At 44.3% G+C, this 258,862-nt stretch overlaps 6 protein-coding genes across 6 annotated transcripts in view; 3 read left to right on the top strand and 3 right to left on the bottom strand.

Annotated features, from left to right (window-relative positions):
- The first annotated feature begins 28,803 nt into the window (after positions 1-28,803).
- On the top strand, positions 28,804-30,728 carry LOC131282599 (importin subunit alpha). Its single transcript, XM_058312105.1, has 3 exons — positions 28,804-28,967; positions 29,063-30,478; positions 30,564-30,728. The coding sequence occupies exons 1-3, from the start codon at positions 28,902-28,904 to the stop codon at positions 30,651-30,653; spliced, it is 1,572 nt and encodes a 523-aa protein (XP_058168088.1). The 5' UTR covers positions 28,804-28,901; the 3' UTR covers positions 30,654-30,728.
- A 4,261-nt stretch (positions 30,729-34,989) lies between these two features.
- On the bottom strand, positions 34,990-144,963 carry LOC131293304 (uncharacterized). The gene is made up of 25 exons (XM_058321384.1): positions 144,269-144,963; positions 129,107-129,208; positions 128,510-128,598; positions 119,119-119,220; positions 116,236-116,354; positions 88,352-88,416; positions 86,888-87,107; positions 85,401-85,537; positions 84,560-84,665; positions 80,144-80,410; positions 79,755-80,045; positions 76,921-77,055; positions 74,779-74,895; positions 73,638-73,861; positions 72,836-72,985; positions 72,137-72,316; positions 70,208-70,346; positions 62,581-62,790; positions 51,551-51,945; positions 41,689-41,821; positions 37,658-37,796; positions 37,335-37,577; positions 36,864-37,250; positions 35,154-35,642; positions 34,990-35,090 (listed from the first exon to the last, which is right to left on the bottom strand). Exons 1-25 carry the CDS (start codon positions 144,961-144,963, stop codon positions 34,990-34,992), a joined length of 5,235 nt encoding a protein of 1,744 aa, XP_058177367.1.
- On the top strand, positions 92,323-116,025 carry LOC131291565 (uncharacterized). The gene is made up of 12 exons (XM_058320729.1): positions 92,323-92,386; positions 94,655-94,932; positions 95,642-95,814; positions 95,996-96,058; positions 96,958-97,098; positions 97,300-97,429; positions 99,890-100,023; positions 101,456-101,600; positions 104,519-104,778; positions 108,835-108,927; positions 109,962-110,097; positions 115,474-116,025. Exons 1-12 carry the CDS (start codon positions 92,323-92,325, stop codon positions 116,023-116,025), a joined length of 2,169 nt encoding a protein of 722 aa, XP_058176712.1.
- Positions 144,964-190,588: 45,625 nt separating the features above from the next.
- LOC131294906 (cGMP-dependent protein kinase 1) lies at positions 190,589-198,259 on the bottom strand. The gene is made up of 9 exons (XM_058322958.1): positions 198,176-198,259; positions 195,368-196,396; positions 194,218-194,949; positions 193,905-194,143; positions 193,646-193,743; positions 193,248-193,458; positions 191,248-191,479; positions 190,819-191,168; positions 190,589-190,751 (listed from the first exon to the last, which is right to left on the bottom strand). The coding sequence occupies exons 1-9, from the start codon at positions 198,257-198,259 to the stop codon at positions 190,589-190,591; spliced, it is 3,138 nt and encodes a 1,045-aa protein (XP_058178941.1).
- A 9,085-nt stretch (positions 198,260-207,344) lies between these two features.
- LOC131293303 (ATP-binding cassette sub-family C member Sur) lies at positions 207,345-251,397 on the bottom strand. Its single transcript, XM_058321383.1, has 24 exons — positions 251,195-251,397; positions 249,342-249,700; positions 246,809-247,017; positions 239,312-239,542; positions 234,124-235,227; positions 229,674-229,811; positions 228,943-229,105; positions 226,400-227,251; positions 226,205-226,310; positions 221,969-222,230; positions 221,028-221,165; positions 220,557-220,696; positions 220,050-220,149; positions 217,866-218,338; positions 217,493-217,759; positions 217,279-217,367; positions 214,587-214,846; positions 214,120-214,341; positions 213,667-213,824; positions 210,318-210,838; positions 209,555-209,682; positions 208,095-208,386; positions 207,632-207,828; positions 207,345-207,515 (listed from the first exon to the last, which is right to left on the bottom strand). Exons 1-24 carry the CDS (start codon positions 251,395-251,397, stop codon positions 207,345-207,347), a joined length of 6,783 nt encoding a protein of 2,260 aa, XP_058177366.1.
- A 6,767-nt stretch (positions 251,398-258,164) lies between these two features.
- The window catches only part of LOC131281043 (RIP-like protein), an 872-nt gene continuing 174 nt past the window's right edge, over positions 258,165-258,862 (top strand). The window contains exons 1-2 of the mRNA XM_058310294.1: positions 258,165-258,312; positions 258,379-258,862. The exon at positions 258,379-258,862 is cut by the window's right edge and continues 174 nt beyond it. Coding sequence (XP_058166277.1) covers positions 258,190-258,312; positions 258,379-258,862 — 607 coding nt within the window. The 5' untranslated portion in view covers positions 258,165-258,189. The remainder of the gene's footprint in view (positions 258,313-258,378) is intronic.

The raw sequence follows: 258,862 nt of genomic DNA, 5'->3' as shown, positions 1-258,862 counted from the left end.
TAATGTCACTCGCTGGCTCGGAGTCTTTTCCTTAGGAGCGGCTGTGTGTGTGTGTGTCTGTACGTCGAACTGGCAGGAACACAGTCAGGGCGGGCGTGGGATTTACATGGAGAAGGTTTTATGATTTTAGCGGCAGTTTGTCATCCCCTTTGCCTTTCCCGGGCTCTTCTAGCGCTCTGCCCGGCCAAGTGGGTGCGCGAAGAGGAATAGTCAAATTAGCTTTACCTTGGAGGTCGCCACTGAAACGAAGCTCCGATTCAATCTGGCCACCTGGGGAAAAAGGTTACGGAAACCGCTTCGTCGTGCACGGCAAACCACGGACAGAGAGCGAACGAACCGCAGCTTCGGAAACGTAAAACCCGTTTGATTTGCCTGGTGTCGGCACACACTGGGAGCGATTGCACCCGTGAGGTGTTGAAAGAGTTAGGTTCGACTGTTTGTTGGTTTCTTTTTCGTTTTGTCTCTGTTGCTACCGTTTTCCGAAGGGGCAGAAAAGATGGCTCGCGAAAGACGGAATGGGATTGATACACATGTGGGAGTATGCTGCGGTATCATAACCGGAATGTAAACGTGTTAGCTTATTTATGTATGAGTGATCAATGGATTCGAATCTTCGGAGTGCCGGAGTCGAGTCGCGAACGCCAGGTGAACGGTAAAAGTCGGAGCGAGATGGAGCTGAACTTTAAGAAAGAAGGAAGCATAAGACAAGGCTTGTCGAGGCCATGTTCATTCATTTGCGGCCGGTTTCTTCGGTCCAGCGTCTGCGGGAGTGAACTTGTTGCATATTTTCTTGAAATGTGTATTGTTTTTCTTCTTCTGCCTCGGCTCATGTCTCGTGCACGTGGCCGTTTCGATTGGAACGTGTTATATTTTTCGCAGTTCCCTTCGAGCTTTCCGATCGGTTTACATCTACCAGGTGTGCTCTCGAATGTCCATGGTGAACGGGCTTCATTTGTCAGATCCAAGCTTCCGGAAGTGCTGATTACAATATTGCTAATGAAATGTACAGATAATTCTTTTAAAATTTGTTCAATATGTACAATGAGACAATTTTTCAGAATCGAAAGAATTTTTAGGTACATTATGTTTACCATTGTTTTCTTTTATGGTTATTCGAACTTCCTAAATACATTCATATTGAGCATTTTCTTTATAATTTAGACTACGACAAAACTCGAAAAGAAATCTTAATTTGAGGTTTACCTAGCTAAATAGTTGATGCAACTAATGCCTTTTGGTTATATTTTCCCTTTTTTCCTGAAATACAGCGAACGTTTCTCAATGCGTTTACGTTTGAACCAAACTGAAGGATTTTAAGAACTCAAATAAAAGAAATCCTGAAAAAAGAAAGTGCCTGGTCACATTCGCCTGGTTGCTTGCACAAAAGTAAACTCATTTCCGTAGGTAACGAAAAAGAGGTAACTGGCAAGCTCATACTTGAACACTGCACACGCACAAGGAGCCGGTTGCCAGTAATTGCACTTCCTCAGCCTGCCCGGCACCGGTTGCGGTGGGTCTAACAATGGTTCCCCTTTTGCGACCAGCTCCAGAACAGACCAGTTTCGAATGAATTCTACTCTAATGGTGCTATACCCGGATCCGGGTGCTAGTTTTACCTGCACTTTAGAGCACTTTCCATCGTCGTCCGGTGCACAAATGAGTCCTTTTTTTCGTCTCTCGCTCTCTTTTAAATGGATTCGGTTTCCCAAAAATGGGCCCCATTTCGTTTGTGTTTTCTTCCGCATAGTCTTACCTGCAGGCCGAGACTGGGGTTTGGGTGGAAAATAAACCATTGCTTTCAGGTGCTTTTCGGGAAATGAATATTTGGAAGCCACCACAGGCAGATGCACACGCCTCGAGCGCAGGCATACATACGGCATCAACACTCGTTAGGCTTTAATTTCTTGCCTGTGCGAGAGTGCCGGTGTTTTTGAATGACCATCTTCCAGCGCTTCCATGGAGTGCCTGCAACGGTAGAGTGCAAAGAACACGTAGATCTAAATCTCCATTTGGTACACTTTATGTGAACAATTTTGTTGCACCGTTGCACCCAATTTCTACCACGTAAGGCGTAAAAACAAACTAGAGCTTTTCTTTATGTGGAACGTGCGGGAAAAGAATACATATTTTATTTGTTTCTTTCCCGTGTTGCCGTGCAATTATGCATCGTCTATGGTCTTGCTTGAGCAAATTTTCAGTGCGAGGCGTTTGAAGCTGGAAATCCTGTACGAGTGGAGCTTTGTTGACCACCTGGGTTAGTCCAGCATAATATAACAAGCAATCAGTCTGCTTGGAAGTACTACAACATCAAAAGATTCCCGACCAAAGCCCTGTTGAGAACTTAAAACGAAGCAAGCTGAATATCGATCCTGTCACTGACCAGTTTGACGGCATCGCAGGAATAGAATGTCTGTACATTACACGAAGAGGAATAAACATATCGAAAAGTTGGCCTTCCATCTACTTCGGAAGTAGGAAAGTATTTTTCTTTGCGCTCGATATCGAGCGGAGTGAATTCGCTTGACGCAAACGCGCTGCCTCGTCCTGGAACTGTCGGTCAACTACACGCGACACGAACCAGTTACGTTCGTTATGCTTTACTGTTGTTCTTTCATGTTGGTGCTCCCGGGGAAGCAAACGTCCTTGCTCGGTCAGTAACCGGCGCAACGCGTAAGGGAAGGGCAAAGGATTGCTTTTGCTGGACGGCAGTGGTGTGTGTGTGTGTGTGTGGGAATGAGCAAAAATTAATTAAGAATCTCTCGTAACGACAGCATGGAACGCACTGCTCAGGGTTCCCGTTCCGGACCGGCTCGGGCAGGACGATTAAAACCGGTTTGCTGATGACGATGGCAAACCGGGTCACAAAAAAGCGGAAGTGTTTTAGAAAATATGTCACATCGCCCCACCGGGCACCGGGGGTGGGCCCGGGGTGAGTGAGAAGGGAAAATGGAAAAGAAAATGCCAACGGAGACAGGATCAAATGCACGTACACTTAACGCTAGGGCACCGGCACCGGGTTGGGCGTTCGTCCGGCGGGTCGTAAATCGCCCGGATGAGCAATGGGAAATGTGCATGAGAATGAGACAGCAAAAGAGCGGGACAGGGGGAGCGGATGGAAAAGTATAAAAACAAAACGGAGCAAAGAAAAACAGGGCACAACATAAATGACTGCAACCGAACCGGACGTGAACCGTCATGGAAAAGAGGGAAACACTGGACGATAAAAATAAATGATAGTGAATGCTCGGATTAATTGAAATGATACGTGAGCAGCGCGTGGTCTTCGGCGTCCGGAAGGTCCTTGTCACGTTTAGACCCTTCCACTTTGGGGTGGTGTTTCGAAAAAATCTCCACCCCCTTCCTAACACTGCCGGCCTCTTGGGTTGTGTGACTGGGCATGATTGAAAATTGTGTTTACTTTCGATTAGAAAGAGCGTCTCGAGGGAAAGTCGACGGTATGCTTGTATTACGGCTGCATCGAGAATCTTGGGCGTCATTTACCTTCCAAGATCCGAAAGAGTGTGTGTGTGTGTGTGTGTGTGTCCGGGAAGTGAAATATAAACAATAATTTAATGCTTCTTTCGTAGCCTTAGCCGATAGGGTGGAATCAGTGGAGCGTGAAAAGGGACCACGGAAATTTTGATTAATTTAGACCGGTTTAAATTCCAATGGGAAATTGTGTTAAATTGGGGCTCAAATTTTGGGAAGTGTGTTAATTTAAATTTATATTTTTCCTTTTTCCTAGTTGTGGTTATTTTTGTTCGACTGATTTTTTCTAACCGATACCGACTATATGGTTTAATGTTTTGCATTAGATTTGACACAAATTAAATGCGTTCAGAATTCTTTAACATTATTGTTTCAGTTACATTGCTTGGAAAAAAAACTATGTTCACACATCGGCGCGCCTGTAGAAATGTACCAATACCCTTCCGTTCCTCCAGCACGTAGTAATGGATGGTTCCGATTATCCAAATGATTCGGGCAAGCTTGGCGCCTGTCCGCAAAGGCTGAAATCAAACTCCTCACCCCAAAACTGACCGAAAATCACAAATCAGCAACATCGGTGTAATAAAGCATTTCGGGCGAGGAGATTGCCGACGGCTCGATTTTCCTACCGGCGTCGTCTAGCTTCTTCCGCTTTCTCCCTCGCCTTCCTCGAATCACATTCATGTGGGGCACGGAACAACTGCAAAGCTCGAGCGGTCCTTGACGCTGGAACCAATCTTAAGTGAACGTGGAAACGATGGAAAGCGAGGGAAATAAATCAGTGCTGCGCTGGAGATTCACATGCGGTACGGTTTTGCTTCTTTTCACCAACACTCAGTCGTTAGACCAAGCCGTCGGTCAAGCGAGGGGGAAAAACAACTTCATTCGAAGGGAGCGAGCGGGTAAAAAAGGAAAACACAAATCGACGCCTTTCGTGCTCCGAGAAAAAAGGTCCGGCATGTAATCTGCTTATGAGCTCACACACGACACTGAATAGTGTGTGTCTTGTTGTTGTTGTTGTTGTTGTTATTGTCTTTTTTAAGCCATCTCTTAGAGTGTCCCATGCATGTCCATGCGCCATCAGGACACCCCGAAAACGAGCGTATTCCAAGGCCGAGCAAAACGCTTCTTGCAATCCAATGGTCTCCGAGAGCGATGTTTTATTCCGACGTTGTCGTTCCCTCATCGATCCAATGGTAAGCGGTGTTGGGTGTTTTTGTTTCGGTTTTATTTTTATATTTATTTGCCAACAACATTCCTCCATCAATAAAGCTTTCCGACGATGTGCTGGGAAGACAGGATCAGCGAAGCCCGAAAGGTAAGTATGTGCTCGGGGTTTTGTTTTATTATGATCTTATTCGGGTGAGAAACGGCGGAGAACTGTGGAGCCCGGAAGGGGCTGGCCGCCGGCGATGGTCAGGTGGGAAAAGTGGACGTGTGGTTCAGTTATCGTCTCTACCTTTCTTTATTGCAGTGGATTTTGTTTTTCATCTACTCAGGAGCTTTAGAACAGTTTTATCTTGTTAGTGCGAAGATTCTTCGCTAGATTCCTTCGTATGGTGCACGTCGAAACACGTAGCGCTATTTTGAGAAAACAGTTTCACCATTCCAAACACAAGCAAACGGATAGAACGCTTCGTCTGAAAAGATCGCTGCAGGATTAGTTGTGATTAGAGAAAGCAAGCGTTTCCATCGCATTTTGAGTGAGTTTCACATCTTACAAAGCGAGTTTAGTGTGCTATAAGAGGATCATTTGTAGCTGGGTTTGAAATTAAGTTTATCTCTAGGAACTGTTTGATGCACGATAAGCTATAATCGTTTCAATTGTATTTGTCATGTTTTATCAAGATTGTGTCATCATAGTATTGATTGTGGAATGCACTCCATGGAAAATTTGGATTAAAGTAATACATTTTATTAGTTGAGAAATTCCTTCAACCGATTTTTGTACCATTCAAGAGGTTAATAAAAACTTTGATAAATTAAACGACTGGCAATAGTTCAACCAACATTCGCCGCGTGTGACCTGGTTTTTTTTAAAACTAAACAATACTAACGATTCCCCTTGTTTCCAAACAAGCCTTCGGTTACGATTTGTAACTTCCCCCGAACGTAACTTCTCATACCACAGGACCAAAAATCAATAAAACTCAATCCTAAACAATCGAACTGACAAACTACACGTGAGGGAGGGGGCTTAAGTTCGACCCTTCTCACATCCTTTCCCTCTGTTTGGGATTTGGATTAAACGCACACAATTAGCCGGCACAAGCTCACTGATCCCGGTAGGGCATTCGTGCTATTAAAGCTGGTACTTCCTTTTACGTTTTGCGATGCTGTTTGCTTAAGTGTTGCCCGTGTTTCGAACCAGGGCTTCGGTTCGTTTGTGAGGCGTACATAAGGACGAAGGTGTTCTTTCGGGGGAACTATCTCTTGGAAATGGAGGCCGGATGGTGGGAAAAGCTGGGACCTACATGCCGGAATAAAACGATCCCAAACTATACCCCCAAAAACCCACATCGTTCCGGGGCCAAACGTCGTCGCACATTATCGTTCACGATAATGCGATACGAAGCCCATAAGCGATCGGTAAAGGCAAAGTCGAGAATATAGTATATCTATCGCCCCGTTAGCGTGCAGTGTCGGTTAAGTTGGGCTTGGTTGGGTTTCGAAGTAGCACAAACTTCGGCTCCATTAAATCGAATCCTCCAGCCAATGGGAGCTTCAGTGGGAGTATCGGCTGTTCATGTATGTGTGTGTGTTGGTGTGGGTTTGAAGGGGTTTTATCCTAGCCCCACTCTTGGCATATACGCCCCGGCATTCCTCGTACACCTAGGCAGACGGCGACGAAAGTATTTTGGCACCGCTCCAAATCGAATCGAAAGAGTTTCGGAAGGGTGTAAGGTAAACAAGGGCGGAAGAAGAGGAGTCTTATTATCATGCAGCTTCCGGTTAGATGAACCACTCCCTCCCTCCCTGTTTAAAGCCAATGTTCCGCGCACACTTGGATGTTGATTTTAAAATATTCTATTATCGAAAGTTTTCTTATAAATTAGCTCCCCTAACAGCTTGCAATGTTTTCGGGGAAAAAATTTGCGGTAGTCTTCTCGCTGTCCCGGTTTTCCGTTTCCTCGTTTCGTCAGTACAAACGATAGTATGCTTCTCGTTTTTTTTTGTCTGTTGAACAGCGCGAAGCTGATGCTAATCCGGAAATGGAAAAACGGTTTAAAAGTGCAAATCTGCGACAAAAAGAGATTGCATAGTGGGGAAAAATAAAGCGGAAGGCGGACAAAAACCATCACTTTTTGGTGCTTGGAAACCGCTGGGGCAGAGTCTGGTGGACGAACTTTTTCTTCCTCTACCGACGCCAAAAGTCGACGGGCAACCCGAAGAACCAGGCTAAAGGTGAGAGAAAAATCAAGGAGAGCATGAGAGACGTCTTGGAGCCAAGCACCGAAAGCGACTGGGAGGGAAATGGGGAAGTATGTTTAATTGATTAGATTAAAAGTTCGGAGCCAGATTTCGTGGAAGTGTAGTCAACACAATCCCTTTCGAGGTTCGCCACCGTTAGGAACGGTGGAGGTTTATTTCACGGGCAAAGGGCTTGAAGGAGTGGGCGTCCGAAGGGTACAGTAGATGTTAATCAAAGATCGACCATAGTTTGTGCCCTGCAGCCGCATGTTTCCTACTTAACGGATGCACTTTTCACTGGCCAACGCAACTGCATTTGCGTTTGTTGTTTTTGGGGAGGAGAGGGCGTAAACAAACGAGCAGCAGCTGCAAGAAAAGGTGAAATGTGGAGGGAAAGCTTCTAGCAAAACTCACAGAGGATGTACTGGATTTGTTTTATCCGCCAGTTGGAAACATGCAACAGGCCAAACGGAAGAACTGAAGCCTGAGGCTCAACAAGTTTTCTACAAGTTTTTGACCGCAATAAAATTATAGTTGATAAACTATTACTTGTTGCGATGATTTGAGGAAAATAAATGGTTCGAAATTGTAACAAGGCTTGTTATTAATATGGTGATTCGTACATTGTAACTGTAAATAGTATTTTTAAAGCTTTGGGTAACACTCTTGGGGGTTAAAGTTTATTAACTGACTTTCAAGCACACATTTTATGTAACCAACCTTATCGTAAGTTGTGAAGATTTATTTAGAAGTGCTAAAATTAGTATCTTTCACAAAAAATATATATGAAAGCTGTAGGATAATCGTGTATATGTTTTGGAACTGGAAAACATATGATTTATATTTCCTACCCGAACATGTTATTAGAATAACAAAGAACTTGATATTCGAGCAACCTCACCGCAAGATGTAATATATTTTCTATCAAATCCGACCTATTAAGTTCCCTAACAAGTGCTGCTATAAAACACTTTTCTCGGAAAAGCTATCCAAAAATTAATTTAGTCAAGGATAGTTACTCCAACTAGGTTGAGCTTGTCACCGCTACCCAGTTGAGTGGCTGCACAGATGACTTTTGACATTAAAGAAAAAAGTAGTTTCAATCCCAAAAATGCAGATAAGCAGCAGCAGCAGCAGACGCTTGCCTTGCACAACTCGCACTTATACAGCTTGCGGTCCCCCGTTTGACACACTAGCATAGCTACAAAGTTTCGCTCGGCTTGCGGAAACCGAGCTTCCTCCTTGCTGTCCTGGGCGGTGTCGGCTGCTCGTCCATCCTCGCCGATGGGTTTGTTAGTGTGGTGTGAATGTCAAAAGTTTGCACCAGAAAGTTTGCTAACCAAAAACCAACGGCAACAAGAACCAGCAACACGTCGTTGCATGGTCGTCTTTTTTTCCCCCCCGGGAGAAAGGCGGGAAAGGATGGCTTTCTTTTGCATTAGCCAAAGTGTACAGCACATTGGAATTCGGTCGTTATGCTCTGGGCGGTGCAGGGGATGGGCAAGACGTCATGGGGTGAGGGGGGAAAAAACGAAAGAACAAGTCACCGACACCGGAGGGCATACTGCATTGAAAATTCAACTTTATTGGTCTCCCACGCTTGAAATATGGTTTGTCGACACAAGTTGTCGGATGAAGCAACTTTTTTTACCCTCTTCTACCACTCCCCTTCTCCGCCTAACCGGTTAAAGATCCTGGTTTTGGTCTTCGCTTCTTTCATCCATTGAAATACAGAACGGAAGCAATCGTGAGGTCTTAGAACGGGGAGTTTTCCCTTCTTTGTTTGTTCCTTTCGGGACGCACATTGAAGGGAAAGTTTCCTAAATAAAAAAAACCCCTCTCCCTCCATTAGCCACCGATCACGGAGAGGTGAAGGTGCGGTGCGGCTACTGAGACTGACCCGGACCGGATCGATTTAAATTATGGTTATTTGTTGTGAAGCGAAATGGTAAATGATGATTTTTATTTCGCTCCACATTTCGTGTGGCCTAAGGATCCCATAAACTATTCTTAAGATACCATAGGCAAAACAACGGAAGAATAAAAAGATAAAGGCATGTCCCGGATTTTTTCCTGGATTTTCCGTCGTTTGCTGTTCTCCTCGCCGAGTGAATGGGTACGTATCCAATGAAAGGTCGATCCGTAACATAAATTGCTATCCTTTGGCCGGTCGATTCATTCGTTTCATTCTACGGTCGTCCTGGGTTTGTGATACTTTATGCTGGCCTAATTGGGCTTTTTTACACAGTTATAATATTCTATTACGGTTACGCAAAATTTCTTTGAAAATTAATAATACACGGAGATTATTTAGTAATGTTGAAATATTTAAGAGCGAGAAGCTATCCATTATGATCCATCTTAAGTAAAATTCGTATAGCAAATTAAATATTACGAACTTTTGTATTTTATTGTACCTTTTACAATCTCTTTCTGTTGATTCCGTAATCCTAATCCAAGGCTTGAAACTGCCTGCCATAAAATTCTCACCAAATTAAAAACGTAATGTACCAATAAAAAAGCTGCGGTCAAAAATTCACCCAATTTAATTAAAAAATACACACTCACAAAAAGCACAACTTCACATAAATCCCAGATCGTTTAGAAAAATAGTGTTTTGTGTGTTTAACGATTGGCAAAAACAATTAAAAAGGGGTTTTTAATGAAACTTACCACTCGAACCTGCCGTGGTGAAAGCTGCATCGGTGAGCGGTTGTCAAAGATTGGACATTTAATGGGCTGTGATTTATAGTCACTGGGATGAATCTACTGACCTCCCAAAAGGACAAGAATTGGGTATGGAGGATCTGTGGTTTGTGTGGATGTCATGAAAGCTTGCCCACGGTCAACCCCTATTTGATGAAGGTAAAAGCGTGGTGAATGTTCTGCTTACCTTCTGGGCAGTTAATTTTGTCTCGAAATAATCGTTCAACTGCATCACTATGGACCCGTATAGAGATGAACAGATTGGGTAATATTCTCAGGATATATTGGGAAATTAATCTCAGAAGTTTTCCTTACACAATTTTCAAATAATATTCTCGCTAAAAAATGCTGCAATCGATGAAATTAATTTTTAAATTCCCTTCGATTAAATTTGCGAAAACGTTTTTGGCCAGTTTTGAAAATAAATTATCCCTCTATTCTCCCATTTACACTTCTTTAATTGCTTTGAAAATGTCCCCTGTTTTTAAAGGTTTGACGTAACAAAAAGAAAAGTAGAAATGTGACAAAGATTATCCTCAACTATTAACCGTAAAGTTTATGTCTTCACCAGACGTCAACTTTTGGCAACCGCAAACGATCGCTTGGAGCAAAGCTTGACATAAAGACGGAGAGTTTGGGATTGAACAGCTTATAATACAACCGACTCCCCGAGCTGCTCCTTTTCCATTTGGTTTTCTTCTCTCGCTTTTCGGCATCGCGCGTCTGGTGGAATGATTTGTACAAGCAATTAACAGCTTTTGCCAACAATGCGCATCGGGGTGTGGAACTGTTATCGGCCGCCTTATGGTGAGGCCATTGTAGTTGGGAACCTTCCACCAGGCGCCTCCATCGGGCCCGGTTGGGTCTAATTGTCGAATGTCGCGGCACCCAACGGTTCCCTGGCGCACCAAATGGGGCCGGATGATAGGGTCGCTGTCCAAGTGCCTTGCGAAACGATGGACCGTACGATGGTGCGATGGTTATATGAATTGGGAATTAGCCCCTTTCGGTGGATGGCGGAAGAGCACTTAGGCCAAGGCTCCGATTTGATCGATTTTCGCTACCGTATAGCATGGCTGGGCCGTAATGGTATTGCCCTAGCGGAACTGTCCATGTGCTGAGGGAGGAAATCCTTACGCTATCCGGCAAGGAAGCTTTATGGGTACGCCACTCGCATGTTGGCCGAAGGATGGCCCCTTATTCGATGGCAGAATGTAATCTGACAGATGAATGATTTATGCTAAGCAATGGTTCACGCCATCCGACGGTCGGTTCACTTTGCGAGTGCCTTTGCGGTTGTGTGCCTCGGTGCTCTCAAAGACTCGACTCGGTGAACCGGAGCGGAATAAACAGACACCGTTGCGCGATACTTTGGTGCGTAAAACGGCCATCTTCGGGAGCCGAAACGCGCGCGCGTTACATCCGAGACGCTTACCGATCGTTGCCGGCTCGTTAGCTGCGACTTTGGCGACTAATTACGCTCGTAAATAATGCAATAGATAAACGCCCGTAATAGCTATTGATCTGCGCAAATTGAGCCCAGTTTATGAAGGCCGTTGGAGATGGGTAGAAGGTTTGCTTTATTTTTTCTCTCGATAAATAAAACACAACAATTCGAAGGCTTTTACGCACCAATGGTCCGCCGGTAGAAAGGATGGAACAATTAGGATCTTTGGTAAGATTGTCTGTTTTTTTTCCTCTTTGGATTATGGAGGCTTTATGGCCACTTCGTTTTGGGATTACGATTGGAATTAAAGTTTTATACCGATTATGTGTGAGTTCAAGAAGATTTCGGCGAGAGGTTATTATTAACAAGTTAGATAAAGTTAATTTTGAGGACCTCGACAAAAGTTATTTTAGGTAATATATCAAGGGTTCAATAAGCTCATATGATTTTAAGTAATAGTTACTTTCGCTATCGTTAAATATCTTACATATATTTTTTTATATTTTAACGCTCCTTATGTATTCCAGTCTCTAATTGTTTTCCTTAGTTTATAACACACCCTTTGGAATGCGTTGCTTCGATAGTCACTGTGGTGTAATTTCATTATAGTTATTTATTCAACAGCCGCTCGGGATGGTCAACAACTGGAAACGATTCGTTGTTTGTTTATTTTTCACACTGCACGTTTTCATGCTGACTTTTGAACGGGCGAGTTTACGTTGTACTATTTCCGGCGGAGAATGCAACCCAAACCCCACACACAAACCCCCATTCGACCGGATGGAACCCGGTTCCGTACCCGCGGTACCGGGCACAAGGAGTTTTTTTCCCGGCCGACGTCATTGCCGTCATGGTTTGTTTTGACTTTTCCACCGGAGAAAATCGTGTTCCTCGTAAGCCGCGCACAATAGACCAAGCGGCGGGGAGAAAGGCGTTTGGCCACGGAATGCCGTTGGGTGAGGTTTTTGAACTTCCTGATTCTGCATCCGGTCGTAGGTGGACCGCTTGCTCGGTGGATCGCCGTTGTCGTGGCCACGTTCGTAGTTTATCCTCGCGCGGGCCCAAACGCGAGCCGTTGGCGGTGGTGAAGGACCTTGCGCCGGATGTTTCTCTCGTGAAATATAATCCGGCACCGGGCGAAAGCTGGCAACTTCTGAAGTACCTTCCGCGGGATTGTCCCTTCCGGTTGAAGTACGGCGGAAATTGTCGGTTGTTACTTCGCCAACAGACTTGCGCTAACGAGAGGAACGAAAGAACGGACAAAAAAAAGTCGCACAATGCTCCCGACCAGCGACTCCCGGTGGCGATGATGATGAAGATGATGGTGATAATGATGATGGTACGGTTAAAGTCGACCTAATCCGACCGCCAACGGCCCGCACAAGGCACAGGGCAATGAGGTTGTGGGGATTGGAAGCGAATTAACGGGCGACTTTGGTAAGCTTGTTCGTTTGTTCATCCGCTCTCGCTGGTTTTGCTCCGTAAAACGAAGGATAATTTATCCAACTCAACGCAGCGCATGCCTTGCAGCTTGGAAGGGGGCGTTTTAGTCAGTTAAACTCATGCTTGTTTGAACCGTGGCCTACTTAACGTAGAATCTAATTTCACACATGCATTTTGCACGAGGCTTCAAGCTACATTTCTTTTTCTCTGCCGTCATATCTAGATGGAGGAGTTTTCTTTTTGGGAAAACTACGAGTCTACCAACAAGGTCGTTACGCCAAGAAGAAGAAAAAGAAGAGTGGGGAATATGTATAGGGAAGTGGTAGTACAGCGAAAATAAATTTAAATCACTAATCCTTTGGAATACAATGTCAAGGCAACCAATCTCATGGTTCAACCTTCAACTTAAAAAGAATAAGGTTCAAAATGACACGTTTTAGAACCCTCATTGAACAGTGATACTGTCAAATTCTATACATTCTACGAAGTATTCACAGCTGCTGAAATTAGGCACTTAAAATCAGTTTAATCGCTCAATTGAATGTCCTAGTGAATCCAACGCAACGACTTGATCCTGACGGTTGACCGAACACACGTACCAGACGTCATTCGTACAAACCCTCCTTTACCAATTAAAGGTACCCGCGCGTGCCCTGCGGAACAAACAGGAATCGATAGTACAATCTGTTTACACCGCAGTGGGCAGCTTTTCCGAGCGACTGGATTTCCGGTGGATCAGCATTAATTAGAATGCACCACTGGGCAACCATCGGTAAGCATAAAGCGGTGGAGTCCCGGGGGCAATTTGCACGGTGCTTTCACTGCGAACCTCGATCAAACCATCCATCCAATTGATTGTCCCCATTGAAATGACCGACGATGGGTTGAGACAGTTGTAAGATCAGTGGCGGGTTTAACGGTGAGCGGACTGAGCGGCCGCGGGGGGCCCCGAGCTCATAAGGGGCCCCGAAAACACTACAGGCACCGAACTTCTATCTAGTCGAGCTCATAGTAAGACTCGTGGTATTCACAATGTATCGCTTTGCCTTATCAATTGGAATACTTATCAATATTGGTATCATTAGTGAAAGAAGAATTGAAAAAAATTGACCAAAAAATGTGTCTGAAGTTAGTTGAAAGTGTACCCAAAAGATAACAAGCAGTAATAACTGCCAATGGTAATGCTACCAAAGATTAAAACAATGGTTTTTGTGTGTTTAACCCTCCCATTCTAGCTCTACCTTATTGTTGCACATGCGGGATGGGGACAAAAGGTCAGAGAGGTCGCCTTCGTGGTCGATCATACAAAAAAAATGGTTTTTGTGTGACGTGTAAGGTGTCCGATTTTTAGTGCCTGGCTCGAAAACAAGACTTTTTTCATTCGTGTCCCATTATTTCTGCAATAGGAGTTTTTTTGTTTCTTTTTTTTGCATCCCCTTTTTTGGTCCCCTGTGAAGTTTCGTGTCGCTAGTTGCTTTGAAGAAGAAGATAACTTAACTCAAAGTGAAAAGATTGTTCGATTTTCAAGCGTCCGACTATGAGTGCCTGGTACTGTATGCAAAAATTGGACTCATATCACAACAACTGTATGCATCAGGTCAGTCGACGATTAGTCAACCTGTGGAAGTCGAGCTAGGAAGATCAAAGTTATCGCTTGTATCGCATAATTTCAATTTTCAAATATTTTGTGTTGATGAATTTTATATCTACCTTGATTGATATAGTTTGTCCTATTGTGCTGGATTGCGTTGCGAGTGCAAAATTTTTTGTAGGTGATTGATATCAATTTTATTTCAAAATGGATATAACGCTTTGTTTGTGCTCAAAAATATAAGTGATTTTCAAACAAAGAACTGTTGGAGATCGTTGTGTAAAAGAGATACATTTTAAAACTAATCATTTCAATTTGTGTTGTGTATGAGCTTAATTCAGGTAAATATGAACGTGTGGTTTGAATACATGTCATTATTCTGATAAATTTTGCTTTTTTGATTTCTCAACTTTTTTCCATGATTGTGGTCACTGTGCAGTGTTTTATAAAACAGAAAGTTTAAATTCCTATAAACTGTTACATTAATTGAAGCAAAGACACATCATGAAAAGGTACCAAAGTGGAGCTGAAAAGCGCAAAAAAAGTAAAAAAGATGAAGAACTGGTTGAGAGCCAAAGAAATGCGCTACACAAGTTTTTGTCAATAGAAACGTTGCCAAAATGTTCGAGTGAATCAGTGTTATGTCCAGATATAACTAAAAAGTGTTCAAACGATAAAACTGTGTGCAAAGATGCCAAGGAGGATGCAAAGAGGCAAGGTGTGGAAAATGAAACAAATGTAATCAGTAGTTCCTCAACCAATTCAGTTAAATTTGTTGAACAAGCCGCTAGTGATAATACTTTCCAAGCCATTAATGACCAACCTACCGACACAGTGACCGATATAGCTTTTTGGCCAACCAATTTTGGCGATAACTTTATTGAGCACGTCCTTAAACATAAACCTAAAAATATTGGAGACATATCTAAATCAAAATTATTGTACAAAGATAAGGCAGGTGTTTACCATAGAAGTCTAACACTTGATCATTTTCAACGGAAAAAATCTAACGGCACTCTCGAGGAACGAACTTGGCTGATATACTCTGAGACTACAAACAGCGTTTATTGTTATCCCTGTAAATTGTTTTCGAAGTCTTCTTCCAAATTAAAATCAGGTTATAATAATTGGAGATCAATCACCAATGTGCTGACGGAACACGAAAGTTCAAAGGACCATATTTCATCAATGTGTATTTTGTATAGAAGATCATCGAATCTAGAAAGAATAGATTCTAAGATTGTAGAAGAGCGTATGAAAGAAGAAGGATATTGGAAAGAAGTTTTAAAGAGAATCGTCTCGACGATAAAATTACTCAGCCGTTTGGGACTAGGTTTTAGAGGACATAATGAAGGAAAAAACTCAAATCGGAAAGGAAACTATATGACATGCTTACAATATTTAAGCAAATACGATGATTTTTTGAAGCATCACATGCAAAAATTTGGAAGCCAAGGAAGCGGCAATGTGAGTTACCTATCTCATAATATTTGTGATGAATTTCTAGAAATTCTTGGAAATTTTGTTAAAGCCGAAATCATTGGAGAAATCAAAGCAGCATTTTATTACAGTATAATTGTAGACTCTACTCCTGATATATCACACGTCGATCAAATAACCTTCGTTATAAGATATGTCTCTGAATCAGGAAATATTACAGAGCGTTTTTTAGGATTCATCCCAACTCACAAACATAATTCGTTACACTTAGAGCAAGAAGTAATAAATTTTTTACAGAGCCTAAATCTAGACATTAAAAATTGTCGAGGTCAATCGTACGACAACGCTTCAAATATGGCAGGGAAATATTCTGGCTTACAAGCTCGGATCAAACAATATTGCCCAAGTGCGGTTTTTGTGCCATGTTCAAACCATTCGTTAAATCTTGTTGGTAATTTTTCTGCAGAAAATTGTAGTGCAGCTATTCATTATTTCTCATTTATCCAGAAACTTTTTACATTTTTTTCATCATCAACAAATCGCTGGAATATTTTGACAAATAAATTAAAATCACAGGATCAGAGGCCCATACTTTTAAAAAGAATTATAGAAACCAGGTGGTCTGCTAGGGCTGATGCAGTAAATGCAATCAAAACCGGTCATGAAGGCATTAAAGAGGCTTTAAAAGAAATAATTACATCTTCAGATAAAAAAAACTCAACAATTGAAGAGGCCAAAACTCTCCACAAAAAAATGTCTAAATTTGATTTTTATTTGCTGACTGTAATATGGAACAGTATTCTACAGAGAATGAATGCCACTAACAAGTCGTTGCAATCTATAGATAATGAAATCATGAAAGGCTCAGCCCTATTACGATCACTGCAACAATATATTGTAAATTATAGGAATACTTTTGATTGCATAGAGGAGGAAGCTACAGTTATGTCAGGATTATCATTTAGTGAAAATCATGAACAGATTAGAAAAAAACGCAAATTTTTAATTACTGAATCAACAGGAAACGAAAGTGAACTCACAGCGAGACAACATTTTAAGATCAATGTTTTTTTTGTTATTTGTGACAATATTATTCAACAATTAACGCAAAGGACAGAAAAATATGAAGAAATTTTAGAACCATTCAAAATTTTTTGTGAGTGGAACATGCCGAACATGAAAAAAAAAGAATGTATCGAAAAAATTAAACAGTTATATTCACTTGATATCGATGTATGCACCCTTGAAGATGAATTTAATCATTTTATCACATTTCTAAATGAAAATAGTTGCAGCGAAAATGAAATAGGAGCTGAACAAAAGGACTGCAACGCCAATCACGACATCAGGAATTTGTATCTTATATCCAAAGATCGAATGCTTCGGGCGAAAGAACATTTTCAGCTTTAAAGCGTGTGAAAAATTATATACGAAACTCGTTAGGAGAAGCAAAATTAAATAATTTGGCAATATTGTATATAGAGCAAGAATATTTGGACAAAATAGATACAACCACTATCATAAATGAATTTGCGAGAAGAAAAACTAGAAGAAAAACTATTTGAACGTTATTGGTCATTATAAACTTCAGGTTTTTTTCCAAAAGGATTCGCGGGGATATAAATAGAAGTTAAATAATGTAGAACTTAAGGAAATAGTGTTACATATGGGTTGGATTGTTTTCGATACGTGAATAATTATGTATATATAATTGTTTGAAGAATGGATTGAATTGTTTGTTTAATTAGATTTATTTTAAATTTAACTATTTTTAATTATTATTGAATAACATGAAATCAATGTGGCAATTTAAACAATGCAATTTTTCGAGTTATTTTGTTTGTTAAATAAAATTAACTGCTATCAAAAAGCGTTGTACAAAAAAACACGAAATGAACAGTGTTAATGAAAAGAAACCAATGTTAAAGATATGTAATAATTAAATAATTTGCAACAAGAGTAAGGAAAATACTTTAAAAATTGTTTAAATATTTAACCAAGTTTTTTTTCAATGATTTAAAACAACCAAAAGTCGTGGGATCAATACAAAAAATCCTGTAAGCCATTTGATAGGGGCCCCTTTCAGTTTCCCGCTTAGGGCCCCGAGAAGTGTAAATCCGCCACTGTGTAAGATGATACTGTGATACGGCTCCCACGAGCGGAAGTACGCAAGGCGTTGTTTAAGCAGTCGTTTGCGTTACATCGGGCGAACTATAGCCACGTGCCGGAGTCCTTTGGGTGGAAATTATACATTCCATCACCTCCGCGTAAATACCATAATTCGGTGGCGGAAGAATACCGGAAGATTGCCTATAAATTGACGAATTAATTTTACCGGTAGAAATTAATTTCCAGTTCAATGAAAAACAAATTAAAGCTCAACTCTCTTGGTGAGGTGAGGTTTCACTACAAATTGAATTAGATTTAGGTTTTAATTCCAGGAAACAAGCGATGTTAGTATCCAAATTGATTTCCGTAACTGTTCTAAACTCGCAACACTTTATTAACATCTATTTATATTTTTAATGTTCGTTTTGTTCATACCACGAAAGGATGGGTGTTTATTGCATCCTTGAGCTAAGAGTATTTTTAATTATGGAAGATCAGCAGAAATATGTTATATAAAATCAGTAAAAATATATGATTGTTTCTAGAAGTAACAACACAACACATGGTCTTTGATTTCAAAAATGCCATCTAAACATAAACTATTCATTTATTTGTTCATGTTATATTTTACAGTTTTCCATTACATTTTGTTAATAAATTACTCACTTACTCTCGCAAGTTAACAAACAATAGATGTTTTGTATGTTTTAATTAAAAATACTAAAAATGTAGTTTAGTGTAAGTTTTGTTCGATAAAACTAACAGAATATTTTTCTAAATGGTAATACTATTATCTTACCTCCCACCTCCAAGTGGTTCAAAGAGAACTTTGAAACTGAGCATGAAAATGATAGTCTTCAGCGTTGAGCCAAGAGTTCACTGCATAAAAACATTCTTCAAGTGTTTAATCATTAAAAGCTTTGCAATAAGTCCGTGGGGGAATAAATTATTGGTTTCGAACAGGAAAGCGTAAAGCGTAAAACTTATCAGCACCAAGCCCGGTGACGTGCTTCCCATACGCACGAAATCAGTTTCGATCGAAATTCGATTACTGCTTATTCGACAGTTTCGTACCAGATTTTCGTCCCGGGATCGGTGCATCAATCAGTCGCTCCGTCCGATGCAAGGTTCCTGGCCCTGGGGCGATAAGCGGCGGTAGGGTACTTGAAGCAGTCGTTCCTCCGTCCTCTGGGTGAGCTTTCGGTGTGCAAGGTGTCGGAGTGAAAGTTTACAAACCATCCGTACGAAGGCTCTGGCTTGGTGAAGGCAGATCTGAAGGGAACGTGATTGGAATCTTACATTCGGTTCGAATTTCACTCGCCGAAACCGTTCTACGACGGTGAGATTCTACGGGGGGAACTCCGATACAAGACGAGCGGAGGATGGCAAATTCCTTCGACGTGCCTTTCCAGCCCCTTTTCCGCCGGTGGAGAGAAAGTGGAAATTTATGTTCGTGTAACTTGTTTTCTGCTCGTTTATAGTTTGGACTTTCTGGTTAACACCTCCTGTGTGCGCTGCAGTTGCCCGGGTGCCGCCTGGCAATGCCAAGGATTTGTCGCATGCCATGGCACATACGAGGTGGTTGGTTGGGGGCAAATGAAAAATGGAACACATCATAAGCAAATCGTATCGCCACGGGAACACTTACGGTAGCTTTACCTATCTCGGATGCAAAAAGGGGTAGTTTTGAATTATCGAGAACACTCCCTCGCACTCCATACACTCCCCCCTGCAAGAGTGACAAGAAATAAGCTTTCATTCTCTTCACCAAACCATTGCCAAGGTGTGGTATCAGGTTTTGCCCACCTTTCCCATCGAAAGAAGTACCTGTCTATCATAGGAACTTTCCAAGTCCCTGGCCTGACAACCAAAGGAAACTAAACCAACTATTAGTATGAAAGAGAGAGAGAGAGAGAAAGAGAGAGAGAGAGAGAGAGAGAAAGAGAGAGAGAGTGTTAGAAAGAGAGGGAAGGAGGAAAAATTGCGTTTCATCAATCACCATTCACTCCTGGGATGCTCAAGAAAGCGTTCAATCATGAATATAGATTCATGGAGCTTTTCCTTCCTAGCACCAATCAGGATAGGAAGTGAAAAACATCGTTTTCACTGGCAACGTAATGGATGACACACGGAGGTAACTAAGTTTTAAGGCGATAAAAAAAAATTCAAAATAAATTAGAGAACCTCCATGCAAAGCAGTCAATGCAACGAAGCCTTGGGTGAACTCATCTTTCGCCGGTTTTTGCGCTTTGGTTTTCCTCTGAAGACGACCTCGCTCTATCGCAAAGACAAGATAAGGTTATAAGATGATGAAATGATATATTTGGCAATGACATTAATATTCTTCTTTGAGAGAACCTAAAAATAAATATTATCTCATATAAGGCAGAAGATACTTACAGAACCCTCAATTAAATCTTTCGCTTACACTTCAAAATCACGCTAGGAGAATTATTCATTTAATAAGTAATATTCCATACGAAGAAGATGACGTTTTCTTTATGTAGGTGAAAACAAGGCAATTTTAAAATCCCTCACATTGACGATTCTTATAGACCTTTTATACTACTCAAAATAAATATAAAAATATATTCAAAATGAACAGTAATGCAATGCTTACAAAAAATTCTGAGATACCAAAGCACAACTGAGCGGCATAACAAATTTAATTGTTGCAACAAACAACTGTTGTCAATGTACAATTTATATATAAATAAATGTGAACTATGGAGTTTTATCCGATACCCGTTCGATAATGATTTTAACTGTTCAATGTTTTCGCTAGCAATGGACTATAATTTGTATGTTGTATTTTTGCATCTATAATGAAATAAAGCAAAATTTATCAAAAAAAATCATATCCACAAAACCATACATTATCGCAATAGAATCTATTACTCAATGACAGCTCTTAGTTTTTTAAAAATTGATTTTAATACTTGAAAAGTTCTTAAGAAGTCTCACAAAGTTTCTCATTCACACAAACGTTTTATCCTGTTTTTTTCTAAATTTTATCTGACGTTGCGAACTTTCTCAGGGACGTATGGACCAAGCAAGTAAATACCAATGGCTTCCTTAAACATAGGTAAAAAATATGTTTTGCCCTGCTGATGCAAAGTCCCCCAAATTTCATCTATGAATAACTTACAAGCTTAGTAGCGGAGATGCGTTTCTCCCGTATTGCTACTATCTTTAGCATTTCATTTCACAAGACCCTCTGGAGCATACACTTTTGGGCAAAGATGAACTTGTGGGACGCACAAAAAAGCTCTCACTTGCCACGTGTTCCCTTTGGTCGAATATTAGATTAGAGTCCTGTCTGTCTGTCTGGGTCCCAAGGTACATCAAACGAATCAATCGAACAGTGTGCAAATGCCACCCGACCGAAAAGTTCCGCCGAGAGTGTCATAATTCCCACACGCACCTGCCGGATGTGGTGAGCAAAAACATATCGCACGACGCAGCGGAGAAACAAATCAAAAATCCCACCACGCGAAGGGCGCACCGGCGGGTGGAAAAGTTTTCCTTCAGGCAACGGTCGAAGAAAAGCATTCTCCAAAAAAGATGGCTAAGAAAGCGTGTAGAGGATGAAAATATAAAAAAAACACTACACCCAAACCAACGGCCACCCGAAAATGTGCGCCATAAATCGTGATTGCACCCTCCGTCGAGTAAATCAAACGGAATGGGACCGAAATGTGGCCTTTCGCCTCGCCCTCCCCCTCCCGTTCCACCGCCCTATGCCAGCGCACATGTAGATCACGATGGCCGTCATGCATGTTTTATGTTTATGATGAACCCGTCGCGGTGTCGGGGTGGGAGAGGTGTGTGGGCCGGTCGTAATTCGCGCAAGTACACTTTTTCTCCGTACCTTATGAGGGTATCGAAATGTGTGTGTGTGTTTTTTTGTGCTAAGGGTTACAATGCCGGGAGCAGTTCAAAGGTTGGAAAGAAAACACATCGCTGCAATTCGGAAAGGCATGTTCCGAAATGTCGGGCGCTATGCTAATGATGGAAGGAAATTGCCTTTCCTCCGCGAAAGGCGACGCCCCCGAGCGAGGTTTCCGATGCGAGGGAGCGCGATAAATTAATAATAAAATTCAACATTCGGTGAATTGAGCCTTGAGGCGCATATTAATGCCGGTTGGCCATTTTCGTGTGAGAAAAGTAGTGATCCTTGTGATGTTTGGGTGCGCTTGTGGAGACAGTTAAGTGTACTCAATCTCTGTATTTGAACACGAATCGTAACGAAACATTTTCAATAGTCATTAATTATTGACGAGCGAATGAATAAAGTCATCGCTGTTCAAATGTAAAGCCATACAGGAGACATTCTTAGGTGACGGTACAAGTATTGCACATATTTTTCATCAAATCGGAAAGAATACCCTTCCATCTGGCAGGAAGCCGACATGCTTTCATATGCTGATGTCATATTTTATGCACCCACGGTTGTTCACCATATGCATATCTTCAACGGTTGCATACCGGCACCGGTACATCATCATCATCATCATCGTCATCATCGGGAGGTCCAAGGAAAGATGAGACGACCGACGTCGTGAAGATTTGTATGAAAATGTAACCGGGAATGCAGCTACGTTCAGATGCGCCTGATAAATATGGTCTCATTTGTATGCTTGCAATTTTTATTACATTATTGTGTTATGAAAGAACGTGGATTGCAGCAACAGCAGCTGCAGCATTCGGGCAGCAAGTGTAAAGGAAAGAACCTTGAGGATGGGACCGTAAACTGTGGATGAAATGGATAGAGATCGGACGCTTGCAGACGCATGAGGTCTTGCATTCGAAACCTGGCTCTATCAACATCGACGGGCCCGATGCGGACGAACAAGCTCTAGGAAAGAAGCTGACTTTTTCAATAGTATTCTCGATGCTATTTTCGTACCGTTCTGATTGATGGTTGATCATGGCGAATCGGGAGCAAACAGTCAAGAATCCCATGGGACGAAGGAAACATACACAAATAAATCGAATCTCATCCTTCCGTTCGAGTTGGTCTCGGGAAAGCTGAGACAACCAATGAATCACGATTGTTTCGCACAAAAGCAATAATGAGCATCGCTCGTGTAAACTTAGCTATAAAGCACAGAAATATCTTACACATTAACAAGGATTATTCACGACCGATGCAGCAGCTCTTGCCAGCCTCGCAAGTGTGGGCTCTGAAAGGTAAGTGCACCTATAAAATTATTTTAGAACATAACGCTTCTCATAATATGCACACTCGTAGTAACTTTCACGCAAAGCGATTCATTAAAACCATCGCATATGCATAAAACATTATTGCTCGCCCTTGGGGGGGAGGTGGTGTTGGTGCGGGCTCTGGAAGGTTCGTTAAAAGTTGCACTAACGTTCACGTTTCGTTTTGCACTTTGCTTAACTAACGTTCTCCGCTAGCACACACTAAAATAGCAACGAGTGGTTTATGAGCTCACGCTGTTTTTATTTCTTCAACACACCGAACCACGCCGTTTTGTTTAAAACCGCAAAAAGCTTCACACAGGTGTGTGGTACATTTCGTCCTAGGGTGAGTGTGCTTTTGGGAGATTTGTGAGGTTTGATAAAAATTTTCACGGATTAATAAACAGTGAAAACAGTTTACAATGTTTAAAAAGAAACATAGAGTTTATGTTTTTCTAGTAAAGAATTGTAAACAATTATGTGTTAACATTTGTACAGTTACCATTAAACTCGTTTGATTTATTTTCATTTACCTAATCCATCGTAAACAATATTGCCAAAAATAAACTTATGAAATCCCGAACAAAACCGATGTTATTTTGTTTACATACATCAGATAGATAATGACCTAGTGTTTGTGCATTTGCCAGTATCCTCGCAGCATAAAGCCCAAATTTCCAAGCAAAACACCCGTGGAGGTGGAAGCTTTTTCCCACGCTGTCGGAGCCAGGAGGTGCGGTACGAGAGGAAGCGATCGTTGTTAGCAAATTAAATAGATCAAATTTATGCTCGTATCACCCCGTACATTTGTGGTGTGTAATTACATAAATAATGAATGTGATTAAACATTCCTAAAGCGGGTGCCCGGAACGGGTGTAATGTGATTTATCAACGGTGTAACTTCCATCACTCGTGTATCATCGTAATCGGATAGCCATTTGAGGCGTCGCGCTGAGTGTTAGCACTTAAAATCATCGATTGGAACGAAAACTAATTTGTTTGTTGTTTCATTTCATGCAGTTTAAAATAGAAAAAAAAACACTTCATGTTTGAACTTTAGATTTGGAATTGTAGGAATAATGGAATAATCACTCTGATATGATTTTAAATTTTACCTAAGCACTTTAACATTATTTTGGTTTCTCAACAGTTTTAAAGAAACAAGGCATATGCACATAGGATCACTAAACATAGGGAAAAAGGTGAACCAATGAACAAACGGAGCGGTGTTCCGTTCATAATTCTGACGTCGTCAGCTTCCAAATCGCCCAGAATGGACATAAAGAGAATTTTTCTTTTCACATTTACGTTTATTTGACGTTTCCCCACTGCATTATGTATCCATTTCATGTCGATGAGTATTGCCCGTCCCGTTGGGAGGCTTTCGGGGGGAATGGCCTTCCTCCGGTCGAGACACAGATTTCTGTCCATCTACCCCGAAGCCCTTGGTGGTGGGCTGCATAACGGGCCTATTTCTGGGCCGATGCGGTACGGCGTGAACTGAGCTGAGTCCAAACGCGCCGGAGCCGGGAAAAAGGAGCATCCACCCAAATTCGTTTTCGGTTTCGCTGGTTTTGTGTGCTCCGGCCGGGTCGCGGGCTGGGCTTACGTGTATTTGTTTTACGTTCCATACGGGTGTAATAATAAAGGCCAGATTTTTGGCTGTGGTTCTGCAATCACTGGCCGGGCGGTGCGCCAACATTCGCCCGCAACCGAGTACCGTCGAATGGACGTTACTTCCGTGGGATACGAGTGATGGGTCTTGGAGGATGCAATTAAAATCTACTAAACTCAACAACCATGAAATTCATTTGGCAGTAACGTTAGTTTAGATTGTTCATACGAGTTTGCTCGTGCTCTTCCGTCGTATGGTCGACGCTTTTAGACAGAAATGGTTTCGTTTATGGGGTTCATATAGTAGTGCTTTAATTGAATAATGTGGTAAAAACCATTAAAATTTCATTCATTCATCTAAATGATTGATTTAGAATATTTTAAGTATGAAAATAATTAATTTTAAGTTGAAAATTGATGAATACATATAAATTGGTCTAAAAATGGTGAAAAACTATAAATTGAAATATTAAAAAAAAAAAACTCCTAAATGTAGGCAACGCGCAGGGCATACATATGTTTACAGTGTCTAATCTTCCATTTAACTGTGTTTCTGGCAATAGTCAACTTTATCGATTGTTGATATCATTTCAATGTTTATAGAAGGATACATTACAACGGGTACAAAAATATGCGAATCGCTACAAGAGTATTATTAATTCGAATGAGTTTGTTATGATACAAAGCACGATCCCCGTTTGGACGTGCTATTTTATCACCGCTTTAGGGGGTCGGTGGCAATATGGCACCCGTTGGGAGATCAATCATTCAATGCTCATACTATCATCTGCTCCCATTAATCGCATCCCAACTACCCATTTGAATGCGATAAACTCGAGTTGAGCGGGATCTAGCCGGCTATCGGCAAATAATAGCCGGCAGCGACAACTCCCCGCGATAGCAGCGTCTTCGCGGGCTATTTCAGTGGTGAGCGCACGAGCACCCCAGGACCTTGAGTTACTTTTCCCCGCGGTGTATTTGTTTCTTTCACTCCGACGCTTGGCTGTGACGTCACAGCCCGTGCGCCGAATAAATACGCTGAACGAAAATTGTTTTAGTTTGGTTTTCATTTTATTTACCATTTTTTTGGTGAACACACAAGATTTACGATCTCTATCAAATGCAGTGATGATCATGATTCGAATCTGGAATGTAAAATAGTAAAAAGGATAAATAATAAATTGCCTTAACGAATCGTAATCGAGTTGATATTATTGCTGAATGATATGAACAAGGCATTGTTATTATAGAGTGTAGAAGATATCAATTAAATAAATTGATATACGAAATTTCCTACATCAACTCAGTATCGTTGATATCCACGAATTACGATGTGTTAGTTCACCTTTTAGGTATAAGAATTTAATGTTGATTTTTCTTATCTAATATTTTCTTATTACATGGACTCGATTTTTTGTGATAAAACTGTTGCATTAAACGGAACCAAATTAATATTAAAAACTTTTAAGTTTTCAAAGTTATTTCCCCAATTGTTTTAAATAATAGAATATCAGCTTACCAGTTGATCTTTCCGTCTACCAGTTCTGATACTGGCGGTGTTGTTGAAGGCAGTAGACATCAGCATCATGCATTGAAGCGGAGGACGTTTGATGAATGGCGGGTTATCTAAAATGTTTCAATAACTTTAGTGAATATATAAAATCGGAAATATACTTTCCCGTATTCTACGGCATATGTATGGTATTATTACAATACGTCTTTTAGAAGATGACTTACCAAAATAATTCCTGGAAATATTCCGATGAACTGTAACGGCGCCGAAGATGCTTTTCATGAAACTGAAGCCAACCAAGGAAGTAAAACTGGAGAAAATTAAACACCTGGTGGCTTTGACCTATCGTGTAGTGTGGTCGTTAAGCTTAAATGCATTAAAGGGTGCGAATCCTCACACACATCGTGTTTGAACGTTCGTGCTAGCAAAACAGAGAACATTATTTAAATATAGATATGAACAAACTCATTCGTATCGTCGATTTTAACTTCATATCTTACCTGATTACTGCCCATAACCTTCATTCCCCATTTGAATTCATAAAGTACGAATTCGAAGACACTGCACTTAGAAGTTCCAAACGTATTTCGTGGATCTTCCATTTTAATTGCCACTGAAAACGTTGCATTTACAGCAGCAATGCTAACAGGCTAACAACACTTTTCCATTAAACGTGTTGCTAGAACAAAAGAATGATAACATTAAATCAAAGCTTATCAACTAACTATCAATAATAAAACATTTTCATAACTTATTTTATTTACCTGCTTGATTCCGACTGTAACTTCTGATGAAAGCAATCATGTGCCTGTTTCCTCTGTTGCTAAAAAACGTTACACCATTCGTACATGCTTATGCTGACTACAAGTTGATACAGACGCCTTCGTTATGTGAAAAATATAGGACGAACAAAACAGATGCAGCTGAAATTTAAAATAAGCAGAGCATTAGGATTTATATATGGGAGGACTGCTTCGAATCGTTTTTTATCTCTTGATTAATCTCACCTGATATTCGGCAATAAAGCTGTTCGTTTCGAAAACACTGTCACAAGTATAGTTTTTCCGTCTGGTCGCCAAACGCACCAAACCAAATCCGGCTGGATGGCCACTAAACGCAATGTCTTTTTTGCGTTGCTTGTAATAAAGATGCGCAACGATATCAGTTTAGCTGTAAAAACACAATAATAATCAAACATTAGCAACGTTATACGAACTAGCAAACATACACATCACAACTCACCTGCATGTTTCAAGAAGTTTCTTCGGTGCGTTATCCAACGCAACGATACCTATGTCCATGTATACCGGGCAGGTTACGTGCAAGTGTTCTGAGTCGGAACCAGACCACCGGAATGATAATCACGCTGCTTGCACAGAATATAAACCTTACACCAGATGCGCTGCTGACATCACACAACACAATGTGATATGGGGAAATCCATTGCGGATAAAGAACACTTTCCTTTCAACTTACCTGACTGTTTACGATGCGGGATTATGCATTGATGCATGCCCAAACCGATGGCGATTTGAATCGAATGCTACACTAAAGTAAATCGGTCGTGACTGAATGAAGTGCAACTGATGAAACCAAATTAAATCATCAGTAAAGATGCAGTTTGCGTTCGTAATGCTGCAAGAACAAAATACAACACCAGAAATCATAAAATAATTCGGATGAAACACTTTCACTCCATTGCTTACCAGATTGTTTACATCTCGGCTGGTAAGGATTCGTCATGATGATATAGTTGGACGCTGCGGCTAAATTACGTCGCAAACTGCTCTGGATCGTAGGTTGATCGATTGATGGTTGATTGAAGATAAGAAATATTGCCCTGTAGCAGCTGAAATGTAAAAATAACATGTAATTATCGGCGAAAAACTTTAGCGAACTTACCGTGCTGCTTTGTTTACTTCGATGTGTCAAAATCACTCTGCGTGTGAGATGCGCCGTTCGAACGGGAAAAAACATCCACACGCACATCGTCGCGCGCATTCTATCGCAAAAAGGACGCTCCTTTGCTATCGCGGCATCTGCGGCGGGCTATGTTCGAGAGCGGGATCGAAAAATTTGGCTAAGTCCGCGAGCGACGGGTCTCCGCCACTATCGCGGCATCTACGGACGGCAATCGTCGAGAGTGGTATCGCAAAAATCGGCTAAGTCCGCGAGAGCTGGTTTTTTTTGTATGGAGTTTTCTCCGGGCTGCTCAATTTTCAAATGGAACGCAATTCCAGGCTGGTTGGGATCCCTTCTTGCCCTTTGCAATAGGTTTTTAGGTATAATCCCATAATTAGGTAATGGTTTGGAGGATGTGAGAACTCGATCTGGTTGAACTCAGTAAAGGCATGTCATTTACAAAATATTTCACCATTTAAGTAAATTTAAGCTGTAGAAATATGTAACTGAGCAACATGTTTCATGCACAACAAAATAAACACGACGAATCAATTTTTATAAAATTGAGCGAAGTAAATTCCCGACAGTTCGTCTGGAAGCACTGTTCCAGAACGCCATTCGTTTATCGTGTAAAGTTGAATTCTCTTATGATCGATTATGTATGGCTTGTCAATGGGAGTATGTCAAGTGAAGTAATGAACTGTCAAGTGAAAACTAATCGAACCTCTTTTGTCAAGTTTGTTCATTCCGTTCACTTGAATTTTGAACCGACAACGATCAAACGGTTCTTGACTCTCGATCCGGCCGGTCGTACCGCGCGTTAAACTAGCCAGCGGTCTTCAAACCAACGTCCATTGTGTCTTGTGCTAATATCGTGCCGCCATTTTTTAAGTTCTTTTACGTCCTTTATATTTCCTTTTGTATCGTGTTTTATTCATTGGTTGTGTAGCAACCTGTTCTTCAATCATTTGAGGTTATCCTTCTGTATTCGGAAGAAAGTGTTGTGTAAAAAAGAGAAGGTAAATTACAAAATGGATACGGAGAACGCACCAAACAATCGCCTGGCATCGTACAAAAATGCCTCGAAAACGACCACGGTAAGTGTAGAGGTTGGGTTTCCCATCTGCCGTCCGATCTTGAGCGAAAGCTTACCACTCCTCGTCACTGTCCATCCCCTGATCCTTCCGTGTAGGAACTTCGGCAACGCCGGCACGAGGTGACGGTCGAGCTGCGCAAAAATAAGAAGGAAGATCAATTGTTCAAGCGTCGTAACATCACCGACGACGATGGTCCGACCTCACCGCTGCAGGAAAACAACGCCCAAAGCCCGGTGACGCTCAAGTTCGAGGAAATCATGCAGTACGTGAAGAGCGGCGTGCCAAACAAAGAGTTTGCGGCCGTACAAGCGGCCCGCAAGATGCTTAGCCGCGAGAAGAATCCTCCCATCGACAAGATCATCGGTCTCGGTATGGTGCCGATCTGTGTCAAGTTCCTGGAGGCGGCCGATCGGCCGGCACTGCAGTTCGAAGCGGCTTGGGCGCTGACGAACATCGCGTCCGGTACGTCCGATCAGACGAAGGCCGTCATCGAAGCGAATGCCATTCCACGCTTTATCGATCTGCTCAGCTCGCCCTCGGTGACGGTGGCGGAGCAGGCGGTCTGGGCGCTCGGAAACATTGCCGGCGATGGGTCGAAGGCCCGCGATAACGTACTCGATTACAACAGCGTGGAAGCGATCATCAGTCTGGTGCGCAACCCGAACACACCGATCTCGTTCCTGCGCAACATCGTCTGGCTGATGTCGAACCTGTGCCGGAACAAAAACCCTGCCCCGCCGTTCAACCGTGTCGAGCCGATGATTCCGTTGCTGTCGGTGCTGCTTGATCATGAAGACGCGCAGGTCCTTTCGGACGCCTGCTGGGCACTTTCGTACGTCACCGACGATGACGCGGTGAAGCTGGACTCGGTCGTTGCGGCCGGCACGGTGCCGAAGCTGGTGCGGCTGCTCGGTACCAACAATCCGGCCATCATCACGCCAGCCCTGCGCAGCGTCGGCAACATCGTGACCGGCAATGACACACAAACGGATGCGGTCATAGCGGCCGGTGCGCTACCCCTGCTGGCAAACTTGCTGCGCCACACCAAGAACACGATCGTCAAGGAAGCTGCCTGGACGGTGAGCAACATTACGGCCGGCAACCAGGGACAGATCCAGCAGGTACTGAATTCGGGCGTTTTCAACGTGCTCATCGATGTGCTGGCGCGGGGTGACTTCAAGTCACAAAAGGAAGCGGCCTGGGCCGTGACAAACACCACCACGGGCGGTTCGACCGAGCAGATCATTCAGCTGGTCGAAAAGTACCCGATCATGAAACCGTACTGTGATCTGCTGGAGGCCAAGGACAGCCGTACGGTGCGCGTCGTGTTGACCGGGGTGACGAACATCTTCCAAATCGCGTCGAACATTGGCGGAGTGGAGAACCTTTGCACGCTGTTCGAGGAGATCGGTGCACTGGACAAACTGGAAGCGTTACAGAGCCACGATAATGAGGAAATCTACCGGAAGGCGCTGGAGTTGATCGAAACTTACTTCTGTGATGGGGTAAGTGTAGCTAGCAAGAAACAAATCAATATTCCGAATCGAGAAGTGATGAATAAACTAACTCATTCAATATGTTCCATTTTCCTAGGAGGATGTTAATCAGGAATGTGCCCCGAAGGAAGCCAATGGTGCGCTTGAGTTCAACCCAACCACCCCACAAAACGGAGGATTCTCCTTCTAAGCACTGAAGACTGCATCATGATCATCATTGTCCCTTTCTGTACTGTAGACGGTACACGAATATTCCAAAATCTTACAATGCAAACAAAAACCGAGGACTGTGTGGTAGGTGCCGGCGGGGGTCTGTTCTTTCGTCAGTTGTTTAGTAGAAATCTGTGTAAAAGTATGGTTTTGTTTTCGGATTATTTTTAAACGCCAAACGCACACACTATTCAATGCTTATGGTCCGATTGTTTTAGTTCGCTGTTTTGTTCCGTGAATATATGAGGCAGTGGCCTTTTTCCCCAAATGGTGTTTTTATACGTCTTATAATGCCCCTCGTACCGTTTACAATAATCCCCAATATGGAATCGCCTGAGACGGTCGTAAATGTTTTTGAAATAGATTTACATGAGCCATTAAGTTAAGCAAGACTGCGTTTTGTTTTGTTATTTCCAAATGGACGAAAGAACCGAATCGTATTTGTCCTAAAGCATTTACATTAACTTATTCTCTATTTTAAAAGCGTGTCTCTTAAAATAAACACAATCAGCAAAGAAGTATGTAATGTGTTAACGTTAAACCGCATTACGAGTTTCGCCGTTTGGATGACTTAATTTCGACGAAGGAAAGAGAGTAAAATGGGTTTTTTGTCATGAAAAAGGACATATCACCGTGTCGCCAGTCGCACCCGAGCGTGCCGGGGACATTCGTGTGCTGGGTACACTTAAGAGATTAAAGCAAATAAAAAGCTCGACGCAGAATGCCAAACATAATGAGCCCGTGGCCAATCGTAAAGCTCGGGATACCCACGGAAGCAGTACGAGCCCGTCCCGTTGACGCAGCATCCACGGAACATTCCGCTTGCTGTGCACGTACGGTTCCCGACGAACGTTGCGTTGTTTGGCGACGGTCACGCTGGCTCACACAAACACAAACGCACACACACACACACACACACACTGACACGCCCAGCGCAGCGTGTTTGCTCAAGAAGGATACATTTTTCTTTAAATCTTCCTTGGTCGTTCCGCGTGTTGTGTCCTCTAGAATAAACGTGCGTGACATGCGGATTGTAAATTAGTTCCACTGTGCAACCCGGGGCTCGTCGGGCCTTGCCGGTCTTTACTGTAACCGTGTCTTCGTTTCCGCCAACCCGGGCTTGGGGTTTCGCTGCACGGATTTACCGTCATTTACGGAATTAGCCGCATCAACGAAAGCGGGAAGGGATCGCCGGGTTGGATCGCTATCTTATTGGTGAAAATCTGAGTAATTTCTGTCGAGCTACAAATGGTAACATTTGACCATTTGCACGCGTACGAGATAATAAAATGGTTTCCGGGGACGCTTAAAGATTTGGGTCAATGTCGTTTAACGAAATGCATTCAAACGGCGACGTTAGTTTTAGCCTGTAAATTTCTGTGGAAGCAAAACGTCGTCATCTTACCTGCGTGATTGTGTCCGTTCCTTAACTCGTCGAAACTTGAATCAATCGTCGATAATTGCACACGTTTCTTTCTATAAGGGAAGGAAAACTAAAATTGGAAATCAAATAAATGAAGGAAAAAACATCACAGTTTGGAAAAATCAAAAGAAGTTTTTAATTCTCGTGCGCACACGATTTTGGAACATTTTCCCTCCCAACGTCTCCCAATCACTGTACACACCGGAAACAGAGTACCGTAACCGTTTGCTAGGTATGCTTTTACCTCATTTCCTCAATCGATTCCGCAACTTTCACTCACTCACTTTTGGTGCGACCGTTTGTGTGTGTATATATATATTTTTTATATATTTCGTAACTTACGCCATCGTTTTGCTCTTCGCTTTTTGAATTACAGAATACCATGAACACAGAGATACACAGTGTCGAGAGTAGATTCGCAGATCCCTTCCCCTTTGAAAGGAAAATTTGCTTCGGGTTTGGTGTAGAAAAACATGCCCGTCACTTTTACGTGGCGTTTGTCGCTTTGTCGGCGTTAAACATTTGTTTTTTTTTCTCCTTCTAATGAAGACAGTTACTTGCAGAAATTCAGCTCTAAAAGTTCTCTACTTACACGCTAGTGGAAAACGTGGCAACGAAAACAGTATACCCTAAATTGGATTCAAATTTACCCATTTTACGTATGCGGTACAAAAGAGTTATGTTGTTACCAGTGGTTGTTGCCTTACCTTTAATACAGTCAACGAATGAGAACAAACTGATAACGAGATTGTTTAACGGTATAATGGTTCGCAAGTGTTGTCCCCAGTGGTTTGGACTGTATGTGCTTTCCTCGTTTCAACTCTCCCTCTTCGTTCTTAGTTCTTCAGTCCGAAGTTAAATAAAAGTGCTCTATGTACAAAAGTGTGCCATCAGCCTTAGAATCTTAATTTCCTCACCCATTGAAACAGGTAGTTCTTTTAAGTTCGCTTTAAACGATGCTCATGATGCTATGGTTGCTTTGTTTGTGCTGTCCTGTTTCTCGTGTTGTCGCTGTTAGTAAACAGGATGGATTTTTACTATTTTGTATGTTTTTGTGTTTCTGTGATTTCTATATATATATTTTCTCTCTAGTTATTTACAAACTTTCCTACTATTTACAGCACATGCTTGTGCTTGTTTGGCTCATTTAGTATTTGTACAGCTTTCACATGAGCTTTCCCAGTGGACAGGACCTACTTTGATCCCGATGATGCTTCTTCCGTTAGCGCATGTCTTTTTTTTATTTTTCAGGCTACATAGGATTTGCTTGTCCTTGAACATTTTCCTATCATTTCAGGGTGTGTTCGTTTACTTATAGAAACAAAAAAAAAAAGTGGTGAAAACTTCGTAAATCGTAATCTTTGATGCGGAAGTAAGGGAGCTTTTCTGAAACTTTCTGTTCTTGAAGGAAGGGAAACGCTCCGATCAATCAAGCGCAACCATCAAGGAGAGAGGATCGTCCTATCGTGTGGCAGAAAATTCGGCCTTCTGTCGGTCACGGAAACATGCGCACGGTTTGTCCAGAAGAGACAGTAACGGGAAGTGACAAATCTGAAAGCAAATTCCCCTAATGGCTTTGCGATTGTGGTGCGTGGGACGAAGCTTTAGCTTTCTCTTCTACCGGTTTTGGTGATCGCACGCGAGAATCTAATACCGCCTCTGTCACTGACAGGTGACATCGATGCGTACCCTTCTGATGGCGGGTGTGCGGCGAATATCGAACCGAAATCAAACCAAACCGATACGATACAATCTCCAACCGGCACCGCAAAAGGGTGGAAAAACGGAGAAAAAGTTTAACCATAAGATGGATGCGAAGCAAATGATTCAAAGAAAATCCGATCAATTAGCCCTTCTTCTTCGGTTACCCAATGGTCGGCGGCAGGGGATTTTCCTTTCCCACAGTCGCTTCCGGGCGTCCGTTCGATATATCCGGCGAACGCGATTTGAGCGGAATACTGCACCATCATTTTCCACTAGCCACCCGACCGGCCGTCCCTAGAGCTCGTATCGCGACCGGAAGGCTAGGACGGGAAGGGGGTACGGTTAAGGCTGAACCTGCCCTGAACCGATCCGTTTGGAGCACACCGGGAACTGAATTTGCCTTATTACATTATCGCTAATTGCACGACCCAACGACATGGGGGCCGCACGATGGAACGATAGCTTCTTCCGCCGACAAACGGCGGGACGGCGAGCATGATAATGAAGAAGATGCCGAAGATGAGGATGTCAATTTCCCAGCGGAGGCGAATATAATATGAGGGTTGGGATGATGATAGCGAATGATTATTAAATGAAATGGAGCGCGTTATGAGCGATTGAATAGCCGAAGCACCGGAGCCATATCCGATGATAAGGAGGTTCTCGGGCATACGAGAAAAGGGGAAAATATCAATCGGGTTTGTGGAGAGCATACGGTCCATATCCCTAATGCCGTTAGGGTAGATTTCGTTTTCCTTCGAAGATTGGTTGGTAAGCGAATTGGTAAAGATTATAGATATTGTTTTAAACCAAGAGCATGTTAGTGAAACATTTTACCACGAGATTATAACACAAGTAGTTTTGTAACAGTCTTTTAACAGATATTTTACAGAGTTAAATAATAAAGATCCATTCTTTTTATAGAAAATGCAAAATGCAACGTTGAAACAAATGCGTCAACTTTATAATTTACAAGTTTTGTTCAACTTGAAACGTTGAACAGCACTGAATAGTTTGATTGATTTCTTTATAAGAGTCCTGTTTGCCGGGGGCAATCAAAAGACAAACTAGGGCACCATTGCTGCAACAAAGTTCCCGAGGGCCCGCGCTTCATATTGGAGCGGGAAAATGGATGAACGGGAGAAAAGGGCACTGGGGTATGTTGACGAGGCTGCTCACGAGCAAATATTTAGCTATCTACTTCTTCAGACTCTTCGATAATTACTTCGTGAACACTGTGGCAAGTGGGTATTAGTGGTGCGCTAATGGAACCGGGTACCGCCGGCGCGGCTGTTGCCCCGGAGGGTGGTCCCGGCCCGGAGGAAGATTGTCCTGCTCCAACACCACCAACACCACCGCCACCACCTCCAGTGGTCGGTCGCAGCTGTATAGCGACGACAGAGGGACCGGTGTCGCCGGTACGGTTCAGCAGGTAGTCGAGATCGTGCGAGATTCGGTCCAGCATGCCGTCGATGTGCCCCGGATCGTCGGTTGACGTGACGGTAATGGTCGGTGGCATCGGTAGAGGTTTCTGAGCATGCTGGTCGGAGTAGTACGGCAGGATCGACACTTGGGATCCGCTCGTTCCCGATGCGGCCGCCGGTGCCGTTGTCGTTGACGTCGTCGTTGGCGGTGTCGTCGTTGTCGTTGGTATCGTCGTCGTGGCAGCCGAGATTGTTTTTCCCGTCCGGGGCAGTGATCCACCGAGAGCCGAGGACGGTGACGTTGAGCTTGGTGTGGGGCCAGCCGTCGGTGGCATCTGGCCGGGTGATTCGATTACAGTAACTACTTTCTTGCCGTCGTGCACCTCGAGCGCTTTACTCCGTATTCCGATGATGCTGTCTGGATGATGGAGGAGTAAGAAAAAGAACGTCAAGGGAGAGAAATAAGATAAAAAGGGAACAAGATTCCCGGTTGCGATGAGGCCATGGTGACAAATTGGTTCACGGCACGAAAGATGAAAACGAAAAGGCACAGTGGGGCACATGGACAAGTTAACCACGTCAAAACGTGTTTAAAAAAATGTGGTTCTTGTTGGGTATTGATGTAAACTATTTAAAACAGTTTCTTGCTCATGCTTGATACCTAGATATCAATAACACTGTTTAATAAATATATAAAACCACATGTGGCTAGACAAACTTACTTATAAGCCGTAACGTTATTCAAAACAATTGTTAACATATCGAAGCATATTGTAAAGAATCATCCTTAGTTTGTCATCCATTAATTACAACACGATTGTTTCAATGACGGTTCAATTTAGTTAGATTAGTGAAAACATATTACCATATTGATCTGAGGATAAGTAAAAAAATTTTATATGAAATTAAGGAAAATCGTTTTAGTTTGTGCTTGAAAAAATATGCCAAACTTATTCCAAGCGATGAAAAAAAGTTAATTAAAAAAACTGTATATTTGTTCCACTTTTTGATCCACTGTGCCTGTTGACCTGGCAGAGGAAGCTTTCCGTACTCAGGAACGGAAAAATCTTACAAGCTGACACTTCGAGTGGACCGCTTCTTCTGCTGATACTCGACAGATCGTTGATTTCGCTGCAAGCTCTGCAAAATGGAGATGATTGAAAGTGGACGTGGAGCAGAAGCCAGTGTAATGAGTCACTGTTTGCACGCGTCCGTCCCAAGTGGCTTTTCGACAATTTTGTTTTATGCAAGCTGTCAAAGTGCACGAAGCCGGGAGGAGAGCTAATCAGCCACAAGTTCGTAATTATCTGCACAAGCCTGAGGACTTGATGCCCGGTGAGGTTTCAAGAGCTGTGAACTTTTTTAATGATTTTACGTGAATGATGGGGGCCGAGCTGGTGGAGGATTGGCACGTATCATGTTCTGTAAGAGACACGTGTTACTTCAGGGAGTAGCACGAAAAGGAATTGATCGATAAACTGATCGGAAAATAAGATTCATACGATGGGTTTGGCAGTTTTGGGAATATATGTGTATGCTCCAACCATTCCAAACGGCACATCGATGGAATCGGAAGCGAAATCCAATCAAACGGTAGAGGGAACAGCCTATGAATAAATTAACGCACATCGCACCGTACCTTGCCCAACTCCTTTGAGGATGTCCAGCGTGCCAACGCCAACGAAATCGCTTGTATCCGCGGCCGAAATCGTCGGCAGGAAGCTCACCGAAGCAGGCAGCGGTTCCGGCCGGTGGCCACACGCGTGTGAGTGTTGCTGCTGCTGCTGCTGCTGTTGCTGTTGCTGATGCCACTCGATGCTCACGCTAGCCGCGCCGGTGTTGGCCGATGTCGGAAGCGGAAGACCCGGTGGCCCTCCTATCACCAGGCTGGGACCGGTTTCGATCGTGATCAGTGCGGTTGCGGGAAGTGGTCCCGCGGTCCCAACGGTGTTCGCCGTGAGAAGGCTTCCGGCGAGATCATAGCCTCCGTACGGGGCCGTCGTTACGTTGGCGTAGTTACAGAGCGTCCCGTGCGTGGATGCCAGGGCGAGGGCGGCTTCGTGGGACACCACCTGCTGGCAGATGGTGGGCGCACCGGCCGGTGGAGGCACACCGGTGCCACCGAGAAACGTGTCCATACTGTGCCCCTCCAGGTCCACGTGCAAGCAAGGCTCGATGGTCGTTATGTGCGGGGTTTGTTGTTGTCCTTGATGTTGCTGATGTTGTTGTTGCCCTGGCGGTTGTTGTTGTTGATGCTGCTGCTGCGACGATAGTATTGTCAGAGGAATCTTCGTTGTCTTACCTGCCGACGGTAGGCATTCATTATCCTTATCTAATTCCTGATTTGTATAAACTGTCGGGGGGAAATTGTGTAACCATTGATTGCTCTTGTTATTGCCGTGTCCAGCACGATCGGAGGCCAGATATACTTACAACTTAACGGACTATTGATTGATCCCGAGCAAAAGTTTTCGTCCAAGCTGTTTTTAGTACTCGACTTGCTACTGGTGGACTCGGTCGTGTCGTTCTTCAGCTCTGCCTTTACCACAAAACTAAACAATACACAGAACCCCTGCGGAAAAGAACGAATTGCAGTTGCTTGGTAAATAGCATGGCACACTGTATAATCAAACGTCAAAATTACTTTCCGCGTGGAAATTTGAACCCACGTCGGAAACACGAGGGAAATGAATTTTCGCGCACTGATTACACTGGTTGGTATGAAGTTCTTTGAAAAACAATATTCAAAAGCAATCTCGAAAATGAAACTGAGACTCACTAAAATTAATCAATTTCCAATTAGTTTAACAGCCATAACGAACAGGCCCCGATACTCGAATGCCAATTCCAACAAACTCATCGACTCAACTTCATCATTAGTCGTCGTTCGAATTTACACGACCGTGCGAGGGCCTCCAGGATTTGACCTGCTGAACGCTTTGTCCTGGCTGACCACAGGTACACACAGCAAATCAATCTAGCACGGCCCTCGAACGGATAGGGCGGTCAATAACAGATCGCTAGTCCATCGGACCCAACTTCATTTCCTTCATCGACCGGATGGGGCGCCATTCGGTAACGGGCCAATGTCACGTATCGCGTTTGACCAGCGGATCAAACCGTGTGCACTTCACCATCCCTAGGACCAACGAGGCCCCAATGGAGCATGAGTTTGTACACGAAAAAATGGCAGTATCTCAACGAACGATACCACGAACTTTGCGGTGTGTCGATTTCTTTTTCACTTTTCCGTGTCTGAAACTGCTGATTGGGAATGGAGAGATGACGCGACTCAATTAGTACTACTGCTACTACTTCTTTGTCCCACGAGACGATACGGAACAGATTTATTTAGCTCCCGATTCCCGTTCCACCCAACATAAGGCCTCGAGAGTTATGCTACCGATACTAAGTACTTGCGTGTGGCGACGCAAATGAAGTCATTAACTTCACGGCATCGGTGTCACTCATTAAATCGTGCCAACGTTGTTGGCGTAACAAGCACGGCCGTAAGGATGGGTTTGGTCTTTCAATGAAGATGATGATGTCGTTAGACATCTGAACGGACACTACCTGGAGGGATATGATTCCTCTGCACAGGAAATGAAACATTGCTCTTGGGAGCTCATTAATGGACGAGGCCGGAAAAAAAAAATCTACGAGCATGGGATGGTCACTACATGGCCAACATGCGTTACGGTTTTCAATGAAGCTTGCGAATCGTTATTACCTTTGTTAAGAGGCGTGTTCTTATTTTCATATCGTCCGTTCTTGAAGCGCTTTTTTCGGTGCTTTACGCTCGTTAAAACGTTCAATCCAACCTGATTCTTGCTTGGTAACAGAGGTTTATTTTGTCGTGAGTTGCAAAAAGTAAAAGTATACAACATGTGCCTCATATTTCCGTATTTTCAAGTTTCAAAAATTTTAGTTTCAAAAAATGGAAGTAAGTAACATGTGCCTTCTATTTCAGAATTTTCAAGTTTATAGACATGATCACTGTTTTTGACCAAAGGTGATTGCAGTATGTTTTAATTTGAAAATATTTTTTGTGTAGTAAACTAATCAACACGTTACGATACATAGAAGGAAATATTTTTTTAAACATTATAATAATCATAACAAAATTTTAAATACATATTTTCAGTCCCTCGACACGTTACAGTGGTTACTACATTAAATACTGTTTCATAATTCCAATTACTTCACTAAAATCACTTGAAATAAACGAAATACACTCGGTGTTGTTACTATACGGAATACTTACTTCGAGCAATGTTTTAAACAACATTTGGCAGCAGACATTTTCATCGAAAACTCGTTTCATACTTAAGCGCTTTCTCAAGAAAGCACCGAAAATGTAACTTGATTGTAGGAATATTGCCCCGAAGGTAGTCTATCTTTATGGCGTCCGAGCACGTGCAAATGGTTGTAGTGGCGATTGGTAATGTTGTCTCACCACTTCCGCTGGCACACTTTTACGACAACAGTAGTGTGCTGCTTAAAAATGGTGTGCACGTGTGGCATTTTACCGGTAATACCCATTTTATGGTACCGACACGATAACCGATCTGGTGGGGTCTCCTTTTTTACTCCCCAACTGGCTCAAGGGGGAAAATCGACATTCTTAAAATGGCGTTAAACAAAGCGAGAGCACCGGAAGTCGGGGATAAGAGAATGGCTTTGGGTAGGCGGGGGCAAAAAAAACGTATGCGATTGAAGTACTTCCCGGTTTAAAAAACGATCGAGATTTTTCGAGACCATCATTATTCCCTATGGGGTTTTTTCCAGGTGCCAGGAACTTGATGGGACGGAAACCTAGGCAATGGTAGAGATTTTCCTTTTAAACTCCTATGCAGGGAAGGAGAATGCAATCCGAGCGGGTTGATCATTGAATGGCACAGTAGCGGTTGCAACTAGTGTATGAAGATTTCATCGCAAAATAGTAAAAAAAAACAATCGGGAAACCCCAAGCAGCCCGTTGCTGGCAGTGGCACTGATTGTTATGTGTCCCATGAGCGAACCTACGGACCTGCTTTCGATCGATGGTAGGAAATGGAATCTATTCCTCATGGGAAATGTTAGCTTGATCTTCCCGTTCTTGAGAAGCGTATCGGGTGGAAATGATTTTTGCGATGGTTCAAACAATCGGTTGCCAAGCGCTGGCAGCACCTTCTCGACTGTACGTACACCAGGCGAAGCTGATGTTCCGTTTGTTTTTTCGGTCTGCTTCTTGCCATTCGCCTTTCGGAGAGGAAAAAGTGCCGGCTCACGTTTGTCGAAAAGATTTTGCCCAATAGCTTGGAGGGGAACCAGGAAAGCAAACGTGATGCCACGAGGAAAACACAGACACTGGCCAAACGGTCCCAGGAATGGGTGCGTGCGGGTGGGAAAAGGGATGCACAAATCGAATTTTTCATTGCCACTGTTTCCCGTGTTCGCTTTCCGTGCTTGAAGGTTTTGGTGGGTTTTTCCTTTATTTTATTGTCGAAACCGGAAAATTTCCTTTCAACGGGATGGCTAGAGCAGCAAAAAGCAAAAGAAGTATCGGACACGGGCACGCAAGTTGCGCTCTGTACTAAAGTACGTAAGGCTCTCTCGCACGGTTCGGCAACCGCGGTTCACATGGATCCGGTAGTCCGGTGTCCCGTGGGAACACCCAAGCCAGCACCGACCAGCAACATCACCTTCAAGAGCAAGTGTATGAATTTTCCATTTACGACCATGTCCGCGGAGGAAAAATGGATACCGACACCGGAACGGAACAAATTCCCCTCCGTGCCATGGGGAAGGACGAGGACGTTGGGAAATCAGAAGGGTGAATAATTCATAATTCTGTTGATTGTTGTTGTCTGCCAACGTGATGGAGTTCGATCCTACGTGAATCGGATTACAGAGGGGGCCGTTCTTGGCTCTTGATGTTTTTCTTTCATTTCCGTCAGGAAGAGAACACCCAAGAAAAGAGTTCTTTGTGTAAAGAGTAATGCAAACATATTTGTTTGATGTATTTTTGTTATGTTTCTTAATGACTGTATGAAACAATCTAAGGAAATAATTCAATTAACATCACGTTAATTTAAGAAAATATTAGAAAATCCCATGAAACATTTCAATTACATTACTCATAGTGCAGAAGAAAATGAAACGAAGGAAATCATCAAAGCATTAAAATAGACAGTGTATCGAAAAAGATGCTTTTAATAGCCCAAAAAGACCCAAACAACTGAAGCAATCAGAATTTACGTCAATTGCTCGGTACAACTTCAGACATCGCCGAAGCGTTTCAATGACTTTTCCGTTTGGATATGTATTCATCCGGTCGGTTCCGCAACTCGAGGGGAATGGGGCACAAAAATGAACGTACAGAATAATTCGATTTCGGTAGAGCGAGAACGAACCCGTTACGGAAAGGAAAATCCACCCGATAACTGCGTGAACATTTTTATGATTCTCCCTCGTCTACTTACCAGCGCTATACTGTTGCCACCGAACAGATAACCTCCCGACGGCTGGCCGTCGGTGTTGACGTACACCAGGTAGAACGTGTGGCAAAGTACGTTCGACACGAACAGCAACCCCGTCCGGTAGAGCAGCCCGATCCTGGATGTGTGGAAAAAGGGAAAGAAAAAAGAGCACCACGTGAAAAGCTGGAGAACAACAGTTAAGCATCGAACAGAACAAAAAAAAATCGGGAATGGGAAGAAAATGCGGAAAATCGAATACGACGATTGGGTAGGATGAAAGAGTCCATAATCGTCAGCATCTGACTCGGGGGCTCGAGCCCCAACCCCGAGGAGGTGTTTTTCCAGGGCACCGTTCCCGACAGGATGATAATTTTCTTCCGGCCTTTCCCACCTTGGTATTCCGCCTTTTCGTCGGTGTTCGGAAAAATCCTAGTGGGCAAGGATTAACATTGTTCGATGGATGAAATTTCTCGCTTCACGTACGGAGTGGAAGAAGTTGAATGCTTATTTGAATATCCCAAATTGTGTTCGGAACTACTGCTTTGGCTTTTCCCCTTTTCTCCCAATCGGTATCCCGCTTTGATAGGATTTCTTCCCCTTTTTGATGGAAGGTGGATGTATGGATGCAGGTGTATGTTTGCGAAGAGCTTGCCGAATGTATTTGCAGAAAGTATCTCCCCTGACGCTTGTTGCTTGCCGGGAACCGACTGTGCAGCATCGAACTCTGTTGCTGCGGAAATGAAGGAAGCAGGTGGTTCCAGATTGACACTTGTTCAGCATCATCCGTTCGGTCGATGGGGTTCGAACTATTCCGGGTTGAGTGCATTCTTTCTATCACACACCAGTTCGGTGGAGAATTTCCACCCCCCCGGGAAAGATCAATGAGCAAGCGAGGATGTGCGCCGTTTCGAACGGTCGATCGGTTTTGTGTTGGGTTAGCTTTTTTTTTAACCCGTGCCGGGTTGGGAATGGAAAACAATTTCCTTTAGCAGCGCATTTTCCAATACCGATCGAACGCTGATTTTCACCAACCTTTCCTGCTCCCGTGGGGCAATGGTGAGGTTCGGTTGGGACAAATCCCACCCCGCATGTTTTGACGAAACAGTGGTGGGGGGGTTTGGAGCGAAGGGTTAAACTACCACAGCAGAGGGAATGTCTAATATTCACGAGTAGCAATCCAGTGCTTATTAGATGACGATGGCAGGAGAATGGCGAGTGGATCGTGGAGGCAATTTACCAGCTGGCAACACTGGTTCGGAACCTGGGAGAAAAACGGTTACCATGATGATGCGAATGATAGAAAAGTGGAATGCGGAACAAATTGGGCACAGATTTCGAGCATTCCGGGGGAGATCATCACACTTCAGTTCAGCCTTGCCCAACGAGCAGCCCGAGCTCGAGCAGCTGGAAAATGATGAAAAGGATGCTTTACTGACACTAGTTTCGATGATGATCATGATGATGGTGATGAAGCCATTTTGCCAGACGAAGTAAGACATCAAACGAGGAAAATGACAAGACCCGATGGAATGACGGGGAGCATCTGCTCGGAGCGAACGTTTCGTTTTTTCTTGGTCAGCTAACCGATACGATTTCGGTTCGATTGAATTTTAAAGAGGGAAATGTGCTGACACGGATGAAGCTTGTGGCAAGTGGGTGGGAGTGTGTGGGTTGTTTGATGTGGCTCGTTGATAAAGTATGACCATAACTAAATTGAACCAAAGAAAGCGCGCTACTGTGGCGCCTCTAGTGGCGTCAGCCGGAAACTAATATTTTTAGTAGTATTAGTAAACAATAACAATGAAGTTGTGAAAGTTTCAGACCTGTACTATTTTTTTTCGCTAAATGCCGTATAATGGAAATTGATCGACCAAAAATAGCTCCGCACAAATAACTGGAAAACCAAGGCAATTGAGCAAATTGAATAAGCCGGGAACCCATAAAAAAAAAACAATAAAAATGACAAGTATTTATCTTTTGTACAATTATGCATAACGATTGTTATAAAAATAGGTTTTCAGTATTCTAGTGTTCACTGTTCTTATAAATTCACGTATTTTGTGTTTTGGTTCCTGCATTAGCGCTCGTATCGTGGAAAGGGACACCGTTTTTGCAACGTCCGTTCACTTCTTCTTGCCAAGAACATCTCTAACTGTTTCAACACTTCGTCTAAAATGAAGTTTTGTGATTGCCCAGAGTTTTTCGATGGGGTGAAACTCTGGGAAATTTGGTTTTGGTACCAAGTGGATCTTATTGGTCCAGTACCACTCCAAGACCACCTTGTAATAATGGCAGGTCGAAAATTCAGCAAAATACTTCATGTGAATTTATAGGAACAGGGAACATGTAAATAGTAAAAACCTATTTTTAAAACTAACCTTGTGTATAACAGTGCAAAAGAAAAATACTTTTGATTTTTCTTTGCTTTTATTATGGATTCCAGGCCTTGTCAATCTGTCCACCGGCGCTCCAGTGATTTGTGCGGAGCTATTTTCGGTCGATCAATTTCCATTATTCGGCATTTCGCGAAAAAAAATAGTACAGGTCTGAAACTTTCACAACTTCATTGTTATTGTTTACTAATACTACTAAAAATATTAGTTTCCGGCTGACGCTACTAGAGACGCCACAGTAGCGCGCTTTCTTTGGTTCAATTTAGTTATGGTCATACTTTAAGTGGAAATTTATCAACAGTAGTTACTGAACGGAACCTTTGATTTAATAATACATAGATAATCATGAAAAAATAATTTATAATTTTCAAATCATTAAAAAAAATCTTGGCCCACTCATTATGTTTAGATAATTATTTAACTAATTTTGTCCACATAATAATATGAAGAAGATATTTGGAGAAAAGTTTGAATGGCATAAAACCTTAAAAAACACATCTGGAATATAACTAGAACATATGTTTGTTAACTAGTTTATAGAAAAGAAATCAAACATTCATTGATTTGAATCATGTTTATTTTGTGAAAAAGAAATCAAACTTGAGTTAAACAAAGTTTTCACTCGAGTATCATTTGAGTAAAAGGTGGAAAAACTTACCTCCACCGTATTCTTCAAAATTGGGAAGCTTTTATAAGTTTTCCTGTGGGTTTTCTTGTACATGAAACTACTGAAAACTTTTTCGTGTATCTTGTTTAAAGTATCAAAGAAGTTCATTCAACAAAAACTCCATTTCATTCGTGGTCAACTATACAAAAATATAAATCTTTTACCCTGTGGTCTAGGGGTTTAGTGCAAAGCTTTTCCAATTAAAATGTTAGAAAACTTTGCCAACACTAATCTGGATTAGCTTAGTATTGGCAAGTCGGTTGACGTATGGTTTTGTTTGCTTTCGCCGTAGTACTTCGTATCAGTTTGCAATGGAAAATGAAGGTGCAAATGCTGGGGAAAGTTTAGAAGTAAGTAAACGAAATTCTATCGAATTCCTGCAGTTCGGCTGAACTAGAAAGAAAATTAAGCGTACCTCAACGTGCAAAAGTTTTGGTAGAAAAACTAAAGCTTATCGATACAAGTTTGTTGCATTCACTGCATCATCCACGTTCATCCAGTTCAAGGAAATGTCGGCTTTTTATTTGGTCAAACTGGGCGGAAAGAACGGAAAATCGCAGCGATTGATCGACGGGGCAACATTTTAAAGCAGCACTTTTCCTCACCGTCCTCAAACTAGTGCTCCGTGCGATGACCAGGGGGAACAATAGAAATAGAAACGTCGCAATAGACCAACGCTGGAACGAGTTGTAAAACTTTAAAATCAATAGATCATGTCGTCGATGCCGGTGGACCATTGCGATTGAATATTGGAAAACTTTTTCTCCTTTCCTCTGCAACCCCCTTTCGGATCCTTCCCGACTTTCTTCCTGCTCCTGGAAGGATGTTGTCGAAAGAGTTTGTTTTACAACCGATCAAGGGACTGTGACCTAGAAACGGGCTGCAAGGTGGTATGCACTGTAGGAGTTGTTTACTTCCTACACAAAAGGGATGTCCATTTTCCTCCCACACGGAACCATTATTCCGGTTGCTTGTCTTTCGGGCAGCAGACCCATACGTACACAGGCACATTCATTGGATGCCGGTGGGCAAATATTTTCCGATTATATCACCACTGCCGCCGGGGCGTTTCCCGGGAGGTGTCTCCAGGAATTTGGGTTTCCTCGTCATTCCTTGGACCGTTATGCTAGGAGTTGAACTGCTAGACTCTGAGGGGCATTAAGGACGTCTGCCCTTGGATCCAGGGGGTTCGTGGAATGCGAGCTGAAGCTGTGCATCATGATTATTATTGTCTTTGCTCGACGATACCTTATCCCGGCCGAGGGTTCCCTTCTATTCCCAATTCAATAAAATCGAACACATGTACGAACGGTCCGCTCCGATGTGTTTTTCCCCGCTCGGAAAAAGTTCACCCACAACAACTTTTGTTGCAACTTGGTGCAGGTATGGTTTTTTTTTGGCTGGAGAAAAATCAACTAACGAAGCTAGTCCTCCGATGCATCATCATCATCGTGTCTTTGGAAGTTGATTCGCAAAGAATCTAAATCCTTTTAGCCACGATCTGGGAGTTCGATTTAGACTTGGGTTTATTTGATAGCTTCCTTTTAGAACCTTGGACCTTGGCTCCATCGAAACTTGCTTACAGCTCTCGTTTGAGTTTTAGATTACACGAGTAGCCATTTGATCGGAAATGGGCGAACGGTACGACTCCGGGAATTGTGATCGTTCTATTTTGTTGCATCAATGGGATTGTTTACCCGGGCGATTGCACTGTAACGGAAACTAATAGAATGCACAATTACCGATGGCAGTTTTGCTGACGCTTATTTCTTCCATCAGGTTGGAATATTGATTTGGCTGGCAAAGGAAGCCAAAGCAGGACGATGGGCTGGGTTTAAATGGATAAGTTTTTGTCAAACCGGTTTCGGCTTTCCATCTCCAGTGCAATCGATATTTCCTTCGTACAACATTCAATTCATACATCATTAAAATACTGATAAATCAGAATTTGATCATTAGAATCAATGCCTCTTTCACTGCCGTCTCCGATCATCCGTCTGTATTAGCCGATTTGTGAGAATCACGCCATACATATCGCGGTCGCGCGGCCGATTCCAGCCTGATCCGAGGATTTGCAAAACCCATCGGAAGCGGACAATTTGGTGTGATTTCTTGCAGCCAAATCCCCAACCCACCTCGCAGTCGTAAATCTCATTCTATTGGCGCTGATTGAAAGAAATCGTTTACATCCGGGCGGCGGGCTTACGTAAAGCGGCGAGATGGAGGTCAAGATGTCTGGTGTGGTCTCGCTGCTGGCAAACGGGGTTCCTTAGCTTAATCCTGGCCCTACGAGTGCCTCCCGAAAGCGGCTAAGCGAAGGCGTAATGCTGCCTTCCGGGTAGAAGCGAGAAGTGCCGGCCTTAGTGCTCAAGAGGGTACAGTAAGAGGTAGTCGGAGTTCGTTCTCAGAATCAGGACCAACCCGGGGGCTGTAGCGAAGAAAGTTCCGAACGTCAGCCGCACCCAGCACACTGGAGTCGCTCGTTAGGATATGGGGTGGTCTTGGGTGGAAAAGTCTCCCCATCTCCCTCCGCATGATGTTCCACTGCTTGCCACACTCGAGGAGAGTCTAGAGTGGCCCCAAAAAAACCCACCCCGGTAGCTACCGGACGACCGGATAAGGAAAGGATTTATTTGGCTTTGTGCACGAGCCAACGCTGCCGATGGCCCATTGAAAGCCCCTCGTGTATGTGTGTGTGAGTGTATGTGCACATCGTACGCGAAGATTGTCCTTTATCCCTTCGTTTATTCACACGAACGAGACGGTTTAATGGGGTTCTACAAACCCCTGCCCGGCATTGCCACTGTCGGTTTCTTTGGCAGAAGATGTCCTTTTATTTTTTGTTTTTCACTTCCTTAAAGAGACGACAAAATTGTGACTTTCGTCGGAACAGAGAGAGAGAGCGAGAGAGACTGCCCCAGTGAGTTTGTTTATACTGGTGCACTTGCAATGCAGATAACACGGCCAGCGGAGCTCAAGCGTGGACGGTAATGCAACCCAAAAGCTCTCGACCCTGGGAGATGCTCGATTGCAATCGCCCTAACGAAGGTAACGATGCGAAACGGGCCGAGGCGAAATAAATGCCAAAGAAATGCAGTTCCGCATAACAATGCACTCAAGGGGCCGGCTGACGACCCTTCTCAGGCTCGGTCCGTAAATTGTGCTCCAGTGCGAAGTTCGATGGCCTTTAAGCGGAGTTTTGCGCTTGGGGAGAATTGAAAAATATTCAATACCGTAAATGACAGCGGCGCAAAGCAAAGGCGAAGCCCAATTTCGTGTTTCTTAGGCCAAAGAACTTTTCCGGTCGTGTAAAGAAACGTCTGCGGAACGTGTGAGGTGGTGGGAAAATCGGAGGAAAAATCCACACGTGCGCCACACCACCACGGGGGGAATTGCGAGCGCCAAGCATCCGTTGGTGTGGAAACGCGTGGAAAGTGCGGGCACCATGACGTGGAACGAACAAATTTTCCAGCGCCATGGCGTGGGAAGAAAGTTGGCGCTCGTTTTTGGCACCGGGAAAAACGTGCAACAAATTAAACTTTATTTTTGTGTTGCGCCGGCGGTGCTCGCTTTCCGTTTTGTTTCCGTGCCGTCTATTTTTTTTTTTTTGGAGCTCGTGGAGGAGAAAATGGTACGACTTAGCGGTGATTTGTTGCCCAATTGAGCAGAACGCCACGGTTAGAATGATGTATTGGGCGTGTATTGAATGTAACTGCTTGCTTCATTAGAGCGGATGCCATTTGATTGAATTATTTACAACTTGTGTTATTGAACCAGACGAGCCAGGAATGTGAAAGTTCAAACCGAAATTTCTCAGTTCACCGTTTTCAGTTGTATATCCAAGTTCTATGTTAACTATTTTTTTAATGTGTTTATGTATCTGTCGATTTGATTATTTTTCTGTTAAACAAATATGGCTGTAGTGTTTTGTTTTCCATTCACTAATTTATCCTTAACGATGACAATACCATACGAGCAAACATCGTTATCGCTTTATACAAACGATACTCCATAGCGGAAGATAGTTGGGCGTACTAAATATAAAGCATGGCAAAATAATGGGGCGGAAAATGGGGAAAAAATTGTGCGCCACTCAAGATTACCATAAATAACGATGTTTATTCAATTTGCTCTACCGATTTGCAATGAGTGCCGTTGGTGTGGGTGTGTGTTTGGACGTCTGAAGATGATAGCATTTCCACTTGGGCCCGAACTTTATCCCTCCTTCTCGTACTGCCTTCACCCAAACTAGTCGATAGTTGGGGTTTGGTATATTTTTCTGTGTTTGTTTGCCACAGATGGAACAAATCCAAAGCTCTCGACGTTGCGCCTAAACACTAACGCCTTCACCGACGTCTTCGCTACCCACGGGAATGGTTCACTGTTTATTATTTCTATGGTTTCCCCAGAAGCAAAGTGCTTTTCTCACGCAGGCATCGAAAATCGAACCTAACGTTCGAGAAGGGGAAAAAAAAGATTGCAGCAATATGACAGGGATGGTTCGGTTTTGTGGTTCATAAATAAATAGATGTTCGTGCGCTGGCCAGAGAAAACATTCTCCTTTTCCCGCTTGGTGCAGGATTGTATCCCGATGGAATAAAGGGAGGGAAACGCCCAACCCCAATCACAAACCCAGCACGCAGACGGGGCTTTTCCAGCCGGCCAGACTCTCCGGTATCGATATAATCATTCCGGATCCGGTTTCCCATGTGGTAGAACGCTCGAACGAGAAGAAAGCAACCCCCCCCCCCCCCCCCTTCGTTTCCTTCAGGCGGGGGTGAATCTGGTTGAACCGGGGTTCGAAACCTCGGCATCATCGGGATCGGTTCCATGTGGAAGACTCAACAAGTCACTCCACTCGGGAGAAGATTCATTGCCCAACCAACACACCCACGGTTCGGCGTGCCTGAGACGGTGTCGGTTCACCGAAACATTGCGAAGGACCCGAAAGGGAAAACGGTGCCGTCGGTATCCTATCCTTTTCGCTGAAGCGTTCGATTTTTTCCCTGTAATCAGATTATCGAAAAGGTTCCCTATTGCACTCCACCCCGTCAAAAAACTCTTCCCTTTCCTTCCGAGCCATGTTCGGTCTGGTGAAGTAGAGTCTCGAGGGTTAAGACGTGTCCCGGACTGTGTGCCACTCGTTTATTGTCCATTGAATTTCCCAGCATATGGAAAACAAATTTAATAAATTCTATTGCCTACGGTGACCGGCTGAACCGGTCCCCCAGAATGGGAGGCTCGATGTCGTGTGGGATTTCGGGTTACGGAAGCGAGCTGATCAACAACGAGACCATGAGAAGAAGCTTCTTTTCCTTGAGGATGGATGAGGATTTGATGATAAAGTTCTACCCCCCCCACCTGCCACAGTGCTCTGCTGTGTTGATATTTTTCTTCGATTGTCCCTCTAGCCCTGGGGGGGCGGTAGCGAAAAATGAATCTTGTTAGGCTTGGTTTCTTCTCCATATTCCGATAGGACGATCCAAGGGAGCGCTTGCGTCCCAGTGGACGGTTGTTATCAGCTTAAAGAGTTAAACGTGCCCCGGAGGGCCCGAAAGGTATCGTTGGAAGTTATTTGCATGGAAACCGATAGGACACTGATTAACTTTAAGAAAAGCGGTCGAAAAATGGACGCACCAGCGAGACGCTGTGAAGGCTATTTTAGCCACCAAGGGAGTGTTTTCCTTCCGGAGCGGATCAGTATAACAGACAATTTTCGTTGAAAGATTTTTCCTTTGTTTTTGCTTCCCTTTGGAATCCAATACATTAGGAAAATCGTTCGATTTCCTACGGGGGTTTTCGGGTGCACTTTAATGTATTAATCAGAAAATAGCGCCCATTTAGATATTAATCCGGGCCCCATCAAAGACCGAAGATGCTGCCCCGGGATCGCGGGGGTGCACAGTCGAATCGGTCGCGATAAGCGTTACGATTTACGATCAACGACACGAAAACTTGTCTGATTATGATAAGTGCATCCCAATTCCTTCATCAACCCCTCCCGCCTCCAGCACGCTGCACCACGAGTTCAACGAGTTTCCTATTAATGAAATGATTCCAGATCAGACAACTGCATGTGCGTCATCCGAACGTAAATGATTTGATTACCGGGTGCGGAGTCAAAACAGGGAAAACGAAACGTTACGGTCCTGCCCCGAAACCGGGGTTTCGCGATTCGGTGTGCGAAAGAAAATGAGTGCCATTCAAGTGCAACCCCTAATGGTTTTCAGCTCGTTCGGATGCTTGAGCCGCGCATGAAAGCATCGTGGATGAAAGGAAAGTTTTCCCGGCGCTTCGGAAGCGAAAGGCAGAGGAAGGAGAAAAAAAACGGTGGAGCGCAAAACAACGTCCTACACCGTACCGACTCCGATTCTAGCCATTCGGATGGTTCGTCAATCGAAATGTGCAAAGTTCAAGACCTGTTTCCATCATTTTCAATGGTGCTGCACGATCGACTTACCGTCGACGGTACGACGGTCCACGTTCCGAACCTCGTCTACGTTTTTCATCCTTTCGAACTTTGTGCAGAAAATCGGAAAGGACAAGCACCGAAACCGGGAGGCAAGAACTCCCTGTGGGAAAACAAGCACTTCTTCGTAGCAACTCCAGGGTATCAAATATCAAGCACCCAGGGGGGGGGGGGGGGGGACTCCATGGTCCCGTGGTGGAAAACAGACGAGGTTGTTATTTGATGATAGAGCGTTGAAGGGCGTCTCGAGAAATGTAACCATCGTTGCAGCACCCGAAAGAAGTTTGCCTGTTTCGATCCGGTTTTTTTTTCCGCTCAACTTCAAAATCGACCTACCTCCGTACGATGCAAGCGTTGTGTTTGTCGTGCTTCCGGGCCAGGTACAGCAGCCGCTTGATGAGGGTGAGGAAGAGCAGCACGAAGAGCACCACGAACAGTGCCTCGATGACGACGAACAGGACGAAACCGAAGGAGTCGGCCTCGTGCCACCAGTGCGGCGGAGACTCGAGCATCACGTTGTAGACGAGCGGCGTGGAGGTGGCGCACAGGATCGGCAGGAACCAGCTGAGCCCGATGCTGCCCGAGATGCCGGTGGCCAGGTTGGTGGCGGCGACCAGCTTGCGGCTCGGACCGTGCAGCTCCGTCGTGACCAGCACCGTGATGGCGACCAGGGTCGACGTGCTGAGGAGCAGAAATCCGGACAGCAGCGCCATCACCAGGGCGTACCATTCCTGGAACGGAAGAAAAAGACGAAAAAGGCCAAAAATAAAACACCAACCATACCTTCGTAGACCATTAGCCGTTTGGTGTGAGTGGAAGTGAGGTGGTCAACCGAAGATGTTTATGATTCGCCATAATAACGTTTACGATTCGACGAGTCTCTTTTCTTCCGATCGGTTTTCTACGAATTGGTCTTGTGGCCATCGACACGAGTTTGTTAGTTTACCGCAAGTTTTTCTCCACCTCCCGGCAAGCGGGCGAGAGTCCTTCGGAAAATGGTTGTGTATCGTTTATCTGGCTTCATACTTTTCCCGGGGAGTTCGGGGAAATGGCGAATCGAATGGCGCTGGTTTCCGCCAAAGTGATGTCGATTTCAGCGATTGATGCGCCACTTTGCATCTTAATGGGATTTGTTTATTTATGCTTTATTTTTATCAGGTATTTGAAGTGTTTGAGGAGAGGAAAATAATTTTCTTTTTATCACACCTTCAGCAGAAAAAGAAGAAATTAAACATCGCAATTTAACGCCTCTTTCACATTCAACGGAGTGAAACGCATTTCCCAAGATGCTTTGCTATTTCTGAAACCGTCTGCAAGGGTGTGATTTTCACCATTGACCTTCTTTGCCTATTAGAATGACGCCATACCAACACAGCTCTTGGACATATCGATCAACAGCAGTGGTTTGGGGTTTACGATTTTGCATGAACGCTACATCAAATTAGCAGCTCTCCGACGTGTCGGTAACACTCAATTAATTGTCGTAATAAATTCATTTTCCACCCGGCAGCGTAATTTCAGATTTTGCACCAAGGTCCTTATCCATCCGTCGGCATGTACTCTCGTATTTGTAGAAGGACCGGTTGCATCTTCCGTGAGAAGGGGCGAATCTAACGGAGCCTTGATGCCTTGAGACTGACCGAAGTATCCTTAAGATCCGTAATGGAGTGACACCACGTGATGGAGAATGCTATCAGGTACCAAGAACTCGAACCAAGATAGTGTAAAACAGTTCTGGACAAAATATTATTTTTAGGAGAATTGTGTTAGGAGGACTAGAAAATGATAAATAATTTTTATTTCTGACCTAAGCCTTAAGTTTTAAGACTTTATGATTAAGTATTTATGATAACTATTTTGTCCAATAGTTGGTACTGATTGTTTCCACTATTCCTCTACGCGGCACAACCTAGAAAGTGGTTTTCTAGTAGACTTGTAGAATCGGTTATCAATCAAGTGGGAATGAAATTTATTGGCTTGTAAGTACGTTTTGCCATCGGACGTGCTACCTAACGGTCACCTGTTCGGATTGGGCCAACGTTGGCGCACTGAAGTTGCAAGGATTATTGAAGATGCGACATCCCTTCGATGCGAAATCTTCCTTTGAGTAAGTTGCTTACATTTAGTTGTTAACATTTTTATATGAAAGATTCCAGGTGAAATATACACACATTAAATTGTTGGTAGGAATTTGTGTCCGAGAAAGCCCTTCTTTTGGATGGGTTGAAGAAAAAACACAAGAAAACAAGAGTGTTTCTCATTATGATCCACCGACGACAGGAAGATAAAGTGCAATAGCTGCGAAACGCCCCAAAATGTATGCCAAAGGAGTTCTTGCCTTTCTAGAAAATTCATAAGCAATATTTGTCAGCTGGTGCATTCGTGCTCATGTTGCAGTTCTGTTGTGCATTTGATCGCGAAACGGTTATTCGTATCCCGAGAGGGCTGAAAGGCTAAAAAAAAAATGAAGCTCCAACAAAATGTGCATAAAAGAAGCTACTGACTTCCTCTCTCCCCGCTCAAAGATCCAACTGGTGCCAAAAGAGGCAAGATAATGCTAACGATGACGAGATGTCGGTGTTGGTGTTGCGCTGTGTGCTCAAGAAAAATGCGAAAGATGGGAAAATCAACTGAGCGAAACAAAACAAAAAAGCAGAACAAATGCTTGCATTTAGTGCTTTTATCACGGTGACATCGGCGTCCGCTTGCATGGCGCGGTAAAAAAAAACACGTCCATTTTTAAGCACTCACTTGAGCGCCGCATAAACGCCAGCAAAACGGGCGGAACAAATTTTCCCCTCTAAGGAACGTGCGGCGAACGATGAGTGAAGATTGTGAAAAGTGCAGAAAACGAAAACGAAAAACTGCGAACTGCAACGTGCCATCCGTGGCGTTCGCGTGTCCTGCAGTGGAATGGTGCAATGACTTGCAGCGAAAAATGGCAGCGGAAAAATGGTCGGCGATCAGTAGAATATTTATTTGCACACAAGCGGCGTGGGTGCAAAAAGAGGTAGAATGGAGTAAAAGCAAAGCATGTTTTTCTGCCAAATAAAGCAATAAGGAATGTTAACGAGAGAATGCCGCCAGCTTGCGCAATTGTGCGATGGGCAAAAAATGTGCAGGTGTCCAAAAGAAGGTCGACTAGAGTGAAGAAGTGCAGGTGAAAAACGTTTAAGACAATCATTTTTTTTATGAACTACAAAATGGGAGTTGCATCATAAATACTACAGCATTCGGTAGGTGGATAATACAGATAGATAAATTGTTTATGATGAACTATAGCTTTGAAATGAGATATAAGTTATTCTGTTGGGGTTTATATTAAAATGCTTATTAATTGAATAACATTTTATTAATTAAAAAAAAAAAATATGGTTGGTTACCTAAAATTATCATAAAGAAAGTCCAGTTTAGCTCGTTGCCAACTTTAAGCCAATCGTTTGAGAAAGTTTACGTAAAGACATCTCCGCTATCTCGCGGGAAACTGTTTGTAGGAAAACCAGAAACTCTCAAACGGTGTGGGAATAGCTTCTGTTACCAACCAATGTTACCTTACATTCACCACATACACCAACCAGAGTATGTACTGTCTCAAGTGTCCTGGCGTTGCTCGACTTTCCTCGTTGGGCAGACAATAGCCCCGTGGCAGCAGCTGGCAACCGTATCGTCTTGGCCCGTATTGTGATGCAAGTGGTCTACTTGGTTGGCACAGTTTATCCATTGGAAAGACCATCCTCCCATCGACGGGGAGAGAAAAGTGAAACATTGCACCATGCGCCTGCTGGTGGATAATAAATTAAGTGGAATTTATTAGGCGAATGAATATGGAACCCGGGTCGAGAGCTCGAGCCCCGAGCCGCACAGACGGTGCCATCGAAGTCGTCGGTTGCGTGCATTGCGGCACAAGCGCTGACGATTGGTGTTTGATGTATGCACGTATGATGTGCCGCAGGGCAAACGCCCTCGATTTCTTACGGCTTATACTGAGAAAGTGGCTTTGTTGTTTGTTTTACGTATGCTCGCTACTGCCTCGAAGACTTTCAAACCACCAGATGATAAACTAATGCTTAGTTCAAATGAAGTGATCAAACTTCGGAAGCTGCAGGAAAATTGCATCTGGTCGGGCGAATACAAAGGATGCAAGTGGTGCAGAACGTTATCCCTTCCAGCTCGAGCAGACGTTTGATGCATGAACCGTTGCTTCAATGTATTCGAATGAAAGCGATGGGATGAAAACATTCATTACATAAATTTACTGCCGTTTCTTGTAACCGGAATCTGTAATCCGTTGAAAATAACATTAATAATTTAAATATTCTAACATTCCAGCAGCTGACTTTGCACACAATCATCATACGCCTGACCGAGTACGTAAATCAATATCTTGTGGCATTGCGATGAAACCAGCGAAACAATTTTCTGCATCACCGAACATGCTTGGCATAGCTTGACTTCAGTCAACCATGGCAACGAGACGTTGTGAGAAAGTCAACGAAAAGACCATGGAGAGGGACCACGTGCAGCTGTCCACTGCCACGTGCTGAAGGTTTATTGAATATTAAATTATTGTTTGTTATTGATTTAAAGCTCATCCGGCGGCAGGAAGTCGAGTCATTCGAAATCTCCTCCCACCTTCAGTGAAGCATCTCAACGAATTCCGATTCAATCGATTTATGCACCGTCTTACGATGCGTAATGCTTCCACAACTCCTTGCTAATGGGCGCACGTATAATTGACTTGCGATTCCATTTCTACGTTCCGCGGGTGCATCGTGAGACATTAGTGCAGTCCAGAGGAATCGTCGCGAGAACTCTGGCGGAATGCTTAAAGAGATGTTAGATTATTTATCTACTCGTAGGGGCCTGTTCGGGTGGAAGCTAGTGAACACGCTGGCGGGCAGACTATCATTCTCGCGAGTCATCGGATGACAAGCCGCAGGACGCTTGTGCTGTTTGCTCGGTACAATATAATAAACTTAATTATCCGTGAGGAAGGTACCTCTTCGGGGTATATTTGGGCAGGCCGTGTCGAGGAAATTATTCCTGTTCGATGGCTGATCAATGCACGTGGGTAATGTATTTACACGAACACCCACGCGAAATGGGTAGGAAACAACACGGTTGGCATGTCATTCATAAACGACTCGAAAGACCATTGCATTCATAATCTTATCGTGCGTGAAGATTTCATTAAGATATAGGGAGTATGAAGAAACCTCGCCTCATCAGCGTAGATTAAGCCGTCACATCTATGAAGAGGGCATCAGATAACATGCGGCGGCCACATATAGTTACTAATTTCCCAAAGCGTTTAGGACGATATTATAACGTAAGTATCGATACATAATTAATTGATATCATCGTTGCTCAACTGAATTATCCAAAAGTCATGCTACTGTATTGATAACATTTTGATTCATGCTAATCGAAATATAATGTCGCTTTTGTTCTCTGCTGTAACAAGATGATCACAAGATAAACAGCTCATTAATAAATTAAATCATTAGGGATATGATTCTGATGTCTTTTCTTATAGTTATTGATCCGGATGTTGAACACAGACGTATAGATTAATATCCCAACCTTAACTCCCATACCACACGAGCTCGATTGAAAGTTAGCTTGAAAGTAGCTTCGGATAGTTTTGTATTTCAATTTCAATTTCATCGAATGAATAATGCATTGGGCATTGCAATACTTCCTCCATAACAGGTGCAGTTGAGTTTCCGTTGAAAAGGGCATCCACTTGACCGTGCGTCACGATGTGCAACAGGAGATTTAACCGGAGCGTTTGGGAAGCAGCGGCAACGAACAGCGATATAAATAATGTTGTGAAATATTTATTTATGGATGCATGAAACATCATCCTTCATTGCTTCTTTCCTTACTTCCTCCCCGGCACCGTTGTCGTTGTCTTGCACTTCCATTATACGCGAGCGGAAAAGTCGGGTTAGTCAACCGAGGAAAACTGTCGTGCGCCTCGGTGTGCCATTTTTCGGCAAGCATACGTTCGAAAGAGAACAAACGATGTACGGCACCATAACGACCACGCAACGGCGTGCGGCATTGCCTGTGTCCCGTGGAAGGAACAACTTTGTATCGTTAAAATTCGTCCCATTTTCCCGGTCAAGTATCGGCCGGCACCGGCGCAAAGGATGCGGTCAGTTCGGAAAACCACCCACCGGTCAACCGACCGAATAAATCTGCTGATCTGTGAATTATACTTTCCCAAAGAGCCGTCCGCGGCTCGTGACATAGGTAGGTGCTCGAAAAAAGGACCGAGTTTGCAGCTACAGTGGATCGAGTCGAGCAGCAGTTTATGAAGAGGTTATCTAACGATGCAGCTTTCGAGGAAAATTATATGGTTTTGTGCACGGCTTTGGTTGCGCGCCCAAGCCTTTTGTTGTTTGTACATTTGTGCTGTTTTTTACTCATTCCACAGAAACTTGATCCGCCGAAACGGTTCGATTAGGTTTTGTTGCAAACGGCGTTACACTGTAACGGAATATGGGTGAGGAGGTTACGTGTTACGTTTTGTTATTGCTGTGCAATGAGCCGGTTTTCCGAGAGCCTTTCAAAATGTGCATTCGATGCATAAATTTACGCTTGGCAACCAATGGATGCACTCGGCCAATGTCTCACTTCGTTAGTATCGTGCGATCGATGCACCATGCATTGTGCGTCGATAATGCTCCAGCGATGATGCGTACGCGAAATTTTACAATCATTTGCAATGCTAGCTGCTGCGAACGATGAGCCGAGCCGAGTCGATTGGCTTTTTCTGATATTCGCTCTTTTGTTGGCTAGATTATGTGAAGGGTTTTTTGCCAATTTATTTATGCAACTGCACTTTTTGCTCTTACAACAATTATACTTAATTTGGTTTATTGCTCCTCTATGCATTGGTGGCTCCATTCACAAGTTTTAAAATTAAGTTCTCGTTCTCCTTTTTAAACTCAGCACCAATACAATTCGTATCAATGTGCTCCGTTTTGAAACGTTTTTTAGATAATATGTTTTAAAGCTGGCAAAAAAATTAATATGGCCAACAATCACTTCAATATGCTTCAGCTATGGGGCAGCTGGAGGTTATCACTTTTTTTTAAATGATTTTACATGCCGTTCAAATTCAAATTATGTTTTTATAAAAATTAACAGATAAATTTACTAACTCTAGGTAGAAAATAGTTATTTGAGCATTTTTCCGTTTTTGTGATAAAGTGTAATGTCTACAGTATAAAATATTTGTTCGGAACAGAGAATCGGAACAGTATTAAACCATCGAAAACAAGACAACTACAAGAAATGAAATATTATTCACAACTCATTTAACGGTACTCATACTAATCATGATGTTCACAAATAAAAATATGTTCTATTTTCTATTAAACTGGAATAATGTTAGAACTGGTACTAGGTACGAATACTAGCCTTGTTGAATTATCAACAGCTCGCGAATCAAATTTTACGCTTCCGTAAGAAATATCTATAAAACATAATTAAATAAATAACCATTTACAAATATTTGGCTCACAATGACATCCACATTTCTGGAATTATCCATTTGTTTGAGGAACAAACTCCACCGTCACCAATTGGAGAATAGAAGAATGGAGGCGCCTGGTGTTTCATATATTGATAGGCACTAGTGATGAGAATAACAACTCTTTTCAGAGATTTGAATCAGAGTGAATAATCATAACGATGATTCGAATCTTTAAGTCACTCTTCTGTGATTTAAAACGTGTAAAATGATTTATTAACCTTCGAGGTGATTTGAAACCTTAACTGGGATTCGAATCCCAAAAGAATGAACGAGTGGGTAAAAGAGCCACTAGTCGCCATAGAGATTCGAATCCCAAGTTGTGATTCGAATCCCAAGTTGTGTTTCGAATCCCAAGTTGTGATTCGAATCCCAGTTTGGGAATCGCTATATGGGATTCGAAACCCAAAAGAATGAACGAGTTGGTAAAAGAGTCGCTAGTCGCCCATGTAGTGATCCCAAACTGGGATTCGAATCGCAACTTGGGATTCGAATCACAACTTGGGATTCGAATCACAACTTGGGATACGAATCTCTATGGCGACTAGCGACTCTTTTACCAACTCGTTCATTCTTTTGGGATTCGAATCCCAGTTAAGGATTCAAATCAAAGGGAGTCACAAAAACTATCTGTTAGGATTTAAATCGTTCATTCAATATTAAGATTCGAATCACTCACTCATTCTCACTCAGAGCGCACATCACTAATAGGCACATTGTGGGAAGAAAAAGTGAACAATATAGGTGTGATATCGGGAAATTTTTAAAATAGATACCAACGCAAATCGAAACCTTTTCCTAAACACCCCAGGCCAATGCAATAGAAAAAAATGCGCATAAATGGAGACGCCTGGTGTTTCATCCGTTGACGATTCATAGTTACAGAAGCATCAATACTAACATGTGTCGTACTATCCATTCCTTTGCACATCTTGTGCTCTAACCTCAAACTGCTCAAAAGGGTCAGCCAAGTGCCATCACCTAACCAAAGTTTGTTGGAACGCATCGTATAATGCAGTTAGCAGTGTGTTTCATCCGGAACACATTATCGGCTTTTTTTTTGCGGAGCGAGTTTTCCCTTCGCGCCCGATAGGTTTGGCTTTCGACTTTCGGGCAAATTTTAATTCACTCTCGGCACATTCCCTCGGCAAAGTGCTAAACTTCTTCCGAAAGCACCCACGATAGCCCGTTCAGGGTCATTCACATTAAAGAGTTTCTGCTCGATTTGCCACCATGGTTCACCGCTTAAGGGGCCAATCACGGTGCCCGGGGCCGGAAGGGCCTGTCGATATGTGCGGAAGACGAAATGACAAAAAAGAGATCGTTTGCTGCTGAGTTTCAGCAGGGTCCACTTTTCGAAGGCTTTGTGGTTCGGTTTTTTTTTTGTGTTGAATACAAACTTTCAAAGAATAATTGAATTACGAAATTTTCGAGGGCGGTGAAAGTGGAAAACTTTCACGTTCAATCCAATTTTTGAGAAGTGGTGTGGTCGAGAGCCACGGCCACGAAGACGTTGTGAGGTTGAACAATTTATCTTCAAACCCCGGTTTGGTCAAGTTCTTTGAAAGAGAGCAACTTTTCCAACATTAGCTTTCAATACTTTATATGTTTTATTGAAATAATTATCAAGTCATCGTATAACAAAATTTACGTATTCTTATGTCTCCTCTTTCAAAGATACTTTTCAGTATAAATAACACCAATTAGTAGTTGAATTTAAAATCTAAATGCTCAATAAATTGCCCCTTGAAAAGTTGTTTGCTTCCGTTGTAGTAGTTTGTGCGAAAAGAAAGCTCTTCAGTACTTTTCTCGCATCAATGCAGATGGTTTGTGTTACCTTCTGCTTTACTGTACAAGGAGAGCATTGTTACGCTTAATTGATTGCAATTCGTACAAGTGAGCGTACAACTATCGTCCCTCTTGAGTGCACTAGTACACTTGAAGAATGTCGGCTCCTCGAGCGACTCTCATGTTTTCCTGTTTTTTTTTCCCAGCACAAAGCCCAGAAGGATCGAATAGATTGTAACCACTTAGCACATAAGAACCGTTTACCGTGCTTGAACAATGAGTGCCGAGGAGGACGCTTTTGAGACGATACTTTTGTTGCGTGTTCGGTTGCTTCAAATCAAAACAAACATGTTCATTAACACGGACAGAGGAAAATGGTGTAGGTATGGCAAAGAAAGCAGCTGTCAAACTAATTCCGACCGTGAATTAGTGCAAGTCGCATTTGCAGAGATGCAGTTACGTTGTCACCATGTAAGCGGACGTCGAGTCGGTGGTGACACACGCACACACACACATACGGGCGGCGCAAACTTCCATGAGAAATTGCACTTCAACAGCACGCCTTCATAGTTTGTACTTCCCAAAACGCCCCACATTGCAGCTCGGTGTCCTTCGTTGACTTTTCTCCGGTACGATGTACGGCGACCCTCGGCTTCGTATGCAGACTCGTACCACACACGTGGTGGACGGGGACGTTGCGGTGCAATAACGACGATAACAAAGTTTCTCGTTATTTATAAGCATTTTATTAAACACCAGGTCCTACCCTCGGGGACCAATATGGTAAGTTCAGTGGACGGAGGGAAAAACGGAGGCGGCCCAGAAGAAACCGGTTGGTATTCACCATGTGATGGGGTTCGGCTGCACAAGCTTTTGCGGATGAATGCAGAGCAAAACGCTCTGCTGTTGCCACTGCAGATTTTACCGTGGCGATGCAGGTTCAGGATAAATGGTACGACCAACGGCACATGCACACACACACACACACACACACATGGACATCACTCGGAATGTTGCTTTTGGGAACTGCAGCTGAGTGGGCTCTCGAGAGCATGAGGCACATGGCAATGCCGAATAATGCCCATGATGTTGGTGATGAAAGGGAAAACTTGTTAGCCAAGTGGACCCATCGGGGCCCGTTGTAAGGCTTGAGACCGTCCCGAAGAAATGAATTGATTTGACAGTCATTTCAAATATACATTCACCGAAAGAACGTGATTCGATTGAAAGGGTTTGGAGCCAGCGGGCGGATGAAATATGTTTTGTTTATTAATTAATCCATAAGGATATTTCGATGCTATCGTAATTGTTAAATGATTTAATCATCACATGAGCAATAATTTATATTTAACACGTTGACTGCCATGGCTATCATTTTTGATAGCCAGCTGTCATTAGTTCTAAAAAGTTCTTGCTCCATAAACTAATAAAAATGCAACATAAAAACTGTAGTAATATTAAAAACTAATTCTTTAGGAAGCTAAGTTTGTGCTTGCTTTTCGAAAATCGTCGAAAATAAATGTTATAAACAAAATTTTATAAAAAAAAAAGAATGTACGAAAGAAATGCGCTAAAATCGCTTGACAGTCAACGTGTTAAGCAGTTTGGACAATTAAAAAAGGATTCTAGAAAGTTTAATCGCCATGACCATCGTATGTCAAACATTGTTCACAAATGTTTCTTATAGTATTTAAAGTACTTTTATTGTATCAGAAACTCTCAACTCAAGAACTAAGATTAGCGGAATATTCACATACGCTCATATGTATGTGCGAACGTGTACTCGAAGCGACATTTGCATGGCGCGCGAATTCTTCCCGCACCGAATTTACAATTTAATTGCGTGCGAGCACCGGGGACCGGAAGGACCAACCGTTTCGACACAACGCCGATCGAACCGATCCAGCTGAGCTCAGGGCGAAAAACCCCAACACCGCAGAAGGCGGTGAGCACAGCATGCTTACAACTTGAGCGCCGTGTTCGGAAACAGAGCAGACCGAAACCCCGATGTGCGAACTACCCTTTTGCTACTTACGGGTGGGAAGAGCTGGAGCAAACCGAGGACGAATATGGCCATCGCCAGCGAGGTGGCGGAGCAGAATTGCATTTTTAAAAAGGTCACACAGCACCGGCGCTGATACAGGATCGGCAGCATGATGGCGAAGGCGACGCACGACTGAAGGAAGCAGCATCCGCAGCAGATCACGACGAATATTGGCCGGGCGGACGTCTTCGGTACGGAGGGCTGCGGGGAGGGAGAGAGAGAAAACGAGCAAAGGATGATGAAAAATGTAAATGAGCGCGCCTGGCGGGGCAGGAAATGAGCTCTGGTGTGCAGGAAGTTGGTTTCGTTCTACGATTCTACTATTTTTCTTTCCAGCAGGAAAATTGAACAATCGAGCACTGGTGAATTTATCCTTTTTCGAATGTTTGTTTCACAGCTGGGAATATGTCTGAACCTGGTGTTGCGACACACACACACGAGGCAGTGTGGTCCGATTCCTCGCGTTACGCTATTCTCACCAAATATTCAAGGCAGACTGTTCTTAAACGATTCGAATATCTTCTTCCTTATAAACAACGCAAAGTAATCTACTACTAAATTAAGGTTACTTTGATGAGGGAAGTTATTCTAGAGCAGAATCGAAACCTTTCTGTGTTTAAAAATGTGTTTCCAATACTAAATGTGAATAATAGAAGCTACTGTTTTCTGTTCCCAACCAAGGTACGCAATTTTGAGTGATAATTAAATTCATCTTTGGCCATTCCTTTCGCTACAAATCGCTTTACCGCTCAGTGGAGAGCAAGTCATTTGCAGCAATTTAAAATTCACCAACGATCCTAAAGGCGGCCATTTGGAGCCCCGAGTGGAAGTTTATTGGTGCTTGATGGAGTGTTATTAATTGTGTTCCCTGTCCGGCATGGGCTCAACGCGAGCCCGAGCCTGGGATTAGGAGCAAAACTTGTGCCGGCATCACTACTATCCTGCACCTGGTTGGTATTCGTAGCCCGTCGTGCGCGTGCCGATAAGGATGACGAATTTTTGCCTCACTTTTTCGCAGCTTGCTCGGACGGCACTCATCAACTATTTGGGAGCGGGCGGAATTAATTTAGAACTTTTCGGTGATTAATAGGGAATTTGTTCGAAGTTCGAAAGGTTAAGGCGGGTTGATGAAGTGTTTGGGTCGAGTAGGTGTTCGAGGAAATCCGCCGTTGCTCCGTGCAGGAATGATTTTGATGAGCGGGGTAGAACCGGTTTGGCAAACGTAATTAGCGCGTTTAATGGGTTCCATAATGAGCTGATTCTGGTGGCCCATCTATTGTAATGTGTGTGTGTGTGTGTGTTTCAAGGTACTTCAAATGTTCGTAGGTATCACGATAAAATCTTCGAACTGCTGCAAACAACTCTTCAAATGATTTGGCAAAAGGGTACAAATGTGCGGAAGCATAGCAATTTATCAAATTGTTTATTTAACCGTTCCGATCAAACTTCCAGCACTGCTCGGTTCACGTTTCACGTAGCTCACCCGGCGCGGTCGGTTTTCCGTTTCGAATTCCGTTTGTCAGACAAATCCAATCGTCCGGCGGAAAAAGTCGAAACGCAGTCGGAACCGGGCGGCATCCGCAAAACCATAACCTTATCATTTTATTTCACATGAAAAACCAACATAAAATGGAAATAAACACCGACAGCACCACTGGTGGCCGGATTTCCTTCGCTCCTCCACGCGCAAAGGGCACTGTCGCTCAAGTTTTGTGACCGAAATCGCAAACGGATGGATGGATGAATTGGATTACGGGACGGCTGAGTGTAACGGCCGGGGACAAGGGGCCCGGGTGGAAATGTTAAAAATCGCCAGCACTCGTCGAACAAATCTCGCCGGCATTCAATAAGAAACAAGTCGTATCGAAAATTTTATAGCTCGCAACATAAATTCTTTGCCCTCTCTCCCCATCGTGGATGCCGCCGGTTGACAAACCGGAGCCAAAGCAGGGAAAGAGTCCTGCTGAAAATCGTAAAAGAGAATTTGTCGACAAAAACCCAACGGAAAGAAAACGTTCTGCTCGCATCCAACGCCATAGCGACAAGTGGTGTGTCGAAAGCTGACTTTTCATCGTCCACAACGGACGACACGGGTTGAACGAACGGTCCCGGTGGCAGCAGGAGGCGATCAGCAATGGGAGCTTTGAGAACATTAAAAACTTTGTAGCATCGCCGTCTCGTGACGTGACGGAACGCTGTCGACGAGGCGGATGCCGGTCGAGGATGTTCGCCAATCGAAGCTAATGTCACCCGAACGAATGGATGGATTGATGCTTGCCAAAGGATGCTGATAGTGGAGAGGGCTTCGTCTGTCGCCCGAATTTTAACTCCCCGGATGCTGGTTGTTCAGTATTCTGTAACCATCGTACCAACGGGCAGTCCGCTCGGGAAGCGTAGACCGTAGCATAAATTTATGATTTTAAATGTTGGGACGTTAATACCAGCATGGGTCCAGATTGCATAATTTTTTCATAGAGATAGCAATTTAAAACAGGGTCATCTATTTGAAAGTATTTGTTTTACTTATGACTAGGTAAAACGGCCCGGTTACACGGGCCCGTGTAGAGTCTTTTGGGGGTTCAATAATTTAAATCATAATAAATTGCGAATTTCGGAAATCTTAGCTCGGTTTGTACTACGGTCATTGTTTTGATCTGCTTATGGCTAGCCGTGTCAAGAATACAGTGTTGATACAGTAAATATGATGGATATAAACATATACAGTGTGAAGAATGCATTTTGTCGATAAATAATTAAAAATACCTGGAAACTAAAAAACACGATAATTACGTGATCGAAGTGAGGGTAAAGAATACTGGATAATTCTCACTCGATCTCATTCACTATGCAACATAAACGATGTAGTAAATTTTATCGTAAAACAATATCAGGTGGACTTGCGACCAAGGGCCAGAAATGTGATCGTAACCAACAAAAATATTCATGTTTGCATGTGTATCCGTTCTTTTCTGTGCTTCACGATCATCTACTGCCCTGTTCTTACTTCAAAGTGACTGTGATATATATCGTGTGTGATAGAGTTACCCAGAAATTTTGAATGATTTTTTTTAAGGAATCGATGTTATGTTGCAACATCCAGGATCGCTACGACTACAAAATCTCTCAAAAGCTACAATTAAGCCACTTTTCATTCGGACATTTACTTCTGTTTTTTTTCGCACTTTACGGATCCGTCCACTATCCGACAGTAAACTAAAATCCTGTCTGCTAAAGTTAGTTGGAACGAAGTACATCAAGCTGACACACTCTGGGATAAAACAGCTTCATAAGCTTCATTAAAACCCTACCTAAAGGCTGTTTTTAATACAGTACATAGCAGATAGAAAGTTTTCGTCATTACTTTCGCGTAGAAAAGCGCACTACTGTTAATGCCTAAATGAATTCGCATTCGATAAAGGCATTTCATAGAACGATCCATTCATTCAGAGATTAGCCTGTGAAGATGAAGACACCTACGGGTTCTTAGGTGTCCAAAGTATGATCGAATCGAATGCAACATATTCTATGTTTTCCTTTTCATGATGTTGTAATTCCGATTGGTAAAAAATGCTAGGTTTGAACCATTTGTCATGTCAAAACCAATTTATGTTGGCAGAGCTCTCATTTTTTCTTTTGCCCATGGAAGTTGATACCCCCTTGTTGGGGATTGTGTTTTTGGCGCATTAACTTATTCACCATAAACTGACCTGTAGTAAATATTTTAAGTGTAGATTTTTCGATTGTGGTACATGTGTATTGTATACACAGTGCATGTTAATCAGCTTGAATTTTGAAACATATGATTTCAATTTATATGAAATTTAGATGAAAGATATGATTTCAACATAAACAATATAGTTGTAGATCTGGACAGTTTAACACGTTAAGCGCTATGCGCAAATTGCACTGCTTTTCGTTCTGCCAGCAATTCGTACAAACGCCTTCCTACTTAAAGGGATTCTGTCGGTCAGAGCAGACCGACACCGGCTTACGGGAAAGAACACTGTCGACCCCGCGGGACCGCTTAACGTGTTAATTTAGTTCGTAATAATTGTGGTTGGTGTCGCGTTATTGCAGCTTCTTTAACCCATACCGGAATAGCGTTTGGCATGTTTTCTTAAAACGAATTGGTGTTGCATGTGTCCCTTTTTCAAGTAGGAACTTCACCCGTAAGCATGGTTTTCTTTTGCGAATCCTTCCATTCAAAAGTATGCGCGAATGGATACGTATATATTTTTTTTTTTTTTTAGAAATTAGAGTCTCTTTCAATTGCTGTACCAGTCAGTGTGTAGCTCAGGCGCGGAGTACTGATTTACATATGCACACTCTTTCATACCGTAAGCGGCATACTTTCGAAAGAACTTTACGCTACGGTACATCGAGAAAGCATCAAGCAGTGCTTGCAAACCATTATCTAAGAGCGTCGCCTTGTATTCATCAACCGATTAGTGCGAAGCGCAAGTTGCACACCTCTGGTCTGCATCCGCTCGCTCTTTCATATCGTGAGCGGGATGGTACTGAGAGAGCACAGCGATACAATGCAGCGAGTGCAGAATCCGTATCTCTGGTCTACACTACCGCGCTCTTTCTCACCGGCACGTATTCCCCTGCGCATGCTGCCTCATTCTTGCTGCAGTCGTTCCGGCCTTAGCGTTACGCGTCAGTTTCCACGGAAGAATGTTTATATATTGATGATATCATATTAGTATGAAATTGCAGCAAATTCCTGGAGTTGAAAAAGTTAAAGATGATGGCCAAATAAAAAACTAAAAAAATAAAAATTAAAAAGGATCCAGGAAACTAAATACCGAAGTGTTTTATCTAATGCTGATTGACCATAAATAAAATTGACCCGTTGGTACAATTTGTAGGTGCTTCAATACACTATGGAAATGATTGGGGGGATTTGGAAATTGTTTTTGGGGATTTGAATCATCCTAAGTAATCCTAAGCAGAACTTCTAATCTCAAAAGATAATGAATAGCCAAAAGTGTTTCTAGCAACTTTTGATTAATTCTTCATGCATAAATTGTTGCATTAAATTTATTGTAATATATGTAACATTTAGGAAATGTTTTTTTACCAGTGTTTGGTGTAAATAATTGATATGTTATCGTTGGACATTAAGGTTCTCTTGTTGCACTAGTAAATAACGAGGTATACCATAATGTTCACGGTTGTGTTAGAAAATACTCTTATGATGCGATTAATTACTAGAGTTGTTGGGCAAATTGATGTTCAATTATCTGATACCTGCAAAGAGGTAAAAACACAGTACGCCTCTTCATTAATTGGATAAATAAATACTATGGTTTGACAATGATTTGCATTTGTTGTGGCGAAAATTGCACTAGAAACTGTCAAGGAAAATTAATTTATGGAATAATAGTGCCCTAAATTAGGACGTTCGCCCTGTGAATGTTGCAAACTATATGTTGCGAGAAAATTGAAACGAACATCTTTACCCAGCACTGGAACCACCGAGTGAGGCATGCTCACAATTCATGCTAAACAGAAAACAATGATTTATTTAGTCACTCGTGTTTCTCGTACCGCCTTCGGCAAAGCGAACGTGGATAGTAGATGGAGTGCTAACATTCAGTATAACGCAGCGTAACGCTTCTGCAACCCGACAATCCTAGACCAACGACCAATTGCCTTTTTAGTCCATTCTCTAAAGCCCTCCCCAAGGGTGGTGGATGTGCGGGTGGAGGCAAGTGATTTTTCCCCCCTAAAACCATCGAGATAACGGTCGGAAACTCAGAGAGCGACACACGCACTGCGTGAAACGTGCTAGCGAGTACTGGCATATTTTGTCGGGCATAATAAACTCCGCCATTTGAATCTATTTTCCATCTTCTGACGTAAATCTCGCAAGTACGGTACGGGACCGAGGCTTGCGAGCCTTACGGGGAAGGATTTGGGGCCGCAGTAAGACAACTGTTCAAAGCTCGGGCTGACGGGATGCCGGAAGTCGACTGAGCTTCTACTACCAACTGCTGCCAGGGCTTCCGGTTTTGCCATCCGGGCGTAGCCAAATTTAGAGAGCGAAGGAGGGGGTTGGCCTTTTTTTTTAAACAGAAACAAGATAAACTAGATACCAGTAAGTCAAGCTGGTTGCGAAACGGAAGTGACGGGGCGCGGCGGAAGATGCTACATTCAATTTTTATCTACGAATGAAACCCGCATCCATTGAATGGGACTCTTTCGCCGTTCCGGCCAGCTTCCGGCTGGATGCGTCTAGGCTACCCTCGACTTTCCATCCAACATGGTTAGGATAGTACGGGGGTGATGCCGAGCCGACCCCCCCGAATGTATTCTAATGGGGCCTTAAGTATCATTAAACTGAATTAAATGAAAATTTATTGTTTGCCAGTGAAATATTTCCATTTAAGCAGAAGTTTGCAGGTTTTGCCTTTTGCCGACGCTGCCGAGAAACACTCGTTGGATGGATTCGTCTCGGGTGCGGTAAATCCCAACCCAACCCCCTCGGCCCCGAGTGAAACTGTGTCAAGCTGGTGGAAGAATGTTGCCAAGAATGCCGAAACGTGGAGCAGCTCTACAATCAACCGGAGATTTTCTTGTCGTTCCGCGGTAGGAACCGGAAAGCCCCCAACCGACGTTACCTGATCTGGATTTAACTGCTAATTTACGTTGGAATGGGAAAATAATTAGCCCATCGAAACTTCAAGTAGTTTTCAGAGAGAGAAAGTTCCTTTTCAACAGTGTAACCTAACCGGATAGACATCAAATGTTTGAAGTTGGTTGAGATTTTCCCAGCAACTTCACTTTTGCTCCAATTAACCTTTTACTCATCATTTCATGAAGTAGCATTTCGAAAGATATCATGGACAGGAATATCTTTCCTTTCCAAAACATTCCTAACCGGTTTCGTTGAAAAAAGCTTAAGAATAGATGATACGTGAAGTAATTCAATTAATTTACATTCACGTTCTTACACCAACTTCAAAAAGAGCGAAAAGGGGTTATCAAACCTGAAGAATATGACGATAGGTTTGATGACTTCAAAAGAATTTGATAAACCATAAAGGAGGGATAATGTTTAGTGTGTCGAAAGGATTGATGACTTCTAAGGCGTTTAATAGAGCAAAAAGGTGCGATAATTGGTTTGATCCTGCTTACAACACGTGGGAAAGAATCTTCTTAATATGATTAAGGAAGTGCTGGAATACTTTTTTCCCCGTAATTTACTTGACAGATATGCGTTGTTCAAGTTGACGAACGAACAAATACTGACATTAGATTCTAGTGTATTCCTACCATCATGGTGCCCAAGGGAAGCATCCCCTACGAGAGGGTAGCTTCGGCGAACGTGTAAGACGCTCTTGACATAGACAGGCTTCAAAACCGCACCGTGCATCGGAGTGGATTTATAAGATGGTACGCCCTTCACCCGACAACCTTGCCCGAACCAAAGGGAGGCCGTCACTTCTTCGGGCGTATCCGGTCAACCAGTGTGTGTTTGTGTGTGTGTGTGTGTTAGTGTTTCACTCGACTCATTGACCCCTGGAATGGTTTTGGCATGATTGGGCGGATGGTAAGGAACTCGCTATATGGAAGCAAGGGTTCATTGGGACGATGTGCAAGAAATACTTACGTTGTAGTTCTTCTTCGCCAGCAGCACCACGAATGTGCCGGACAGTGGACATATGCAGCGCGTGATGTTCTCCATCAGGTTCTCGGTGATGCACAGATCCGTGCGCCAAGTCGGTTCGAACGTTGCCTTCGCGTCGTAGCTGGAATGGGTGAATGGAAGCAAACGTCAAAATTAATGTTGGTGGCGTCTGTGCTTTGGCGCCCGGAGACGCTCCGAATCCCATCGAAAGCGATCGTTGATCATAGAAATTGATTGTACTTTCGGGTTGACTCTAATGCTCCCTCCTCCTCCCCCTGATGGGTGATTGCTTCGACAGGGTGGGAAGGAATATGTGGTATTATGAAGCTTACGCCAAATTCATCTTTTCGAGTACCGAATGTTCCGTTATTGGCATGGGAACCAATTTTCTCGGTGCTGCGTAAAATAAACGTTTTGTCTGATGGCACCATTCATAGCTGAACAGATTCTGCAATGGCTGATTTTGGAATTCTATTGTAAGTCGTCAAGATTCGAGAGGTATTAGAAACTGAACGTTCAATTTCTGGAACAGCTTCGCTCGTTTTGTTGAATGAGCAGCAATTGTTCGGAGGTATTCTACACGTTGACCTTATAGTACCTTTCAATTTTACTTCCTTTGCAGTACTTCTGATTCAATGGAATTATACTTACACGACGTTCGATGAGAAGAATTTTCTTGTGAAATTTGCATACACACGCTGCATACACGCGTTCGGTGTAACCCGATTAAATTATGGTTCGAATGAACCTACGAAATTAATTCCTATATTAGGAATTCGTAAAACCTATGCTAGGAATTTGCATTTTCACCACGTGTCTTCACGATAATCAGATTATTATTCACCGACAATGTTTTCGAAGCCAACCGAATGTGGCTTTCATTATCCGGCCGCCGTGAAAACATCACGTTCAGTTGCTTGTTTTCACTGGCGGCGGCATACTTTCCACGGAGCCTGAATTTACAACGAGTGCTAACCAATAATCATGGATCCGTGCCAGTCAGCCTCGAGAAGGAACCTTGAGAACGTTCGATGGATTTCGGGTGGTGCAAATGATGATTCAGCTCAATCGGCGCATCATTTATTTTCTTCGCGTTTCAGATGGTGGGCATCATTGCTTTTGTTGCGTTCCTTTAAGAAAACAGCCATCCATATGCGTAAATTGTGGGGCAACTTTTCCGAGAAAAGCCCACACATACGCGTGTGTGTGTTATTTCCGTTGGTTTATGCACAACATAAAATAAATACGTGCGTTCGGTGCCGTTTGAAGGTGGTTGATTTTTCCGCGGGCTGGCCAAATAATCGCGGGTCTAGCGCGGGATAACTTTGGTTTTGGCATTTAGATTGGGTGGGGTTTTGGAAAACAGATGCTTTCCATTTTTGTTTGCTGCTTTATGTTGTATCTTTTTTTTCTATTTACTCTCTCGCCAACAACGCCCCAATGTTTCTGGGTGCCCTCCAGTGCACGGCGCCTAACGGGGGTTGGATGTTTACGCTCGTCACAGCCTACAGAAACGCCTCTATTGTTTTGCTTACGCCATCATTAAAAAAAAAAAATTTTCAGATGATTGTTTTTGTACGCTTTGTTTCTAGCAGTTTGTTGCTAGAGATAGGGTGGCTGGGTTTGTTTGTATTTCAACACACTTTTATTTATTTATCTGTTGAGACAACGCTTGTTTATCGTTGTAAAGAGTCGATCTTTTTTTTACGTTATTTACATTTAACGCGTGTTTGTGACTAAACCAATAGAATAATGTTATGATAGTTTACCACAATTTAATTTTATTTCCACAAGGTTAAAACAACTTTGCTAGACAGGTGATGGCACGCAAATTAATCCTTATGCGAGGGTGTTGCTTACTCATCACACCCTGCAACATTTTGCCCATTCGTATTGCTTATTAACACTTACCCGCACAGTGGGATCCATTCGCTGGTGGGCGAATTTTCGTGCTGAAAAATGATTTCCACGTGGGCCGCCTCCAGTGGCACGTGTAGCGGTTGGTTCGTTTCACTGCCGGTCCGGTTGGCGTAGTACAGCCAGCTGGAGATTATTTTCGACGCCGGAATGTAGTCGATATCGGTACCGAAGCTGTGTGGGCAAAAATGAATGGCCGAGAATGTTAAAAGTGTGTGTATTGCCCGAGTGTGGGAAGTTTGATTGACAATTTGGGAAAAGGGAATCATTAGAATCTCTGTAGAAACGAACACACGATACAAATGCAAGTTCAAAGATTTTTCTGGGGTTGATTGGGATGGTTGGAAATAGTAGTTCATGGGTTTTCTTTTTTCAGCAAAATTTCGGATTTGACTATTTTTTTTCCTATTTTGCACTTCGTTTCATACATGAGTAGACTGAGTGACGGGAGATTGATGGAATAATTTGCGATAGAACTCGGGCATGCGATAACCTGTACACATGGCTTCGAAGCACGTGAATGTCCACGTACGATCAAGGATTCGTGTATCGCGAACGATCGAACCAAGACCGGGATACGTTCCGTCGAACAGACATCATGTTTTTTCTTCCCATTAAATAATACCGGAAACCGGGCGAAACCCTCTTTGTTGTGGGACCATTCTTTGTGTGCTCCGCTTTCCATGCACTAACCTATTTTTGGCGAAGTAGAACCGCGGCAGGAAGCTGGTGAGATTCTTGTACGATATCACCGTAACCAGCACGGTGCCGTTTGCCACGATGTCCTGCAGTGATCCGGAGCGCTCCATGGCCATGTACAGCTGGTCGGAGTAGAGCTGATCGCTGCGGCCAGCATGAAACGAGGGAAAAGCAAGAGAAACAGAAAAATATTTGAATTTGTGCGCTTCCATCCTGCTGAGATGGGCGGGAGATAGTGAACGTCAGTCTCGGTGTGAACTTCGTTCGGATGCCGGGCTAACGGAATTGATCCTGGAGGAGAAATTTTGAATTTTGCATTTACATTTTAAATTTCATGGATTGTGATCAACGTTCTGGAGGGGGCGGGTTGGGGTACGAATAACCGAATTTCTCACGAACAGGTTGCCAGCTGAGTTCCGTTGGTAAAATGCCTTCTGCATTGGTACATTGTTTTGGCTTGTAAATTTCCAGCAGTATATGAACAGCTTTAAATAAATTTTCCTTTTTCAAAATCAAGTAAACTTAAAGCAGGATCTTTTATGCTGTAGATTTGAGATAATCTCATCCGTAATTCTTAATTTTATACTGATTAGGGTTGGCAACTAAATGACAAATTGGTTTTTAAGTGGTGTATTGAGAGTAAAGTATAAAAAATGAATAAATATGAAAGCCAATTACATTAAAAAGAGTATAAAAAAGGATGAACCAACGAAAAACCATTTACATTAAAAATAACACTTTTTAAATCTACTTTAATCTAATCAACTTTAAAATCAACTCCGGTTTCGATACGTACCCGTAGATTTGCAAACTGAACGGCAATCCCTTGACCGTTTCCGTGTAGAGATAGAACGAGTTGAGCTGATGGGTGGCGGTGGTGGAGGCGGCTTGCTTCACCCCCGGACCACCGGCCGACGCCGGCCCGAGGGCAGAAGAGGACGAGGAGGAGATCGGTGCTGCCATCGTTGTTTCGTGGTTGAGCGCTGCGGCCTGCACCAGATCCTGCAGTTGTTTGATTTGCTGTCGAAACGAAAATATATCAAACCATGGAATGAAAAGCAGGAAGCAAGGGTGATGTAGGGAGCGTTAAATTCAACCATTTTCGCAAATCAAAAATGGACGTGGCAAACATGGCGAATATTTACAAATTGACTCGAAACGGGGGGATGAAATCGCTGCATCGTACCGTACGCCAGGTTTTGAACGGCGCCCGTAGAGTGGAGCGGAGGGGCAGGGTTGACTTTTCCCACTCGAAGGCGAACGGTTCGCTCGCCAATGATTAGGAGCAAACGAACCGTAAAGCACCGGGAGGATAGGGTGGGTGGGTGTTGTGAGGCCTATCGAATGGGAAGCGAAAGCGATGGCGGCGATGGCAAAGTTGGTTTCGATAAATTTCCATGATTGATGCTATCGCCGCGGTTCGCTGGGTTTCCCTCGAGCGAGATTTTCGCGGTCCGGAACCCCGGGAGGCTCGGAGAATCATCGAGGATCTAATTGATCGCTTTATAGCGATGGTACACACTGGCACGCACACAGCGTCCACATCGGGTTTAGGGAAATGCGCCAAAAATAATCGTCATTGCCGGATGCTCTTCGCAAAAACCCGGAAGCGCTGGTTCTAGGGCGGGGAGGATACAAATCGAATTTCCATCCATCATCCACCCGAAACCCGGTGCTGGAATGTTGGAAGCTGTGGTGTTAGGGAAAGCATTCTCGGCTAGGGTAAACAGTTCTCTGTTCGAATGGTAAAGCAAAGGCGAAGAGGCAAATGCCGAATAATTTTCTCAAATCAGTCGCGTGGAATGGATTTGATTCGATTCCGTCGACGCTCAATTTGTGCCATTATTTTAACCTGCTTCCGGGGTGAGTAGCTAGAGGGCAAATTCGAAAGGAAAATTTTCAACAAGCCAAGGGCTTTGGCGTGCATTACTTCCTACCTGTTGGCTGTTGAGTGACGCTTTGTTTTGCATGATGACGTCCACGATGCGTAAAATGATGTCCGAGGCGATTTCCTGTTCGTGGCGCGTTCCGGTCGCTTCGATGTAGCTGTATACCTGTACCCAATAAGCAGACGGAAGTACACATTTATTGCACCGGACTGATTGGAAATTATGACGACGCTACACACGATGGACAGGAGAAGGTAGTCGACTTTGGGAGCAAATATGAAACTTTTCTGAAGGCTCTCCAATTAGCGATGGCAGTGGTGTATGTATGTTTCCAATTAGCGATGGCAGTGGTGTATGTGTATGAGTTGCAGTATAAATGCAGCCTAATTGGTATTAAAACAGTAATGTAGGGCATAGATATTGATCTTTTCGATGCGAGGAGTTGTTGAAAAATCATAAAACCCTAAAATAAATGCGATTAAAATGAATATAACAACGACAAGTCTAAATATATGTAGAAGCGTTCAAATTAGTTTTAAGTAAAGTTATTAAGCTTAACACTCTTTTTGTTTATTTTTAAACTTTTTAGACTATTAATGTATGTAATTTTGATAAAACTTTTCCACCATATTATCTGCTGATTTATTCGGTTTTCATAATTGTCATAGTTTTGTGAATATTTTTGTTAATTGTTTTTAATGACATTATTTAAATTCTCGTCTCTTTGGTCATATTTTACGTAATAGTTAGAAATAAGAAAAATTATCCAATAACAATTGCGAGAAAACGATGCGCTGTTGGAAGAACGCCTGGAAAAGCTGCGCACCAACAATACTTAAGCTAATAATATCCACTGACGCCAGCTCCAAGTCCTTTGCAAGCGTAAAACCTTCACCAAACTCTCCGAAGGACGCAAAACACGGTGCAATTAAATTTTTCAATAAATTATTCACTCGCAGTAAAACTTATGAATATTTAAGCTCCGTTGGTAGAGTGTGCAGTATTTGATTTGTTTTCTTTTTCTGCTCCCCTGTGCGATTTTGATGTGCTTTATCGTTGACCGTTTCGTCTAGTACTTTAAGTCAGTTGTTCTACGTGGATTTGCGAGAAATGAAAAGCACCGTTTCCGACCGTGCTTCTTGCTTTATTTGACAATTTCCCCAAGGCTGGCTTTTGGGCGTTTCGCGTTGCGAACGTTGACCGAAAGTGCCATTGTCAAAGCCTTGCTCAATAAGAGAGCAACGAGAGCATTTTCAATTTGACGTTTTGATTGTGAGGGTAGATTCGGAAAAGTAGCGGCCAAAAATTTCGGGAAGTCGACGGTTCCCTAACATCGCAGCAGGCGGTAAGCAACAGTTGCGGAAGGTTGGACTTTTTTCGCAACAACTGAACCCAGCGTGATGTTAAACTAATTAAGGAAAAAAATAAATAAATTTCATTTTGCTCCGCTGCTTGGAGGCAGAAGATTGGAACGAAGCTAAAATTTAATTCTTCAAAATCCAGCAGTCGACATCGCATGTTTCTGTGGTGAGTAAAAAAACCAGTCTTTGTTTTATCCTTTTTTTTCGGTTCTCTCCCCGAATTACGGGGTGACCCCGTACATTGTTGATACCTTGAGTGGTTTGAAATGCCAGCACACATTTAGTAAGCTATTCCTTTTGCTCTTTCTCTGTTTCATTTTTCAAAGGACTCTTTTTTAACACCAGCGGTCAACTCGTGTGGCCGGGTTTATACAAAATGTTTGCATAACGTGTTTTACCGGCGGTTGAAGAGAAAATGAACTGGACTGTTTTGTTTTTGTTTGAAACTGGAACCAACTAAACTGGGTCTACATTTTCGTTGCTTTCTTTACTGTCGTTTGAAAACTGTCACCATAAAACGGTTGGATAGTTTTTACCTCGCCTGTTTCGCAGCACTAAAGTTTTCAGTGAAATATTTGCTACCACTTTTACAGGGGAGGAGAAGGGGGCTAGCCCTAACGCCAACTACCGGCATCGGCCTTTGAACTTCGTCCGAGAGTAGGATAAAGCTGGGGCAATAAATAAATAAACCCAAATTTCAAGGACAGCTACACCACACAAACCAAGCGAGTTGGATGTCAGTTGGAGCATCCATGCGTTTGTTTTAGACTAACCCCAACTCCGGAAGGAAAAAGACTAGCGGCATCTGCCCACCGGTCCCAACACTTACCTCATGCAGTAATCCCAGCAGGAAGCCTCCTTCGCCCGGCAGAAAGGATGTCCCGTGGGTCGCTGCGTATTTCAGGCACGACTGGAGCACGCTGGAACCGTTCGTCTTCTGGTAGCCGTAGGTTAGGCCGCGAAACTGTTGGCATATTTGCAGGCGGTCACGGTTGGACGATGGAGCGAGTGACGTTTTATTTTACAGCAGCGCCATTTTGTGGGTGTTTTTCGGGTGTTTCGGTGTGGGTCCAAACGGGGAGACAAAAAGAAGGGAAACGAGAGTTAGTGAAAATTAACTTTCGCAAAAGCTTGCGGATGAAGTATTCGTTGTTCAAAAAACAAGGGATCACTTAGAAATAAACAAACGAAATAGGAGGAATAAAACAACTAAAAAATGAAACTAGTTTTACTCATTTTGTTAACTATTAGGGCGGTCTACAGAGCGGATGATTTCACACCGACGTTGAATGTGTTTCATTTGAAATACCACCAACATTCCACGTGCACGCATTCTGACGATCCATTCGCTTTTTTCACAGTTCGTTCCGACCACAGTCTGCTGCACGGTTCTGTGGTTTTCTGGCATTTTCTCACTGCTTGTAGATCAGAAACATTGACGAGGATACAAGCGATGAATGCACATTCGCGAGAAAAATACATGGAAATGGCAAGCCTATTGCAAAACGGGTGAATTGTCAGTGAGGTGTTGAGGAAGAGAACCGGTAAGGATTTTCCATTATGTTCATCGGGTCACGTGCTTCAACGGTGCAACATGGGGGTTCGATGGAATGCAGCTTAGTTTCTACCATATCGTTACAATCTGTTCGGCACGCGTGTTTCTAGCGGGTTTTTACTGCCCGCACCTTTTATTCCTCTCGCACAACTCAAAGATGAGAAGTGCACTCGGAAAAGCCCCTTTGTTGGAATGACGCGATGGTCGATGTTCTAAATCCGGCGTGAAACATTGGCCGGTTAAGGTTTGCTGATACGGCATCGCAGCGCATCGGACAGGTAATTACGAATATTATCGAGCATGCCACCAATAACGGAGGCTTTAGGTGCTTACGTAATGGATAACTAATGAGATGGGCCGGTACTATTGATGTAATGCTGGTGCCTAACGATTGGCGGGTGGATCGAGACTTGCATTGTACCGTGGTGTGGTTTGAAACAACCGGATGTGTTCGGTTTCCCAGCGTTCGACTGTACGATAAGGGGTATGTTATGATGTTTTGTGGTAGGAATTAAATCGTTGATGGTAGTATTCGATCCGGCGAGATTACATTTTGTTTGCGGGTTAAATTGCACACGTTGATTTCCTATTACTTTCAGCAGAGTCGAGGTTCGAATCGATTTCTAACGTGCATGCGATAAGCGTTTCACATAAAATAAAAATAAATTACCATAAAACATCCGTATCTTATCAAACTACCCACTTTTTTCATCACTTTAATTTAGATATATTCATAGGTGGTTTGTGTTAGGCATGTGAAAAGACGATTTCTCGAAAATGTGACGTAGGTCTTCTAAATTAACTAATGAATTACTGCTTTTTCCTTTGGAAAAGCCTACTAAGCATTGCTTTAGTGCATGAAAAGGGATAAGAGTTTTTTCTACCAAGTTTCACATTTATCAAAATGACTCTTTTTTCGTTCATATACACTCGTGCCGAATTCAAATGATCTCGTAAAATTCATCACGCCAAGCGACCGGAGTGAAACGAGAATCGTCTAGAATTGCTTGCGTAAGCTCAAACCCGTTGCGGATGTCGTCTGTGGAAAGAAAAAAAAATCTACGGAAATACGGTCTGGGTGTTGGCTGCGCCCAACGCCTAAGCACAGGGTGAAGAAAATAAGCGCACCATCGAGTTCATCCACAAACGCCATCAGTTCAGTTCCATCGCCGCCACCATCGTGGGGCGACATTTTCCGAAATCGATGACACCATCAGACACCGCAAAAGCCGCAGTGAAAGCTTAGAGGAAGCTGTTGTTTTTTCTTCGCTTTTCCCTATGCCGTTGATCGGTTCGGTATGATTGTTTTGTTTTTTTGTCCCTTTTCCGAGGCTCATGTTCGCTTTTCGGTAGGGTTGCCATTACCCCAGCCATGTCCCGCTGGCTCTGTTGACGGGGCGATGAGTGTTTCGTCGGTAAGTGTACGCTCCGGGCAGCAAGAAATAGCCGGCCGGCTCCGGAACGGTGTCGGTGTTGGCGATTTGTTTTTTCGAAAATATGATAATGATGTTGGAATGGTTAGAGAAGGTTGGTGGTTTTTGTTTCGCTTTCGTTCGGAAATGGTTATGTTTTCTAAATATATGTATATATATATACATTTTTGTTTTTCCTCCCATTTTCCACGTGGTGACCGGCGGGAATTGGAATCGATGTCACACTGCAAAACGGAAATTTGGATTAAAGAAGGAAAGAAAACAAAGCAACCAAAACATTGAACCGGCGTTTCGCCAAATGGGTTTTCTAAACCGATCACATCGCTGTGTGAGTTCTTTGAATTAATTTTGGAAAGGTTGGGTTTTGGAAGATGAATCTCAATCGAATTTTCGGTTCGGTTCCGATGTAATCTTTCCCACGTGGATGAATTGGAAATGGAGTGAGGGGAAAAAATGGTCGAAGAAAAGGTTTCTAATAAATGAAATTCATATCGCCTGCGGACAGGATCCGTCAGATAAAGATAAATTTTTGCAGACCAAAACTGTTTGATGCTTTGTTTGGAAATCTGAACGATGCATGTTGCGGGATACTTTATCGAGTCCGAACGTAGTATGAGATAGATGAATGGTTTACCTAACTAAATCAAATAATGAGCCATAAGTTTCTCTTCGTACCTCGTTTTCTATCTCAGTCACTTCCTCAGGTATGCAGTCGGAAAAATCCGGCACCAACCATTCGGGGCGTCCAAAGTCTCGCTGCTCACAGATCCGACTCGCCAGCCCCGTACCGCGCTTGGGACAATCGGCCAGAACGGCCGGTCCGCTAGCGCTCGCCGGCCAGCTTACGCCAAAGTCGTTACTTTGCGGGCACAAGGTGACGGTACCCGGTTCCACCACCGTCACGTGGACACTCCTCGACACGGGAGCCACCGAGTTGGACACGATGCAGGTGTAGACGACAGATTTCTGGAGGGGAGAGAATAGTGGTTGAAAACATCATTCAGTTTCCATTTTTTTCGATTTTTTGTATGGTCAAGGCAGAAGAGCTGGTTCGATGAGCTTACCTGTAGATTGTTCACCTTTAGAATGCTCCCGTCCGGAAAAAGATCCTCCCACAGCTCGCCGTTCGGATCGGACTGAAACAGGGCACCGTTTTTCGTCCAACTGTAGCCGAGCATTCCGAAGCGCCGGTCGGAGTCTTGGGAGAGGCATCGGATCAGCAGCGAGTCGCCCCGGAAAAGCGTCACGCTCGGTGGATCCACGCGAAGTTGCGGTGCGGCCAGGATCTGCACCTTCGTCGAACGGCACTGCTCGATGCCCATGTCGGCGACCTGCCCTCCGGTAACGATGATGATGATGGCGATGGTACGGAATAAGATGAAAATGCGGAAGAAAATCGACATACGCCGGTGAGTATCTACACTCGCAGCCTAATGAATACAGATGAGATGGCGAAAAAGGGCAATCGGACGGAATCGATTTTCTGGTCCCCGGCGTGGGAACAACCTATGTTGTTGTTGTGCCTCCCGGCTGTGGTGAAGCAAAACGAGCCAACGGTCGAGATCCGAAGTACTCGAAAACCGAAGGAAACCGCGCTCGGCATCTTTTGTTTTGTTTCATACCATTCTCTCCCAATCTTCAAACCATAACTTCAACCGCAAACCCCACATGGATCAAGGATCATTCCCATGTGTTGGTGTGTATGAGAGTGTGTGCCAGGGAAAAATGTGAAACAAGAAAAAGGGGGGGGGGGGGGGGGAAACGCCTCGGTTCGGTTTCGGTTTCAATATCCGCCGGAAACGATCCCGTCAACGGGCTTGTCAGGAGATAGGAAATAAATGTTCATTTAATGGCTAGCTTTGTTAGTTTTCCAGCGAAAAGTAAGACGTGTCTGTCGGTTTTTGCCGGCGACGTGTGTTTTCGTATTTGGTTTTGCAACGGGGTTTTCATTTGTCTTGTCTTCGGTACGGTGGTCCATTTATTTTAGGGCCGATGATTAATCGTAGCGATAACGATGGCAAGACAGCTGCAGACTGGGCGATGTCCAAAACATATATTATATATTAAGTGTTTGAAGTGTTTGAGAGTGGTTTGGAGAGCGTATGTAGTTTCAAAGTGCTTTGAACTGATAAGGTAATGGAAAAACCTACGAACATGAATTAAAATCCTTCAAAGAGAAAACAAAAAAAAGGAAAATTAAAAAAGAATTCTTAAAGAGGCTGGAATAAAATTCCCAAGTGAAATGGAAAACAAATTTAAATAATTAAATTGTAATTCCAGTGTTTAAAATATTTACAAGAAAGCATCCTGTATTTAGCATGAAAATTTAACACATAAACCATAACGAAAGAAGTACGTCTCATTTTTTCTTCAAAACATCAAACAGAAAAGCAAAATCCATTTCATCTTGCATTTGAGAGTCGGTGCAGAAAAGCGTGCATTAAGACGTCCGGCTGTCTTGGGCAAAGGCACTTCTATCCGTTGCAGCGATCGAAAGACGCCAAATCGCATAAAAGCACAGTTCGTGAGAACTCCAAGGATCTCCCGGTTTTCTTTTTCCACAAACGAAATTAAATGGAGCAATGCTACAATCTTGCAGAAACCCTTTAGAAGTTGCCCACTTTCAGAATTGAAAGCAGAAGTAAAACAGAAGTCAAAAGATGCGTCCGGGAGATAGAGTAAAGCCGGAGCAAAACCGGTCGGACGAAAGCGAACCTTGGGCTAGCCAGTTTGCCCGTTTGCCACTTTTACACAACGCTCCGGTGCCGTACTGGACCGAGTACCGGGCCACTGGACGGAATGCAAGTGTCTTCGAGGGGTGCATCGTTGAATTAAATTAAGTGGAATTGATTTCGGACGATGGTAAATTGTGTGTAATTTATTACCCCGATGTGCTTTCTTTCTATTTCGTCGCCGTTGCTCGCTTTGCTGTGTAGCTTAAATTGTACGGGATGTTATATAGCCTGAAGATGTGCTTTGATAACTTGAGAGTATATTTAATGATAGTAAGAATATCATTACTTCTATGATGGAACGTAATAATTCTACCTAAAAAATGGCTCAAAAACTCAATCTAATTTCTAAAATTGGGAGCAAAATAATTCAGAAAAGATATAATATCATTGACGTCTTCAAGCCAGAAAGCCTGGGATGTCAGCTCGAATATGAAAGTGTCTGCAGAAAATAAAACGTAGCTGCAACCCAAGACCAAAACATCCACGAAAGCATCTAGTTGGCTGAAAAGGGAGATTAAGATCGCACTGGGAAATGATGTTCTTTTTCATCCATTACACAATAATTTACATAAAAATGTAATTAAAATACTAAAGAAAAACAAAACACACCCATTTGAATGGTCTGTGAGAGAATCTGTTGAAGCATTCAAAGCGGAGAGTCTCGAGCAGGAAAGTTATAGGTTCCGTCGCTCTCGCTTCGAACGGATCTGGAGCATCTCCTTTTTCTCAATTTTACGCTTGTTTTTTCTTTACCATTTTCCCTACTTTTCGATGAACCTCAAGGGCAAAGGGATCAGGTTTAGGATTGTATCTTCGGCGTAACCTTCCGTCGAGAGCCGCCGGGCCGGGAAGGAAGGAAGTTTGATTTGGTTGAGCAACTTCAGCTGCCGGTTTCCGGCTGCCTTTGCATAGTGTGGATGATTGAACCCGGCAGGAGCCAGCTGGGCGTCTTTTGACGTTGTTTCAGCCAGAAAAGTACCGAAGACTCTGAACACGGCCCAAGCTCGTGCTCGCGTTCATCCGCGCGGTCGGCAGTCGCGTTGTTAGGTTGCGTGAAAATGGGCAACTTGGCAACCCGACCCGCCGGGTCTGACCGACGAATGTAACAATGGAAGATGTTCTAATTTTTAATTATCGCAAGATGCATAATTAAAGACCCCGTAGACCCTGACTGGGGCCATTTTCCCCCCAGCGGCAAGACGGTACTTGGGGCTTGGTTTGACAGCTTGATGTGAATTGCTGTGCCGTTTCCCGTGCCGGCGGAAGGAAGGCTTGTAGGGAGCCGTGGGAGGGGGGAGGGGGGGGGGAACTGAGCTCATCACCAGTGGTTGGGAAGTAGCTCGCGAGGAAAAGTGAAACTATTTCACGCAATCTTTGCTCATTATTCGCACTTCATTTTCTTCGCCGCCTGCTTGAGGTGCGCCGTCGGTTCGCGAGGGGTGACCTCGTTAGGCGTGTTAGGCCGGGGCCATGTGCAGAACGATGGCAAGATTCTTGACAGTTCCTTTGTGCCGGTAGATTACGGCTAGCTTTCCATCCGGACGGGGCTTTCGGCCGGGCGAGGTGGAACGAAAATAGCGAGAGTCACTTCGGTTTCGAAATTACTTGTGCACAAATTTCCCCTTCGCAGCTGGAGATAGGCTTTTGCTATTGTTTTCCCTACACCGGCATATCCGGGCCTCATTCACTGGGCCAACTTCTTCAACAGCCACGCATTGCGAGAGCGGGGGAGACCTGAGGACCAACGGTGGGGAGGATTTCTTTTAATAAATTTACCACTCTGCGGCACCGCGAATGCTTATTCTGAAATTACAAAGAAAGCCTTTTGGTTGAAATTGGATTCCGGTTTCTTTTCGGCCGGTAGTCTTATTGTCATGTTGCGCTCGAAACGTAGAGTTGATGCTGCCGGTTGGTGGGCTTTTTTTTCTTCCATCTTTGAGAGATTATTATTTAAGGTGACAGTAATTTTCCCTCCCATCCGATAATGCAGAACGACAACAGGAAGGAACGACAGGTGTTACGGTGACAGCTTTTCTTGAGCAGCGTTTCGTCATAATTTGTTCTTTTATTTACATTCTAATTGATGCTCATACTCAAGTATTATCCTGAGCTTATACGCTTGAGAAGTCAATTCCAGGAACATACTCGGGTACAGTGAAGTTCTACATCTGATTCCGTGAAGCACACGCATGACGCGGAACTGTTTGTACATCAGATACAAAATAAAACTTCTTATCTTACGTAAATCTGTGAAAAGATGACACCATCTTTCAACATTTTTTTTTAATTTCCACGATTTGCATAACGAATACGTAACACCATACTTTCTAGGAAAGCTGTGGTAGTGTGGAAATGTAAAATTAATCTTTTTGCCAGATTCAGAGGAAGAAATAGCGGAGATGGATTTTCAGGAAAATACATTTTCAGGAAACCTATAACTTAGGCCATATTATACATTTTAAAAAGAATTAACGTCGTGAGTTGCCTTACTTGATGTGCGAAATAAGTTGCAATGTTATTAGACGAGGAATATGTAACAATCTTATGTTCATAAAAGCAAAAAATGAAACCAAACCCCAGGATGGAAACCCTACACAAAATCTGTGTTTAATCTTAAGGCTAACGTCTTCCAGCCTCGCAGTGGTTGCGCAGTGATCCATTTCGGCCTGATATGTTTTGCCCCGATTTGTTCCCATCCCCGACAATCCCACCGATTTGCGCTTCATTATGGCCCCATTTTCCTACCTGACAGGTGTAAATGCCTTCGTCAAGCCGGTTCGCCCGGTTGATGCCGAGCAGTGCCGTGTAGTGATCCTTGGAGTCCAGCGGCAGCAGTCGGGTCCACATGTTCCTGCATTAATAATGTGTCCGCCGAAGGGTGTGTGTGTGCGGCGCCGGGTGTGCCGTGGAACGGTGGAAGAAATGGAATGGAGGAAAACTCGTTAGAAAGCAGACAAAATCCAGGGCCCACTGCGGACCTAGTTTCGGTTGCGGTCCCGTTTGTTGAGCGTTGAGAATAAATAACATCACCGGCCGGGGAAACAAAACTTGCTTTATCGGGAGGTACCGATCGGGACGGTGTGCGGAGTTGGGTGAAGGACCGTAGATGGGTGACATGTTTAACATATCAAAGGTTTTGCCGGGTTTTGGACGGAGGCTTTTCCGAGGGGCTCGAGGGCCGTAATCCTGAAGGTTCCTCGAAGGATGACTTAGGACTAGGACGGATGAACCGGTCGGTTCTGGGGCTTCGGTTACTCGGAATCTTTTTTGAGGACTCTGAACGGAGGTACGCTGCTCCAGATGTGTCCTTACACTTGAAAAAGTGTCCACTCACTGTCGGATCAATGTAGGGTGGTGGGATGTTAGGGGGAAAGCGAGGCTTTTGAACTAATTTTCTTCCTCCCAGCACCGTAGCTGCGTTCCACTCTCTTCCACTCTTTCCGATGAAACACTTCAGGATGATGAATGAGGCTAAAACGTCCAAAGGACAAACGCCGCTTTGGTGTGTGTTGGGGTAGGAAAACCAAAAGAAAGCCGCACCAGGTGATGATCCTACCTCATCGGAGATGGGGCCCCGTTTGCTTACCTTGTTGCTTTGGTCACGTTCACGAAGTATCCGTTCTTGTACCACCGGAAGGACATCGTTGATGAGCCCTGCGCCACACAGGACAGTATGAACTCGGTATTCTCCCGGATCGGTCCCTTTTGATTGATGACCACCGACTGTTGGTGAAAGGGATGGGAACAAAGTTGGAGAACGGATAAGAAAAAGGAAAAGGGAAAAGAATTTACCCCGGTAGCAGAAAACATTGTTAATGGTCCGGTGATGAAGAGGACGATGGCTAAGCATCCAATTTGTTTATATTACCGATAAGCGATTTAGCTTGTTGACACCCGCGTAAAGTGGGTCAAAAATTAAGGAACAAAATTGGGTGTAAATTTAGGCAATGCCGTTCTCATGTGAGAAAGCGTTAAAGTTAGAGAGTTAGTATTCTTTAAAAGGGGCTTTTTACGTTACGTTACGAAACGTTTTTACGTTACGTAAGAAAAACGTTACGTTATATTAGTTGAACAGCGTTTTGAACACCAATTAGTCAATTGTAAGATAGGCTATAATATTATTTTGTTTTGTTAAGAACTATTTAGATCTTTTTATATATGTTCATTATTCATTCATATTCCTATTCGCTTGAGCAAGTTATGAAGGATTAACGTGGTATTTTAAGCAATAGTCTGAGAAAATTACATTCGGCAAATTTATATCCTAAATTAACGCTTATTCTTCTACTGGACTTTATAACCACTTGATTCCTGATAAAGAAGTTATTAGGACATACCACAATGCAAAATTGAATAAAACCAATTTTAAACGGATTTAATGTCCTGTTCTCTCAAATTCGTTAAATTTTACGTTGAAAGGCATCGCTCATTTCTGCGTATTATTTTTTCTATATCAGTTACTTGTTTGTTTTAACATTCGAGACTAATCTGTAAATAATATGTTCGCCGACTTTCTGTACAACAAAAAGGCAAATTCCAATAATCCAACCATTTGCGAAATGGTTGCTACTCTCAAGATTAAATTATTTTAAAAATGTGCATCGAAGATGAAAGTGCCCTGGAAGTGCCTTTTGGAAGTAGTATTTCTTCAGAAAAGTTAATTTTTATTTACCCAAAAACGTACAAAGGCAGCAGAGGAAGAGCCTCATTTTTCAACAAGGCTGCGTTTCCTGAAGAAGCTTAACCTGCTTCTTTATCCACAGTTTACGATCTTAGGGAAACACGGTCGGAAAATGTTTCCAGTGTCGATCTGACGGAACGCGTGCGGAAAACCTCACCGATGGTCCACCAATAAAGCCTGCCTAAGTACAAGGAACAATGTTGCCGTTTCCCCGAAATAGCGCGGCTTTCCTCGAACGGAGGGGGGCTCATTTGTAGAGGTTCGAAAAAAAACGAAAAACGTGTTCCACTGCGGCTGATCTTCGTTTTACCCTGCTAATACCTTTCACTAAAAGGCTCACTCAAAGCTTTTCCACCCAGCAAAATTTTCCTCAGAATATTTCCCTCACTCACCTGCAGCATCAGCCCGACGTCCTGGCGAAAGGACAGCTTTGTCCCGGGCGCGAGACTGACGTTTCCGATCCGGCCCCGCTCCGTCATCTTCTCCATCGCTTCCCGCACCCGGGCCGCGTCGAACTTGGGGCCGAAAAATTGAAACATTACGTCGCTGCCGCTACCCTTTGCCGAGCCCGGTTTCGGCGAAGTGCTTCCACCGCCGGGCACGCCGTTCGTCCTGCGGATTACGGAAGGTCGACGAGAGAAAAACAGAAGGCGAAGCGTGTGTTAAAGTAAAGCGAAACCTTACGAAAACAAAAAGAAAACGGGTCGTGCTACACTTTCCCAGCCAGGTGATTGAACTCGGCGGTTGACGGTGTGTTGCGGGCGTTAAAGATATGGCTGGTAATTAAGGACCGGGAGGCGTGTCGCCTGGTGTGCAAGGAGTCGGGGAGTCGGCCTCACCGTGGGGTCCCATTTCCGAGCGGATCAAACGGAGCCCCGACGAGTCCCGGAGGAGTTTTCGCTCCGCGAGTCCACGATGGGAACGGAGCCAAGAGGAGGTTGGAATAATAATAACGAAAGGTTGCGCGCGGAGAGCGGGAAAGCTAATTTTGAAGCCTGACTTGGGGATTTGGTTACCTGGCCAATTATCGTCGGATTGAAGTAATTAAGCAGATTGAGGTGTTTTGACAGCCGTACAGCTGTTAAAGTTGGTAAGGGGAGGATGTTTCGGTGGAGTCGTTTCGTAAGAGAGTGTTTTCTTGTTTTGGAACAAAAACTTCTAAATTCTAGGTAAGTGGAGACACATTTCTAATTTACTTTCAGTTTTACGTGGAACAGAGATAAAAGAAGCTTTATTTCAAGTCAACCTTCGGAAATTATTTAACACAACAGTTAGTACAACAATTTCAATACCCTTTAATGCACATTCTCAATTGTCTAGAATTTCAACAAAGAGTGGAGCAATTAAGTGGCGAATATACTGATATTCGCCCAAACATGATGCAGCTGATTGCACTTCGCTAATTACTTGCTCAGCACCGGCATAAGAGACCCGGAAAGTCCTGTTCCATCGCTCCTTGTGAACACACTCGAAGCGATGTTTTACCAGTCATTTGCTTCGAATTGCATGCTCCTTTGCCGCATTCTCTCGGATGCCGTAGCAGCGAAACCCAAATGGTGTCCCAATGGGACGTCCGTTCTTCGGTACGAGGGTAGTGGAACACTTGTGTTTTGGATCCGGAGCAACGTTTGGGACGATCCGTGCCGTGTTCTGTCTTAATGGGACATTTTAGAGTGCGAATTAATTGTGAATGGATGTGCTTTTAATTCGCTGTCGTATTTTATATGACTTTGTTGGCGAGTTGAATCCGTCGTAACGGGCTTTATAAATGAAACATGTCGTTCGACGTTTTGTTTGTCGATTTTGATAGGGATTGAGAACGTGAACGTGTTATTTGCAACGTGTGTCAAGCTTACCTGAAGGCAAACACTTCCAAGTCGTTGATTTTGGACAGGTTGAAATTTCGCAGAAACCGATTGATCTGAAACAAAGGGAGAAAATATTTGAAAAAGATCCTTTTTTGAGTATTGAATTTAGATGGAATTGTGATGAAATACTCAAATTTCTCTGAAGGTAGCAAACTGAAAGTTCAAATATTGAATCTAAGAAGAAAGGAACTATATTTTTCTAACAATCGATGGCTTTTTGTGAGAAGGAAGTGACTGAATAAAGCGAAAACATTTCATCCTGTTGATTTTGGGACGGTCCGCTTCGTTCATATTTGGTTTTAATTTTACGAAATAACTATGTTTACATAGACATTTGTAACTTCCTAGAATCGAACTCAATTAAAGAAATCCAAATTGAAATTTATCCAGTGTTAGTTTTCCGAACACCATCCGGTTTGAGAGAGTATTCGTTGGAATTTTCAAGATTCTAGAAACCTTGGGGTGTTTTTTAAATGTATCTTTAATACTGTTGTTATGGTGATGATACAAATTTAAAGATTGACAGAGGCAAAGACATTCGACATATTTTTCCTAACAGCAAGTATTTTGTGTTATTGCTAATGTGCTTAAGAGGTTATTTTAATTTTTTTTCGACGTGACCGGTCGTGCCGTGCACATTGTTTAGTATTTTCAGTCTCTGCGTTATTTGAAAAACATTGTGAAAACCACTGATTTACTGCAACGACGAAGAACCTCCCAGACACGGACAAATTCGCCTCATCTGGTCCCCTGTGTTCGGGGTTTGCTTTCATGTGCGGGACACGGTTCGTGCTTGCTTTTGACGTGATCTAGAAAATTAATTAGCATATTCGTTTAATTATCAAACGCTAACAGCCAGCCAGTACGCCACCCTCGCCCATCGTGCGGATCCGGGAGACGCGATGCCTTTTCATCGGGTTTAGCTGTTTTACTTTGTGCTTTTCCCTCACCCACGACGTCCTTCAACGAGACAAGGTTCCGCGGTTGGAAAGCACTCCCGGTAGTGCCGGTGTGGGAATGCGTGTGTGTGTGTGTGTGTTTTTTTTCTGTTTATTCTAGGTAGGTCGAGTGTTTCTTCAAAGCCGAACGGTGTGGCACAAGGTCTGACCTAACAGCGAAGGCTCGACCGGGCATTGGAACGGTTGCGCGCTTTCCCAAATGACCGCCTCTAGTCGACTGCGTCAGGTGGTCGCTCTCATTAAGCGAAACCCGCTCGGTGTTGTGGCCGGTTAGTTGGTCGGCTCCGAAACCGGGACCCTCTCCATCGCGCGTTTTCACACAGCGCAAATACTTCAATTAGCGGCTGTGTGGCAAAACAAACAAGCCACCTCACGCTACACGGCTTTGCCCGGGAAAGTGTGGAAATCGACAACGGGGGGCGGCAAACAAGGCAGGCAGGCCACCCTGTGCTTGACGTACGATTCTTTCTCCTTGAACCACACTCGTTAAAGCTCCCAAGGTGCGAATGCCGTCACGGAAACGCCTGCAAAAACCCGTCACAAACTGCATCAAAGAATTTCCCGCCCCGAGGGAAAGTGGATTGACTTTTTCCCGGTAGACTATCGTGGCCTGGTCGTGGCGGTCCTTTGGGGCTGTTTAAAGCGAGCATAACAAGTCGTTCAAGGACCTTACCCCCGAACGGTGCGACCATTTGTTGAACCTAGCTGAAGATGAATCGCGACGGTATGGCGCAGTATTTTGGAATGGCAAAAAAACAGGGCACATTTTTCACCCGAGCCACACACTGAACGTGATCTTGCCAGCAACATGTTTGCCATCACGCGAGGTGACAGAGCGCTAGAGTAAATTTGAATTTCTTTTGGTGTGAAACATGCATTGGATCGTGTGAACATTCCCTTTTTTTCGTTTGTGAAGTCATGTTTTGATTTTTGAAGTGAAAGGTGTCTAGACTGATCTGAATGAAGGGTCCAAAACGAGCATGACATATGTATGCCTTTTTGTCACGTAAATTCAACTTTAATGAAACATTATTTCGAGCCTCATTAGAGATCGGTTAAGTCCAAAATAACATTCAACAACATGATTCTTTTAGTCTTTCGAACACCTAATACCTGAATCGAGCTCCTTTTTTTGTTTGCGAAGCGAAATCATAAAGTGTTATTAAAGATTCAGCATGTGCTAAGCGCCACAAGGAACCCTTGCAGAGGTAAATAACGGCCTAAACAAAAAGCTGTTTATCCCACATCATCACAGTCCAGCCGGCACGGGTGTGGTCTAGGGTTGCAGTCGGCTAACTACTCCCGGCAACAGCCTACGGACCTTCGTTCAGGAAATTGTATTGTGAGTCCGGTGCCGGTGATGTCTTCATCGGATCAATTTTGGGACTTTGTTTTGGGAACCGTCCTCAAAGACGCACACGGACGTGACCAATCGGTGGGAAGACACCGATCGGTGAGAGGAGCGGGACGGATTTACATCCTTTTAACTAACAAGTTCCCTAGTGGTGTGTAAACATGTGTTTCCTTTAGAATTCCCAACGGAGCGGCTTTGCGTGCCGGACCAGGCTGTTGAGTTCCTAGAAGGGTACGCACTGTCTTCAGCGAAGAGGCTTATAATCTGATGGATGAAGTTCTAAACGAGAGGGACTACCAACACTGAAGGTGGCCGTAGTATAAAACATGGTTTGTCAAACAGAGGAATCGGTGTGCGCTGGGAGTAAGTAGTTCCATTTCTAAATTTGGCAGACATGCGCTAATAACTGAGGCCCTGGCAGGATGTTACATTTCACGCAGTAGCCTAATTAGACCGCTGCTTTTTAACGGTCGGGAAGTGCGAACTTTTTGCCAGGAAAGTTTACTCAAAACAGTCCCATTTCAAGCTTGGCGTGGGTTACAAGTGAGCAACTAAAAAGGATTGTGAAAATTGTTCCAGATTGCAAAGGATACGGTTCCCGTTAGGTTGTGATATTTATATCCCTAACATGGTCGTTTCCCAATTTTTTAAAGATACCTCTCCCCCAACTCTCCCTCTGGCGAAACAGTGAGACGATTAGTTGATTTTCCTCCTGCATGCGGAACTGAGAGTCGAGCCGCTTCAAGACGGGTTTGTTTACCGAAAGCATTTTGACGGATTTGAACAACTTCATCGTTTCACCGAAGGTTGGTCTCACATCTTGGACCGGGAAAGGCAAAGGAAATGGTAAAACCACCAATCCTTCCCCTCCATCCCCTCTTCCCAACCTCTTGTCTCTCCCGTTTCTATGCTTGACGCATGAAAACCGTTTCGCGGTGCAAACTTTACGCACCAACCAATTTTCCGGAGAAAAGTCGTACCCAACGTTCCGCCTAAGGGACAGTTGAGGCCGCGCCCACTGGGAGGGGTGGAATTTTCGCTGTATGGCGGAAAGCAGCGGGTGAGATAAGCGTGTGAAAAGCTTCTGTGAATTATTTCTTCCCTTTGATGTTTTTCCGTGGGAACGATTATTTAATTGTTACCTCATTCGCTCCGGCATGCGGAGGGAAAAGGGGGGCCCATTTTAGGCCGAAGTGTGTTAAGGGTGTGTGCCAGTTCAACCTAACCGACGCAACCAGCTCGGGAGAAATTGTTTCTAAATACACTTATGTGCTCACTTTGCAAAGTTCTACCGCCCGTAGGGAAGTTTTCCATCGTGTTAGCAAAACTTCGCCCCGTAGGCATCGGTGTTTTGCGTTCCAAAAACTTTCCGGTTGACTGCAACAACTCCGCGTGGATTAGACTAACCCTCCGGACGGACCGGTAAGAACTCGCCCCGTAAACTGTTTGTGCCCTAGTCCACTTTATAGGCCGTACGAGGGTGAGACACCCGCTAGCAACGGTTCCGATGCTTACGTGAACACTAATGTGCGACGGTGTGCGCTTGTACGTAATAAAAGTGAATGCATACGTGCATACGTGAGTGAATACGGGAAGCTGTTGGATTAAAACCCTCTTAGCGTTCCGCCGGTGAAGAAAGCTGAAGGATGCCTGGAGTGGTGTTTCTTGTTTGTGTGCCGACAGCAAATTATGAAAGGACGTTAATTAACGGTAAGCAGCGCCGCTTTTCAGGCTCGAGCCTCGTTTCCCATCCAATGCTGTTTGTCTGTCCTGTTTCAAGTGACATTGAAGATCTCTTTTCTCTGTTTTGTTAACGCACGCTTTCGTTTTCTTCTGGACTGGATGAAGTTCTTTTGTTGACCATAGGATTTTCTTTAGAAATTGTTTTACACGTCGAGTATAGGGACGATAAAAACATGATTGTTGTAATTACAACTCACTCAGGTTCGGTTCTAAAAGTTGAACAGTACAATGAATGACAAATTACATGATGTTTTACGTAAATTATACTGATATAAATGCAAACAGTATTGCATAGTCAACTTGACAATATTATTATCAATCCTTTATTACTTTTCCTAACGAAGACATTTTTGTTGTAAGGCAAAATGTTTGCGAGACCACTAACCTTATTTAACCAAGTTCTGAATGTGTTTAATTGAGTGTGTAAGGTTTCCTGCGGCGGAATTTGAAGATAGTGTACAATATGCTATATCGTAGCCTCCTTAGAGCTGTTAATCTTGAATACTACAAGAGGAAGAGACTTCGTCTAATGTTATTAACCGTGTACTGCTTTAATGACGCAGAAATAAAAACCACGTGAAGGTAAAGAGAATTTAAATTAACATCGACAAATTACCATAAACAGTATAGTAGGTAGCCTTTACTGGCATAGGAAAATTAATAAGTTTAAAAATATATCCAAGTATTTAATAATATGTAAGTTTTAAACATGCTGATTGATAACAATGAAATTATATTGAAGTTGTTAAACTGGATTTTCAGTTTCACTAGAAAACTTGGGTTCGAAACAGAATTTTAAAAGGAAAAGAGTGTTACCAATAAAATAAAATATCTTGCACTTGCCGGCCGTCACTATCGATATTTTCCGTACTATCTATCATAAAACAGCGATAATGAACTCACTGCTCTGCAATTCAAAAGTCGAGGCCAGTTGAAAGAAGTCAGTAAAATGTAAAAAAATGTTTCCAACAGAATAAAAGATGTTAAGCTAACGTAGAGTTTGAGCCGGGCTAAAGAAGAAACCAAATTGTGTGCTAAAGGCGCTCGGCTGATTGTGTTTGGCTTTCCCGCTGGCTCGGTGGGTGGAAAAACAAAAATCAACCACCAATCGCGAAGGTAAAGGTGGGCTGGGTTTTCCGAACATTGCGTTGGGGTAGCTTTTTTCCCCCCGCTCTTCATTGTCAGTATAGCCCAAGGAGATTGCTTGGGCAAATATCTTCCGCGTTTTTTTTTCCGGTATGCACAAACGTAGTGCCTTAGTGCCTCCGGTTTAGGGCGTTTTGGTTCCGTTCGGAAGGTTTTAGTTTTTCCGCCCTGGCTTCCACTGGGGATTCTTTTATTGGCCCTGCCAGTGTGGTTTTACAGTGTTCCGTCGGCTGGTTTTCTGGCCGATTCGATTCGTTTTTCATTTGATTCAAAAAGCCTTTCAAATACGCTACTCGACCTGAAACGAAGGCGAATGCACAGAAAAATAGTCCATCAGCGAGGTCCGGTGCATTGGCGCGGAACGAGCCGGATGAAAGAAAGGTCCTCGAGGTTTTTACTTTCCGCGACACGGTGTCCTCTGCGTAGCGGAATTATTCTTTCCATCGCAAACCGGCCTCGAGTAAATGTTTGCAGATGAGTTGGACTTTGGATTGGGATTTTCGGCGAAAGTGCAAGAACGCCACCAGGAAGGAAAAGTAATCTTCCTTTAGCTCACCACCCACGGCAAACCCTTTTTTTCGCGCTGGAACGGTGACATAGCGAATGCAAGTGCATTGAAGGGCGAAATGATATTGTTACCGGAAGCACCCCGTGGAAGAGGGAACGTTGATTGCGAATGCAGCCCGCATTGGCATTTCCGGATCGATGATTTCGGTCGTTAAATTGCTGCCAAGCGAATTCAATCTTTTCTGTTCCAGGTGTGTTTCACTCTTGGATTCCAACAAAATCTTTTGTTCCGGTGTACACTGTTGATTTGTCATTTTTTTTATGCATCAAAGTGGAACTTGTATAAAGCTTTTTTTTAAAAAGAATTATCGTTTTAATGAATTTTTAAAAAGATTTGTATTTTCTTCAGCCGATTGCCAGGATTTCATTTTTTTAAGCTTGTGTATGCTGTTTTGAAACTAGAATAGAGAGATGACCACAATTAACATTCACGTGACTTTATTGGACATCTTTGTTTCTTCTAAATTTAATTTATGCATCCTTGTTATAACTAGACTTTCTCCTGTGTCACTTTACTGGCAGATCTGAACTATGCTGCGAACAATGAACAGCTGCCCCCACCGATCCCAGTCCCCCAACCGCCACCCGTTCCGGGCCGTAATCTTAACATAAATCTCCCGGAAAGTGGCCCCCGTGGAAATGCAACCAGCAATGCAATCCTCCGGCTCGAGGTGGAGCTACGCGACAAACACGCCAGCCCGGGCGCGAACCGACGTGGCGTGAACAAAGCCCGCCCACCGAAGCCACCGAACGTCCAGAGAGGGCCACCGAACGTGGACGGTAGCGTTCCGCTGGAGAAGGTAAGTCCAGTGGGCGGATGGGATAATAGTGACACGGCAGGGCATCAGGCCCCGACTTTGGGCCGCGCGGACGACGGCAAACAAACAGTTTATCAAGCCACTGTTTGCATGACGGTGATGGCTCGGTTCATGCCGTCGGACACAATGACAGTGGCTGCGGGATGGTTTTCCGTGAAAATTCGACCCCCCGACTGGCTGTCCTTCACCGACGGTTCTGGAACGGTGCGCACACAAACACGAAATAAACTCGGCGTAACCGATGGACGGGTGAATATAAAGCGCTTTTGTATTCTCCACTTTTGGAACCATGTTATGGAACGTTCGTTGGTCGTATCTTACAAATTATTGGAAGCATATTGCAAAAATGCTCAGTAAACTACTTGAACGCATGGTTGAGGTTCGGTTGAGATAGTTAATTAAACTGACTTAATTTTTTTTTTTGAACGGTTTGATCATGACTGGTTAAAAATATGCTACAAGTATTTTTGTTAGAAATCATGTGGTTTTGTTATTATCTTTTTTAACATTTGCCCCAGAAAATAATACATTTTTTTTTAAATTAGTTCAGACTTCCTATTTCGCTAATTAGTTCTTATAATTCTCCTGTTCAGCAAAATATTAAAAGTGTCCTTCTTTAGAAACGATCATAAGTCAACAGTAAACGATTGTTTATGACTTCAACATATACATTTAAATCCCTTCTCTCCAGGTGCTCGACGAGCTGCTCAAGAAGCTGGAGGTTGAACGTGTCATCTGGCATCCGGACAAGGAGGGTCAGTATTATCAGGTCGTGTTTCCGCTGGCCGCCGGAGATCCTTGCGAGACGACGCTCCATTGTCTGACGGAGCTTGGGATCGGCGTGAAGCACAACTCGAGCGTCAGGTATGCAAAGCTTAAGATGTGCATTTTACAGAAAGAAACACAAATTGTTTAACTTTTTCTCTTAAAACTGAACCCTTGCTCGATTCTTTTACGGCTCATAATGACCCTGATTATTAAAAAAAACTCTTTCCAAGGTTGCTTAGCAACAATGAGCTAAGCTTTTCGCTCTCTTTTGTTTCAGTGTCCTTCCGTGCAGTGTCAGCTACGACGGCCTAAACGACACCAGTAACGAAGATGAATACGGGTAACGGTTTTCATTTCCGCGTCCGGTTTCCATGTTCATAATTTTCTTTGCGTTCATCTCTGCCATACCTCGTGCTGATGAAGATAACTTGGTATAGAAAACTACCTTTTTTTCTCTCTCTAAACATCAGGATGTTCGGTCTGCCTCTTTTTCTCTCTCAGGCGAAGCGTTTTGTTATGGTAAAGGGGTTTGCAACATTTCCCTTTTCGAGGCCGTATATCTGCATTTGCAGGGTTCCGTTTTTCCCCGTACCTTTTTGCCTTGGCAGTCACATTTTCACTCCACACCGCGGCCAGATGCCAGCCCCGTCGACTCTTTTGTCGGTGTTCATTTGCATAATTTGATTAGGTCCACGTACGCTACGACATGCAGCGTCTTCTGCATCTTCTAGGATGCATTTCCCTTCCCTGGACGAGGGACGGGTTGGGTGTAGTGTGATGAATTCAATTTTCTTTCCACTACTTCCCGGTACGTGGAAAACTTCCAGTGCGAATGCGGTGCGCGTTACAACTTTGGGACGCCAAGTTGGTTCCCTTTCGTCGCACGTTGGCAGGGAATGATAATACAGCTGATACCCGTTGCCACGAACCCCCGGAGGGTTTCTTCCGAGGGCTAATCCACAGTAAGCCCCCTTTTCTTTCACCCTTTTCATTGTCGGCCGGGACCAAGAGGAACAACTTAGTAGTAGACATTTAATTAAACGTTCAACCGTTTGAACGGATTTTAAATATCGCCCCGGAGAAGGGATTAATAGTACGCCGAGTCACTGGACGGTAATTAAATGTCCCGTTTCGTTTGCGTTAAATATTTACCACCATCGTGGTGGCCGCACCCGAAGGCGAAGGTCGATTAACGCTAAATCTTCCAAACGTTTTCCACCGCCTTCACTTCCGATCAAGCGAGGACGCCGAGGAAAGCTCCAAGTGGAACAACTTCGTCGATTCCATCCGGTCGAAGCTAACGGTCAAGCAGGTCGTCGATGGCGTCCGGGCCGGCGGTTCCCTGTCGTTCGACTACTTGCTGCTCATCGTAACGGCGGAGTAAGTAAAGTTTGGGTGGGTTGGAAAAAAAAACCTTCCCTTCCTCGCTCTCGCCGGAATCGGTTTGGAAAATCATCCATCCGTTGGTCCTTCAGGCAAACGGCAAATTGGCTTCCCTCGGAAGGCTAATGGTGATTTTTAAGCTATGACTGCACTTCATCATGGATGATGGCTCGTTTTTTGTACCGCTTCATTTTGCAGCTCGCTGGCTGCCCTCGGACTGGTGGAGAATAACGCCCCGAACATTGTGGCCGCAATGTTGGTTTCGCCGCTGATGGGTCCGGTTATGTCGATTACCTTCGGCACGATCATCGCCGACCGCGAGCTTGTGGTAAGTGGTTGCTCATGGAATGGTGGCGAGTATCGCATTAAACATCCGCTTTATAGCATTTGCAGGTAGCGAAATATTGGAATTTCCATTCCTTTAGCCGTTTTTCTTTTACGGCAATAAAATATTATTCTCTATTCTTCAGTTTTTCTTAATGTGATACTTCTTAGATACGGAAATTTAAAGTTTTAATTTTAATTTCAATACTATCACTTAAATTTAAATAAAATTTGAAATAAGTTTAAAGTTTTCTAAAAAATGTTGCAATAAAAAAACGTGAACCGAAAGATTTATTTCCCATAAAATTCATGGTCATCCTTGAACAACACTCGTATAAAATTTGAATAATGTTGCCAACTATTCCACTCGAAGAAACTGTTAAAATAGCAACGTACTCACAGAGGGATAAACCTACAGGTTTCTCATTCGTTCAAGTTGCTACAGACTCTTTTCATCAAGTAAAAGTCTATACGACTTTTTTTCTCAAAAAAAAAAAAAAAATAGATCTATTGACTCACCACGAATGTATCCCTCTTAGTTCGTTGCTGTAGTCAGGGTTTCGGAACACTCATCGGGCGCTTTATCGTGAAGTAAAAGTTCACATTAATAAAGCACACTGTGGTGGGCCAACGATGCTCATCGGCAGAAGCCAGTGAGCGAAGGAAACAAGAGAAAAGAAAAACGTAAACCAAAAAATGTGGAAAGAAAATAAACCGAACAAATAATCTACACAAGCATCGGTGCGGTTCTCAGGTGTTTTCAGCCGATGAAAATTTAAATTAAAACATTTTCATTCAACTCCAAAAAAGCCGAACCGACGGCAGCGGGAAAAACTGGCTCCCGGCGCTTGCGGTGAGCGAGTAGTTTAAAAATTAATTGCCACAGGGTTTTCACTTCGCTCAGGCATTTTTCCGTTTTTTTTTGTTTTTGCTGTTTGGTGCTTTCTGCATCGTACAAGTTATGTGGTTGGCCACCACGGGATCGAGAGTTTTAGGGAGAACCGCGCAGGCCGCGCATTCCTTCCATTGCTATTCGCCCAACACAGCTTCGCTATTTTTGCGGTATTTTTGCGGGCCAAAAAGTTGCTGACCGCCGGCGGGGCGTTTGATGGCGATATGATTGTAGAGTCATTAAATGATTGTATAGTTGTTTTATTGATGCTACCAGTCTCGTGCGGGGTGAAAGAGTTGATGGAGTTACGAAGCTCAGTTTCGGTTCGGTTCGGTGGGAGTTAAAACTTTCAATTTGAATTTAACGGTGCTACAAACAGGAGGAGCAACTTTTGTGATGCTTGTTTAAATTCATATTATTGCCTTATCTTTATGAAAGCAATCGATACTGTGGCATTTCAATTTTTTCAAGTGCTATTTTTATACTAACCTGTTTTTGTGACGCTTAGTATTGTATAAAGGAAAACTACATGCACTTTTATGTTCATGTGGAGTATTGTGTATAATGATAATGTACTAGAAATTTTCTCGATATATATCGTTATCTTTATCCGTATTTTTGTGTGTATTACATTTCCTTCTTTCGACAAAAACGATAGCATATTTTCAACCATATTAAAAGAAATTTATCTTTCTTTCAATTCTTCTTTTTAAAGAAGTTTTCAAAGTTTGAGTTATTTATTATTTTTTTAGGGTTGTAATAGTGAGGTTTAACATTCCAATATCCATTTTGTTGGCTTTTTCCTCCATCCACTGGATGTTTGTAATCCGAATTTACCTTTCTTTCAATTCTTCTTTTTAAAGAAGTTTTCAAAATATTTATTTATTTTTTAGGGTTGTAATACCTTTCAAGTGAGGTTTAACATTCCAATATCGCATTTGTTAGCTTTTTCCTGGACTTGTTTGTAAGCCATCCACTGAGCTTTAAGTGTCGAGTAGGCAAAACCGTACTATATTTCATTCGATTTCACGAATCACTGCCGAATACCGGATTCCAACGGTGTTGCCTACGTGATGGACAATGGAAAATCGATCGGGGCAGAACTATCCATTGGAAAACGGTGGAAACAAAAAAACACACGATCCGGAAAGTGCAATCACCCGTAGCACCGGTCGGGTCACGTGCTATTGTTTGAAAAGTCGATGAAAAATGGCGAGATAAGACTGGCGGGCAAATAAATAAAGGAAACAAGGATCATCATCGTTCACCCCCACCGAATGTGCCTCGGTGATTAATGCCACCCCAACACTCCCCCTGGCACAGAGTATTCACACATGTGTATTCGGCCGTCGTACGTCGGTTCGGGTTTGGGGGAGGGTTTTGGGTTGAAATATTTACAGCCCTGTAGGCCCCCGGGCCCTGTGCTTGCTAATTGATACTCTGACCGGGGCGTTTTTATTTGCGTTTCCCGCTTCCCGGGCGCCGGATGATACGCCGGCGCACACATTTTCGCTACTGCTGTTTACCGTTCAACTGAAATTCTTCGACCCGTTTCCCGATTTTCTTCCACAGAAGGTGGGCTTCACGGCGCTGGCGCTCGGTATGTTCATCTCGATCGTGTTTGGATTCATTTTCGGGCTCATTCTCGGCACGACGGAGATGCCCTGGGGATTCGGCGATTTTCCCACGGAAGAGATGAAGGGACGGTAGGTTTGTGCATGTTCTGGTGTTTGTTTACCTTGTGTGCTTCTTGGTTTTTGTTTTGCTTTGAGTTGAAAAATGTTGTGCTTCAATCTGGTTGTGTAAAGCACGGTAATGAATTACAAATTCATCGGTACACAAATAAGCTTCCGCGATACGGTGCGTATGCAATGGAAATAAATAGACAAAAACGAAGCCTCCGAAGACGAAAAATACACCGTAACATATCGCTTACGATTGACTGTTTGGTGTGCCCGGCATGCTCCTGCCAAATCGGGGAGAAAATGCTGGAAAAACATCCATTCCCGATGGGAATGTTTTTGAATAAATTAATTAAAAGAAAATACTTTACACGGGCAACATCGGTGTTTGTTGGGCGATGGGAAAATCCACCTACAATTTTTGTTTTGAGAAAAATTTGCTTTGTTCTTTCTTACCATTTTGTTTTTGTTTAGTTCCAATCAAAAACGAATGCCAGCTTAATGGACGCCAAAAAACGGGCGGAAATGAACGGAACGCCATCTTTGTGCGGGCTTTCCTGTTGGTTTGCATTGGTTATGAATTTGGCAATACCTGCCCTCCACTTGCGGAGAATGTGGAAATGAACCTGAAATAGTAGAGGATTCCCTAAAGTGGTTCGTTGGTATTTTCTGGCTGAATGGAAAATAAATACACAAAAAATGCCTCATGATATTTCCACCCACCGGGATTCCCTCCGTTGTTTTTGGTATAGCAATGTTGGATTGGATTAAAATAAGCCATTACAACGTAACGTCACGTTCTCCGTTAAGCTGTGGTTAGAAGAGGTTAGCAAAACTACATAGCATTGAATTTCAAATGGTTTACAGAGACTACTGGTTTGAAAAACATATTTGAACAAAAATCGGTTGATTGAGCAAACTATGGCCTGGCTCTGCATTGAACACGTTCCAAAATTCAGGAATGCTTTAGATGTGGTCAGACAAGTTCACTTCTATCTCACGTTTTATTCAAATACCAGAGATTTTTGCTTCGCTTGTGATCATCTGTTTGAACAGGGGCAAAATAAACGTTCGTTCAAAAGAATGCCCGAGCAGGTCGAGAGCTCAGCAACAAGTAGTTTGGTGTTTTCATGGTAGAATTGAAAAATACCTTCGATTATTACCGCAAGTTCTTGCCGTTTGCCAAATTCGGCTTTTCTATTCATTTGTGATGTTTTGTGTTCAACTAGGATTTACTTTGTATAGTACATAGCAAGCACTTTTATAGGAAAATTATTCAGGTAGAATGTTTTGTTATTCTTTGCTTTGTGCTATGGAGAGTAGTTGCTTAAAGCAACTGTAAGGTGTGAGTGTTAAAATATTCGTAACTGAAATTGAGCCAAACGGATAGCCTCTATCCGAATGTTTACTCTAATTAACTTTCCTTCTGTGTTTGTTTGTCCTTTTTCATCCCCAGTGGCAACGCACGGTCCCTCTGGATGGGAATTCTCTGGGCGCTGACTTCCGGCAGTGGTGTGGCGGTGGCGCTGCTCCAGGGTTCGGCCGGACCATTGATAGGTGTTGCAATTTCCGCCTCCTTGCTTCCACCGGTCGTTAACTGTGTAAGTACGCACGAAGGGTTACGAACCAAACCTCTCACTCAGGGAAATCCAGGTAGGCTTCGATTCTCACTAGCTCGTAATGCTTTGAAACCATTTCTGAAATAACTTTCCGTTTAGTCCGGAGTTATTTCGAACCCCAACAACTGCTACCATGTGCTAGTAATCGGCCGCATTATAATGATGCTCACACACCGGTTCCGGTTCAAACATGTGTCGAAAGTGCACGGCTGGTCGATTGCATATGGCCGAAGCATACCGAAGGTTTTCACTGAAGTTTACTGGACCTGAACCGGAATTTGGGACTCACAGGAGCGAACCACCGTGGGCAGTTTGGATAATGTTGTAAATCCTCGCACCAGAGGTGTGCAAAATTCGATGGAACAGACCATTCGATGCATCCTGCCATGTGCAATTACGGACAATACAACTTTCGGGAGTGGGCGAAAGCCTGGCGTCGCGATTATTGTGTAAGCCGAGGGATAACAGAAGGTTATACAGGAATGCCATGATTATCTGGAAGTGGCGAATAGAGTGAGAATATTTTCTAAAGCCCAAAGTCGACCAATGGCATAGAATGAGCATCGAGGTTTTAGTAGACCTATAGAGGATTATGAGATTTTCACACACCAAAAATAATGTTTATTGGTTGTTTTTCCAGCTCGTTGCCATACTTTGTTTCGATGAAACCAATTTGTTCACATAACATTTTTTGAAAAAATTCTCAAAGATACTAATATGATATTGGAAGCAGATTTAGGAAAAAAATAATTCTACAACATTACAATTTGGCCCGAGTCGTTTCATCAGCATGGACATGAAGTCACACTCACTTAAAACCACTTACCGAGCGAATCTCCCATCGGAGTTTTCTAATTGTCAACCTATAAAATTGTCCCCAACTGTCCCGGGCCGGAATCGAAACGGCAAAGTTGAACCGTTTGCGAACGAACGATTTGCGTTTCATTGCTTCTTCCTTACGGCGGGAATATTTCATGCACAACCCCCTCTTTCCCCTCCAACCCCTTATCGACCGCCTTTTGTCCTTACCCCTCGGGGGAGCAAAATGTAACCATTGTCAACTTTTCACCAAATGATCCTTTCCGGGACATAGCCGACGGGGAAAAGTGAGAGACGATTCAAAATCGATCCATTTGCGTGCCGGCCGACCTTTAACGGGTTTTTTTTTCTTGTCAGCTGGCTGGCCGGCCAACATTGGACTGAGGCGTTTGAGGGAGTGTGGAAAAAGTGTGGACAGGCGGAAGCAATTATACAGAAATCATTGCAATAAAAGGGCCAGCGCGAAATATTACGATCCTCGAGCACCCCATTACAGTGGGCTTTCCCGGGGCCGGGTGAAAAGTTTTACGTTCCCTCTCATTCACACCCCTACCCACCCTCGTCAAGGTCTGTCTTGGGGCATTCGGCACGCTTTAAACTCGAAGAAATTGCGAAAAGATGCCTCCGGGTGTGCTGAAGGCGCCGCGTGAAAACGGAAAATATCGACCAGATACCGGTCCCTCAGCTAGATAGGCTTGCGCGTGGCTTTTTCCGGTTCATTTTTTGCTGCTTAGTCATGATGACCACCCGAGAGCCATTTCGCAACGGGAGCATTTGGTTTTATTTCCTCATTTTAATAGCCCTTTCTAAGCTTTTTCCCGGCATGGGCTCGGCTTCTTCGTACTACTTCTGCGTTGAAAGAATCGAGAGCTTTCGGTGGCTTAACGGAACGTGGTTTTCCGAGCACATCCGGACAACGAACGTCCGATCCGAATGACTTCCGGCTGATGAACATCGTCTTTACCATCAGTTTCATCATCTCCATCATCATCATCATCAGCACCGTTCGCGCGATATCGATAGGCCATTAGAGACGATGAAAACTGTAGCTTCCCGCCAGGGAAACCGTTGACGTAAAGCCTCGGACCTCGAAAAACTCCGAACGACAAACCCCTGTCCGATCTGCGATAACGTCACCCGGACGAACGGGTTGAACGGGGTTCGCTTCCTGGACGCTTCCGACGCTTGTTGAAAGACTTTTCACCAGCCATGTCTCAACAATAGGGCTGATGGACAACGGCTCGGGAATTTCGGAAGTACACGAGAGCGAATGTTTGCGCATGATGTTAGTGTTGATGCCGGACCCTTCCCTGTCCACCTCGGGATGGCGTGCCTCAGATCAGGAAACAACGGCCCCACCAGATGCGTATGGTTTTCGGCCAAGGAACATTAACTTTATGACCATAGTTTTGTGCCCAACCTTCTCCCACCATCCGGGTTGACGTATGCTTTTTCCGCGCCATCTTGTCCCGGCCGTCGTCGTCGTCGTCGTCGTCGTGTCGTAAAGTTTTACGGCGTGTTAACCCAAGCACGCCAAGAGACCCCACGCGCTGGAGTGTGTTTGAGTGAAAAATTGACAAGTTCAGCGGATGCGGATGCGGAGGATTAGGGCCGTTGTTGTACGCCAAGGCTCGTCTAGCTTGTAGACGGAGCATGTCTATGCAGCGTGGCGTGATGCGCTGTTGTGGGGAAGTTTTAGGGGTTAGTGAAGTTGTTTTCGATAAACGGAAGCCCGAGAGTGATGTTTACTACGTGTTGTGGTGGGATGTTTGTTGACCGCCTTCGCTGGCGTTGAAGTTGTTGATGGGGATGCTTGTTTATGGCCTACTAGATACTAGCTGCATTTAATGAGAATATTTTCGAGCCATATTAAAATCATAACTCAATGGAAGTGAATGGTTTTTGTAATAGACTAACACTAGGAAAATCGAATGTAAACTGAAATCTTCTAAATAATTATTTACTTTTACCCCCAACCCTTCTTTTTTACTAAGGTACCAATCTACAAGTTTTTATTAATTCCGTCCAATTTAACCCCAAACGAAACAATTCCTTCCTTTCATCCCACCCCATGCTTGCAGGGTCTGTTCTGGGCGCTGGCCTGCATCTGGCTCATCTACGAGGACATCAAGATGCCGCACCTCAAGGGCGAGCTGTACAGCGGCAACTCGAGCTACGAATTCATCTACACCAATTACATCCCGACCGAGTTTCTAATTAACGGCATCGTTTCCGGTCTGCTGACGGTGATCAACGTTATTTGCATCTTCATTACCGCCATCATCGTGCTGAAGATTAAGGAGGTGGCCGCCCCGTACACCTCCAGCCCGGATCTGCGCAGGTAAGGGACGAACGGGGACGGGGTGACACAATTGCCAAATCAATTTGATGGTGTTTTTTACATCCTCTCCTTCTTCTTCTTCTTCGGTCGATATGCTTTCCGCCGCCATTTGGATGACAAATAATTATCCACCCTTTGGGGCGATGTTTAACTTTGCCTGTGTGATAATGTGTTCTTTTTCTCAGGCCCGGAAAAGACAAACGAAAAGGAATGTTTCTCGCTCGGTAAAAGTTGCCTGTTTTATCCGTATTATCCTTGGATCAATGCTGGCTAAGGTACGGGCAAATTCTCGTTGCTTGTGTTTACTCAGCTGATTCCGATTTTAATTCGTTTACTTTGGAGTTTACTTTTATGCAGATCGTTTGTCTTTCGCCTCCCATAGGCTTATTGAATTCCGTAACACCATAATCTTTTAATTACACGTGATTTTTCAACAAATTTTGTGTAGTTAAATGTTCTTCCACACAGTAAAATATCTTAAACAATTTTCAAGAACTTTTTTTTATGCGGGAATGTTTTATTAAGAATAATAGTGTGGATATTTTCACTCCCGCCGAACAAACCGTGCAGTTTGTTTCGCTGAAAGCATTCCCACACCCAATGAACCATCTCGATCGGACAACCGGACAGTGGACATTGCTTTGATCGAAGCACGCACCAGTGACGAAGTGTGAAAACGATTTTGCAAAAGTGTCTAGCATCGGATCAGCGTTTTATGCGTGGTGGTCTTTCCTTCAATGTAACGTTTAACGTGCCGTACAGCGAACAAAAGGGAGTGCAAGCACTGGGTGAACCGTGGCACCTGTCCATTTGTTTAATGGTCCAAACCCAAGTGCCCGTACAACACAGAACCGGTGGTCGAACTGGGTGTGAAAAACTAACCTTGAGGATAGTCCCACGGAAGAAAAAAATGTTGGAAAGCAAAAAAAAAAGGAAAACCAAACTAATGGAGGGCACCATAATTGGCTCGACAAAATGCGCGACCCTGAATGCGTTAGTCAATGCGCACCACCGGCCCGGGGAACCGCTTCAGGTTATTCGTACTATTCGATGAACTGGAGTATTTTTCCGTTTCAGAATAGTAAAAAAAAATCTTTCTAGGGTAGGTATTGCACTTCGCTGTGCATTCTGCAGCTCATCCATTTTCCCTGGAGTGTTGGAAATTGAAATTTGTTGGGACACCATTCGGGGAGCTTTTTTTTCACTCTCACACACACACACCGATCAGATTAAGCATACCCGATGATTGCTTTTCCTAATGGTGCCCGTTAGTTTAGTTGGCAAATTCAATTTCTAGGTAAATTCACTTTCCAATGCCTCTGGGAGGACCAGCGCACCAACAGCATGAAAAAGGTGTAACAAAGAATGGATACCCATCATCATCATCATCATCCGCGGGGTTGGAAACTCATCATCGGCGAACGGAGTAGTTTGAATTGTGTTTCAGACTAACCGAAAAAGAAGCTATAGAAAAATAACGTCCGCAATTATTTACGAGCACAATAATTGCTCGTAATAGTGGCAGATTGAATTGGAAAAAAATAAAATAAACATAGTTCCCGTCAGAGGCACCCTTCAAAAAAAAAAAAAAACAAACAAACAAACAAACAATTCGCACAATCCTGTTTATCGTGGTGAGATTATGGTATAAGACCGCCAACCAGAGAACCGGTATGGCTCACGGCATTTGCAAACGGATAGAGGAAAAGGGGTTCCTACTCCTCCGCGCCAAACAACAGTGTATTTGTTGTGTGGTCGTGTTTTTCAACTTTATTTTATTTTTAACTCCCTTGTACGCCCAGATAAGCCATAATGGCGATCCTTTCCACCAGCATCGAGCAAAACGCGCCGATGGACGTCAAGTGGGCAAGTTAGTTGTAGCTTTTAAGCATATGTTTGCGGTGCGGTACGTAACGCGAAGTATGCTTTCCTTTTTCCTGCACCGTTTCGTTTGTTTAGGTTTATGCAGAGCGTGGGTGAAACTAAACAACAAAACAAAAAACCGCTCGGTTTATATTTTCATTGTGGTAGAATGCGGTTGCCATGTGCTTTCCGGCTCCATTTTAACTCATCTGGCGTGTTTTTGTTGTCCAATCCACTTGACGGTGCATGGAATGGTTTAATGTGATGAATTTTATATTTAGTTCCTGTTTAACTTGGGACAAAAAATGATTTATGGTGCATTAAACAAGTGCAAATCGTGCTTGAAATTATGATCGTTTGGAAATTCAATTAAAAGTGTTATTTACGTTCAAATCAAAACTAATTATTTTTACATCAGAACGTCTCGAAATATTTTAATTAATCACATCACAAACAAATAGCTTCTATAATCGCCACCAGGAGTATGTCTTTCTGGAACACTCCAAGGCGCTTCGAGCCCGTTTGATAGACAAGTAAGGGGTGTTTACTTTGGCTCGTCCTATGTCTTCATTAGCCCTGGCCTTGGGTGTGATATCACTCTCCATTCGCAGCAGCGCGTGGGAGCTATAAATAATACTTAACCACCACTTGAACGCCCAGTGCATTTATCAACCGGTCACAACCCCCGGGAAAGTCTGTGGGAAAACCCACCCCGGACACAGAGTCCAACCCGGAAACCGGCAGGAAGTCACGCATGGCGTACCACCCGTTGGATAAAAGGAGCTTCGCTACAAATCGATACGGGCCGGAAATGAGACACTAGTCGACAGTTGATTTTTGCTGCACACACTCTGGTGATGTTTTTCTTCCACGTTTCCGGTACTACTAAGCAGCAACGGGGTCGGCAAGCATGCAAAGGGCAAGTGAAAAACGGTTTCCCATTTCCCGAGTGGAGCTTTTTCCCAATTTTCTCCTCCCCCGGGAGCGTTTCGCTAACGGCGAGTTCCGGGCACGGGCGGGGAAAATCTCCATAATCAACCAGATTAGAACTTATCGCTGGGAAGACTTTCTTTCTCACTCGCTTTCCAGGGTAGGTCCATCCCACCGGAGCACGGCATTGTTTTACGCCGTGCGGGAGTTTTCCCTCGCCAAGAGCAAAAGAAAATAATAGGTAACAGGGCGAGGGAAATGAGCAAAACCCGCGCGTTGAAACGCTGAAGTGGGAGCTGGTTTGACATGTTTATGAAACCGTTGGCCAACCGTACTTCGGGGCTAGCGTTGGTTTTGGGTAGAGGGAAATGAAACGATTCTTAAAATAAGACACCCAAAAGAAACAGCCGAAGGTAGACTCCATCGTGGACAGAGCAGCATCCTGACGTCAGTGTGCCGTTACTTGCAGACATCGAGTCGAGTCCTCCCGCCCTTTCAAGTTCGCCCTGTGTGACTCTGTCCTGCTTTTGTATTCACCTTTCGCGATTACCCATTCCACGGCCACTTTCGACCCTCCGACCTCCGTCCATTCGTTCTGGGTTGGTTTTTTGGTAAACCCACCCACAATGGATACACTTTCGGTGGTCACATAACGCGCGCGAAATTACCGCGCGTTTCGTTTTTCGTTAAACTTTCATATTTATGACGTTTCCCCGAACGGATGTCAAGGCTTATGAGTGAGCCGGTTCCGGGAAGGCACGAGCAGAGGCAGTAATTTAGCTGTAGGCCGTTTGAATAAATTTCAAATGTTCTTGCGTGTTTGTTTCGTTTGTCCAGGTTTGCCTGAAGGTTCACCCTTGAAGGGGACGCGTTTGCTAGGAAGTGTACAATCTAATAAACTTCCCGACTTTCCGCGAGGGCAAGACCCATGGATCGGGTATAGATTTCCACCATAAACAAAAACCACACAGCTAGGGAAAGGTGTTTCCCTCGGTGTGATACTTTAGTTCCATTCACTTTGATAAACAGACTTTTTCCAGCGAAATGGGGAAATTTATCTTCTTTTCTCAAGCTGGAATGAACCTACAAAAAAATAAGATGTATTGTCTTTCTTCGTACACAAGCAGGTGACGCATTCACACAGAGGGAATTTTTTTCAAATTTTCTCGCCAGTTTTATGTTTGATTATTTTAACAAATTCGTTTACTCCACACTCTATTATTTTCCACATTTTCAATACTATTTCCTGATCCTTCGTTGCAGATTCTGGGAAACGGATATTCGTACGGCTCGTACGGCGAACCGGACCACCATTCGTCGGAATCGCGGTGGCGGTGAAGCAGACATAATGTCCACGTAAGTAATCAAACGAAGTGAGCTTTCAAAACCAAATCCTCGAACATTTTTCATCATCATCATCATTTTCCGTGGTCGATAACGATGGTTTCCGAAGAAGCGATCGCTCTCGAACAAACTTTTGTCGACAAATAAAAATTGTTTTCAACTGCTGCAAGCGCATCGGTTCGATCGATCGAACTCGTTGTTGGGAAAAATTGTATTTTAAACACTTCCCAGCACCCAGAAACCCTTGACAACTGCTTGAAAAGTGGCTCGAGCAGAAAACATAGATAAAGGGAGAATGAAAGAGCAAAAAAAAAAAACTGAGAGTTGGAGTGGCGCGAAAAGTTTTTAAACGCTTTCCGTTGCGAACCGTTCCGAACCATCTTCGTGCGGCACAAAATACAAAATGGAGAAAACATATTTTTCTAAAAGCTACCAGAACCGAGAGGTGCGCGCGAACCCGAGAGTTGCATGAAGGCGGAAAATCTCTCACGGCAGTTTTTTTTTTGGTTTCCACCAGCGCCTTTCGATGATGGAAAAGTGCTCCATATGTCTCGGTTCACTCTCGGAAAATTCGCGCCCCCTCGACGCTTTCCAGTGGGTGGGCTGGAAAGCGATAAAAAAGTTACGACAGCCCGAGGAGTCATATTTGAAAAGTTAATAAATATTTGCAATTGCCAACTACATTCCACGACCGTACCACCGCCCGTTTTTCCACCCAACCCCGTCCCATCGTTCGCTTCGGGTGGGTGGGGAAATAGAAATCAATTTTTCTGCCAATTTTATGAACGTTGGAAACGGTGGTCAAAGTATCAACTTCAACGTTAAAAAAAAAACAGTTCTGGGACGAAAACCAGAAAGCTAGTGAGTTGAAAAGTTGAAGTTATTTTTCGGTTCGATCTTTCGACGAGGTGCGCCGAACCCAGCTGGTCCGTTTTATCTTCATTTTGGCTCATTTTCCGAACATTTTGTGTGGCTCTTTTAGCTTCTCCTGGCACCTGCCTTCTAGCTTCTGATCTTGTCCGTTATAATATTTCACTCGCCAACAGCTACGCCGAGCTGGAGAACGATCCCAAGGCAAGGAATCTGGAGAATGCACTGGAGCAGGCCCTGAAGGAAGCCGTCGACGATGACACCTATCGAAAGGTCAAGCGGATGAGCTATTCCAGCAATGCGGCCAGCGAGGTAAGTCCAGTCCCACCTGTCACTCCCAGGCCGGGTCCGCTACCGGGAATGTTCGGGCTAAGGGGGATCGATTTCGGGGACAAAAAAAAATCCCCCAGCACGACGAACTGCAGCGATCCACTGCCACCGTCCACGGCCACCTCTTCGAACCTCAATGGGGTCCAGGTGGTGAGTGGACAATAAATTCCAAAGTTTCCCCGGTCGGCGTTTTTCCCAAGCGCCAGGCGGCAAACGGGGAAGAATGTTTCAGGTCCGTGACCCACCGTCCGGGAGCTCGGGGTAGAGGTTGTCGTTCGATCCGATCGAGTGCCGATACTTGGACGGCTCGGTTCGGGATCTGCAGTGGAAAGATTTATCGACGAGCGTTGCGACGGTCCCGATAGGAGCTCGGGTGGAACCTCTGGCTGAGGCATCGTCATGACGTGCGGGTGATTAAGGTTACGCTACGGTCCGAGTGTCCTTGGCCCATCTGGGTATTATTCCTTGTGCCGTCGGTGTCGCATTTTATTGATGATGCACACTCCCGACTCCCTCTCGAAGGATGTTTCGTAGTTTTATTCCGTCGCCTAAAACTTGTTACACGTAAAAAATGAAGTGAAAATTAACTTTATCATACAGTAAACTACCGCTGCCGAAAAGCGCACCAAACCCGTACACTCCCGGCCGAGGATAACATGTTTAGCCCCGGGGCATTAAATCAACCCAGCCACCGGAAGTGGAAGTGCAAATTCTATTATGCCACAATCAACCGAGCTGCGAGCACCGAGGGACCTAGAACCGCCCTCAAGATATCCTCCACCCTCCGGCCACGAGAACGAAGGGCAAAAACGAATGAGCAACATGAGATCCGGATGAGGGGAAAAAAAAGAAACCGGACGGAAACCGAACTGTTCTTCTGGGGGGCTCGAGCCCGATAGTGCCGTAACACGACATGGTTATGCTGGTCATGCTTCCGGCCACCACCACGAAACGATCCACATCAGCGTGCGGGATTCTTTTTCTGCACGACGTGCTTCCTCTCGTCCTCTCCTTTCTTCCCCCATCGTGCTCTTCAAATCGGCCTTACCCGGAACGATTGGCATTAAACTGGGCACTTCAGCTGTACAAATGATCGTCTAAAACCTGAGCTCGCTCAATTGTTTGTGTTGTTTCACTCCGGCGTGTTCTCGTGCCGTCTTGCTCGCTCGACGATTCGGTCGGTTGGATGGCGTGTTCTTCACTTTTCAGGCACGCGCGAGGGGAGCCTTGCGCCCGCGGGAGGGAGGAGACTGGCGTGATTTATGCTGTGCTCGGGCCGCGGAAAATTGCCCCAAACAAAAGGGGTTCATGTTAGCTCCGTTTGTCATTTTTCATGCTTTTCACTTTTGTCTGATAAACGTTGATTTCTGCGCTTCGGTGTGCGTTTATTTATTTTCCCCCTATTTTTCCCCCTCGCCAACAGCCTGCTAGGATCCTTCGTTCGTTCGCCCGTTTGTTTGTCTGGTTGTTTGTGTTGAGTACATTGTTACTTACGATGCGAGCAGATGTGGAAGCATAAGTCAAGTTACACCGACCGGCTGGCTTGCCGGCTGGCTAGCTGGACACACCGGGTCCGGCTGAGCGGACGTGCCATGGCGTACGGTTGCATGTTTGCGAAAGCACTCTGGAGGAAACGCCAGAAAAACGCTTCGCTCGCTCGACTTGAATGGCCCCGGGGAGCTCACCGGCCACCGACGTTTGTCGTCGTTGCCGTTGTCGTTGTCGACACGGAAGGACACATTCGGTGGAAAATGAAACCATCGAGACCATTGAGATTGGAAACTTGAGTGGCAGCAACGCGTTGGAAGAATACGACGAGACATCCTTGGGCAAATTGGCAAACAATTATTTATGTGTGTTCGGTACTCTTGTTTGTGTGTTTAATGAAAATCGCCCTTCTTAACCAAGCGTCGAGAACTAGATTATGTATGAAACTTTGCAGGAGTTAATTATTCAATATTGTGTTCTCAAAACGATAATCGCTAAGTAAACTAAAGTAAATGCAAAATTGTATAACAATATCCAAAGTCCTGTAGTAACTGCTGTTTTCCAAAGTCCTGTAGTAACTGCTTGCACAAAACATAATTTACATGTTTACGCTGTGCAGGCCGAACTGCATGCACTGACGACGAGTCCACTTTCGCAAGTTGACTATTTAGCGAGTAAGTTTACCGGAAAACATTGATTGTAGAATGCGGTGGTGCAGCGTGTTATCTTGCACCGGGAAAAGGTTCTCAAGGAAACCCTTCCTAAGGTCCAGCTATATTAAGGGGTGGAACCATTTTTCCTTGTTCCTTTTCCCGTGGGCAAAGGATATGAGTGGATATTTTAACTACTCTGTATTTTCCCTATCCCTGCTACACGCTTCCTTTAGGAAACAAAGAAAGCTTTTTAACGTTCGTTATCCTTTTTATTTTATCTATTTTTATTCAGCAAACATGTACGCCGTAAGTTTTGGGTGAAGTTTTACAGTTTTCTGCCGGTAGCTCGCATGAATCTCGGTTATTCCGGTAAACTAGGTTCTACTTGCGCTTCGGTGTGGTTCCTTCTGCCTTAACCAAACACTGCTATGCATAACAAAATAAAAAAAAAGAAAATAGTGAAGCTTGTCTGGGAATAATAATGAGCTGAAACAGCGGAACTTGTCTTGTCGTTCGTCCTGACCCGCTCCGAGCACAATGTAAGCGCAATATTCATACGCTCCAGTGCGAAGCATTTCTCTATATCGTTTCTCAAGTTTATTTTTTCTTATGTCTTGCATGTGTGTGCTAAATGTCTGCTGTACGCTAAAGAATCTGACACATGCTCTCGCGGCGCATTGTTTTATTCCGTGGGTGAAGTGACACAAACGGTTTTCTCGTTGTGGAACAATATTTGACAGCGAACGCTAAGCCAACCAGAGACGGGCGCTAGGATAATATTCAAAAAATCCGCCCCTTCCGCCGGCGGCTCGGAAGCTTGGAACACATTGTGGCGGGTTTTATGTTTTTTTTAGTTCCACTGGTTTGTATCTAATTTTATTCGTTTTGTGCCGTTCAAGACGGGTTTTGCGATGACATATGATTTATGGTGATATGTTTAAAAGTGCGCGAAATTTGCTACTTTCTTGTAAACGAAATCAAGCAGCGACGCGCGACATTTTGGATTAGGGAAAAAGAAAAGCAAAACAATAACACTCAGCAAACGGTCGGCAACAAACACATGGAAGCGTGCGAAAACGGTTCCAAATTCATTCAACCGTCACGAGCGGGCGACGTTGCGTCCGCAAAAAATTTAAGCCGTTTACTTATGTAGACTTTGAACTCTGAAAAAAAAAAATCGTGGGAAAAGTGTGGAAAAGTTGCTCTCCTGACAGCAGCCGCAGGTTGGTTTTTGGGTTCGGAGCGAGATTCACAATCGTAACCCTTCGCAGACCGCCGGCGCCCGAAGTTCAGCAACATTGTTAACCATTTATTCTCGCTCCGATGGCGCTCCGATGCTGTCACGTGACAGTATTACTGACGTGCGTCGTCGTTTTTCGACGGGAAATAATGCAGGGTAATGCCTGGCAGCTAAAGTACGCCAAACGTTACACATGCGTGTCCATCGGAGTGTGGGAGTCGGGGGAAAAAAAGGGGCGCGGACGGCGCGTGAACACGAAATGTTGGACAGGTTTATGTCACGTGTCGTCTGCTATGTTCCTGTATCATTTTGGGGGTCGCGTTCGCTTGATGACGGCACCGCGAAAAGGGTCGCGAATGACACTTTTCAAAACACTACTATAAGTTCGTGCGTAGCTTCACGAGTTGATTGTTTCGTTCAAACTGTCCTCGGCCTCGGTGTTGCTCAGTCACGTTTCAATATTTGACTGAGCATTTAAGTATCAGCACTAGCCGGGAGGGGGAAAAGGTGTAACAATGTGTTACATTGTGTACAAATAGAATCAATCCGGTCATTAATTGAAATACTCTTCTTCAAACAAATATTTTACTGATGCGTTAATTCATACGCATTAAAGTATGAAACTTAACACCAGTTGTTTATCAGCTCAAAATTAATTACACCTGTCAGCGTGGTTCAGTGGAATGCAGTAAAACAAAACATAACATACCTATTTATGCCTTAATTAGATTCTTGGTAAAAATAAAACATGATATCGATGCCACCCTGACAGGCTGAAAACAATGATATTATTTTAATTGTTTTTAACCGTCACTCTTTCTCTCATTAATTTGCAACATCCCAATCAATCAAGGCAACCATTCCACTATTCAAAGGCTTTTTTATTTGACAAATGCAGTCAACTGCAGCAGGTCTCGGGCCCATTCAACCTTCTCCATTTAGCAATTAATTTTGCACTTTGTTTCGGATCAGATTGGAGAGAAAGAGAGCAAGAGGGAGCTAGGGATGCAACCCGTTGGCTGCGTTACTTAATTATCGTCTTTCTGTTGCAAAATGGGTACAAATGGGTTTAATTCAATGCTTGTCGTTCATGTTGTTCCCAGTTCTTGGAAATACGGCCTGAAATATGTGGTACGAATGATGTCTTGTATTACGCAGGCCATTCGAAATCGCTCAACCGATGGGAGAATATGAGTGAGTTTGATTTCAAATGTTGTTTGTTTCATTACATTTTCCATTATATGTATTTCGTTTTACTGAAGATGACCGGCATCGGGTGTGCCTTCAAAGCGGGTATAATTAAGTCGAGACTCCGGTGAAATTTAATTAGGATCCCATTCACCGGCAGAGCCCGAGGGCAGTGTCAAGCACAAATTTCCATTTTCTATTCGAAACACGGAATAGAAACCGGGGGGGGCCCACAAACAGGTCTTCGGGTGAGAAAGGGGGATCCCTTTTTCGAACGCTGGTCATCGGAACCATCTGTCCACTTGTCCACTGCGACCGTATTTGGGATGGTGAGCAGGTCAGTTAGGTACGGTCGTAGGTTGATTAGAGTTAGAAAACCTCGATCGATACTGTTTGGGGGTCGCCGTGATGACACGCGCCAAGCGTGAATTGGAATTAATTGAACCCGAACCGGAACCTCCTCTCGCCATCGTTTGGTCACGCACGTGGCTTCCAGATTTGGTGAAGCGTGCCGATAGCTCATCAATAACTTTTCACAAATGATATAATTCAAAGTGACGATGAAGGTGCGAGAGTGGATCCGGAGTTTTCACCGGGAAAAGCAAATTTGATGAATTCATTCGCAAGGACACTTTTGCATCCGCCTGTGGGATTGGCGAAAATCAATTTAGGATTATTGATTTTGAAACGGACGACTAACAAATGTTTGCACTAATTTGTGGACAAGTGGAAAACTGGGTTAAACCAGTTAGAATAATCATCGACTTTTCTCTCTCCATCTCTCCCCAGATCGGTGACCGCTTGTTCGGACATGGTGCGGGTTCTGGTGCACAAGGAATGTCGAGCACCGGTGGTCAGATTGGAAATCCGATGGCCAACCACCGCAGCTCCGGTCCGAGGTCGGCTGCCGACCTGAAGCTGTTGGAAAAACTCGTCACCTCGCTGCTGGAGACTCACAACAGCCAGGGAGCCGAAGGGGCCGGTGGACGTGGTGGTGATGGAGTCAACCGAAGCGGATCCGTGCTTGGACGTTTTCGGCCAATGTCACGCTCCTTCCGTACAACGAACTCGCTGAGAAGACGCACCGAAGGCACCGGAGCTAGTGTGAACGGAAATTCCCAGGCCGGGACGGCGGCGAGCGGCTCGGAAGCGATGCCCACGATTCAGGAATCGAGTACCGATCGGAACAGCGACCGAGGGCGCCGCAACTCGTGGAACGAGCGGGCCGGCAACGTGAGACGTGTGCTCAACACGATTGCTAATGCACCGCAACGGTTTAGCCAATCGTTGGCGCAGGACAACGAGGAAGAGCGCAGCAATTTAACGCAAAACATTCTTTAAACAGTATACTGTAAAGCTCCAAGCTAACGATACTAATTATCTAATGAAGGAAGGCACCTCATACGAAAAAAAAACATCTAATCAAATTTCTAAAACATGTAGAAAGAGAATAAATATTTCTAACAGCTTTAGCTATTTCTTCTCCAACGTTGAAAATTTCTTTTGAAGTATTTTTTCTGAAGTAAATCATTTTGTGGACGGCAAACATACCTGTTTTTCCAACACGGTGACTGTATTTTCCGTCAGTTGATGCTCTCCGTTCTCGTTCAGCTCGAAGTGGGATGCGTTGGCTAAACGAACCGTCATCTCGTACTTGGCTCGCCCTCGACCTGTGGGACAGATTTCAATTTCAATTTGAAATGTATTTATTTACCTGGGGTCATTTATAAATCTTAAAATAACCTTCGAAATTAAACACGAACAGCACTCTACAGACGGTTGGCCGACAGACATATTTGTATCCAAAGCAGGAGCTGACAAATTGTAAAGCCATGGGAAGCAAGTGATCATGAGTACAGAAAATATTTCGGCAAAAAGACACGTGTTAAAATAGATCTGGACCTGAAGACTCGACTTGGTGCATAGAAGGCAAATTCAGTTAAGTAAGACGGTGCGATCATTCAGATCGTTCAAATTCAACTTAAATCGTTTTGTAAAAATTGCGATTAACAAACAAATTGACCATAACAATAATATTTTCAATGAAATATAATAAAAACTATCCCCTTACCAAAATATTTCAAATTACAATATTTGAACTTTTCCTTTTAATTTCAACTTTCTGCTAGTAACCTTAATTTCTTACAGGGTCCCTTGGTGGAATTCCACGAGGCAAAATATTCCACCGTAACGAATGTTGAAAAGCCCAACCCAAATGGAAACACCGGCACGACTAATAGAGGATAATCTCTTAGCTTATCGCTTCAAACTACTCCGTTTTGTGCCACTCCACTATCGGTTGATTAGTTTTTCCCTTTTAGAGGCTTCTCGGCCCTCTCCGGGCGCCCAACTGGTTTTATCATCGGTTTCGCAGCATTCGGTAGCCATTATCTGCCTTATCTGGAATCTTATTTCATCAAATCATTAGCGATGGAGGAGGGAGAAAGCGGGAGTGAGCGAGGGAATTATCTAAAGAACAGTTACAAGAGCACCCGTCAGGAAAGGAAGGAACGAGCGAGAAGGAATACGGATGGAAGAAACAGGAAATGAGATAATTTTGCCCTCGCCACCGTCGCGTTGTCAGTGGATTTGTGAGAATTTGGCTAAAACACTTGCTTTCCATTTCCCCACGCTTATCGGCGTCGGACTCGGCGTAGCAAAAGACACGAAGCGGGTCGAAAGGGATGGAAAGCTGGTGCTGCATTCGTCCACCGCCCTGGTACTGGTATAATGAAGTTTAATAATGCGCCCCCGAAACGATTAGACTGCTGATAATCAACCTATTAAACTAATGCATAATTTACGCCTATGTCAACCCCGTCCGAGGACGATACCGGACGATTTCGGGGTTTCCCCAACAAGAGCCCCCCCTGCTCACGGGAAGCTTCAGGAAGGGACAAACAGAGTATGCAAAAAACAAACACAGATTCATAGAAAACCTTTAAATTACCGAATTAAGTTTCGCTTACCGAGCGTAACTGTGAAATTATTCATTACCCAAAGAAAAAAGAAGGGGGAGCTTTCGAGGGCTGGGGAAACGACAACAGAGAACTATTAATCACTAGAGCTTCCGAGCAAAACCCCGTTGACACTGTGAAGGCTTCGGTGGGTTTCGTGTGCAAACGATTATGCTAATTTGGGGAAAGCATCTCGAGCCAAAGTCCAGTCGAGCAAAGAAGCAAAGGATAATCGAGTGTGTGCTCAACCGTATGGATTAACTTTCGGCTATGATAAGCCTCTGTTGCTTTATCAGGATTTTTCAATCGAACAACTGTGCACGGGTTGTTGGTTTGGGAAATTCCGCATACTATTAAAAAGGCACGTACGGTACTTTTTTTAATCAGTTCGGGGTATTTTATGTAGATGACAATATGATTTAATTGCTTCGTAGAATCATTACAATTTCCTTCATCGTGTTTGTGCCACTGTCAGTTCAATCATTAGTTTTATTTATCAGAAAAAAAATAATCAATTTAAATACTTGTTAATGAACTGTATTAAAGCTCATTTAAGTGGTCTTTATCAAAATGACCAGCTATGCTTTGTCTAATGGTTGTAGCGACAACCGTGCCTCGAGCTGATTCCAATGTTTACGATGCAAAGTGACACTTACGACAAACACCGTCAACTTTATCCTTGTTCTTGTTTTGATTGAGAAACCCCTGCCAAATGGCGCTCGGCGCTAGAAGAAAAAGGAAAAACTTTTCGTCCTCAACTTCCCGGAAGGAATGGTCCATATTATACGCCCGTTCAGAATCAGCCAGTGGTTCGTGTCTGCGCCACCGGTTTCGGGATTGATGAGAAGTTTATTATTTCGCCCCGAGCAGGTGAAAAACGTTCCGACCGGTTTCGTGTGGACATAACAAGGCTAAACTTTGTCGTCCATGTCGTCCCCTGCGCTCCTGCTTCTGGACAAATACTTGAGCTTTACTTTACTTGTAGCGACAACCGTGCCTCGAGCTGATTCCAATGTTTACGATGCAAAGTGACACTTACGACAAACACCGTCAACTTTATCCTTGTTCTTGTTTTGATTGAGAAACCCCTGCCAAATGGCGCTCGGCGCTAGAAGAAAAAGGAAAAACTTTTCGTCCTCAACTTCCCGGAAGGAATGGTCCATATTATACGCCCGTTCAGAATCAGCCAGTGGTTCGTGTCTGCGCCACCGGTTTCGGGATTGATGAGAAGTTTATTATTTCGCCCCGAGCAGGTGAAAAACGTTCCGACCGGTTTCGTGTGGACATAACAAGGCTAAACTTTGTCGTCCATGTCGTCCCCTGCGCTCCTGCTTCTGGACAAATACTTGAGCTTTACTCGGAGTGTTTGTTAGTGGCAGAAGTTTCAGAATGCTGAAAGAAATGCCAGATCCCTCACTCGCCTTTCCCACCCACTCGTACAGGAACACCTGTGTCCTCGAGAGGATACGATACTTACTAGATGACGATATGCTCTGGTCACACCGGCAAACGTCCTGGCTGTCAGCGGTCGAGATACATTGGCGAAAGCAATCCTCGCCCTCCTTTTCCAGATTGCATCCTGTGGGAAAATGGGAAAAAAGCTGGTTAGTGTCGTTTGATTTAAAAAAAAAAAAACTAAAAATCGAGAGGAACGAACATGTGAGAGGGAAACAAGTCACATAAAATTAACCTCAAAGGAGACTGCTTGAATGTAAGATCACTTGCTTTCCGTTTGAACTTTTTCAACCCGATACCGAACGCTACAATATTCAGCACTTCAAGACACTTACATTTTCTAGGGATGAACCTGCCTTCACACAACTCATTCCGAATCGGACACTTTCAGCACCCCGCCCAGCAAGTATTGGAATGTCGTCGTTCTCATTCGAAATTAATTTGTATCCACTTCGGAAAGGGTCGGGCAGCATGGAGTAGTGATTGTGAATGCGCCCTACGATACAATCATTAGTACGAACAAAATGGCGCATCATGATGCGCTATATGATATGGATCGTTATTACGAGTATGAGTGTTCCGGCACAGTTACATTCAAGTTCAGAGGAAAAATAACAGAAAAGCAGCATGCAACCACATTCACCAAACTCCCGGACATTTTGGTCGTAATAAGGAAGGTTGTGGCAGATAACTCGCTTCGGGGGGTTCGTTTTACAAAAAAACATTCCCGTACTACTTGGAAAAAATACTCACACATACACTCGGGTGAAAGAAAAAAACAACTTGGAAAAAGGAACAGGCAGTGCGAAATGGTTCATGGACTGCTGGGGTTATATTTTATGCTTATCATATCTGGCCCATCGTACATGTGTGGGAATAGAAATAGCACAGAGCGGAGAAGCGATGGGAAAACCGGACCACTTTCTCCGACAAAAAAAAATGCGAATCGTGTTTTTCTGCCCCATATGACTGACACCCTGAAGCACCCTCGATGGTAGAACATCTCGACTCCAATCTCAATCAGGCACAACGCTGCAAGCGGTCATTTGTGGCAAAAGCGTACCTGGGTGAAGCAACCCGAAGCGCTACTCCCATTGCGATACCAGACTTCCAAGTAGGCCACCGTTGGGCGTAAATCATCGGTTGGTAAATATTTAACGAGCCCCCCCTGCCGGGGGTGAAAGAAATATGAAACCCCGGAACTAATGGAGAGGGAATTTCCGACTTGAGCGTGTGGTCTTTTTTTTTTTATTTCGACCTTTTGATGTTGGTACACCAATTTTGACATGAAGTATCGACAATATTTTTATTACTTATAGTATTTGGGTATGAAATTTGAATGTCTTTGTTAGTTTTCAAACTCAGGAGAAAGCCTCATTTGCTTCAAAAGCTGGTGAACGGAAGATAAGACTGTTAATCCCGTATACAAACTCCAGTAACTGAGTGGTTCCATTAGACAGCACGATTGAGTGAAGCGAGCGCGAAAACGAGATACAATTTCGACCTTAAGCTTAGATAGCAATAGCGAAGGTGAACGAGCGAAGCGAGCGCGAAAGCGAGATGCACTGTGCTAACGCGTTAGGTTCCCCTACGCACTATGCTGTTGCTAAGGATACCAAGGATGCAGGATGGAAGAGGAAATTTTCCTTGCGCTCTGATTTTTGGTAATCGATGGTTACATTGATTATCGAAGGTTACTTTGCCGAAAAATAAAACAAAGCAAAGCGGAAATCTGCTACACAGTTTCATTCAAAGTTTGCAATGAAACGTTTTCATGATTTGGGGGACAATTTTTTCGAACATTGTATTTACTCTTGGGAAAGGGAGTACTTCAACATGATGAAAATAACCAAAGCAGAATAAAATTAGTAATAAAACTACATCCATAAGGTTAGGCCCTGTAAACGGGCCGTGTTACCGGGCCCTGTAAACGGGCCGTGTTACCGGGCCCTGTAAACGGGCCGTATTACCCGGCCATGTAGACGGGCTCTGTAAACGGGCCGTGTTACCGGGCCATGTAAACGGGCCCTGTAAACGAGCCATGTAAACGGGCTCTGTAACCGGGCCCTATAAACGGGCCGTGTTACCGGGCCATGTAAACGGGCTCTGTAAACGGGCTCTGTAAACGGGCCGTGTTATCGGGCCATGTAAACGGGCTCTGTAAACGGGCCGTGTTATCGGGCCATGTAAACGGGCCCTGTAAACGACAATGTAAACAGGTCTTGCAAACGGGCTCTGTAACCGGGTCCTGTAAAATGGGTCCTGTAACTGGACCGTGTAACCGGGCCGTTTTACCTAGTCCCGTATACAAACTCCGCTAACTGAGTGGTTCCATTAGACAGCACGATTGAGTGAAGCGAGCGCGAAAACGAGATACAATTTCGACCTTAAGCTTAGATAGCAATAGCGAAGGTGAACGAGCGAAGCGAGCGCGAAAGCGAGATGCACTGTGCTAACGCGTTAGGTTCCCCTACGCGCTATGCTGTTGCTAAGTTATACCAAGGATGCAGGATGGAAGAGGAAATTTTCCTTGCGCTCTGATTGGTTCCACGAGCTGATGAATGTTGAACGATTTTTTGGTAATCGATGGTTACTTTGATGATCGATGGTTACTTTGCTAGAAAATAAAACAAAGCAAAGCGGAAATCTGCTACACAGTTTAATTCAAAGTTTGTAATAGGAAGAAAATGAAACTTTTTGATTTGGGGGATAATTTTTTCGTACATTGCAGTTACTCTTGGGAAAGGTGGTGCTGCAACGTGATGAAAATAACCAACTCAGAATAAAATCAACAATAAAACTACATCCATAGGGCCCTGTAAACGGGCCGTGTCACCGGGCACTGTAGCCGGGTCCAGTAACTGGATCCTGTAACTGGGGCGTGTAACCTGGCCGTGTTACCGGGCCACGTAAACGGGCCGTACTACCGGGCCCTGTAACCGGGTCATGTAACTGGGCCGTGTACCCGGGCACTGTAAACTGGCCCTGTAAACGGACCCACTTACCGGGCCCTGTAAACGGGCACTATAAACGGGAACTGTAGACGGGCCGTGTTACCGGGACCTGTCAACATGCCCCCTTACTGAGCCCTGTAAACGGATCCTGTAAACGGGTCCTGTAAACGGGCCCTGTAAACGGGTACTGTAACCTGACCCTGTAAACGGGCCCAGTAACTGGGTCCTGTAACTGGGTCCTGTAACTGGGCCGTGTAACCGGGCCGTTTTACCTAGTACGATATAAAATCCCAATCCGATAAGCTGCGCATTTCTAACGAAAGAAAACTCTGCCAAAAGTTCACGAGAAACATACAAAAAAAAGCCGAAAAGCAAATAAAGAATGCGACATCATTAATATGCGCCCGAACACGAGCAACTATTGTAGCGGCAAGGGATATAAATTTGATCACCGTTTGTCGCTGATAGGACCGAAAGCCGAACGACTGCCGAGACGCGCGAATCCAAAAAGGGAGGGAAAAAGTTTTTCTCACCTCACCGCAATTATGCGCAATCCACACCGGGCGTCCATCGTTACCGACACCGTCACCACCGTTGCCGCCCTAGGCTGACTTTCGTTCAACGCAAGAAGCATTGTCCAAAGTTGATTTACGACATAATTAATGTCGTTTTCACTTCCGACGCACCAAAGTTTGCCGCCCGCCGGGGGAGACTTTCGTGCGAGCAAGGCGTAAGAAAAGCCCAAAGTCAGACGATTCGAAGTCGAAAATTCGCGAAACCGCACCCGCCGGCAGAGAAAAGTGGAGCAAGGCGACAGAAAAAGAACACACCCGGAGTGAATTATTGACTTCCGTTCGATGGAATTGAACAGTTGTCGGGATGCTGAAATCCAAAGCTGGCTGCATTCGTGTTTTTCCTTCCTTTTCTTGGTGTTTTGTGCCCCCGGGTGGGTGATGCCTAGGGAGGGGAGGATATAAGTGAAAACAAGCCTCTCAGAAGATGTCACTTCTTCGTACGCTCGGACTGACCCACGCTGACAGCTGCGACCGAAAGCCGGAAAATGCTACCGGTTTATCCAATTTCTCCGTGGATTAAAATGACAGCCCGGTCACCCCCACCTTCGGGCTGCCCCAGCTGCCGGTCCAACCCCGGAACAATGCAACCGCGTTTTTGGGGGCCGAGTTTGTCGGTTAGATTTCCACCGGTCGGTTCATTCTCCCTTCGCACCCTCCGGGGAGTTCCAGCGTTGAAACGCTCGCTTTGCGCGGTCGTAATAAATTATGAAAGTTTCCCAAATAAAACAGCAATAAATCTTGTTAATTTGCTGATGAGGAAGTGCAAAGTAGGTGCCGCCCTGCAACAGCCCCGGAAACGTACGCAGCGCGGTGGATGATTTTTCTTCACTCCGCCTCAACGTTACGCTCGCTCGAACTGGGGGACTTCGGGGCCCCGTGGGACTAAGAAAAACACACAATCCGGAACTCTTCCGAAAAGCTTCCACGCGGTGCACAAAAGTTCCCCTGTTCAGCGGGCGTAGCTGAGTGATGATGGGAAGAAAGAAAAGGAACCGACGAACAACTCCCAGGTGGGAAATCTTGCTGGCGGTTCTGATGAAGTTAGAGTTGAAGAATCGTGCGCGTGTCCGTGACATTAGGGCGGGGTGGAATCGACAGCTTTCACCTGCCCGCGAGGGAGTGCCTGAAGATGGAAGCGCAGCAGTTCTTCCCACTGCAACAGTGGTTCCTCATCCCTTCAAGTGTCTATTGCAAAGCAAGAATATTTAAACTGAGCCAAAAGTGCGAACGAAGCTAGTGCGGCTTTTTCTTTTGCCGAACCCGACGGTTCATGACAAGCTTTAGAAAATCCAATTAAAATTTGATAACATTTGCAAACTCTAAAGTACTGCCGACTGTTGCGCGGTAGTGAAGGCGAGAGAAACTGTGAACCATTAAAGTGGGAATTATTCTGCGCGAGCTCCTTAAGTAGTAAATTGCTAAGTTTTCTTTCTTACCGCAGCGTAAAAGAGCGGACTTGAAGCGAAAGGAACTAATTGCATTAAACCGGTACGCATAGCATGCAACAAGTCGGAACCTAATTTTTGTCCGGTTTTGGCACCAAACTGCAAATCTTTGCTACTTGTTATTGCCTTTTCAGGTCACTTTATGACCTTAATTACCGATTGTATATTTTATACAAAAATACTTTCAAAACAGGATACTTTTGAATGCTTTTGGTTGTGCATTTTATTTAATACATGTCGTTTCAACACATAAAGTAGGAAGAATTAGAATCAAATGAACAAGAATAGAAGCATTCTATTTTTAAAAGTCATAATTTTCACACGTATATTTCACTTCGAACCTCATCGTAATGGAACAAAAATTGCCAATGGAATATCGATTTCTTTTCTTCAAATTTCAGTGTGTTGAAATGCTTCTTTTTTGGTGGAAAAACTTTTTCGACGGCATACAACGAAAAACCCTTATCGTTGCAATGGTATGATGTATTACTTGAAACTTGCAAAGTTAGAATGTTGTTCTAAACTAGTTACATATTGGTGTCGGTGAAATATGTGTGTGTTTCGATGAGATCTCCATGAATGATGCAATGGGTAAATAAATAATACAACAACAAGAAGAAAAAAGGAATGCGGAAAATGAAAAAAAAATGTAAAGTTCACCTGCCCGACGACCCAACTGTTCCCATTCATCTGCTTCAAAGGCTGCCACAAAGGTAAAGTGGTTGGTTGGATGCGGTTTTTCCGAACCGTTGTATATTTTTTGGTTGTTGCTTTCCCCTATGCAAAGGTATGCACGTATAGAGAACATACCGTTTCCTTCGAAAAAATTCAAATGTTTCACGCTGAAGTGGTGAAAAAGTTTTCCCCTCTTCAGCTGCCGTTAGTTTATTTCAAATTTAACTCGTTCTGTGTGTATTCCGTCTTTTTGCTCTATGGTTGCGTTTCTTTACAATTCTGGTTTCACTCGACCGACAGATGCACCACAGTTTTGGCGATTGGATGGTTGGGTGTGGATTGATGAGGAACGATACTGTTTTCCACGAGGTTTCCATTTTTTTTCTGTTACACCCGACCAAACAACCAGTTGTTGGACACGAACCAACACATAAGAGCCGATCCGATCTCTCTTGGTGCGCGGGAGAAGACAAAAAGAAAAGCACGCCAAAAACTCAATAAAAATTATTGAATTTTATCTTATTAACTTTGAGCAAAAATTCACTTTTATGACTTTTATCATTGTTGCCTGCGGTTCGTTTTCCCCTGCCTTCCCTGCAAAGAAGCGATCAAATGGGTCTGAGAAAGGCGAAAACTTTTCGCCCTCCCCCACCCCAATCAAGACCCCCCTTCGGTTGTTCACATTTTGCTGTTGCTTTGTGCAAAATTTACTTCCACCACAAAGTAGCAGTTTACGTTGCAAAACATGATTCTTTGGCTCACTCCTGGTGGAAACTGCGGCATGTGGAATGAAAATATTATTTTTCCCGTGCTACGTACATCACGGGCCCTTATTGGCCCTTTCCAGGGGGGGTTGAAGTGCCGTGGAGAATATTTGCTAGCTCCTTACGCTCGGTTTCTTCGGCTCGCAAACCCTCTTGTCGGCACCATCTCTGACGTTTGCATTGTGATTCTAATCGAGTAAAAATGTCGATGAAACCAATGAGGCACTCGATCAATCTCGGGACGGCGCAACAGGCAACAGCACAAGCGACGTTCGTTAGTGGGAGCCAAACAATGTTTGTTGAATTATTCATAGCCTCGTTTTTTCCCACGAAGAATTGATTTTCTCCCGCGGCGAAAGGAAAGAATTTAAAATTGGGTTTTCGCTACGTAGAGTAAGGACCAAAATTTACAAATTTACAAGCAAGTAATAGTAACTGGCAATTTTCCATTTTTCGTATGGATTGTATTGAAATCGATACACTTGTGAAGTTGTTGAATTTATTCGAGATAATCTTGGGCCGTTATAAATGTTGTGGATCAAACGAAACGCATTACATTAAATTCAGCAGAACATGCACCGTTATCAATCTAAAAACCATCCATTTAATTAGTGTGCAGTAGCAACTTCAACAACTGTGAGCACGGCAAACGAGTGAACGCACCCTTGAAAATCTGCCCGAAAGTTGCTGAAAATGTAGCTTTACGGAGAAAGTGCACCCACACCGAGTGGCGCCAGATTTGATTGCCTTTTGATGGCTCGAACGCGCGCAATCAATCAACCAAATGACAGTTCATTAAATTGGGAGCAAAAGAGCGATGGTCGACGATTCGGAGGATTAGAGTAATTTCAGCAGCAATTCAGTTTTTTTTCTCCCGAATCGAACAGTAAATTGAGTGAGTGTAATGCAGCAAATCAAGATAATTGCCCATTCCGTAGCATATTTGAAATGGGATGGAAGCTTGGGTTTTGTGACGAATGATATCTTTGAATCAAATTTAAAATTAATGCTTCATTACGAGCACTTCACGTCGAGTTCGGCTGGAGTTCGATGGCCCCAGCACTCGTCGTACTGCATGTGGATATTTGATCCATATCTACCGAGAGCCTTCATAAGTTATTGCTGGAGTCAATGAAAATGCAACCTTCCGGGAAAAGCTATAAAACTAATTGCAGTAAATGAAAGGCGGTCAGACTTTATCCCTCTTGGAAAAGCACTGGCTTTTATTCTCTCAGCGCTCTTCCTCGAAGTCTTGTTAGGATGTCTGGAAAAAAAACACACACACACACATACATCCTAGTCCATCCATCATCTAACATTCACAGACGATATTCCTGGAGATATTTTTATTTTATTTTTTCACTTTTCCTACCCACTAACCAACCAGTAATAGAGCAGTACAATAAAAACCTTCCCGACCGAAAAGTGCTCGTTTCCATAAGTTGAACCATCACTCGTGTGAACCCTCGCTGCGTTTTGTGAAAATATTTCAAAATGAATTTTTCTTACAAGCATCTCCGCTCCTGCGATTTTCCCTTTGCTTGCCTGTGCGGTTTCGCGTAGGTTGGCCTTTCCCGGTGGATAGGTTTTTGAGGGAGAACATCCGGACCGAAGTACGGATAAATCCGAAAGAAAGACTAAACGCGCAGTCGACCAGAGCAAATCCACGTCCGTGGGCATCGGCCCTTTGCCCGGCAGCCCGACAGGTGGTAGTGTACGTTCATCCACAACGATGCCAAGCGGACGAATTCGGCTTTTTCGGTCCGCTTCGGGGTCCGAACTTGCCCCCCCTCTGGCCAACGAGCGGGGGAGGCTGATTTAATTAAAGATAAGAATCAATTTCGTTTTGAAAATTATTTCCTGACATGCACCACAACAGCGCTACCCTCTGCTTCTACCGGGGAAAATCACGCCCGTTTGATCGAAATTTCCTTTCTACCAGCTCGTAGTTCAAAGTACGTACCGTGTTCCTTCCGTCGCTTGATTCGGGTGTTTGAGGTGTACCTGCGCCACCACTTGGGGCCTCTTTTCGGAACGATCCCACCCTAAGCACGAATTTAACCAAAACAACGACAGAGCGAACCAATCCGATCCGACCAATCCAACGTAAAACACCAGGCGCCTCCATTTCGATATTGAACTTCAACCGAGTGCGTGTTTCTTGAACATAAAATCAATATACCGTGTGGTATGCGTCGATGGTACAGTTGAGGTTGGTGTGAGTTATGCGAAATGCACCCAGGTGTGGGCAAATACACACTCGAAGCGTACTAGAGAACAGATTTTCCGAGTAGGGCAAGCCCTGCATCCCTTACGACCTGCACTTCCACGGCATAGCGATGCTGTGAATGGAGACTCGGCCGTACGTTGGGGTCAGAGTTAACAAGGTATCTTCACATTATCTGTTACGCACACGTTGGCACTCGAAACGTTTGTGAGGAACTCCTTTTGCGTTGTATTGCTAGCACCAGGTCAAACTTTCTGCCATCAATTACCAATAAGCTAAGTCTCTCAATATAATTTTCAATAAAACCGAAGAGTATCGGTACAGAATAATACACTTTTAAACGCACAAACCCATGCACAAGCCCACTTGGGTAAACTCCACACCCACAAAGGTCGCGACATTAAATATCACCGAGTGGCACGCATCAAAGATTTACCAGCCTTGCGCCAGGCAGGACCGTCGCTTCCGGAAGCATCGCCCGTTTGATGTGCTGCCGAAGGGATCTTGAGCATAAACGCTTACAGCCGGGGATCGTTAAAGTGGCTAATTAATTAAAAGCGTTCCTCTCCTACCCCTTAGAAATTGTCAAACATTTTAATCTGGCTGGAAGGTGGCAGGTAGGTTGGCGGGAGACACTTCATCGACGACCTCCATCAATGCCTTATGTTGCAAATCCGGGCAATATTGCTGAAGGCAGGAGCGCTAGTAGGGTAGAGCGAGGTTTGAGGGTTGAGGGAGCCATTGGAGTGGGCTGAAATGTTTACCACACTCACCTGTGATCTCGTCGTACTCGCTGATCTCGCACCGGCTGCCTTTGAACCCGGCCGGACAGATACAGGCGATGGCGTTGTCACCGACGTGCCTGGAAAAGACGGTGCAATGACAGAAGACAAGACGCTTAGAGCGGATGTTTTGTTAATGAATGGAAAACCGTGAATAACGGTGCGGTTGGTTGGGTCGGGGGGGGAGGGGGGGGGGGGGATTGAGGGTGAACATTAATATTTTAGCAGAGCCGAGGGTGGATACGGTTCGGGTGAAGCGGACAACCTCATAATGTGTGACGTTGCGGAGTGCTACAGCTTAGCGGTGGCTTAAATCTGTGTAAAAATAATTGATGATGCCTGTTAGTCGGTGATTAACTGAAAGTTATGAAGATAACACACTTCCCCCGGGAAGACGGTAGCTCGGGGATAAAGGATATTCTCATGAACAGGGAGGGACGTACACATGCTAAATTTCAAGACACATTGTCGAGCAACGAAAGAGATTAAAAGCCACGCCATGGTTTAATATTGTAGTAGTTCGAAATAATCCTGCGAGACTTTGATACGAATTTGGATTGGTAATTAAATCTATGCTCTGAAACTTACTTGCACGTTCCTCCATTTTCGCAGATATTTGCATCCTTGCAAAGTGGTCCATCTCCGCAGTCGGAGCCACTGAATCCGGGATAACAATCACAATAGTATGACCTGAAATTAGAGGAAAAGGGATGTTTTCGGTCAGAAAAATTTAATTTAATTTGTAATTCGATACGACCCAATGTGTTGAAAAACATAGTTTACAAGTAGAAAAAGGCACAATCTTTATAAACCAAACGAGATAAATGGACGTGGCAATATTTCATTTTTTGAAATTAATCCTTTGATAGAATCGTTTTTTGAGTTAAAACGAATGAAATTTTAATGAGTAAAAACTAGTAAAAATTAGGTTAAAAGGACTAAAAAGATAATGAATGTACAAACTATATGCACCTGCATGAATGTGATTTGTTTTTGCTAAAGCTTTTCATTTTTTTAACATGGAAAATAGTTTGAAAATGATTCTTCTTTCCCTGAAAATGTTGTTCATATCAATCAAATTCTTCACTCGTCGTTATTTGTGCATAATTTCAAGTTTTGATCGCTTCATCTATGTCTTCTATTTTAGAATTGTGATAGATGTAGGTCTTACGAATCTTCTTTTGTCGCTTATATATTTGTACTAAATGTTCATAGGTTTATATACTACGTGTGTATATAAAATAGTAAAGCAAAACAAGTCACATGTGACATAATGTTTACAATGCCTATTCTTAAAAGAAACCATCCTAATACTTGTTGGTTGTATGATTTCTGTTTTGTAGAAAATAAGTTTTTATTGGATGACTGCTGGTCCACGTTAGTTTTTAATGGCAGTATCACATTTTTTGATACAATTCAATATATCGTCGGAAGTTTCCCTGCTTTAAACGAATGGAACTTATATCAGGGTCAACCTGTAGTAACCTTTGAATTGTGCACGCTGAAAAGCTTAAGCTTTCCACCCTTTGTATCGATTAACATATCTTACAGTGACAACAGAAAAACGCCATCATGTCAATCCAGCCTACCATGCCACTAATAGCCGACCGTAAGATGCAAGTTTGGCCGTAAAAAATGAACTCCGCAAGGCAAGCAAGAACAACAATGTATGGCGACTTTCTCCCCACAGCAGTACAAACCCCAGCGATGCGAAACGACCGCACCGTTTGCGCGTCAGTAAATCTATTTTTATTAACTTTGTGGTAAAATTTATTGTCCTTTCATGAATATTCATCCGTGTTGCGCGTGTCCGCATTAGGCGCGCGCGTTTAGGACCCTCGCCGCACTAGCTTTCTAGCCGGGAGGGGAAATCCGAAAATTGTGAAAAAGCCCACCCAAGCAGCAGGATGGGCAAATGGGCCACCAGCGCCGCGTAAGGATTTCAGTGGGGGGAGTTTTTTAAGGTGAAATGGGTGTTTTTCTCCCCGTTTCCCGCGCACGGGTTTGTGTTTTATTTTATTTCCCACAGCCTAGAGCTTGGCCAGACCTCAAATGGTTTACCATCTGTTTGCAGGATACTTTCGCAAACAAATGCTTACCGCAAGTGAGTTGGATTCCACTTTCCACACTCGGGACCTCCACGGGAGGCGGGAGGGGGGAGGTGGGAGGTGTGAGTGGAAGGGAGACAAATGAATTCACATTCTTCCGGGACAGATCCTCGAGGACACCCGCCCGTCATTGCTATCTCACGCGGTCGTCATTCGTGAGAAAATGCGAGAATCCCCTTGTGAGGCGCCGAGGAAGAGGAGCTGGCGCACTTCGGAAGGCAACGAAATTCAATTTGTGACGATTCGTTAGGTGACGCCTTTTTGCGTGCGCGAAAGTGGAGATGGTATAACGGAGGAGAAGAAAAAAAAATGTACCACCAGTGGCATTTCCCATTCGAGGTGTAATCCTTTTGCGTGTACAGCGACCATTCAAATGAACCTCGTAGAATGGAACGCACTGAAGTCGTGAAACGGAAAAGCCGTGGAACGGAAAGCCCAAAGACATCCCGCTTCCCTAGGCGTCAGCTGAAAGAGCTTGCGAAGCTTTGGATTAGGGAGGGAAAAACTTTTTCACGTTCATCGTCCCTCATCGGGAGTCATTTTTTCTCTTTCTTTCAAGCGACTTCTCGCAGAAGAAGCAACTTTGGTGGGCGGAAAGGAATCCGTGACCGGGGGACGAAGCCAGAATGGAGTTGAAAAACACGCACCCCACACTCGCCGTGGCAGGGTTCGTTAGTTGTGCTGAAGAGGACTTATTTATCAACCGAGCGACGAGCGGTGCAAGACGACGGGGGTGGAACGGAACTGAAAGTATTTGCAAATAATTTGCTTACACGACAGTATGACTTCCGGTTTTTTCTTTTGGCACCCGGTTCGGGTTTTACGGGGAGCACGATTCGAAACGCGTTTTCTCTAAATTGAGTTTTTAAATTTTACAGCGTGGCGTAAAACGGTGAATGTCGGTTAAAACTCGAACCATACCATAATCATTGCTTGTCCTGACGGTAAAATTGAAATGCAAACTACAATGTTTATTTTGGAATACCAAAAGAATTTATGTTTTCATTTTTAAGCTACGACAGCTTCGCGAAATTAAATTTGAAATAAAAGCATCTTCAAACACGATATGAAAAGCTGGATGAAGAAGATGAGTTTTACTGCTTGATTTGTGTTGAATAGCTTGATTAAAGAAATATTTTAAGATAAACAAATCAAATGTAAGGGAGAGTCATTTAAAACTGACCTACCAAGTTCCTAATATCTACTAATAAGTATCGAAGCGCGACGCAAAACGGTCTATTCACGGTTTAAAACCAAACATGTGTGACGATTTACATACTATCAATGCCGTTTTCCATCCAAACACAGTAAATGTCAATTATCCTAATATTTTAAAATAATTATTATTACTAGATGCGTTGTTTATCTTTTATGTAATTTTAGAAGACATTTTATTTTATGTTTCATAGATCATCAGCATTCTAAAAATTTTGTTATGACTGTTTTCTTATTATAGTTATTTGTGTTCTTCGTGGTTTACAAAACCTACAAATTTTTCAAAAGTAGCTTTAACAACCTTTTTTCACCACACTCCACAGGAAGTATAATAATGTGTTTACACATTCCATTGCGCTGGACGGAAGCTGCCAGATTAATTAGCGCCCTTCGACCATATTTCAAGGTGCTTCATGTGACTCGCACTCCGATTTACATACGCTTCGTTTCAATCAATAATTAATGTCCATAATTTCCATAATGGGTGCGATCATTGTATGCACGCTTTGAGTGGAAATCCTCATCGTATCGCTACCGACCGACGCCACCGTAGACCAGCCACTCTCCCGTTGGTAACCCCGGATCAACATCGGTGACCACAACGAGAGCCGCTTCCACACTTCATTACACTTGTCCGGAAAGTGCGGTTTTCTGGACAGAGCATTTAATGACTCGCCCTGCATCCTCTTCACTCCCTCCCCGGCGAGCGTTTCCTAACGCCCGGGGTTTTGCGGGCAAAACGCCCAAGTGCCAGCCAGTAAAACAATCACCCAGAATCATAATCAACTGAAGTGCCATCGAGATGATGAAGCTGTATGCAAACACACATGGGTGCAGTGGGTGCTAAAGGGAGAAGGAAAGTAAGATAAGGAGAAAAACGAATCATGATAATAATCAACAGCTCGCCACAAAACTGTCCCTTCGAGTGAGCGAGCGGATGGCCACCGGCTCGTTCCAACCATCCCCTGCTCGCCATCCGTTTCCTCCACGAGAGCCATTAGTCTCGTCTGGAGGCCGCACAAAACAAAAAATAACGTAGCGGAAGCACATAATTTATTAACGAATCATTGCCCGACACTCGTACGTCACTGCCAGAAATAGCCGCCACGCACATCGCACATGTTCATAATCGGGCCGCGTCGCGCGGAGGCCATTTTTCTTCCCGCGCCTACCACCTACCCGGCGTTCCGCTCTATCCACCGCTGGAAATGACCGCTTCTCGAGACCGGGCCCGGGTTGTCGTGCGGCACGCGAGAGGAAGTAACAAATGGCTTCAACTTCTCGGCACACTCGCCCGGAACCGATGTCCTTTTTTCTGCCTCTCTTTTTTGCTTTGGAAAAAACGGCCTCGCCGCCAGGATACTGATGTGTTTTAATTCATGATCGGCCCCGTCCGGTTCGGGCAGAATGGCCCCAAGCGCCATTAAACGCCCGATGTCACTTCGTTCGTCGCGTGCCAGCGTACAAGATTGGATGCGCTCAATCGCGGTGACCAATCGGTGGGATAATTTTCCGTATCATTTGCACGGCCGGAACCGCTGGCCGAGGTTTGCACATTCATTTATCTATACATTTTGTTTTGCCTCCTTTTCCGCAGTGATGTCGTACAGATGTTTTCCTTGTACTTTCTATCGTCATGTATGAAAGTCGATCGTAGGACTTGGTTTGTTTGTTCTCCGCTTGGGCTATGTCACGATGGCAAACGTACAGGTTATTTCTATTTCTGTCACGTAAAATGACAGTTTCGTGAGGTGTTTTACGGTATTTACCCTAATGGAGAATCATTTTTGGTACACCGTTTATCACCAGTAAAGCCATAGGCGAACGGAAGAGTGATCTATGGACGCGAACATTTCGTTTGTTCATGAGATGAAGCCTTAAACGCATAAAAGCTTAGTAAATATATTTGTCGAACTTTTGTACTAAAAACTTCAACAAATGCATTTAGAGTGTTTATATTATGAACAGTTTGATCTCTAATGGAGAAAAGTTGATTCAATGCACCGTTCTACGAGTAATTTTGTTATTGATGTTAAAGTTCATCTGCAGTGAAAACATTAGAATAACGACATTCTAAAAACGTTCGCAAACACAATTGTTTCGATATTTGCATTATTAAAAATGCACTATACTTACTAATTCTCTAAAACCACTATCCCCAGAGTAGTTCAAAATGATGCAAAAGATTGTATTATTTTTGAATGCACCCATTTGAAAAAAAGTATTTTAGATATCGAAGGATATTCGAATTTTTATAAATATTCTAAATCACCTTTATGAAAAAAAACTCATCCTGTAACAAGTTTTAGAATACCCATGGATAGTCATCACGTGTTTTCCAGATGGTGTATTGCTTCAGTTCAAAAACAATTCGAACACAAATTATTTGTTTCTCATTTAGGTATTGAAATAGAAAACCTAAAGTACATTGGTAACTCACTTTACCACACGGAAACAATTCGAAAAAAATCCATTAAATTGTGTTCAACACACTGATGGAGATGGAGTGCGTGTATTTTAAAATTATGTTACCATTTCTTCTCCACCATAGCGCAAACGTTTCTTCAACTCCTCCATGCTTTCCCGCGGCACGGAAAAACATACGTGAACGACATCGTCACGTACTGCACCGTCTCGACGGAGGATGCCACAAAGTGTTCCATTAGCGCCTCGGTGACGGAAAAGCGCCCATTATTACTTTGCGCTGGCCCGTTATCCGGTTCCGCTCGCAACGGGCACGTTTCGCCAGTATGAAACTTTCCCGGTGCTAGATCTCCATCCCGTCCGTTGGCTTTTGTCCGCCGGGGACGCTGTCTTACGACCGATGAGCACCGATCGGCTCCGCTTCATCGCAACCAACGCCAGACACCGTATAGGCACATCAACACAAACACAATCCTCTTTCAACGACCGTGCACGGAAAGGATCGGTTCGTCGGTGTAGAAAAATGGCTGCTGCCAGGAAAAACAAGTCGACGCACGGTGGAGGTGATTTATCTTTTAACCTGAACTTCATTTCACGTTGCGGTCAGCTCGAACGTCGTCATTATGCTCAACGCTGGTGTCCAGTGACGGGAAAATGATGGTCATCCTACAATAAAAAGGAAAAAAATAACAACAACAATACACACGCCCCCGTGTGCGGTGATGAACACGAACCCTTTCATCCAGGATCTTTCCAACCAGTTTGACGGCGACCAATAGGACACGGGATGGATGAGAGTCCGTGAGCCACTCCTTCCCAGGTCGACAGGTCGGACGTCGGGTCGGTGTCGGTTGTTGTCCATTTTAATGGCTTCTTGCTTGCTCGGGCAATCTTTTCTCGGTTGTCCGTACCGTAAATTGACCGTTAAACAACCTCACCTCCGGGGTAAGTGTCACGCACGTGCGCACGGATGCTGTCGGGGTCATCCGTGGGAGGTTCGAAAAAAAACTGGAAAATTGATGGACATAGGTTGCACTCTAGTTTTTCTTTATCCCTACAATAGGGTAAACACTTCTCTGGTTGCAAAAAATATCTCCATCCACTAATCGGGTAGATCGAATGGAAGAAAGATGCTTGTCAATCTGTCCATTGAAAATGGAGATGCAGCACTTTGTGGCTCGCTTGACGCGTAACTGCGGAGTAAATGAAGCATTAGTCAAGCTCATGACAATTCATTTCGATTACTGGGCATTTCATGGAAAAATGTCCTTTTCATTGCCATCAGGAAGGAAAGTAATCAAGGACTTTTGATGTGCGAGGATGCTGGTAAATTTCGTCGAAAGTGTTTCATTCTCCTTTGCGGAACATCTCTTTTTGCGACCAGTTGGATAAGTTTCCTTCCGGAAACTTATTTTAATCGGCGGTTACGGCAGAGAAATGCTTCATGGAATCTGATACATTTTCCTTCCCGGAATTGGCATCTTTGATCCTTTTGCTTTTCTATTTGCTTCGTTTGACAGGAGTTACCGAATTGGACTTCAAATGCATTTTTTTTTATATTCCAATCCTTGGCGTTTCCTTTGTAGTACAAAAGCAATTTCGTTTCCCTAAGTAAGTGAATATCTAATGCCTCCACAATTGGGTTTCTATAGTATACGTTGCGTCTGCACGTCTCAGCACGGAAATTATTGAATTCACAAGACGTTGGTACGTTTTCAAAAGCATTTCAAATTAGTATGCAGCCACCCGCAAATAATTCTAGCTTCGGATTATTTTCAACAAAACCTGCTTTCCCTCCCATTGTTAAAGAAAACAAAACAAGCTTTCTTACGAGTGCATGCTTACAAACGAATGTTTACGGTTGAATAATCCATTTTTGAACGCATTTCCCTAAAGCTGCACTTCAATTTCTACCCCAGACGCTTGGTTGTGCAAATAAATTACATACAACAAAATCCCTTTGCCCGGTAGAACGGTAGCCATAGTTTCCCCCTAGGCAGGGAATGTAAACCGTTGCTTGATGAGATAAATGATTTAAGTAGACCGTGCGTTTTAGCAATGACGGGACGTAAAAGGTAAAGGTTTGTTTGCGAAACGCTTACCGTAAATGTGCCGGACCGATTTCAAACAACGTTCAACAGTTCAACGGCTCGGCCAGCTCGGGAAGCTTATGAAAAACCATTACGTCAACAGTTCGTGCTCGAAACGTGTGCCATTTAGTGTCGATAAATGCTTTGTGCCGGAGGGGCTCGAAGCACGCCCTGCCTGTTCGGTGTGTGTGTGCCAAGGAAAACGCATGCTTGATGTGGTGAAGAAAATAGAATTTCGAAGGCGGGTGGCAAAGAATGGTCGATTCCCTTTCCGAAGCCGTCTGGCGGGTGAGTTAAATTACCGTAAAGCAGACTTGCCGAGCGGTCGCACGGTTGAGCGATATTTGCTGAATCGAACCGATTGAGTTTGCTTTAATGAACGGGTGGAATTGGTGGAATTGGTTGAATTAGACACGTTCACCAATTGCAGTTTCGAGCGTAAATTGGATCGATGTGGAGTGTGCTTCTGTTGATGTGTCTGCTGCTTGAGCACATTTGTGCCGGCAATGAACGATAACGATAAGGAAAAACTGAACGCCGAAGCGGCACGATAAACTCTTCCCCTCGTTAAGGGATCATACAGCACGATCGGGTACTTAAAACTTAATCCGGTGGTCCCCGTGAGCTTGGCGGAAAGAAAAGAACCGATTACGATGTCACCGGATAAGATTTGAATTTTGATTTGCGATTGAATTGCCATCCGCCTTCTTATGAAACCCGGTGAGGGCCGGAAAACGTTCGCCGGCACCTTCCGCCACGTTTGCTTTGATATGTAAATTGTGAGCTCCCAGCTCGTTACATCGAAAATTGCAATCCGGACCGGAGATTTCCCGCTGCAGTTCATTTGCGTGGCCGAGATTGCGGCGTGTGGGGCATCAAAAATGCAACTGCAATGAAACTTCAAAGGTCCGACAACTCGTCTAGTCATTTGGTGCAGCACCTCGGGGCGGTTTCAATGTACCGTTTCTGATTTTCTTTGCAGCCGTTACATCGTTTCGGTTTGCTTAGGGAGGAAAGCAAGGGGGAGGGGGCAGAGAAAAGGGAGGAAAATTCGTACTTCCAAACCCAGGATGCTCATCATCGCTCCCGGTCGGTGTGTTGCGTGAGTTTTTGATGTGCGCTTCCGGAAGCCCTTCTGCCTCAAAACCGGAAGCACCGGAAGTGTCGGGTTGCGATGAGTCGGGAGGGTCTGGGGTGGAATCATCGTTAGTGGTATCGCCCGGGTTGAGAAGGTGGTACGACTTCTGCACCGATCACCGTCCAACTACAGCTTACCGTCGGACCCCCGGAAGTCTCGGCCAAGAACCTGAGGCATCATGAATAAATGATCTGCGGAGGCTTTTCGGTTTTTATGAAACGACGAGGTGAAATGTAAAACGGCTCCCAGCCAACGGGTGTCGTTGTGCGTTTATGCTGTGTGCCGGAGAGCAGATAATCCTCTTGTGGGCTCGCCCGGGAAAACGCCGCTTCCGGTATGGCCTGGATGGCCAGCCGGCCAGTATGCGTGCCTTCATTCTGGAGCGGGAGGCAAGCGGAAGAACCGATTCACTTCCGCCTCGATAGCAAACCTTGCTGCCCAAAAACCCGCTCCCCGGAAGCGAAGAAAGTGCTCGCTCGACTGGGAAAATTCATTCCACCCGGAATCGGATTCTTCTCCCAGGCCATTTCACAATCTGGGCCAAATTTATCATATTTAATTCAAAACGTATATTACGCCCCGTGGTGGTACTTCTTCAGAAGCCAAGAAAGCCGTGTTGAACTATTCCGTTCCGTGCTTCCGTTGAATATTTAACTTGTAGAAGCGTCCAACATAAGCCGCGTGACTTCGTTTTCCACCTTCTTTGGGAGTTAGGGTTGTAATTTACAGCAAACGTAGCAAACTATTCGTGTCATCGGAATTAATTACCAGGAACGTTACAGCGTTTTACATCTCACCTAGCAACCGCGGCAGTGTATGTAGAACATCAAAAATGATAGCCTACTGCAGAGTATTTGATGTTGAATCGCAAAACCCACAAGTGGCAACAGAAACGGGTTAGTAGAAAAATCATCACTTTCTAGGATCTACCAGAATGAAAGTTGTCGCGTGGATGTTCGAAGTAGGCACGACCAGTCGAGGGGTGCAGGTAAAAGTAGGGGAAAATCGCTTTTCGATCGAAAACATACTTTTGCGAGGATTGTTGTGATTCGCGCTCGTTTTCTGATGCGAAAAAGCGATCATAGCCTACCTTATCCTGTACCTTTCAACTGGTCGTCTCTACTTCAAACATCCATGAGACAACTTTCATTCTGGTAGATCCTAGAAAGTGATGATTTTTCTACTAACCCGTTTCTGTTGCCACTTGTGGGTTTTGCGATTCAACATCAAATACTCTGCAGTAGGCTATCATTTTTGATGTTCTACATACACTGCCGCGGTTGCTAGGTGAGATGTAAAACGCTGTATTACGAAAGTTCATTAAACCATATCTCTTCATATTGAAGCTAAAACATATTTTAGCAAAACGAAAATGTAAACGATTTCTTTGAGAAATTTAACGATACAAAACGTAAAAAGATTAAACTGTGTCGATTTCAAATTTGTTGCGACAATATTCACCGAGAATGTACATTAACACTAGAACTACCGCTTTTTTACGCTTGAAACTTAAGCACAAATTATTTTCAATATTAAAAAGAAACTCTTTATTTTTGAATAAATAAAAATTAACATTCCACTGGATGTGTGAAAGTTATGCATTAAAATTTGGTAGAATTGTTCAGCCATAAGAAATAAATGTGATTGAAAAAGTTCTAGTGTTAAAGAGCATCAATGAATATTTCAACAACCTGAACCTAAAACATATTTTAGGAAAAGCAAAATAAGGATAATTCCTTTAAAAAAAAAACTGATAAAAACTTATTTATATAGAGTTAATCCTTTTCCCCTCTTCCCTATCCCAGAAAGAAAATTACATGCATCTACAAACAAATCTATTTCGTAACGCTGCGGATGGATTTAGTTGTATTTAGCAAACGAAATGCCTACGTTTAAGCTTTCTCCTCGCTGACTTTGTTGTGTGGACTGACACTGAAAGTATCTCACTCCTAGAATGAACGATATTCGTGCCCCTCCTCCCTTTCACTTCCCCCTACTGTATACGTTTTGGCGCGTGGAAAGCGATGCTCTGGCTCGTGCTCGAAGATACGGTGCGTACTACCTCTGAAGCCTCGGGCAAAACGAAAGACAAACCGGCAGCGTGTGCAGGTGGTATCTAGTGGTATGCAATAAAAAGAAATCTCCATCAAGTGACAAAGGGATACCCCGTGTGCATCACGGTACCGAAGTGAACGCAACACTGGATGAAGATGATTCTACCCTCACTCAAGCCGGTCCCAAACAAACAGGAACCCACGGAAGCTAAACCGCCGCGGTAGTCTAGCCATCGTGCGCACTCCGAGAAGGAGATGGAAAAAGTGAAAAAAATAGGATATCCTGAGGGCACATCCGGACCGTTGGCTTTCCTCTTCTAAATGGCCTGCATATACAACCGGCGCACAATGGAAGTCGTAAGTTCGGCGAGAAAGTGAGCTGAGATTTCTTTTTTTCTGTTCGTGAAAGAAATGTAAAGAAGGACCACAGCACCGGTAAAATAAATGAAAATGTACGAACAGACAAACGCTAAGCCCTGCGATGGATGGTCTTGACCCACAAGCCGACCGCAGCACGCCCCTTTGTGGAAGCATAATAAATACACTTGAACCGTCGTTTGCGCCGTCGGTTTCGTTCGCAGCTGTTGCTGCAAAAATTCAAGGTGAGATGGCTGCTAAACTGCTCCATGAATCTCCGGCCAGATAGGCCGACGTCCGGCGTGCAGGCTAGAGATTTTTCCAAGCAGCTGCTATCCGGAATGCCGAGCGATGCGCTTAGAGTGGGATAATTGGAGAATATAGCTCCATCGTGCTGGGCTTCTTCAACTTCTTTCTCAAAAATGTTCCTCCTACCCGGATTAGGTTGAGTAAGACTCGTTTTCTTTGTTAGTCCAAATTACTAGGAAAAATTTCATGAAACGGATTCTCTTTCGTATTCGCTTTAATTAATTCAATAGGAAAATTCTGCCCCACAGCTATGAACGACCGAACATATTTCGGCAAATGTGTTTTCTTTTCTTCGTAGATTGATTTAAATTAGAAAACATGTTCTTTGTTTCTTTGTGCCACAGGGCAAACTCTTCTTTAAAACTCGTTTATCTTTTGTTCTGCAAGAAAAGCTGCTTAATTTTTTTTTTTCTATTTTTACAATAACGTATTTAATACAAATATTTTATTAAATTTCAGTTGTATGAATGGTGAAGGTGGTATAACTAAATTGGCCAAACACTTAGGAAGAACTTTGGAAGAACTGAAATAAGGTGATTAAAGTATTTTTGATTTTCTGCATGGTTTCGTAAATAAAAATGAATAGGGTAACTGTACCAATAGTGGTGCACTTAGTACTGTAAATACCAAATAGGTGTAATTGATGAGTGTTAAGAACACAATATTCTACATATTTGAATCAATTATGATCGAAACATGACTTTTCTTCCGAAAAACATCTATTTTCACCGTAAACCATACAAAATACACGTAAAAAGCGTATTTTTGTTCCTAGTCGGTTGCTCCTATTATGGTGGTATGGTTCCTATAGTTGTGGTATCGTGTTCCTATAGTGGTGGTAGTACGAAAAACTTGAATATATTTTGACTATAACTTATTTTTGAAGCATATTTCAAACAGAACGGTAAAATACTCCTTGACCAATGTCGTTGAAAAGACTGTATTGTTTTACCGAAATATGTCCAATTTTAATTCATAAACAATGCTCTGAATATTGCAGCTAAAACTATAGTACAAGCTTTATAGCGTATCCTTCGCCCGCTTTCTTTTTTCTTTCCTCTGCTTCTTCTGCTGAGCCTTCTCTCCAGTTCCGCTTTGTTTATTTTGTAGAAAGAGAATAAAATCACTAAATTTACCTGATTACATTGGCCAAAACCGGAATAAAACTAAAATATGCTTGTGAAAAACTCTATGGCTACTATAGGAACAACTCAGGTTTTTGTGCCTATAGTGGCACTATAGTAAAAACTATGAAAATATAATAAAATTATGCTAAAATGCACTAAGTTCGTATAAATCAATTATATTGGAGTATGTCAGTAGCGAAATCATATAGTTTTAATAATTTTGCAGTGATTTGTAGCCTTAAGGAAATCATGATATTCGTTATAGATTCTTAAGGAATGTAGCATGTTGGGACAACCTGTTTTGAAAATATGAATTTTGGAGCTTCTATATTACGGAATGAGATGGTTCATCATTTTAACACTCCGCAGAAGATCAAAGAACATTTCATAGAAGAACAAATAACTCCATTGTATATATATCTGCGTAGAGCTAAGATTTTATTCCACTACAACCACTATTGGTACTAGCTCCACTATGGGTGCACTTACCCTACAAAATGTTATGTTTTCTATGGAAAAACTGTTCAACAAAACCTCTTTTCTCAACTTCAAGTGATTTTGAAGCCGAACACACTTCGCGTTGGCATTAATTTTTCAGTAACACACTGAGTAACACGCCACGGTGCTCCCCGAATAAAACCCGATAGCCCCAGATGAATTTCAATCGAGTATTGCTTGCACAATGCTGGTGTTAACTTTATTTATTCATACCATTTTTCCGTTGCCACTTTGACTTCCGGGTTGACAATCCCGCTACCGAAATACTCTTTCCCGCCCGCTTCCCGTCTCGTCACGACACATTCGCAGAAAAATGGTAACACCCGGCTAACATTGTACTAACACAAATGTTGACACTGTCCCCATGTATGTCAACCCGTCGCCGCAACCGCGGCACCGACACCTCCACTTGCCCGGTGCTAAAATATTTACCCAGCGCCGTACGCTGTTTGCCACCCGAAGAGTCGAAGAGCCTTTGCGAGTGCGCGACACGCGATGGCGCGACCCTGTGGGTGAGGTGGTGCGGACATATTTTTCCCGGTGACATATTTGGTATCTTCCGCTCACCCGGTGGCGTGTTCCCGATGGCGGAAAAACGGAGACGGGATGATAGGGAGCCATCCTTGTGATTCAAACCTCCCCGATTCCCGGTACGGATTGCGTCGTATGTTTCGAGAAAGTTCCATCCCAACCAGGGCCTTCCACTCCTCCACAAAGCTGTGGAATTTCTTGCGGTGTGAGAATGCGCCCTCCCTGGACACCCTGGGAAGATGTCGAGCAGTGCAAAAGGGCGTACGCTCAAGCGAGGGCGAAGGAATAAATCCGCGTCATTCGTTTTCGCAGCGATGACAATTTGCCAGATGCAACGCTGCAGTGCTGGAATGTAGCACGGCGATAGACGGATGCCTTCAGCCTCGGTACAGATGGCCATCTTCTGCCTCAGATAGAAAACGAGCATGCCGTAAAGTCCCAACTCCAACTCCTTGGACAACACCAGTAAGTCAGGAATTTCTGGTTACCACAGTACGGGTTAGCAAAGCTATCGTTACGGCGAGGTGTTAATGCTAATGTTTTGATGCTTCCCAACGTTCTCTCCCAAAGACGAACTTCAAACGGAACTCCATGGACATTTGATTGTGGTATAAATTACTTTAATCAGTAACCCTTATGCGGGCTGGACCGGTTAAACTCCGGGAAGGAAAGTAGCATGCGGTGCAATTATCTCATCCTGGGCACTCTCTCGGTGGCCCCAATTAGCAGTCCCGTAACCACAAAACACCGGGTAACACCTTGGTTTCATGCCTAGAGATTAACTTACCACTTGCTACGCGTCGGTCACGTTTTGACCGGATGAACGTTATCGGATAACACCGGGCCTGCAGATGAAATGCGTGCGAATGCGTGACCACCGAACACTGCCCGGATCCGGCTCTAGGACTCGGGCGGGTTTAATCCAGAACGAAACAAGTTCCTGCGAAGTGCAAACGGTGTACTCTTTCGAAGGCGTAACAGCTCGGGTAGATTTCAAGACCCGGGCGCCTCGTTATTGCCACCCGAGGAGATATATCCCTTAAACGCTTCTAATTACTACGCCCGAGAGCAGATCGAACGTTACCGGTGGCGAATGAGAAGGCTACTTGTATGCCGATTTAGCAGGATGGAGGATTGGGAAAAAGTCTAAGAGGCTTTCGAACCGTCACCGTTAGGCACGTGCCTCACTGGTCTTGGTCTGTTTTAGCGACGTTGACGACGACGACACGCATGGATTCATAACAAAGCCTTCGTGCCGTGGGCCGACGGTGAAGTTCTGAGGCGACCATCGCCACCGAGTTTACTGCATTGCCGTCAATCAACGGACTTCTTTCAAACCTGGGCCATACGGCCGTTTGTCTTGTGTTCTTGGAAATGATGGATATTTCGAGGCGTCTAAATGCCAATTTGCCGAGTAATTGCGTAGGCATTTCGTATTCCGGTGGAAAACACATGCCCTGGCGTAAAGCGACAATGAATGGTCCTTCCGGTTTCTCTTCGGACGAATGAAATTTTCGCTTGTTTGATGTCTCTGCCGCATTCTAGCTAAATAAAATAACTTTTCGCTAGATCACGTGAAAGATAGGACGTCAAGTTGGTCTCGATAGGGCAAATGTCGCTCCAGAATTGTCTCGAACATGCTACAAAACACTTTGCGACTGAATGCCTAATACTTGGCGGAAACAGGTGCTTTTTAACTGCAGCAATTAGGAAGTTTCAAAGAAAATACCATGTCGTTCTAAACCAGACATTGGTGCTCTATTGGGGAAATGTCAACCACCATGATTTGTTAAATTCAATTTAAACTATTACTCATGTTGATGCAATAAATACTAATAGAAATGAAGGTATGATAAATGCCTTACGTAATACAATTTGATTAAGGTTAGGAATACTTACGAGAAGTCCGGCTTGGCGTAGCAGTTGCCGAGGAACCGGCAGTGCAGCGCGTTGCAAGTTTGCGACTTGACCGCGTCCACCTCGTACGTGATGTTGAAGCCGTACACATCCAGCAGCCGGTCCAGCGCGCGAAGGTGCGTTCCGTACAGGCTGTCCATGGTGAAGCGCACCTCCAGGTACGGGCTGTTGAAGCGAAGCCACGGCACGCTGGTCACGTCGTCCTCGCTCAGCTCGTACACGTTCATGCTCGGCACTTTGTAGTCGTCGCTGTAGTACATGTACTCGGTGAAACGCAACCCACCGAGGACGTACTGCTGCGTCAGGTACACCACGATCGAAATGTTCGCCCCAACGATGGCCGACGCGTCGATGATCCAGCTGCAGCTGATCGGCACCGGGAAGCGGGCGGGAAAGTTGGGCGTCGCGATGACCCCGTGCGGGGCGGTCAACGTCCCACCACCGCACAGCTGCGACGAGGCGGCCGATGACGGGCCCTGGTGCGCGTCGCGATGCTCCATCCGGATCAGGGCCGGTTCCCGGGCCGAACCGAGTTCGCCACAACCGAGCGGCAGAAGGGCCACTAGCAGCACCAACAACGCCGCCAGCGGCCGAACACGATCGGACGCAACACTCGGCCGCACCGGGAACATCCGGTTGGATCGCGAACCGTACAGTCGGGGCGATCCGGGCGTCATAACCTCACTTGCCCGTCCCGTGCATCGCGAGCGCCCCGCTCTACTCGTTCGTTCGTTGTGCGCTCCGACGCTGGCAACACTGCCGTGGCTTGCACTGACGTTTCCTGCCAAAACAATCGATCCGAGTAGTCGTCGAACGTAGCGTGCTGTTTTGGGTTGTTTAGTTTCGATCTTTTTCCAACGCTGCCCACATTAACCGAAAAAACCCTTCTCAAACCGGAAATTTATGAGCCACACACTGACAGGTACATTCAATATACCCGCTCGTTAGTCATTAGTGGTGTCGGTTAGTAAATGAAGCTTCCACTTTCCCCCAGATAACTGCACCGATAACACTCTGTCTCACGTCTCCTACTTCCAGCGCGATCTGAAAATGAAATTGAAGAAGACGGAAAAACCGAATGAAAAACAATTAAGCACCCCAATGACGGCATTTGAGAAGGATATGGTAGATAAAACGGCAGAGTGGAGCTGCTCGGCGCAACGATTGGGAAACAGTAGTAAGTAAATTAAAAATTCTATTTTGTACCATCGTTGATTGAAAATTGATGGCCGATGCGGTTGCTGGCGGGTTAATGGTTTGTGTGTTTCATTTTTGCGATGCGGATGAGCTTGGTTAACTTCCGTCCGTATCCGGTACTCCCCTTTCCCGGTGGTAAATGGCACCACAAACAGCTTCCAGCGTGCTTCCGTACCGCAGCCTTCGCTTCCTCATCGCTATCGATAACAACCAGCTCGTAAATTAATGATACCACTTCGTTCGTGTCCATAAAACACGTAAACAGACCGTTTTTGAACCTGGCGGAATCCATCAGCAGGCATCAGCGGGAACGGTAAGCATGACCGGACGGAACGGTTTATATTATTTCTGCATCCAAAACTGCATCCTTCCGCGTTATGCACGCGCGTGTACATTTTGTGGGCGTGCTGCATTTGCGCATTTGTTTACATTATGCATTAACCCGTTGACTCAACCGGCGGGGGGAATGTCAGCGTTTGGCATCGGTGGTCAGGTTCTTTGTTGCTGCATTCGTTGGCAGCAGGGGCGGCATGTCATGTATCAACGATCGAAAAGGAGCCCAGATATGCTATCAGCGGCAGCGTTTGTGGAGGTGTGGAAAAAAGGCTATGCTTAAAGCCTAGCGAACGTTGCCAATGGCACATTTGGTTCCGGCGTTTCGAACACACTAGATCCGCTTGAACGGTGTTTTAGCAGCCATAAATAAAGTGTTCATTAAACGCCGAACCGCACCTGAATGCGACGGTAACGATAGTGCAGTTGCATGAGAAATGAATTGCCGTTTGTTTTACCCCGTCGTCGGCAGCAAAGTTTAATGTGCTGGTGACGTTTTTACTGCATTCTGGGTGCAATTAAATAGATAATATCAATTAAAGAGGTATTGAACTTCACGGTACGGTGAATTGTCATGTGATGTTATTTCGTTTGATCTTTGAATCGGATCCAATTGGTGACCATCTGCAAATTGCGTCGAATTTTGAAAAATTGAATATCCTGAACAATTAATGTACAAACCAACATCGTGTCAAGCTTCTCATATCTTGTTTTATTGAGTAAGATACTAACAGGGCTTAAATGTACCAAGTGTCTTAGGTATCTAAAATAGTTTTAGCCAAGCTCCATAACAGGTCCAATTCGTTTCCAGTTTTCATTAACCAAAATCAAAGAAATTGGGCTGAAAGGTTTATTGACTTTGGAATCAATAAAAGGCTAACAGGAATATCGTCCAAACCAACGATCGGTTTCCGCCATCTTCGAGGTAATCGGATTGGAAGTTGTATCAACCTGACATTGAGAGCTGCCTCAAAGACGACCGCTCCAACTAATCGTTCGGGTAGAGGATTTCCGCAGTAAACTCCCACCACCGCTGGAAGAGTCAGATCGGAAGACGCTCGTCAGCCGCTCGGTTGGAGTTGCCGTTTGGTATCAGATCTGAACGAATCCACCGGCGAAGGAACATATTACATCGGGCAGGGGAAATTTAATCTTGCGGCAACCTTCACCCACTGGAGTAGTCGTAGTATCGAAGGAAAAGCATCCCGAGCCCCACCGCGAGAGGACCTGAGTCAGGGAGTATCCTAATTCGTCACTGGTGCACCAAAACCGCAACCTTTGTACACAGGCCCCGGGGAGGTGAAGAATGCCAAAATGGTAACAACTTAACGGATTACGTTACAACAGCTGCCAGCAATCGTCGATGCGAAGGAGGGCGAAGGGTGGGGAGCGATTCTAACCGTCATCGTCATGTTTATCGTGGAGAACTTTTACGCACAAATGTGAAAGCTACAGCGAAGGTCCGTGTTGTCGCGAGGAGAGATTTAGTTTTCCAGGACACCAGCCATCCGCTTCGCTAGGGGCAGAGAGAGGTCCGGGAAAGACGCATCTCAACTATGGGAAAAGATTTCTTTGCTTCACCGACGACATCGGGGCATCTTCTTGAGCCGACGTATGATCTCGACGGTTCTACCAACACTCCGTTGTTAGAGCTTCGCCCCCCGGCCGTACGCCCGTAAGGACACCGGGACAAGCGCTCGAAATTGCATTCCACCATGCGCGACAGGTGAGCATCGTAAAGCTGCCAAATGGTGACAATGTTCCCCCCGAATGTGTTTGTGCGCCATGAGTTTGTTGTGCGGTTGAGGAACGTATCAACACTTTCCTTTCGCTGCGTCGTATTTTGCCAAGGTATCTCCAGCGAGCAGTTTGTGCGGATGTCGGCGTCATAAAATCAGCATACATGTGGCCCTTTCCGGCGAACATTCCACCGGCGGTGGGTTACGAATGCCACTGACGTCCTTCGTTGACGCCCGGCGAACATACTTTGCGCCAGCAAATGCATTTACGGCGCTGTGAAAAGCACGGTTTAAGCGCGGCAGACGAAACGCTTTCCCACAACGACCGCATTCACCCACTTGTGCGAGAGTGCAAGTCAAGTTATTGTGATGAGAAATGGGCGGCGAAGGTTAAATTAAATGTTCCCTGCTCGAGGCTTGTAACTGTGTAGATTGATGCTATTTCGAGAGCTTGTTTACGCAAGGAGATCAAGAAATGACTTCCTTAGAAAAGGGTACATCATCCTTCGTTTGAATATCCAGGAAATGTCTTCATTTGTAACCATTGAACTCATACTAATTAAAGCTCTACTGGCTTGTTCCTTTGGTCATCTTTAGCGGTAGCTAATCTAGATCAATTTCAATCAATTTTCTTGAACCAATTAAAATACGAATATGACAATGGTTTTCATATCAATCAATTGCTCTTGATCAAATGATTGATTGTATGATAAGCAGTCTCGAGGAATCTTTAAATCGCAAGATAAATCAATCCTGTTTTAGTGCTTAAACACACTTTAATGAACTGGCAAATCAAAATCAATGCTTGAACTGTTCTATTATTTAATTCTGATATAATTTATATACTTGAACACCGCGACAGCCGGGGGTCCGCGACAGCCGAGCGGTAGCGCCGGTTAGAAAATCGACCCATGAGCGCCGGGGCTCACCACCTCGACGGCGTGGGTTCGAATCCCAACTGAGACCGGACCCTCCCCTGTACGACAGGGCTGACTATCCACGTACAACAGGGAAACAAGTCTCGTAAGCCCTTAACGGGCAGGCATGACCAAGAGGTCGTTACGCCAAGAAGAAGAAGAAGAAGACTTGAACACGAAAATAATTTAGATTTGACCAGAAATAAAACTTTATGATAACTGAATTGAGTTTCATGAGTTATGGTTGTTGATTAAATTAATTTAACGATCTCTTTTTATTTTTAAATATTTGAAAATGTATGTTTACTCAACATCAGTATTAAAGTGGAGGCTTCAGTTTTCTAGTGTTTGGCAGTATATTAAAAAGGTTTACAATAGTTGATACGACTTTTGGGCATTTTGAGCATTATTTTTTAAATTCATCAAATCATCTTTACATAAAAATAGTTCTAGCAATGCTGTAAACAATATTCTGTATTGCTATGACTTTGGAGCCTTCGTTTCTGTTTACTTATTACGTTTAAGGCTTTGTTTAGAAAAGATGATTACACATTTGTGGTTGGTTTCTGTAGACATTATTTGAAAACTAATACTGTTCACTAGAGCTAACGGCTACTTTCGGCCATCACTATGCGTGTTTATTGCTTTTCAATCCAATCAAATGGAAATGGAAGCCGAAAGTTGCGATACAATCTGCTCCCGTCCCATTGGTTCAATCGCTTATGCAGCCGGCAACGATGCTCGAGGTTGGATTTCATTTGTCTGATGCGTTTGACGATACGGCTAATGCCTAATCACACTTGCAACAGTTAGCTTTGTGCGCGCTAATGAACAATCTCGTTGATTATTCCTACTTTATGGCCTCCCGGGCGAAACCCCTCCCAGGGTCGACTTTCATGTTATGTTGACCCAACACAAAACAATCGAACCTCATCAGCATTCTTCGCTCGGACGCGGTGCACTCGGTGGTGTCGATGGGACGGTTCTGGAGTACTCGAACAAATGGCTTGACCAATTGGGCAAGCAGCAGCATCCGACCGAGCACGTTCCCAAACATTGACCCCCGATTCTACTGGGCATTGGGATTCTATTATGGAGGCGGGCATGGTAATGTTGTTGTCGGCGTGTAATTATGTAAATGATATTTGTCCAAACGCGAGTTCTTCGGAAGCATAAATTAGCAGCTCGTTGTCGTCGAATCGGTGTTGGTTGCTGGAATTCGAATGGCAATTCGATGGTTTTTCGATGCACCAAGGGTTGCAGCACGCCTCGCGGGGAAGGGAGAGGACTAACAAAATGCCACCCGCCATGAATCGCGCCGTAAACCCGATCGGCCGATCGGGGTTTAATGGGAAAATCAACCAAATCAAAACACGTCCCGCGAGTGTGCGTGCATCAGTGCGTCCGATAATAAAACAATACACTTTTGTGGCAAGGGAAAAATGTACCGACCCATTGGTGGTATTTGCACGTATGGGTGTGTGTATGTATACGTGTTTTGTTTCTCCGGGAAAATCCTATCAGCGATGCTATTTACATGCACAGTCGCAAATAGGGCCTAAAGTAAATTGAATCGAATTTTACGCATCTCCTCACGACACTCGTGTCATGAATAATTCCATGGTCCCGTCCGCTCCCCACCCTCCGGCCTCTGCTCTTACCCTCACGTTGATGACATGCTTTTCCACCTTCCGGTGGGTGACGATTGTTTGTTGATTTTATGACATTTATTTGATTAGAGAAAATTAAATGCCATCGGCTGACGGCGAACATTTCAGCTCAAATAACGAGGAAGGGGGGGAGGGAGGAGGCGGATTCTGCCAGCAGAAAAATCTCATCCAAGTGGTTTATCCTTTCCACTTCATTTTGCCGGTAATCGGAATCGCATTAACCGGGTGAGCATGAAAGGCGAGCAATGAATTTATCAGCGCTCGTGAACTGTTGAAGGCATTTGGTAAGAGAGTTTGTTGTGCCGTCCCGTTTTTATACACACACCTCAATCGAGTTGTTCCGGAGTGGGAAATGGGAAGATTCATCTGTCATCACTTAAAGGCGTTACCTGTGTCTCTTCGCGCCTGAAAGCACTGCCTTAAGTCGAGCGGTGCTTCCGGAAAGAGGCCCTCAGCGGCACTCGTCAGCCAGTTTGGTGTGCGATTCAATTATGGTGGCAACCTTTTCCGGGAAACTGGCAGCGAACCACGGGGCGGAGTTGGGAGTGCAAGGGCAAGATTGAAATAAATCAGAATGATGAATATGGCCCGGTGATCTCGACGGGCTTTCCGACGTCGTGGCAAAGTCTTTAACTTGTTTGGACTTGGCCGCAGAAACCACGGCTGAGGGAACAGTACCGTCACCAAATTCAATCATCGCCGGGACCCGGGGAAAATTGCCAGCCTGCCCGCGCGATTGCTTTTTGAGTGAGTGCGGCCAGCGTGGCCGGTCCTGCCCCCCCTCGCCGGTGTTTTCCTCTTCGGCTTGATGGGAAAATATGTTAACCTGCCTCGGATGGCACGGTGGTTCCAATTTATTCCGTGCCCGTACTCGCTTGCCGGGCGTCATCCATCGTGCTATCGTGCCATCATTATCGTCCTTACCATTGTTTGTCGTCAAGGGGGGAGAGCTTGAGGTTTGTGAGAAAAAGCAACCACAGCCCGAAGGGAAAACTGGTTTTGCCAGGCGCATTTACCGCAGACGGAAAGCCTACATGCCATGATAAAAGATGCTAGGAATCCGAAGCCAACGGTGTCCCCAAAGGGGAAGCCATGTCAATGAGGGACCGGGGGCCTGTCGGTGAAGCGTACCGAGAAAATCTGTCGCTCAAAGATAATCGAAAGACGCATACCTGGTTTCCTTTGGCCGTGGTTTTTCCCCTTAGAGGGCGACCCAGCGAGGGAGGAATTGTCACCAATGCACGTGTGTGTATGTGTGTGTCAGCCACCTTGGTTTGTATCGCCAAGGAAAACTCACCAGAAGGTGCCTTTCCTCTTGCCTTTCCTCGCACGCAAAGTGCTCGGAATGTCTTATCGACCCTGGCAGATGGCTTACCGAAGCACGTGAAAGGTAAACCATCATCTGTCAAGCGGGATGGACGAGGCGCTTCGATTCCGAGCAACAGCGGACATGGATGGGGCAAATCCCTGGCAAAGGTGCGAAAACTCATGCCACCGCACGCGCTTCGGAAGAAAAATTACCTTCCTCGGTGGCGAAGAAACCATTCGGAAGAAAAAAGCAATAAGGAAGTCTTTTGCCTGGCTCGGGGTATGGCGTTTACGCAGGGAAATCATCCATCGAATCGATCTTGTACAAATCCTTCCACGCGCGACGACAAAGCAACTAGCTAGAAAGAAAATGTCAAGGAAAACCCGGGACCCTGGGAGATTCTATCTTCCGAGCCCGGATTCATCATCTCGTCCTGTCACGGGAAGCTTCCCTTTTTGGAGCATTTCCGAGAAAACGTCAATAAACGATGGTATGTTTGATGCGGATGCGTATTAATTGGATTCTTCCCGATGCTCGGTGGTGGGCGGGGATGTTGAAAGGAACATTTCTAGGCGATGGCAAATCGATGACGTTTATGAGTAATGGGTTCCAATATGTTGACTCTTTTTTACCAAGAACTTCAGAGAACTATTTCAGCTATAGAAGAGAGAAGTAAATATTAGGGCGTAGGTTAGTAAATATTGAAATTAAAAGAGAAAAACTGCTCTTTAGTGTAATTTTTTTTACATTTTCCCTATAATTTCTACAGTTTATGCTTTAAGACTGGCCTGTTTGTGATATCTAAAGCACAACATTATGAATGTAAATAGCCCCATTGAAATGGCAGAACACATCAAACGCAGTAAAATGTTCGGTTTTACGAACTCGCTAAAGACCCGTGGTCAAATTAATCTTTGATGGGATTAACCGGGCGTTGTAAAACCCCTGCGACCATCTGGTGCTTTTAATAAGACGAAAGCGAAACGAGAAACGAAGAAGAAAATTGACGATAAATCCCATGGATTCGTGGCTCACGCAGGACGGAAAGGGTGAGGGGTTTGCCGATGAAAGCTTAATAATTAACGAGGATTTAGGATTATCATGACGACGCCCATTTCCGATTCCGGTTTACGGCCGGAAAATTGTACACGGTTGGAACTGTCTTGGTTGAGTGAAATTTTTGAATAGTGAGCTGACGGCTTATGAAGGTTACCATGCTGTTTTCAATGAATATTTTTCAGTTATATCAATTCAGCTTGGGAACGAGAATAGAGAAATATTTCTACCCCTTTTATTTGTTTTTAGTTACGACTTCAGTGCATCTTGTTTCATAATGTACGTATTGACCGTTTATTATTTATTCTCTTCATGCTGAAACGGGAGCTTAAAGATAAATAGCCATGTATATGAACAGTTTATATAAATTCGACCGGCAAATGTAAGGGGTGAACCGCTAATCAGCATAAAACTTTAAAGTGTACAACATGAAAATCAACCGTACCTCATCGCTAATCCATCGTCAACCAGCAGGAGAAGCAAGGCGATCGCACGACGCTAGCGATAAGCCAAAGTGTCACTAATTTTCACAACTGCCCATAAGCAGGCGCCCTTCCCTTGATACGAGTGGCGTGGTGGGGTGCGGTCAAAATTACCGGCAGTAACAATTTAACTGCCATGCCACTTTTTCTTCCCGCTTCCCAACCTCTGACACACGTCGTCGCTGTCGTTGTCATCCTCTTTGAAACCGTAAACTTTATTTACAACTTTACGATGCCTGTCAACGTGTCGCGGCGGTGGTCGTAAAAAGATTTATCAGAAGGCGAAATATCTTCCGTTTGTCAACTGGTTAGCGAATGACGACAACAGAAGTGGAAGATGAAGGTTTTTCCTTACATACTTTTAAAATCAAAACACGTCTTTGCAAGAAATGAAAATCTGTGCAAAGTAATATCAGTTTTGTTTGATAAAAGTTATAATACTGAAAGTAAAGCATCCCTCCGGAAATTGAGTTGAATTATATGTTTTAGCATACTATCTCTTATGTTTAAATAGTTAAACAAACAAAATATCATCTTTACATCACCAAAATTAAAATTCATCTTTATATCATCAAGGTAAACAGATTTCTTTGATTATGTTATCGATACTCCAACCAAGTGTTTGTGGAAAAACAAGTTTAATGATCGTTTCGTAAATAAAGAGATTTTTTTAAAAAGATAGCAGTTGATTCCATCTCGAGATTTGTCATCTAAATTTACAACAGCGTTCATGTTTCTTCTTTTCTGACAAATAAGTACCACTGTGACTTGGATACTAATACCATTACGAAGCAATGCAGTTTGTTTGGCATTCGTCTAGCCAAGTTTCGTCTGAAATAGTCACTCTGCATGTTTTCCACTTAGTTGTTTTTTTTTGTCTCCAATCAACTTCTATTTATTCGAGCTTCGAATAACGATAGAATCATAAAAGCGTCGGACCCAATTTCAATCCGATTAAAGTTGCTCCATACAATGTCGAAAAACGAAATATGGCCTACGATTTCCCAACTTCTCCCACATCTAGACATTCCCATATTTTACCCTGTTAAAACATTCGCCAGTGTTCGTGGCAGCTGTATCGAGCTGTATAATCCGTTTATTTTCTTCCACCCCTCACATACGGTTGGGTTTGATTTGAGAAATATTGTACCGTATGGAGTACATACTGGTTGATTTTTTGTTTATCTCTCAGTCTTTTTTTCGCCCCCACGAGCCTGCCAGTTAAATCACGCTTCACAAATGTTCGTACACACCCGTAGGAAGTGAAATCGTGAAAATGCGTCACAGTCAATTTGGTTTCAATACATTTTCACCTCACTCCCCGAAACGTACGATTTGGATGTATGGCGTATGGTGTTTGAAAATCTGATATTTCTTATCCTCGGTTTATCGAAACCCGATTTGACGTGTCTTCCTTCGCCTTCCGGGTAAGGCTTGCTATCCGGTTATCAGTTGACTATATTTTTTTCGAAAGGTGACAGGTGATTGATACACGGATAAGCAGCCGAAATCGTTGTCAAATCTTCCGACACACGCCTCGGGAGAAAAATCATTTTCAATTGAACCAGCGTTTCAGTTGCCCAATAATCGCCCACAATGTGGGCAGTCCTACGCCGAACAACGCTGACAGGAGGACAAAATGGAATCGTTCCACCAAAATTCCATAAATCCTCCGCCCTGTAAGCCACAACGAATCGAATTCGTTTCGTGGTTGGTGGGCGTTTAAAAGGACATTTAATTAAACCTAAGAACGTCCACAAAAACATTGAAGCTTTAACTTAATAAAGATGTACACTGACAAATGTTTAACTTTGCTACCTTTTTATTTGCATAGCTACCGAACGCAGGCTAGGTGCCAATGACGCCGATGGTGACCCGGGGTCGGGCTGCTGATGAAGTTGAATTATTTATCATCCCAACTTACGGACTGCTTAGGACGCCCATCCGCATGGCTTCATCCGACCGAGCCCAAGCAGTTCGGGGCAAGACTCAGGCATGCCGTTTCATCAGCAAACCAAATCCCAACAGTCTTTCGGTGGAAAGTCGAAACACAAGGGTGCCCTGGACGAGGATGAGGAGGAACAAAACGTGCTTCAACTGCTGAGGCGTCCGTATACACGCCCCAGGTCCAGAAAAGAAACAGAAAAACGAGCAAGACAATGCTACCCGGATAAGACGAGCCTGGGGAGATGGTTTGAGAATGACAGGCGGTTGAGAAAATACAAGGCAAGAAAAACTAAGGTGGTCACACAGGAGTCCCAAAATAACCATAAACGCGTCACTTCAAAAGAACCTGCACCAAGAGTAAACGGGTGGACCTGGAGGGGTGACACGGAAGGTAGAAGCTTTCAGGTTTCGTCGTAAAATGAGCCATTCTGTGCTTGGGTTGACCGGGTGGGGTAGCTGAAGCCCTGAAGTAACACGAGCGAACATTTACAAAACACTCAAGCGTTCAGCCAAAAATTTGTTTCCGCTTTTCTCGAGACCGGCCACTGGCGTTGCCGTTTGCCTGAAGAAATGGTGGCCACACAAAAAGCAACCCTGATGCCAGCGTCACTGTACGCGTGGAAAAGCTCGAAGAAGAATGATATTTTTCGTCACACTTCTTGCAACCGAGAAGGGAAGAAAAAGTGCGACCGTGATTCCGTCCACAAAATCTAATGACAGGTAGCATCAAGCAAACATGTCACCAAGGTGGAAGGTTGTGGTGAGGGGGTAGGGTAAGCCGCACGCAACGCTGGAAAACGGCAAGCAAACCATTTCCCGGCTAAATGTTTGTTTTGGGATTTTTGGTGCTTCCTGATTTTCTCCTTTTTTCCTTCCTCGAACGCGGGATAGACACCAACATCGCGGCCTCTTCTACGAGAAACAAGATGGGACCGCGATAATGGAACAGAAAAAGGTCGCGATTCGCAAAGCCGTGGCAGACCGTGGTCCGCAAGAGATTGACGTGAACGTGCGGTAACTAATGACGGTGGCTGAGGAGAAGGTTCAAAACTGGGCCGAGGTAGATGAGGTTGAAAATAAACAGTAAATTAAATGGAAAGACTAAGTCAACGTGTAGGCTTTTCGGAACGCCGACGAGTGGTAACCGTCCGACGGTGTAGATAAACACAATTAATGGCGAATTGTCTCTCGTGGGTTACCTGCACAAAAGATTACACCGGAAACGTCCGGAGAGCTGGATATAAAGTGTTTATTCGGGTGCTTATTTAAAATTACTGTTAGTTGAAAAAATTGTCAATATAAAGCCTTAGTTTGACAGTTTTAATATTTAAAATGCCATCAAATCATTTGAACATCATAACCTACTGGTTAGTGTTTGTGAAAGCACAATTGAAACAGACTGTTATTGAAAAGTTACGCAAGTTTAAATAACTTTATCAAATAACTGTCCTTGGTATCCGTAATCGGAACTGTTGTTCATAGTTTGTTTATTTCAGCTCAAATGTGGGAATTGGTTTCAATTAGTTTTGAATTTATATTATGTCGAAACTATACTATTATGACAGTTTTTAGGCGACCAAATGCGAAACAAAAGAATAATTCCTTACACCGATGATTCACCAGTATGGCGTATTTATAAAGCATTGAAAAGATATTAACTATTTTTTTGCTCGTTGTTGCAATGTAAAACTTTTCACGTGACGAATAAACGGAAATCAACAGCAGCATAGCTTTTGTCTCCGATGGAACGAAAATCATATATTATGATTTTCAGATTTCAAGTGATATTTTCAACTATGATGTGGTTTAATACTTAACAACTGGTTCTCCATAATTTTAAATAAAGCAACCCATTTGGGCGAAAAGAGGATGAATATGAGGTTTTGATAAAGTTCTGACTAATTGGTCAAAACTAATAAAACTATCGAGTTTAAGTAAAAAAATGGTAAACAATACTTGTGGCAGACAAAAAAGATGTGGTAAGGAATTATATAAGCCACCTTCACTAGCAGATTTTATCGGCAACGTTCACTAAGTGTTTGAAAAGTGGGACTTTCGTTCTTGCACATTCTCGAATCGCCGTGATAAATACTTTCGCTTATAGAATCCGTCCAAAACTACATGTGATTTATTGGAAACATGCAAATTATTCATCCCAGGGCACAACCATTAATTAACAAACATTTGCTACAAGTATGCAAAACCTCTCCGCTTGCCGCCACTGTCAACAGGAAAAGTTTGGCAATTATTTTCTTTTAATTTCAGTCAGCAACCGGGCGCCTCCATCGTTCGGGTTCGGAACCGCAAAAGCAATCAATTGTCAAACTTATTTTCTGGCAACGGAAAAAAATGGAGTAGATTCGATTCAGTCTCACGAGAGAAAGCCAAAGTTTCGACGTATGACTGTTTTCCATACGTGCAGCAGTATTCAATTAATTTTCTCCAGCAGTTTTCCGTTTGGTTTTGGAAACAATATCTGCCGCCATTTTTAATGCAGTTTTTTTTAGCTTACTACTTCCTTACATACACCAACCATATGGATAAAGTTACTCAGCGTCAATGTGAGAAGGAACAGCCTGTGGCACATTATAGTTGCTGAAGCGTTCGATGTAAAAACGCGAACCAACCAAAAAACAACAAAAAAAGTTATTACACTCGATCGAAAAGCAACAGCTTTTCCGAGTTCGTTAGCATAGTGTGTATGGAAGAAACTTGCAAACGGGTCCAATAGCCTTAGGCTTTACCGTTTTTCTCGCACTTTTGTTTGCTATCGATTCTTTTCTCTCCCCCGGCTTCCGATGCTTCCTCGTTCGTTGGGAAATTTTCTCTTCTATTCGCCCAAACCATACTTTCTTCGACCCCGGGAGGCAAAAGATGCCGTTCGATCGCAGGGATAATGAAATTTTCTTCTCGTTTTACCTCCAATCACTGGTGGGCTATCGCCCGCGCCATGCAAAAACTCGATACCAGGACATCGTGTAAAATGTAGACCATTAATCAAAAATTCAAATTTATGCATTATCATGTTTGATTTGAGCTGGCTGGGGGTGGAAATTTTCCACCGTTCGACCGTTCGTTAGCCTCGGCCCGTATTTTGCTGGCTTTTTTAACGTCAAAGTTGAAGAAAATTGGCCCAGTGACAGTAGACCCGCGACCGAATTGATCCCGCTGTCCATTTGAACGTCAAACCTGGCGGGACTTTAGTCCCTTTCCGAATGATGTCCCCAAAGCGGTCAGTAAATCACAGCAGCTGCGTGTTGGGGAAAAAAAACTGCTGTAACGTAAAACCAACCCATCACCATCGGGAGCCTGTTTTCGGTCCACTGGCGCACCGGTCGATCTGTTTGTTGGCACGTGTGCGCCGGGATGATTTCGCACACCGAAACACGCAACACGAAGCCACTGATGACAGTTTGATTGGTTTTGCCGTTGGCTTCTCAATTCTCGTCGCTCGCTGGGAAGCAACATCCGTTTCCACAAAACGGTCGGGTGCCGTACGTGCCCACTATCAATCAAAAGGCCATCGAACCATTCGTTTATCCTCACTTGTTTCTTATCCTCCAAACGGCGGTGCCGAAGATCTTTTAATGGATTTACGCCTGAACGACTTCGAGAAGGTGACACGAATGCTGCTTGGCTTCGAAGTTCAATGATTTCGTTTCAGCTCAAGTGATGTCGTGACTCGGGACGCTGCTTCCGTTGACCTGAGTGGAATTATGAAAAGCTTAAAAGGTCTTAAAATGTTTTGTGTCTCCTTAAAACAAAATAGTAAGCACCATTCTGGATAATGGGAAATAATCATCAGTACTAAAGTCTCACTTTACTGGTTGTGGTTGGTTTTGTATTATATTTATATTTCTAAATCTGATCTAAATTTCCCAAATGTATTTCAGACATTCAAATCACTTTAGTAACCTGTAAAAGCTGGATAGCTGCACTTCGACGAGGCAGAAGTAAAGATTTCATCATTCCATCCCTGCTTAATCCCTCCACTCGGCTTGGGCGAGCACGCAAAACCTTCTGCAAAATCAAATTCAAATCATGCGCCCGCTTCTCGATGCTAATTCGTCGGAATGTAAGCAAATTGGTTCACTGCAGAGCATCACACTTTCGCATGGCCGCCAAAACCGGGCAAACCGGGCGTTCAAGGCGACCGCATCACAGTGGCGACGCAGGGTGAATATGAAGATTACATCCATCGACCATGGCGTGGCCTTCACGCACACACACACACGCACCCGGTTAGTTGTCAGACGATCCGAACACCCGAGCCCCGCGTCGTCGGGGTTGAATTCTTTGAAACCGAGACGCTGCGGAAGGCTGTTGTTCTTGGCACCTCCGAGGTGGCGTCGTCTATTTGCATATGCAAAAGGGGAAGCCAACGCAAATACCCGAGCCGGGTATGAATGCCGAGTGCGAGATGTGGAGTGCGATAGGGCTTACGCCAACAGGCCAACCGGGTAGTTCCAGCCCAACCGGGGCTGTCATGTGCGTCCTCTAAAAGGCGAAGCGTTTCTCGAGGTTGAAGGTGAGCTTTTCCTGCCATCGCTTCGGGGGAACCGTTTGAGGTGCCGGAGAGCAGAAGGTCGGTTTGATTATTCATCAGAGAGCCAGCTCGGTTACATGCTAGTGTGTGCATTTTGTTTTGAATCGTGTTTACATTGCACAAAGGAGACGTGTATTTTTGTGCATAGATTTTCTTTTACCAAATCTACGTAATTTGATACTCTTTTTGACCTGCTTGATTATGCCTTGTAAATATAGCGTGATTAAAAAGTTGAACCTGAAGTGAACTTTCAACTAATTCATTAAAAACACAAACATTCATGGCGAAAGACATAAACGAACAAAACATCCATGCAACGAGAATGAAATCTTTTAAAAGATCATCCCTCGTATCCAATATATCACAAATGTTTCTCATGCGCGTAAACACGATACCCTAGCCAAGTAGCGTCGGTCGCAGCTGTTAATGTCAGTATGGGAAAATAATAAGCGGAAATATTCAATTTATCACCTCACAGACAACTTATACTCTTCAAGCGTCAGAGATTCACATTTTTTCACTTCCTTCGTCCATTCTCGGGCCGCGTGCCTTACGTTTTTAGCTACATCCCCGGTATAGTCAAGGATCTACCGCGGAAATAGGCGAAGAAAAGCGTTTTCGTACATGTAAAAGCTGCGTAGTGCCATGTGGATGATGTTGACGAACCACCGCACGATGAGCGAGCCCCGGTTTTGATTCTCTGGTCGGCCGAACCGGAACGCGATGAAGCTTCCGGTGGAAACGAATTGGAAAACGATGGAACCCCCTCGCGCCGCACTTTCCGCCGACGTTGCGCCGTCGCTAGGCGAGCGATGATAACGATAATGGTTGATGACTTATCACATTATTTACGCCAACAGCAATTTATTACCAGCTTCTTGGCTTCCGCGCTGCGTCGTTGGTTGCGATTTTGAATAAAAAAAAAAAGTCCGCACGAACGTCGACCAGCTCAGGTTTCTTTTTTTTCTTATCTTGCGCTTTCCCTTTTTCATAATGCCGACGGCTTTCGGTGCCAGACTGGCTGCAGGATACGGCCTATTTCCATACGACAAGCCACGTAATTACTGCGTGTCGCTAACGAGAAGGAAGAGCGCTGGGGGAAAGGAAAAAAAACACGATCACCCCAAACAGGGAGGGCTGGAGCAGGAAAATGGATTCGCCGGGGAGGAAAAAGAAAAAAAACAACAACAACCCCGACGCTCGTTCTTGGTGCTTGGGCTTTTTTTTCGGAAGGGCAAATCCAACATCAACACGAAATCCCCGGGCACGCCTAAATGTGACAAAAACGTCCTTGATTTTCCCGTTTGACAGAACAGAATGCGATCGTTGTGCACGGTATGATTAATGGGGAAAGGAAGATTAACCGTGGGGTGCTGCTACCGGGAAAAGCGCCGAAGTGGATCGAAAGGATGGGGGGGGTCTTTGAGAGACTTATTTCCGGCCAGCGTTTATTATTGCCATTTTCTTCCGATGCTTCACGCCACACACGGCTTGGCGCTGACAAATATTCGCATGCAGGGTCCTGGGTTTGACAATGTGTGGAGGTGATTACGTGTGATGGATAGGACATTTTTTCCCCTTAGTTGAAAACCCATACAGTGAGATGGAAAAGAAAAATACATACAGCTGTACTGTAAGTGTTCCATTTTTTAATCTCAGCGGGAAATCTTGCGCTTTTCTGAGAAACATGAATCGAGGAAAAACAATTTACTGCTTTACCATTCGTCTCATGTTTGGGCGTGTTACTTTTGTCTTTACTTAAGTTCTGCTACTTTTAACCTACTTGAGCCTCCGATTCTTTAATCTGTATTAAAAGCTTTTGTGTGCGCCTTATTAAATAAAGATCATGAAACGTGAACACACCATTTAATATACACTCCTGACAAATTCCTAGCCGACCACATTCTCTAAGACGCTTTGCTACGGCGTTCCGAGTGGCCAATAAAATTGCAGTAAATTAATAAACCATCCCGTGGCTCCCGAAATAAAAGCTTTCCCACTAATAAGCCTCCACCATTCCAGGATGGGGGCACTTTGAGCCGGAAAATTCCTCCATGCGGCTAATAGAGGATGAGGAAACCCCCACTAATGAACTTGTCTCTTCATCGTTCTGGACAGAAATTGAAATTTATTAGCTCTCCCGTTTCGTCCACTCGGCCGGATGCGTTCGCCGGGGATTTTTATCTCCTCCCCGTGCACAACGCGGCACCCGTAGACCTTAAGTGGTGTAGTAAAGTCCGGCTTAGTCGTGGTTCGTTAACCAAAAAAAAAAAAAACCTGTGCACTCATAAAGCGGCCGAGATACTGACTGGCCGAATAAAACCGGCGATAGGCTCTCAATAAGATGTCATCAATTCGCAAATGCCGCCTGGAAACACCGATTGATACGTTGGCTGTGTGCTGGTGTGTATCCCAGTACTGACCGGAACGGGTCATGGAAGATTATACCCGGTTTCCAATGTGAACGTGTGACGTGATGAAGGTTGTTAATTTTTTATCGCTGTCATTCGAAAAGGCTTCGATTTCGATGGTCTTCAATACAATGTTGGCGAAGAGTTTGGGGCCAAACCATTGCAGGATAAATGATCTCAGATTATCGCTCGTACCGGATTTTATTTTCTTTTTTATGGGCGAGCGTTTCCGTTTTCACAATATTTGTGGCAATTCCTATGGTCGTCGGATGAGAAGTTGTTGCCTTTATTAAGGAAAAAAATTTAAAAGGCGAACGGAAACATGACAAGAAAAGATCGTTTCACAATTCGAATCCTCAAATGGTGCATTAACATGTGTGCAAAATGTGCATTAACATGTGTCACATTAATTAACGCTTAACGGTTCGTTGCTTGCGTGACACATCGTTACGGGGTGATGGAAAACACAACACACGTGATACTCTCCCCACTTTCCACGATCAGCTTCCAAAGCCACAAATGATGATGCCCGGGAAAATTAAATTGTACCAACCGTCGCGTTCGACATTCGCGCCGAAATGAAATTTGCCAAACGGAAAGGAAATTCACTTTCCCCGGCAATAAACGACGGCACGCTAATGTACGAACGACGGATGAAACCGCCGTGAAGCCCCAAGACTTGCCAGCTTTCTGCTTGATGATGAAATATTGAAAAAGATGGAAACATCTCGTGTCTCTCAAAACCCACGGATGAAACCCGGGCCAGCGATAAGCGAGAACGAAAAGCTGTCATAAAACGGGCCGCTTTGAAGCAGCTTTTCGGTGGAGTAAGGGTTTTGTTTGTTTGCTCTCGTCTGACACGCGGGAAGAATAATATTTTCCTGGTTTCCCAGAATGCAGCTAGCAAGGTTATGTTTTAGAAGTTTATTTTTCGGTTTTGCTTTATTTGTCTTCCAGCTTGAATTGTTTTTAAAAGGCAGAATTTATGAACAACCTGTGTGAATTTATGAACCAACGAGATTTCATGTGCTACATATAAAAAATCCTAAGTTTTCTCCAAGTTCACTAAATTTCATTAAATTTGAGCATCTTCTATTTATTCAATTTTCAGCTCTACTGCAGAAAGAACTAAAACGTTTTTAAAATGATTTTCAGACCATGATACTACGACTAAGATAAAAGAGAATTAAAACATAACGCAAAAACTTTTTTTTTTCTTTTTATATTTGATGTCTTCTATTTATGCTTTATGTTTTTGGAATATCTATTCATTACGATGGTTGTTTTTTTTTTCGATCGCTCGTTTCTTACGGTCGTGTTTTTCCGGTGAAATATTTTTACAGCTGTTCGAATGACTTTTTTGTCAAACAAAACATAGCTGCACCCGTACCTGTCGTTCATCTTTGCCAACAAAAATCCCTCAGCCAAAAGTAGAAGTGTGGGTTCAATTTGAAATTTCCATTTCCTAAGATTTAGCCCGAAAAGCAGCTTATTGTTTGTTACGTCGTGCTCTTCCGACGTTTCACTTTGCTTGCTCAACTTTTTTCTTGCCTAAACTTCGAATCACAATACATCCTGCGATAGAACGATAGGAAATCGGTACACTTTAGGAGAACGCACATCCGATCCGTCCTCCGAAGCGAGTCGACGGAAAACGATCTCGGGGGAGCTTTAGGCACGATTCGGAAAACGTCCTGGCCTGTCAAAACGATGACAAAACTGTATAAACAAGACGTAGCATGGCTTCGGGAAATCTTCAATGTGCTTTATTACGCTGATGTGTGTGTGTGTGCGTGTTTGTATATGTGTTTTGATTTTGGGTTCCCAACCTGTGCAGTGCGCTTTGATTCGGAGTCGCCGTGCATGGAGACGCCTGGTGGTTGATGTAGTGGCAGGGTTTAGATGGAGGCGCATGGTAGCTGGAAGCCCAAATTTGTTTGCATTCAGTTTTGGGAGGTTTTTGCTTTCTTCACATCAGCCTAAATAGATTTTTTTCGCCCTGGTTGGAAATCCCTTCAGAAACCCATACGAACCCACCCGCTACGGCTGCCAGACGATGCACGATGATGATGATGATGATGATGATGACGCCGACGATGGTGGTTAGATTTGGACGCTGCTCGTTCTCCAGTCCCTCGTGGAGAACGCTCCACCGAAGCATGGGCATGGGAAAGCTATAGCATTGCTTTCATTCATGTGTAGAAACTTTTTCCCACGCTAAGCCTTCCCCACCGAAATTCGGATGCAACGCACAGTGAGTGAAATTAGGAACGACAGCAACATGCGGCCCCCAAAAATAGTGCCTGCTCGGGATTGTGTCGGCATATAAATTATTTATTTCCCCACGGATTGTTTTTCGGTTTTCACTAGCAACCCCAAACTTAGCACTTCACCACAACGTAGAGTGCTCGCGTGAGTGTCGATTGCTCGACCGGCAAAGCGGAGATGGAAAGCAAACGCCCCAGCGGGTGGATTTGATTGTTTTGTAATCAGAAAACTTTCACTGGCCTTCCACCCCTCCCGGGCGACACTTTGTGGCGTGTGGACGGGAGGGTAGAGGGTACAGTTAGCGGAGACAATTTATTTAGCCTTTCGCATTCCGTTGACGAGCTGGTGCGAGGGAGAGAAAAAGGACGAGCGAGTGAAAAGGACGGCACATGGCTGACTGGGAAGTGAAATCATGATCACGTACTTTACACCAATCCTCGTATCGCGGAAAACAGACAATGAAGGAAACTGTTAAAAGCACGACCCGGAAGCATCTGTTTTTCAACTCTTATTTACCAGTGAACACAGTTGCACGATTGTGTGTGTGTGTATCATTTGCAGGTTTTTTGTTTTATTTTATTTTTCTACTCAAGTTTCGAAACAGACTACACCATCATTTTCACGCTTTACTGTCACCGTCGATTTTCCCTTTCATTCGCAACGAAACTTTCTAGTCAGTGAGTTCATTTTCCTGGTGACAATTTTTCAATTTAACTTCGCGAATAATTTTAACATTTAACTGATCCAAGGTTTTTTGCACATTGGAGACGGGGAGATCCTTGAACGTCTGGTTTCATCTACATTTGGTTGTACTATTCAACAACAATGTAGATAACTTTACCAGAATCGACATCAAGGACGTTTCGTAACAAGTTCGTTGTTTTTATGTTTTCGTACTGTGAGACATAAATCGAACCGGCCAAAAGAAACCCAACGCACTGATTTTCTCGATCACAAATCATGGTATCCGCACCGCACAATCAACCGATCGATAAAGTATCGCTTCACCGAGTGGGATAAAGTAGAAAGAAAGAAACAACGGAGGCGATTTTTTCTTTACAGTCCGCATTTTATCTCTTCAAACGAATCATAATCCTGCTGATATCCTTGCTTACGTAGCGGATCGTTGCTGAAGGGATTTTTTCAACCCATCCACTGCACGGTGAAACTTTCGTCGTCCATCGTCCAGGGGGTTGATACTTCCTGCCCAGTTGTTGCGATCAATTCGGAAAGAATAAGAGAGTAACGAATGAAAAAGGAAACATTATAAGCACGTGGCAACGGCCAACGAACGGTAGGGTTTTCAACGATATCCCTTTACCATCCGGTTCCACCGTACCGGAATTTTTTTCTCCTTTCGGACTTTCAGCAAATTCACACGCACACCAAACGAAAAAAGGAAAGGAGTGGCCGCTGTGCGCTGGCATGCCAAAGAAAATCCGACCGGCTTTTTTCCGTACGCACGGGCCCGTGACTAAGCTGGCCCCGGTTTCTTCGCCTTGTTCCGCCGTTCAACGTTCGTTCAAAGTCACGCCGTCCGGTAAATCGGTAGTGGAAAAAAGCCTTCGAGTCGCTTCTTTAAAATTAAACATCGCAAGAAACTGCCATTTGGCTCGGCAAACAATCATCGGTTGCTTTCCGGTGGTTTTCCGAAAGTTCGGATGCGTCGCTTTCACACCACGCTAGGAAAAGTGTATGTGTGTATAGGTGTGGGCTTTCGTAACAAACCGATGCGTAAACAGAAGAACACTGCCGAAGGACAGTGCCGGCGTGCGGTGGCGGTCGAAGAAGACAAACAGACCAAGCAAAACGTAAAGCATAATTTCTCGCACACTTCTCCATTGTCACGGAGCGTGAGGGTAGCGATAGCAAACTGCCCATTTTGAGGCGGACTTGAGGTTTTCCTTTTTCATTTTTATGTACCATCCTTGGAACTCTTTGCGGCCTGCGAATGTCCTTGCAGGAATGCTCCTCGAACCTTACGCTTGCGGTTTGGTGGCGTGATGCAAACCGGAACCGGGAGTCTATTTTATAACCCCCGCTCATTTTCTTGGTCTTCTTGTGTTTTGCTTTTACACCAGCCCATCGTGCCCACTCTTCATCCTTAAAAAAAAACGAAAACACAGCATAAAGAATCGAGCGAAGACGACCTGACCGAAAATCAAACAGTGTTCTTCACTCGCCCGCTCGGACTTCCTGTGTCGCTGGAGAGTCAAACCAAAGCTCCGCCACCGCGGAAGACGCTCTGGGTCGGGTCGATCCCTTTTCTTGCACATTGGCAAACAGTGTGGCAAAGGTTTTCCGCTGATAAAAGGTCAAGATATTACCCGCATCATTTCTGGCCGGGCGTTGGCAACGAAACTGGCGCAAAAAATAATAACAAACGGAAATGAAAACCGAGCACTGATTTGCCGCCCAGCACGAGCGCTGTAGTCTCTTTTAAAAATCAGATCAAACAATGCGCTGGGAAGGGTGGGTGAAGTTACAAGGATTCGGCCCACAAGGTGAAGGTTACAAAGTGAAAATAAAAATAAGATCAACCAGCTAAGTACAATAGAACCAGCAGGAAGACTTTTCGTGGACAAATTGGATGGGCTATTTTGTTCAGTTGTTAACGTTACGATACACAAAGATAAACTCTATTGTACCCCTCACCTACTTCAGAGTAAAGCATTGAATTGTGTCAACTCAAAACTGAATGTTAAAGAACAAAACAATTGTGAAGGACGAAGACTTTCCTTAAGGGTTGAAATACCTTCAGTACACAAAAGCATCATGTTATTCTTTATGGCGATGCCCACCAGTTTTTGCTTTTAATTATTTAAGTGTAATTTGAATTGGAAATCGTGTTTCATCAGAAAAATTATTAAAATATTTTACAACCGAGTAAAAACGAACGCAGGAATTAAAAAGCTAGAGGATATATTGATAGATAGCACCACTGATTATTTCTTAGCTAACGAACACTTTCAACCTTCGCTGTCCCGGATGGAAAGACCATGAAAAAAAACAATTAAAAAAGTAAAGTAGATATAAAAATTTCATCACACAGAATAGCTCATCAATAAGATTTTTTTTAAGTAAAGTAAATATGAAAATTTCATAAACATTAATTTTAAAAACATTTCGTGTTGAGAAAACGAAAACATCAAAGAATTTAGAAAACGAGAAGCATGTTTCGTCAATTTGAATCTTAACTAGTATCGAAAGCATCACACTACTTTTGAGGTGAAGAAACAAACTGAAGCTTAGTGAAGTTTCAGGTCCTTCACTATCAATGTTGAAACTTGATCCTTCACTATCAAAGGTGAAACTAAAATAAACACAAAAAGGTAAGTGAATATGGCAGGTTGAATAGAGCAAGAAATAACTAGCATGCTATTAAATTCAACTTTCCAATTGAGTAATTCGACGATCGAACAATTCATATTGCCAACTGCACTTAAAACATAATTACATTAAATCCCACCCATTAGAGAAAACGATCCACATGCGAAACAGCCACAGCATCGTTTACCGAACTTTTGCCAAAAATAAAATAATAATAAACTCAACCCCGGTAATGGGAAAAAGAATAAAAATAAATAAACATAAAGTTCCACCGTCAACCCCGTTTCCGCTGAGCCTTTGGTCACGGTTCCGGCTGTGTCAGTTCCCATAATTGACCGATGGGGGCAAAATATTGCGTCTCGACCCGGCAACGCACCGGCGGCCATTCGGCAAGCGTAAGCTCCGAGGAGCGTTTTTCCACGCCCTGCCTATGGAAGCGGATGAAGAAAACTCGTCGTCGTCCATCCAGAGCGAGGCAGCCCGAACGGTCGCGCCCCAATCACCGCCGGTTGGGGCAGCGCGTGCTGTCATTTATCAGGGAAATTGTTTACTCTGCAATTACAGTGACTTACTCCAATCAAATCACCCTGGCACCGATTTTGATCGTCCCGATGCCGGCCGATGGAAAATGATTTTGGAAATTGTTTGTCAAGCGAACCGTAGACGGGGAGGGGAGGTGGTGTTGGGGAAGAGCAAGCGAGGTGGAGCAGGCTGTTTCGAGGGGGAATACCATTTTCTATTTTTCTTTGCGGTTTGTTTCCGGTGCCGTGGCGGAAAATTGACGATCTTAGGGCCGCCCCGATTTCCACGAACCAGACACTGCTGTTCCGGACAGCGTATTTCAACAAGTTGATGACCAGGATAAATATAGCTGCTTGTGTTTCGGCCCAATTTATATGATAAAGGAAACGGAAAATCGCGAACATAATGGTGGGCATAAAATATGTCAACTGTAATAGTATTTTACTGGAGCTTTCTGCAACCTCTACTTTTCTTAAATTTCCCATTCCACATGGAATAATAATATGTTTCACTTCGATCAACATCATCCGGCACCATTGTAAAATATTTTCCTTTATCTTTTCTTTCGAACTTAAAAACAATAAATACACCGACGGTAATTGAAAACCAACTTTATGCTGACATTTTTGGAAAATATTATCAATGTTCGAACCATTTCTGCTTGGATGATTTTTGGATGGTAAATATTTTTATTACCAACCTTCATTTGTTTCCTTTCCTTTTGTTTCATATTTGTTTCAAAAAGAATAGGTAACGTAGTTATTATTCATTCTTTGAATGAATCCATTCGATTTCCTTCCGATGAGCAGCGGAATTTCCTGCATTGAAAAAGAAATTATGTTTGAAAATTTCCAATCAAAACCGCTTCCCATCATCGGCTAATTAAATTGCAGGCATGCAAACGGGAGCAGGATCATCTCCCGGCTTCGTTAAATGGAAATCTTACTTAAACCCATCAACCACCGCTCCCGACTTCTCTGCGTCTTCCAGTAAGCGCTGAAAAAGAAACGGATACGTCTTATCGGAAAAATCCTCCCTTTCGCCGATAATGCTGACATTGTGACGCTAAAATTGATTTCTTTATCATCAACTACCAGCGGCACCAAAAAGCTCGGCTGGGCTCAGCCCGGGCTAAAGAAAATGCTTTTGTTCATCTTTTTTGGGTGTTCGTTTTCTTGGCCGATTTTCCCCCCTGCCGGGAAGAAAAATCGTTCAATCTCACCGAAAATCGAAAAAGCTTGGTCCATTGAAAGAAAATGGTGTAAAGAAAAATCTTCCACCCCTTGCACCCGGCCCCATGCACCCGACCGGCGGAAGAAAGTAAACCGTGTGAGAAAACGATGCGGGGCCAAATGTCCTCACGAAAGCAACACTGTGCACTGTGCGGTACGTGACCTGGCTTCTCCCTCTACCTTTTATATGTTATCCTTCATCTTGGCACGTGGCGAAAAGCTCTTGAAAAATTTCACACTAAAAGCAATCATTTTTCTCGTCCACAGAGGCAAACCCTTACACGCCAAAAGTGAGCCTTTATTTTCTTGTTAGCGCTGCAAAGATGGAACGAAGCGGAACGCGATAGATTCCATCTCCCGAGGTGAGATTAATGTGATCGAAAATGCGTTGCCAAAGGTGATGCTATTTGTTTCCAGCTTACATACCGTTTCTGCAGGGAAAACCGGAAACGGTAGGGAAAGCTTTTCCTTCCCACCCCTTTTGTCTAAGATTGATGCGTCTAATTGAATACGCGTTGACCTTCAATTTGTCCGGCCTTTTTCGGTACGAACACACCCTGTTTAATGCCGCTGGGAATTGCTGGGCACCTCTTGCACCGAACGTTTCGGTCATGTCGGGTTGCAACCGAGAAAACCTCAAGATTTCAATTAAATCGTTGCTCTCCTTTGAAAGCTAACCAAACCAAGCGTTTGGGTCGTAATTGAAAGGGAACAGATTTGGCTTGGAGTGAGCCATTAAAATTTTATAATTTCATCCGCTCATGTACACCCAATCCGGTTCCCAGACCCAGCCGTCTGCCGGTGGAAATTGAAAAAGGGTGAAATTGTTTGTTCAAATCCTGCGAACAAGGTAAAAGCCCCGTTTGTGGAAAGGCACAAACAAGCTGCTACATGGGCGTTGGCGGTCCGTAATTTATGGAACGAACTGGCCAGCGGCCGTCGTGTGGGATGGTTTGGAAAAGGGTACGGGGCAATAAAGTCATTATCGTTCGGCTGGTGCCATAAATAATTGGCCACGGCGAAGAAACCGGTGCCCCACGCGGGGGGCAAAGGGCACTAATAAAAACGGACTAACCCAATCCCGATTTGTGGTTTCGGCCACAACCTTGACTGATCCCGGCGCTTTCGGGTTGAATCGTTCACCCTCAAGCCGGGCTTGGAAAATCCCTCAAAGGCCCGTTCGAAGAGACCGACAATGGCCGAGCGACGGACGAGAAAATTGGTTTCCGATCAATTGCCGTTGCCCAAAAATCGAAACCAACAAAGGGGATCCCGAGATAGCCGGGATTGTCCATTCAGAGAGAGAGAGAGAGAGAGGGCATCTATTCGTTGCCTAACCGGATTGGCAAAGCAATTCCCCACACGTCGCACATTGTTGTGCGGGTGGGAGTGTTAATAAGCAACCGCTCGTATTGCCTTCCGTTCGGCCAGCATGAGCAAACGAGAATTTACCTATGGTTGTAAAAGATGGATTGCACCATCTAGCAACGCTCACGACGCCTACTCTGATCCCATTCCATTAGCAACGCCACCGTTGATGGATCGGCTGTTGGGAAAATGGAGAAAATGCGGCTGGCGGCGGTATCGGTGTGCGTCGGATAACATATGACCCCGGGTGTTCGGGTGAGGCTCCATTGTGCGCCAGAACTTATTGGAGTAGAGATAACGTCGAAAAGTTCCATTCCACCGGCTTTCGGCGGTAAGCCCTTTTCGGAAGCGCATTGTACAAGGGGTGGAATTATGTTAGCGAGAAAATCAATGTGATTTTTCTCTATCCTTTCCATTTATGCCCTTTTCATTGTTATTTAAAACATTCTCAAAATGCAAGGAAAAAATAATCTTGAGGAGCAGTGAAGAAAAACAATTCCAATGAAAAATAACAATACATCCCGTCGCGTGCGAGACGAGCTCCGTTCCGTTTGCAATAAATTTTCATAATCGAAAGTTCAGCCAACCAATCTTCCGGGAAAATTATGGAACATTCTTTTGAGCAAAACTTCTGCACAGTTCTTCATCATCCTTGTCGCTGGGAAGTGTACTGTTTCGTTTGGTTGTTGATTTTATTTTTCTCGAGCAAAATTCTAGACTGCATCAACACTCCCATTGTTGCCTTTTCTCGACGCTGCCAACGTCTTACTCGGCTGGGCTTCGCATAATGGACAATGGTGCCGTTTCCGTTTGCAAAAAGATGAAAATGAATAAACAAAAGTAAAACTTCAAGGAGTCGATGCAAAAATCGATCTCCCGAAAGTGCTGAAACGGTTGGGCCAAGATGGTACATAAATTTTGATACAGCTTACTCCCGGCTGCTGCACGAAACCGACCTCCGTTGCTTTCGGCGAGACAAAGCGGCCGCTCCGAGACGTAGCATGTACGTGTGCGCGTCTGGATTTATGCATTGTGAATTCGGAATAATTCAACATCGACACCGAGTAGCCGTATTTCTTTGTCCCGACATAACTTAGCCCGTTGCATTTGCAAGCTTCGTCCGTCCGCCTTGGTTCCGGCAGACGATGTCTTATGATGCTTTACAAGTGTGTGATTAACTTTCCAAAACATCTCTCACTGTTTCCCTGCAGTAGACGGCACAGACTCGATTTACTCTCCGTGGACTGAGGAAGATAATGGGTTGAAAACTATGTCTCGAAGTATAAGTTTTTCTGCAGACAGAACCTTAACTTTAGAGCTTTACGACAGCAGCACGCCATAAAACTGGAGAAAAATCCAGGGGATCTGATTTCATTTGGTCAAAGTAAAAACCGTGCTCTGTGCTGCGGGGAGTGCTCTGAATTAACAAGGATCTTTTGGGAAGGATTGTCGAAAACGTAGCTGTATCAAGATAAGGGAAACACTCAGTCTTTGTTTCTTACACAACTGCTTGCAAAGCGGTCTACGGTTCTGAGAAAAATGTAAGGTTGAAAACATGTTCATTTCTCTTTGCTATTTCATTTTGGTAGTGAACGAAAAACCGAGCAATTCACCACATACACAAACAAGTGTACTGTCACCGATTAAAATTTGGACAACCAAGTGATCAGGTACGGCTACGTGGGCAAAACATCGTCACAATTTTCCAACAATCGAGATGGAACGATTTTCCGAATCCTTTCCATTTTTCTCATAGCTTCATTCCCGTTCCAAGCAACCAGGAAGAGGAGTTTATTCCCAGATTTATCCGGTTGTCACTGTCACCGATTACAAATTGTTACAACGTAACACATTCCATCACAGGATCGAGAAAAATAAACCGAAAACAATCGTCTCTGTACGGTTCAAAGCGTCCCGGTAGCATTTTACCTTTCGTCTGTGTAATATCATGAAACATTAAACGAATGTCAGTTTTCATTTGGAAGGTTCTTCGTTCTATCGGCAGCCATGGAGTAAACATCAATTTGTCGTTTCCATCTTTCGTCCTCAAGGAAGATATTTTTAAATGTACTCCTGTGCCCGGTCTACGGAAGTATTGAGTTGAAAGTTGTCACACAGCCTGAGACGTTAAATCAAAATCAAGCGTAGCTTTTTTTTCTAATTTATGACTCACTTTAGTTTTTGTCGCTTAGTTTACACGTCAAATTACATCTTAAAAGCAGCGGTAACAATTAATTTAATATTTCTAATTGGTCTTTCAAAAAAATAATTGCTAAAAAAATCATAAATCTCGCAGTAGAGAAATATTAATGTTTTATGATAAATTTGAGACATTTCACATTGAAATGTTGATAAACTCTTTAGTAGTAGTTGGTTTCTCTGCCGCTTCGTTTAAAGCTTCCATTAAAATAATCGCAAATTTATGTTCTCAGCACTTCTCCTTTTTATCCCATTTGAACTACATTTCACTTCTCCTGCCCTAAATAAAATTCTTCAATCAAATAAAAACGCTCCAAGCTGTACCAGTTCGGCATACTTTTCATTTACCAAAGAAAAATTTCCCCAGCAAAGTAAAACTTTTCCCCTCGATTGCGGAAGTTTGAGTAAGCGTTCCGGGAAGCACTTTGCTTTGTGCTGAAAATTCCATTTTCATCGCAGCCCGCTCGGTTGCGCGCTCAAATGTGCTGGCAATTAATGCCCATCTGGTTATCAGGAGGAGAGCGTTTGCTTAGAGTTTCGAGTCCTAGAGCCTTCAACCCTTCAAATCGACACATTACAAACAAAAAACAGCAATACTTCCAAGGCACTGTTTCCGCATCGGGGAGGGGCTTTACTTTAATTGACCCAAAAACTGTTCCTCTGCATCGCGCGTAGTGGGGAAGGAAAGAGGCTTAAAGCTAATGAACGCAAATATAAACAAAACTTCTCGGAACGGAAATTCCGTGCAATTCCTTCCAATGTATCGTTTATTTAGGATGTTTTCGATCAACCCATCAACCGGTTCGTTTATCTTTACTACACTGTTTACCGAGGACAGCAGATCGTAGCTGGGAAACATACATAGCCACGTTATGCCATGCAATCAATAAATTGATCTAGATTCATTTAGTTTTAGTGACTTCTTTCGCAACGAGACAGCTCTTATGATAATGTTTCAGCTCAACAATTTTGATTTCAATAAACTTGTATGTAAACTGTATCAAATGTTGTAAACTATCATAACTTATACTTTGCACGTTCAACGCCGTGTGTTTTTAGAACATTCTTTTAGTACAATCGTTTTTGATAAAATGATGAAATTAAAACAAATACTGAGTCTTGTTTCTATACAAATAACAAATAGACCAATCTTTCCTAAAGAGAAATTTGTACATTTACCATAGCTTACCACTATATTAGTGTAATAATTCGTGAGTTTCGTGACAAGTTCCGGATTACCTGTCACCCACTACGTGGGTCATTGGCAGCGAATGTGTTAAATAGCATATGAATTGTTTTTCCAAAAATATTTCTGAACAAGCAGCCTTCACTTATTTTTACAACCAAAATATTAGAATGCCATTCAATGGACATATATTTCTTTGCAGCTGTTGCGTATACAAATAAATCAAGTCTAAAAGCTACGCTATTCAACCTTTCTGAAGCAAACTTCGCCATTCGCCTGGGAAGCGTAAGAAACTTTTGGTGAAGGTTAACGATGATAAAGTTATCTGTTGGTAAACTCGTATCTCACGTCAAAACGCCCTTACCAAGACAGGGCCATTTCGTCCTCTACTGTTGGGTACTTTTATCGTTTATCCTCTCATGCTATTACCCTAATCAATTTATGCACCAATCTCCCCATTCCTGATCAATTACCGAACGCACGGAAACCCACGGATCGATTAGCCATTTTTCCCTCGGCACCGGCGACCACTTGTGCACGTGTGTGTGTGTGTGTGTACTGTGACCACTCGTCATTTTTGAAGCTTTAAAAAACTTCCGCAAAGCTGTTGACTCCATTTTATCGCACACTTTAGCTCGTCAAGTTTTTTTCCCCCACTACCCACCAAATTGTTTCCTCGGTTTCCTTTATCGTGTTTCCCGTCTCCCGGAAGCGAAAACAAGTGACCGAGCTTTACAATGTCACTGGTTTTTTTTTTGGTATGTTTTTTTTTTCATTTTTACATCAACTTCCGATAACTGGCCGTACTTCCGGATGGCAGGAAAGCACCGCAGCGCGGAATTATGACAAGAGCAGCCGATCTCCTGGGCGAGGGTCGGAGGAAACTTCTAACTAATTGAAATGAGCACAAGGCCCGGTAGCATTGTGAGACTTTGCGCCGCCTTTCCGGAGGATGCCAGGAACCATCTTCTCTTGTTCTTTTCCTGTTTTTTTTTGTTTTGTTTTGCTTAGATTCTCCGCAAGCCCTCGACAATGGGCATAAATTTTTGAAGTGCCTATAAATTTTATCATCCATCAACACTGGCACAAGCTGTGCCAGCGAGAGCCCAGCGGAAAACCGGGGCGCAGCGGGTTAGCTTGGTTTCTTTTCCTTGGTTTGGTTCTTCCTCCCTCCTCCGATGGGCCTCGCCAAGGGGGCGCCATCCCTCTCCATTTATCTCATAGGACTTTTTTTTGTCGTTCCATTCCCTTCGGTCCATTCGAAGCCGGTTTCGTTATCCTTCTCACGCAGCGCGAAGCTGCTGCTGCCCGGTTTTATGTCACCTCCGGTGGCTCTCGCAGGACCAATTCTTCACTGCGACAGTGACTTCATTGTTTCGTCCTTTCCATTTGGACAGCCGACGACGGCCCCGTTCGGGCGCGCCACCACCGTCGGCGTCATCATTGTCGTGGTTGCGGTGTTTTTCGATATCAGCATAATTTGTCGCTCGCTATCGTTCTTTACCACGGGGCTGCTTTATTTTCATTTCTTTTTTTCGTTTCGCTCGTGCCTTAATTCGTTCCATCGCGTTGTCCTTGGACGCAGATAATGTTCTCGTGACTTGAGCAATAAAATCGTCAACACGCAGATACGCATTTGCGAAAAAAAATGTTGTACGGGATCCGAATGAAAACGAACACCAACGAAGCGAACGCCGGATAATCCTAATGGTGCCAGACAATCTTTCCCTTTTTTTCGTACTCGTGAAGAGCGCTTCGTATGCGCTTAACTTTTTCGTGACATTTAAACATAACAAATACTTGTCTGGTTTGATTATAGTGCAAAAAGTATATTTTTTCCATGTTTTTTTGGGCCCTTATAATACATTTACTCACCATCCTGTTAAATATTCGACCTATCAATTTACGCCTACATGAATATTAATTCGCCTGTGTCCAACCTCTCTCCCCTACGGCACCCCCTCTTCATAGAAGATTAACACAACCTTCCCGGACGACTCAATACGGGGGCAGAAATTCATTGGAAAACAATTAATAAACCCCTGTACGCTCTGATTCGCTCTGATTCATTGCCGAAACTTTACCATTATCGATCAAAGCCCATTGTGGCGAACCCTGCCGAATCCGGTCTCATCTTGCCAACACGAAAACAACAAGTTGAAAAGAAGAGCAAAACTCCTTCCACGGTGTTCCGGGCAACGCACCTTAGGGTGTGCATTACCGAAACAACACCGGTCGGTGGAAGGCACTGAAACAATAGCGCAAGCGGCGAACAAGTGTGGAACACAATCCTCCCCTCACCCCCCCCCCCACCACCCCGGTTTGATGCTGCTTAAATCCTCCATCTATTGAACGTCCGGACTGACCGGGTTCGGTGGAAACTCCGGCTCGATCGCCGGAGGAAACAGGATTCCTTTCCCAAACCGCACACAAACCGGCTCCCGTGGAAACGCGGCCGTTTCCCACATCATTCATCCGAAGTTGAAGATAAACTTTTCGGCTGCCAAAGAAACCGAAGTTAGTCCTTTTTTTCCGTAAAGCAAGAAAAATCCAACTCCTCGTTGCCTATGATCGTACCAAGGAGAAGGGATATAACGACGTAGTGTGGGGGGGAGGGGGGTGGGGCGGAGATCTTTGGAAAAGAAGAGGGTTTCTTTCCTTTACGCAACCCGAAAATGCGAACGAAAATCGGGCAAGTTTTCCAAGAGCAGCAACCACACGGGTGAAAATTAGCACACTGCTACTAACCGACCGCTTAAAGGCGAAACGTCTCTTATCCTCTTAGGAGTGTGGATCACACACACACACACACGCACACTTATGCATCCTTGGAAAAAGGGTTTCGATTGCCTTCCATCTCACGTAGTTTGTGGAAAATAGTTTCCGTTGGATCATCGCCGGAAAGGATCGAAATTTTAAATCCACCTCCATGTTCACACGTATTTCCCAGAAACAACCTTCCTCAAGCTTGAACCACCGTCATCATTTTTTTTTTTCGGAACACAAACTCGAAACCTCAACTCGAGCAAACCCGTCGGGTGTAAACTTCATACGGAAGGAACACCTACGAGCATCTTGAAGCAGCATTTCATCAACATTTTCATTGTTAAGCGCCCGATGGATGTGTGGAATATTAAAACGACCAACCACGGTTTCGGTTCCCAGGGTGCCGGCTTTTATAAGCCACAGCCGGGCAAGTGTCTCTCAAGTGTCCCCCACGCAGGGAGAGGAAAACAGGCGAAAACGTATATATTTTTCCGTTGACCGACGACGACGCCAACGGGAGAGGGCGAGATTTTGAAGCGTATGCACGAGTAATAAAACTTTCGTACCATTATCCGATCGCTGGAACGCTTGTGACGTTTGAGTCGTGTGACCGTATGCGCGATGAATAAATCCATCTCAACCCCTAAGAAACCCGGCCCGGTGTATGGGAGACGTACGATTTAAATTCGGTTCCGTTCGGCCGATTTTATGTCGTGAAAAGAAAGTCCTCCACCGGTCGCTAATTTCCATACCGCCAGCGTCTTTTTATGAACGCCGTAAACATCATTCCGCGTGGTCATAACGTGGATGAGCAATGGGAATAGATTTGTGTCGCGATTTATCGCCGTGCTTGGTTGCGTTTTATTAAAAACCTTGCCGGTGGATACTAACAAGATAAGTGCACTTCGCTAAACCATTCCGCACCAGAACGATGCTTGTTAATGTCTAGCGAAAACATCAGTAAGAATAAACGAAAAGGCTTTTCTGTGTTTTCTTGAAGTTTTTACCGAGCCATCATTAATCATTCGCGTTTCAAATTCGAGACGTCTGGAAGCTGTCCCTTCGCATCCATCAGTTAATATTTTGGCACAGCTTAAGGTGGATCTTTCTCGCTTTCAGTACCCTCCGGCGTGTTCGTTTTGCACCCAAAAGCAAGATCTAAATCCCTTTTCAGTAAGTATATTATGAATGCTGTCTTCATCTCAATGGTCACGTGGTGTGGGTTTGCTGTGAGCGCAAAAATAAATTGGAAAATGTTGCTCGGGTTTTGTTTATCCTTTTGTTAAAATTGAAAGATGTTAAACGTTTTCTTAAATGAAAGATTCATATTTCCGGTGAATATCATTTACATGCGTCGATTAAATTGATCATAAAAGTGTATCAATTTATACAACCAGGCAGCAGCACGGCCGACAAGTTATGTATTTTACACAACCGTACCCTCACTAGAGGCAATCAATCTGTTTCGCAAACGAGCTCCCCGTTGGATGATTCGACTGAAACCGTTTTTAAAAGCATCCCCTTCAGCCGAGGACGGTTCACGGGTCGACGGATCCACTTACCGATGTGGCGTCATCCCACGGACCGTTTTCGCAGCGTCATGTCAATTCGATTACTTTTCGGCTTCAGTTCCCATGTCGGCTTGCCGCTGAGGCGAAGAGCGAGAAGTGAAACACAGACAGACAGAAGTGATCCTACATGAGCCGACGCCATATAGAGCGCGTAGTCCCGTCGTCTACTAATCGGACCCGCGTGTTCCATTGAACCCACCCAAAAGCCAGGGACGGGCCGGCCACGGTCGACTGCTCTGGGACATATTTAATAAACTTTTTAATAAGATTTTCCACCAACAACGCGTGCACAGCTGGCGCGAGGCGTAAGGTTGATGTTGATGCCCGGGGGGAAGGCCATCGACTTTCCGGGGAAGCTATCGACCCGCCACAAGACGCCAAGTAAGAAGATGACCCGCAAGCGGTGAGTGTATTTAAAATTCATATTTTATTCCACCAAGCTGTGGCCCGGTCGTTTGGGCGAGGGTTTTCCCCGGGAACGATAGAACCTCCGTTCCCTTGCGTGATTGAGGTGTTCGTTAAAACGGAACGGGCTCGAGTGAATTTCGAGTCGTCGTGTTTCAGCCATTACCGCTCCTTGGAAAACTCCCCATTTCACGTACGTTCGTTCCCTTTTCCCTCCCACACTATTATTTCAATCGAACCGGACAAACCTGGCGTCTTTCTTGTGTGGATTTTCCTAATGCATCTCCCTTCCCCGCACGAATGTATTTTCCAACTGCACGGCGGCCAAAAAGAAAAGCAAGCTTTCAGAGCGCTCGGCCTTAAGTGGATTTAACTAATCGATAATTGCCAACCACCATCGACCGGCCGGCTTTGGGTTGAGGAAAATGGCTTCAAACTGCCGGGAAAAAACTAGAACGTCGCCCCCGTTTTCCTTCGCCGCCAGCCTTCAACAACAAAAGCAGAAGCGGCAAAAACGTGAAACCCCGGCGAGGATCAGTCAACTCCAATTCAGAAGAATAATCCACCTAATTCAGTTCGCAAACTCGTCGTATCCGCGCCGCCGGGTGCGGGATTCCGAGCCCCTGCATCCATTACCGTCGGCTAAACCCTCAACCTCCCATACGGGGGCCCGTACGAACTATCCCAGGCTCCCGGCCAGCTGGTCCGCATCGTGATTCGCACACTTTAGACGACGGGCCAGATTGGGAGGGCCCCTAGAACTGGGATTAACCCAGGGAAGTCCGCGGGAGTGGGAAACGCTCGCTGGAAGATTCGGCGACTCCAACACGAGCGATTCTTTCACGCTGTTCTTTTCTCTTTTCCATTTTTTTTCTGCTTTGTTATCTGCTTCCATTTCTCCCGTTTCCAATTCTTCTTCTCGCCGGAACGAATTTGAAAGTAAATACCACAGGAAAAAGTTTCACACCAAACGGACGAATCGTGGCGCGCAAGGAAACGCCAAGCAAATGGGCAAACTTTTTCCCCGTTTATCGGGAAGAAACGGGCGAAGGTTTAACATGATTTTAGATACAAAAAAAAAACACAATCCCACACACACACATCGAGGAAACCCAAAAAACGTACAACAAAAACATCCCATATTCTCTGGGAAAGTTGTTTCATCTTGCAATCAGGCAGTTTTTTTCATTCTATTTCTCCTCCTGACTCATGTCTTTTTTCTTTGGCGTATTTTTGCCCAAGACATCTGCCATCCAAGTCGGCCCCGATCGGTCTGCGGTTGTGTTTGTGTGTGTGTGTGTGTGGCCCTTCGAAGGATCAAAGCATATTGTTGCTCTTGCTTCATCTCGGTTATGCTTTTGAAGCATTATTGCTGCAATTTATGTACAGCTTATATAAAAGAGGCCTTAACTTTTTATTTCAATTGGTCACGCGTAAGACGGAAGTAGCTTCGAGAAAGAAAAAACAACACACACACACAAATACGCATGAACGAACAAAGGATCCTCTGTAATCTACGTTTATTTCTATTAAAATCCAATGATGGTGAATTATGCGGTATACTTTATCGATGCTTTTGTTAAACAGCCACAACGGTTGGACAAATTTTGGAGAAATCGATAACAAAAGAATAAAATTATTCTTAACAGCTCAAATTGAACTCAACTGATCAATAAAATCTATTTCATTTTATTCGATGCTTTAGGTTCTAAATGAAATGGTTCCAATGAAGTTCAAAAATAAAATCAAATAAATATAGACTTGGTTAGACCACTTGCGGGCTTCTTTGCACGCGCTCAAAGAGATCTCGAGACTACCAAGAAATCATTAATTAGACACCTTCGACAGCGGGAAACTTTTCGGAAACCACCGAATTGCGCCACCCCTGCAACAACAGTTTTATGGGAAAGAGCTCGTGTCAGGGCAGAGTGAAGAAAGGATCAACCTATTTTACAACATCTTTCCACCAACAACGAACCTTCCAGCAAGGCACCGACGTGATGTAATCTGTGTTGTAATCAGTGCTAGAAAGTCTGATTAGTGCCCCGGCAACGGGAAACCCGTCAATGCCACGGCTCCCAGAAAACGGAACAGAATGGCTTGCAAGAAAAGCCCACGCCACGCAAAAGTCGGCCCAAATGTCGGCGGTGGCAAAGTGCTCTCGACCTTTTGGCTCACACACACACACACACCCTCCACGGCCAGGCCGTGGGGGTTTGGTTCGATTGTTGGCAACACTTTGGTGAATTATGTGTACACCAGCGAGTTTTTGGTGCTTACACCACCTTCACGTTGCTCGTGCTTGCAATGAGCAGCGCCCGATATCGCACTAAATAGATTTTTCCGCGAAAAGATTACCACACCGGTTTTTGTCCCTTTCCCTCGCAATGGAAAAGTTTGGCGAAAAAAAAAATGTCTAAAATACTGCCCCTCCTTCGGAAACCCCTTTGCGCAAACCGTGCTGTCGGCAAACTGGTTTTCCTCGCTGCTGGAAATCGTCCATTCATCGTTGCCAATGGCAACTTGCACCGTGGTTTTCCACCACTCTTGCGGGCATCGAATTGATGAACTTCACGCACGGAAATGAGGATTTTTCCACATGTTGCCCTTTTCTAGTTGTGTCTGCCATTTTCCGAAACGGAATGTCTACCGTTTGGGATCAACAAAATAGCAACCAACACGAACAAAGTGCTGCAATGAACGATTGCGTTGTCAGAGGTTCCTAAAGGGATCAGCTTTTCATCATTTGTAAAAGCGACGGGTGAACATGGTGTTCGCCTTTCTTGTGGAAGCGAGTCGATTGGAGTGGTACTTGTTAATTTTGAGTTTTTCGTTCGCTTAAAGCAAAAAGGTGTAACAACAAAAGAAATATATGTAGCGCTTGCCTTTTCCCTGTGAGCTTTGTTTGATTCTTGCAATCAAAAGTTTTTGAACAAATGAAGCCACTAAGTATGTACATCCTGGAGGAACTATTCTTCTCTAATGTCTTTCGCCAACGGTAAATCCTTAAAGAATATTAAAGCTCTCATTCGTTTCTTCACATTTTTTCCTAACGGTCACGGAACATAGCTTAAGATAAATGGTTAAGTAAACTTTCCAACAGCGATAATAGGCAATTTGTGTCCTCTTGCTTCCTCGACACGGTTCAATGGAGCGTCGATTTGGTGTTTCTTCCTTTGCTCCAAGCACTACAGCACGCGTATAGGAATGAAGACTGCAAAGGACTGGCAGATAAACTAACAGCCAGCACGATAACGATGGTCATGTCGACAGCGATCATCTCCGATGGCATCTGATCGGAACCACTTCCTCCGGGGTTGTTTTCTACGACTCCCCGGATAATTTTCACGTCGTCGTGAACGAAGCAATAAACGGAACCGAAATGAGCCAGTAAAGTGGCGGCCTTCCAAAGCTGCACAAGGTGAACTGCTAGCCGCCTTGCCCCATCCTTCTCTACCGCGCCTTTAAGCCCGGCCCGTGCCGTGTTTATGCCGGACGGTGAGTGATAACACTTTCACCGGAAAGTTCCGGGAAAAAGGAAAGACATAAACTCGTCCGTCCCAAACGAAACGGAAGACCGCTGATGATGTTCACTGATTGGCACAGTGAGCAGCAGGAAGTAGATTTGTCAAGCATACCATTTTTCTCCGCACCGGCCCCCTCTCCCCGGTCACTTGCCCCGCCAAACAAAGCAAAAACGCCTCCTGTCGAAACATTTTTCAAACGGTTTCCTGTTGAGCAAAGTTTTTTCCCGTCCAGGACTCGGGGCTGCTTTTCGGTTGAAGCGGTTTCTCAATCGATTGAATGATTGCCAACATTTGGACCACGATCATCACCCGGGGAGAAGAACTTTCTCGCAACCGGAGAAAAAGGCCTCGAAAAAAGGCTTCTTCCTTTTGGGGCTTGCCTCCCTTACCGAAACAATCCAATGGACAACAAAAAACAAAAAAGAAAAATAGGAACCCCCTGGAAAAGGATCACCATGGTTTGGCCGAGTTCCTCGAGCGGCGAGAGGGCGTTTCACATCTGAGGGCGCGGGATTCGATCGTTAGCCGTTTTAATTGACTCGTTATGAAACTTTTCCCCACCGAATTCGGTGGTGGAAAATTTTCGATAGCATTCTTTCGCCCATTCCCTTTTCGGGCCAACCAGCCACGCTTCATCAGCGTTTCCGGGGAGTTTTACACCCATTTCGGGCCCAAAAGTTGAAATGCGTTCTACGCAAACACAAAAAACAAAACCCCTCGAAGGAAAAACCGCGCATTCCCCGGGGAAAAGAAAAGGCGCTCCTTCGGAAGCAGGCGGTGCGATTGGGTGTTTTAATGGGATTCATAAATGAGATTTTATGCTACCGCCACAATGGTTTTGCCTCCTTTGCGCTGTGCTAAAATTTTGGAGAAAATTAGATTGAAAGCAGTGCATGCATAATGCCCTTTTCCTGTGAAAAGTATGTGCACTCGTGCAAAAGATGCCGAAGAAAAATAGCACCAGTAGCAGCTGTGAAAGCTCCCGACAAACACAGCACGATCGTTCCAATCGGCACAAGATTGTTATAAACCATCCGGCGAAGGGATGGGAATATTCCAACTTTCTTGAGTTTGATTCTACCGCACACACATATTTTTTTCACTACTTTTATTCCAGGGATTTTTCCTTCCGCGGCAAAACCGTCCATCATTATGCCCATCATAAATATTATGGCAATAAAAATTACGGCAATGATGATTTTTTCCGTCACGCGCCGCTGGCATATTTTTGCCCCACGAGCCACAATCCTTATTTGCATGAACGATCGAATGGCGTAACGGGGGAGCGTAAAAGGAACGCCACCAACATCCATTTCCCAAAAAGGAACGCGAATAAAACTGCGAGTACGGATGGAAGAGGAGTTTCCCGTACCGTGACGCACACATATTCGACATGCCATCGATGGTTTTCAATGGCTTCGATGTCATTCGCGCGTAACGGTCGGGTGTAATGATGGGAATTAAATTCCGCGCTGTTGCGTGCGAGAAAAAATGCGTTCACCTTTTTCGCCTGCTGGATGGTGTTTGGTTTTATTTTACTTTAATTTTCCACAGACATCACGTTTTTCTAAATTTATTTTTTTGCTACGCAACGGGAAAGGAAAAGTCACCCCAGCAACCATTCATTACGCCCCCATTTTTGCCAATCGCGAATACGGTACAATTCAATAATCGTTCCGGAGCCAGATTGTGCCGGATGTTTCCAATTTGAAAGGATTAGCAAATTTATTTGCCCTCCCCTCCACACACATCGGTGACAAATCGGCTTAAGTGGGCTTCCTGTCGCATAATCGTTTGAATAATAATAATAAAAACAAACCGTTTAAACCGTTATATAGTCCATAAAATAAATTATTATTTATTCGAAAAGCATTCGAAACGCGTCTGGAATTAAACTTCCAGCCATTAAAGCCATTACTGGTCCCCTCGCCGGCCCGGTGGCAATCAATTTTAGCTTTTTCGTCCTCTCATTTCATCGCCAACGGTTCGAAAAGAAGCATTTCAATGGGGTTTGTTCGGTCACAAAATTGGCAAATAAAAAACACGACCCAGGGCAATTTTCATGTCATGCCATGCTTCACGACCTTCTCTGAACCAGAAAGGTTTGCATTCTGTATGCTTTGTATGAGAACCCCGGTCGCTGAACGTGCTCGAGCGATTTATTTGATGAAAATGTCAAAACGCTCAGTAAGAAAACATTGTTCAAGTGAAAGCCATAAATGTTTTTTTCGTATAGAGAAAATAGATTGAAAATCATAACAACATACAGAAAAGCATTGGAATGGCATTTTGCCTTTTAGTTCGCTTTAAGTATATTTCATCAAAAATAAGAAAATAACTAAGCCCAACGACAGGAGTAACCAAAGTAATTTTAATCAAACCATTCTACACATTTCCTTATTTTTGCTACTTCTTAAGTAAAAATAATATTTTATGCCATCTCTGAATTTCTTCTCCTCAATTAGAGAATCACTCCAATGAATTACACATTGCATCAATTGGGACGCTCTCGATCGTTCCCCGGTGACTGAAAGGCCACTGTCATCCGAAGTAAATTAGATTGCCATCGGCCGCAAGACGCCGCTCATTACAAATTGCATCTCATTACCGGTCTCCCCGGTTTGATTGTGGCCGCTCTGTTCGACCATTAAGCGGCACCCGTGGGGAGGCTTTGGTCAGACATTTCCCACCCAGCCATTCAACTTTAAATCCAATTAACACCGCCCCAACAACTTCCATAAAGGAAGGCTGCAGATTCCAGCAATTAGTCGCCACAGCGGCGCGAGTGCCGCATCTCGACAGCACTCGACTTTGTGCTCCGAATGCCAACCACTGAGGCGATACAACTTCACACTTTGCCACTATTTTGTCCACCGAAGTGCGCTTTCCCGGTGGGAAAGGGAGGGAGCTGCGTGTCGCTTGGGGTGTTAAAAAGTAGCATAAGCTGCGTCTCATTAGCATAAGAATCTAGTATTTACATTACTCTCCCTTCGGTGAGGCCGTTTCTTTTCCGCTGACGTGACGTGATGCGATGCTGTGATGGGGATGTTGATGATGTGCACCTCCCGGTTCATTAACTTTCCACTGTGTTGTGCTGCTGCACGGGGGAAAGTCAACCATAAAATTGGTTCCGCCGCAGGACACAAACTGCTTACTGCTGAGCGAAGGACAGCCCACTCGTTGACACGAACAACACACCCATACACACACACACACACACGCGCGCGTATGCAGTAAAATAACACTTAGTAAATTGCAATCATTCTCAGCGCTTAATGAAAAGCTGCTCAACACTATCACTTCCGCCCGCTGGCGGTACCTTTTCAAGCCGTCAGTTTTACGGCCATTTTATTCGACATCAGAACGTTGCCAACTTCGGTTCACACTCGCACGCACACACACACACACTCACAAAGGCATGCTGTCGTGTGAAACGACCTTCGAACACCGGGAAACACTTTTTCAACGCCAACTTTTTTTAATATGCTCGCTGTAATTTATTTCGAGAATTTTACACCTTTTGTACATCGACACCGTTGGTTTGTGAATACAGCGTACGGTTTTCTTCGCCTGTTGATAGGATTTCCATTACACTACCAGTATCAATAGAAGTTGGTTTGAAATTAATTAAATACACTTCATAAAACCCACCACCTGCACACGTCAAACGTTGCGACAGGTTCTTGTACGTTTGGTTGCTATGTTACGCCGTCAAACACAGGAGTAAAGAAACCAATCAGAAACACACGTAAACTCACACGCACACACACTTTCACTGGCGTCCTTGGATGTGTTCCAGTAAATTTAAATTTCAATTTTTCCACCCTAATGCTAGAACCGGAAACCGGATGGTACGGTTTCGGCCGGAAGGGAAACTCCATCAATGGAAGGATGAGTAAGTTGTAACTTTTAAGCTAAAGAAAAGGGCGCTGCCATGGTTTTTCCTCCAGTCCGACACGCACGTCCAACCCGTCGCTCACGCGTCGGCAGTGACAAAAACCCCCCGGATGCTGCCGGAAGGGCAAAAATGTTTTCCGTAAGCAAAACATGCCGCTACGGACCACGTGGAAAACCGAACCGGAAAGGCTTTTACTTTATTTTTCTTTCGTCCGCCACGACAAGCCTTCCAATCAGCATCGGAAAGCAAGTCGAACGAGTCGATGTGTGCGAGTGTCTGTCGGGTGAGGGTTTTCTTTCATTTTCGTTCGAGCGCAAAACGTGCCTTAAAGCTGCTGCCAACTGGCGTTTGGCGATAAACAAAAAGTGCCTCCACCGTTGGGGTTGTTTTAAGCCCCACCACCGTGGAGTTGTTTCGGTTCGGGCTTCCGAAAAGTTACCTTCTGGAAACCCTTTGCCCCGAAAGTTAAAATGAATCAGCTGTTAATCCAACCGTGAAAGCTGCCAAAACAGGCCAAACCGTCTAGCTTTCGCCATGGCAGGAACTCGCACGATGGCGGCAATGCGGTATATCCTACGGTAATTGCCACGACGTCCTTTATTCCGTCCTCCACCTCCGTTGGAACAGCACACTTACACTTTTCCACAACAACCATCGACAAACACGGTCTGATTGTAGGGGGACGAGTGTGGAAATGGGCATTTAATCACTTCATACCGATTCGTGTATCTAGTTTCAGTTTCGTTGCCAGCGGAATCAAGCAGGACAAAACGGAAAACGCCCTCCCGACAACGGTTGAACGGCGATGAAGTCGTACTGCGGTGTCGTTATTCCGTTCACGTTATCACGCACCACCACGGGGTCCGGGTTCGGTTTTTCCGATTGGTTTTCACACGCGTCGAAACCGCACACGTCGACCCGTTACCGATGGCCAGCGAGATGAAACTGAGCCCGCAGTGTTCGCCGCTGTTTAGGATGATTATCTTCCCGGTCTTCCGAAGGACCCGAATGAATCGACGCCAGCCGACCGACCAACCGATCGGAGCGGGTGCGTTCATTCCACAAGTGAACACGCTGCCATCGCCTGGCTCGGTTTGGGGCGGGTGAACTTGTTATCATTCGGATGCTGCAGCTCCGTGAAAGTGGGAATGCCGGTCGTGGGAAATGGTGTGCGGTGGAATGTGATGATAAGAAAGATACTTTGTTTTTCATGCTTTCGTGCATGTTTTCTAGAAGACTGTTTTAGTTCATGCAATGGAAAACTGGAAAATAACTGTGGATACAACTTGTAGAAACCAATTTTATTTATTTACCAGCAGCTTTCTCCCTTTTAAAAATCGATTACAATACGTTTCCATACCGTTTCGTTTCACACCTAAAAATAACCTCAATATACCCAACATAAAGAACCCGCATTCTCAAGCGTAATGGTCGGTAGCTTACATTTTCCCACGGCCCAACTAGCACCAGCTACGATTCAACCGCATCCAGGCGTGTTCGTAACCCGGATGCTGCTGTTGCTTCTCAATGAAACGCTCGGCCTTTCGCGTGGCAGCATTTGCCTCGTGATGGGGAAAACTTATCGCTCGGCTGCGACGGCGCAGTCCGAGTTCGCGATGTTACAAGCGGATTCCCGGAAGGTCCCCGGTTACCCGCATCTCAGCCATCTCAGTGCGATCGAGACGATGCCCTAGTGCACCAGAAACCGGTGCCAGCCGTCAGACCAACGGACCTAGTGAACGGAATGCGATGAAGCCGTGGTTAGGGTGGAAGGATTCATCCACCAACAAACATACGGCCACTACCACAAGCATCAATCCCCGTTTCGGGGGTGACGATGAGCCGATGCGTATGTGCGTGTGTGTCGCAGTGACAGGAAAAGAAATGCTACACCTGACCCCGGACACGCCGTTTCCGGTTGGCACCGATGGAGGGATGCATTCGCCCGTGAATTTTGCCCTTGAGGGCTGGACGATGGGCACACACTGTGGGGGTGTGTGTGTGTGGGATGGAGGGAGGGGGCTGCAATGGTGTGCATGACCGTGACACATGAGTGGTGGATTGTGATGTGAATTTTTTTTAATGCACCGCTTAAATTAAAAACGTTCTATATAACAACTAAACCTACTCAAACGATTTTGAGCGAAAAAATAACATGCAAAAATAATTTCAAGTACGTAAGCGAAAGCCTTAACTGAACCAACTACTACTTTTTTTTATAACTACTTATAACTACTTATAAATACCGAAAAAATAAATTATAACTGTTAACAAGTTTTACATAGATCTTTATTTGAATGGGATATTAATTATCTCATTCGTTGGAGATTTTATTCTCATCCGGACTCTTAGAATTATTTTTATTAATTCCTAATAGACGATTAATATTGCAGTGCTATTAATTTAATTCTTTGAAAAGATTGCAAGTAGTTTTATATATTTTCTAAGACTATCATAAATCCAATGAAATTTGCTTATTAACCAACCCATTCCCAAGAAGCTTCATGCAATGTCATCATCAGTTGTCAAAGTTTTTCATCTCGTTTGCCAGTTTACTTTTCCAGATTAAAAATATCCTGGGTTTACCAGTTTCAATGCAACAGTTTTATTTATCTTTGGATTCTGCATTATTTCGCCAAGCCTGAAGAATTCGTTCTTGGCTGAATGCAATATTCAACGTAGCTTACTCAACTATTTACCAACTTCTGCAACTGGATAAACAAAACTGCCCAGCTGGAATAAATCGGTACACATTTATTTGAGTCAAAGTAAACCAAGTACAATATAAAACGGAACAGAAACGCAAAAAGCATACTCACGCCAGGTTTAAAATATCTCGTTGAGTTATTCAACGGTAATACACAATTTCTTACGAAAACACACTCGATTTTACCGTGTGATGTAAAGATCCCTAGATAACATCGCCCGGAATGTATGTGTGTTGTTGGGTTGATACATGTCGCTAAATTAAATCTGTATTCCCTTCACCCATTTCTCCCAAATATCGTACGAGGTGCAACCAAGAGTAAAAAATACACACATAGAAAGGCTGCAAGGATAACGAAAGTGAAATATAGTTTCCCGTGCTTCCACCCACGTAAGTGATAACAAAATCACTTTTCACACCGGCCAACTTTATCATCGCGGAGGATGTTGGATGGTGCTAAAGGACCCTTGATTCTTTCATACATAATGAAATGCAATTGCATTACGCCGAGTGTTGCCACCCCACCGTGATGGGTTCGGTGTAACTGGGCCGGGAACAACTACTTTTTTTGTCTATTTTCCCACTCATTTTGTTTTTGTTTTTTTGTACCTCCGAGGGCATCAGTAGTAGCACGCAGTAAAACGATAGCACCGCACCGGAGTCGGTGGCTAGCTCGTGACTAACATGATAATGATTAATTGCGGTTGCTAATCTGATTGCGGATCCCTGCCGGGGGGAAGGTCGAAAGGTGAGCGGCGAGATTATTTTTAACGACTAACGACATTTCGTCGAGGTACCCCCAAAAACCCCGCACTCCCCCGCTCGATGGCGCTAAAAGATAATTAAAAATTCAGCGACAAAAGCACATAAGTGAAACTTCGTTGGAATAGCAAATGAACTCCGACGGTTCGTGGGTGGAATAGGAGAACCGCTGGCGTGGTTTTGCCGTGATTAGTAGCCAAAACCAATCCCATGCGCCATGTGTCATTACCATTCCACCCGAAACCAGCTAAGAAGAGGTACTAAGGCGGGGAATGATAAGTATACCCATTCCCAAAGCCACTTCAAGGGTTAATTTATCCTCTCCCAGTGGCTTTTCCGGAGCTTTTGCTGTTTCTCATAACGGGATAAACGACCCTCTCTGTACGCAACACGCAATTGCCAATTAAATTATACTCCTCTACTCTCTGGTTCTTTTCGGATTAATTTCCCATTACTGGCGCACATTATCCCAGGCCCAAACATTCGTCGAGGGAAGCAAATTAAAACCCACCCGCATTCCAGCAGCCTTCCGTTTCGCAATCGAAATCGGCCCCCGTGGCAATCGTACAGGTGTCACCGGCAAAATGCCTGTCAATCGTCATCGTGGACCGGAAACGTGAGTGGAAAAATCAATCATAACATCATACCACCGGCTGAGAGAAAGAGGCGAAATAAAAAGGAAACCGTTCCCGTGATGAATAATTAACTATGTTTAATATCCGATTGTTACTCGTAATTCCACATCGAATATCACGTTTCGCGGCCGTAAAATGACCCGACGGGGACGGTCCACCGGTTCGAACACCTTTCGGATCGAAGCATGCGTACTTCATTTCCGGTTTCTTTTTTTTTCTGGCTGCAAGTGTATTCGATTTAAACGGTAGAAGGGCTTTCGGCTAAACTGTGCCCGGTGTTGCATTTCATTCGGTTGGCTGTCGCTTAAATGCGATTAAATTAAAAATTGATGTCCCAGCCGGAGATCTCGTCCGGCGGTTCGTCCTGATCCTTCGGGTACTCGTCGAAGTTGGACAGATCGATGTCGTTGACGATGGGTCGCACGAGCGGGGCTGGCATCGTACGTTCCTTCAGCCTTTGCCACTCGAAGTTACCGAACCAGCTGGAAAGGAAGGGGAGACAGATTGAGTGACGTATCGGTTCCGGACGATGCTGACAGTCGTGCTTACGGGTGGGTCTTGATATCCGCGATACCATTCTTGCCGTAGCCCAGCCTCTCCGCAGCCGTCTGCCGGCACAGCCGCTTGATCAGAACCTGTGCCTTCTTCGGGACGCGCGACGGCAGCTCCACGATGTCGATACCGCGCAGGATGGCGTTGTACGTCTTCATGTGGTTCTTGCCGCGGAACGGCGGCTTCCCCACCAGCAGCTCGTGGATCAGCACCCCGAGCGCCCAGTAGTCGACGGCCCGGTCGTGACCCTTGTTGAGGATGATCTCCGGCGACACGTACTCGGGCGTACCGGCGAACGTCCACGTCTTCTGGTTCGGTCCGATGCGCTTCGCGAACCCAAAGTCAACCTGAACGTCGTTGGAAGGGGAGGAAAAGAGTTAGGGTAATGCGCGCCACACCTGAACTTCCCTTTGCCCGTTCACCTACCAGCTTAATGTAGCCCTGCTCGTCCAGCATAAGGTTCTCCGGCTTCAAGTCGCGGTAGATCATGTTCCGGCTGTGCAGATACTCGAACGCCTCCACTACGCAGCCCGTGATGAAGCGTGCCGTTCGCTCGTCGAAGAATTTACTCTTCTGTAGCACCGTCCAGACGTCACCGCCAAGGCAGGCCTCCATTAGGAAGTAGAGATACTTCTTATCCCGGTATGTTTTGTACAATCTGCGTATGGAAATGAGACAAGAAGGAAAGATAAAACATTCGTTTATTTTTCGTCAAACAAAAACTAAAAGGTAACTTATTTTTAAAAAGCTTCTTAATAAAGCTAAGTTAGAGATAAATATTACCGATGCTTGAATTTAAAACCCTTTCTAAGGATTGATTTTGATATTGAAAGATCTATAGATTCGGAATGCTTGTTATAACTTGCTATCGTTTAAGTAGACCGAATCTTTAATAATCACCTATAATCATTAATAATCATCAGCTATAATATTTAATAATAAATCTCTGTTTGTTATTAGTTTCTAATACATCTATTCCCCTTAATTGGTGAGATGTTACATCAATGTTTAGTTTGGTGGAATCTCAGGTGTATCTATGTGTTGTAAAATGATAGCGTTAACGAGAGAAACCCTGCTAATTTACGATGTTTCTTCAATATTTGCATATCTACTAAAATACAACGGGATTCAGGATGCCTATTATCACGATTAATAAACCACACACCTTATTTTTGAAATTTGTGAAAAGTAACTAAGGTTAACTTCACATTTTCTTTAGACAATGTGGCAAAAAGAAGTTTATCAATAATGTATTGAAATATGTACTTTGAGAACATATCGAAGTTTTAAAAAATCCTTCTTTCAAACTTGTCCCCTCAATAATTACATGGATAGGCAGTCCTCTAGTACAGGGGAGGGTCCGATCTCGGTACGGGATTTGAACCCACGACGTCGAGTTGGAGAGCCCCAGACCAAAAAAAGTTTATTATTATTAAAGGTTTATTATTGTACTGTGTGGAAAAGGTATTCTATAAAAAAGTATTATGAAAATTAAACTAAAACGAATGAATAACAAAAGTAAAACTACCGAGGGGCTCGAATGCAAATCTTGTGCAATGTTGGGTGTTTCAAAAAATTTCTGGATAAATGATTGTGCTTTGTATCAATTGAAACAAATGATTGTGCGTTTCCTTGGACTACATGAAATAAACCCATGTTAACAGTCAAAAGCTTCAATAGCACTTGTCCAAGCATACATGGAAACTATTACTTTGTCGCTATGACAAAATATCATCCAATTATGCCCTAACAATTGTCATCCCTGGACCATCAAAAAAAAAATCCTTAACAACTTCTAACGTCAATCGGCGCTTGGGAGCATTTGAAATCGTCCCAAAGTCCCACACCAGCCCCTCCAGCGGTGGGTGGAAAGCGATCTGGTCCGAAATAAAAATTCCATTCTATTTCCCAACCATCACCACCAGCCTCGCCGCCACCAACACCGTTGCCATATTGGTATCGATTTCAATCGACCAAGCCTCGAATGCTTCCCGCCGACGGCGCCTTTAAAATTGAGTCCCGCAATCCGTGCCGTGGAACCGTAATTCAATCGCTCCGCCAAAGTGTCCCGTTTTTGTCGCTCGTGATCAAAAGCGCACAAAGCGCGGGTCTAGCGTTCCCATCCCAGCCTTCAATCGGAAAGGACCGGGACACAACCACACACACACACACACACCCGGCAACAAAAGGACAAGAGACATGAAGCGAGTTCGCTACAAACCAATCGTTTCTCGTGGAATCCGGTGCGACGCCGGGGGCGAAAAATCGGAGACCGACCCGACACCGCGGCCAACAAACGCAACAATCGTCGGCATCATCGTCGGTATGCCAAATCGCTGATTCCGCCAAAAAACCGATACCTAAACCAAATGCTTCGTTTCTCGAGGAACGAACGGCAGGAGTTAGGGCGAGGTTAGTCATTTTACCTGACGATGAACGGGCTGTTGCAGCTCAGCATGATGTCCTTTTCGCTGTAGGCGTGCTCCTGCTGCTGCTGGCGTACCATTTCGATTTTTTTCAAATACTTCAGCGCGAACGTTTGGCGATTGCGGTACTGCACCAGCTCGACCCGCCCGAACCCGCCGATCCCGAGCGTGCCGATGTAGGTAAGATCGTGCAACTGGATGTGGTCGTATTCTGATGGTCGAAGGGACAGAGAGAGAAAGAAGAGAAAGGGTTGATGTAAATCGGACAAACTAACAGACGGCTACAGTCCACTGCACAAGCGAAAACCGATACATGCAACAGGGTCGTGCAGCGGAACAAGTTCACGTGGCCAGTTCGTTTTTTTCCACCCCCGATTGGGGAACGCTTTTGCAATCACCTGAGACAATATTTGTCATCGTCGAGTTGCGTGGGATGGTGTCGGAGAGCTTCACCTCGCGCAGTTGATCTAATCCACCCAGGAACTCGTTGAACGCACTGCAAACGAAACGGGCGGCGAGAATGGAAGCAAATGGTATGAAAACAAGCAACCCGGCTGTTGGTCACGCACGAATCTCGGGTACCGGAGCGGAAGGTGGGGAAGTTGGGAGAGGATGGCTGAGGAAAGGGGACACAGAAGGAGGTACTACTTCACCTACATGCGATTCAGCGTGAGACATTCGGTTCCTGGCGGGTTCGCGATAATGCTGGCCAGCCGGCGGTCCTCATGGAGGAGTGCCTGCTCGCCGAAGTAGGCACCGCGTTGCAGCGTTCCAACCAACCGTTCGTTACCCTTCTTGTCCGTCTTGATCACGTTCACACTTCCACCGCGGATGATGTAGAACTTGTCACCAGGATCGCCCTGCTGAATGATGGTGGAGCCGGTTGCGTAGAACTCCTGCAGACGGAAACAAAACATAGGCTACTTAGTCAGCTTCGCGTCTACCAGCGACTACCGAACGCGAAACCTACCCGCTTCAGCAGGTCGGAGATTTTGTGCAACTTCTCAATCTCCAGATCCTTCAGCACGGACACGGTGCTGAGGAACTTCACGTTCTCCTCCCGCTCCCTGCGGCCACTCTTCATCATAATCTTCTGGAACACCTTCCGCTCGAGCAGCCACACCTTCGCGCCGGTCGTGACGCGGATCGAAGCGAACCGCTTCGCCTTGTACAGGATGGCCAGCTCGCCGAACACCACGCCCCGGCCGAACGACTTGATCACCTTATTGTCGACCACCACCTCGTACGTGCCCTCCTCCGACACGAAGAAGTGCGCCCCGATGTCACCCTCCTTGATGATGTAGCTGTTCGGTGGGAAGGACATCGAGCTCATCGCGGCCGTCACCGCTAGCAGCCGCTCCTCGTCCATCATGTTGTTGAGGAAATCGTTCGCCACGATCGCCGTCTTGATAAGCAGCTCCGTGTCGGCGCTCTTCGGGTGCGACGGAATGACGATGTCCTTCGATTCCTTCAGGTCCGTCTTGTCCGACACGACGCCCTGTTTGCGCGCTTTCTTCAGCGTACCCGTCGTGTTGTCCAGCTCCTCGATCAACGATCGCTGCGAGGACTTCTTGCGCAGGAGCACCTCCTTCCGCAGTGGTGTCGCAATCGCCAGGGGTTCATCGTCCGGTAGTTCATCTTGGGGAGCAGGAGTTGGAGGTGGTTCTCTCGATGGTGGTGGCGCCGTTGGTAAAGGAATGTCCTGCAAACGGATTGACATCTTAACAGTGAGCGATTGGTATCTTATTCGGTGAGATGAGTTTAAAAGTAGATTATTCCATTCGACAGTTAGTCAAAAAATTTTAAATCAAGCACCACTAAGTAGTAGGCAAATGTTACCTTGGTAACAATCAGAGGTAGATCAATCTAATTATTTTCCAAATACGAACCGTTATGTTATTTTTTACAACTCCTCCACTTAAAAATGACTAATTTTTACTGATTTATCGACAAAGGAAAATAATTTGGATTTGCAAACTTTGAGTCACACGTAAAGATCAGCCCGAAACAAGTCAAATGAAAAACATATTCTGTCAAACGTTATAGGTAGATCCGCCTCTGGTTACAACACAGAGCTCCATAACTAAAGGTATTTCTAGTATGAACTCATTCAAAATTACCTTTTCCTCTTCCCGCATGTTGACCGCCTGCCGTACCATCGTTTCCTGGAACGTGCGAGCCATCACCTCGTCCATAATGTTCTGCTCCAGCTGGCTCCTCGGTGGTGGCAGCTTCGGTGGAGTCGGTTCCTCGTCTTGCGACGTATCGTCAGCGTCTGCCTCTGCCTGCTCCAACCGCGCATCACGTGGCGGTAGATCGGGTGGCAACACCGACGATCGGTCATCCTCCGAGCTGGGTGCCTCCGGGACGACATCTTTCCTCAGCGGAATGACATCGTAATCGGACAGCTCGCCCTCAAGCAGTTGCTCCTCCGATCGGCTCGTCATCGGAACGCTAAGTGACGATGGAGTCGGACGCTTCGGTGCTTGGAGATTCGTTTCGTACGAGCTAACACTGTCGCGAACGTCCCGTGTCGGTAGCTCTTGCGGTGGCTCGGCCATTACTGTTGCCGTGGCATCTTGTTTCCTTTTCGCTGCAATCTCTCCCTGCAGCTCCTGTATGTCCCGCTCCAGGCGGATCAGCGTGGCTCGCTCACCCTTCGACAGCTGTTTGTATCCCTTCGATTGCAGTGCCAGCATGTGTAGGATTTTGTGCTGCAGCAGGTCCTTCGGTGTCATACCCTGTAGGCCTTGATCCACAGGTTCAGCCGTTGACGTTTCGCGTGAACTACTGCTGATCTTCACCGCCTCGCTGGAGTCGCGCGGTTTCGACGCCTTCCGCTCGATCGTGGGCCCGGTCGAGCCGGTCGATGGCAAAGGTGGTGCGTCGTCCGTCGTATCCTCTCGGTTGGAGCTAGTGTCGCCTGTGGCAGCGGTGGATGTAAAGTTTAGTCGTTCGTCCAACGATCCCAGCCCGGACTCACGTTCGTTAGACTTGGCCACCGAGGGCACCGTGGTGAGGACTGCCGGTGGAGGTGGTGCCGGTGCCTTCTCGCCCGCGGTCACCCCATAGCCGTTGGCCCGACTTGTTGGCGGTGCGGCGGTCTGATTGAGCTCCTCGTCTATAATCCGTCGCGTCACACGTGTGGCCTGTATGGGCGGTAAAGAAGGGATACATAAAGAGGGTACAATAATGACATACGCCCCAAACTGAACGTCCGCTTCACCTGCATCACTTCCCACCCATAAAAGTGAAACTTGAGAAACACTTCCCTGTGGAATAAAACCGTTTTATTGATAGCACACACCCCGATGGCTGTAACATGTCCACTTCTTATCGTGTTCCTATATGGTTTTTGTTAGATCCACCGGATAGCCCTCTTCACGGGTTGTCTTATAAGTGCATATATACAATCTTATACAGTTCAGCACAGGATCGTAAAGATTTATTGAAGTGCTCATCAAACAAACTATCGCAACGATAATTGATCACAGCGCAGCTACATAACACTCGGAAGATGAATAGATAATACGAAAATAGAACACCAACTCTTATCAACATCGTATGGAATCGTGATGGTTACAGATCCAAAAATAAATCCAGCGAATCATTTTGAAAATATTTAATTTTGTCCCTCCACCCCCTAACCTCATTTCATCAAACATCCAAATAGCTGAAATTACAAACAATTTGTAGCGAAATCGTTTTCTGCCAGCCTAAAAATAGATTTGCCCAATCACTGTTGTACGGCGCAACTGAAGATATGAATTTTGGGGTAAAGACAACGCGAGAGATTAGAAAACGTGCCTTGAAACGTTTTAATAGGTTGATGATGATTGTGACATTTGCTGTTTTAGCATCAGTTATGCTGTTGGGGACGCTTTGAACCGATAAGAAATCACAACTCATTCGAAGGGTTGGCGATGAGTACGATGAGTTGGCAGTGACTTTATACGGTTTAAACCAACCAATTTGAAGTTTTTTTAAGCGATGATGATTACATTTGAGAATTTAACAGAAAACAACATATATTAGAGCGTGAAATTATCAAGAACGAAAAAATAATAACAATCAACTTGATTTTTGTAATATCCCATCACTTGTTGATTCTCTTAAACTGCTTTAAAAATTAAAATGAAATACCACCATACTGGCCATAAGATTTTGTGTCCTATTTGAGCATATTGAATGATTTATTTGTTAAAATTAAATTTACATGCTGGAACACCGTATTCAGACGATTGTTGCATTATTTAAAAGATCTCAATCAATGGAAATTTAACTTTGCTGAAGAACGGAAGTAAAACCGGTCCACCTTCGGTAGCTAGTTTCTAGACAACATTATTCTCCAAAGACAACTAGCATTACACCGTCTTCAAAAAAAAGTTAATTATTGATGATCTTAAACTCTCGGATAAATAATCAAACTATGAATAACTGATGAATGTGTATGAACTTAAACTCTGGATTAGCTTTTCAAGAATGCTCTTTTATCACACCTTCCTTCACCATCAAAGGATGTCCATCTTCCTGGGCAGCACGAAACCACCGGACACAAATTTTACATTCCATGCCGTAATGAACACTTCCCGTAGTAAACAGTCTACTAAACAAGATCCGGGTTACCTTTGCAGTTTCAACGATTTGGAACATTTTGATAGCGGTTTTTACCGCTTTGAGCGAGTTGGTGTTCCTTTCTCCTGCGACACTGATTGCTGCTTGTAACCGGTAGTTGTCGTAGAACATAACCGGGTCGATAACGGAGTAACCAGCGTTTTATCTCGATTCCCCCAAAAAGTAAGTCCCAACATCCGATGCGCCTTTCACGGAATATGGTTCCCGTCAAGTTTGGACGCACGCACGAATGGGAAAGTACACACAGGTGCTGGGGGATGATAAAATACTTGCACTTGTGAAAAGATACTCACCACGATTCCACCGTCCCCTGCGCCGGCCATGGGAAGGTTGAACGAACCATGCTTCCTTCCGAATATCTTCGCAAAGCATGCCATCGTGATTGGTCTGTCATCGGGTCGGGGAGATTTCTAGGATGGACGGGGAACTCCCTGAGCTCCGAGTCGAGATGGAGGAGTTTCGTAAGGTGTAAAGTAAAGAACAACTATGGCCAAAGCACACGTCCGCAACCAATTCACTGTACTTTTCGGCTCGATACTTCGAGAGCATCAAACTGTAACCGCAACCGACGCTTTACTTGGATTATCCTTCAACTTTCGTGTCACCATTGGATGAATTCAGCACTTCTATCTTCTAGCCACGCACCGGCTACGTCATCATAAAAGCACCCTCCGGGCACGTCTCAATCAGATTGATTGTTTTCTTTCAACTCTTTCACTTCAGTTTTCCACTCTGACACTATCCTTGGAACCAAATTCCCGATGGACTAACCTCACGCCGTCCAATCACCCCCGAGGAAGGATAATAAAACTCTTTTATCCCTCCGTTCGGAACACAAGCTTCTTCATGCGGTACACCTTCTTCACCTTCGCTTCAACTGCTGGAACGTCTTATCGATTCTACCCGATAACACACAGGGAACCCGTCGTCTCGCGATAACTGCCAACCGAAGCTCGCCGCCGTTCGAACCGTACTGACCGGCCGAGCTGCCGGCGAGGAAACACACTAGCTAATTATTAAAAACCAATTACTTACCCACACAAACGGACGGGCGACACCAGCGCTTCGGGTTGTGCGATACGTTGATAGGCATCGTCTTCAAGCCGGACGCCTTCTTCCCTCCCGGTGCACCCAAGGGCACCGCAACAAGTGTCTTCTTTCTTCTAAATTTTATCCCCCCCGCCCCAAACTCTTTTCCCTCGCACTCTGGCGATAAACGGTACTGTGGGGTGGGTGATGGTCCGGAACGGTTGTGTGCAACCCAACACCGACGGTGTCCGCAGTGCCACCGCCATGCCTTCGGTGCAAAGATGTCACACTATCTATCGCCTTTCGTTCCTCCCCCTTTGCTCACGCCACCCTTCAGCTTTCCTGCTGCGTAGGGAAGGTGTAATCGTTCAGGTATGTCAGACTGAAACTGAGAAGGCGATCAAGCGAGAAGTTCGAGCTGTTTCGAGCATGTAAAACAGGTGGTTTAAATTTTTAAAACCATTCATTATTGAACGAGCTGCAACTATGAAGTGTGTGAACATGTGTTAAGGATCGTCAACGTCGTATAATGTTCACACAAAATAATCTACCATGTAATTGCTAGCTCAAAATTTTCCAAACATTCTACTTTTCTTAGTTTGTGGGCTCTGTTATCAAGTATAGGATCAGTTAAGGCAATTTTGAGATTCAAATTATTTAAGAAAAAAGTAAAACAGCCAAAATAGTGATCTACAGTAGAAACTATACAGAGTATCACATACATTTTAATTCTAATTTTTGTTTGCTCCAAAAACAACAAATCTAACTTAAACACAAATGGTAAATAGAATCAATTACTTTTGTAACTCACTAACTATCATCACAAGAATCAGTAAGGTGGTCTAACTAAAAACAATGTGCTCCTCAAAAACAAGACCAAGACAATTCGACACATGTTCAGTTCTGCCCCAAAAATGTGTGTCTTGAAAATTGGGTGACAATTGGAATGCCATAACAGCATATCCCAAGAAGCCCAACACTCGCCTGGCGGTTGAGCAACGGCAGCCATAATGTGTGGGACAGTAGTTTACAGGTGTTGTCGATACCATCCCTCGCACCCTCGCGTGTCGTCTGTTGCCCTTGTATCTTTGTCTTACATCGAGCGCCCGCAGGGTGGTGCAATCTTCCGGGAGTTCCCCCTTCGGAACCGCGACATCTAACCTACATACATCGACGAGAAGACGTGAAGCCGCGGCCACCGCCTCTTATCAAGTGCCCACAACGGCACAAACGATAACGCCATGAATCGAACCAGCGCTTATCGAACGCGACGACGATGCGACACGCCGACAACAACAACGACCGCGGCCTGGACTGCTTGTAAACAATCGTTTGGTTTTAAAGAAATTAAATTCGTATCGTTGCGCCGCCGCCGTTTGCCCGGGCTGTTGGTGGTGGTCCCTGTCCCCCGGGTTTGTTGGCCCACACGGTTTCCAAACACCGACACACTGGCCCACCGCGGTCACCACCAACACCAGTAGTAAACTGGCGATAGGTTGTGAGACACTTCTTTTCGGAGCGCAGCTCGGCGGAACAAAACAACCACACCGAAACGGAGATCTTATGCGATAAGATCCCTTTCGATAACATTCCTTCGGTGACGTCATTCTGGATGGTCAACGCACGGTGGCACCAATGGACGGTGGCCGTTTCTAGCAACAGAAACCACTCACGAAGCACGATGGGCAAAGGAAATCAAGGCCTCCCCACACGGTGATGGCCTTTGGCCCAGAAGCACGCTGCCCGACTGCATCGGGTGCATCGGATAAAAGTGCCCGGAGGAAACTGGCCGGGATAAGCAGAGCTAGAGCTCAACGGGACGGTTTATCGATTCCGTTATATGCACCCCGCGGACAGGGAAACAATGGCGCGGAAAACCACTCCAACGAATACCTACTTGAGATAGATTAAGTGATTGGTCCGTTGCACAGTGGAGTGGAGCAAGTAGGGTTAGGATGGAGGTGGGTTGCAGGGATTATCCCATTCCAGCACGCGATCGTTCGACAAGCCTTTCCTTTGTTCCACCGTGGACGGCTCGCGCGTAACATTGTTTCTTAGGAAAGTACTCGAATAGCTCGCGATATATAAGTCGTTGGGGTTAGTTCTGATAGTATTAAACGGGTTTCAAAATAAGATTCAATTTATACACAGTCATAAACAAGTACACAGCCCACGCTAACTTGTGATTTTCGATGTTAATGGCTTGATTAATGATGTTACATTACCAGCAACATTGGCAAGCCGTGAAAATTACTCCTTTTGACAACTCAAAGTTGCTATTGGCAACGACTGTGTTGGCATTCACCTGAAGATTCTATAAGCCAATGCGACCGAAAAACAGCTTTGTGCCAACGAATTTCCTATGTAAAGTGATGTAATTTTAGCTTTAATGTTCATGGACAGCAGAACTGGAAATCAAATCGTTGGGAAACAACAACTAAAGAAAACCTAAAAATTATTTCAAAACAGGATTATGTATTATAAAATTTAGTATTCAATAGTATAGAAAGTAGAAACTATGTCTTGTTTTACAAAAATATTGATTATTCACGAATTGTAGATAGCCTTCCCATTATCATCATCATACATTCTCAACTTTGTGGTAGTGTAAGAGCACTTAGAGTGGTGCTAGTACCAATAGTGGTTGTAATGTACTTACTCTAGCACAAAATAAATACAATGGAAGTATTTGTTGTTCTATGAAATGTTCTTCGATTTTTCGCAGAGTGTTTAGAAGATAAACCTTCTCATTCCGTAATAAATTAAGGCTCCAAAATTAATATTTTGTGCAACAGGCGGCCGGATTTCTTAAGAATTTATAAGGTATGCCATGATTTCCTTAAGGCTATAAATTAATGCAAAATAAATTGGTTTGTGAGAGGTTTATGAGGCCAATGCAGTTGTCTATGACCAAGAAAATGCATTGGTTTATGAGTAATTTTGCCATTCTTTTTGAAAAACGCTACAAAAATAAGTCACAGTCAAAATATATTCAGTCATTTCCAAGTACTATCTCCACTATAAGAACGCGATACCACAACAATAGGAACCATACCACCATTACAGGAATAAGCAACTAGGAAGGAAAAAAAAGGAAAATATATATCTTTCCGAAGAAAAGCCGTGTTTCGATCGTAATTGGTATAAATAAGTAAAATATTGTGTTCTAAACACTCATAAATTACATCATATTGTTAGTTACACGACTAACTGCACAACTGTTGGTACCGTTACCGTAGTTCGTTTATTGGTTTTGCAGTTCCTTTTCATCGTTCCCTTTAAACTCGTTAAATCCGTCACCCGAATGTTGTGATAACGGCCGCCCTAAGGGGCAACATTTCGCGATACACAGGTTCAACTTGTTGCAACTTTTGCACGTGCCGCTCGCATCGCTTATCGACCATCGGAGTCACCGCGGTTTCGATCGTAAAGCAGCGTCCCTTATCTAACTCGCAAACTCCCAATCAGCCCCCCTTCCTGTAGCTACACCAACGGTGTTATCGGGAAATCATCTAGCAATCACATCAAATCCACTGCGGATGGATCTGTCACGCCTCAGCCGTTGGGCAGAGATATGGTTTGCATTGCTGGCGTTATCGTGTTTCGGAATGCGGGCAAAACAGGGGGGAGGGTGAAGGCTTAATTATGATGAGCATCGCGTGCTCGTGTGTAACGAATGACTTAATGAGCCTAATGAGTCCGGCGAGAAGTGGGGCGTCAACATCCTAGTGGTTGATTTGATTAGATTTTCCGCAGGCTTTAGGACCGAGCCTATTATTGCATTGGAATAATTGTATCCTCATTGTATCATATTGTTTTATACTTTTCTTATAAATGATTAGATTATGTAAAGAAAGTGAATTAATATAAAAGGGCGATACAATACTTTCACTTTTCTTATTTTATCAAGCCATTTGAAGTAAACCCATAACCATAATTATAAATAGTTTGCGGAAATTGTTTAAGCATATGACTCATGGTTTTCATCCTCAAATATGATAGGAATGCGTAAAAACTTCCAACACATCAACGAAATCCACAATAAAGATAGTCACATAAAAATTACTTCTTTTAAAACAAGTATTCATCGTTATCTTGCACTGTCTTCCATCCTTCCGGATGTTTTTACTCCATCGTACTAACTTCTGAACTCAAAGCACTCGACTGGCGGAAAAAGTTGCATCAACTACGAGTTGTTTTCATCAAATCAATGTCGTTATTTGGCCAGGCAAAAGCGCAAAACCTGTAATCTGTGGTCGAACATAAAAATAAAAACCCAACTCCAGCCAACTGGTCCCGATCGACTCACAGATCTCTCACGGCTACCAAAACTGACCGGGATGCTTTTTCCACACAGTTTTCCCCTCTTTCCATAACTCTTTCCGCATCTCGCAGCAGTGAAACATAACGATCTGCTTTGGTCGTTCCAATCGTCGTTTCTGCTGCACGCTGCACTATTCCGTCGCTCAAGTCTGCGGGTCGTAAATCAGAATGCAATTTATAAAAGATGACCTAATACGATACGGTTCCGGACTTTTTTCCTCTCTTTTGCCGTTCCTTTCTTGATAACTCAGTCCGTTGGGTGTGCATAAAAATCCCTCGGTTAGTGGTGTATGTTATGGCACTTGTAGTAGATCATAAACCAGTTTCGATGGGGTGCAAAAAATAGCTCACTCTTTCACCGTTGCGACTTGCCGGTCGCTATCATAATCATAATCGTAATAATGATAGTAATGGTAACGGTAATTCTTCCAGAACTTATTGCAGGCTTGTGTTTTACTACTCCTCAGAGAATGCCATATAGACAATCTGAACTTATAAAATAAAACGCAATTCAAACAGATGGAAAAGGCATCTTTTTAAGAGTAGAACCGAATCAATACTGTGTTTAAACTCGAATAGATAAACGTCAGAATGTCTTGATTAAAAATACAGAAAACCAGAAAACAATTTGATGTTAGCAAACAAAACATAATTGTCATGTGGTTTGAACAATCGCAGTAAAACTAACATGTTCCGTAACTTCTTCCTTCCGCCATCAATGTTTGACTGCATTTCTAAAGAGCATCCTCATCCGAGCGGCAAAAACTCGCAACTTGTCATTAGTGCATACTTAATGAACACCCGCATAATGTTTCCGTTGCACGAAAACAAAAACAGCCCGTCAAATGAACAACCCTGTGGTTGTCCCTTGGCTCGGGAAAGTGTGCGAAAGTTGGACGCCAGTTTTACACGCGGCATCCGGGGGAATCATTATTTCTGTGCAGCGTTCCAAAAACAGCGTTGGTACATTAACAACGGAAAATCTCGGGTTTTGAATAGGGGCTGTTGTATCAGGTAGGGAACAAAATGCCGAGTTACGACACAGGTGAATGAAAAATTTATTTCAATGTATAAAAAGTATAAAAGGACAGTTAATCTGATAATTTTGAACAAGATTTTAATGTGATAAATAAAAAATGTGTATTTATTCGCATCTCTGGTCAAGTATAAACATTTCTTGTGTTTTACAGCACAGTAAAATTCGTTGACAACCCACAGTAAAATTTGAATAAATCCAAATAACCGACAAAGAACCATCGAGAACCTTGTTGGAATTTAAACTGTTTAGTCAAGGACTCAATGCCGTAATCGCTCCCTAGGAAGTTTGATTTTGACACACGTCTGCGGCTTAATGCGTATTGAACCATTTTCACGCTGCATAAACTCCGTGACCGAGAAGCTGCACAGAATGAACGACACTATCAGAGCCCCCCTTTTGCTGCATGATTATCGAGCGCATATTTTATGCTGCCCCGACCGAGCCCTTGCGCCCCATGGCACGCCAAAGTAACCGGAACTGGCGAACGCCGGATATTCTCCGAGCTCCAAGTGGTGTGCCTCCCGTGCGAAGGCCATTGGATTCCGGGACGAAATCCGTAGTGCCATTTGCCTGCCATTCACGGCCGGGTTTTGTCGATTCGGCCAAGGCCACGAATGGGCCACGATTTCCCTAGTAAAGCGACCGCTTGTCCTATTCCTCCTTGGGCTCCTTCAGCCGAGCGGCACTGTTTGGGTATTCGTTTCTTTTTTCTTTCCCTCCTCCCCTTCTCCTATGCGACACGGTTCGCTCCCCACCCGCGGACGAGCAGTACCGTTGGCCAGCCACACCAAAAAGCACCAGGGGAGGCACAGGTTCATGCGGAGCATGGAAATTGTGTCATTACCATGCATAAATATGATTACGAAAGCCACGGGCCGGATGAGGCGCAAATCGTCACTAAGACAAAAGCGCCGCAGCGGGAGAAGCGCCTTCGCCCCGCCAAACGACCGCCGCCGATCAAATGGATGAAAATTCTGCGGAAAATCTGTTCGCAAGAATGTTGCAAAACTGCGACCGGCTCTTTTGCGAGAGGATCAAACCAGCGAAGGGTGTCCGATGCAAATAGATGAGTTTGGCATGGGTTACTTTTAAAGTTGTTGTGTTGACTTGCCACGAACGTTTTGTTATCTAAATAGTTGTGGTTTTAATTCAGTTCATAACATATTGGGCCAAAAACCAATCCTGATTTTCAGTTGCAATTGCCTTTAGCTAAATTATTTAATTCAGTTCATAGTATATTTGACACAAAATATAATTTACCACAAAAATCAATTCAAATGAATATGTGATTTTGAAGAAAATAGAACTGAAAAACGCTACACAAAACTAAGAATGAAAAAAGCAAAGTCATTAAAAGTTTTATTTGTGAAAACAGTTTGCGGACTAAAGTGTGCAGTTTACAGAAAGTCGTCTCTGAGATAAAAACCACATAAAGACAACCAGAATAAAGGAATGTTGGGTGCAAAAAACTTGTACCAAATAAAACGAGCTACCAGCTGGTTCCGTTTAACAATTCGACAAGGAAAAAAACAAACGAAAACAGCCATCTTCCAATCCTTACAATTCACTGCCAGTTCATGGGCGCTTCATAATGCATAGAACCTGCCGAAGCCCCATGAAAGTAATCTGTAATCTGTGCAACAATCTCATCTTCAACCCTTAACCAACCAGACGAGTTGCTACCTTGCGCCGCACGCCATCTCCCCTTGTTGCACCCGGAAAACTTCCAACGGAAGCGGGATAAAACAAAAAAAAAGCATCTCCACCTCGCGAAACGGTCCTCATATGGTTTGACGGTACTTGAATTGAATATTTTATTAAGTGCATCGTGCAGCAAACGGAAAACGGCATCCGTACGGCGATCAACATTTCCGGCCCGACCTGCGCACATGGTGGTTTTTCCGAAAGTGGAACGTTTGCATCTTCCGTGCGTGCTCCGCGAGAACGGCTGCGGCGAGATTTCCCTGCTGCTGGTTACTTGATATATTTTACTTGAAGTGCAGCGAATCATCTTTGCTTCCTTTAGCTCGTTAGCCATCGACTTTTACTAAATCGAATAAAAATTCTTGCAAAGGTATGGTCTTCGTTGCAGAAGCAATTGCAACGTAGATTTATCGATTCGAACTAACCGATGCAATATGCAATTACATTCACGATTATCTTTATTTCAAATGTGGTGAAGATATCTTTTACCATCGATGCCATCGTTGTTTCGTGGGAAGTACATATTTATGGACATATGATGTATTATTTAAGTAGCAAAATTAATGGTAGATATGATCAAACCATCTTACCCTTACCCAACCATCAAATTCGACAAGCGCCGATTTTCAACGTTGAATCTTTTTTGGGATTGTTCTGCTGAATGTCTGCTGCAATGTATATAACATCTTCCTACTATCTAAAATTCGACAAAAAACAGAACATTGATTAATCATTCAAGCCGTTTTACTGTAATTTTATATTGTGTTTAATGCGATTTTTCATGAATAATAATTTTGCATTCGTAATAATTATAATAATAATAAATTTGTATCGAAAACTTTATACAAAATTAATAGAGATGTGAGGCGTGAATCCTTCGTAAATTTAAACTTGCTCAATTATACAATTATTTTTTAATATTCTTACTTAAGCTTAAATTTTCAAGCTCTTTTTTGCAGAGAATTAAGGCAGATTTAAGGTTTACGTTATACGTACGGTATCGTGCAGGTTATTGGGCAGTGTAATACAAAATTAAAATAATTTAAATTATGTAGATACTGGCCACTCGGTTGTTTCTCAATGGTAAATTCTAATTGTTATCATACAAAAGAGAAAATTTCCGGTTTGAATAAAAAATAGGTCGTTGAGTTTTTATTACAACAGTGTTGTTGAAGTATTTATATTTGTCGATCCATTTACACAACATCGCACAACATCTTTTCGATGTTCCCTCCCTAAACAAGGCTCGCCCTTGTCGAAGCATCGGATATAAGAGCATTAATTATTCCTTTGGCTCTAGAACCAAGGAGGTTCGTTGACATCTGCATCCTTCTTCCGGTTGTGTTCGGCTATCGCCATCCCATTTTTCACCCATCATCCTCCAATATCGAGTGCTGCTGGTGATCGTTTGCCTTCAGCATCGCACCGAACTTGCTGCCCGCCGTCCCGGCCAGCTGCCGCGGACATCCGTCCTCCACGATGCGGCCCTGCTCGAGCACCAGCACCCGATCGTAGTCGAACAGCGAGTGAAGCCGATGCTATGCCGGGAAGAGGGAACCGTGGCACAAAACATTAATTGCAATTAAATCCAAAATACACCCACCCACCCTTTCCGACAACGATCAGGTACACTTTCCCTCCCTCACTCCCTTACCGCTATCGTGATGACCGTCCGGCCCTTGAACGCTTTCTTGGCCGCCTGGAGCACCAGCTTTTCCGTGTCGGTGTCGAGCGACGAGGTGGCTTCGTCCAGCACCAGGCACACCGAGCCACGGAGGATGGCCCGTGCAAGGCAGAACAGTTGCCGCTGGCCGCTGCTGAAGTAGTGCTTGTCGTCGGATATTTTTGTGTCTGTGGAGTCGTGGGTGGAAAATAAGATACAAAGGAAGCAATCGGGGGGTTAGGTTCATGTTGAACAGATTGGATTAATTGCGCTCTGTTGAGGGTTAAAGTTGGCAAACGCTGGTCGGGCAACGTGTTTCTTGAACGCTTGTGACGACTTGCTCATAATTTTCACAAGCAATTTAATTCGATTAAAATAAGGTTGTAGCTAAATAAATGATAACTTGGAGAAATCAGATTCAATATTGATATTTCCAGTTGGACCGCAGCCATACCTAAACCGTTTGGCAACGCGTGTACAATGCTCTTCAGCTGCGCCAGCTCTAAACAGTTCCACAGCTCCAGGTCGGAAAAGTGGCCCCGGGGGTCCAGATTTTCCCGCACGCTGCCCCCGAACAGCATCACCTCCTGCGGGATGATTGAGAGCCGCGAGCGCAACTCGTCCGTGTGCAGTCCGGCAATGTCAACGTCATCGATCAGAATGCGACCCCCGGTCACCTCCAGCGCTCCGAACAGCGCCAGCGCAAGGGACGATTTTCCACTGCCGGTGCGTCCACAAATACCGAGCTGCAAAGGGAAAACAATCGGAACAAATGAAAAACATTAGAACACTCGATCCAACCCGCTGGCAAACAGTCCACTCCGGGGACGCAACTGACAACTGACACACGTCAGCGAACAAGTGCAAGGATTGGGTGATGGAAACCATGGCAACGCCGTGGAAAAACGGTGGTAGCACTCGTTCAGTCCAATCGTTCAATCGTTAGTGTGAACTGGTGGAAAAGTAGTTTTTAATTTCGTAATTTGTCATTCGGAACATTTTATTTATTTTGACAAGTGCACAGGAACATCTAACGACGGTCGACGGTGTCTGAAAAAGAAGCTGTTAACCGGAACGGACTAATTCCTAGTCATCAATTTCGCACCCGATTCTACGAAACATTTCCACCCCGCGCTCGGTACCCATCGTTCCAGTTACCAATTCAACCCACCCTTTTCCCGACCCCGACGGTATGTTTCGAAAGCGAACACCAACGAGAGCCTGGTAAGGTGAACTATCGCAGGAAAGCCATTTATTTACAATTTCTCGTTTCAGCATCGCTTTCCCAGTTGGTCCTCGGACCATCCTTGAAGCTACTCCGTCCCTATCGGCGAGGGGTTCTGGGTTCGATCGGTGAATCACTCTTCAACCTTTTGCCCGGATGTGCTCTAACTGGAGCTTCTTAGTAAATATTCCATCCCGGGTATTCCCCTAGACCACTCGCCCACCGATGTAAGCGGAGATCCCCCGTTTCCGTTCCCGGGTTCCACCCGAAGAGTCCATTAGTTGGCGATGTTGCCACCCGGGCATGGAAACTATCGCGAGAGCATGGAAGTTATCGGAACCATTCCGGTGCCGGAACCGACTGTCCCATGGCTGGGCAGTGTAAAAGTAGTCATTTAAATAATTAATTGTACGGCGTTGTCGAGGGTGTGGATGTGCACGGGTAAAACAAGCACAGGCTATCCTCTTTACGCATTCCCTGTCTGCTCTGCGAAAACCTGGTGAACAGAGCCTTGGCCATCGGACGCTTCTGAAACCTCTTGGAAACAACCTCCCCGATTTGCAGAAGCATCCAATAGCAATGGAAACCACCATCGGTAAGAAACGGGTGTGGGTGCAACAAGAGATACGAGAGCGTGTTTTGTTTTGTGCCATTTGGTGTTGTTCTGTGCAAACCCGACTTTCACTTACCCGCTGGCCCGCCGGGATGGTTAAATTCAAATTTGCGATTATGTTCTCCTTTTGATTCTCGTACCGTAACGATACGTTCTCGAACACGATGTCGCCTTTCAGTGGCCAGGATATCGGGACGCTTTTATCTGGCGGACGAGGGAGAGAGAAAGAGAGAGAGAGAGAGAAAGAGTAAAAAGTGATGAATTGTTTAATGGACGGAAGACGGTTCAGTTTTCCCGAACAAAATCGAATGCTGAATAGTTAGATCATTTCCTCCAACTCTGTCACCGTGGAGGTACGCTACCTGCTACCTTTGACATGAAATGAAACCTTTTCCAATGCAACCGGTCTCCCGGAGCGCTTCGATCGGAAAGGGTACTAATTCTTCTGGTGCACTTTTCGCTCGGCGCTTGGCACGACAAACTCTCCGGCATCTGCGCGCATTACGCATGCAGAATGTAATCGATATGATTTTCCATCATCTATTCCTCCTTCATAATACTCCAACGGACGGAAGAGGAAATATATTCCCGACGAAAGGACGATGGATAATTCAGGAAGTCCCTTCATGGCGGAAACAAAAGGGAAAATATCACTACCAGTAGCACTGACACTGTCCCCGCCGGGGTTGGAATGGTTCATCAAAGATTAAGAAGTTGCGTTCGCTGCTAAACCCGATGCCGGGAAGCTACTGACTCCCGGATGAAACCCCGTTCGGGGCACAAACATCGATCGGTTCGGGAATGATAGTTCCGCCGGGCAGGGCGAACGCGAGACTTACAGGAACAAGACTGGGCTCCACCCGGCCCCACCGAGGTGCCCCTGGAGAATGGTCGGTGCCTGCGCGGGAAGTCATCAGCCGCTCGCAACCGTCCCGGCCCGCGTCGCTCGTCCGTCTCAATGAACGACTGGATCCGCTCGACCGCACCGCCATACATTTCCATCTCGGCGAACAGCTTCACCACCCAGTTCAGGTAGATCGGCACCAGCATGGCGTAGTTGATGGCCAGCCCGATCAGCGACGAGCTGGTCGAGTGTGGGCGCAGGCTGGCCGTTATCAGCGCCGTCAGGATCGCCACGAACACGATGGCCGCCCCGAGGTAGTCCAGCGCGATGCCCAGCCAGCGGTTGCTACAGTTGAGCGCTATCTGCGCCACGTTGTTCGCCTCCATGCGGCGGAACAGGACCTCCATGAAGCGTGCCTCCTGCCCGAACGCCCGGATCGTCGTCACGCCCTCGATGGTCTCGGAGAAGTGCGCCAGGATGGGCGAGTAGGTGATGCTCTCGATGCGCTGCAGCTCCCTGTCGAGCGGAAAAGAAGAGGGAGGGAAATCAAAAATGGAAAAGAAACCTCCCTCCGACCGATGTTCGCCAAGATCGTGATGATAGCCGGTCGGTCCAACCACTCCGGATTCCCGGAGTGCACCGGAAGTGAAAGATTCTTTCAATTATCTTCTCCGCTGCAAACTTTCCCCCCGTTTGTTCGACCTCGCTCTCTTCCATTCGGTGCTCATCTTTAATGCACTCACCGGAAATGGTGTTCGAATACAAGGATAGAGGAGGTAAGGGGGTTGTTTCCGATGCTTTCAGTTTCCCCCCACGTCCAGTGTACTTAGGAACTCGTTTCTTTTCGAATGTACAGCAAGGTAACCGATACTTTTCATTCATCACCACCCGGTGATGTTCGGCGAACCCAATTAGCCGCTACTTCAAAGTTAATGTCCAGCTTGTTAGAAAAATGTATTCGTGTTGTTTTTCCTCCCTCAATCTAAGGCAGTTCAGCCAACTTCAACGTGGCTCCAAACTGCACAAGTTTTACATCCGTTGCGCAAAAGGCCTGTGCGAAGGTTAATATTTTAGAAAAATCCAACAAAAGTAATCTAACTTGATCCGATTGCCAAGTCCAACCCAAAACCGGACACGTGTTTCTCGCAACGGAAGTGGGAAAGGCGTCCGACAGGCAAAACTTACCAACTCGACTCTTTCCCAGACCTACGGGAAGCTTTCAGGCTAACGAGACCCATGTCAATTCCTGTCCTGTGTGAAGTCCGTCCGAACCACACACACACATATATATATCGGGTGCTGCTGACGCTGGACAACCGATGAACACGTGTTCCGGGCGGTCCGACGAAAAACCCAACCTGCCATAGATCATGGCTCCGTACCGTGTGGCCGGTGGCCTAACGATACCACTTATGTGTCATCCCCGTGTTCGCCCCCTTTGTCGGGGCGATGAAAGTGCACATACAAAGATAATCTCATCGGAAACAGAAGCCGCATGCACTTTTTCCCGACTCCGTGTTTTGTTCTTCCTCCTCCACCGGGACCATGGCAACTCGGCGTTAGCTTTCCATTTCGTTACAAAGGCAGTCACCGGGGCGTATCGAGTGTTCGCACGTCATTCCGGGAAGAACTCTACCCCAGAGTAGTTCCTGTCGAGGGAGAAAAACTTTCACCCGGTATCCTATGCCTCTTGACTTCTGCCAAGAAGATCTCGACACCACCGAAATTCGCCCAAGGCAGACATTCTTTGATGGAACCAATTCCAAACCCCATGCCGAGAATTGTAATAACTCCGAAAGGAAAATACTGTGACCCCGGAGCGAGGACTAAGGCTATAACTAACGTTATCTTTTACAATTTGCCGCAATCAAAATGGAAGTAACGCATACGATGAACATATCGCCATAGAATGGTAAGCCTAAGAACTCGAAAACTTGCACGGCCTGTCGCACCAAGGTCCCGGGAAACCAAACCCAAACCGATTCCCCTGCTGTCAATTAAAGGCTCAGCCACTTCCCGCAAACCCGGAAGTTGTAATCAATTGCAATGAAAGTTAAATAACTTTTGATGCACCACATTTGTATTTCGCGCCCTTCCAAGGTTCGTTCTTGGGTGCGAGAGCACTCTCTACGCAAATTATAAATCAACTACTCTCGGTTGTCATCCCCCATGGGAGCACGATGCAGCATCGCAATCTTTCACCCATCCCTTGTGGATCAAAGAACGTCCTCCGAGGTTTAGATCTGGGCCACCCGGACTTAGATATTAGACGAAGTCGGCACCTTTGGTGCTACTGCCGTATTTCGCCAACGTGGTCCGCAAACTTCTGGTCCGTACGGGACGGGTAGGAAAGTTTCGACACAAAGTTTTGATACACCCGGAAGCTGCTCGAGGTGGGTTGAAGTTTGTACACGCTCGTCTGTTCCACCCGCTTCCTCGCTTCTCCTTCCTTAGCATCGGCAACAAAGGACGATAAAACATTCGTCTCCGAAGGTCCCACTTTCCGCTGGGTGAAGAAGTCTCCCAAGAATGGAATCAACCGTCCTTGCAAGTGCACTCGTTTGTGCATGTGCAAGAAGTGCATGGGTAGTATCATACGTGCAGTAAGTAAATGTTTCACATACGATAAATTGGTTGTCAACGGATGAGAAACTTCATTGTACCAGAGCCAGTCTGTGTCTAATTCAGCTGACAAAGGGAAAACTACAACCCGAACAAGCAAAGGGGATCATAAAACTTGGACTTTTTGCTGTTTTTTCGTTAAAACCCTGTATTGGTTTTGTTTTCGTTGATTTTCCACCAATGAAATGACAAAGTTGAAATAATTAATTAATTAAAATATTACTACAACTATTTTAATAGATAAGACACCACTAGATTTTCGCATTGACTTCAATTAGTCTAATACACGCGGATGTTTTGAAAACGCTTTTGAAATAAAAAAAAAGGAAGGAACAACATTAAAATGAACATATGGCTTATAAAGATTGCCAAAAAAATTTAGGAATAAATAGTAAAACAAATCGAATCGTTTTAGACGATGCGAATAAAATGATGAATAAATAAAACAAAATAAATGACATTAAAATGATCTTTCCTCAATATTTTAAACTTCATAATAAGTTACTTTATTAATTTAGATCTTCGCTAACTGCTGCTGGAAATCCACTATCCAACGTTATCGATGTTTGTTTATACAAAAATGTGTAACTACTAGTGGTCCAAGAGTTCTATAGAAGATCTTAAAATGATGCAATCAATTGGAGCTTTCCATATTCCCAACTAAATCCCGCTCAAACGGGTTTCATCTTAAAATTCTCGTAATCCCAAAGAACTCGGCTTACCTGGACGAGGCACGGTAGAATTTTTGCACCACGTAGTAAATGCCACAAATTGGTATTGTTAACAGGATGAAATACGGCGTTACGACACTGTTTATGAGTACGGCGCACAAGCACAGCAGGATGAATTGTAGCAGCTTTTGACTTGTTGCAGCGATTTTCTGTGAAAAGGGGGGAGAAAAGTAGAAGAGCAGAGAGAGTTTGAGAGGGGGTAAGGGAGGAGGGCTTGTACTGGCGATTAGGAGAGTTAGGGGTGATCCCGCATCGGTATGGGATCCCGTTTTGAGGATCACAGGAATCGAGAAGGACACCCCCCTTTACCAACCGGACGCTGATTTATGGATCAATTTGCATTTCCCTGAACCTGGTACGGAAAATTGCCAGTCCGGGTATTTGGCAGCTAGCACAGAAGACGGAACCGATTTTCACATGGTACCTCCCCACAAAGCGTCTCACCTTATCGACGACGGCGATGTCGACGCTGAGCCGATTCATGATCCGCCCCAGGGGCACGGATTGGAAGAAATGGATGGAATTCTGCAGCACCGATGCAATCAGCTCCCGATGCAGCCGCCTCCGGGCGTTGCTGCCCGCCCGCTGCCCGGCCGGGACGGAGATGGCGGCCAGCACGATGCATACGGCCGACAGTGTGACGTAGATGTGGAAGTGCTGCTCGATCTGGAACGGGAAAAAACGGGCCCAACGGAAAAGAACTATTCATTATCCGGGTGCTCCGGACCCCGGACCAACGCAGGACACCCCGTTCGATGGTCACCCCGCCCCCCGTAATGGCTTCGGTATGCAAATGAGTGGCCAAATTTGTGGCACCATCGAAAGGAAACGTCCCGGGTGCGCCAAGACCGATCCATCCATCGCGGAGAGGAGAGAAAACCTCTCGCCTCGAGCGTTCACCGGGTTATTACATCGAACGGTTCCTGGACGTTGGCGCGGGCTCGGACGAGCCGGGCCGTTGCCACCGTGGCCGACGTCTGATCCGTCCACTCCTGCAGCCAAAAGTCGGTGTACACCTTGAGGGCCTGCTGGGCGAGGGCGCTGAGGAAGAAGATGGCCACCATCTTGGGCCCGCACGATTTCAGATACAGCCAGTACAGGCGGGTTGGAATGCGGCCATATTTGCGCTCGTCGTCGTACAGCAGCCGATTCGACACTTCGCCCTCGCCGTCTGCGAATGGAAATTGGCCGGAAGAGGTCAGCGAAAAAAACACACAGAGGTGACAGATTTAAGGTTATTGATCTGAAGAGCACTGGAATGGCGACGGATTTGTGGTAAACTTACAACTTATGTAATTTTTTGTAATTGTAAAACAGAGCCTTTTATAGCCTCCATCACTTACACGTTAATCTCAGTTCTAATGTGATTTTTGAGTTCTTGGGGTTTCCTTATAATTATTGCTATTTTAATACATCGGCACTTGTTCCACAAGACTAACTGCCGTTTTACTTCACTTAAATGTTAAACTTGAATGCAGGTTACTGTAGTATCCCTTTAGTTTTTAAACGGCTCACGTAAGCTACAAGAACTATGTAAACAAAAAAGTTCTTCTTTGTACTGTGGTTGTTATCTCGGAAAATAACGGAACAGTTGTTTTTAGTAGATGGTTCGAATTTCACCAAATTTCAATCAAACTACATCGATAATAATAGCCTACTCTCTACTCATAACCTCCTCTCTAAAAGTCTTGCCTGCAACTGCCCTATTTCCTTTCTAACGTTTTCCATGTTATTTTACTAAGCCTTCTTTGATAATATGTTTATATTCTTTTCTAGCAGCGCTAGTACTGGTGATCGCAAATAACTAAATGTAACAATTACACTTATCCTGTAAGAGAAGTAGTTCTTACGTAAAGGCAAACTATGCATTACTCAATTTGATGAAATCCTTTTCCGGTTTTCGATCTAGAACAGCGTCGCTTAAAAGCAACCAAACTCATGCACTTACTTCAAACTGTAGACTTTTTGACAATGGAATTACTGGTAGCTGATTTTTTTTTTTCTTCACAAATACTCCGCATGAGTACACTTCCTTTCCCGTTGGCTCAGCTAAAAATTTCGGAAGCAGACATTTTGCGTTCAAAATGTCCACCATTGCAGCTGCATCCTAGCCCGACACTTGGTGACGTTCCAATTTATGATGCAATCGCATCTATGCGCCAGCCGCCATCGTGATCGTCATCGTCTGCGACCCAAAATGTGCCCGTTTCCCCTTCCTGCTCCCACTCCTTCAAAGCCTCGCTGCCGGAAGTGGCGCAACGAGAGCAAACGCGGAACCGTAAAACATAATGTACCATTATGCTAAAGCGCCCTGTCGTCGGCATTGGCAGTCGTGATGGTCCAAATCGCGGCCGACATTCCAGCAAATGGGAATGTTTTACTTTTATTCCCCCCTCCCGTGCGGAGAGAATCGGGTGTTTTTTTTTGTAATTTTTTTTCTATCCTACAATTTTTCCAGACGGAATCCAGAGCTTGGCTAGTGGTATGTCAAAATCCGATTATTGAGCGTCAGATTTACGTTCCAGCGAACGGCGCGAGCAGACGCAGCTAATCTCGCCTTCGCCGCACGGAACGGAAATCAACTTCAAGATCGAAGAGGAATGAAAAACTACACTCATACACACACACACACCCACACCCGGTGGAAGTGCATCGTGGTCGCGTGGATCCACACTCTCGTGCCAGTTTAAACAGCTTCCGGAATGCATAATCGATAAAATCCTTGCTGCCAAGTGGTTGCCACCATCCGGCAGTCGGCTTCCTCGAGCGCTCGACCCAGTGGATACGCCCTTCACTTCAAGTGGATTTGCTTCTCGGCACCCGGGGAAAATCGAGTGCATGCCAACATGAGTGAGGTTAACGGAGGGTCGAAAAAAAAGCCCAACCCCACACTCGGCGGAAATGTTCGTTCGCCGTACAGTTCATCGTGCGGGCGAAAAGCTGTCAATAGGGTAAATTGGTTGAGAAATTAGAGCCCGCGTCGCCGGAACTTTTGGCTTCGGCCAACAATGTGGCTTTGTGAGAAAGGAATTACGACGAGTGCGTTGCTTCCGGATTCCGATCGATAAGTGGACTTATTCACCGATCGTCGGTTTTCTCCGGGCTAGAAACATCCTTTCGCAAAAAAAGGGCTTTTAAAAATGTTCAATGTTCCTTCTTGAAGTACGACATCTCATTTCAAATTATTATATTGATATTATTAATGTACACATATTGTACAAGCACACTTTTCCGTTTAATTTCGATTTGACTATTAATATTCTGAATAAACGGTATTTGTTTTTCTTTGATTGGCACTTTCATAAACCTGCGTTAACAAAAAAATTAAGGCAATCAGACTCTCTCGGTCGATTTAGTATGGAATGAATCCATGCCTTGGTTATTTTCATTAGTTTCACTAAAAAAAGAAATAGACTGATGTAGTTTATTTAAAATAAGTATTCAAAAAGGGATGTGAACGTTGAAAATATTTCTATTTTAGTATATCAACTAGACTGGACTTCTTGTTCAAGATCATCGGTTTACAGTTTCAATTGACAGTTAATATTTCGTACGACAAAAAATCATCTTGTAATAAGATTAATTCATATCATCTCTACTTACCCACGGATGATTCCTCGGTGTCCTGGCTGTGCCGTGAAATCGTCGACAGGAGGCGTCTTATCGAACGGTGTCGTTCCTTCGGAATGCTCCTGCAGCGGAAATTAATTTGTATCCCACGCACAAACAAAGGAAAGAAGATAAAAATCAGCACAACATGGAAAAATCCTTCACCAGTGTCAATGGGCGGAAGAAAAGCCGAGAAAAGGTTACAAACTTTAGCGAACTGGTCTTCCGGGTGCAGGAGCCCCGCGTCGCGTTCCGTTCCGCGTACGGACGGCCAAATTCGGTCGGGTTGGAGAATCGTCGCCCCCGGAACGACATCCTTCGGAGAAACTCTGGAATCCGGAATCCGATGGAGCTACGCTTCAGCTCGTCGTTACTATTTGCACCCGTCTCACTGCGACGCTGGTCACCTGTGTCCATCTCGGCCGTTTCGGATCCTTCCGGCTGCTGTTCGTCCGGTATTGCGCGGTCTTCGATCCTGTTAACGTAAAAGGTAGCGCACCGCAATTCCACGTGAGAACATGAAAGAATTTCCCCGTCACCGGGGGCATACGGAAGGAAAATCAGGAAAGGGGACCGTGTACCTTCGAAGTCCGGAAACGGAAGAAACTAACTGACCCGCACGGAATTGGTTGCCATCGTTGCCGGTGTTGCTGGTGCGGAACGGGCGAACTGCGCTGAAGGCGGTCAACGCCGTCGGAAAGGATACGTGACGCACCACGACCGCAGGTTGTCGCTGGGCAGCGTTTGGTTCGCTTCCGGTCGCCTCCTGGGTACCTCCGCTGCCCGTCCCAACGCCTGTCTGCAGAGAGAACGTTCGAAATACGCTCTGATGTCCTTGCGCGACGGCATTACCGATGACCGCGAGCGGTTCCCTCTGGATGGCGAGGGCCGTGGCGGGGGGTGAGTCCTTTCGCAGCCGGCTGGAAAAGTGCCTTCGAAGGGCGACGTTCGGCTCGTGGCAGTCTTCGATCGGCAGCGGAAAGTCGTGCGCGGCTAGTCGTGATCCGAAGAGGGTTCCCCGGTTCGCCAGCGTTCGGGAAAGGTAGAATGTGCGCTGGGGAAGAAGGCATCAGGGAGGAACTTTTAATTACGAAGTAATGGCATGTTGGACGATCGAAGGACATGTTTGGAATTGAGTAATGTGCCATCATTTCTCCTCCGTCAGTGATTCTCAACCACAATGGTTAACAATAAACATCGATATATAGAAACGGCTGATATTCATTTCTGTAACAAATATTTAAAACTTGGTTAAGAAATATCAAAGTATCTTCATCTTCTACAACATGGACTGAAGGACTTAGTAAAATTTTCTCTTTATCTACGAGAAAAGTCAGTCCTAAACGGATCTCTGGTTGCAAATATATTATTCTGTTCTTTTGTGTCTGAATTCGAAGGTCTAAAATAACTTCCTGTTTCCTTTTAACAAAAAGCCTATCGAACTTTCATCAAATCTACTAATATCTTTTTCAGCTTTAAACAAGCAAAACTTTATTTTCTTGTCTTTTTTTTTGTGCCCTTACAATATTTAACCATCCGTTTGACCGCATGATAATTGGACAGTTGAGAATCTCTACCGTACCAGATAGAGAATATACGGTTATATCAAAAAGAAGAAAAACATTTTCAAAATCCTTTACATCTTGACAAAAACTTGACCGTATAATCTTTATATGTTCAAAAAAAATTAATATCCTCTGTCTTATTACATAAATCAACTAAAAGATGTTTAGAAAATATACCAGCAAAATTTCATCTCATTTATTTTCATCCATATTTATTTTAGTTTAATTAGTAGGTACAACTAACTGCCAGAATAATTTATGACAATAATACATTCGTATAATACATGTATGATAGAAGCATTTGTTATCGTGTTTCCCAACGATTTAACATAGATAATACCAAAACACGAACAAACAGTACCGACCGTAAACAAGGGCACGATCGAAACTTTCACTCTTTTCGAATCTCCCAGCTGAGTGCAAAAGTTTTCGAAACAGATAACTGTTCGCTTTGCCAGTTTGGTCAAGCTTGAGGAACAATTATAAAATCCTACCTGCTCCATCGGGTGGGTTCGATAGGGGGAATATCTTTCACAATTTCCAAATCATCAACATCCCAGCGAGCAAATCGATCGGACCGGAAACTTTCTCCCAAAGTTTTGCCGCGCTGTTGTGTATGAATAAACTTTCCATTTCTATCTGATCCACATTTCCAAAGTGCCGCCCTGCTTTCGTAGGGCACAACCGAACCGATTTAGAACGGGCAAGTTAGCCGCAGTCCAAATCGTGGCAGGTCACTCGAACCATCTCCGTCTGGGCCGAGAGGGAGTTAAAAGTTTACACGTGAAGTAAAGTTTTGCCCCTCCTCTAAAACCGGACCCGTACCAACTTATAGCTGGTTTATTTTTGTCTGACTGAATTAATTTACTGCGGCCTAATCGACTCCATTGCTCGACTGGTATATGATGGTTTTCGATACTGATGCTGGTGGTCGTTGTTCGATTGTGTGGTCGACCAGAAGATGAATGCAATCGGGAAAGTTTCCCGGCTTAACGTGGAACATCTTTTCGTTTGAGTTTGCTTTTGTTTCAGTGTGATTTGAAATTATTTTTATATCAAAACTTGTACAAAACAAAAGTAACAGTGCGCCGTTTGGAAACATTCCCAGAATGTATTTGAATTGTTTATTGAGTCCATTTGCATCATTTCTCAAAATCCTACATTATTGTCAAAAGCGAAACTGTTTGCCTTTCCACTCACCTCCATAAAATCGTTTTCCTCCGCGGCATGACTTCGTTGAAAACCGATGCGTGAAATGTTCTTAAACAGCTTCCACCGCTCGCGTGCCGTACGTCCCGGACTGCTGTGGGCCAAATGTGAGGCATGATGTACCAATTTCCCCCGGGTGAAGGAAATGCATTAGCCGATGTGCGTAGGGAAAAGAAAGGTAAGGAAGCAAAAAATAAATAAACCCCAACCAAGCTTCTATCTAACGGCAAGCTCGACAACTCGTGATCCGTTTGTACGTTTTGCTGTTCGGTAGGATTTTCCAGCCAGCTTTCAAACTCGACAAGCGCAAGGTCCCGTTTCACAGCGCACTCCCACATCGTCGAAGCTGTTGCACTTCCGTTTCTGCTCGGAGGGTAAAACTTCCCGGGGTCGCCGGGTGAATTTCCCACCGAAGACAGATGTCCGACGTTGCCAAAACGCAGCCCGAACCGCGACACGGTGGCAAATGGACGGGACGATTTTCCGGCTCGTAATTACCTCGATTGTGCCTCGCTCGACTGCCGCTGCTGCTCCTTGGCGATAATTGCGTTCCACTCCCGCAGGATGTGCGGATAATTGTTCTCGATTTCCGTCAGCGAACCTGTTGCACTGACCGCGCCCTGCTCCATTGCGACAATCTGCGGTATTCAGGGGTGGGTGGAGGGGTTTTTCGCGAGGAGACGATGACGTCGGGCATGTTTTCCACATCACATCCATCCATCCATCCAATCAGTGCAGAAGAAACGTTGTGATTCGTGGAAAAGCAAAACGGTGGGAGGAAAAGAGAGGAAAGAGGCACGTGAACGAAGAGAGAAACCCCAAAAACCCGGAAAGCCATTAAATGTCCTGCCACGTGGAACAAACAAACAAAAGCAAAGAAAAAAAAAATCCGGAAAAGGGTAGGGAATCCCGGTCGGCCTCATCGGTCATCCGTCTTCTTTTCGATTCGATCGTTACGGTGTGACTTACATTGTCCGCTCGGTGCACCAGCTGGACGCGCTGGGTCACCAGGATGATGGTCCGTTTCTGGCGTGACAGCATCCGGTCGATGCCGTGCTCGAAAACGTACGTCGCAACCTCGTTGTCCAGGGCCGACAGTGGATCATCCTGCGGGAGTCAGTGATAGCAAAAGTCACAATACGGTCGGTGCTGCCGGCGGAAACTTCCCGGGGGGGAGAGGGCATTTATTTGTGCGCTACACTAAAGCAACCGAAAGTTGCTAGTGTACAAAATGGGAACGAAGTGCAAACTTGTGTTACATTTCCATGCGCCGTAATATAGGCAATTTTAGGGAAAGCGTTACCATGCGTTAGATCATGGGAGCTATTTTAAATTACTTTGGCAAAACCAGAATTCCCAAAAATTAAAGATACCAAGCAAATTATGAAATTAACAAAAAGGAAAAATTAAAGAATACATTTGAAATGATTATATAAGGTAGGTAATTTTAGGGCGACGAACTATAGATAATTTTACGGAAAGCGTTACAATACATTAGTTCTTGGAACTGTTTTAAATTACTTTTGCTTAAAAAGGATGCCCAAAAATTAAAGATGCAAAACAAGTTATGAAATTAATAAAAAGGAAAAATTGAAGAATACTTGTGAAATGAAATAATAGGTAATTTTAGGGCGCCGAACTATAGACAATTTTACGGAAAGCGTTACGCTGTGTTAGTTCATGGGGCTGATTCAAATTACTTTGGCAAAAACAGGATTCCCAAAAATGAAAGATGCCAAGTACGTTATGAAATAAACAAAAAGTAAAAATTAAACAATACATTTTAAACGAAAAAGCAAGCAACAAATCCGAATGGTTGAATGTAAAACTTTAGAAAACTTGACCCCTTTAGCTGTACTAGTGTACAAATAAAACCGTGGCACAAGACAACTGCAACCCGGGACGCTTACCAGAATGACCACGTTGGCCGACGAGTAGAGGGCCCGGGCGATGGCGATGCGCTGCCGCTGACCGCCGGACAGTTTGAGGCCACGTTCGCCAATTTCCGTCCCATCGCCGGCAGGCATCAGGTCCAGGTCGGGCTTCAGCGCACAGGCGCGCAGCACACGGTCGTACCGCTTCGGCCGGAAGCTCTCGCCGAACAGGACGTTCTCCCGGATGGTGGCGTTCTGGAGCCACGGTTTTTGCGGCACGTACGCAATCGACGAATATCTGTCAAAGTCGGAAAGCCGGGGGGGAACAAAGAACGTGAATTGTAGTCGTGCTAGCGGATGGCCAAGCCAGTCTGTCGGAACAAAACTGTCATGCTTCTTTTCCGGAGGGGCAGAAAAAACACGAAAGTACACCCTGTTTCATTTCGATAATGCATTTAACGCGATACTTCTAAGCCAACCGTTCGAACTCGAACACACAGTGGCCATACTCGAGCTCCACACGTAAAATAATACTAATTTCTAGCTTCCCTGTTGGAAAATAAAAACATAAATTAAAACGTTTGAAGTGATAAAACCCCTTTTTCACGCTACGACGAGACGGTAAACGCTTCATACCCGTACCATTCGTCGGACAAATCGTTTAAGTTGATTGTCGATGCAACACGGTGCTGCACTTGAAAATCTATTAACCTCGCGGTTATGTTCCGCTGGGGAAACGATCATCGCACGGAGCATCGGCAAAGCACCACCATGCAGGCCGGAAGTAGGTTAAAACCCTGCGGCAACCCACAGCCTCGTCGAAACTCGTTCCGTGGAACCGTCACGCCACGTGCCGCGTCGAAAGTGGGAAAAAGAACTCGAATTAAGTTCACAAACAACATCTCCACTGAGCCCCGGAAGGGTTCCTTCCGCCAAACCACGGTACACGGCAGTGATTTTCAACTGACCGGTGTTTCACAATCTATTGTGGGTTGCCACCCACCCGCTGGTGGTACGATTTGTCCTTTCCTGTTTTTTCGCTTCGCTTACGCTCGCTGTGGAGGAAGGCGAAAGTGAAGCTCCACTTCGTCGGGGTGGGATTCGATTAACGACCGTTTTCACCACGGGGCGGTGTGTGGAGTGTATTGCATGCACTTGGCGTGACTGGTCGTACGACTGTATGCATTTCTCAACTAAAAACACCGATTGTTTGCACATTGTAGGATCACCGACACGGGATTCTTTCTCGTGCAAACGATAGTCCACTCGTTCTGATATGTCGAGGTTTCAACCGTATCGATGGAGCTAAAGTCCTCTTGCAAGTAAACCAAGTAAAATATTACTTAAACTAAAAACTAAAAGTTCAAACTAGTTCAAAAGCGTGACTGTGAGTTATTTAATACCTATTATATTCGTGGATCAATTTGACATACCTTTAGCATTTTTTGTAAAAGCTCTATAACGATTTGAAAAAGTTGAAACGGCTTTGCTCTGGTTATCAATTTGTACAGTGGGCGTATTCTTCACATTATTAAAAACACCCTTTCTCAGGACCATGCATGGTAGACGTAATTTTGACGTGCTGATGCCCCTCTATTTTGTGTTCTTAATATCATTTTGAGTTGTTTCTATTATTTTCCCTTTTTTAAATCAATACTCTGTGTCAATGTGCATTATGAAAATATTTGTTTTTTAAACAGTTATGCAATGCACTTTTTGGTGTAGACCAATATTTTGGTTTTTAATTATTTAAAATGTTTCTCAAACATCACGCCATACATCAAATTATTGCATAATTTGAAAGATTATTCATTCTCCTTGGAAATACATATTGAACATTCATTCATTGGAAAATGATGGAAATTTCAAAGCTATTAAAAGGTCTAAAATGAGGTGTTAGATACGGTTCGCCAGTAACTTTACTCTTTTGCTACAAAATATGAAAGCCTCTTCTCCGTTTAGTGTGTATTTCTTCTAAAACTGTATAATTAAATGAACAAAATTCTACGCAAAACGTATTTGAATCGTCGTTGAAAAGCTAAGCTGGAATTCCGTAACTTTAACAAGGAAAAAACGTCATTTTTATGTCTGAATACATCTTCCTCTGTTTATACGGTGATGATGTTTAGCTGACAGCTCCATTGGAGTCTAAAGTGTTCAGTGATTCTTGCAAAAAGTCACATATTCATCATCATAATTACTATCAAACAATAGTAAGACACTATTCAACGGCTAATTCAGATTTAAACAATTGAACGTTATATGAAAAGTCCTTTTGTCCCAAAAGAAACCATCATGGATAGCTTGGATATCCAGCTATTAGCAATAGCGAAATAGTAGATCGTCGTTCTGATTTTCCTATTTCAACCTTGAATACATCGATGGCATTTCATTTTCAACTTCTCTCCAACCACCCATAATCCAATTCGAGGCTGCTTCATTCGCTATCACAACCGGCATACCTCCCACACCATCAACAACTATTGCGATAAAATGGCATTAATGTCGGTGGGTCCGGGTACCTGTCCTGTGGAGCCAAATAAAATCGGGGAACTTGTACCGAGCGCTGGGCAGACCGGAAAAATCGCTTCCTCGTTCAGTAGGAATCGATGCGGTAAAAAAAGGGAAAAGCGCGCGCTATCAGTGCACCGTGCTGCAATAAATACCATAAACGACCGGTGCATGAGGACTTCGCGTGCCGGACCGGATTCCTCCCACCCTCCTCGAATCCTCAGCACCGTAATTTATGCTCGCCCGAACCACCCATTCCCTTCCCGTGTTGTCTTTGCCGAATGGGAATTGATTTTTCCGACGAATTTATTGGTTTAACTTTTATTTATACAGATCCCAAAGTCGACGCTTGTCTCAATTCGGTTGAGCGGACGCGGATCGATGTGAAACAAGTATTGCTGGAAAAAGGAAACAAAAACCTTAAACCGATTCCGGCCGAATTCCGTCCAAATAAACTAGCCTTTTTTGTGTGTGTTTAAATAGTGTATGAAATTCAAATGCCATAAATTGGATTTCCGTAGTGACAGTGGGCCCTAGAATTTATGAAACATGTAATTCAACAATAAAGAGTACTGATGTGAATAGTGTTTATGGCAGCCGAATTTATTGTTGGATTTAAAAAATACCAAAAAATATGTCTTTAAGCGTATCGAAATTTTTTGGACGTTTTGAAAAACAATTTTTATACTTTCGGCTTCGGCAATTTTGAAACATGAAAGGAACGCAAAAAAAGACCGTTACATTTAGGTTCTTCATGTGGTAACATTTGCTGGATTAATATAAATCTACCCTATCATCTCAATAAACCGCGCGACATTGCTCGAAAGGAAAAGCCCATTAATCATCCAAACGAATCGGTTAAGCTTCCGAGGGACAAGTTTTCATTCGAGCTGTCTTTTTCCGAAGCCCCTTCGCCTTCCCTTTTCTGTTACGCAACAACTGCGGATTGAGAGTGCTGACGGAATAGACTGGATCGCAATTAGCCACCGCCAACCTTCGGGAAAAAGGGAATAATTTTCATCTTTATCGAAAAAGTTAATTTGATTGCCCAAAACATATCCCATCGGGCGGGATTCATGGTAAGGTGGTTATAGGGAAAGCCCATCGCAAAGTAAGTGCTTTTATATGTTCAATTCATTTTCCATTCGGTTGAAAAACACTACTCGGAGCTCCTAAATCCTTCCGAAAAATGATAAGGTTTGCCTAATTCATCGGAAAGCGTTAACAACTAAATTTAGGTGCGATGTCATTCCATTCTCGATAGGAAACCGACACCTTCTCAAAACATCGATCAGTTTGGGGATAAATTGTACACCCGAAGCAAAGGTCGGACCACATTGGGGCAACATTGATCTAATTTTGGGGTCGGAAAACCATGGAAGCACAAACGGTTCCCCGGAAGGGCTAGTCCGTTTGTTCTCCAAGCCGGATAATCCAGTTTTCTGCTTCCGGGTGAACGGAATTCCAGAAAGGGTAGTGTTTGTCGCGGTTAGACAGTGGGCGGTTTAGTGGAGTAAAAAGCTCCGAAAGAGCTCCGACTCCGTTGCTAATCAGCCCGTTATCCTGCATGGTTGGATGCGCTTGAAAAGTATTGTTTTTCATAGATTTATTGCCCAATGATGAGCCAAAAAACTTTACTTTCCAGGAAAGCGGGACGGGAATTTTGTGTAAACCGGAAAAGATAACACTTTCCATGCGGAAAACCGTGTAACAATATGGCAAAAAGCACAAAACCGGGGTTGGGAAAAAATGGCAACTTACTTATTCCAGAGCAGTTCGCCGGAAAGATGATTTATTTCCTTGAGCAACGCTGCCAACAGGGACGACTTTCCACTCCCACTGCGCCCGACGATGACGGTTAGCTTGGCTGTGATAAGAAAAAGGGAAAATGACATGGAAAACGAGGAAAGCGTGAAAGGTGTCGATTTTCCATCCACCATTAACCCGTGCACCTACCTTTCGGAATCGTTAGCTGCTCGATGTACAGCGTGTAGATGGCTGGATCAGTTGTTCCACCCGTTGGTTCAGCCATACGCCCACCACCCCCCACCCACCGGAAGCGGGCGTCCTTAAGGAGCACGGCCACATCGTCCGGCAGCCCGAAGCGCATCTCGCGCGCCAGATGCTTCTGCTTCTGGCGACACTTTTCCAACCGCGCACTGACCGACAGCTGGCTGTTCTTCTTCAGCTTCACCCGAGGGTTTGGTCCGGTCGACTTCTGGAACTTCTTCGGACGTCCCCCTCCCCCCGCCCGGTCGCGTTCCGGTTGGGTGCCCTTTTCCGACCGGCCCGAGCTGACGGACGACTGCTGGCTGGCGGTGCACCTTCGTTCACCGCTCAGAGGAGCAGTGTCAGCAGGTTCTCGGTCCGCTTCACACACCGGCGCCCCGGTGACGGTGACATTATCGTTCGTTTTAGCACTTTCCTGTCCATTGGTCAATCGGTCGACGGGTTTGTGCAATGGATCCGCTTCGCTGCCGCCATCCGTCGAGTCGCCCGCCTCGTACATGTCCAGCGAGGCGTCGCTCTTGCTCAGGATGCGTGCCATCGTGCGGATGCCTTCGAGCGAACCGCGTTCCACCTCCGGCTGGCCAAGGAATGCCTCCAGCCGGCCCGTGCTCACGATGGCCGACAGCGTCACCGGGATGGTGATGGGGAAGATGAACAGCGGCACGGTCAGCTGGTTGAAGAGGGCCAGCGACGCAAACAGACGGCCTGCGGTCAGCTCGATCGGGTTGTTCTCCAGCGCCAGGAAGACGGCGATCGTCACGATCGTGATCAGCACGGAGGAGATGTGCGTCAGGAGCACTGTGGCAGGATGGAATGTGATAAAGAATTGCAATTACTAAATCGAACCGATATTAGTTCTGAACGAGATAAGTAGTTGTGGTATAAACTGTCAAACAGGGTAAAAACATAAATTGTGTCAATTTAAAAATATGTCGTCGATCATAACTGCAAAAAAAACCGCACGCCCTGCATAATTCTATTACGCCCTGCATAATTAATTTTGCAAGGGAAAAATAGATTATCTTCAGTAATTTACCGGTTTTTACCAATTTTAAAAGCTCTAATAATAATAAAGCGACCCAGCATGTCAAAGTCATTGATCAAATAAGTATTAAGTTCAAAAAAGTAAACTCCTCCAATGGTATTGATGGTCATTAAAATAAATATACACTCATCGTATTGTTTTATTACAGAATATAATTATTTTTGCATCTCAAATTTCAGACTCATTATCAACTCACCCTATTTATTAAATCATTCATGCTTCCACTGAAAACAGTATTGGCAGTATCAATTAGCGAGACAATAAGAACACCCTGCTAGATCAATTGTGTATTTCACAAATGATTGAAATGAAAAATAAAATTGTGATATTCCTGCTCGAAAAGTTCTAGAAAATTTTGTTGTTTCATTAATGAAAATTCTACCAGTGGAGATTCAACTACGATGTAGAATACCATTTTAAATCATAAATTGGTTCTATTCAAATGCTCTTTTAGCTATTTTATATTAACGACACTAAAGCGCTTCATGACATAAATTTATTTTACTTACGTTAGCTCCTCTTCACACTGTGTAAAGTGTCTGTTGACCACTTTACAATGTATTCAAGCATTTATACTGCTTATTCGATACGATTAGATGCCCTTGAGCATTTGTATGTAGTTTTGTTTGCAACAGAAACCTTCCGAGTCAACAAGCTAAAGTGCAATCAAAGTCCGTCCATCAAAAAGGACGCACCGCATCGCATCTACTTTGTTGCTAAATCATCCATCAACTTTTCAAGTTCGGTGAGTTCCAGTTGAAAAGCGCTAAGTACAATGTTTCATAAGACGCCAATCTTTTTTCTCCCATCGTAACGATCGCAAATGGAAAGAGTATGATCTAAAATGTTCCATAACTGGGGCGCTACGCCATTCCGTGACCCCATCATAGCGTCAATGGAAGCGAGGAATGTTCGTGAGGGAACTTTTTCTATCTCTTTTAATTTTTTTTTTTTTAATTCCTCAACCACCGACGGTCGACTTACCCGCCACGATTCGCGCGCACGGGTGGAAAAATATGCTCCCGTCTCCGATAACAATGTCAATCACGACCGGAATACATTCTTGCAGTGTAGTGTCGTTTTCGCCCGCCAGACAAAAGAATGCAAAAGAAAACGAATGGAATGAAATGATGTGCGGGCTCTTGATTTTACTCCATCGTGCCGAACATCGCACGGAAATACGACGATACATAAATGATGAAGTGCAACGCTGAAAAGAATACGTGCGCACATAGACGGACGTATATTCAGTTATATAATTACTTTAAGTTCAATTTTAAAGCAAAACAAGCTTGGTCAACTTGCTAGACAAAGGTGCATTTTTGAATCCTCAATACTCTAGAAAGCATCGTCCTCATATCAACGATTGCAGTGATAGGCCACAGCTCGATCCCAACGGAACGACCCCTTTCGGAACGGAACGACGGACAACAGCACTACTTACTCATTAGCGTCCAGTAGATCGAGTCCAGGTCGAGATGGCGAAGCTCCTGGTGGCGGGCCTGGGAAATTTTATCTTTGAATACACCCTCCCATGCGTTCAGTTTAATTAATTTTATCCCCAGCAGCACCTCGTTGATGCGCCGCAACCGCTCGTCGGTGCACTCCTGTGTGAAGAGGGAGGGCAAAAGAGAGAAGGGACAAAGTCACAAATGAAAATGCAAAACGATTCCGACGGCCCTCGAGCCGACCCGGGACGAATAAAAGGGACCGGGCACATTTGCACCGCTCTGCTGCAATGGCATTTTCCAACGCCACCATGTCGTTAATGCTGATTTTTGCTGATTCTCTTTCGGGATAACGTCGGACGTTGTGTGGATATGTGTGTGTAGATGAGGGTATTTCAAGTGTGTTAGCAACTCAAAGGACCCTTGGATACGCTAGACATACGCCTGCATTAATTTCACCGTGGAGCGGTTTGAAGTACAAGGTTGTCTTTAATATGATAAGAGTTCATTAGAATCCAACAACGAAGGGGAACAATATTTCAATGAAAATCATTTTACGACCCTTGATTGGCTTGTAATTCAACGAGATTTTATTGGATTTGAGTAGAAAATTATCTTTCCTATCATCAAATGCTGTCCGCATGTCTTTAACTAAATATATGTATATCTCCCTCAAGAAAATACAAACACAGAAACCTTGGAGAAACCAAGGATAAAAGGTACATACCGATGCTTTCTTCGAGTTCGCCGCCATCAGCTTGCCGATGAGTATTTGCAGCGGAGTCATCGTGACGATGCACACGACCGACCCAATTACGGTGCTTATCCCCAGCTGCCGATAGAGCAGGTACATCACGACGGCGATCTGAAATTGTAATTGTTTATCGGAACGAATCGAGCGCAAAAATCGGGTATAGAAACGAACAGTACCACGTCGAACTACTGTTGTTGTCGCATTAAATAGGACGGAATAAAGTAAACTAAGTATCTATCGATCGACCTGGAAGAAAGAAGACATCGTCTCGAGGCAGCGTAAAGAAAAGTCCATGCTCCTGGTGTTATCGTTCCCCGGAGAATAATGAATTGAAAATTGTTTCCACTCATTAGTGCACTCGGGGTTGAATTGTGGCCCCATTTTACCGGTGTTGCATTGAAATGAAGTGCACTCGCTGAGTGAGTCCTGTTTAAGTAATGTTCCTCTCGCAGTAAGTAGCTTTCTCGTGCCCAAACAAAGTGGACGGAACAATTTCCTATTTGCGCCATTGTCATCATCATCGCGAACGGCATCATCATGGACAAGCAAATTATGTACCAAAAGTAAAAAAAAAAGAGAACCAAGAAACAACCCTTAAAACGTGGGCGAAATGTACATTGTTAAGACGTTTGCCAATTTTCACTCCACGGGGAAACGGTGGCCACTGCCCAGAGTTGCCCGGGGAAATCATTCTCTTCGGGGCGAGTGGCCACAAAAACACCTCCCATCCAGGGCTACTTTAACTATACAGCAGTAATATAGCCCGCAACCATAACTAGGATTAAGTGTTTGACGCTTTTCCGCACGGAACGGGACGGAGGACATCTGACGACGATGTGGATGACAGCGATGGCCAAAACCACCCGGAAAAACGGGATACTGCGGACAGAACGAGCCCATTCCCTCCGCTACTTACTCTTCTTTAGGAAAGATTTCTCTTTCCCATTTTTCCATTTTTACCTTCACTGCAGCGATGGCAAAATGGCAGCCAAGGTTTTGTCCGAACTTTCTATGCGGATCCGCACTCGCCAAGCTACCTCTACCGGTGGCAAAGAGGAGTGACAGAGGGAGGGAGTTGCTTTAATGTCGCCAAGTAATTTGTAATTTCAAATTATCGCACTGTTGCTGACCCAGTTTTCACCTTCTTTGCGGGTGGCCATGAATACGATCGTGGTGGGAAGGGCTACAGTTCCCCGTTCCATTTATTCTGGAAGCAAAACGACGGACAGAAGCGCTAGTGAAGAAAGCATAAAAAACTCCTAATTACTAGGAATATAGTAGGAAAAATTACTCCCGCAAAGGATCATGATATTAGGTGCTTCTTTCGAAAGACTTTTCACACGAGCTTTTTTTTCCAACCATTCGTCGAAAGGAATGAAATTTGAATCGAATGCTAATTACTCCCGCTATCAAAACGACGTTGATAAATTCCCAATCAAACGACCTACTTTAGTAGTTTCATGCGAGAACTTCCACCACCTGGTCCGGGGTTACCTTGGTTTCGGAGGAAATTCAAACTCACATTTCCATTCGACACCATTTAAATGCGCAGTTGAAAGAGCCCTTGCGTTCGAACTTAAAAATAAAACAGTCCACTAACCACCTTCTGCACATTCAAGCGACATCATCACCTTGCGAAACGACCAGCAGACACATTTCCTGGCGCCCGCTTTTGGAATTATTATTACCAACGCCGACAATCACCGGTGTGGCCCCACCTGACGAGGCACCCGTAGCCTAATGCCCCCGGCCTAATGCTAATGGGCACATAAACGCCATTACGACCCCAAAACTGCCCGCCCGTTCGAAAGATCGGGGCGTTCATCAGCGGTAGTAAAACATTCATTGGAAAAAGTTTCACCAGCACCAAGACACGGGCGAAAAAGTTTGGATTGTTCCAGAAATGACCTTCAAGATGCCTTCAGGATGCAAAACTTTTTTCCCCACTCCCTAGAAAAGGGTACAGTGGAAGAGAGAGAAAGAGAGAAATTGTTTTGTTCACAACAAACTATCAACCTATGCCTTACGCCACCAATCGTGTGCCCTTTGAGACGAAAATAAACGGAAGGATTACATTTTCTCCCGAACAGCCCAATCAACCAGCACCAGCAGATTCTTTCGTGCGAAAAGAAAAGTTCAACTTCATCGAACTGTCTGTAACGATAAGCAACGAAAGCTTGACACGACACATTAACATACCGGCGAACGATGCTGAGGGTTTGTTTCCGAAAGTTTCCCGAAAGAAACATCCCGCATGAAAATGTTTTCGAATGGCACGGATTTCTTTGAAAATGTATCCTTCTCTGTACAGAACCACAAATACTTTGTCGTTTCTCTGTGTTGCGTTAAAAGACACTGATGTCGGTAGCATTGTACGATGTATTAATATAGGAAAACAAGTCTGGAATTTGTATTTGAAATTTCATTCCTCTTATCAGAAAAGTTTGCTTAAGAACTCTTTATAGTTAATTAACTCTTTATAATTAATTCAATTTTAATGTACCATTGTCCAACGGTCCTTTCAAATTAGCATGAGTTGTTGCAATAACACTTGTTAATTGAATACATAAGTTGCCCACCATCGACATCGGGTTTAACAATCACCGCGCCAGCTAGGAGGCAAAATAAAATCCCTCAACAACGCATTGTCCACCAATGTGCCACCTGACGCTTCGTTATTGTTTCCAATTAAGCCAATTATGAAGCCAGTCCAGTTATAAAAACGGCGGTTGTTTTCACCGATCCAGTGTTTATCCCTGAATCGTACGAAAATGCAAAAAAAAGCTAACTTTCCTTTCACGCGGTTGCGGCAAGGTGAAACGCGGATAATTTGGGAGGAGACACAAAAGTGGCACCACGAATGCACGAAAAACTGCATTCACGCAATCGGAATAATTGAATATAATCACCAGTTCGCTCCGGGAAAGCGCATCCTTTTTATTCGACGATGGCGCTCTGTTATCTCAGCTGCTCCAGCTGACGACGGGCGCGCGCATCGACGACTTGCGGCCCCTGACACGTTGTCAGGGTGCTGTACCGGTTTTAATGAAATTTTTTCCCCCAACTCAGCGGAACGATGAATTACGTGGAACAGGGAATCCAAACCAAGCTTTTACGCCAGCAAAAATCGGAATGGATGAGGTGCATAAGCATGCAAGTATGGTGCGGCGGCGCCAGGAGCAGCTATCGCCAGTCGAGATATTTATGGTAATTATCTTGCAAAGTTTATTGAGCACACTCTGCCAATAGTTTCCGATTTTCTTCGCAGGAAAAAAGACTCGTTTATGGGACGCGCTATCTCATATAAAATTACCATTTATCAAAAGAGATAATTCCAAACATCAAAATAACTTGCATTTCGGAGAGTTATTTTTCGTCCATACTTTTCCTACGGTTACGCTACGCAAAGAGGTATTTTGAAGCATTTATTCCTCTCCAGAAACTTCAAAGAATGTTTAAAACATTTAAAAATAATTCTTCGATGCAATCGATTCGCAAAAGGACGTCAAAAATATATTTTAAGAGACATGAAAACAACTTCCATGAACAAGTCTAGTGTGAAATCAAGCCTATAATAAATGATAGCAACTTTTATCGATTCGAAAGGGTAAAACTAAAAGTTTCTTAACACTCTGTCTTCATATACGACGAGGTACTTTTTAAAGCAAGGAAATATTATCAACTTGAATTCTTTCAAAAAAGCACACTAGATAAGTGTAATTAGGTGTATTATAAATATTGTACAACAAAATGTAATACACAAAATAGTAAAACACTTTGATTTAAAAGAATGGCCATCGAACGAAATGTTTTGTCCTACATTAAAAATCTAAAGTTACAAAATGAACCAAAAGTTGACGTATTGAACATTTTACTATGTCACTTGCGTTTACAAGGGCTGGTTTGAAGTTCAAAGAGCATTTCACAGTTAGCGTCAAGTTGAGGTTGCTTTCATTTAAAATGAGCGTTATATTTAGAACTAGTAGACCTTACAGGGAAAATGTCAACGATGTAACCCCCCTGAGGTCCCCACAACTCTCCAAATATACCATCATCATAGCGAACACAAAGAAAACCCGCAAACATGCGCCATTTTGCGCGAAAAGTTGCCCACGTCACGATGAAAGCTCGGCGCTCGCACCGATTGTGCGTTTGCCAGAATAAACACTCCGCCTTGATGGGTGCCTTTTTTTTTGCGTTTGTTTTCCTTGTAATTTTCCACAACACTAGACCTCACTCCCGCATGTCCACGAGGGAACCTCGGGACAAGGCCGTCAAATCGCGTATGCGTGAAAATCTGCAACGCAAACGTAAAAGGTTCGCGTGTAGCATTTCATCGCCGAATGGCACCGCAGAGTTGCGTGCTGCTGGACAGAATGGTGGAAAAGCGGAAGGGCAGGGGGGGGGGGGGGGGGGAACTCACCTTCAGCGGAATGGCCCAAACGTAGTGCACCATCTTCACGAACGACATCACGTTGAACGCGTCGTCCGACATGAGGTTGGTGATGGTGCCGGCATCATGTGCGAAGGTCCTGGCGGGCTCCTGTCCACCCGTCGATGTCCCACCCGATGGTTCGGTTGCATCCCTCGATGGTGCATTTCCGGGCCGCTGCTCGCTTGCTGGCGTTGCACTTTCCGGAACATCACGCACCGAATTTTCCTCGGTTTCGCTCTCGGGGGATGTTTTGTGGCCGGCGCTTGTGTGCGCCTCCGACCCGTCGGCAAACTGTTGAACCCGATTGACATCGATGGATGCGTCGCTCCTGCTGCCTCCATTCCCACTGCCCCCTCCCTCCGCCTGGGCAGCCATCTTGTCGGAGGGCAGTGTTTTATGGTGCATCACTTCCGCATCGGCCTGGATGCGTTCGGCATCTGCTACCGTTGCCGCCCGATTGTTGACAGTCCTCCGGGATTCCTTCCCTGCCTGCTCCTCCCCGCCACCGTGCCATCCGCCCTCGTCGAGACTTTTGGTGCGTGGTTTGTTGCTTTGATGCGGCCTACCGCCGACCACCAGCGTGCCGCGCCTCTCCTGCACCGAGTGAAAGCAGCTCGAGCTGAGCAGCAACGTTTTCCGGTACACCAGCCCTTGGAGGGCATTTTTCAGCCGAATGCCCTCCGCGTCCATCAGATGCGTGCTGGCCTGCGAAAGCGTTCCCTGCGCAAGCGACGCCACCAGCACCAGTACGGCCACGATCCAGCCATTAGCGAGCAGCGTGGACCAGGTAATGGGACCGACGTTCGATTCCAGCCCGACCGTTTGCGTCCCAGGTGATTGATTTGATTTACCCAAGCCGTCACCGAGCGTGGTCGTCTGCCGCCCCTCCCGGGACGCCGTTTCGTTGCCCAAAATTAAGGACGCAACCGACGGAAAGCGGCCCTGCGTAGCCGCGATGTAATCGACGATATTGGAAATGCAAAGTGGTCCCACCAGGGCGCACAGGTCCCCGGTCAGCTTGAGGAATCCGCCGACGAGAAACATCCGCCAGCCGTTGCGCACGTAGCAACGCCACAGGGACGCTCGGACGCTCTTGAGGGAAGCCAGAAAAGAAAAACAAGCGTAAACCGTAAGATTAATTGCTCACATTCTCTGCAGGAGTGAAACATATCGGTTCGGAATGTTCGTCCCCTTGAACGGTGGGATATATGTTTTTTGTGCTCCCAAACGACAACACCTGAATCTTTTGATGGATGGAAAGCACCTTTAAGCCTTGAAGTGGGACACCTATGTCCCCTTGTTCAATCAAGGATGGAAATGGATTTTTTTTAATATTCAAGTTCACGTTCCTCTTCGATGGAGGCGCATGGTGGTTTATCCACCAAACACCAGGCGCCTCCATCGATGTGGAAAAGAATATACAGTCGTTGTTAAACTAAACTTCATCTCGAAAGCAAAAGTGTTGTCACCAAGTTTTAAAAAAAAAAGTCAACAATTTCTGTCTCAAACGCATCTACTTTTCTTCGTAGTCATCAACTTTTGTCTAGAAAATCAAACAGGTAATTGTGGTTTTCTTAGAATATAGCGCGCTAACAACAAAAACATTTATAAATTCATGCTTTAAAAGTATCTTCCAGCTAACGGCATGTATTGTGTGCCGACTGTATCTATGTTTGCGCATTTCGAAACCTGCATAGAGGCGGTGAATTTGGGGACATAAACCTATTTTCATAGCTTCTAAACTGGCTTTGTTTGTTTACAATCGTTGCTGTATTATTTTCAACTTTCCGTCAGTACCAAACTTTTTATTTGTTAATAACTTTACAATAAAAATTTCTTTTTCGTGAGCAGCTCTATAACGCAATACAAACAATGATCTTGTTCTTATATTCATTCTAAATAATAAAAATTTAGACAGGGACAAAATCAAACGACAACGAGACAAAAGATGATGAGTTAGTGAAAAACTCATATGCGTTGTAAATAGAATTGTATCAGCTATTTAAAACTAGATACTTTAGAGACATAATTTATGCACTGTATGAGTGGTTGGAGGTTTATATAAATGTGGCAACAACTGTAATAAAACAGAGACACAACCGTGAGTAATCAGAGTATGATCAACATTAGAAACATGGCACATGAGGATAATATTAAACATATGACACGAAATATAAAAGCTAGAAAAAGGCATACTATCAAAAATCACATGCAAAGGCAGGAGTGAAATGAAAATGCACATTAAATCAGCATCATATGCGTGTCTGAAGAAATCACAAAAAAAAACAACGATAAAGGAACAGAGAAATCTCAACTGGTCGGGCTCGGTTTTGCAGCCACAAACACCAGCAAATATGATTTATGTCACGGAAAAAAGGATCAAAACCATGGAAATCATTGAAAGAAGGGACATACCGAACAAAAAAAAATGGTCAAACCTTTTTCGCTTTTCAATCCCCAGCAGGAGCGAGGCCTATCCAAGGACCCATTGTTGGATGATGGTGAAATACTCTGTATTTTTTCTTCCTTTCTTTCTCCGGCCGTATATTCTCTCACCATCGGGCTGTCGCGAGGCACAAATCCACCAAAAGAGCAAATGGGAAAAAATAATTGAACCTCAAGGCAGATAAAACGTGGCCGGGTCCGTTTCCGGCCCAAATGAGGGGCGGGTCTTTGCAGGCTCGACCCGGTCGACAAATGCCACCTCCGCTCGTGCTGGCGGTAAGATAAGAAAACCACCGAAAAAGCGACTTGGGTTGGGTGTGAAGCGCAAAAGGGGCAAAACGTTGATTTGCATGACCGAGGGAAAGCTTATCGCGCTCGACCGTGGGGGCTCTAGTTTTTCACCCGATGAAAAGCGGTTGAAGCCAGTGAGGTTTTTCGCCGCTTCACCGACCATCGCACAGATGCGCCCTTTGTAAAGCGCGCCTAGCGGTACGGCCCGGGTGTCCGACTCGTGTCCGTGCGAAGGCCAGAAAACAACCCCCGTGCGGGGTCAACCCATTGTTGACGGGGAACACTACAAATCCACCGGCTCAAATCGCTAAGTACCGGGCGTGTTCGTCTTCTAAGCGCTCAAGCGATCGCTAAATTTTCCACTCCGTCCGCAATGGGGGTTTGGGGAAGTGGTGAAGTGAATTAATTATCAGCTCGTGTAATCCCTTTTTTTCATCTCCTTATTAAAGGATTGTGTTTTTCCCTGGCCGGCTCTTGCAGCCTATCACTCACTCCCTCCCTCTATCTTTTTTTCAGCCGTAAATTAGTGCCAGAATGACAAAGCCGCGAATGGTCGGGGCTCAAGGAACAAGTAAAAAAAAACAAAGCTAGCGAAAACTACCCACAGAAAGCACCACACTGTGAATTGTCACCGAGAGTGAAAAGGGTCAAACCGTGTTCAACATTCACGCACAATTAGTAGCAAAGCGAACCTTAATGGCACGGATAAGGTCTGTTTCGTGTCGATGGACGATATGAAATCTGCACAATCTCGTGGAAGTCCGTGTACGAAAAAGCCTACCTGAGTAATGCGAAGTGTAATATATATTTTTTAATTTCTGATTAATGGTTTAATTCACATACTTGCGCAGCTAAAATCCAACTATTTAAACCCCAAACCAAATTGATTCATAATGGAACTAAACTAAATGTTGAAAAAGAAAACCATAGAGATTATTTTAATAGCAAGACGATACAAATGACAGCAAAATTACATGTTACTGTGGAAATTTATTTCAATACATTTAATTTTATTATGTTTAACAGCGTAAGTTAATACCACCTCATGTCAAAGTTTTTCCATTAGAATAAAAGTACAGCTTATAGCATATTTACGAATAGATTAGCAATTTACAATTAGTGTATATGTGTTTCATAACTTTTACTAACATGGCACAATCAACTTAGAAGCTGTAAAACAAAAATCGTTCTTCGGCTTGATATCATTATTATATAAAAGGTAATTAATGCTGCATGGTAAATGTACCGCAGAGTGAATAAATCTGAATATAAATCATAATTAATATTGTTTATTGTTTATCTGATTGCTTGCCTCTAGGGCTATGCTAGATATGTTGATTTGAGATATATTTCGTATAAATAACCTAGATATGTTTTGTACAAAAAACCTAAAATGAGCTACAATCACAGTACATAAAAGATACTCGTTGACCAACCGAAAAGCCTTTAAGTTGATGTTTCTACACGGTGAAACTTGTTCTACTAACTTGCATCAATTAGACTTGCAAAACACGGACAATGGATGTGACAAATAAGTACATGAGCGAGAATTCTTATTACAATAAACAAGACACATTGATCTATGCAAAAATGCTACTTTGGTGACAGAACGGTGCTGCCGGAAGGAGAAGACAACATTTATAAGAAAAAACTATTTTGTCCAAGAAACAACGAAGAATACAATTCAAAGGAACAGCAAACACCGAACCAAAGGAAGGCAAGTAAACTCGGTGACGATCGGGAAACAAGTGCTCAACAAAATAGTTAAACATTTTCTGCCGTCCCGTTCCGTGCAGCATAATTAATCATGTCATTATTCCATACTTAAGCCCCATTCTCTCGACTCAGTGCTGGTGGAAAGTTATTGCTGTACCTTTCCACACCGCGGGCACACGAAAGGTACGTGAGTAACCGGATTATAATTACATTGATGTGCAGTAGCAGAAAGTTCTACGTGGACGACGTGGGAATCCCGGGGACTTCCACTATCTTCGTGGCGTTGCCTTTATCGAAGGGAAACGAGTTTGTCCAACTTCCCGAAAAAGCGGTTCGGAAAAGAACCTCAAAAAAGTTCACTATTTCCGGAAAGCATCGAACGTTCGTTGCGACCGTTTGCGCCCGTAAACACATGCGACTAAACGGTACGCACCCAAGGTTTGATTTATGGCCGTGGCGTAAATTCTTGCGTAAAATTAACTCCATTTCTGGGGTGGGAAAACTAAGCAGCAGCGGTGAGAGGGACGTGAAAGCTTTTAAGGGACGCTGTCAACTCTTGAAACTCGCCGATGGAATGCCGACCCCTTTTTCATCGCCAGTGCGCTTCTTATACTATGCGTTAAGAGAGCTAACGTGCGGAAAAACGGTCATCTCTTGAAAAACCCCCCTGGTAGAAAGGAGAAGAAAAAATCACCGAAAACTATCTCCGAGACCGGCAACTTACCTTGTAGCTTTGATAAATGAACAGAAACTGATCGTAGTGATAGCGGCTGGTGTCCTTCTCGTGCAGGCTCCCGAGGCTCTCCAGCTCCAGCGGCTCCCGGTAGCCGCGCCACAGCAGCGGCACGATCCAGTGGAAAGTGATTTTCGACAGGAACGGCGAATGGGGCGTCTTGAAGCCGGGCCGCTTCTCGCCCGACATTATCGATGAAACGTGCCGGCGTCCGGAGTTTTGCTGGAGAGTAAAATGTGAAGGCAACAAAAAAAAAATACCGATATTGAGATAACCCGACACGATGGGCGACGGTGGGGAATGTGTGAACCGAGCACGGTCGTTATCCAATCCTGCGGAAAGGACACGTCGTTGTAAAAGGGAAAAATAAAGTTATTAAAGTCAAAATCGATACCATGATTAATAGGATCCACTTTTTGCATGTGTTTGTTTGCTTGTATTTTCGTTACATCGTTCGATGATTCCAATAAGCAAAACGGGAATGAAGTGAAGGGTTATCTGCGTTTGAGCCTGCCCAACATGTCAGCTTTTTGTCCCCGGGTTTTCGGGGCCTGTGGCTTCATTTATGTGCCAATATGATTCCAATGATCTGCCATCCTCAACATCAGTCAAACGCCGACTGGGTCGAATATTTTTACGAGTGGGGGATAGGGTGAGAGAGAGTGTTAACGAACGTCGGCATCGATACGATATGGGGATATGAAAACTTAATTTGAACCATAATTTTTCGTTTACGCTACACGATCAATCACAATCCCCGAGCGTTTTCCCGGAACGAAAGAATATAAACGATCTAAAAAAAAGGGGATACAAACGCAACCGATGGGTTCGATTTTCAGTCCCCGCCCGAACCGACGACAAGAGCTCACGCTTGTCAAGTGTCATTTTAATACCTCATTTAAATTCACCTTTTCCACCGATCCTGAAACCTAAACGAAAACATAGCTCCCATAACGAGGTACTAACAGCAGCGAAACGGGAAAGGATTCCGAAGAAATCCAAGCCCCAACACCTTGACCTCGGGTCGCTGTCAAAGGTCACGTGGAAGGTTTGGCTAGAAAATACGATTCCATTGCTAGCGTGAGGAAAACAAAACGAAAAAAAAGTGGCAGGCGAATGGAGTGTGAAGATGCCTTGTGGTGGCTCCCTCCCGATGCTCTCGATCAAATCAGCATCGATAATTTATTCATGACACTCGTCAGCCCCGCTGACACGATGGATCTTGGCCGAGTTCCGAGGGCTCGGAAAGGCAGGGTTGTTTCGTGCCGCCCCGGACACGGTGGAAAGGAAATAACTGATTTCAATGATTAATAAATACGGCATTAATTTTAGCGAACGTGAGAAAACTGTGCCAGCCGGGAATTGTCCTGCGACGCGATGCTGGTTCAATGTGCAATCTCCCAAACGTGGTTTTAGAACCGTTTTGCCTTAGCCAAGTATTTTCCAGGTGTCTTTAGTTTGATTGAGAATTGGAGGAAGCTTTAAAAGAAAAAAACACTTTAAGCAATTCGGTTAATATTGCTTTGCATCAACAATTTATTAAAAACCCGGCTGGTCAGCTTCATAGTTTTTTGGAGCTATTTTTCATTTTAGGGATATTGGAAAAGCCAGTTTCTTTTTCAGTTCTACCCCTTTCCATCACTTTAATATACTTTTCGGGTGTTAAAATTAAAATAGTCTAGATTTTACGTATTGTTCAACCAGGAGTACGAGTTTTATATCGAACTGCAAAAGAACAATCTCTCATCCTAAATAGCATAATTCTGGGATTGTTCAAGTCCGGCGTATCTTCTGATTTATGTTGACATGACAATGTAAGGTAAAAGTTAAAATCAATGTATCACATGTAATAAAATAGGAATAAAATTTATAAAATATTTTCGTATAATACTACGTTTACACATCAAGTAAATTAAAACATAATTTAATAATACTTCCACTTCACATTATTTGAAATCATTAAAATATGTTTCGGTGACTTTTACAGCTTTTTGCCATAACCCAGCCTCTTTTGGTGTGTCACTTCATGGTATAAATCAATAACTATATAAAACTGAAGTCTTCAGCAAACTTATACAATCTATTTTTCACATTAAAATAAACTAAGCATAACCAAACCATAGAGTAAATTTTGATAACATTATGTAAACTCAGAGTAGTACAAATTATTGGCCATGATACCAATTGCTCCAAGGATACAATTTAACCCACACACACACTGCAATCGAAACTGGAACCTAAAACCCGTGCTTTCCCCAATACTTTATGATTATAACATTCCCCGCCCATAAAACCATCCCGATGTGATCAATGGCCCGTCAACATTGTTTCAAACCTCACGCGTTGTTGCATACAACACAAACAAGAAAAAATAAGGCCGGCCCGAGCGATGATGGAATGCCGTAGGTTGCACCGAAACGGACCGAAAACCACAACAAACGCATCATATGCATGGCGTGCATATTTATATGCTACAAAATGGTCCAACAGGAGCGACGGGGGAAAATAAGTCAAACGATGGGAGATTATTTTAACGCCACGTCAAAGCACGTTGCGTGCACTTGCTCGTAAAGCCGCCCCAGGGCTTGGTTGGCCACACACACACACACACACACATACGCCAAAGAAGAAACCGTGCTAACCAGATTATCGATGCCATAAAATATGTCCTTCCTCGCGAGCTCGCGTTCGCGCTCACCGGTTCGGCACGTTTTTCGCGTTTTCCGTACAATTACATCAACCGGTGCGGTGTAAAGCCTTTCGGTGAAAAATTTCATCACGCATTGCCAACACATTTGTCAACGTGTCCACTAGCTTTTCATTGCCCGTTTCCCTCTCCCTCTCCTCTTCGGTGAGCCCAATGATTTATGCTGTTAATATTTCCACCGCTTCAGCCACTCGGTTTTCCACGCGGCGCGCAAATGATTGTTTTTCCAACCTGCACGACAAGTTTGTCCGCGTTGTTTTTGCCATACTTTCTATCCTGTAACCCTCCCCCTTTGTCCTGTTTTTCCTCGCTCGGTCAGAAATGACGGCCCTTAGCGCCGCCGGCGTTCGTAGGGCCCGCTTTACATGACCATGAATTGTCGACAGGCCTGTTTGTGGTCGTGGCGTATCGATTTCGTTACAAAATCAAAACCGCATCACCGCGACCGAGCACCGGACAAAAGGAAAACCATTTCGTGCGCGAACGCGACTGTTTATGTTTGTTTACGCGGGCGCGGGTGGAAAACATCTCTCCGCACCAAGGCGGGAAGGGCCAAGGGCAATCATGTGTGTGTATGTATGTGTGGGAATCGCACATTTTCTACGAATATTTCGCTCGTTTTCCCAGCTAATGTTTATCGAATATACGCTTCGGAACCGACCGTGAGGTTTATTTTGCCCAAAAAGATTTCTTGTTAGAAGATCCTGTCTCGATAAACATCCGGAAAAATACCGTTTCTAAAACCGTTCATTAATAAAATTTACCTGATCATCTATTTGCCCTTTTTGCTTTTCGAAATAGCATCTTGGGGCGTTTCCACAGTTTACCTTCTAATTTGATTAATTCTAGCAATTATTGAGCATTTAGAAGACCCTTATTATGCCCGAAATACCTACCGGGTACGAAAACAACGGCCCATTCGGACGAAAACCACCGAGATCTTAATGGAAGTCCCGCCTACCATTGCCACCGAATGGGTGGGGGGGAAAGAAATTCCCAACTTCGGAACCACGGAGATTCTTCGGGAAAAGGTGGTGGAACACATTAGTGCATTTCAGTTTCTAATCCTAACCCTAAGGGTTCTGCTTGCCCCACCACCATACACATTTTCTCGTGTATGCTGCTATGTACCGACGCGAGAAACAAAAACCCTCCAACGGAAAACAAAACGACCACGAGCATTCAGTAATTCAGTTAATCCTTGCCAAAATTACTACACCAACTAATTGTGCTCCATTATGTAAAACTATTGCCATCCCCTTCCCCCGGGGACGGAATAGGGAAATGCAAACAATCCGAGGCGTCCGGCCGGTCGGAGGTTGCCGGAAAACTTTTCCGCACTTGCCCACATTTCTCGAAACAGGGGGAGGAAAGGGGATGGAGGGCACAAGAACCTCACGCGATGCAGCTGGAGTCGTGTGGGACCATGTTCCGGTTTGCCTTTCCGAAACATTCGCCCTTCGAATGGTGCAACTTTTTATGTACGCCAATCTAATTATAATTATGAACTACATTTGAACCAACACCAACTGCCAACGGGTGCCCAGGGAGATCCACCGACGAGGGTAGGAGAGGGGGAGGAATTATGGGATCGAATCCAGAATTCTCGCCCGAAAGTGTCCCCTCGTGAGGCTGAAAAGCGAGCGAGCAGAAGTAAGCAACCGGGTCTCAATTGCCTGGGAACGAAGTTCGGGGAATGTGCGAGAACAACAAGTTTGAAGCGGGAAAAGGGGGCCAACGCTAAAACTCACATTCAAATTACCCCACCAGGTAGACGGTGGGACAAGGACAAACCACTGTCAAGTGGCATGGAAAACCTAAGCTACGTTTAAGTTGGAACCGTTTGTCCAACCCTCCAAAACGATACACTGACCGGACTTTCGGAACACGGGTCTAAGGAAGAAAATTGTGCACATACAAAAACACACACACACACACACACACCCCAACGCGTGTAGTGAAAGGACTTTATCGAACCCTAGAACCACGGGAATTCGTGCCCGGAATGTCGGAGCCAACAATCAACGGCGAGCAATAAGGCCCTGGCCTATGCTGGATTACTCCTTCCTCTGCCCCTCCAGCAGCGTCACACGGGCTGTCACGAACTTTTCACAGCAGGCAAACGCAAACTTCGCATACACACGGGAATGCGCTTGCACACACGTGGCGTCAAGGCATGTCAAAATAATATTTAAATACGAAATCCAATCCACCACCAGATCGCCACCGACCGAGTGTCCTTGTAACCCAGGATGGTGGGGGGGGGGGGGGGGAGGATAAGGTGGAACAAAATGTTATGCACTTTTATGTTTACCTTTTGCCACCAGACTTCTCCCCTTTTTCCTGACCAGAAAACTTCAGTGTGCTACCTGCAGCAACAACAAAAAAGGAGAATCGTGTCCCTTTTCCACCATTTCCACCGTAAATCCATCCACCCGGGGTTTACATCGGGGGCCCGGAGTCGATGGAGGGCTGTCAGAACGATATAAATTCCATGAAATTTATGATATCCTACAAAAAACCTCAGACCAGCGCTCCAACTAGCATGACCGTTCGCTCATCAATCAGTGTGTTCCTGTGTGTGTGTGGGGGGGTTTTTGTAAGTCTCCCGCTGGTTTGACACACCAACGATGTTCCGAGCTTCATGGTGCGAACACCGAACGTGGAACGTGGTAAGTGTGGCGTGGGCACTTGTTGTAAAAACAAATTATGCTAAATGTATGCTAATTGCGCTACCGTGCACCAAAACCGACCCCGGATGGACAACGATATGATGCGATAAAGTGCGATAAACACGCGCTTGCATGGCACGTATGGGCGGCGGCCGCACTTGCATCTATCCTGCGAACCGAGCAAAAAAGCCTCGCTCCTCTTCCTACCAGCCATATCGAGCTTTTGATTTGTGGACTTGATGTTAGGTTTGCAGTCAATTAAATTATGCCATAATTGCACCTGCTAATTGTTGCCATCAATTGCATACGATTGTCAACGATCGTACACGGAAATAAACAAAGTCGCGTGGCGTTTAATTTCAGATTAGCCCAAACGACAACCCTGCGCTACGGATAATCTCTAATGGGACCGGGCGAGGCGGGAGTAAACTGGTGAGGTCAGTTTTATTCACTTTTCTTCACTTCGTTTTTAGCGTGTCAAATGGACCGACACTTTAGGTGATTGTTTAAATGGTCAGTAAGTGCCATAAAAATGTAAGCAGCTTACAGCCGGGTAATCCCTCTGTAGGACTTCACTATCGAATGAATAACAAGCGAGCTTTGTTATTGAACTGTACACACACAATGAACAATGTTATCGGATGGGATAATACCGACGTCATAGCTGGCGATGCACTTTCAATGGATTTAAAAAATGTTTTTATTTTATTTTTATATTTATCGAAAAGTCTAATTGTGTGCTTACCTTTTTTTTTTGTAGGGATTGAGCTACATAAGGCTGTGACAAATTGCTGGTGGTGTCAGATAATTAAGTGCATGCTAGTGACTTTACTCAACGATGTGTTGATGTGTTGTGAAATTATGATCCATGCGTAAACGTGCAAAACTGTCCATCTGTCAATACAGTGTTCGGTGAAAAGGAAATCGTGTTTGAATCTGGTCTGTTCAAAGACGAATCGTTGAATTTAGTCTCAACCATGTTTTTAAAATACTTGAAACATTGCGACACCCAGCAACAGTTATTATAGCACTAAACGGTAATAGTAAAATAATATTTTTTACAGCACTCAACTAGAGATCAACTATTTTTCTTGCATTTTGACAATACGAATTAGCTTATTTAAAACAGTATTGTCTACAAAATTTTACTTTCTTGAAATCTTGATCACCAAAAATTGTTTTATTTTCTTTTTATCTAAATGTTATAATCTTGATCCACAGAACCTATTTGTGATTTGTGTATAAAGATAAGATTACTAAAAATGTTTCTATATATACACATACAACACTGTTAATAAGTATTTGATTGTGCAAAATTGGATAGAATGATAAACAATTGTGCTCCAGTGTAACGATCATAACGATTTATTATAATTTTTAAATAAAGTTTTATGAAAATAAGGGTTCTTGTAACCGAAAACCCAAAGCTATTTATATCAACTGCTCCCCATGTAATTCTTTTGAACAAATTTTCCTCTGCTTTCTTTCTCAAATCTATGTTCCTTGTTATAAATTTAACTACTGCAATTATGTTATTGCCCGCCATAATATTTGTACGCCTAATTTAAAACGATTTATCGGTTTAAAAATTAACTTGTGCAAAAGTAGCTGAACAAAATAGAACAAAAAATATTTCGTTAGCAACATCAACACACTTGGGATAAAAAGACAAATTGGATGTGTTGTAAAAACGATTTCATTCAGAAAAGCTTCCAAAATCAGCCATTCCCCACGTACGAAGATAACAAAAGTACCAAGTCCACGGGGAAAGCTTTACGATTTTACGGCGAAAGCCACCCGTCGGGTTTGTCCCAAACATTTGCCAATTTTCCGGATACTGCCCGCTGTAGGCCTCGGTACGCTGACCCTGTTGATCGTCGACCTTACGGATGTGGATGAACAGCTTGCCCTACGCAATCCCGGCCGAAAACACATAAAGCTAGCCTCCCACCCGATTGCCATTGCCGCCAGCTCAGGATCGTACGTTCTCGGAACGAACAACAACCGTCGATTTTATGACGCCCTTACACAACAATCGGGCCGACAAATTGGGACAGTTTTCGCGAGGTGAAGCGTGAGCGAAGCCGACCCATTCGCCCCATTACTTACCTCGAGGTAGAGCGTAAACCCGTCGATGGTGGCCAGCGTCGTCGCGGTCAGGGCGCCGGCCAGCGTCAGGAAGACTTCCGGCGAGCCAAGGATGCTGGAGCCCGCGGTGGGCCCGGTGACAGTGTCCGTGACATCGTTGATATATTTAAATTTGCACCACCGCACTATCGACTGGGCGCCTTCGGATGCCAGGGCGATGTATAATAGTCCTGCAGGGATAATAAATAAAAAAAACCCCGGAGTGATACCAGTACCGATCCTGTTTTGCGGGTAAAAAGCACCGTTTCCTTGCTCTTTCTCTCTCTCGCTACCAACGGGTTGGCAGTGCAGTGTGAATGTCAGCACGGTTCAGAATAGTCATCCGTCCTGGTGGTTCAAACTTCCTCGCCGCGAGCGCATCGAGTTCCTAACTTTCAACGGAAAGCCGAACCACTCCGCTTACACACCCAGCGGCCGAAGCGTCAAAGAGTTGGTGCCAAAAAGAAATGTTGCACGGGACAAAAAGGGGCAGCCCCTTAAGGACAAAGTGGTACAAAAGCCCGGGAGCACGGTGCGCTCATGTCCACCGTTTGTGCGGCCAATATTGCGTACTCTATTGGATAATGCGAAACTACACGCACACACCGTGTGTAACACATAAATAGTCACAAGGACAATGTCGAAAGTCTGGAGCAGGGTAGTTAGGGAAGTGTACAGGCTGATGGGAAGAAGCACACCAGGGTGTAATATCATGCGACATGACGAATTGCGAACACCGGCCCTGGCGAGTCCGAATTTTGACCCAAAACGAAAGCGTATGTATCATGCAGTGAAGTGGAGAAAAATCATAGACAGACAGAGAGAGAAGGAGAGAGAAAAAGAGAGAGATAGAGAGAGAGAGCGAGCAAAGTAGTGCGTAACAGATAAAGAGTTCAGCATAACGTTGAACCGAGGGGTTAGGGACACGACGGTCGGGTGGGCACGAAGTCCTTTGGGGTGCATAATTTATGGACATGCTTCAGATTGAAAATTTATTTGGCGATGTAAATAACTTATTACTGTAGTCAAACGGCGTCCAGGGTCTCTACCGGTGAGCCTTGCCTTTCGGTGTGGGAGAAACGGGCCGACCGCTCTCGGCCGACACTTCCTTGCCCCTCCCTCACCATCACCAATGTCACTCCAGAAGTGAGGTTAAGATCCCACAGGGAAGTTATCGGTGGTGTCACTTGCGGGATTTTCCCACATTCGTGCGTTCGAAACGGATTGTGGTCCGGGCCGGGGTGAAGGTGCGCATTCCGCCGTTCGATAACACCGAACCCGAGCGATACCGAAGCCGATGGCCGGGGCGCAATAAAGCTATCAGAACCGTGTCCCGTGTTGAAATTCGTCCGGTTTCAAGATCTGGTCCGGGTGTGTTTGGAGACGCGTCAATTTATGGTTTTTCCGCTATTGTGCCCCGGTGCGGACGGGATTCGGTATCGGAAAAGGCGCACCGTCGATGACGTCGATGCTTTGTTGACCGAGGTCGAGGAAAGGTTGCATGCTGGAGATCCTCATCCGACTGATCGTGCGAAAGTTAAGAGCAGATGGACGAGGCTTTTTATCCATGTCGGTATCAAGGAAACCTACATTACATTACTTATATTAAGCTTGTATTGAGGATATATATATATGTTAAATTGTTGAAAAATAAAAAATTCAGAAGCTTACAGTAGGGACTTTTACTGCAATTTTTGAATGTTTTACGACTAGGAACATGCAAAATGATTAAACATTCTAGAAAAGATACAAACAAATGTCTCAGCAAAGACAAAATAGCAAGTATCTGTTAGGAAGCAATAATGAGTATAGAACAGAAATAAATAGTGTTAACGACTCCGTGAAACTAAATCATGATACGTAACAACATTATGTTAAAATAACTTCAAAATATGTTGTGATTGATTTAATGATTTGTGTCGGCTACACAAAAAGCAAATTGCTGTCAACAAGAAACTGATTTAACAAGTAAAGTTTTTTACGATTCATAAAATGTAGTATGTTCTACGGCGTTCAGAATTTTCATCAGAAGTACTAATAACTAAGCTGAATACTTTAGTCCATATTACTCGTCTTCGTTTAGGATTTATCTTGTTTAAAATTTAACAAAGCTCGTTCAAAATTTAACAAGACTCAAAAGCTAAAACTAATACCGAATAGTCCTTTAACTTTTAACCATTTTAAATATAGAATGAAAAGAGGACAGAACGGAGTTTAAGGAAACTTAGACAAGTATGTAATACTACAGTAAAAGTAACTGCCTGTAATTAGAATTACATACAACAACCGATGTCACAGAGATTATTAATTAACTCTACTTGGTCAAATAGACCCGCCACAACAATCGACAGCTAATCGACAAATAAACACACCCGTAGGTCAACCGACAACATGAACCAACACTGCACAGCCAGCAACACCGAGCCGTGACAGTAACAATCAATTCCAGCGCCATCCTTTTCATCACCCACCACCCTTAATCGTGTTCCTCGTCAACGCAAACGCAACCACTCACCACATTTATCTCGACGCTCGATGGCTCGGACGAGCATGGCCAATCCGACCGGTGCAAGGAGGCCGAACCAGGCGGCCCCCAATCCGAACGTAGCCATTTTCCACCCGACTGCATCTGCATCAGCATCAACAGCACCACCGATCGACCGGTTCGAAGTCGTAGCCATTGTCGTCCCAAATGCTTCCGATTGAGCAGAGTGCGCTTCCGGATCCGGCCGGGCCGGGTCGGTGCTGCCGGTTCGAACCAGCTCCAACCGACCGACGGTCAGCCACTGGTGCCCAATTTCGCCGAGAGCGACGAGCAACGCCGCCAGCAACACGATTGACCGCAAATTATGCAAAGCCAGCAGATTATGACGCCTGCAAAATGGAAGCGAAACGAAGGAACGTCCCGGGTGGGACGAGTTAGTCAACCATATTTGCCCACTGCATTAGACTACTTGGAGGACACATCCAGTCATCGGGAGCCCCAATCCGTACGGTTGGATATCGCAATGCTAAACAAACAGGGCGCTCGGGCAGGAAGACGATGTGCATCGATCGAGCCACTTGACATCGATGCACCGTAAAGAAGGATCGGTTTTCGCCACAATCACTATCACCGATTTCCGTACCAGGAATATGTTGCTTGTTGGTTGTACTGACTTCCCGAGAAACATGACGCTCCTCGATAATATTGTATGTTATCAATTCAACAAAAAATGTTGCTTACTTGTAATTCCTCAAACCCTTGCTAAGCTATTTTCATACTTAACTAACTAATTTTCCTACTAGGGAACTAAAAAAGAAAATAGAAATCTACATCTTATTAGCCCATTATTTTATACCCTGAATTAGTTCTTTTTAACTACACGGTTGTTGTTTGTTGAACAACCTTTTGCTTTAAATTTACTTTGAACTTGCTTTCCTGCAGTTGAGAGATTTGTTGAAATGTTAAAGATTGCTTAGGTTATCCCTTATAACTTGTTTAGTATCAACATACCACCAGAACCCATTTACTAGACTCTTTTTGCAATGAGATTAGAAATATTAGCAATTTGTCAAATATGTTCATAAATTTTATTCGTTAACTGAACATTTTACCTAGCAAAGGATGTTTTAAATTCGTTATAGATCTGCAGTTACCAAGAACTGAACTGCTAATGACTATTTCCATCATTGGTAACGCGCAAGCGAAAATTCAAGCATTTCCTGGTACTTTCAACGAATGACTCAAAGACATAAAGTTGACGGTGTTTTCCTCTTTCCAAGAAACTTATGAACTCATCCGCATTAAAATACATGTTCCATGTTTACTTTCCAACAGTGTTTTTCCTATTTAGTTTTTCATATTTTTGCAATAAACATATATCACTTTTTTTGTTATGACCTATTTTCATTTGCTATCAATTAACTATCATATTTTTTCATTATACTTGAAGCGTGTTTATTGAAAAGCGACTATTAAGTGACTAACATGAGCTCATCTTCTCGACATATGCCACGGGCAATTGAAAAATTGACAGCATACGGCAAACCTATTCACGAAAAACTCCGGTCCACGTATTTCATGAAATTGCGAGCAAATGAGGCAAAAAAATCGTACACAACAAATCTCCGACACTCTTGAGTAAATAAGGCAAAGTAGCACCTCCCAGCCACGGACACCACCGTGGTCATGGTCGCATATGACTTGACCGCACCATGCTTCACTAGCAAAACAACCGATCAACCCGGACGATCGTCGATTGTTTACAGCTGCGGGGATGGAGATTTCTTTTCCGTTTTTTTTTGCCGCGACGAATTTTCCTTCCCACAGTAAAACACACACACACTCACACACGTCGAATACCACCGTTGCACCTGAATAATCACCTTTTTCCACATTTCCACGCCACGTAGCCGAGGGTCAGAAGTGAACCGGCCAGCACGAGCGCATTCACCAGCAGACTCCACAGGTTTAGGTGGTACAGCGTCCGAACAGCTGCCGGCGACGGCTGCAATCGCTCAGCCGGGCCGATCACGGTCGAGAACGGGTTTCCACCTTCGGCACCATCTTCCCCCCATTCGGCAACCATTTTTCCTCTTCCGTGCTTCGGCACAAAAACACACACACTTTACGGGGGAAAATGGAATTTTGTTATTTGTTATTTGTTATTTGTTATTTGTTATTTATTCAATTAAGATTGTCCACCATGAAGGTTTAACAATGGTTTATCTTACTAACTAACATCTTAAAAATAGAGGTATCAAGGAAGAGAAGGGAAAATGAAGGGGAGAGAGTGGTTAGGACGGGGAGGAACGCAAATGGGATCTGAGAGATGAAAGGGAGGAAAAGTCAAACCACTCAAAACGCTCATTGAAGCGACGGATGGAGGCCACAAGTGGGTCCTCCTGGCCATGACGCGTACGACGAGTAGGCACAGCAAGAAGAGGGCGGGGACGGAGGATGCGGGAAGGGGCGTAGATGTGGGCGAATTTTCTCACGCACCCGCACTGCTTACTGCTTCGGCCTGTTTAACAACTTGCTCTATCAACGGCACAACACTTGCAGGCAATCAGCGTCGCTGGACAAACTCCTGATTGACTGTACCACATTGTACTTGATGGAAAATTTACCGCACCAGTAACGTACTGCGGTTGTAAACACGGAACAGATTTATGATCTCCTCGCAGAGCAACTGGTCGTCAGCATTTCGAAACATGGAGATGTATTTAATCTTGCACTACAAAGACGATTTTCTGTTGGATAAAACAACACTTTCTTAGTTTTCAATTTTAGATGAAAACTTGAGAACAACTTCAATATTGATGTATTTTTCCAGAGCCCACTGAGACGATCAATCACAGAGCACTGGTTCACTCCTTTTACACACTTCGGTGCGATCCTTCGCAGCGTACGGCGCGATCGTGACTGAGGCGTTCGTCCGTGTGACCAGCTGGACAGTCACGCCGAATGTCTTTTTTTATGTATGTTTCGAACACGAACGCGCCTTTTACACACACATTACGGCACCAACACGCGTCGAAAATCACGCTCTTCACGCATGCTCCCCACACAACCGATGATCGCGATCGTCTCTGATGTGGAAATTAATCTGGCAAAATTGGACGCCCGATCCGCGGGAAAGTGGAAAATGGAAAATGAGTATCCCGAGTCGTGTCTGCACAATTTTTCGACAGGCCGTGCGGCACGCGCTTCAATATGCGTGTTTCGAAGAGAGATTCATGTTTCACGCAAACAGTAAAATTGATACGGTGAAAGGATTGGAGAGTATCAAATTTCGAAAATTGAATTTTTAACGGTATCACAAAAGTCTGTTAGATTCCTGGAAATTTGGACCAAACACGTAGGAGACGGATGGTTTCTGAGACTATTTTAGTAAATATTTATCGGTAACGAGATTATTGAGTGTTTCCTGTAACGCTTAATCATCGGAACCTCTCCGTGGCTGAACGCCAACGGAAATGCATGCCCTGGCCAAGTCTGTGGCATTTGAAAAACACTCATCAAATTTCAACGATTTCTGTTTATCGAAGCTATTTCTGCGTGTTGACTGGACGTGGCCACGCAAACGCGCGTTATGGCGCGAAGATGAGAAAATCTCAAGCTAAACAACACCCTTGGACACCCCTTCGACATACACACGCACACACACACCCCCCGTGCACGTGGTTCGTGGATCGGCCTACAAAGGTGTGCGACATGTTTGTTTATACCGCCCGCTAATGCGATGAGGTCCACGCAATCTGGCATTTGTTCGGTAGCTCGTCTTGATCGGTCGTCGGTGATCCTCCCCACTACCTCTGAGGGAATGTCCCTTCACGTCGCGAGGATCCCGGCAGAGACATAGAGCAGAAATGCAAACCGTTTCGTTCCACTCCGAGCGCGATTGGAGACGCATTAATCATGACGCCGCTAAGCTAGCTGTCAAAATTTGGTATTGATTTTGAATTATTTACAGACGCATCTGCCTCGGTAGGGAGGCAACAAGGCGTGCAAAAGAAGACAGTCAGAGGGTCAACACTTGAAGCACACACAAAATACATTCAGAAGGTATCCAAATGGATGTTTGACGGTTTGGGAGCTCTCGGAATCTACATGTGGTCCAATGGGGAACCACGTTGGTTAATGGCGGATGGAAGATGCATTCATGAAATCCATCTAGTGACCGCTTGCACAATGGTAAAGCAATGTGCCTTTAGCGCACATTTCATAATCGCAACCGTGATACTATAAAAAGTATTTTAATCGTTTTGTTTCGATTCGAACTATACATGTGAATCTTACATCGCCAAGTTACAATTACCTTACAATTACCAAATTCAGCATTCAAGGACAATAAATCGCTAGTCAGTAGAAATAGCTATGTAATGTACGTAGATTTGATATCAACCTCTGCAGCTGATTAAATTTCTTACTATATCACAAACCAAATGATGTTATCACTCTTTTTCTTTTCAAAATTTTACCAAATTGAGATAATTAAACACAAGCCAACAAAATAGCAAGAAAATAGTTTCAAAGCTTCATAGTTTTGTATTCCATGGATTGTTATGCTCAGTTTAACTCGTCTTACCACTTGCTTTTTCACATTTTTATTTGCTATGTAGAAATTATAATTTCGAAATCATTTGTTTAGAAATCAATATTTCACAACAACTTATCTTTTACGAACATAAATTAATTTAGTTAAGTTCAAAATCAAACTATTCAAACACTTATAAGCAAATAATTGCTCATTGGCAATTTTTATGTGATAAAAGTAGAATGTTCCCACCTCGGACCACTGTGAGTTGGTCGTTTATTCGGTTCATTTCGATTCACGGTCACAAACTACACGGGCTACGGGTTGTTTACGCATTAACATGAAACAAAACCAAATATGTGTTCTATTTGCACCCATCCCAACACCCATCCCCAGGATCTCCCAACTAATGAACGGGTGGGACAAAATGCTCAACCCGGTATACGAAACCTCGTAGGTTTTGCTTTTCTCTTTTTATCATCTCTTCGAGTGGTGCACCGTTAAATAGCAATAATCACTTTGAAGTGTTAGACACATTTTATGTGCTTTACTAACGGGCGCGCTTTTGATGAGTAAATTTAGCGTTTCCGGTACGTCATTACGGTGTGATGTCGTCATCACCATGCGGAAGGCCGACCACTCTTTGAAACACCCCTTTAAAATAGTATGATTTTTAACTTTAAGAACTATAACGCGTCGTTCTTTCTGTATGTCAGATTGTCATGAACTTGTTATGCTGTAAAATATTAGATATTCTGTTTATAAGATATTCTAGATAAGATATTCTATTTGAATCGTCCGCAGGAATGTTAAATTACACTCCCTGACATACAAACTAACACGAGATAAAATTACATCCCAAGGACGGAAAAGCTATCCGGATGACTATAAAACCCGTCCTTCGAACACCGAATGTGCGTCGTAGTTCTTCTGACTCTATGAAAATTCCCTGAACAACGATTTATTTTCTCTAATACCGGTACCTTCCTCAGCTTTTCCAAACCCACACTGGTTCACAGCACTGTTGAACACGAGCGTGATAAGCTTTCCCTGGCAATCAGCTGCCTCGAGTTAACCTCCGTTTTCGTGGTGTCTCTTGTCCAAACAAGCTGCGTAAATCGGTGTCAGTGCAAAGGGACCATCCTCTATCGGGCGCCATACCACGTGTAGTTCTATTTTGGCGTAACAATTCAAACACTACCACCGCCACGACGTGGCCATTGTTTGGGGAACTGTCGGTACCAGCGACAAAGGAAGTGCGGAAAAGGGAATTAGATTAGCATAAATTTTGCTCCATTCGCGTTCGCGATCACATTTAAAAGCAATAAAGCTTTTCCCCCGTAATGGATGACATGTGCGCCGATTTCCGGCCGTAGACACCCGAACCGGGTCCGGGTCCATTTTGGAGCATCCACGGGGAATTTTGCCAGCCTTTTCCCCTGCCGCTAAACAAAAAAAAAAAAAAGTCGTGCACCCGATGGAAAGAACCGCTCGTAAATCGCTGCTTTTGTGAGTACGAGAGTTTCCCGGACGACACCCGGAAAACCGGACGTCGGCGGCATGTTTACCGTGTTGATTAAGTATTTAGCGAGCGGCGAGTTCGGTACATGGCCGCAAGCCGCTCGGTACTGGCGTGTGTGAAGAACGAATTGATCGACCCGTCCGGAAGCAATCGATTCAATTCGGTGTCGGAACGCTGCTCTCGGTGCCATCCACCGTTGCATGTGCAACTGGTTACGGCGGATTACGGGCCGAAACACTCGAAGGGACATGGGCATCCAGGGAAAAACAAAGCCAGTCGAACGTTTTCAATCTCAACTTTCAACAAACAAACGTGTTAAGCAAATAAAAGAAACACTTGGCTTAACCCGTCGATGCACAGTGATTGTTTTCAGTGACATTTCACTTATAAGGATATAGATAAAATAAGTTAATTGGAACCAGTAAACAAAAAGCATCATCTCTGAATACGAAACTCAATTATGAAAACGTTAAATTAGAAGTATAATGATACCAAACATTATTTCCGTCTAACTTATTGGTTGAGCAATTTTTTGCTGTGATTAAAAGACATACAATGACAAATATTGGTTCATCTACTTGGCGACATCATTTGCATTTTCTTTTTAAAACATGTAGTGTGAACATTTAAAGGATAATACAATCTGGCAATAGACGACGTTTCAGCCCTGTGTTAAATTTGCTTGTCTATTGCTGCATAGTCTGCGCAACATGGTGAGCTATTTATAGATGGATTGCATTTCACTGGAAACCAACAGAACAAGCGTGGTGATCGTGTTATACTGGGCAGTATTTTAGCACCCATCGAGGAAGATTGCCATTTTTTCCTCTTCTTGTTCCGTTGGAGCCTAACAATAGAGTTCAGACAGCACCATAAACTCACGTGGCTTTCGACGTGCGAGTCGTGGTGGTTGTTGTTGTATGTAGGTTTTTTTCTAAACCATCCACAGCACGTAACGGAATCGATAGCAATCGGTTGCAACGACATGTCATTGTGTGAAGTTTAAATGTTCCTACTGTTGTTTTTCCAAGAGCAGGTTGAAAATATATGTATACACCCAGACCCAGCCAGGAAAGAAAATTTGTTCTTTTGTCTGTACACGCCTGACCATGATCCACACATCGGGCAGTTTCATTTTTTCCACCTCCTTTTCACAGCCAGACGCTAAGCAGACTATTCTCGTCGGGAATGGAAGCCATAGGGCGTAAAGGTTGGTCCAGATTTCCCTCTTCAAGCCAAAATACCGGAACTGCATCGGTTGGCCAATTGTGTGTATTCGAGTTTTAGCGTGTGCGTAGCTTCGATGGAATTGTTTGGTTTCTTTGGCATACTGAACTGTTACAGCTGATGTAAGCTCCCAAAATACCGTAGAAGCATGCAGTTTCACCCAACGCCAAACTCAAATCCAGTTGGAAACACTTAAATATCTCAACATCGAAATATAACAGAAATTCATATTCACTATAAATATAATCAAAATATATCACTGGTATTTGAAATCATATCAAATTAATGTAAATGGTCACTGGTCGTATAACGCCAATTTTCACATTTTATAGCTCGATTACGGTTGAATATGTTTTCGTGTTTCAAACAGATTTTTCTGTGCGATCACGTACGTTATAACTTAGTTACTTTTAAAGATTTTCTGTAAGTCTCTAAACGTCTTCTTTTTAGTACATTTTTTGACTATCTTTTGGCGATTTTGGTTCTTATGCATCTCTTCATCATTCCACTACTTCAGTGAATGCAAAAAGAGGGTTTTAAAAGTGCTGGCAATATTCCAAAGCCTATGTATTCTAGTGGCAACGTATAACTACTGGTATATCATATTCACGTCACTTAAAGCACTGCAAGAAAGGATCATCAGGGAATGGCTGGGTAACCGCAAAATGAACTAATTTGTGGTCAGTCTGGCACGTAATCACTATCGGTACAAAACACGCTACTACTAAACCGTTCGGATCCGCGGTCAACAGGTTGACTGATGGGTATCACCCGTAAACAGGCGGAAATCCATAGGTATTTGAACGCAGAATGTAATGTACCGTGGTACTAGTGGCATCCCGAACCCCGATCGGTTTTAATTAAATTAGCTTGTTTAACGCTTCCGATGCTCGCAAGTGCAGGCCGCAGTGTACACATAAAAAGAGCGAAGATTTTAGTTGCGAGTCCCCTTTGAAACTGAAAATTATGGTCTGTGCCTAGGACTAAATAATAGATCACTATATCCTAACCCGCTTATTTTCTGCTACAACTTTAGATCAATCGTAAATCCGTTTCTGGAATCGTTTGATTTTTGTTTTTAAATTTAGTTTACAGCGGCACGTTCTATGCATTAACCGTTCCAGTGGAACCGGAACCGCTGGGTTAAAAAAGGCGGGTTCACTATAGTGATGGGGAAACTGAATCCCTACAGAGATTCGAATCTTTCGATTCAAATCCATTCTGAGATCCGGATCTTCGAATCCGAGTCCCAATCCATCATATCATGCGCGCCTACCAAAATTACATTGTCTCTAGATCGACTCGTTATGTGACTAATTCGACTCAAATAATTGTGAGTCGATTCAAACAGTTTAGGATCAAGTCAGAATCGCAACAAATCGAGTCCCAAACCAATCAAATGAATCTTGATCTGATTCGAATCTTTAGAATCCGTCTAGGGATCGAATCTTCGAATCTTCCGAGTCCCGATTCTGCCAACACTAATCTTGACAGACTTCAATAAAAAAGGCGGGTTCACTAGTTTTCGTTTGTAAACTGAAATCTTTGGTATCTTTTTGTCGTGTTTTCTATAAACTATCTACAAAGCCGGCATGGAAATCATAAATCCCGGTCCTTCGGCCCACCAAACTAGTGTTGCACAGAAGATTCGCTCGAGAGATGCAGCTCGGCGCTTTAAATTTGGATCACCGAAACTTGTCGATCTTATGCGAGAGGTACAGTTTCCTCAAGTGCAAAAATAATCCCAATTTACAGTACAATGCATGATTTGTTTATTGCAGAAATGCCGAATTCGAATCAAAGAAGCACGCAAGGACGAGTTCTTACGGAAACGAAACATTGCACAGGAAGAGCGTGCTTTCCTGGAATCGATAGTACGGGAGGAGCTATCTGAACTGGAACATGACATAGCGCTACAGGATCTGATCTACAAGGAGCTCATGCAGGACACGGAGCAGTGGTTGTTCTATGAACAGTCGGAAAACTATCTTATCAGTTCGTACGACACCGAGTCAGTATTCTGTCCCATATGCGAGCACAACGTCCTGGAACTCGACTTTACTGCCAAAACGCTCAAGTGTTCCTGCGGAATAAGACTTCGCTACGACCAAACAATCGAAACATTCAGTGAGCTGATTTCGAAAACCATCACTTCGCATGCTTCGCGCTGCTCGAGCAATCTACAGTTTTTCACGGAACCCCTCGCAGATGTTGAACACGTCCAACTGAATGCATTCTGTCTGTGCTGTGATTTCTACCAAGAAT

The sequence above is a fragment of the Anopheles ziemanni genome, chromosome 2 (genome assembly GCF_943734765.1).
Source record: "Anopheles ziemanni chromosome 2, idAnoZiCoDA_A2_x.2, whole genome shotgun sequence".
Lineage (NCBI taxonomy): Eukaryota > Metazoa > Arthropoda > Insecta > Diptera > Culicidae > Anopheles > Anopheles ziemanni.
Note: the sequence above shows the minus strand (reverse complement) of the source record. Positions and strands in the feature narration are given on the sequence as shown.

Coding starts and splice junctions, on each gene's coding strand:
- LOC131282599 (XM_058312105.1), top strand. CDS start 28,902: ATGGATACGGAGAACGCACCAAACAATCGCCTGGCATCGTACAAAAAT. Junction 28,968..29,062: donor ATGCCTCGAAAACGACCACG/GTAAGTGTAGAG, acceptor CCTTCCGTGTAG/GAACTTCGGCAACGCCGGCA. Junction 30,479..30,563: donor ACTTCTGTGATGGGGTAAGT/GTAGCTAGCAAG, acceptor TTTTCCTAGGAG/GATGTTAATCAGGAATGTGC.
- LOC131291565 (XM_058320729.1), top strand. CDS start 92,323: ATGCCTGGAGTGGTGTTTCTTGTTTGTGTGCCGACAGCAAATTATGAA. Junction 95,815..95,995: donor AAGCACAACTCGAGCGTCAG/GTATGCAAAGCT, acceptor CTTTTGTTTCAG/TGTCCTTCCGTGCAGTGTCA. Junction 108,928..109,961: donor GAAGCAGACATAATGTCCAC/GTAAGTAATCAA, acceptor ACTCGCCAACAG/CTACGCCGAGCTGGAGAACG.
- LOC131293304 (XM_058321384.1), bottom strand. CDS start 144,963: ATGACGCCCGGATCGCCCCGACTGTACGGTTCGCGATCCAACCGGATG. Junction 74,896..76,920: donor TGCTGGGATTACTGCATGAG/GTAAGTGTTGGG, acceptor TATTGGGTACAG/GTATACAGCTACATCGAAGC. Junction 35,091..35,153: donor CACTGGAGGTGGTGGCGGTG/GTGTTGGTGGTG, acceptor CCGGGGCAACAG/CCGCGCCGGCGGTACCCGGT.
- LOC131294906 (XM_058322958.1), bottom strand. CDS start 198,259: ATGGCATGCTTTGCGAAGATATTCGGAAGGAAGCATGGTTCGTTCAAC. Junction 193,744..193,904: donor TGTCTCACGCTGAATCGCAT/GTAGGTGAAGTA, acceptor TTTCGTTTGCAG/TGCGTTCAACGAGTTCCTGG. Junction 190,752..190,818: donor GCGGATATCAAGACCCACCC/GTAAGCACGACT, acceptor CTTCCTTTCCAG/CTGGTTCGGTAACTTCGAGT.
- LOC131293303 (XM_058321383.1), bottom strand. CDS start 251,397: ATGGTTGCCGAATGGGGGGAAGATGGTGCCGAAGGTGGAAACCCGTTC. Junction 220,150..220,556: donor TCGAGCGAGGCACAATCGAG/GTAATTACGAGC, acceptor GGCCCACAGCAG/TCCGGGACGTACGGCACGCG. Junction 213,825..214,119: donor ACATCGCCGTCGTCGATAAG/GTGAGACGCTTT, acceptor CCCTTTTCACAG/AAAATCGCTGCAACAAGTCA.